General features: G+C 38.2%; 9 protein-coding genes across 21 annotated transcripts; 2 read left to right on the top strand and 7 right to left on the bottom strand.

The window, feature by feature from the left end:
- Positions 1–11,753: 11,753 nt before the first annotated feature.
- Positions 11,754–16,971, top strand: rnft1 (ring finger protein, transmembrane 1). The gene is made up of 9 exons (XM_056247637.1): positions 11,754–11,969; positions 12,489–12,928; positions 13,017–13,093; positions 13,965–14,065; positions 14,217–14,370; positions 14,460–14,618; positions 14,710–14,775; positions 14,887–14,988; positions 16,110–16,971. The coding sequence occupies exons 1-9, from the start codon at positions 11,944–11,946 to the stop codon at positions 16,242–16,244; spliced, it is 1,260 nt and encodes a 419-aa protein (XP_056103612.1). The 5' UTR covers positions 11,754–11,943; the 3' UTR covers positions 16,245–16,971.
- A 2,676-nt stretch (positions 16,972–19,647) lies between these two features.
- rps6kb1a (ribosomal protein S6 kinase b, polypeptide 1a) lies at positions 19,648–72,733 on the bottom strand. Of its 2 annotated transcripts, XM_056247631.1 has the most exons (16): positions 72,706–72,733; positions 70,353–70,456; positions 35,246–35,289; positions 34,989–35,106; positions 31,694–31,762; positions 29,910–30,057; positions 29,664–29,721; positions 28,856–28,956; positions 28,648–28,738; positions 27,307–27,397; positions 25,665–25,772; positions 25,511–25,573; positions 25,319–25,396; positions 25,091–25,198; positions 21,154–21,266; positions 19,648–20,401 (listed from the first exon to the last, which is right to left on the bottom strand). In XM_056247631.1, the coding sequence occupies exons 1-16, from the start codon at positions 72,716–72,718 to the stop codon at positions 20,140–20,142; spliced, it is 1,569 nt and encodes a 522-aa protein (XP_056103606.1). In that variant the 5' UTR covers positions 72,719–72,733; the 3' UTR covers positions 19,648–20,139. The 2 variants fall into 2 exon arrangements, with proteins under 2 accessions (XP_056103606.1, XP_056103607.1); XM_056247632.1 differs by lacking the exons at positions 70,353–70,456; positions 72,706–72,733 and adding an exon at positions 36,320–36,772.
- ptrh2 (peptidyl-tRNA hydrolase 2) lies at positions 35,929–105,232 on the top strand. Of its 3 annotated transcripts, none has more exons than XM_056247635.1 (2): positions 35,929–35,932; positions 104,327–105,232. In XM_056247635.1, exon 2 carries the CDS (start codon positions 104,329–104,331, stop codon positions 104,857–104,859), a length of 531 nt encoding a protein of 176 aa, XP_056103610.1. In that variant the 5' UTR covers positions 35,929–35,932; positions 104,327–104,328; the 3' UTR covers positions 104,860–105,232. The 3 variants fall into 3 exon arrangements, with proteins under 3 accessions (XP_056103610.1, XP_056103608.1, XP_056103609.1); XM_056247633.1 differs by lacking the exon at positions 35,929–35,932 and adding an exon at positions 102,660–102,717; XM_056247634.1 differs by lacking the exon at positions 35,929–35,932 and adding an exon at positions 103,320–103,392.
- Positions 105,233–105,849: 617 nt separating this feature from the next.
- On the bottom strand, positions 105,850–141,610 carry cltca (clathrin, heavy chain a (Hc)). The gene is made up of 31 exons (XM_056247636.1): positions 141,307–141,610; positions 132,541–132,748; positions 128,897–129,165; positions 128,475–128,636; positions 127,617–127,730; positions 126,690–126,863; positions 122,484–122,681; positions 122,023–122,223; positions 120,391–120,543; positions 120,189–120,311; positions 119,879–120,016; positions 119,631–119,795; positions 119,350–119,530; positions 117,819–117,982; positions 114,651–114,776; positions 114,430–114,572; positions 113,850–114,084; positions 113,635–113,757; positions 112,783–112,928; positions 112,430–112,613; positions 112,111–112,303; positions 111,857–112,014; positions 110,948–111,220; positions 110,690–110,857; positions 110,293–110,442; positions 109,445–109,576; positions 109,241–109,351; positions 108,956–109,126; positions 108,655–108,876; positions 106,846–106,921; positions 105,850–106,754 (listed from the first exon to the last, which is right to left on the bottom strand). The coding sequence occupies exons 1-31, from the start codon at positions 141,346–141,348 to the stop codon at positions 106,618–106,620; spliced, it is 5,040 nt and encodes a 1,679-aa protein (XP_056103611.1). The 5' UTR covers positions 141,349–141,610; the 3' UTR covers positions 105,850–106,617.
- A 1,557-nt stretch (positions 141,611–143,167) lies between these two features.
- On the bottom strand, positions 143,168–148,712 carry btg3 (B-cell translocation gene 3). The gene is made up of 5 exons (XM_056247630.1): positions 148,572–148,712; positions 147,341–147,547; positions 146,522–146,659; positions 144,958–145,159; positions 143,168–143,823 (listed from the first exon to the last, which is right to left on the bottom strand). The coding sequence occupies exons 2-5, from the start codon at positions 147,511–147,513 to the stop codon at positions 143,611–143,613; spliced, it is 726 nt and encodes a 241-aa protein (XP_056103605.1). The 5' UTR covers positions 147,514–147,547; positions 148,572–148,712; the 3' UTR covers positions 143,168–143,610.
- A 1,078-nt stretch (positions 148,713–149,790) lies between these two features.
- Positions 149,791–151,168, bottom strand: LOC130082726 (major histocompatibility complex class I-related gene protein-like). Of its 2 annotated transcripts, none has more exons than XM_056247581.1 (4): positions 150,828–151,168; positions 150,399–150,614; positions 150,244–150,297; positions 149,791–150,125 (listed from the first exon to the last, which is right to left on the bottom strand). In XM_056247581.1, exons 1-4 carry the CDS (start codon positions 151,021–151,023, stop codon positions 149,968–149,970), a joined length of 624 nt encoding a protein of 207 aa, XP_056103556.1. In that variant the 5' UTR covers positions 151,024–151,168; the 3' UTR covers positions 149,791–149,967. The 2 variants fall into 2 exon arrangements, with proteins under 2 accessions (XP_056103556.1, XP_056103555.1); XM_056247580.1 differs by having other exon boundaries at positions 149,953–150,125; positions 150,399–150,707.
- Positions 151,169–153,194: 2,026 nt separating this feature from the next.
- LOC130082772 (tapasin-related protein-like) lies at positions 153,195–177,161 on the bottom strand. 3 transcript variants are annotated; one of them, XM_056247627.1, is made up of 6 exons: positions 162,319–162,528; positions 161,724–161,784; positions 161,279–161,623; positions 160,862–161,158; positions 160,646–160,729; positions 153,195–153,563 (listed from the first exon to the last, which is right to left on the bottom strand). In XM_056247627.1, exons 1-6 carry the CDS (start codon positions 162,352–162,354, stop codon positions 153,394–153,396), a joined length of 993 nt encoding a protein of 330 aa, XP_056103602.1. In that variant the 5' UTR covers positions 162,355–162,528; the 3' UTR covers positions 153,195–153,393. The 3 variants fall into 3 exon arrangements, with proteins under 3 accessions (XP_056103602.1, XP_056103604.1, XP_056103603.1); XM_056247629.1 differs by having other exon boundaries at positions 160,862–161,065; XM_056247628.1 differs by lacking the exons at positions 160,646–160,729; positions 160,862–161,158; positions 161,279–161,623; positions 161,724–161,784; positions 162,319–162,528 and adding exons at positions 176,052–176,147; positions 176,236–176,517; positions 176,612–176,953; positions 177,118–177,161.
- A 17,386-nt stretch (positions 177,162–194,547) lies between these two features.
- Positions 194,548–199,145, bottom strand: LOC130082748 (uncharacterized). Its single transcript, XM_056247602.1, has 6 exons — positions 199,127–199,145; positions 198,438–198,718; positions 196,636–196,789; positions 195,604–195,918; positions 195,207–195,500; positions 194,548–194,609 (listed from the first exon to the last, which is right to left on the bottom strand). The coding sequence occupies exons 1-6, from the start codon at positions 199,143–199,145 to the stop codon at positions 194,548–194,550; spliced, it is 1,125 nt and encodes a 374-aa protein (XP_056103577.1).
- A 13,910-nt stretch (positions 199,146–213,055) lies between these two features.
- LOC130082770 (HMG box transcription factor BBX) lies at positions 213,056–249,823 on the bottom strand. Of its 7 annotated transcripts, none has more exons than XM_056247625.1 (17): positions 247,366–247,766; positions 242,935–243,016; positions 233,995–234,166; positions 232,238–232,495; positions 230,486–230,687; positions 229,915–229,982; positions 226,270–226,350; positions 226,079–226,153; positions 225,866–225,943; positions 222,289–222,366; positions 220,087–220,975; positions 219,573–219,711; positions 217,080–217,228; positions 216,805–216,894; positions 216,244–216,432; positions 214,248–214,440; positions 213,056–214,120 (listed from the first exon to the last, which is right to left on the bottom strand). In XM_056247625.1, exons 3-17 carry the CDS (start codon positions 234,151–234,153, stop codon positions 214,039–214,041), a joined length of 2,730 nt encoding a protein of 909 aa, XP_056103600.1. In that variant the 5' UTR covers positions 234,154–234,166; positions 242,935–243,016; positions 247,366–247,766; the 3' UTR covers positions 213,056–214,038. The 7 variants fall into 7 exon arrangements, with proteins under 7 accessions (XP_056103600.1, XP_056103596.1, XP_056103599.1 ...); XM_056247621.1 differs by lacking the exon at positions 247,366–247,766 and adding an exon at positions 249,707–249,823 and having other exon boundaries at positions 213,057–214,120; positions 214,248–214,443; XM_056247624.1 differs by having other exon boundaries at positions 213,057–214,120; positions 214,248–214,443; positions 222,289–222,363; positions 247,366–247,765.
- Positions 249,824–262,891: the final 13,068 nt, after the last annotated feature.

Raw genomic sequence — 262,891 nt, 5'->3', positions numbered from 1 at the left:
AGAGGGTAAGACAGAAAGAAATTTCTGAACAAATAGGCTGTTCCCAGAGTGCTGTATCAAGGCACCTCAGTGGGAAGTCGGTGGGAAGGAAAAAGTGTGGCAAAAAACGCTGCACAACGAGAAGAGGTGACCGGACCCTGAGGAAGATTGTGGAGAAGGACCGATTCCAGACCTTGGGGGACCTGCGGAAGCAGTGGACTGAGTCTGGAGTAGAAACATCCAGAGCCACCGTGCACAGGCGTGTGCAGGAAATGGGCTACAGAGAAGCAGCACTGGACTGTTGCTCAGTTTTGCATGTCATTCGGAAATCAAGGTGCCAGAGTCTGGAGGAAGACTGGGGAGAAGGAAATGCCAAAATGCCTGAAGTACAGTGTCAAGTACCCACAGTCAGTGATGGTCTGGGGTGCCATGTCAGCTGCTGGTGTTGGTCCACTGTGTTTTATCAAGGGCAGGGTCAATGCAGCTAGCTATCATGAGATTTTGGAGCACTTCATGCTTCCATCTGCTGAAAAGCTTTATGGAGATGAAGATTTCATTTTTCAGCATGACCTGGCACCTGCTCACAGTGCCAAAACCACTGGTAAATGGTTTACTGACCATGGTATTACTGTGCTCAATTGGCCTGCCAACTCTCCTGACCGGAACCCCATAGAGAATCTGTGGGATATTGTGAAGAGAAAGTTGAGAGACGCAAGACCCAACACTCTGGATGAGCTTAAGGCCGGTATCGAAGCATCCTGGGCCTCCATAACACCTCAGCAGTGCCACAGGCTGATTGCCTCCATGCCATGCCGCATTGAAGCAGTCATTTCTGCAAAAGGATTCCCGACCAAGTATTGACTATTGAGTGCATAACTGAACATAATTATTTGAAGGTTTGACTTTTTTTTGGTATTAAAAACACTTCTTTTATTGGTTGGATGAAATATGCAAATTTTTTGAGACAGGAATTTTGGGTTTTCATGAGCTGTATGCCAAAATCATCAGTATTAAAACAATAAAAGACCTGAAATATTTCAGTTGGTGTGCAATGAATCTAAAATATATGAAAGTTTAATTTTTATCATTACATTATGGAAAATAATGAACTTTATCACAATATGCTAATTTTTTGAGAAGGACCTGTATATATATATATATATAATTTTTGAACATGGAGGAACATCACAGCTCTGAACAGCAGCAGCTACAGCAGTATTGTATAAATACATTTGTATTTTTACATATAGCCCTACATTTGCAAACAAAACGACTCGGTTACTAACGTAACCTCGGTTCCCTGAGAAGAGGGAACGAGTATTGCGTAAGTAGCTTACGCTATGGGAAAACTCCTTTTCTCGAGAAATATTGAAGTCTTTATGTAAAACGCATTGCAGCTGCACAGCATACAGCAATGAGCGAGGCAGCTCGGTCATTGGCTGTGCTGCGGCAACTGCACGAACCTATGACGGGGCGACTCTGAACCCGCTTCCAATGAGCGTGCTTCGCGCCCACGCGTGTCAGAGCCCGCCAAGATGGGCGTGGCCAAGGGCTATATATTGGGCGCCCCGTCGTCTGAGTTCTTTAGGTTCAATCGACTGAAGCAAACTGACCAAGCACAAGCACGGCAGCTTACGCAATACTCGTTCCCTGTTCTCAGGGAACCGAGGTTACGTCAGTAACCGAGTCGTTCCCTTTCGAGAGGTTCCTCTTATTGCGTAAGTAGCTTACGCTATGGGAACGCCATGTAAAACGCCGTGCGTGCTGACTTCGCTCTATTAAGCCGAAGGCAGATGCCTGAGCCTTTAAGCAAAGTAATTATCCAACGAGCCAGCCGAAGGCGGGCTTTATAAAGGACAACGTGGAACGGCCCAATGGGCGTCCAGAGAAACACACAAGCACATTTTTATGTACTGTCATGCATGAAAAATCCTCTACATCAGTCAGAGACGGATTCTATGAGGGAGGAGACAGTGCTCAGCATGTACACACCCCAGCCTATGCATAGTTAGACCGACAGTATGTTAGAGTGCAATGAGGGGACCTGTAGGTTATAAAACCTGATAAATGTTGACGGTGAGGCCCAGCCTGCTGCCGCACAAATATCTTGAATGGGTATCCCACTCGACCACGCCCACGAGGAGGCCATGCCTCTCGTAGAGTGAGCTCTGATGCCCAAGGGGCACTGAAGGCCCTTGGCTTCATAAGCCAGCGCTATAGCATCCACTATCCAGCGCGATATTCTTTGCTTTGAAACAGCGAGACCTTTGGTGCGGCCGTCAAAGCATACGAACAATTGCTCTGTCTGTCTGAACAGGGCAGAACGTTCCAAATATACTCTGAGCGCCCTGACCGGGCAGAGTAAATCAGCGTCGCTTTCATCTGCTGGAGTGCTCTGAAAGGTGTAGAGAGCACCTTCGGAATATACCCGTGTTTTGGCCTGAGGACAACCCTGCTGTCGTTAGGTCCAAACTCCAGGCAGGCAGCGCTTGATGACAGCGCGTGCAGGTCGCCCACTCTCTTGACCGAGGCGAGAGCCAGCAAGAGAGCAGTTTTGAGCGAGAGCTGTTTAAGGTGCACAGTTCGGAGGGGTTCGAACGGGGCACGCTTGAGTGCGTCCAGGACCGTGGCCAGGTCCCAGATCGGCACCGAGGGGGGGCGTGGGGGATTCATCCTCCTGGCACCCCTCAGGAAACGAACGACTAGGTAGTTTTTCCCTAGTGTGCGTCCTTCCACAGGGTCGTGCGATGCCGCTATGGCAGCCACATATACTTTGAGCGTGGAGGGGGTGCGGCCTGCCTCCAACAGCTCTTGTAAGAAAACGAGCACACTCGGTACTTCGCATGTCTCAGGGTTCAGGTTCCTGGATTTACGCCAGTCACTGAACACCTTCCATTTCTGGGCATATAAGCGCCTCGTAGAGGGCGCTCGCGCCTCAGTGATGGTTCTTAACACTCCACTGGGGAGGTTCCCGGGAACCCGTTGAGGGGCCACGCATGGAGGGCCCACAGATCGGGGCGGGGATGGAGGATCATCCCGTTGGCCTGCCTGAGGAGGTCTAGCCTCAGTGGAATCGGCCATGGGGCAGGTTGCATCATCTGCATCAGTTCTGGAAACCACGTCTGGTTCTTCCAGAGTGGGGCTACCAGGAGCACTGCACATTTCTCCTCCCTGATCCGGCCGATGACCTGAGGTAGCATCGCGACCGGAGGGAAGGCATACAGCGGGCGGCTCGGCCAGACTTGGGCGAGCGCGTCTGTGCTCTTTGAAAAGAAGAGAGGGCAGTGCGCATTTTCCTTGGAGGCAAAGAGGTCGACCTCTGCTCTGCCAAAGGTTTGCCATAACCACTGAATCGTCAGGGGGTGGAGAGACCATTCTCCTGGGAGAACCTTGTCTCTGGACAGCATGTCCGCTCCCTGGTTCAGAACACCTGGCACATGCGCTGCTCTCAGCGAGCGCAGGTTGCGCTGGGACCATAGGAGGAGCTCCCTGGCCATCGAGTGCAGGGAGCTCGATCTGAGTCCACCCTGACGATTTATATGCGAGACTACCGTCATGTTGTCCGTTCGGACTAGGACGTGCTCGTCCTTCAGGTACGGGAGCAGGGCTCTGAGAGCCAAAGCGACCGCTTTCAATTCCAGACAGTTTATATGTAGGCGCTTCTCCGGGTTTGACCACAAGCCGGAGACAGGCCTGCCCTCGTAAAGGGCCCCCCAGCCTATTTTGGAGGCATCTGTCGTGATCATTTTTCTCCTTGTGTTCACGCCCAAACTCACGCCGGACTGATACCAGTCGACAGCTTTCCAGGGCGTCAGGGCTTTTATGCAGCCGTGATTCGCTCCGATTAAAAAGTGGCCCGAGCGCCACGCGTGAGTGGGGACACTGCTTTTGAGCCAGCGTTGGAGAGGACGCATGTGCAACAATCCTAGCGCGTTGGAGAGGACGCATGTGCAACAATCCTAGCTGGAGTACAGCTGATGCTGAGGCCATGAGACCGAGCATCCTTTGAAATCGCTTGACGGGGCGCGCGCACCCGCTCTGAACGATGTTGCAAGGCGCCGGATAGTGAGCGCGCGCTCTGACGAGAGGCGCGCTGTCATCAGCACTGAGTCTAGCACTATTCCCAGAAAAGAAATATTCTGGCTGGGGGATAGCATGCTCTTTGCAAAATTGATTCTTAGACCCAGGCGATCTAGATGACTGATAATCCAAGACCTGTGTGTCACTAACTGGCTCTCTGATTGTGCTAGGATTAGCCAATCGTCGAGATAATTTAGTATTCGCACTCCCCGCTGTCTCAGGGGGGAAAGTGCTGCATCCATACATTTCGTAAATGTACGGGGTGCCAGTGACAGGCCGAATGGTAGTACTGTGTACTGGTATGACTGTCCCTCGAAAGCGAATCTCAGAAAAGGCCTGTGATGAGGCACTATCGGAATGTGAAAGTAAGCGTCTTTCAGATCCACTGATAGAAACCAATCCCCTGGGCGAACTTGCGCGAGGATATGTTTGGTTGTTAACATTCTGAACGAGCGAATCATTAAAGCTTTGTTCAAATGTCTGAGATCTAGAATGTGGCGGAGACCGCCATCCTTTTTCGGGACGAGAAAATAGCGGCTGTAAAAACCTGCCTCGCTCATAGAGGGAGGGACTGTCTCTATAGCGCCTTTCTTTATCAGTTTGAGCATCTCGGTGCGTAGAACATGTGAAACATCTTTTCTCACTTTCGTCTCGACCACTGCTGTGAAGCGGGGCGGTCTGCGAGCGAATTGAAGCGAGTAACCGTGTTTTATTATGTTCAAAACCCATTTCGGCATGTCGGGGACATTTTCCCAAGCTTTCGCTCGCACAGATATGGGCTGAATGCTGGCTGGGGGCGTGTCGCAGTGACGTATGGCTCCCGCCAGCGAATCGCTCTGTGCTAATGTCGAGCTTACAGCTCTCAGCGGCGCGGGCGCGCGCTGAGCAGCTTTGTTGAATGCCGAGTGCAGGGGTGCGTGTGAGATTACAGGCACGCTCGCCGTAATACTCACAGAGTGAGATGGGGAAATGTTTAACACTGTATGGGCAGTGCTTATGGGTGGGGGTGCATAAACTGTGGTAGGCACGCGCGCCACTTTCATAAAACTTCCCGCTCGTGGCGGGAGGTTTTTGGTCATATAAACAGTGTTTGTGAGTTGGGGTGCATGCATAACAGCGGGCACACGCGCCACTCTTATAAAACTTCCCGCTTTTACTGGGGAAGTGTTTATAACTGTGGGAACAGTGCTTATGTGTAGTGGTGCATACGTGACAGTTGGCACACAATCTACTTTTATGGGGCGTCCAGCTTGAACTGGGAAAACATTTGGCACTGCGTTGACAGTTTTGATATGTGGGAATGCGCACTTTGGTGTGGACACGTGACCCTTTAATGACACAGGCAGAAAATAGCTCTTTATGTGATTTCTGTGTGTCGCCGTAAAAACGGCGTTTGTTTGCAGGTGGGCGAGCTGTGTGGCTGGCACATTGGCTGCTGTATAGACATTTCCAGCCGCCTGTAAGGGGACTGGGTAATGCTTTAAACGTTTTGGAGAGAACGGTCCGGCTCTTGCGAGACACGCGCTCCCCCTTTTTCTCCCTGTAGCTAGGAGGACTTACGAGGCTCTGGGTTCAGCACAATCTTGGGCCGAGGTCCCCGTCGCTCGGGCGGTTGCTTCCTGTTGGCAGAGCGCGAGCGGCGTCGAAAATCCGTTTCAGGTCTGGGCTGAGAGACGGGAGGCGCCGTCTTAGCTCGCTGCTGCTGAGGCGGCCTTTGGCGGCTCTGCGATGAGCTAGATCGCTTGGGCAGGAAGTGACGCATAGCCTGCGAGTCCTTACGGGCTTCGGTGAAGCGCTCGGCGAACTTCTTCACCGCTGGTCCAAACAGGCCGCTTTGTGAGATAGGCGCGTCGAGAAATGGCGCCTTATCTGCATCCTTCATCTCTGTTAGCGTCAGCCACAGATGGCGCTCAAGGACAGTCAGGTTAGCCATAGCACGGCCGATGGATTGGGCGGTGGCTTTTGTAGCTCGCAGCGCTATGTCAGTGGCGCTGCGTAGGTCCTTAAATGCCTCAGGATCGGGTCCAGACTCGTCCATACTGCGGAGAAGTTTAGCTTGAAACACCTGGAGGACAGCCATAGAGTGAAGCGCTGATGCAGCTTGGCCGGCGGCGGCGTATGCGCGACCAGCGAGAGCTGACGTAGACCGGCAAGGCTTCGAGGGATGAGAAGCTTTAGCTTTCCATCCAGCGTTGGAGGGTGGACACAGATGATTGGCCACAGTCTCCTCGAGGGGCGGAGTCCCCTCATAGCCTCTCTCTTTCGCGCCGTCCACAGAGGAGAGCGACAAAGAAAAAGAAGGCTTCAGGCGAGCGGAGTGCGGGGCTTTCCACGACTTCGTGAGTTCGTCGTGAACTTCCGGGAAGAAGGGGGAGGGCCTTTGCCGAGGGGCCTGTCGGCGCCCCTGCAGGAACCACTCGTCCAGTCGGCTGCGTGCGGGTTCTTCCGGGGAAGACCAATCGAGCCCGAGGTCTTCCACGGCCTTAGACAGGATGCGGACGATCTCCGAGTCCATGCTGGAGCCCGCGCTCGTGCCCGCTAATGTCGATGGCGCGGGGTCGGACGACGATTCGTCATCACCTGACGCGCCAAACGAGACGAGCCCCATCGCTCCGCTGGAGGGGTGCTGGTCCGCCTGTGTGAACTGGACTGGCGGCGGGGAGTCTTCGGGTGGTGGTGAAGCACGCGGGGATTGGCCCGGCGTGACATCACTGCAAACCGCGTGCTCCGGCGGCCTCTGTGAGCGGCGCTTTTTCTTGCGCGGCTCGACCAGAGGAGATGGCAGCACGGAAGAGGTGGGCTCTTTCGCGGTGAAAACGGCGAAGCGAGCGCGCAGCTCGGTGAGGCCCAGGGCGTCACACTCGGGACATCCGCCTCGAGTAAGGGCAGCCTCTGCGTGGTCCGGTCCCAGGCAGCGGGCGCAAATGATGTGACGATCCCCGTCCTGAAGAGGGCCTCGACACGAGGCGCAGGAAGGCATTTGAAACAACGCCTTGTTAAATTTGCTCTTTTAGAAAGTGTCGCGGGAGCGAATACTGAAAGCTTTTGAAAGGATATTAGATGATGCGCGCCGGATGGCTTAGCAGAAGGGCGATCGAAGGCGGCTGAAGGCGCCGGCGTCCTCGAAGCAGTCCTGCTGTAGGCTTGTCGACGGCGGCGGCGAAAAGACTCCAACAAATCCGGAGGATCCAGCGAAGAGAAGGTTCTTTGCTGAAGGAGATTAAATTTAAAGAACTCAGACGACGGGGCGCCCAATATATAGCCCTTGGCCACGCCCATCTTGGCGGGCTCTGACGCGCGTGGGCGCGAAGCACGCTCATTGGAAGCGGGTTCAGAGTCGCCCCGTCATAGGTTCGTGCAGTTGCCGCAGCACAGCCAATGACCGAGCTGCCTCGCTCATTGCTGTATGCTGTGCAGCTGCAATGCGTTTTACATAAAGACTTCAATATTTCTCGAGAAAAGGAGTTTTCCCATAGCGTAAGCTACTTACGCAATAAGAGGAACCTCTCGAAAGGGAACATTCTTGTCATGGTCCTCATGGAAAAGCAACAGGAAGATATGTAGCCTACTGTATTTGTTAGAGAAATACATAATAGAATGTGTAAAAATTAACAAGCAACTGAGAATTTTCAGTTTACATTTAACGCATTGATCCAAAAATAAATGTACTGTATAAATAAATACAAACGTTTGTTTATTTTTTTTTTGTGTACTACAGTGTTGACTTTTCCCAGTCAAATTTGACCTACTCTCTGAATTTGTATTTAAAACTGACCTTCTTGTACAGTATAGAAAGCAGTTAGAGTCAACAAAAACAGTTTTTAAAAATGGTGAAAAAACATTTTGACCAGTGTGGCTCACAGATGACAAAAACACTTTTTATTTTGGATGCAATAGGCCAATTTACTGACACAATAACTAGGTTTTGAAGCATGAGTTAAATGTTTTTGGTGAGTTATACGTTTTGCAGTTTTGAGAATGTTAAGACTGTTTCGAAAAATGTGCCAAAGCAATTGAGAAAAACTGTAAAAGACCATTTGGTATCTTTAGTGCCGGAAAATGCCAGAGGACAGTTTACAATCAATAAGCACCTCCTGCTAAACAAGACACACTCCCAGCTCAGTCACATTATCATTTTCTAAATGTACAACAAGATACTTACATCCATTCCTCCTCGAATTAAGCTGCATATCTAAAGCATCATTTAACATGCTCGGATACACAGAATGACCAATAAATTTAGATTAGTAGGCAACTGTTATGAGATTTTCCAGTTTTTCATTTATGATTATATTCTTGTCTGGACACAGTGTCTGTGAAAGTTCTTTCTGGGGGTGGGTGGTGGTTAGACAACTGATCACTGTGTGTAGATGTGAATGTCTCAATGTCATTGCTAATGGGATATGGTTGCATCAAAATAACGATTGAAAATTCAAAAGCTTTTGCGTGACATGCTGCCTTTTTTGTCAAATCAGATATGAAGACTTCCACATGAATTAAAAGGTTTTACAAGGTAATTGTCACGGGTTGGTTCCTCAATGAGGCAAATAGAGGATCTGTAGCAGCAGCTTTACCTCATAAAACTTATTGAAGACACAGGTGAACACAATGGGTTGCTACCAAAACAAATGAAGAGTGGGAACATGGGGAAAGCAAACTTCACCTTGACATTTAAATGACAAATATGTACTAAAAACAGATTTTTGAAAAGTTGGCCGCACAGATGACAACGTTGTCAAAACGATCCCCGTTCACACGGATCTGCGCAAACGACTACGCTCTACGTCGGCGATGTCACTTAAAGAAACACTACGCGCTTATAGATTGAACGCAATATGCATAGGCTAATGTGTGAGTGATGTCACCATATTCTCAAATTCGCGTTTTTGTAGTTTAGATGGAGACGATAACGGGATCGTTTTCAAAAACTTGCACTTTGAAACCCGTTTTAAGGCCCCCAAAACACTTTTGTTGAGTAACGTTAAATGAACGGCCAAAACGCAATTCTTTCCGTTTTTAGTTGAAAATGGTATCAATGGCCCCTTAAAGTCCATAAAAGCCCATTCACACTTGAGCAATAACAATATAAAGATAACTTTAAATGATAACCATATTAGCGCCCACACCACCGAACTATCATACTGTTTATAATAAGTGTTTTGTCGTCTGCCGCTTTAAATGCTCCAGTTCTTTAAAGCAGGATGGATTCTGATTGGCTGCTATGTTTTTATCCTTCATCAGCTGGAAAAAAAATCATTCTGAAAGTGATTCCAACGATATTATTTATCTGTGCCGTTATTGTTATAGGCCTAGTTATTGTGGACTCTGCAATTCTTTTATATTTAACAATTTTTAGAATAGTAATCGTGCTTGGTGTAAACAGGACCAAAAACACAACATACAGTAGGCCTATACATCCCATAGTAATGTACAGAGGGATCCAAAAGTCTGAAACCACTACTGAAAATGCTTACTGATTATAATTTTTTTTTATTTCACAGTTTAATTTACACATATTATCGGCGTGAACAGAAGAATTAAACTGAATTTGAACAAGACTGCGGTGGTGGGGGGTTCTTTCTAAAAAGAATAATAATTTAGAATTCCAATCCTACATATTCAATATGGTCTAAGACTATTGAACCCCACTGTATAGTTTAACAGAAAGCATGCAAGCAACATTGACATCCAATTATCCTGTAACACAGAAGTAATGTCTTGAGGTCAGGTCAAGCATTTGAAGGAATATTCCTGTTTCAATACAAGTCAAGCTCAGTCCACAGCATTTGTGGCATAATGTTGATTAGCTACCACCTAAATTAATTTCCCTAAAACAAATTTTTTTCCCTTCATTTTCTTCAATTTGGGAGACACTTAAAATAGAAGTGAATGGCCGACCCATTAAAATACTCAGTTTTAAAAGTAAAGCCAGAAGATGTGAACAATATTGAAGTTAATGTTTTTAGAAAGATGGCATTCAGAAATCCAAGTATTTTGTGTATATTGAAATTATATATTCTTTTAAATGAATGATGCTACAGCAGAATAATAGCATATTAATATAATAATAATACACTTTTTTCCAGAAAACACGAAAATGTGCCATTCACATGTAGAAAATAAAACCTAAATGTCAGTAATACTAACATCGATCTCATATAAAATATTTATTTTTATTTTTCAATGCATAAATTGCCATCTTATCCCTATTATATCCCATAAATTGAACTGAACAAAAAGTTGAAAACATACTGAGAATGTCATTAAAGCCTTTGTTTTCTTTACAGAATTAGGCCAAGGTTTATTAAATTCATTTGTGTAACGAATACACATAATTTGTGATGTTTTTGTTATGTTAATTTAATTTAGGTAGGTATGTAGTTTTATTTCATACCCGCAGGTAAAATTGTATTACAGATAAAAAAATATTCGCTCATCCACATAAAAAACATAAGAATATACAAGTATTTCACATACAAATTTACAAATAGACAAATAGACTTCATGACAGACTGCGCCACAACACGTAGGCCTGCATGTCCTCTATCCATATTAACTGTCAAGTGCTAAAACTTCTCTCTTATTATTTAGGAATTCACTTACAATGTTAATTAATATTATTAAACAAACATTTAATATATGCTTGGACATGGGCTAATTAAAGTGTTTTAATAAAGCATATTTTATTGGAAAAAATAATAGTCTGGTGTTGCATTATTGAAAGTAAAAATATATATATATATTATTGTTTGTAATATTATTTATCATTTTCGTTCAATACATTGTGTGTTTAGAGGTTGGCATTATTTAAAAGCACACTAAAATAATTATGATATGGAGTGAATACAGTGCAAGCTTTTTTATTAGTGATTGGGCAGTGAGTGGCGGGAGAGAGAAATGGTCTACTAGAAGTCTTTATAGAAAGTAAACTGGAAAATTTACAATCAATGAGTTTAGATTTGGATAGTGTGTACTTGAAATCTGTAAAACCTGGATTGCTAAATAAATACACTGAACAACCACTGCACATTAGTGTCATTCCTATGACAACCAATATCGACCGCAGGTGCCAAAATGGTCAGAGACAGCCCTGTAGATATAGGCTAACCGTCAGAGTTTGGTTCTCTATAGGGTAGGGAGGAAAGTGTAATATATATATATATATATATATATATATATATATATATATATATATATATATATATATATATATATATAGGCCTATATATATATTTGATTTGAAAGTGGGACTCTTCCAGTTCATTAAATGAACTCCAGCTGATGTATCTGTGGCTGAGTAAAAAAAGAAACAACAATCACTGGCATGAAGGCAGTGAACATTATCAACCATCCAGAACATCATCAACAAACCTGAATGCAGGTGAGAGTTCAGCACTGTCTGTACCAACATTAAAACATTAGGCAGAACGACAGCCTCTCACTCTCCAAGTCCATTCGCTCACATTATATGGGAAAAAAAGGTGTAGGATTAAGTAGGCTAAAGGGTGATTGAGACATTCTTAACACTGTACTTAACATCTTCTTTTGTGTTTCAAAGAATTAAATGGATTTGAAACAAGATGAGGGTGAGCAAATGAAGACAGAATATTTAATTTTTTGGTCAACTGAGTTTACCTCCTAAATGGGACTTTTATTTTGAAAGCACGGGGCAGCCTTATTGAGGACTTTTCTTTTGCTTTCCAGCAGAGCCACGGGTTCCAGTTTAGTAGGTCAGGCCAGATGGCTCCCGGAACAATGTCAAGCTGAAACTAAACTCCTTTAGCCGATGAACTGTTTTGATTGCAATCTCTTGGAGTTATTTTGTTTTTTTTTTTATCATTTAAACACCACCATAAGCTGTAGAATGGAGATCGGCGCTTTGTCATGAAACTCCGCGCGCAGTATGACAGGTATTTATCTAAAACCTCTAAAAAACAGAAAGAAAAACACCACGAACCTAATAAACCTTAGAGATAATACATTGTCTTTGATTTTATGCAGTCATGGAATAGTTTCTGTCTAACCCCGCTGTTTAGGTCAGTTCATATTATATGATGCACTTGGATAATAATGTAAACAGATGTGTAGTTGTGTACGTAAGTATAACACGACAAGAGCAAAACTGCTGTCCTGTACAGAACTATAAGCGGAGTAAGAATATCCATTTTGGGTGGGCCAAAAAGTTGGGGTGGCTACAATTTTACAGTGGAGTGGTAGTGATGGTATCACGTTGAGGCTTTTGCTAAGAGTAACATAACGTAGCTAAAAGTGATTGGTTGCATTTTCCCTGAATTCTCCGGGCGATATGAAGCTTGAAAAAATGTATTTCTTATTACATGATATAAAAACAACTTATTTTTTTGGATAGAGTTTTTAATGTTTTGTTTCTGGCGACTTCTGATCTATTGTTTTGGTTTATTTTTCAACAGAGGAACAAATAGCGAGACCAGAAGAGCGTTTAAATTGAGGGATTCACCTGATCCGATGCAACCTGATTCGAGCCCTCAGGAAAGGAACGGGCTGTCATTAACCCTGCAGCCGGAGCTGCTCGCCCGAATGCCGGGGGCTGGGAGTTCCAGCGGGCCGGAAACAGGCGACGACGTCCGTGTTCCTATCGGTAGCTCATCGGGGTCTGCGAATGGACGAGGTGCTACTTCACGGAGGGTGAGAACTGCGAGTCACGGCCACTCCCATTCTCACGGACACACTCACAGCCACGAGCACGAGTCGGACAGCGGCGAGTCCGACCTGGAATCCGGAGAATCGAGCAGCTCGTTGTCAGAGCTGCGCTACCTTCTCCGCTGGTTAAAGAAAAGTCTTCCTTTCATAGTTATTCTCTCTGCGAAACTAGTCATTCAGCACGCCCTAGGTGAGAACAGCTGGTGATGCAGTGGTTATGATGTGTAAAGTTCATGACCTCTGTCACACGTCTGTGTTGTTGATGTCTTCTTCTGTAGGTCTGGCTGTTGCAGTGGGTCTGTTTACCACTTTTATGTATGTCAACAAAAGCATTCAAACGCAAGTTTTTTTCTACGTAAGTCCACCATATTATTTCATATGTTACATCAAGGTTGGCTTGGCATGGGGTTAAAAAGCAGGGCCTGTTACTCCTCTAGTATGGTTATAGGTTAATCTTTTGTGGTGATCTGACTGAACTATGATAATTGTTTGCTTGAAGCATGAAGGTCTATTCAGACTAAGAGCAATGTGTAAAACCACTCTTGTCATTCAAGTTTGTTGCACAAAGCCACCCATCTGATAATACTAATAATCACTTGTTTCTTAATTTTTTTTTAAAATAATTCACAATAATGTGGTCAGGGTGAATATAGAAATATGATGCACAATGGCAATAAACATGCACGTTTAATAACTACCATTCAAAAGTTAGATTTTTTTTAAAGAATTTAATTTGATTCAGCAAGGATGCATTAAATTGATCAAAAGTGACAGTAAATAGAGATATAATGTTAAATTTCGATTTCAAATAAATGTTCTTTTAAACTTTCTATTCATCGAGAATCCTGAAAAAAAGTATCAAGGTTTCCACAAAATTGGAGCACAACTGTTTTAAACACTGATAATAAGAAATGCCAAGAACCTAATCAGCATATGATCAGCAATGATTTCTGAAGGAACAATGCGATTCTGAAGATTGTGATGACTCTAAAAATTCAGCTTTGCCATCCCAGGAATAAATGACATTTTAAAATATATTCAAATAGAAAACATTTTTTTAAATTGTAATAATATTTCACAATATTGTTTAACACACTTTAGATCAAATAAATACAGGGTTAGTGAGCATAAGAGACTTCTCTTATTTAAAAAAAAAAAAAAAAGCCCATGACCGGTAGTGTGTATATAATCTGAAGACTCTTTTGTTTTGTGTCTCCTGTGTGAAGGACCGAAGAAGGAAGTTGCATTGTGCCTGGCTCTTGGTGTTCCTCACATCCTCCAGTCTCCTCGTGTTCTACACCTTTCACACTCAGTCACTTTATCGCTGGTTAGTGCTTTACACTCTCACCAAACCTCACTTGAACACAAACTGTAATGTACTATGTTTAGTGCAATATATCAACTAAAAGACCAAATGTCCACTAAATGACAAATACGTACCATGTAGATCATTGGCTCTCTCTTTTTGTGTTCCTCAGCCTCATTTTTGCCAACGCTACGATAGATTCTCAAAACTTCTGGGAGGTTTTATGGAGCGTTGGTGTGACTAACTTCATCGTCAAGTTTTTCTTCATGGGGCTTAAGTGTCTTATTCTCCTCGTCCCATCTCCACTCATGACATACCGGCAAAGAGTGAGCATGATTTGTAACATTATTATTTAATTCTCTGCACTGAATCAAAATGAACGTTAGCTTCATCGTATCCATCCTGCTTTCCATAGGGTCAGTGGTACATGCTCATAGAGGAGACGGGTCAGTTGTACCAGGTGATTGCTCCTGTCCCACTCTGGTTCCGCTATCTGGTCAGCTATGATGAGATGGAAACCTCAGTGGGTCTGACTCTGGGAATCCTGCTAGCCTTGCTCTACCTCATAATGAAGGTTTGCACAATCATAACAATAAGAAATGAATATGGTATTAGAAGACATTCATCAGTCTGTTCTTATTACCTTTCTTTTTCTTTTTTTTTAGCTTTTGGCACTGTATGGACTGTCAGGATCATTGCAAAAAACACTACGGACTTTTTTCAGTTCTGAGGTACAAAAGTTAGCTTTTACCTGTGTTATGCTCCTCTCCTTATTCTTATATTTGTTGTGTAATCTGTAATATATATGTGCTGTATCATGTCCTTGTTACCTGTCTTTAAAGTTTAACGGAGCTCCAGCCAGTCCAGCTCAGGTTAGAGAGGCAGGTGACATTTGTCCGATCTGTCAGGCTGATTTTAAGCAGCCTCGGGTCCTCGTGTGTCAGGTGAGAAGTGATATCCTTGAGTTTGACTTCTGATGTCAAGCCCCTTAACCTCATTCACAGGCTAAACTGTTATGCTTCTTAAGCATAGTGTTTCCTACAAAGCTAGGCTCAGCCTCAGCCTCATTCTTGACAAGTATTACATAAGCTAATTGGTCTTTGTCATGTAAAAGACAAATTAGCTTGTATAATTCTTGTCAAGTTGTTAACTCATTATTACAGTTTGTGTTCTTAAACACAGAGTTTTTATTATTTTTTCTATCAGCTCTATAGCAACATAATTATCATATATTTTAAGGATTTTGTAAAAAAAAAAAAATCTTTATAATATATATAAAAGGAATTGGTCTTATTTTTGTCAGCCAAACCCCTTCAACCTAAAATGTGAGGTTTAAGTTAATATTTCAATAATTTAACAACACGTTTGCATGTTCACAAATCTCTGATGTTTGTTAATGGGCACATGACATGCAAGTAAACCTATAAAATATTCAAATCAAATATATCTTTTTTGTTTTCACAGGTTTTATTTTAAAATTGTGTTTTAATTTGACATTTTATCTAACTAACTAGCTAACAAACCCCAGTTTGGGAAATCCAGATATATAAAATATATGCGAAGATGCTTTTTTTCTTGAACTTTTTTTCTCTTTAAGTAAACATGTTGATGGTAATTTGAGATCATTTCTATGCCCCTGCATTAACTTGAACAGCTTGTTCTTGTTCTATTATCCTTACGGTCTTGTTGAAGTAATACACAGTGGTACGAAATCGCATACTCTCTTGAATAGGCATTTATTTTGATGAATGGTTTTTTTAGCTCTCACAAAGGATTTTTTTATATAATATGAACATAATCCGGACGTACTACATTCGCCATTTTGTCATTATCATGTGCACAAATCCTCTCCCGTGGTCTCATGGGATAATAAAGTGTCCGTCTTTTGCACTTCACAATTTTGTGAATTCAGACACTTCCTTTGCCACATACTGTTTTTAGAGTACTATATAGTAGGGAAGTATGCAATTTCGGATGCAGCCTGTATCACATAATGCATGTACTTTCTTGTAAGCATCCTGCCAAGAACTTAAATGTAAACTGTTTCCCATTTGATTGTGTCCAGCATATCTTCTGTGAGGAGTGTATAGCCCAGTGGCTTAACCAGGAGCGGACCTGCCCCCTCTGCCGCACTGTTATCACTGACAAGGTGAATAAGTGGAAAGATGGTGCAACATCAGCTTATTTACAAATCTACTGAACACGATGCTCACTGAAAGGATGAAGACAGTGTTGAGACACGTTGAAACAGTCGACCAGCAGTGGATTCACAGAATATGTGGATTGTTCCTCTCAAACATCTCAGTCGAGCAAACAGCACTTGTTATAAGGCAATAGTCACTAGAAAAATCGCTGGTTTGAGGTTTGTTTATATATATATATATATAAATCTTGTCAGAAGGACAAGTACATTCACCAGCTCTTGTATTATTATTATTGTATGTGGAACTCCCTTATTTTTTAATGTTTATAATATATATTCCTCTTTGTGTTCTTGCATGCCATCTCTGGTTTTAATTTCCTTGTGGGTGTAAGCAGGAGGATATAGTGGACAAATGAGTTTTTTGATTGTATTTGTGGAGAAAACACTCAGAAATAATGTATTAGAAATTCATGGTCATTAATGTATTTTTAAAACAATTTTGGTTTAATTTTTCATAGATACTGGGTTTTTTCCCTCCTGTATGATCCTGTCAGAGACTGTGGCTTTTGTAACTGAACTTGTCTTAAACACATTTATTAATCTAATTATAAGGAGTTTAAAAAAATTCTGAAACTTGTGTTCGGTTTGAAGTATTGTGGTTAGTTCTGTAATAATCTGAATGCGAGGTAATCGCACATGAACTGCTGATTTATAAAACGATGTAGCATTAGGATTTTGTTACCATGTGATTTTAGTGAATGAACAACATATTTTGCTGATTGAAAAGTAACAGAGCCATTATTACTGTACATGCATAAATGTATTTGTAATTCAAGCCCTTCACAGATACATGGTATTTTTCTAATGCTGCACTTAGTGTAATAAACCAAAGAGTTGAAGAAAAAAACATCTATTTTAGTACCATTATACAGTATGCAGTTGTATTTTTTCCAGTATATGTCAATAATTGACCAAATAAATCTTTTCAAACTGTTAAGCAGCGTCATTGAAATAATTGCGGAGTAAATGCAATATAAAATTCCAGGCTTGCTTGTTAAATACTCGTTCAATTTTATTGATGATGTAGAATTCTCCAGGGATTAAAATGAGTTTTAAAATAAATATGAACAGTCACAAAACACCAGATTATTCATTATAAACAATCTCATGTCATTCAGTATTTTAAATCCATCCAAAAATGTGCCGCTCTAATAAACCGCACTTCAAGCATTTGCATTTAAAATGCTAAATCTTATCTGCATCTCAATTCTTTTTACAGGCATATTTCTACTTGACTTTATAATCCAGGAAGTTTCAAAATTGGTTACACAACCCTGGTTCCTAATGAAGTACACACATTTTCGAGATCAGGTTCAGTTTAACTCTTTCTGAAGCTCAATTGCACACATTACATTTTTTATAAGGAACATAGTAATGAACACTTAGCACCAAGTTGTGTCTTAATATTCCAACATGATTGTAAGAATCAGTGGGAGACAGTTTGGAAGGTTTTAAACCCAGGCCATGAGTCTTGTGATTATAGGGACTGGGCTTATGGTCAATATCCAACTCAGACTGTCGAAAGTGATACACAAAGCCATTTACGCCACATTACAGGACCCTCTCTCAGCTAGCATTGCATAGTTTGAATAAACGGTCTATATTTGTGTATGCAAAGGCATAATGCGAAGCTTCCACAGTCAAAGTACCAGTTAAGAGGCAATTTAATTAAGCTGCTGGTCTTGCACAGATTTCAAAATCAAAGGCTTTCACATTTTCGCCATTACGAGCTGTTAACTGCCACGGCGCGGCAGGCTGTTGTTTATCAGTAGGCACTGTGTTAAGCTTAAGATATTCACAATCATGCTTCCTGTGCATAGTGAGTACAGACAGTTATTGGCTTGATGGAATCTGCTGCAAAGTCCAGACAGTTCAATCAGAGCAATGGCCTCCTAATGTCCAACCACAATTACAATCTACACGACGGAAATTAGTTTGAGGATGTGAGGTTAACATCACATTCAATCAGTGAGTCACAATGTCACAACAAAACAATGTTTTCAAGCAGAAAACAAGCCTATTTTACATTCCCATAAGAAAAAAAAAAGTGTCATTCAGAAATGGTTTGAATGCGGTTACACAGCCTCGACGCAGACGTTCATTGATAACAATAACAGTACTATGAGCACCGGAATGCCTGTGAAACAAGATACATGAAATCACTATAAACGACCCCTTCTTATATACAGCACAATCTTAACAAGCAGACTCTGTATCGACCAGACACTTATTGTATCTATAAAAACTATAATACAATGAAAGAGCACCAACAGTCATGAAGAACGATGTCTATATACAGCAATAAAATGAATACTGATTTTTTTTTTGTTGAAGGATAAACTATTTTATTATGCTTACATCATTCTGGGTTTACTAGAATATAGATTTGTCTTTCACCTCAACCACATACTGTATATCTAAGCTTATTTCATCAAAAGTCAACAGAACAATAAATAATCCAGTGGGTTTCCCTTTATCTGGTGTATTTATATCCACTGCACATCTTGAAAATTAATTTAAAATCCCAAGATCTTTTATCCTTAATAATAATACAATCATTTTGACTCCAAGATCACCAAAGAAAGAAGTACTAAATAAAAAAATCATCTTAGTCTTTATGCAACTAATCCGGCTAAATCTCGAACGGCACTCTTGATTATTAAGAATAAATAATTTGCATAGTTTAAAAAAAAAAAAACTATATGGCACTTGGAAAATAAATTGGTTACAACAAATGAAAACACACACACACATTTAGAAAGAAACATGAAAAAAAATTTGTTTAGGAAACTATTTCATAATTGTTGTCTTGCCGTCTTCAATACTAAAGTGAAAAGTAAAACTGAAAAAGGATGTTCCACCAATTGTTTTCACAAAAGGATGACATCATTAGTATTAGTGGCAATAGATGTGGCTTAGAAAGAACTACTTGTACTCTAGATTAAGAGGATTTATCTAGCCTTATCTGGTATTTTTTACTACTCTTTGGTCAAAGTAATGCATATTGTGCAAAAGAAAAACAGTGATTTGATGCCCAGAACGCAGGTAGACTCATACTCAATTGTATGAATTTTAAATGTAAATCAAGAACAGACCAAAACAAGGGAAGAATGTCTTGAAGTCATCCAAAAAAACAGCTTATATTTAACTTTATAGTTTATCATTGGTTGGTAAACACAACTGTCTCTCCAGAAGTGTTCTACATCTGTGATTCTAGTAGTCCTAATAACCAGTGATGCATTAAGGATCAAATACACCGCAAAATAAACAGATTCCACTGGAATGTAGACCTGGATCTCTCTTACTTTAAAGGGATAGTTCACCCAAAAATGAAAATTCTCTTATTATTTACTCACTCTCACATTGTTCCAAACCTGTATGACTCTCTGTTCTTCATTTTGAAAAATGATTCAACTGTTCATATAATGGAAGTCAATGGGGTCTGAAACAACAAAACACTGAGAAGTTTCTTCTTTTGTGTTCAACAGAAGAAAGAAATTCAGTCAAATAGGTTTGGATAGACTATCTCTTTAAACACTATTACTTATCACGAGAAGCTCGACCTCAGTCTCTCAGACCAAACTTCAAATATAGAACAGAAGATATGCATTCTTCCTTACTTTTTTGCATGAGCATGGCATATTAAAGAAAAACTGTGAAATTCATGCTCAGAGTTGCCTAAAGTGCAAGGTGGTCTCCTCTTTCATAACAAGCAGCAGACCAACTCACTACGGTGCAAGAAGAGAGAGGTCACAGGCTTTGTTCTGAACAAGCTCTGCATGCTTGTGTGAAGTATGCTGAGGCGGCAAGTATTTAAGTGAAGAAAACTGGGTGCAGAAAGGCCTTTGGGTAATTTAATAAGTTCCTAAAGTGCAAAAACTCATGACGTTCATCAAAGTTTCATTCTCAAATGCTTGGGTCTCCTGCCGCCCACTGGGTGAGCCTGTTTCACGACGGACCCTGCATTGGATCCCAGTGGTTTTTTGATGGGAAGAGGGGCCGACACCTCCATGCTGCTGTTATTGTCCATCTGCTCCACATTAAACACCTCCATGGGCGGATCAGAGCGCGGCAGGAGAGACGACGCGTTTCTGCTCACTTCTGGGAAGGGTGGACCTCGAGACCAACGGTCTTCCCCATCAACCTTCACAGGGCTGGAAAAAGCAAGTATGGGATCATGGGTTACTGATCTCTATTCGTGCAAAGTTTCAAACACATAACCAGTATACACACGACCAGATAAGCATGTTCCAGCATGCACGACCTTAGATTTGGTTCTCATTTTTGGTCAACAAATTACACTTAAAACTCAATGCCCTTTCCTACAAGACCACAGGGCTGGGAATCAATACATGTTTTGTTTAGGTATATAATCTTCATTTTCTAAATATTCTTCAACTTAAGTACCCACTCTGATGGACTCAGTCAGTTAATTCAATAAAGGATCTGTCATACTGATTCAAATGGTCATTTAATCTGCGAGTTTATTTTGAACGATTCCTTTAAAATATGGATTGGACACAAGTTGCACTGTAAGTTTTAGATAAACTAAAAAGAACATATTCAGAAGAGTAATGTTGTTTGTGAATCGAAACGTTTTTGATTCATTAAAAGGACCAGGTCATAAGAGTAATCCGTTTGTGAATTAGACCACAGCGGTCATGCGGTTTGTTTTAGATTCACTAATTCAATTTGTTTGTTGTCATTGGTTTGCAAAACATGCCATTTTTATCTTTTCAAAATCATTTGAGACGCAAAATTGGTTCAAATATGATTCGGCGGAATGTGAAAAACTAGCATGTGAAAGATCAATTAAAAATCCGTCAAATTAATTTTTACACAGCCCTACAGGATCATGAAAACAATACACTGTTCAAACCTCAGTGGAATGAGAAAAACACATTACCTCACTGGTGTTCTAGGGCTTCCCAGAAGCTTGCGAGGCGAACGGGATTTTGGCTCAAAAGAGAACTTTTCCTTGATGTTTTCGAGCACAGATGGAGCTATGTACGTAAAGCCCTGAGGAGAGACAACATCCGAGAAAAGATTAAATAATAAAAACAAAAAGAGTTTGGGTAGACAAAAAAAAAAATAGATGAGTGTAGAGGATGTGCAATTATGATGAAGCAAAAACACACTAACAGCTGGAAAAAACTGTTAAACAGTAATAATACAGACCAGATGAGAGACATTATTCCCTTCTCGTAAGTTTGTCTACAAAAATAACCAATTTACCACACACACACACTCACAAATGTAGGTCGGAGTCAGAAATTAATCTCATATGCATTCTCTCGAGTGCTCAACATAGCATGCTGATGATAATTAAATTCAAAGGGCGTATAAACAAATTTTGAGGCTTCCGTTGGTCTCGTGTTATGTTTGGGCTATGGTGTCACGTACAACAAGGCCTTAGTGCTGAGTAATACTATTCTGTTTGTCTGAAGAACATCTTTATGTTTAGGATAAAAAAATCTGTTTGGTATTTTACTACCCATGTAGCTCTGTAGCTCATCTGGTAGATCTTGCGACAATCTGATGAATGAATCTTTTACAATGCATGTTTGTTTTTTATACTTATAGCATATAACAATATTAGTGAATGTATCTACACTACTGTTCAGTAAGGTTTTTTATTATTTTTTCAGAAAGGGTACATTAAAGGTGCATTGCGCAACTTTTCATGTTAAAAAAACCTGTTTTTCTATCCTATACATGCTTAAAGAACTGCCTGATGGGCTGAATGAGCCCTTCTCTGCGCACTGAGATTGCCTCTATAATCCTGTACAGTAAAATATATAAGAGGGATTCGGGCTCGAATTTGAGACTGGGCGTGACGTCATGCGCGTTCACGCTCACCAGGCTATGTCTCGCAGGTTTGTGTATTCGCCGGCGCCGCCATTCTCAGCATCAGCGAAGACAACTCGTGCGTCAAAGGTAGAAGAGGGATTCAAAGAGACCGGCTTGTAGTCCATTCCAAACCCCAACGCAAACTCCACGTAAAGTAAAGAAAAGAAAAATTTTGTCTAGTGCCACCAAAAGGTCCAAATTGGAGTCAGGCAGGCGTCGGAGTAAGACGAGAGTCAACCTCGGGAAGACATTCAACAAATGGAGAGATCTCCGGTCTGCTCTTGGTCTCAAACGGGATCCTCAGTTGGCTTTTTTCTTGATAAAACGGTAAGATATAGCCCAGTCTCTAATGTTTGATACGGCCAATCTATGTATGACAACAAATGACGATGCGTAAAATGTGTAATGCTTTAGCGTAAGCTAGATACATGTACAATCAGAATTGGTTTTACTACCATTGTTAGTGAACAGTTTCATAAACTAGGAATTGTGTTCGGAAGAATAGTACAACATGAAACATAAAACATATCCAATAAAAGATGCTAACTATGTTTTTGTGTATGGCCTACCGGTAACGTTAGCCTTGTGTCCATTGCTAACATGCTAAGGTGTTCATGTCATTGACCAACAAGGAAGAACGCCGTTGCATTGGCTATATTGTCTTTTTCGGTAAAAATAGTAAATTGTTCCCATGAATGTGGTACATTTTGTATGTAGTATATATGAGGTATGTGGAGGCAACAATGTATTATACTCTATGTAAAACAATACCTTTCTTCAGAGGCTAACTTTACTGGGTCTGGACCTGGTTTAGCTCTGATTTAATCCTATTTTAGATATTACTCTGATGTAATAATCATTATTAGCTGTACATGTACTCATTGTATTCTGTATGGTAACAATGGCTTGCGTGCGTGTGCGTGTGGTCCATGAGCGTGCACAACTCTGGTTGCAGTTTCGCTTGTCGCCAGAGGGGGCGTAGTTCTGCAAAAACTCAGACACTTGCGTTTTGCACCTTTAAAGGGTGCATCAGTACCCAGTAATTTACAGTTTTCAACATTGATAGTAATAAGAAAATGTTTCTTCAACACCAAACCAGCTTATATGAATGATTCCTTAAAGGGATACTCCACAAGTTTTTATTATTAAACTATGTTATTCCCTTAACTAAGACGAGTTGATACATACCTCTCTCGTCTCAGTGCGTGCACTATATCGCTCTGTATTGCCGCAAAACTATGTTAGCACTTAGCTTAGCCCATGCATTAAATATGGGCCAAGCAGAGAAGCGACCAAACACTTCCACGTTTTCCCTATGTAAACACAGTTACTCGAGTAGTGTAACTTGACCTGGGCTGGTGACACAAAATAAACCGTTGCGCTTTTCTAAGCGTTTAAAATTGATGACTATATTGTATGGCGGAATACCATAACAATTGCTTTTGAGCACTTCGACTTGGCGCAATAATATCTTCACTCGTGAAAAGTCCTCTTACCGGCTCCCGCTTCCTCTCCCCCTCCCTCTGACATTTCCGTCAATACAACGTGACATGCGCCGGTAGTAGTAGTTCGAGCGGAGTTGACGAAGTAACAGGTTGTTGGAAGCTAGTTTGTGTACAATAATGGTTAAAGCGTGCATCGTAAAGGGTTGTGAAAATAAGGAGAATGTACATAGTGCTGTCATTTTTCACCGAATTCCAACACACCACATACAGCGGAGAGCTTGGTTAGCTGCTTTGAACAAGAATCCCAAAACACCATTGATGACTCTGAAGAAGTGGCGTGTTTGCTCCGAACATTTCACAAAGAAGGACTATACCTGCACAGGAACACGCCTAAAGGATGAGGCTACACCAACAATATTCAGATCACTTACAGAAAGCCCGTGGTCTTTCGCCAGCTCCGGTCTGTTCTGGATCATATCTTTCTTGCCTCTCACGGTCCACAAGAGCTAATTCCTCCTCCGTGTACTCGGGTTCAAACAGATATGGCTCTGGGTCTTCTAAAAGAAGTCATAATCATCTACAAAGTCGGCCATTGCAAATGATCTGCAGTTTGCTAATAGCACAGGTAGTAAAAGTCACGTTGGTAGTATTGACGGAAATGTCAGCAGCTGGATGCTATTGGAGGGAGGGGGAGAGGAAGCGGGAGCCGGTAATCTTTTCACGAGTGAAGATATTATTGCGTCAAGTCGAAGTGCTCAAAAGCACTTGTTATGGTATTCCGCCATACAATATAGTCATCAATTTTAAACGCTTAGAAAAGCGCAACGGTTTATTTTGTGTCACCAGCCCAGGTCAAGTTACACTACTCGAGTAACTGTGTTTACATAGGGAAAACGTGGAAGTGTTTGGTCGCTTCTCTGCTTGGCCCATATTTAATGCATGGGCTAAGCTAAGTGCTAACATAGTTTTGCGGCAATACAGAAGGATATAGTGCACGCACTGAGACGAGAGAGGTATGTATCAACTCGTCTTAGTTAAGGGAATAACATAGTTTAATAAGAAAAACTGGTGGAGTATCCCTTTAAGGATCATGGGACACTGAAGACTGCAGTAATGATGCTGAAAATTCAGCTTTGCCATCACAGGAATACAAAACATTTCAAAATATATTCAAATAGAAAAGTCATTTTAAATTGTAATAATTCTTCACAATATTACTGATTGTACAGTATTTTGATCAAATAAATGCAACCTCGGTGAGCAGAAGAGACTTCTTTCAAAAACATTTGAAAAAAATCTTACCGACCCAAACATCTGAATTGTAGTGCATCCAAAACCGTAGCCCAAAATATCACATTATTTATTTGTTTTTGGCTGATAAACTCAAAAATAAATATGTTCACTATTGGTGCACTTTGGAAAAGGCATCTGCTACATGCATGAATATAAATTTAACGTTGGAATCACCACAGAGGTATAGTGTTGCTGCAAAGAATATACATTTAAAAGAGTTTAGAGATAAATTTAGCCCAAAAAAAACAAACTGACCAGGAAGACTTGGTTGGCGCTTTCACTGAGCGTCGAGTCATCGGGACTGTCCACGGGAGGCTGACTAGTGAACTTTGAGTCAAACTGGCTAACATCGTCTGCTGATTGCTGCAGAAAGAGAGATCCGTGATGAGTTATTATTGGATGCTTCATCATGAGATCTATAATAATGATAACAACTAGAAATACACAACAATTTGATTGTACAGAGAGAGAGAACACTCATACCAAAAAAGGCTTGAAGGGAGGTTCAACTTTACAAGCCAGAAGATCATCCCAGTTTACGTGTCTGAAGAAGGAGTGGGTCTAAAAAATACAATCTCTTTTTATAATCTACAGAACTCCACTATATATATATATATATATGTGTAATTTCCTGCTTTTATGATAATGGGTTCACCACATCAGAAGGGCAAATACCTGGATGTCTACAGCATCTCGAGGACCAGCTCCTATCCTCACTGATGCGTTTCTCTTCAGCAGCTGGGTGCGAAACACACACACAACCCCATTAATTGAGCAATAAGACCGAATTCCACACTGCTGTGAAACCTGAGTGACCTAAGACCTCTACCTTTTTCAGAAGGTCCCTTGCTTCCTGGGTGAGGTAAGGTGGAAGGTTCAGTTTGCACCTTAGGATTTTGTCAATGGTCTTTTTCCGATTCTCTGCGGTGAATGGCGGCTGGAGGTGAGAGGTTCAAGAGGTTAAAGAGGATAAACTTATTCTCTGTACAAATTCATAAGACATTTGATATCTTCACAATAATGATTACTTTGTTTTGAAATTTGTCTGAATGGAAAGAAATTATGTTTAACATCTAGTAGAAAATCTTCCGAGAAAAGTGGAAGCTGTTCAGGAGGAGCAACTCCTTGTTAAACAAGCACATTCAAGTTTAGGTGTCCATATACTTTTGGACATGAGGTGTAGGTTTCAGGTTTGATCTACATTTGTTTACATTAAATGTTCGTATAATGTTATTTTGGGGTTCACACAGTCAAAACAGTATCTATTTGTTAAAGAGGCCACAAACTAGTTCAACAGAATTATTGGTAAAATGATCTGTCAATAGAACACCTCAACAGAGATTAGTCTTATCCAGGTCTAGTAATACGATGTAAGGTCTGTCTTTATCGGAATTAGCTAAAAACTAGAGTTGATTAGTTGACGAATACTTATCCAATGTATTTGTTTCGGTATTTTATTTTTAATACATTTGCAAAGTTGTCAGAAATTAGTTTATTGCTTTGTCATTATGGTGTATGGAGGGTAGATTGATGTGAAAAAAAGTCATTTAAAGCAGTTTAACATAAGCCAGCAACATGGAAAGTGAAAAAATGAAGGGGTACGAATGCTTTATAAAAACAACAATAACTAATTTGTGAAATTAGCTCATTATGACTAATTTTGCCAGCACAGGTCACATAATGCATATACTGCTAGAGTTATTTTCTCAAGCGAACTAACAAGTTGTGGACACTAATTGACTTACCTGAGGTACATGTAATGACATTTTGTTTACAAGCTGTTTTATTGATTGATATTCTTTCCGTGGTTGAAACACTGATTGAGCAATTATACCAGATATAAGTCTCAGTAAGTTGTACTGTATCTTTCAACATACCTTCAGATTTTCATTCATGTTTATTCTGTAACTAGTAGCTCCTATATACAGCAATGTCACGCCTCATCAAAGAGTGTCAGACGGCATGTATTGTGTGAATTTCATAGTAAAATGGACAGAAGTTGAAAGATAAAATTTGGTTTATTATCAAAAGTAACAAAACACAGAGCTTATTGCTATTATTGGTGGTTAAAAATGATTCATAGGCTACAATGCTGTATTTGTCGTGTACACATGCGTACCGAACCGAAAGGCACGTACCGGAAATTCACGGGACAAACACGTGTACTGTTATACCCATAATTTACATTTTTAAATAATAGAAACAGAATTTTAAATTGTATTAATATTTCAATTTTAATTCAATTTAACTTCATTAAGTTTTTTTGATCAAATAAATGCAGCCTTGGTGAGCATAAGAGACTTCTTTCAAAAACCTTACCGACCCAAATCTTACACTCCTTTTGTGCGGTATTGTTAGTATATAATGCGGTATATAATCTACAGCTATTGGACCTATTTTGTTCCCATCTTCATGTGAAACTTTAATAAGAAGCAACATAGCAGAGAAGAGATGTGAGAAGGGGCACTCACAGCTCCTGTTAGCATGTCATACATCAGGGCTCCCAGACTCCACCAGTCCACAGCTCGGTTATGGCCACTTCTCATGAGAATTTCTGGTGCCCTGAAAGAGGGATAGAACAAGAGAAACAAAGACAGAGACAAAATGAATGAATGAGTGAAGAGAGAAAAGCCCAGCGCACCAACCATTTTTTGTGCTTATGCTCTTTTTTACTTTGACCTTAACTGACACCGCAGGCCACAAATAAGCCTTCAGTAGGCATGATTGATGGAGGCTCTGGCCTCTATGAACTGGATAGACTTTTAAAGAGGCCACATCATGGAAAACATGACCCTATTGGATTTCAAAGTTCAAGTTGTTAAACTTCCACAACCCAAAGCTTTCTAGCCTACACGGACCATTTTTGAAACTTAAGGCTGGAATACATTACACAACTTCTGAACAGATTTCAAAACACTAGACATTATACACTTGCCGACTTTGTAAATGGCTACAGAAAAAAAAACTGCATCATGCAATAACCGAAAACAATAACTTTCAAAACATCCCGAGCACAACAAACTCGCACAGAAACACATGCCTCATTGCTAGGAGACACATGACAGATGAAACAAACACAGATGAGCAGGAGATTGCAGCAGTTGATGTAGCGACTCTGTGTGTTGAGCTACAAAGAAAAAACCAGCCAAGCGCATTTGGATGCTTTCTTGGGGGGGGACTCCTCCTTTAGTTTTTTTATGTGCACAGATGAGCCAAATATTGAGGCTAATTTGTTATGTGTGTTATGTAAATGTACTTTTGTATTATTATTGTATTTGTAATGTATTGTATTTTGTTGCAACACTGGTAGATAGAGGAAAGCTTCGGTTTCAGTACAACGCATCAAACACTACGATCTGTATTCTAAAATTGGCTCAACATATCAAACATGTTTCGATATCTTCTGACTGGATGGAAACATAGTCTGAGTCTAAACAGATCTGTGTCTGTGCCCATCATACACTACGTGACTTTCTGTGAAATCTGTCAACTTCAACTGTCCAAAATCTACAAACTGGCACAAACTTTCGGCAACTACTGTCAACACATAAATCTGCAAATCAGGTCAAAATCTGAGCAAAAGTCATGTAGTGTATTCCAGTCTTAAGATGCAACAGCAGGTTTCTCAGAAATCTTCATGGTTGTGTTGACGTCACAACCATGAGTATATTAAAATAAAAAAACCAATATTCAGCAATGAGTGAACTCTGATGAGTGAACTACACTGGTCTTATGCTGGTCTTTTACATAAAGAAATTACAGAAGCTTAAAAAATTATGTTTAAGTGGGTGAAAATGTGAGTTTGTACATACATGTACTCTATGGTTCCACAGAAGGTGTGTGTGACGGTACCATCGTGGATCGACTCCTTACACAGTCCGAAGTCCGTCAACTTCACATGACCTGAGATGAGAATGAAATGAGCAAATCCATAGGAGTACAGTCTTTATTGAACAGGATGTGGTGCAAGCCTGAGGACTGTCTGGGATAAAAAGGACAGAGGCGAGTGTGTTTTATTACCATTGTAATTGAGCATGATGTTCTCTGGCTTCAGGTCTCTGTAGATGATGCCTTTCTGATGAAGGTGACCCAAGGCCATGGAAATCTCTGCCAGATAAAAGCTAAAAGGAGATTTTGTAAATAAAAAAATATTAATTTTATAATTAAAATAAAAAGTTGAAATTAGAGAAGTAAATGCTTTCCCAATCCATAGATTTGAATTTTTTGTTACACAAATAGATCACCCCAAAATGTATTAGTATTATTTTCTCACAATCATGTTATTTTTAAACCTTTATACTGTTATTTTTATATTTAGGGTTTAAAATCCTATATAATTGAGGGTTCAAAACATTTATAATACATAATGCAAGTACAAGAGTCACAAAGACCACATTTATGGTACTTTTACAGTGCTTACCCCCCTTTTTAGAGCACTTGTTGTATTGAAAACACCCATGTAGACTATATATATATGTTTCATGGTCACCGTTTCCAATAATTTGACAAGCAACTTCATGTATTTGTTCTGACAAACAATCAAATCAACATTCAGGCCAGCTGTACAAACTATATCTGTAAAGCCAATGCTTTTTGAAACCTCCGAAGGGAGATCAATGTTTATACACAACAGAAGTGTAGCATCCAGATAGCAGACAGGTCATCTTGACCCATGAATGATCTACAGCTCTCAACATTTGAAGTGGATCAAAAAAAGTTGATCAAAGTTGCCCTAAGACAAGAACGGTTATTGTTCAAAATTCATGTATAACTTTGAGGGTTTGATCCACTTCAAATGTTGAGTACTGTATAACAAAGCCTCACTCACCAGGCTGTGTCCTCCAAGAAGATCCCCTCCCTCTCCAGCTGCATGAACAGCTCTCCACCTGTTAGAGAAAAATGACCTTGATTCAGATACATTCTCTAAAAAAATGCATGCTATTTTTGCTACTCAAGACAATTTACATTTGAATATTTTTCTGAAAACCAAGACTAATTAAAAAAAAAAAAATCAGGATTTGTTGACTTGAGCTAAAAAAAAAAAAAAAAGCACCAGTAGCTGTGTTGAACTCACCGCTAAGGTACTCCAGGATGAGGTAAAGTTTGCCCCCCGTCTGAAAGGCATATATGAGATCCACAATGAAGGGATGCTTAACTTCCTCTAGGATGCTCCTTTCTGCTTTAGTATGAGCAGTGTCCTTTGCATTGCGTGCAATCATGGCCTGTTAAACCAGACAAAAGCAACATAATCCATCAAGGAAAGCTGTGTTTTTAAGCAACTGTCAAAACTCGCAGCACACATAAGCACTTGTGACTGTCTGTGCATGAACATCTCGGCGCTGGAGGGTTCAGGGTTGTAACTCCCCTAATCACAACTGTGAACTCATCAGGCTGGTGTCATTAATACTTTTATTGCTGTTGCAATAAACAGATGTGTGCAAATCTAATTTGGGAATGGAATCCAAAGCATTTCAATCATGCAAACCACAGAGAACAATGCAGCATCAGTCTCAGAAAGATTAAACTGCGCCCATGGCCTTGGTATACAGACACCGTTTGCTCTCCTTCCATCCTAGAATGGTTTAAAGCAGTGTTTCTCAACCGGTGGGTCACGGAGTGTGTAATAAAAGAAACAACAGCAACCAAATGTAATTCTAAATGTTGTTCTGATGCGAGACTTATTTTAAAAGATGTCCATGAAAGCTGTTGACTCTTCTGTCAGACGCAGTATAAGTAAAGAGTGCCTGAGAAAAACGCACTGTCCTGATTCAGTATTATTTGTCAGATGCGATGTTGTCAGGCTGTATGTCATTATTCTAACATTATAGAAAAACAAACTTGCTTGTCCTGTCAGATGTATTTCTGTGCTCGTGGCACGCACTCCTCAATTGCTGATATTTAACAGCCTTACCTTATAATACGGATTACTCATCACTGTTAAGTGATATTCGTACCATTTATTTGTGTTAAATAAAGTGGGACGGACGGTACTTGTGTGTGTGTCGACCATTTTTGAGAATTAAATACTTGGTTCAAATTCCTAAAAATTTGGGTCACGGGTAATGACCACAGGAAAATGTGAGTCCCATGGCCAAACCAGTTGAGAACCACTATGTTAAAGGATTTTTTAAATCTAAAACTGCTTCAGTGCACAAAGAAGAGTCCACAAGGTGTTGATAAGAACATCCACATCCTGATGGGGAGCAAATCTGGAGAGCTGAAGCAGCATCATATTGTGACCGCATAATATCTTTCGATAAATGACCATGTCTGCCACTCATCTAGAGTAAACTCAGCATTTCGAGCAAAGCAATATTCCTTCTACTGAATGCTATGGTGTGTTTCTGTGTAATGATCCACTTGTTTACAGTTACAAAGAGCCAAAAATGTGATTCTACTACTAAACTATCAGTAGGCAATGAATCATTCCTTAAAGATTATTCATAGATGTGAAGCAAACTACAATAATACAACCTGTTAACCAGCAGGACGAGGCATGATGGATGGAACACCAGTGTTGGGTGTAACTCCTTACCAAGTAATTAATAACTATAATTTAATTAGTTTTTTCTTTGAAAAAAGTATGAGATTACTTTTAATTACTTCTGATGTATTTGCATTAAATACCGTATAGAACAATTATTCTATATAAAACAATAGCGGATTTACCATCAAAATGTAATGTGTAAAAATGTGTGAGAGAGTAAATAGAACAGTAATCTAATTACACTGTTGAAGATGTAGTAGCTAGTAATTAATTACTTTAAGAGTAACTTATCCAACACTGCGGAACACCCATGCTGATTTTCAGGGAAAGATTAATTAATGGGAATTATTGGGAAATATGCGAGGCCATACCTTTTTCAATACTTTCATGGCAAATATCTTCCCAGGAGTTGCCCCAGATACCTTGCGAACTTGAAAAACCTGTTTTGAAACAAGAGGACTGTTAACAGACAAATTTCGAAAAATTAAAAAATGGTTAGATCGGTTAGATCTACAATCCAAATCTGCAAACAAAAACAGCATTAAAGACCTTAGTGCTTATGTAGACTATGTATTATGTAGACTATGACTATCATTCAAAGTTAAGGGTCAGTATGATTTGTTTTTAAAGAAATTCAATCAATCAACTTTTATTTATATAGCACAATAAAGGCAACAGTAGTTGGCCATTGTGCTGTACAACAGGATAAATATCTAAAAAACGAGAAAGACCGCAAAACAAATGATACATCGGAAACACCAATTCGAAAATTCAACATTAAAATCAAGGATAGTTGTAAACCTGTGAAAGAGGTAGGTTTTTAACTTAAAGATCTTTTATCTTAGAGATAGAGGACTATTCCACAATTTTGGACCAAGAACAGAAAAAGCACGGTCACCTCTCGTCTTAAGTCTAGATCTCGGAACCATCAGCAGTCTTTGTTGAGATGACCACCTTAATGGTCTAGCAGAGTTATTTAATTTCAAAAGATCTGAGAGATAGTTTGGAGCTAATCCGTTCATGGATTTAAAAACAAAAAGCAGAATTTTAAAATCAATTCTGTAACAAACTGGCAGCTAGTGCAACGAACGCAGTATTGGGGAAATATGATCAAACTTCCTTGTGCCAGTCAAAAGTCTGGCTGGTGCATTCTGAACCATCTGAAAAGGACTAATATTGGATTGACTCATTCCAATATAAAGAAAAATACAATAGTCAAGTCTATTGATACTGAAATTGATACTTTTATTCAGCAGAAGTGCATTAAATTGATCAAAAATGACAGTAAAGACAATTAATAATGTTACAAAAAATATTTCAAAGTAATACTTTTTTTTTAACCTTTCTATTAATCAAAAAATGGATCATGGTTTCAACAAAAAAATATTAAGCACCAAAGATGTTTTCAACATTGATAACGACAAAAAACAGCCCGGTCCTTCAGATTTGCCTTATACAACATTAGGAAGATCATGTCCTTCCTATCGGAGCATGCATGCAACACAAATCCTTGTCCAAGCTCTTGTTCTATCCAGGCTGGACTATTGTAATGCTCTCTTGGCACTGGCTTTCCAGCATATACTGTCAAACCTCTGCAACCGATCCAGAATGCAGCAGCAAGAATGGTCTTTAACAACCCGAAGCATGTCACATTCATCAATTTGCACTGGTTGCCAATAGCCACCCGCAAATTCAAGGCACTGATGTTTGCCTACAGAACGACCACTGGCTCTGCACCCCCAAACCTAAACTCACTACTTCAGACCTATGTGCCCTTGTGCCTTGTGGTGGCATCCAAAGAGGCACAAAATCACTTGAGATGTTGAGTAGCTGAGTCTTTAGCCACTTTCAAGAAACAGCTAATAGTGATGTTTGATTCTTGAACAAATCAATCTTTTGAGCCGGTTCATAGGAAGCAACCGGTCGAGCTGGTTCACTAATCGAACTTTAGTCCTAGGTTGATGATGCAAGACGCACAGCCAAAGTAGCACGTCCGACTCAAAAAGAACGGAATGAGCTGGTTCAACCTACTGTCGAAGTTTGCCAAGGATTACCAAGGACTCAAAAAAAACCGAATGAGCCGGTTCAACCAGCTGTCGAAGTTTGCAGAGGATTACCGAGGATTCTTATGAGTGAGTTACTATGCAAGCCTGAGGCACGTACTGCAAATATGCTTATTATGACTACTGTTATTAAATAACATTTTATTAAAACCAGCAAAAACCTGTCGAGAGATGTAAATAAATTTTACAATAGTTTATTGTGCATGCAGATTATATTTTGAGTTGCTAGAGAAAAACAAGGAGTTTATAAAACTGGTTTATTCTTTCTATATACTTTAGACATGTAGGCCACGTTTGTGCATCAATGTCTGTAATGTGTGCTGTAGGTGCAAAACTTTAAGGAATCTTATCCAAGATGTAGGCTACTCAATGGCTATGTTTACATGCACAACTATTGTTTCAATCGGACTGAATTCATTCCGATTGATGAATCCGAACGTAGTGTTTACATGAACGCTAAACATGTGATCTGGTTGATGTGCGCGTGTCACAAGCTTAAAATCTTAATAGATTTTTTGACATGCGCACACTGCACGAATATACAGTTTCCTGCAGTTTGTGCATAATAACCATTCTCAATTTACTTTTCAGCTGTTCAGTTACAGATTACTAACGGATTATTTGGTTGCATGTAAACATAGCCAATATTGGTCAGTCATATCCGAAATGGATCCGCGAATGAAACTGAACACAAAAACACAATTAACTTAAATGAATGAAAGGCAATAATCAGCAATATGCATTCACACAAATAACTTCTTATTTGAATGTTTCAATATGCGTAGACACAAATGACTTTATTTGAATGTTTCATTGATATGACACGGAGTTGTTAGAAATGAAATGCATAGTGAGATCATTGAGTGATGACATAAGGAACCGATGAAACTTTTTTTGAACAGGTTCATTAAAACGAACTGTCCAAAAGAAGCGGTTCACGGACATGAATTGGACTTATATCACTAACGGCTAAAGACGCATCTTTTCTGTCAACACCCGTTAACACTAACACTTACTATTCTATCTATAAATCTATTTTTATATATAAAAAATGTGCTATGCGTACTGTGCTTGGCTAGACTAATCGGGACTTGTCACAGCACTTGCATATTGTTGTCCTATTGTTTTAACTGATTCTATTGTTCTCCTCAGTTGTAAGTCGCTTTAGATAAAAGTGTCTGCTAAACCACTGCCCTGCAGAGTTTATATCAAACCTGCTTCAGTCTGTGATTTTCAAGCGATCCTGGAGAACTAGCTGGTTCAGGTGTGTTTGATTAGGGTTGGAGTAAAACTCTGCAGGACAGTGGGTCTCCAGGAGCAGGGTTGAAGACCTATGTGCTAAAAGATTGAGTGTAAATTACATTTTAAATAATTTAAATTGTAATAATATCTCACAATATGTATTTATTTTTACTGTATTTTGTTCAAACAACCGCAGCCTTGGTGAGAATAAGAGACTATTTTCAAAAACATTTAAAAAAAAAATCATAATGACCCCAAACATTTGAAGGGTAGAGTGTGTTATTTTGCAGCCCAGATTATGTGTCCAAAACACGCCACATGCAGGGAGGAAACCCTGAGTAGCACTGCTAGTCTTGCTTACCTTTCCATATCCTCCTTTACCCAAAACACGAAGCAACTCAAAACATTCCGGACGAATCTGCTCCGTGCCTTGATTCACACTATTTTCAGAGATCTCGAACTTCTCGCAGTCTTCCATACTAAAATATAAAGTATAAGTACATTCAAATATAAAGGTGCAATTGCCTTAAGGACAAGACAACTCACTTTTGGAGAAGCTAACTTCAAAATACACAAATATAATTTTGTGCGTCCAAAAGTGCACGGTGGCATACTCACAATTCAAAGCCACTGCACTGATCCATGTATTCATTAATCTTGGCCTGTGAAAAAAAAAAAACTTGTTGTGTTTCTGGTAGGTTTACAGGGAGTTTTAGGCGTGGACTGCAGTTTTTGTATCTCTGCAGCTTTTTCTCCAATTGCCAAGTGTGCAGATCTGACACGGCCATTAAAGCTCAATCTATACCAATGACTGATGCGCACTGGCTCTCCTCCATCAACCGGACTATCAAGGTCACTGATCGCTATTATCACATTACAGGACCCAGTCTAACAATAGAGAGAGTGTCAGCCCACTGTAAGCCAGACCTACAAGGTTTTTTTTTCTGGTTTCAGAGGCAATTCAGGAGCAAAGCCGGTTTAAAAATCTGACAAAGAACTTGTCAAACTTTTGAACACTAAAACTCTATCTTGCTTTAGTTTCAGTGAAACATAAACTAACTGCCTCTTAAGTTCTTTAAAAGTTCATATTTCTCATATTAATTTTGATTCCATTGTCTGTCTAGTCATAAAAGTTTGACAGCCCAAACCTTAATACACCTGAAGTGATGCTGCTGGTATCCAACAATCCGGTTTAAGCAGGTAGCTGTGTTTCTAGCTGGTCTGAGTCAGTCATTAACTGGTTGACCTTCTAAAAATCAACTGGAATATCTTCAGTTTGACCAACTGGTAGCTGGTTTATTGCTGGTCCACCATCTTAATAACCAGCTTGAACCAACTAATGACCAGCTTAGACCAACAAGAGACCATCTTAAGCTAGACTTCAAAATATATCTCATTAAAACAGCCATGTCCACCATAATAAAATGCCATGATTAATTACAATTAATTACATACACACACCATGGTACTGTAAATTTGTCGTTTGTAAAAAAAACCTAACCTGTAAATCAATTCAGTAGTATGGTAAATCTTACACGTACAGTACCATTGTTGTCATCTAAGTTTATAGTTTAACATAGTACATAGAACAGTCAAAGTACTTTTATGCCGAGTTTTGAAACGCTTATCGATTCTCTGGCCGGTCCAGGCGATGCGGAAAATCTGGAACCGAGCTTGTTACCGGTTACATACCCCGTCAGGGAGCTCCTCATCTGACACGCTGTCCTCCGCCGGGTCTAGGTCGATATCAAACACACCAGCCATGGTAACAGTTTCTTTACACGCACCAATACTGGAATAATGTTGAATCCTGACGCCTCATGTTGCCACACTACTCACAGACGCCATAACCGGGTCCAGTACGCATTACGCAACATATCCTAACAGAGATAAACTAACGTTAACGGTAAACGATCACGGCTAACAGCGAATTTCACTGCGCGTCTGTGCGCATGTTCCTGATGTGTAAAACAAAATGCCAATAAATTAATTAGCGTTTATATTCATTTAAACACGCGAATATATTTTATTTTACTCCCGTCGTTTTGTATCTGAGGTAAGTGGGTGTATAGATAGAAATACACGTCACTCCCTGTGTATATAGGAAGCAGTTTTACTTATAGTACCGCTTCACTGTCAGTAGGTGTCGACAAAAGACTGACAATGCTTTGCTTTTGTCCAGCTTCAACATTCGTGCTGTTACAGCTCAAAGACACACAGGTGACACAGCTACTGCATTTTCAGTGATTTGCCCATGTGTTTCAAGCTTAATTGATTTAATAATCAAATAACTGCACGTTTCTTTATCTGATTTTAAATATATAAGTATAGATTAGAATAAGGTGTAGATAGGCTACTTCTGTTTGGATTTTGAGATCAGTGATAAATTCGATCCTTTTGCCACTACTGGATTATTTGTGACCGTGAAGGGTAATTCTGTTGAATGGGGGGTAATTATTTTCAAACCTTTTATCCTATCCTTTACTTTAAAATGTTCAAAAGTCAGCAAGCTTGCCAAAAGGCATGTTCAGAAGAAAGATGCGAGCTCACACACTATACATTGTTACAAAGTGCTGGGTAGCCACAATTCTCTGTTCCCTACTTTATAAAACCAAATGAATGGATCACAATGGGCACTTTGTGTCACATATGCTTCAAGCAGAACAAAAAAAAAAAAAAAAAAAAATCACTATGCAAATTAGTTACTGGGACTTTCCAAAGTTGTATTTTTTCAAAAAAGAGGCATAACTCAATTCTTTACACAACCTGACACCAAAACAATGTTGATGCTTATAACTACAATCAAGCTATTTTAAGCTGTATTGTTCATTTTAAAAACAGGCCTCCTGTTGTAGATTGTAGACACAGATTGTACAATGTTTCCCCCAAAATGTGGCAATTTAGAATGAGAGATATGAAGGAAGCTAAGATTTATAAAACTCTTCTTTTTTCTGCTAGTTTTAATGATACATACCTGTGGGTTTCTGTGGCATGTGCAGATACGCAAAGCTCATGCATATGTGAGAGTTTTCCTGGGTAAAGATACCTAGTATCTGCGTCAGGTAGGGTAACATTTACACCTGGTTCTTCTGTTCTGACTCAACCTGGGTGTGCCAGTGTTCTCCTGTTCGGTGACAGCACATCATTGATTCATGTGACAGTTAAATCCCCTGATTCACCTCGACATCAGACTTTTAGTTATGAATACACTTGCTTTTGACAACTGTGATGGGGTTTTCTTCACCCAGAATCTTCCAAAATGTGTCAAATGATCATGTAGCTTCTTGTCACAAAACACAATAAAGTGTGAGAACACTACTGGTAAAATGCAAATGTTTTATTTATTTACACAAAAATGTGTCCGTTTTATATTGGAAAATGTTTTTGTAAATGTATTTTTAAAAAATATTTAAAATGTTCGCGTGTGTCCCCTACTGGTTTCTAGAGGTAGTGCACACTCTTCGTGCACGTTTGGAAATCTAACTAATGAATCCCTCAAAAGTGTGGTGTTGGTCACATGCCAAACAAGAACACCTTATTGTGCAACCTATACAAAAGAGTGGTGGTGAGGAGGAGGAGGGGGTTATAAAAACTACAACTGAACATGTCAAGCCTTATTTGAATATTAAAACCTGTTTGAATTAGCGATTTGCATAATGGCGAACCCTCAAGCAAAGGCCGTAACTGTAGTTCGCGTGACTGAGATAAACGCATACCTGAAGAAAGAGTGACTTAACTAGTTCATTCTGACATATGGAAATGTAAATATGATATTATACAGTAGGCTACACATATTTTCTGAGCCGTTTTTCATTGATGCTTCTTATTGGCGCATAAGGGAATGACATTTGCGCTATTTCTTACTGCAGTTGTCACTTATTTGCTGTTTAGGCTATACATTTTTTTTAATGTTATTGATCTTTATTTTCATAGTCATGTATACATATATTTTATATAGCCCAATATTTTTTTTATTTTTAACTGATTTTAATTTATTTTTACTTAAAAAAATGTAGCTTATCTTAACTTTATTTTTTTAATTTAAATTTTAATTAAAAAATGTATGTTGTATTGCTGTGCATTACAAAAACTTCGATGTGTTAACAATATATAATAAAGCTCAAATAACAAAAATAGGCAAAACTCATTAACCCAAATCACAAAAAACAGGACACAGACTGACATTTAGTTCATTTAAACTTTATTGATTTACACACAGGACATACACAGTCAAACATGAATGGCAGAGGGGGTTCCCTAAAAAGTACAGGATGTTCTGAACAGTTAGAGGAAATGATACGACTCGACAGTGGAAGCCAAGTAGATCACCCTGGGGGGTGGGGATGAACATATTGTTGAATTAACATCTTTTTAATTTAATAACAAATACCAGTTGCACATGTTAGATAACGACTGAACAGTTACATGAGAAAGGGAAAAACTGTAGAGCAAGTGCAAATGAAGGGGTGGTCAAAAAGATCTGTCATAACAGAGTAGGCTATGTTGCAATAAGGTGTGTTCTTTTTGGATTCTCAAGAAATTCAAGTGGACAAAACCAAGTCCTGAGCGCGCGCACGCGCACACACACACGCCCTTTAAAGAGAAGGGCTACGGAGACACACATGCACGTACGTCTATAGAACAAGAAAAACACGTCAATAACGCTCTCTGTAAAGTTAAACACACATTAGAAATATTTCGACCCCATATATAAAGACCCCACTAAAATTAGACACCATATCAGGAAAAAACAAACATTGTTCAGTAATGCAAAAAAAAAAAAAAAAAAAGTTATACAAATTAACAAAAAAAAAACAAAAAACATCGACAGCGATTAAAAATAGAATGTTTTCTAGAGGGGATGAAAAAGCCCAAAATGTCAGACAGCCTACAGACTGTTGTCGCCGGGCGAATGTAACAGCCAACACCAGTCTGATAAGCTATCTGACACACTGGGAGAGACTTGTCCACACCAATAAAGACACATGATGAAGAATTAACTCACTTACCAATGATGAGACGAGAGGATGGGGCTGAAAGAGAGGCGTGGTCACTAATTCTAACAATGTAATGATTTAAATCCCGTTATAGAAGAACCGAAAGCTTTTCCCCTCATTTAGCGGATGTTGTGTGAGATAATCGAATGCAGCGTCTCCTTTCTGTCTCACCCTGACTGTGTTTCGAACCATAGCGAGGTGCCTAACAAGACAGCGTTCTGGGGGCATCAAGCTCGAACGTCCGAAAGACTGTCTCGCTGGATTTTGAGACACATCCTCTCTCGCGCGCTACCCTTTTCTCGCTCCCTCTCTACCAACAGTGTTGCCATATCCGCGTATTATAAGCCACTTTTCATGAAGAAGCTTAGAAATTAAAACAGGCAATGGCGCGTTGCGCTTTTTGGTTTATTTCTAGAAAACAAACGCGTGTTTAGGATTTCAACGTTACACGACTGTAGAATTCAACAAATAAAAATGTTTATGTTATTTTATATTGTTCTTATATCTATCTTTATATTTTCTTGTTCTTTGGTCTGTTTTTTTTATTTATATTAATTTAAAAGTGCAAACATTTCCATTTGTTTATTGATTTAGATAACCATTGTTAGGCTATATGTTAAATAGCCCATTTAATTTAGCAAAAGCATTTACTGATATAAAACATTACTTAGTTAATTAATGCAGTCAGGTTAGTAATGCTTAACACGTTTCTTTATTTCTATAATCTAAATTATTCGATGCTGATCAGTAAACTCGAGCCATTGAGTTCGCTTGCTTTTCTCACGAGATCTGGCAACACTGCCTCATCCTCTACGCCAGCAGCGCGCAGTGCATTGAGTTCATCGGAGGGTTCATTTAAGGTAACGGCAAAAGAAACTCCACACTGTTCCATTTTTTTATACGCCTGCAGCTTCCAGACTCACATACCAGGGCAGCGTTACAAAAAGGCACCGAAAAAACACTTCACAAGCAATTAAAAGGAAAAAAAATACGTAAGAATAAGCAATGGACAAGACGCCTAGCCGCCTGATGTTATGCCACCAGTGCAGTGGTTCTTCATCTGGTCCCTGTGGCCCTCAACACTGAACATTTCAGATGCGACACACCCATTTCAGGACATAGGACATGAGTTGAATCAGGTGTGTTAGATTAGGGAGACACCCAAAATGTGCGGTTTGGGGAAACCACCACTGCATTCGTTTTAAGCTAGATATCCGCATGTAAATTAAACTATTCAAACTAAAAAAGAAGGAAGAGAATTACCTTTCCAACTGCCAGACAATCCGTTAGTCAAATCCAATCGCGCATCTCTCACAGCAGCGAGCATCATCCAGTCCTCCAGCGTGACCGGATGCTCTTCTGATGTATAGAATACGTGCGATACGAAGCTATACGCGCGAAACGTGGCAGCCACCCACGCACATATGTGCCTGAACACAAACGCGCTTCTTAATCTGATTGAATGCGTTATTGCATCTGGTGGAGTGGCCCTGTAGTGAGTCATGTGGTCTCTCTCTCTCTCTCACACACACACACACACACTCCTTCCCCCTCTCCTCTATGGATCTCTGGAAACAAAACAATAACTCTAGACGAAAGGAACATTATGATTCACCAAGCTTTTAGAACACCAGACGATCTTAGCTGAGAAAAAGTAATGCAATACAAGCACCAGTCAATATGCATAACATCTTTTAACGACTTTAAGAGTTGGTTGCATTACTTTACATTCACTTCCTGTTATGCCTTAATTTAATCGATTTTCGAATCTAGTATCAGAAAACCACTATACACTGGAATATGCAGCGATTCAAAGCAAATTTAATTTTTTTTGAAGTTGGTCCCTTAAGTGTAATAGACCACAAACAACATAAGCCACGGCGCACCTTAACATCCCCACCAATGGGATCAGATAACCTCTGCAAGACACAGAGCTGAGAACATGAGTGTCTCACCACAATCCGCCAGCTAACTAAGCACATTAAAAAGTAAAAATGTTAACCCATAACCATGATACAAAAAAACCCTCAAGAAAAATCAAGAAAAATAAACATATTCTAGCGTTAACTCTCATCAGACTGAAGAAGCTATTACAATTTGGGGTTTCTTGATTTAGTTTAGCTCTGTGTTGGATGTTAGATTCCACAAGTTCAAGATGCATCAGATGAGAAACAAACCACACTGATCACCATCTTCAGAAACCTGTAAGGAGAGAGAGAGAGAGAGAGAGAGAGAGGGAGGGGGGGGAAACCAGTCAATTATGCATACTCTTTACTACATTAACTCATCAGAAACATCTCAGGTTAAGCAATCGCTCATCTCCACGTGCATTTCCTTCCAATCTCTCCGTTCCTTTACAACAAGATTTACGTTAGTGACGCGCACAGTGGCATGGTCTCTTCCTGCCGGTTGAACAAGCCCACAGCTTTCCTTAAGTAACTGCAGGAGCTTCAAGTTACCAGAAAAAAGGATCTTTGTTCCAGAAACATCCGTAATCTCTCATTGTGCAACTTCATCTCTCTCTCTTTCATTTCCTCCTCCCACACGTACACACGCATGCACACACGAGCTGGAAAAGTGCTTTAGATAAAACAAACGAATCGCACACGGGCAGATGAAGGTAAAAAAAAGAAGGTGTAGCTCTTTGTTTCCGTGCGCACTTGTGAGGGATCAGTGGCAGGAATCGAGAGTACAGCCTCAACCCCCCCCCTCCCGCTTCCCTTCCTAACGCCCCCCCAACCCACCCTCCTCCTTCTTTTACTCCCAGGGGCCCCTCCCGTCTCCGGCTGCGCTGGGTTCAACGGGGTTCGCTGCCGAGAGGGGGGAGTTAGTGTGACGCGGGGGAGTGTCCGGTTCACTCAAAGAGCTCGGAGTATGACTCAGCATCCCTCCTCAGCCAGACCCCGAACAGGCCCCCGCGACCAACCACCGCACGGCCCACGCGGAGCCCCTGACACTACGGTCTGCCACATGCAAACAATAACACCTCACCGGAATCACACGGTAGAATAAAACCAGTCTCCAAGCGATAATTAGGGCAGGGAGGTAATTAGGATGTGGAACAAAAAAGAAATAGGGGTTTGTGTAATAAATTAAAAGGAGGAACGGAGGGGAAATATACAAAAATACAAAAGCCACATCTGTGAATGAGGTAAATTTAAGAGAAACTCTGTATGAGTGATGGGACTTACGATTGGGGTGGCCTCTCCTGCGAGCCGCCCGCCCGTCCTGTCCGGAGTTGTAATTTTGCCCTCTGGGCCTCAAGGTACTCCCTGAAAGGCTTCTGTAGAGAGGCGCCAAACAGGGGAAGAGCTCTGTGACAGAAAAGAAGAAAAGGAGGAGGGGACGGTACAGGAGAGGGAGAAAGAAAGAAGGAAAGAAAGGGAGGGGGGGAGAGAGAGAGAGAGAGGTCACATAAATTTCACTTACCGACTCGAGAGGTCAGTGAGTTTCCTTTACCCTGCCTTTCCTTTCTCTCTCCGCTCGCAGACAGAGGGAGATAGAGACCGAGCTGTTACGGAGTTTATCCCAAAAGACAGAAACTCAAATAAGAGAGGGAAAAAAAAACCCCTGTAAAAGTACAGCTGGTTCTGGGAACTATATCCTAAGCACTTAAAAGAATTACGGAGAGGAAAAAAAAAAAAAACACGCAGAGAGACGCACACAAATAGAAAGAAAAAAAAGCTTTTCCTGAAGGCATGCTCACAGAGGGAGCCATCCTCACTCACACTCTCCTGTAATGTCCCTCAGCCAGGCTGAAGGAAGAAATGAATGATTTCTCAGAACTCACACATTTATCACCGGCGGTTCCTGTAAGAACTGGTTTCAGCCAATTAATGAGGAAGTAAGTCCATGGCGTGTCATTACTGGTCGAGAGAGAGTGTAAACCCCACCTATTGAAGCAGGAAGGCGGGGCTCTGTGAGAGACAGCCCATATTAGGAAACCCTTTTATGAGATTCAGTCACTACCTACCCCCCCCCCCCCCCCCCACCCCCACCACGACACACACACACACACACACACGGAAAGGAAAAGAGAAGGAGATTGCCTTGGCATGGCTAAGCAAGCCAAGGAAATTAATTTAAAAAAAAATATATATATATACACACTTTTTTAAACTTAAAGTAAGATTGTTCAGAGAATTTATTGATAAAATGACATTTGAGTCAGAATTCAAACTTTTTTTCATGACCTGATGCTCGTTGACTCACTTGGACTTTTGTTTTATCACTTTACACGGTCATGTGCCCGATAACGTTCTCTTTGAACTCTACATTTCACAGACGCAAACAGGACCCTCTGCCCACTCGAGTTTCTGAAAGTGCAACTTCACGGATAAACAATAGATGAGCTCATACTGGTTATTTTGTTAAATCATTAACCAAACGCATTATCATTATCCACCCTTGATGTGGGTGAACTAAGCGCAAACACATCAAGCCCAAAAAAAGCACAAAAGGAGAAGCAAAATGATGCAGGTTTGTAAAGACGTTACTGAAAATCCACCGTCAAAACCGACACCCACACACCTCAGAGGAGAACATACCAAAATCCAACCAACTGTAAACACACAGAGAAGCTAGCATTAGCACATCTGAAGCAGACTCTCAGATCGAAACCTTCATTAGTTTTGTTTTCTGTCAGTGGGATTTTGGAGCACAGGTATAGCGAAATGCTGTTGCGCCAGAACAAAGAGTCAGATCAAAAACTTGTGTCTTTGTGTTTGAGAAATTGGCGGGCTCCAATCGAGCCTTGTCCGATGAGCCACGGTGAGTCAGTGCCTGAACGAGTCAGATATTACACTCCTACCAACAGTCAGAAGCACGCTACTAAAACATGAGGACTATCTCCATGTCCATAAAACAAGGATTTTCACTTTGCTTCTGGAACTTTCTAGGGCAGAGATCTCTTTGGAAAAACATGCCGGACTAAGAGATATATATATTCACTGTCAACATTGCATAATCTGGTTATATTTACATTTTCAGATGACAAAATGTTTTGGGATGTCTTGGAAAATGCTTTTTTAGAGGCAGATTTTGTTCACGGTGGAACCCATGCGATTTGTACAATGAGGGGCAATAAAAGTGAGTACTTGAAATGTTTCCAAAAATATATCTGGCATGGTTTTGGAGTAAAAACATATTTTATGGTGGGAAAGTATTACTTCTGCTGAACAACAACCCTGAAAGTGTATATCATGAGGTTATCAGAAGAAAAACAACGTATAGCCACAACAACAAATCTTGTGCATATCTGAGTAGGAGGAAAATTAATTTCGAGTTGTTACGACATGCAACATAAATTCTGCAGAGATTGAATACATTTGTTTTTCAGTAGCATGTGTTAGCTAATAATAATAGTAATAAAATATGCACAAAAATTGATGAAAATCTGTGTTAAAAATGTATTTCATGCTAAATGATATTTCCAACACTACACACTACCTATACATTTTTAATTAATTGCTAAAGTTGTTTCTGTCCCGTTTGAGTAAAAATAAAAAAATATATTGTTGTGGCTGCAACTGTGAGTAATGTTTGTATGAAAAGGTTAAAAATGGGAAATTCAAAATTGAAGCCAATTATCAACTTGGCAAAAAAAAAAAAAAAAAATCATATATAGACAAAAGTGGAAATAAGTCAATTAGATATACTGCAGTGCTTTGTTAAAACTGTTTAAATGTGGGTTAACAAGGAAAAAACTCTAAAGGTGTAATTTCCTGTTTTAACTGTAAAAAAAATACCTCTAGTTTACAGTGCACACTGTCTACATATATTGTGGATAAACATGTAATTTTCCCCTAATAATTGTATTAATTGAAATGCGTGTTCCACTGTTTTAATGTGTTGAGACTTGTTTTTCTGCAATTGCGTCATATTTTCTATTTTTAATTATCTACGTCGTTCAATGTATGAAAATTCCTTTATGAGTTTTCTTATGAAAGTAAAAGGCACAACACACATGCAACTGAATTACATGATCTAAAACACTGAAGCAATAACAGATCGATAATTCATTATTGTTCAAAATCAATCATTAAAACTAGTGTATGTTGTATATTTAAAAATGACCATAATGAGTCAATAATTCAAAATAACATTTCAGTTATGCTGGATTTACAGGAAAGCCATGCGTCATTGTTTATCAAATCTGTTCGCAAAACGGCTTTCTTGCAATGAGTAAAAAGCCAGCAAAACACTTATATTTGAAAAAGAGTTTCCTTTTTTATTAAATGTTTTATTTAATAAAAATTACATATCCATTAAATTATATGAAATACAAATGTAGAGTGAATTAGTAATGTATCCTTTATATAATCTATCTATATGTTTTAAAAATCAAGCACTAATTATTTATAATTCACATATTGTATCATAATATAATTTATTCTATCAATTAAAATCACTAAAAAAACTCAAAACTGACAAGACTCTGAATCCGCACAAATACGCTGCAATCACACAAAGACAAATACACCTAATGAGCGTGTCAGCAGATCAAGACCCAAGTCTTCCCACAATGCCCATTCACTCACACCTAGGATGACTGCAGAAAGCTAACAATGTTATCAAGGTTTGCCATATTGATTAGTATGGATTAGTCACATTTAAGTGATGCTGAGGATATGTTACGGCCAGCATTAAAGCACAGGTGAGCAGACAGGGGTATCTGAGGTCATTTCATTAGTACTGGCTCCTATGTGTCTGTCCATCTCCCTGCTGGGTGACATCAGTGACAGGAAATGGGAGATGATTCAAACACATTGCAAGGAAGGATGATGATCCTGAAGAACAGGATGATGAGGATGCCGGTCATCGGCGATGTGAAATCTAGAGCATGACAGTGCGGGCAAACTTCTCCTCAAGGCCTGTTTGACCGCACACACTTCTGACTCAGCGAGCTCCAAGTCTTTGCTAACGTCAACAAGATCGGGCAAGAAAAATAAAGAAACAGAGAGAGCAACAGAAGCTCTCCAGACCAGGACAGATGACAGGCTGACACACTTTCTTGAGGAGTGAGGCATGGTGGAGGAGAGGAAGACTGTGGGATTAGCCAAACAGATTAGCATGAGAGTACGCTCGAAACAGTAATTCTCTGGCTGAAATTAATTCAATTGTGGACAGTAGGAAATTGATTTTCTTAACAACAAACTTAACTGCAAATTCTATGCAAATACCTCAATTTTCACTTACATTAGCATGTATACAACCTAAACACAAGCTACCAGAACATACCAATAACTACTCTAAATCTTAAAGGGATAGTTCACCCAAAAATGGAAATTCTCTCGATTACTCACCCTTATATTATTCCAAACCTGTAAGACCTTCGTTCATCTTCGGAACACAAATTAAGATATGTTTGATGAAATCCGAGAGCTCTCTGACCCCTCTAGCAACATCATAACCACTTTCAAGGTAGTAAAGACATTGTTAAAATAGTCCATGTGACTACAGTGGTTCAACCTTAATGTTTTGAAGCTACGAGAATACTTTTGTGCAAAAAAAAAAAGACTTTATTCAACAGTCTCTTCTCTTCAGTGTCAGTCTCGCTTCATAAAATTAAGGTTGAACCCCTGTAGTCACATGGACTATTTTAACTAATGTCTTTACTACCTTTCTGGGCCATGAAAGTGGTTAGGATGTTGCTGTCTATAGGGGGGCCAGAAAGCTCTCGGATTTCATCAAAAATATCTTAATTTATGTTCCGAATATGAACAAAGGTCTTACTGGTTTGGAACGACATGAGGGCGAGTAAATAATGACTGAAATTTCATTTTTGGGGGAACTAACCCTTTAATATAACAGAAGATTACACACTAACAAAGTCTCTTTCCTTTCTTCATTTTGCTCAAAAACACATAAATAGGCCAAACACTTAATTTGAACAATAAACCTGCCTTTTAAGTCCAATGCAAAGCATGCTGGGAACTAGAAATCCCCTGCCTGAATGAATAAAATTATCTATGTTCTGTTGCAAAGACACTAAGCAAATTCGTATTTTACCAATTTAAATGTATTAAAATTAGCTTACAATTTGTGCTCAATTTGGTCATAATAATAAATGAAGGAAACCGCAAAAAAACAACAACATATTTTTAGTGCAAGTTGAACCAGTATAATGGGTGCAAAAACATAAAGAGGGCTTGTAATACCATTAACTGAATTACTTGTCAACACTTGTGTTTTACACACTGTAATCTTTGGAGAGGTGACTAAAACATACCCAGAAGCAACATCATGCAAGAAGAACAATAGGATCCGCATGCAGGAAGGTGAAAACAGGCAAACAACATGGGGATTTTTGGAGGTAAACAGGTTCCCGCTTCCTTTTTCTTCTCGTCCCTCTATAAAACAGTTAATAATTCTCAGTCACCATCTGACAACATTCTAATGAGCTATCATTTCCTGTAGCCGTTACAATTTCTGTCTCTTATTCCCCCCCCATGCTATTCATTTCCTTGAGACTGAATTCCTCAAGTCTTGAGTCACAGGTGACCTCTGACCTCAGGTCCCCTCTAAAGCTGCCAGCCAATGTTCCCTCTAAGCCGTGCTCGTGCACAGCCGCACACTTCTGATGTCGCTCCCGCGCAAATGAGAACAAATTCTGCATAGAATGTAGACTAAACTAAACTAAACAAAAAAAGTGAGAAAAACCTTGACATTTAAGGAATCAGAGTTAAATAAATGGATGGGATTTCAACTTCAAGACCATCGATTGTCAGTCCAGAACTGAAGCTGTGAGACATTGTATGTGTAAATATGCAGGGCTGACTAATTCGCAAGATAAAGGTTGCATTACTAGAGAATTTCTGTCATCTGCAAAGGCAATGCATCATTGCTCTTTATCTTGTTTTATCATCTTTGCTAATGTTGTCATGACAAAATGAGTTATCTTGAAGAAAACAAGAGTTTGAATGAATTAATTATTTTGATTATTAATCAGACTTAAATCGATCAAAGATGTTACTTGTATATATATATATATATATATATATATATATGCATGCATCTCATTTTATAATAATTAATAATTTAATAATCTAAATTAATTCATACTAAATATTTTTGAATAATTTGTCCTAATTAAATATTTATACACATTTAAAATATATATTATATCAGATATATTTCTCTGTTCAGGTGGATGAAGGACACGCCCAATAAAAATAGGCTGTGCTCAGCAAGAACAAAAATTAGAGGGAACATTGCCGCCTGCTGATGAGGACAGCCATTTTTAAATAAAGGGTGGAGGCCATGCACCAGTGTACGTTAAGCACAGACATTTACAGCTTCTTACCAACATAGACAACATCTGTACGCACTAATGAAGTAAGAGGCTTTAAAAAAAGGCCTTGATCAGTTTGTCCTATAAACATTTACATTGCAGTTATTTTAAAACGGTATCGCTCTGAGGAGGAATTGATAACTGCACTGCTGTTCACCTCTGGTCTGGTTCTTGGTGTCAGTTAAAACTAGCTCCATGTTACATGAGGATCTTTCCCAATGACCTCATAAGCAAACCATGAGGACACGTCCTGAATGGAGATCCCCGAACTCAGGGTATTAATCACTCTCTCTCTCTCACACACACACATACATTGCTTTACGTGCTCACACTCATTCCTGTTTCTCCACCAGCTGCGCCAGTCCCATGTTTAAACAGTAAGAATGAAGAAAAAAACAGACTAAACAAAGGAGAAGAGGAAGACAGAAAGAGAGGGGTGAGATCACTCCTATTTTGGAAAAGACTTATCAGCACGGGACTGGGAGACAGGGAATACTGATCTCTTCCCCTCTGGGGCTCTATGCCTGCTCAGAGGAGGAAAAAACTGAGTAATTATAGCACACTCATACAAGTGTCACTTCCCACCACACAGGCTAGACACTCGTCACCTCGAACGCACAAACATACGTACACAAAGCAGGCAAGTGTGCTTACAAACTCACGCACCTCCACTAAAGAGCCAAAACATTTTGTTTATCCATGGACAGGCTGTGAAATCAAAAGGCCGAAATAATCTGATAAAAGACGCAAAGCCTAGTGAATTGCCTTGCAACCTAGAGCGTACATAGGCAGCTGTCTACTAAGGACGCATCCCAACTGTCATGGAACATCATAAGAGACAAATTTGGAACATTTTAGAGATGCACCGATCCATTACTCGGTATCGGTATCGGTATCGGCTCCGATACTGCCAATCTTTGCCGGATCGGGTATCGGTCAGACACCGATTCAAATCCGATATTATACGCATACTATTCTCTATTAGTGTTAAGAACCACAAAAACATTTTAAAGCAACAAAGTTTTCGTGCACTATTGTATAAATAACATATATAATGTATTATTTAAATGTACAACAAATGAGTTCAAACTAAATAGGTTTTATAGATTAAAGTGTCACATTTCTAAAGTTATCACATTTTTTAAAAGGAAATAATGCACTTGGACACAAAAATATGCACATCATGTCATTGAGCCATATATACATTTCTTCACCGCTGCCTTAGAATTTGGTTAAAACATGTTTCTCAGGAAACATTTTGAAACAGCTTTTGCTTCTGTAATGTCCTTGTGAGGGCTAAAATGCTATCTCAAAATCTATTGCTCACTTGGTTTTGGAAGAGAGCACCAGCGATGAAAGCTGTTTGTGCCAAAACATCAGCTGAAAATTGACATAAATCATTCCTATACCCATGCAACAAGCTAGGGCACGAGAGATCAGCCAGACATCACCAGGCATCCTTCAAAGCGAGCTCTGATTACACAGGAACACAATTCACAAAATCAAAAGGGTGGACTGTCTACTGACTCACTGGAGGACCAAACATGCCCAGGATGACTGTGCGGGCAAGGCCAGGCTGGGGTAAAGCTTGGGTGTCTAGTTCAGGAGGATGTGAGGATGGCGTTGCCACAGTCCACCCTGTAATGCCCTTCCCTTCCTCTTAATCACAAAACACTGGCACTTCGGCATGGCCATGAGACACACTGGCTGGTGAGTCTGCAATCTGCCTTTTCTAGCAGACCACTGCACTGGAGACGCTCTATAACTGTACAGTTAAAGTGGAAAAGACGTCACCAATGATGCTATTAGTAACAGATAAATAAACATTACGCTCATCAAAGGTTAATTTCGTTATAATGAAAATTGTGCAAACAAGTAAACAGGATATTTAAACGTCAGAGCAACACTCAGAACGGCATCCAATGTTGACGCACTTGCGGCTGCTCTGCCATTGTAGCTAACTTACAGATGCATGATATAGGTTCGAGACTTGTGTTTGACGGGAGTGATGATTAAGAACAAGAGTTTTGAAATGGAAACACACACACACACAAAGATAGCAGCAAAAGAGATGCATTAACATACATATATCAACACAAACATGAACATCTGCTGTCGCATATCACACAGGGGAAAAAAATTGGAATAACCTGATAGAACTTCTGAAAAAATACTAAAGGAAGAAAAAAAGAATAGGCTTCCAATTAGGTCAATTTTAAGGTTACACGTTGGACTTTAAGGAGGGTACAAGCTGGGGTATAAGGATGTCCTGAAAAGAGATCTGATAATTTCAGCATACCAGGTTACTCCTGGAATGAATGGAGGGCTGATCTATACAGAGGAAAGGCTCAAGTCCATGCCAACAACCTTTAGCGACTAAGATAATGTTTCCTAAAATCCAACCAAATCCAGCCTATTGTCACCTGCATTGTCGCTCGCGACAGAAGCATGCCAAACAAGGTTGTCATAATGACATTTCACCTGCACACAACCTTATTCTGAAATATGCAGAAGAGTTATACGAGACGAATGCATTCACACACCTCCAGAGCTGTAACCACACAGGAACGGTACTCTCTGTACAGTCATACAGTGAGGCAGCTGTAGGTTGAGCTATCCGGTGAGCTCTAGGTCTGCGGGTAAACCGTGCTCACCTTCAACAGGATGTCACTTAACCAATCACCTGTGGCACAGAGTCACAGACGAATAGATGAACAGAACCCAAAGCAGATAATTATCATTTAAAATGTTTTAAACCAACAATATGATATCGTGAACCAACAATATGATAAAGAAATCACAGTTTTAAGAATTCCTATTAGGATATTTTTTTAGCACAATTCACTATAATTTGAATATATATATATGAATATAAATCTTCTTAGATTTATAGATTGTTCCCATTTATACATTTCATTTATACTATTCATTTCAAGTAAGAAAAGAGCCTTACGCTCGTTTATTTGATTTATTCTCATTTATTTTGTCATTTCAGAATATCATGCGTTAAAACATTAGCATTAAAATTACAATATGTATTTGAATTTATAATATACTGAAATGTACTTTGGATTCACATTCTTTCTCTGGAACAATCAAAAAGCATATTTCCAGACCCATTCCCCCTCCACTTTCCTGCCAAAATCATATCATTCTGATAAATAAATAAACTAATAAATAAGATCCTTTAATATACACATATATAAAACATTTAAATGAAATGGATTTCCAATGTAAATAAACTTGCATGCGAGAAAAGGGATTTACCACTCTTGTGGGGTCATGCAACAAGAAGGGTGTTGTTAAAAAAATTAGTTTAACGGTACTTAGTTGTACGGCACGAACAAAGAACGCATACATCTAGAGCTCTCTAAGCTGAAGAATTTAACAAAATGCCCCTCGTTTTCCCCTAAATGCACAAAATATACTTTCATGTGATACAGGTTTGGTTCTGATTTATCTCAAACTGTTCAAGAACAAAAAATACCTCCTGCAAAAAGCACCTATACATTGTTATGCAAATGTTCAAAATTCCTGCGTGGTGTGCGACACACTTCTAAATTCAAACTGCTGCGCGTGAAAACAACCCCGCCCCCCAAAAACCCCCCTTTTCGCACTAACATTGACCAACATTGACCCCCCTGCGCAGTTTAAACATGTCTACCTGAAAGAGGACGGTAAAACAGGCTCATGACTCAGATTCTCGACTGGACGGGGCTGCGATGACTCGCACGGCTTCCCGCACGAAAAGAGGCCTAGGGCAGCAGCTGCAGATAAAGCTGTCATCTCGCTCACATCTAATGGAATAAGTCATTGATCGATTCTGTTCTGTCTTGCTGGTTAAAGCCTTAGTAAGACAATTAAAGACCTTTGTTCTCTGTTTAACACTTGCAAAGCCTAGTTTCTGTAGTGCAACTATGCCACGTCGCAAGTGTTCAACTTGATGTGCAATCGGTTTATTCATCCCCTTGTGATTCTGATCCAGTATCTGTCTACTCATAAATACTGAGAATAAAGGGCTGATTATTGTCCTGCATGTTATTGCGGTCAGTATTAGTAAGACAACTCTTACTAACATTCCAGGAAAAAGCTCGATCACCACGCAGTCACCCTCCATGGGGACTCAATCCTGAGACCTTCTACTCAATGCTGTCTTTGTCCAGTGATGCCTCTCGAACAGGTGACTTTGCCCTCTGTGCTTTTCCAGAAAAGAACAAGAATTTAACTCCTCCATGCCAGGAATGCAACGGCAAATTAGTTATTTATGATCACAATTTTAAGCCAATGAGCGTATACCAGAAATAGCAAGGGTGGTCAGTTAGTAATGTCCCCTATTAGCACTGGAATGAGTTGACCAATCACATTAGTCGACTTTAGCTTTGATTTCTCCTGTCAGGAATATCTCTTTTCCCATCCGTCCACTGTTTTCTCTACTTGTCTTATCTGTCTTGGCCTGTCACCATCAGTCACATTTAAAGTACTTTAATAAAAAACAGGGTCATCTGCATATTCTTTAATCTGATAATGTGACTATTCACGAATGTTCTTAAGGAGCAGCAGGAGCTGCTGTCAGATGGAAATGTATGCTGGTGCATTTAGAAAGGAAGCATTCCTCTGTTAATCAGTTAGCCGCCACTCACTTTGAGCTCATATACTGAGTTCATGACTATCAATACAATTCTTACAGCAAGTTGTATTTGAATACTAGGCACAAAATGAGCCACACACAAAAGCATTTTTTTGAATGAAAACAACCGCCTGGCTTCACCAATCAACGGTATTGACGTGATATCGTCGATGGGAGGGGTTAAATGAGGTGAGACCACAGACTATTTCAGTATGATTTAACACAGGCACACTCTAAGCCAACACCTAAAGGTATAGTTCAGCCAAAAATGAAAATTCGCTCATCATTTACTAGCCTATATCTCTTCTTTTTCCAAAAGTAGATGTTTTGCAGATGATCTGAGCTGCTTTCTTCTATGCAATGAAAGTGAATAGGGTCCAGGGTCAAGCTTTAAGTCTTTCAAAACCATATGAAAGTTTAAGTCGTTACTCTCTGAATATCTTTCTTTACAGCTTTGGTCTCCATTCACTTTCATTGTATGGAAGAGAGCAGCTCAGATATTCTGCTAAATATCTCATTTTGTGTTGCACAGAAGAAAAAATTTCAGTAAATGTGACAACATTGTCTTTTCTTTCATTATTCATCTCTTTTTTTTTTAACACAACCTGCAAAGCAAACCCATACAGACAGAGCAGTTTCATATCTACAAGCAAGCCTGCCCTTGGCAAGGCATTAGATCTCACTCGTGATTAGCCTGCAAATCAGGAAATAACAACAATAAATAGCATTAATGTAAGATAACAATAAGCCACAATCCATCTGAAACAAAGAAAAAGACTTAAACAAGAAATCAAAGCCTTTCAGGACTACTAGACTACAGTAATGTCAAATCATGCATAGTCTGAGGATAATGAGTGAACAAGGACACGGTTCCATTCCAGTAATTGCTTGTTTTCATGTTTTGTTCCGACTTTTGAACCCCCCCCCCCCCCCCACACACACACACACACACACACACACACACACACACACATCCTGTAAAAAGCTGCTTCAGGACCCTGGTATCTCCTCACGATAGATAATTTGGTAGCTCCACAAAATAAAGCGAGACTTTAACTTATTGACGTCACAGTTATTTAGCAGCACAGGTCCTCACAAATCAGCTTTTCAGAGACTTTGCCAAACCTGCATAAAATAACTCTTAACTGCAAAGATTTTCCATTATTAACAATTGTAATTTATTCCACTTTAAGACAGGACAATCCATATAGCAATAAACATACAGTTATAGAACACACACTGACCGGACTGAAAACAGACATCCATCATTTAATCTTATGTTTGTTTTTCATTTAAACAATTCTTTAGGGCCATCTCGGCCAGAAGCATTGACCTGGTCATGAAATACAATACATGCAGAAAATGTAGCCTACATGTATATTTAATATTCTTGGCAAACAATGCATAAATGCATTCCATTGGTATTAATCTTCAAATAGTAATGTGTCTCCTCTATGTCCCACAGATAGGATCCATTAAATAGAGCTGTTTTTCTTGTTCCCCCTTTTTTTTTCTTTGGACAAATATGTTAAGCTATTTTACCATCTATACTATCTTCTCATTGATTGAACTTTGCTTTGAAAATAGTAAATGAGTAAAAAAGTAATTTCTTGTTATTGAACATACAATACATAACATGTCCATTTATTACAGTACAAATAACTAAATTATTTTGTTTCTTTTAAATTCTAGAGACATAATTAAACATAATTACTGCTTTTTATAAATGTAATGAGCATTTATAAAATCTGTTAAATATAGTATGTTAACAAATATTAATAACAAATTAACAACAACAACAACAATAAAACACAAAAATGACAAAAATGCCAGCTAAGTAAAAAATATTTTTCAATAGATTATAAGGGTCAGAATTACACTAATTAGGCCTACACTAATACATAAACTGGCATGTATAATCACTTAAAAAATTATTTATGGAAATCCCTATACTTTAAATAATCTTTTCTTATATCTTAAATATAAAAAGGTTACATAATCTATGGCTTGCACGTTTCTCACAATTCAGGGTCAACATCTTTACCATTATACATTCAAACTTAAATTAATGTTTAGTCATGTGTCACATGTGTGAATGAAGCACATTTACCCTGCTAAAACGACAACCTCGTATATAAGAAATGAAGAATTTACTCAGTTTCACTTTAAGGGAAAGAGAACTGAAAGCTTATCCCATATTTGCATCACCCATAAAATCCTGCTAACATGAAATACACCAGAAGTCATCTTAGATTTCACATCACCACATGTTTATATATTTGAACTTTTCAATGACAGTATAATGTATCAAAATGACATGGCCACAGTGTATATAATATCAAATATAATAGTTTTAATGATAAACAGGATTCAAATAAGCCTTTAAAAAACTAAAGGTCTCACACTTTCTGAAGAAATATCAACGCTAGTTTACAGGCAATGAATTTTCGTAACATGCTTCCACAACGCCAACAACAAGATACGGTGATTATAGAAAGAAAGTAAACCAAAAAAAATAAATGAAACAAAAACAGTTAGCATAGAGTTATTGTGAAACAGACTTACAGTTTAAACAGTTGTGTGAGAAAGAAACACTACTTACACACCCTGCTTGTCACGGTAATACAAAAACATGTTTGAAATATGCATATGAGTCCCTGTTAATTAAAAATGGTTTGTGATACATAACATAAGGAAAACACATAACAGACATTTAAAAAGGTGTACATGTCTCCAAGCTGTATAATTCAATGATATGTCCTTGATTTTCCCATTAATGTACAAAATACTGTTTTGAAAATTTATCGTAGATAATTCAAGAGATACACTGATAACCTTCACTTTACAAAATTCAATTCATCTGAAAGGATTGTCTCAGGAAAGATGTATTTCCTTAAAATCACATTACTTTAAACAATTAAATAACACTTTAAAAACACTGCACTAACGTTATTAAGTTGAACAAAGTTCAGTGATTATTGATGGATTTTTTCACACCTATAAAATCGAGGAGAAGGCTATAACAGGAGCAAGGCAGGACAATAAATGTAGAGGAAGAAGAGTTCATAAGTGGAAGGTAGTAAAAAGAGGTAAACATTAACATTTGTGTCATAAAGCACAGGATACGGTGCAGCACACCATCCAGGCATGAAACAGGAAGGCCCGTATGACTTTTTACTGGGTTACGACTAAATACTAAAAATTTATTGCTCCAGAAAGATTATAGCGATGACAAGAATATTCCAGAAATAACAGCATTTTATTTCTATTTGATTGCGTGATGTTTGGATAATTGTAGTGTAAATCTAAATGCCCTCGCTCTATGGGATATTTATGAGCTGAGTTTAAAAACTAGTAAATGTAAACTCTCATGTAAGAAAGCTGAATGTATAGCTTGCGATGTTCTGCCAAAAATGTGAAATCTGGAGAAAGGAGGACAGAGGAAAACAATTTAACTCGTTTCACCGACAGAGAAAAATGACTTAAAATGGCAGTAAATAAAATTAATCTTTTGATGCCTTGAGGAAAAATGAGGAAGGGAGACAAGATCTTTTCTGGGTACAATCCTACAGACCTGCTCTGAAAAGGGCACATTAGCGGGCTTTTTTTTCTATAAAAAAAAAAAGAAAAGTGGGGGTGTTTCTAAGAAATATAGATATTTATTCAAGAAATCCACTTTGCTCTCAAGCCTTTGGTTTCACAGTTTCATCTTAATATCACAGGCTCACAACACACATGCCTTTGATTTTCTATCATGATGGGGACTTTCCAATTCTTTCTCCCTTTTTTAAAATTCAGTAAATAAAAATTTTTTCTATCACCTAACCCTAAACATGAACCCTCACACACCCCTTTGTGAATTTTTACATTTTTAAAGGCATTCTCTGTTTGCTGCCCTCAATGTAGGTGTTTCCACTTTTCACTATGCTTGTGGGGACTTTTAGTACCTGACCTAGACACACACACTTCTACAAAAGACTTGAACAAGTACACACTCTGATCTGTGGTAAACTTCACATTTCTGCAGCTTTACCTATACTTTCTCTTACACACACACACAATACCACAACAACCCTATATACAAGCTTTCACATTAGACACACAAATTTGTCCTCAAAATGGTTCAGTAGGTACACACACACACACACACGCACACACGCACGCACAGTCGCACACACACACACACACACACACACACACACACACACACACACACACACACACACACACACACACACACACACACACACACACACACACACACACACACACACACACACACACACACACACACACACACACACACACACACACACACACACACACACACACACACACACACACACTCAAATAGATTTGAGTTGCATCATATTTGAGTGTTGGTAAAACCACAAAAGAACACAGAGAGATAAACAGTAATAACACAGTAAATGCAACTCTCAAATCACATCCAGTTCCTTGAATACATCTTCATTTTCTCTGAAGAAAAACAAGTCCATAAATAACCCAAATCTGCTGATATTCCCTCCACTTAATTTAGGGTCAAAAACATCATGTGGACAAAAAGTGAGGAAAATAATGTTTTTTTCTTCTTCATTGGAAACAGATTTGTAAGAAATTTCCTAAAGCATCAGCAATTTTTGGAAAGTAAGAGAGCAACAAGCTGTTTTCAAAGTGGAGTGCTGATGCAATCTACATGTGCTGTTGCAGTTATGGCCGGGTTGATTGACGCTTTGCATTGTCAGATGGGGCTGCCCCGAAGACAGGTGTTCACAAGCCAAAAACAGCAGCACTGAACACCACCTATAGCATCCTATTACCCTGTTGCAACACTAAAGGACAACGCCACAGCACAGGTGCTTAAAGAGTCTAGGGTTTAACACAATACACCATGTGTTTGTAATTCAACATACAGCAGATGGTAGTAATGTGGATCTTAACAGCTCAATTTATATAACTCTACTTCCAATCACTCTGTGGGACAGTCTCTAAAAAAACACTGCACAACATAAATGTACTACAGTCTAATACGAAGGTCTGTAAGTGCGCACGTACAGAGGCCCCATAAGAAACACTTAAGCCACAATTAAAATTAATTTCATGGAATTACACAACAAGATATCTTTATACAACCTTAATGTGTATAAAGTAATATCTTTGTAATATCTTTGTAATATCTTTCACATCTACTGCAGTCAGATTGACCGTGGTCACTCTTAATAACACCACTCACATGGCTGTGCACTTGTAATGACACATTAAGGTTGTTAAGAGGCTAAAAGCAGGTTTAGAACTTGCCCCATTGAAGTCAACAGGGTGCGAATTTTAAAAAGAGGATAACACGGTGTAGGCAACACCGATTTTTGTCGTTTTTGTCTGTACTGACAGCACTCCAAATGTACAAAAAATGAGCTCAATGTTAAAATTGACCGGAGTTCTCCTTTAAGGTGATTTTTATTAGGTATATGAATTTCCCTTTCAAGTTCACACAGGTGTCATTAACTATGTTGTTCATTAACTATGAACATGATTCACTAACATTTAACAACTATAGTGTCCAAATCATAGACTGTAAAAAATAGGTCCAAATACATTATCTTCATTTTGAAGTAACATGTAGCAATTTAGATCATATTGTATAAACCCATTATTTTATTTTATATAATTTATTATTTTAATTTATAGCAATAGTGTTTTGATATATATAGGCCTAAATACTGTATATACACTACTGTTCAAATGTATGGGGTCAAAAGGATTTTTAAAAAAGGAAATTAATCAATTTATTCTGAAATGATTCATTAAATTGATCAGAATTGACAGTAAAGACTTGCCTTTTTACAACAACAAAAAATCTATTTAAAATAAAAGCTGTTCTTTTGAACATTCAGTTCATCAAAACATGAGATTCTAGAGATTCACTGACTTTTGATGGCAGACTGTGGTATAGTCAAGTCTGAGAATTTGAGACATTTTTGTCTTTGATTTTAATTTTATCCATAAGACACAACACAAACAAGATCTGTTATGAAACGCAAATTACATTTTTTTTTCTAAAGATAGAAATCTGAGAAGAAATAAGTTTAAGCAAAAGTCTTTAATTTGATCTCTTTGGGAGAAACAATTAAGAAATTAGTCTGTTCTAAAAACTGTTCATCAGTAGCTCCACAGAGTCAATATTCATAGTCAGGCTGCTATAGCCAAACCTTTGGTTACTCGTGCCAATCACAAATGCCGATTTCAATAGTGACCAATAGTCACCAATACACACAGCAAGACTTGTGACAGAGCGGTTTGATGAACATGTAAGTGAAGTTGAACATCTCTCATGGCCTGCACAGTCACCAGGTCTGAATATTAGTGAGTCACTTTGAGGTGTTTTGCAGGAGTGAGTCAGAAAACGTTTTCCTCCACCAGCATTGACCTGGCCACTGTTCTGCAAGAGGACTACCTCGAAAACCCTCTGGCCATTGTGCAGGACTTGTATCTGTCATTCCCAAGACGAACTGATGCTGTATTGGCGGCAAAACACCGTACTAATAAATGATTGTGGTCTAAAACCAGTTCTGTCATGACAACTCTCGGAGTGATTGGCATGGTACTGCGTATGACAATGTTGTATGTTTGGTCTTGGCGGAATAGATCTGCTAAGCTGCTGCTGCTTTTATTGCTGCTGCTGCGGCAGAGTAAGGCCTCGTTTACACTGTCAGTGAAATGTACGGTGGCCGAGACAGCTCAACATGCTGCAACTGAAGCAAACACGTGCAAATTGAAAAAAACACATGCAAATAGAAAAAAACACCTGCAAATAAAAAAAAACATCTTCATCAGTTTCACAACACACGTGTGCTCCAAATACAGAAACGCGCTGCAAAAGTTCACAACACAACCAAATACAGAAACGCGCTGCAAATAACACAGACCACAACGGAAATGTTTCCAGGGGAACCAAATAAGTGACGAACCCGGCTGGGACGTGCTTATTGCTCGTGAGCTTCCCTATGCCCTACTCCCTTCGAAGGGCAGACGGCAAACCCCTAAAGTGGGACTGTGGAGTGAGCAGGGCTCTAGTGTGCTGTTAGGCAGCCGTGTGGAACGCACTTGATGAAGGAGCAACGAAAGACAACGTAATTTCCTCATTATTTTCACAGGGTATCCGCGGGGTCTTGAAAAGTATTAAAAGGTGATAAATCAATTTTGGGAAAATTAAGACCCTTAAAAAGTATTAAAAAGTCTTATCACGGCTTTATAAAGTCTTAAATTTTGAAAGTATTTTTTCTAGGGATGCACCGAATATTCGGCCGCCGAAAATAGCCCAAAAGTGCATTTTCGGTTTTCGGCCGAAAGACTTTTATCACCGAAACAAAATGTTGTGATGACGCAAACCGAAACCGCGACCTGCACGTGCTTGTCTGAAGCAACATGTCTGCGGTGTGGACGTATTTCAGTATATCTGAACCCGCGAGGAGACGGAAGCCTTGTTTATACTTTCGCCTGCCTCCGCAGCGCGAGTCTCCACAGACAGCGCGCGCACCGCTCCAAACGGTCGAGCGAGGCGTTTATACTTGACGCGTTCGCCGTTGTAGCTACTATTCTTTGAAACGACAGGGGACGACTCAAGTAACTGTCCTCTAACCATCAGGAATCGGTGAGAAGAAGAAAGATAAACACGTGACAATGTTTATGTTTTAGTACCACCACCAATACAAAAATAATCATGTAAAACCCAGTAAACCCTGAGATTATTACTTGTGACATTACAACAAAATATGTACTGGAATATGTTCTAAATTAACGCTCTCTTAAATATTTTCTAATTTCACTAAACATATTTCATTAAGTTTCGTGTACATTTGTATTAAACATGGACCTTTGTTCATTAAAATGGCTTTTTATGCTAGTGTATGCTCATTTTTAAAATGTTATCAACTAATTTAGACGTGCAAACTGGGTGCTGGTGTGATGAGAAGTTCGTGCTCGGCTTTGTTTTTATGAGAGAACATTCCATTTTAAAACCTTTCTGCAGGCCAGCAGATTATTATTTAATGTACACATGAGTGGGGTCAAGTTAAACATTTTAGTTTGAATTTTATTTTATACTGTGCATTGTGCTAAATAAATATTTGCATAATTTGTAATTGATTTATTCTTTGAAAATGTTAATTTATGCAATTGCAATGCCTTGATTTTAGTAAAGTTTGTACACAGTCATAACCATAAATGCAATGGTACTTATAATTGGCATAATTTCTTTCGGTGTTTCGGTTTTCGTTTTTTCGGCCTTGGGTTCCTCTTTTTTCGGTTTCGGCCAAGAATTTTCATTTCGGTGCATCCCTAATTTTTTCTGAATTAGCTGTCCAACAGTTTGAGTCCCAAAAACATCGTAAAAGTGTGTGAATTTAGAATTTTTTTTTTTTTTTTCAAAACGAAGAACTGAGGCACATGTCAGCATGATTGTTGTTGAGGGTGGAGCAAAGTTTTGTTTCGTTTTTTAATAAACTTTGCTTTGATTTACTATCCCAGCCTATTTTATTTTATTTTTTTATCAGAGTGGTCTATAGTCTTTATCACAAACTAAAACTGTTAAGTTAAAAGTATCACTGATGTAAATGGTTACAGCTTGAAGTGGCAGCGAGGTATTAAAAAATATTGAGAAGGTCTTGAAAAAGTCTTGAAAAGGTATTAAAATTAACTTCAAGATTCCTGCATATACCCTGTTTCACCTGGGATGTTCCCATGACAACCCAGCACGGTGTCCATCAGCTGAAGAGCTGGTCTTACGACAGAAATATAATGCTGTTAACATAACGGATGCAAATACATTTTTATTTTTAGTTTACAAAAAAGCTTTTAAAATATGCGTTATATATCTGTGTGTCTCAACTTTAAAATTTTGGACCCTACATTACCTAACATTTCTTACAAAACTTTTCTTTTTTGAAAATGTAATAACATGAAACAATTTGTACAGTGTAACTGATGTATAGATAAATATCTTTCCTTCATGTTTTTCTTCTTTATCTTTTTTATTTATTTATTTTAGTTTCCAGCTCATTGGTCTTTTCTCATTTGTATTCTGATGACATTGAACATATTGTTAATACATTTTGTACATTGTATACAAGTTGTATGTCATAAAAAAATGTAATCTCTATATGTTTTGCACAAATAAATAAATAAAGTATAATTTTAAGCTGTAAGCACCAGCACGCCAGACTGATCTCATGAAATGGCGTATGTATGACACGCGAATTCGTATTTCTATTTTTGGCGTGCTATCAACACGCATAATCGCTTTTCAGCGTGTTTATCAACGCCGTTGACTTAACTACATTACTGTATATATATAAATATATGACCTACCCCAACCCCGTCCCTAAACCTACCCGTCACTGGGGTTAATACCATTTATGAGTCTTCCCCTACCATCCTAGGAAAAGAAATATCGCTCCACAGATGTAGATCTACGTTTTGCTTCGTTTCGCTCGGACATTTAACGGCGTACACATACACGCGGAATCACTCGGACGTGTAACGGCGTAGACATACACGCAAAAGATTTCGGCGTGGACATACACGCGGATAGCTCAAAATGCGTATAGATAACACGCCACTTGACTTGACAGTGGCGTGTATGTTTACGCAAAGTCATGATGTCATGTTGAGCACGCATAGATTTATGGATATCTATGCCAGCACGTCCCAGCCGGGTTCGTCACTTATTTGGTTCCCCTGGAAACATTTCCGTTGTGCTCTGTGTTATTTGCAGCGCGTTTCTGTATTTGGTGGTGTTGTGAGTATTTGGAGCACACGTGTGTTGTGAAACTGATGAAGATGTTTTCTTAATTTGCTGGTGTTTTTTTTATTTGCACGTGTTTTTTTCTATTTGCATGCGTTTTATTTTATTTGCATGTGTTTTTTTCTATTTGCATGTGTTTTTTTCTTTTTGCATGTGTTTTCTTCTATTTGCATGTGTTTTCTTCTATTTGCATGTGTTTTCTTCAGTTGCAGCGCGTTGAGCTCTCTCGGCCACCGTAGAAATGTGACCCAATTCCGATTTTTTTTACTCGTAAGCGACACAGATCGGATGTGTTCTATGACAGTGTAAACAGGAAAAAAACGCATGCATTCGGATATTTCGAGATCGGTTTCAGGCCTCGTTCATATGTGGAAATAAATCAGATGTAAATCAGATATGTGCCAATGCGACTGTCATGTAAACAGGCAGATCGGATTTTCAGAGGCATTAGGCTGCGTCTCCGCGGTTTAATGACGAGAGAAACCCCGACGCGCATCTGCGGATGGACGGATGGCCCGACGAAACATTGTGTCGTCGTAGGAGAGGAATGTGGACACACGTTGAAACAACATATCAAAGGTTGGCTTGCTCATCCTAAAATTTCAGACACACTGCTCCTCGTTAAAGCCCGCCACGATCTCATGAAAGTGCGTTTATTGCACGATTTTTTTTTCACGTGCCATTTACGTCAAAAATAGTTTTTGCGTGCATGATACGCACTTTATGGCGTTCAATACACACGTTTACAGTGTGTATCATATGCAAGCAAAAACTATTTTTGGCGTATAAATGGCATGAGAAATAAAATTTGTGCTATAGATACTCACTTTTATGAGATCGTGTTGTATGTTCCCACCAGTCCTGAGATCTCGCTGCGCGTTCGTCCATCTGAGCAAGAAGACCCCTTTAAACATGCGCAATGTTTCAGTCAAGTGTAAACACATGACTCGGATATGGGTCACAATTTAAACAACGTGTAAACGGACGGTAAAAAAAATCGGATATAGGCAACAAATCAGAATTGGGCATCAAGACCTGCAGTGTAAACGAGGCCTAAGTACGGGACTTGCTACTGCTAATACATACACGACACGTTGCTGTGGGCAAGTAAGACATGCTGCTGCTGCTGCTGCTGTACAATATAGCGTACATGAATTACCCGTAGCAGATCTATACAGGTAGTGCTGGGGAAGGTGGAGGGATCTGAAAGCGCACTGCACTGCTAAGGCAAATGCTACCCAAGTATTTGAAGGTTGAGCAGTGAGCTCATTGGCTACTGATATGGTAGGAACCAATCAGCTGCGCCCTATAGATAACGATGTGATTATGAATAGGTGAGTAAAAGGACCTATTAGCCTGCACCATCTAGAGTTTCATGACATAACTTTGTATGTGTTTCAGTTTCATTGTCCAACCCCTGTATATTTACATATATATATATATATCACAGGCACTCTCTTAATCAATATATTTCACAAATTCACAATAATGGCAAAAAGTCTTAGACACTATCTGGTTGTAAATGTTTACGGAACATGTTCATAATATAACTACAACGGTGGTTCTTCTAATAGTGTGTGAACTTGAAGAGGAACTGACTTCATACATCCATTAAAAAATCCTATCAATACCAGTTGGTTTCAAATAATTAAAAAATGAAGCTGTTTTGATAACTAATGCGATGAAATTTACTTTTAAGTGTGGTTCTGTGTCCAATATGTTTAGGGGGCTTTATGTGCCCTAGACAGGAAGTGTCTCTGGACTTCTCATAAGTTGCATTAGTTTGCATGTATCTCTCTCAGTGTTTGTCTCCATCTCTCTCTTTAATTCTTTCTCACACACACCCACTCACAGTATTCCAAACGGTCCGTTTAACCATTATAGGATCTTTATGTGAAGTAGCGGTTCATATGAAACACTCTGGGTGGGCGTCATATCTTCAGATTAGAAGGACCACAGGCCACAGGCCAATGACAGAGACGAAGTCAGATCCATTACATGACAGGGCCAAATCACCATCTTGCACTGTCAACAAAACTCCATCCACAAACCAGGACCAACCTGAGCAATGCCTTCAGATCTAGGGTGCAACTACTCATCCCTGTGGGAAAACAATAACTAATACAAGAAAAAATACTGTTTTTAATACTAATACTGTTTTTCATGCACAGGTCAATTTTGGGCTATTTGGCGTACTTAACGTCTTCTTTCAGACTACTGGAGAAAAAACATCCAAAATAGACATTTAAGTGTTTTTTCCTTTACACTTGATCTATTCACATCTGTAGATTTTATTTTCATACACATCTTTATCTTTTTATGAGTTTATTTTCCTTTTGCATCGAGCCAGAAATTTCCACTTCAGTAGCACTTACATACACTAAACTAGAGGTTTCAGAGGGGTTTGTACATATATTATTGACCTGATTTATATAACATGTTATTCCTATAACATGGTGAAAACATACTTGATAAAAAGAAATATCCAAAATCCTCTATGTAAAAACCCTTACCTCTAATATGTCAGCAAAATGAAACAAGGATCTATACAATGCTCAGATTTCTATTCTGGAAAAGTGTGCATATTTAATTAGATAATACATCATTTGCATATCGAAACATAACATTTCAGAAAACATGAACAACTGTTATAATGCACTGTTGTTAATGAACTGGGGAAAGAATAGTAGTGCATATATTTAACCTATTCACCTGTAGTGTGTTGCGTCAAGTTCCATTTAACCCAAAAGCTAAATCCACGCGCCATTTAATGCCTTCCAGAAAGCATATATGGTTTTAAAACACACATTTAGCACATACAAGCTCAAGCTTAGTCTATGTTTGTGAAAGCGATCTCACAGTAAGTATAACAACAAGAAACATGTGGGCGTACAGCATCAACAACTCTCGTCTATCTAGGCCATTTAGCTCTGAAAACAAGATGATGGGAATTTCAGAGCAACGGACAAAGTCTGGACCCCATGATCTCATTTCGGCCTGTAATTTACCAATGGCACTACCACCATACTAATTTCCACAGTCAAACTGCCAATTTGATGTTTTATGGGAACTGTAGGTAGACACCTTGCAGACTATGTGCAGGGTTTCCTCAGCGCACAGAACAAAGTTCTGACTTTCTCTCCTTGTTTTCATTTAACTCTTTCATTTTTCTGCTATACATCTTAGTAGTCCGCCCACCCTCTCTGACACACCGAAACCACACACACACACACGTGCACACACACCATTCTGCCTTTCCATTTGCTCATGGGCCCCCAGATATAAGTCAATGTCTTGAATTACTTACCCAATGAGGGCCACCATCTGCTCCACTATATGTGCTTGATGAAGGAATCACAAAGACTTTCTGTATGAGAGAGAGAAGTCACTTCATCAGTTATCCATGTGCACATTTGGGAGTGGTACTGGGTGATACACTCATAACCACATCAGATGCCCCCCTATGGACCTTCTAACACATCAAATGAGCAGGCGGTGGTCAGCAGAAAGAGAGTTTTTTCTGTAATCAGAGGTTAAAGCACAACATGACACATCTTAGAGCTGACAGACAAGGCCTTATACAGATGGCGTGAGCCTTACAAGGCCCAGGGCTACAGCTAATACACTCGCGGGAGGGGGGACTTTGAAAAAGAAAAGAAAAGAAACAAAAACGTCTGAAAACTTGACTGGAAGTAAAGCAGGATCAAAGATTGCTCCTGTCCAGTCTAGATCCTGCTGACTCACAAGTTCAGCCATGATAAAAGGCAGGATGGGTGGCGTGGGTGTTTTGGGGGTCGTTTTTTTTTTGGCTGGTGCCTGGTGCAACTCAATCAGTCAAGACTTACTCATTATGTTTTCATGCTGCAGTGTTTGTCACGGCTGTCATAGCTGATTCTCACAAACACACTCCGTAATGTCTGGGGCCTGCATAATCACATCTGGAGGTACTTTCAATTAGTTGTATCACTTTATTTGTGCGGTTAAAATTAGTATATGCTCTATGTATAAAGGACATGCATAAATTGTTTATTTTTGAGAATAATGGATAAATAAATATATATATATTGTTATTTAATGATGTTTTATGTGAGGGGTTAACACTATATATAAACAACCGTTATATATATAGTAAATCCTAATTATAAAAACATAAATAAAACATTGAAAAAATAAAAAACACATGGCGTATATGGTTATGTTGTTGCATACCAGCATGAATACCTTTTCATATCCAATCATGATATAGAAAACAGCATAATGTAAAACATGCTAATACTAAACCACCAGTACAGCACCAGATCTCAGTAAATGCTAGTCAGAATAGGTGAGGGTTAATCCCAATGAAATAAAAGAAAACATTTGAGACGAGTGTATCATGTTATATACAAAAACAGATTGTGTGTCTGAATACACCTGATCCACAGGTGAGGCCATTCAGACATAGTAGATGTATGACTAACATTGACACACTCGCACATTTTCTGTCCGCCTCACACTTCACGCACTTACATGCACACACTTTCTGTCTGCCTTAAACTTCATATTGCTCTCGATCACACATACGTTCACACTCTTTCTTTTCAACTTACATACACACCAATGCACACACTCCATCACTTCACTTTCCCCCTGTCCTCCTCCTCGCAAACTCACACAACTTTACCATAACAGTCCAAATAGTGCAAATCTATTCTCATCACTGCATTTTTTGGTTCTAAATGTGCAGTTTAGCACATGAATACAATTATTATGAGACATATCTATTAATTAGATATTAAAGGGACTTGAGAAAGTATGTTATTTGTACACAAACTTACATTTTCCTTAAAGGAAATAATTATTGTATATCATTAAGGCAATGCTATAAACAGAATAGACTTTAAGAGGAACATCAAAATGGGTTTTTCAATGACAGATTCATAATTTGTTTAATTTTGCAGTATTTTTTGCCCTTACTGCAGTATAAGGAAAGAATGGGATAATGTCATCTCTATAGCATTTCATTCTGAGAAAAAAACAACATAAAAAAAATCTCAAACAACTACACATTTTCATGAGATTAATTTCATTTAACAGCATGTTTATTTATCACTGCGAGGATTGATTTCAAACGATATTAAGGCAGTCATTTTTCATTTTCACTTTGAGTGTTTTGCCAGCTGTAATAACGGTTATGTTAACAAGCTCTGAGTAAACTCTGCTGAAATTACAAGATGAAAGATTTTCAGGCCCCTTCATCATCATGGTGAATGTGACGAGGAAACTTCCCCCCCCCCCCAATCTTATTTGTAGGCATTTAGTGCACAGGTATTTAAATACACATACAAATATCTAAATACATTTTAAATGCACTGGCACAACGTAAAACAAGGAGTACCCTGTATGATAGGCTCTATGTTAAATTTGAGTCTGACATCCTAAACTTGCTTCCTAAAAATACTTCTACTGAAACTACTCAAAATATGCATTACAGCATCTTTGGGCAATTTCCACCATAATTTAATACATCTGAGTATGGAATGAACGTCCGGGTGTCTCAATCGAGAGGCTACAGCTGCAACTTTCACAAAATGGAGGCAGATAAACACAAAATGGCCGCCTCTGATTTTACTTTAGAGTCACAGTTAATGTGAATGCTCCTGTTGGCATCCTGACTCCACAAATATAAAGTTATGGAAACATTATACTTTGTATATAAAATGGATGAATACCGTATGGTTATTTTTGTATGGATACATATATTTTTTTTAATATATGAGTACATGTAGGCTATATATAGAGACATATTAATTGGTCATATATTCACAAACATATACTGGCCTCATATAGACTCTAAAGTGAAAAAAGTAAATTATAATTTAAGATTATTATATCGTTCAATTAATTGCTTCACACAATTGATTAGATTAAAAATTGTAACTCAACTTTTATTTCCTATTGTTGATTATGCTGACATTGTCTATATGAGTACAACAGAATTACACCTTAAATCCTTAAATGTTGTTTACAAGTCTCTGTCGATTTGTGTTGAGATGTCCGTTTCTAACTCATCATTGTCATATGTACCAACAATTGAATCTCTTATCACCAAAGGCCAGACAGCGACACTGGTTTCAGTTTATTTATAAATGTATATTTTTTTAATTATCCTCTTTATTTGAAGCAACATTTAGTCCTATATAGGTCAACTTATGGCCTGAGACACCTTGATCATCTCTTTTTTGCTGTCCCAAATATATCTAAAGAAATCGGAAGACGTACTTTCAAATTCAAAGCCCCCTCTGATTGGAACAGCTTACCTTGTTCCTTAAGGTCCATCTCTTCCTTTTCACTCTTTAAGTCAGCCCTTTTAACTTACTTGCAATCCTGTGATCAATGTAAATGTTTGACCTGTGTGTATGTGTTTATAGTTATGTATTTTTCTATTTGTATGTATATGTAGGTTATATATTTGCTTGTTTTGGTGGCTTCGTCGAATATGGTTCTCTCCTGTAATATATTATATTATTTTAATATTACCCTAATATCATACTATATTGTTTATGTGAATACGCTTTGGACAGAGGTGGGCAGGTTGGGTTGGTTGGTTGTGAGGAAGAGCTTTAGTATGTATGAGTGTGTAAGTTTTTGGTGTTATCTTGAGGACCCCCTTGAAAACGAGATGTTCCATCTCAAGGGGTTATCCTCTAATAAAATGAAATGAAATATAAAACTTTACAATAATGTACATTTTTCTTTTACCTATTTATTTGTCTTTGTTTCCATTTACATAACTCAGAATAACACAACACATGATTGTTGCACATTTTCTTATAGCTGAATGTCAGGCACAAGTTAATGTTTGTACTGTCAATTCTTGTTAGATGACAATTGTGAATTGTGAATTTATATATATATAAACAGATAGACGTAAGTCTGTGAACACACATCCCACAACCTGCATGACTGAAATAGTTTATTTTCAATTGGAGTATCAGCATCCCTTTGTGAGAAACAAAGTCTTTACTCACCTCAGTGTGTGTCTTTACCACTGTTTTCCTTACAGCACTGAAAATAAAGTCCAGAAAGGGTTTGTGAAAATGTCCAGAGGTGATCCATGACACAGATACGAGATCTGAAACATACCAAAAGACCATAAAGGTGTAGGAAAGCACGAGGGAAAGAAACTTACAATTCTTTTGTTCTGAATATATATTTGAAATCAATGTAATGCAATTTAGTAACAGTGATGTTTACTTTGTTCTTTATGAAAGCAAAATAGATAAGTTAGCCTTAGTAATTAAATTGTGGAAAACACGCAAGGAAAAACAAGTATCCTTCAGTCCGATTCCATAATAAAATTGTGATTTTTTGAAATTGGAAGCTCTGAATAAAACTACTCATCACTGTCAAACAGTGACATATTCTTGCTATTACTAATAACCTTGAAAGGTCTTCTATTCGTCAGAACACTAACAGAGACACGGGCAAGAATTCCTGAGGAATGTCTCAGATTGCAAAGTTTGTTCTGATGGCATGAGATCTTAAGAAGAAAAGAGTTCCACAAAAAGTGTAAGAGAAAAGTGCTATTAGAAAAAATAGTTAGACATAAATGAACATCTCTGACTGTTGAAAATTAAGAGTTAGACATTGAGTTTACCCATACGAAACGAATGAAAAAACTATTTTTAAACACTTATCTTAACTTTTATGCAGACTACCAAAAGGAAAACATAACAAAGATAAAACAATTTATTTTTCAATATTTTAAAGCATTTGATGTGCAATAATATTCAAAGATCTGATGTGGTTTAACCAAAACATACATTATATATGAAAAAGAGGAAAAGCATATTTAAAACTGAGCTTTTAATTTTTTTTTATTATCAAAAACTAATAATTAGAGCTCAGTAAAATCATTTTTCACAATTGTCTAGAAACATTAGGGAGGGAAAAAGGCTTAAAAATCTGACGTTACTAATAATGCTTTTTTTCAATGCTCATTATTATGACAAATGGTCTTTGCAGAGCAAAACTAATTTTACAGAGCTCTAAAAATGATTAACGTCTAGTTAATAAATATGTATATACTACTATGCCAACAGGCAAATAGAAATGAAGTTATGATAATACCAGAGACAAATAAGAGAGTAACAAAAACAGTGATGAAAAATATATTTTGTCATTCAGTTTAACATAAGAACCGTTTGATTCAATTAAAGCTTAAATGAAATATATTTTAGGGATTTAGTAATACATTTAACACTTGTCACATTTGTTTTTTAGTCAATGAATCAGCTTCACCTAAACTCGTCCATAAAAGTGAGACAAATCTGAATAAACTGCTTGCTAAAATGATTCTTTCATGCTTTTGTCATGCATCATTTTTTTTTTTTTTTTGTAATAAGAAAACTCCAAAAACATATCTGAATAGTGTATCAAATTCTTGATGAAATAATAACCACATTGCAGTGCAGAGACATTCTGACAATGTGCTAAATGTATTAACTCATAGGTATTTCATTTAATCATTCCCATTTTAAAATAACTCTAAACACTCGTCTTAAACTGTTTTCGATCTTCAAAAAATAAACCTTTAATTGTTTACTTCACAGTAATTTAAGACTTTTTACGAATCTTATTTTGCAAGTTTTAATTATTCAACATGATTTGGGAAGGATTCTGTTAACACATACAGGACAAAATGTTGCCACATATTCAGAGAATATTTTACACAATCATTTAGTTTGAAAAACACACTTTTAAAATAGTTTGTGTGCTACGGATAACGTAAAAACATTCAGAATGAACTGATCTTGATGAAACAATTAGAACAAATCGTAGCATCTTAAGAATTTAAGGGATCAAAGGGAGGATTTAGGTGGATTTTAGCCAGCACAAACTGATAAAGCAGGAGAAGAATAGATTAGAGAATATAGAAAATATATTGGGATGTTTTTAACATGAAAAGATTTGTAACAGTGCAATGATAAGCTCTATTCTCGAAGTATGTTTTTGTTGTTGCATGATATCTCCCCACTAAATTAGAAGGGACTTCTACATTATTTGTAGAAAACCAAAGAGAGAGGGAAAGAGAAGGTCCGTGTTTATTTAAGAGCAAGAAGTTAAATTACACTAATTACATCAACCTACTGTTCTGTAACACACTTAGAAAAATAACAAGACAACTAAATATATATATATTTTTTTTATAATTTGGTGTAATACTATTCTAAGAACTACATAAGCTTATTCTGCAAATGCATATTTTTTCCAGGACTTGTTCCCGAAATATTAGAAACAGTAAAATGTCTTACCCAACACATTTCATTCTCATGCTCCATATAATTTTACAAAACAAACATCCAAATGTTTAACCCTTACCAGAAAGATCCATGAACCTTTGAATGACAAATGACAAATTAATTTTCATTGAATTGGAAAGGGGGACAAGACCAGACGCCTAGGTGCGTCCAGTGAGTCACAGAAGCTTTATCCCTCACAAAGGGCTATTTTACAGAAATGACAAGGATTTTCCTGCAGATACCCTTTCTGGGAAGAGGGGTGGTATATATATATATAAAAAACTATATAATGAAACAAATAAATCTAGGAAAAGATAATGACAGCAGATTTTAAGGAAATTGTGTTGGATGTTTGTATGAATGCCCGCATTAATGTTTAGCAGACATGAATACTTTTGATAAAGTAACAAACTAACAAATATGCAATTTCATTTTATTTTATCCATTTCTTACAGTTAAATGACGGGTTTAGATGGACAAGCAAAGTAGGTTAATGATTTTAAAACAGTAGAATTTACAGCTGGATTTGTGCTTGCTTTAAATGCCTTTAAAGTTTAATTGATCGTATATACATAGATATATCTCATAATGAAATTCTAAGAGCATTTAAGAGCATCTTAATTTGTATTATACAAATTTAACTGGTGAAAATAATTATTAGGCTAATAAATAGACATTTTAACGTGTTAACAAAATGACAACAATTATTCTAAATAATATTGACCTATTCATGCAATTGAAAGAATTTTATGTAATTCTTCTAGAAATGCATTTTATCATAATCATTCTGCAAATATGAAACATTCACCATTCATCTCAGGATCAATGCATGCACATGTTTTTCGTTTAAATAATGTTTTACAGTTCAGGGCAGACATATAATGCTCTAATTATCTCCAAAAATCGAAAATAAATGTTTAACACCCACTGATCATAAAAATGAGCAAAGGCACTGAGAGAATCACTGACAGGTGGCAAATACAATTAATATATTGATGGCATGGGCCAATGAGATCATCTTTAATTCGTTTACTGTACACAGGTTGAGAATGCTTTTTGCTGCTAGAGATAAAAGTACATTAGCACTCGATATAATACTCGAAGGGCATGGGAGGGGATTTTTACTGAATCAAACCTAATATGGACATCAAATCGGTCCAAGAAAAGCTGTCTGGGGAGAGAAAGGAGGGGTGACGGGAAGCAGGCAGAACAGCTGTGTTTTGATTGGACAAACTTGAAAATTCCAAATTTGTTCTGTCCAATCACAAAGACTGGTTGGACACATAGCAACAGCACATTTCATTCCATTGCGTTTTCCCTCTCTCTCTCTCTCTCTCTCTCTCTCTCTCTCTCTCTCTCTCTCTCTCTCTCTCTCTCTCTCTCTCTCTCTCTCTCTCTCTCTCTCTCTCTCTCTCTCTCTCTCTCTCTCTCTCTCTTTCTATAGATTCTTCTGTTCATTTTACAGTAAACCAGACATAAAAATGGCTGTCGAAAATGTCAGGTTGGTGAGAGAGGAATGTCTTTTGTTCAGAGCTTGAGCACTCTGGATCAACTCTAAACCGCAGGATGAAAGTGTTTGATTAAAGAGCAACATTCATGCCCATCCCCATAACAAACACATCATTCTGCTCCGAGCAGTGAGTCACTTTCAATCGGGCACAAAAAACTGCTGAGTAATGTCAAGACTAAATCACTGCATTCAGGTCCAGTCACAAGTCTCTCATCTGTCTTCAAAGGTATCTTTTATCTCCAGACATCTGTATACACTATCACTCGCCGTCCATACCCCACACAGAACAGATGCAGCAAAATGTGTTACCCAATATTAGCAAGTAAACGGACCCCATATGGCGGACAAAGTTATTCTCAGAATGTTTCGTATTGCTTGTGCCGCTGACTAATTCCCATTAATCATTTTACCCAGAAAACAACGCAGAAAACTGATGAGAGCTAAATCGAGCAGCTATTTCAGCGTTTTATGGAGCGGTACACATGTAATCATGCCGTTATGTGACGTATTCATAATTCTAGTGGGAAGTTTCCTTCTCTAACCACAACAGTGGCCATCTGACATGATGAATGAATAACCAGACTGGTTGTTCTTTTTTATTTCAATCTATTTCAATCTTTTTCTCATGCACATGGAAAATTACCATTTGGCCAAGCGTTCAGCCACCACAACCTCCCTGCATTTACCAGCGCCGACCCAGCATCCCTCAGGGCAGGGTTTACCAGCAATTACATTTAAGAGATCTCGTCAAAGGTGCGCCTTCAGTAAAACCATGGGAGACAGTTTCGGCTCTCTGATTTGTTTCCAGCACTATTCAGCTGTTTTTTGTTTGTTTGTTTTTTATGTTGGTCATCATCACATTTATTTTGTGTTCTTAGGGCTTGTTTTCAAGTTCGGAAGTTCAGAGGGCATATCATTTTCAGGAAGCAATTTTTGCATTATTTCGATCGGGACATCGATTTACCAGAATCCATTGCTGGAAAGGCTTCTGGTTATTTTTACCAGTAAAATGCTCTACTAAATATATTTAGCGAAGCACCATAAGTCACAACCTGCTTTTGTTACCAGAGAAATGACGAGGATTGACGCATATAGACGAAAGACTTCCCTAATCCACATTCACACCTAATAATATTCCTCTTTCCACGCCGCATTCTACAGTTACAACTTCCCCTTACGTCAATAGCACCTTGGTAACAATAGCAACACTCCACATACAACATCAACATTTACCTGAGCCCGACTTACGCTAATAGAGCTCATTTGAAGGGACAGTTCACCCAAAAATGAGAATTCTATTATCTTTTATGCATTTTCTTTTTTCTGTGGAAAACAACTTTTTTAAGTCAATGGGGACCAAAACACTGGACTGTCATTATAAGGATGTGTATACACACACACACACACACATATATATATATATTTATAATTTATTTATTCAAAATATATTCTCTTGTGTTTCACAAAAGGAAAAAAAAGTCATACAGGTTTTTAATGACAGAAGGGTGAGTAAATGAGATAATTTTCATTTTTGGGGGCAAACTAACCCTTTAACACAATCTCTTTTGTCTTTTCTTTATTATTTTTTATTTAATAAAGGCAACTTGCTCAGGTAATAGATTTCGATGTGGTTATTTGGATCGTTTTCCATGTTCATTTGCATGGAATGTTAATTGTCCCATCTGTGGAGCAAGTGAGTTTGCAAAAGCAAATATTACGGATGATCTAATATGATCCGGAAAATCAGACCGCCAGCTGGGAGAATCACAGGAAGACCGTAATCAGGTTATAAAGTAAATTGTACATGCCCCCCCCCCCCCCCCACACCACCTTTCTCAGATTATTATCCCCTTCTTTTTTTCTTTTTGAATGAAACCCTTTCAGACAGGCACCAAGACAAACGTCTCTGCCACAACATGCCGCCAAATATCAAAGTCCATTATACGAGCCTCTCTCTCTCTCTCTCTCTCACACACTCACTCTCTCTCTCTCTCTCTCTCTCTCTCTCTCTCTCTCTCTCTCTCTCTTTCTACGGCGTAGCGCAGGAAGTGATTATGTGTGCCTGACGTAATCGGACCGTTCCAGGGAGGGAGAGACGAAAAAAAATGAAATCTATATATCACGAGGAGGAAAAAAATGTGCACCCTGGAGTCCACGTTGACAAATTCTTTAACAAGCTGTGGTCAAAGGGAAGCTGGTTGAAGACTGACTCAGCCCCTCCTTTCAGCAGTTTACTGGAAACAAGGGGGGAGGCAGGGGGAGGAGGGAGTTTCAGAGAAGTCACATGACCCATAAAGGGCAGGGCTAACCACAGCTCCGGGAGGAGGAGAGGAATCAGGGCGAGGGGGAGGCAGATACACGCCCTTCCCTGAGCAGATGCCTCCGAATCGGGTTACTTACTCGACTGCCTGGGAGTTGGCAGGGGAGAATTCACAGACAAGCTAACCCTTTAAGTGCTGGAGACAATGATTCATAAAACAAAATTAGCATTTTTTAACAGTGCTTGTCCAACTTAAACAAGGAAGTAGACATCTTTTTAACGCTTGAAAAAGAAGGGTTTTTGAAAAACAATGCATTCCTGTGACTAAAACAGCTGGTCATGACTATAAACGGATGCAGCTGATGATGTCTCGTCGCTTTGTGCCAGCCTGGCTCGTGTGTGTTCAGTCACACACGTGCGATATGTCTGGTGCACTCTAGAAACCAATCATGACGACGCAGACACTTGACATATAATCCCATGCCCTTGACCTTTGGGCAAAGGATGTCTGGAACCATTCTGTTAGATTTAGAGATGTCACACAAACACAGAAACACACATAGAAACAAACAAATGAGTAAAACATGCAAAAACCCATTTAATCATTTCCTGTGCGCTCTCAAGGCTGAAAAAACGATAAAACAATATTTGCAATGCTATTGTGGATATTGTCCTGGACAAAATGTAGTTTACAAAAAAACATTAGAAAGCAAGCTAAAAATCAAATCCGTTTTGGAAAAAGAGACCCGCATCGTCTTCGATCGCAACGCTACTGGAGGATGATTTCAAATTCAAAGTGGCAGAAGATTTCGGCAGAAGAAAGCCACAGAAGAAGAAAGCTTGCCGTCTTCAGTCACAGAGCAAATGAGGAGTAAATCGAGAGATTTAGGGGGAATCAGGCTTCAGACTGCACAGGGAAACTCTCCTGCAGCGCCAGAAAGAGATGCTGGGATCCAGAAGCGGACGTCAGAATGACCAAACAGCGACAGAGAGGGAGTGAGAGATAGAAAAAGGGAGAAAGAGAGAGAGCGAGCGCAGGAGAGAGACAGAGAGGTAGAGAAAGCAATGGAGACACATCGCAACTCGAAAAAGTCAGTTGAGAGACCTGAAAAATGAATGTTAGTTTTCTTCAAACAACTATATTCTCTATTATATAGTATACATTATATATATCTTATATACATCTTATATATATATATATTATGTACTCTTTCGGGATTGTGGAGAAATGTGAGGATAGAACAACACAAATAGACACACAGATAAACATTTATAAATAATAAATACACACACTTATTAAAATATATAACAGCGGCTCTCAACTGGTGGGTCGTGACCCCATCTGTTTTAATGTAAGAATAATACCAAAGCAAACAGATAACCAAACAAATATGGGCTTGCACATTTGATGGAAAAAGGTGTCTACAAATCTAAATGATGGTGCAGAGTAATTCAGAAACAAAATGACCACGACAAATGAGTCACGATACATACTTCCATCAGTGACGGTTTGAGGTTAACACCAAGATAAAGGTTCCCTGTAAGTCTGACATGACTAGAAACTTACCATTCATGAGAAAGACTGTTGAGAAAGACCTACATCTGTCATAACATATGTCATAACACAAACACACACAATGTGTTCATAGATATTTGTACTAGTTGCTTCAAGAGAACTTTTTAAGATTGGTGCAAAAAAAAAAAAAGGTGCAATTTGATATTTACAATTTCTGAGGAAATATTACCCATGCAAAACCCTACTCCATAACACAAGGACAATTGCCAGGGTGGTGCTATGCAGTCGCTAAAGTGTTCTGAATGGTTAGAAAATTGCTTAACAAGTTGTTATGGCATTAGAATGGCCTGAAAGGTTAACAAGCTGTTTCCATTTCTAAAGTGTTCTGAACAAGTTGCTACGCCATGTTCTGAATGGTTATTAGCATATTGCTATGCCATTTCAATAGTGTTCATAACAGTTAACAAGTAGCGATGCCATTTCAAGAGTGTTCAGAATGGTTAACAAGTTGCTTTGTCAATTCAAAAGTATTCAGAATAGTTATTAAGTTCCTATGCCATTTCAAGAATGTTCAGACTGGTTAACAAGTTGCTATGCCAATTCAAGACTGCTCAGAATTATTAAGTTGCTATGCCATTTCAAGAGTGTTCAGAATGGTTAAAAAGTTGCGATGCCATTTCAAAGTTGCGATGCCATTTCAAGAGTGTTCAGAATGGTTGTAGCCATTTCTAAGGTGTTCTAAACAAGTTGCTACACCATTGCTACCATGTTCTGAATGGTTGGTTAACGCATTGCTATGCCATATGGTGGTCTGAATAGTTGATAGCATGTTGCTATGCCATTTCTAGGATGTTCTGAATGGTTATCACGTTGCTATGGCATTGCTACATTGTTTGAATGGTTGTCAACACATTGCTATGTGGTTGCCTTAGGCCATGTGTCCACCAAAGCGTTTTTAGCCAGCTGAAAACGCTAGACGCTCTGCTGAAAACGCCTAGCTGTGGGCGCTTGAGAGCGCTTTGGCAGCGCAGCGTTTTTTCAGTTGAGACGCTTCGTTGCTATGATACAGAATATCCGCAGCACAGTTTACTTGTAACTGATATCGCAGATAATTTGTTTCATACTAAAAAAAATGTGTTCATCCATTTTGTTCGGTTAGCTCTGCTGGTTGATGTCATTGTACAGAAAGAATGTTGTGACAGTTGGTCGGTGCGGTATTTGTCCCGCCCCTCCTCCACTGTGATTGGTTGGCTGGGTAAAAAGTGCCAGTGATGAGCGCTGCGTTTTACCCAAAGTTGAACATTCTTCAACTCTCTGCGACCAGTAAAAAACGCCGAGCGCTCAGCGCTTCAGCGTGAAAAAAACGCTCAGCGCCGCGTTACGCTCATGCCGTTTTAAAAACGCGGCGCTCCCATCGAAATCAATTGAACAAATACGCCAGGCGTGTGAAAAATGCTTTGGTAGACACACGGCCTTAATGTAAGTCTATGCAATTGTTTTGCTTCGAAAAGTAATAGCACACCTCTCCTCAACAAATAGCACAAACGGTGCAGGACGACTTATGTGTTGTTTTGAAAAAGTGTTTGATCAATTCGTGAAATAAAAAGACATAAGATTGTGGGATTCTTTGACACCAGTTTCCAGAACAGTTGGTTGTGTTTACAAGTGGATGAGGCTATTGTGGTTAAACTCTTCTCGGTCATTATCACAGTTGCCATGGCGACAGGTCACCTATTGGTTGCAGATTAATCAGAGGGATAAACCATGTGATAGGTTTCCTTGGTAATGCCTGTAAATGATAGGCAAAAAGCCACCACCTCTTCCTGGAGTATTATGGGATTGTGCTATATGTGAAATTTCATTCATTCACGAGTTGCATGCCGAGTTTGTTTAAATCCCTAACCATAAGTATTAGTTCTAGCAGTGATGCTTGTTTAACCAATCGCCTCTAATAATTTTCAAAAGAGGTTTTTGAGAATAGGAGAACAAGAAACAGGCATCATGTGAAACATGGGGGTGTGGATTAAATGCAGGAGAGAAAAGAGGAATAAATAGAGTGCTGAAATAAAAGATAGCAAGAGAATAAGCAGGTCAAATGAAAAGGTGAGAGAGAGGGAGGCATACTGTAAATGTGATATGACCCACCTGACTGCTCTTACCATTGTTGAGTGGAACATTTCTGCAAACTCCTCACAGCCTTCATCACACGGGCCCGTCCCTGACAAAACGGCAGCCCGGGCCGTGAAGAACGCAGGGGCCTCCCCTATCGCCATTCCCACACCCTCCACCCTGTGAACACACACGCACATGATCAATGACATTTTATGACTGTATACATGACTGTGCATAAAAAAGGAGTCGCGTGATTTAGGATTATTTCATCTGAAATCAAAAAGCATTGTTCCGTGGCATATCAAATTATGACAGCTAAAGTTCAGACGAGTTTCCTCCTCTCTCGAGCTGTTGTCAGGCTGACATTAATAGGTCTGTTATTTAATCTGGACATCCTGCCTCACATCCTGTCTCTTCAACACAACTGGCTTTGATGGTGGCCGACACTGCATTGCTCACAAAGCAGTTGGCCCTAATCTCCTGGGCAGCTGTCCTATTCAATGCCACTCAGTAGGAGGTGTTTGGTTAGTGTGAGTGTGTGTTCCACCTGCCCCTTGGGTGGGGAGTGTGGAAAGCCCACTAATGTCTACAGGGGGTTTGCAGGGTGGCACAGGAACAGATGAGCTCTGCAGGAGAGGAGAGCTCCACTTTCCCTGATAAACCGCTGCCAACATGGATGGATGGGTGTGTGTGAGCGCGTGTTAAAGCAAGTAACCCTTGCCCTGAGAACTCTCACCTTTGAACAGACAGGAACACGTGTTTGTGTGTACGGTATATATGCGGCATGAGTACTGCCCCCTTCACTGTTGAAAGCCCTGAGGGTGAAAACACACACACACAATAATGCGTAGTTAATGTCTCTCCTGCCAATGACAGTGCTAAAAACAAGAGTTATGACATTGTCAGTCTCCTGAGACTGGGCGCAGTCTGGCACTGCCAGGTGTTTTGAGACCCATATTGGTTTGCTTTACACGAATGAAACTAACACAGGTTAGGCACAGACTTAGAATGGAAACAAAATGATTTTGTAGGGGGGGATAAAATAAATCCAACCGATAATTTAGGAAACCCAACAAACACAGGCTTTTGAACTTGCCTGAATGCATTTAAATATAATTTCAAATTATAATATTAGCATCTACATTAATATTTGTATTAATTTCAATGTATGAATCTAATATGAATGTATGCTATTTTTGTATTAATCTCAAAGTGTATCCTTCCGAAAGATTAAAAAAAGCCATATTTAGTGTTACTCACTTAACAATTACATTTGTTACATTATTTCTTCATCTGTGGTGATCAAAGAGGGAAACTGCTAATCGTACATTATGAAAATACGTGATTGCACACTAAGTTATTTCCCAATTTCAAATTGTGGCTTTGAAATGTTATTACTATTTAATTAACTACTATTTAATATTTGACAGCTCATGTAAAAAACTGCATCACAAATTTGAAAATGTATTTGATAAATATAATACAATGTATATTTGATCAAAACCAATGTTGTGAGTTTGGGGCAGAACTACATGTTTGCTGACCAATGGCAGACAGATGGAATGGAGTGTTTGAAACACAGTGTTTGTTACACAGAAATTGCATACTTCACCTTTAATGTTTTTTGGGGGGAGTCTATTATGCCACTTTGCCTTCATAAGACAGGGCAGTATAAAATTACAGAAAAGATGAGTGACAGAAGCCTTTATAGCGTATATAGCGCAGGCTGAACTCAATCCTCCTACATCCCCACAAGCACTACAGTTGCAGCAGGCAAATGTGCCAAAAGCTGCACCCTGACAAGCACAGCATTTTTTTAAAGTGCAATATGATATTTATTTTTCAGATTTCTACAAGAGCAGCACATCATGAATCATTTACAATGAGTGTACTACAAAATCATAAACACTGAATGCGGCGAAACATATTTAATGTGTGGAACAAACATCCTGATTGTCTCTCTATATCTATATCTCTATATCTCAAACTAGCCATTTCTATGAATTCATGATTGGTTAGAGATTTACATACATACAGCTTGTGATACATGCTTTGGAATATGACTCATCACTGCTCCTTTTGCATGTCTTAAAACAGTTCTGGAGAAAGTCTATTTTGCACATGACGTGTTGATAGACATGAAGTGATAATGACGTCACAGATATTCGAGGGCACTTCTCATTTCTGAGTGAAGAAAATAGCTCAAGAGCATCATTTACTGGAGGCTTCTCAGCATTTCTTCTCACATTTGCGACCAAAGCGCTATTTTTCTCTGTAATCAAAACTTCCCCCGAATTTTCTAAGAAGCAACACATGCCTTTGGACTGAAGACAGACCTACGTGGGGTTATAATCAGCCAATCAGTGATTCCCACATACTAGGCTTATTATCTGCACGCTAGGGCAAGGTTAAGAACTTGCGGTGCTAAAGATCATAGATATTTCAAACAAGTAAGATTTTTTTGGGGACACCTGATGGTCTTTATTTTAGATTTAAAAATGTAGAATTCTTACATAAAGATGAAATGATAACAGGACAACCTGTAACATAGCCCTGAGGTTTAAAGCCACAACAATAAATACAAGGCATGCAAACACTCTGCATACGTACATAATAAATGAGGTGAGTGGCAGGAAGATGGTAAGAACATTTCTAGATCAGTCTGTACCAGCTTTGCCTTGTCAATAGAATCACTTCCTCATTGGGTCGCGCATTTGCGAGTGTGATTGGAGGAGTGTGTGTTTAAAGGAACAGGCTGTACTACTCATAGTAAAAAAAATGCTAAACCACATGTCTGGTGTGAGAAGTGTGAAACCACTAGTAAGCAGCAGCAGGGAAATTCACAAACATTGACAGGTTCTTTCCCCACCACACACACTTATCATTCAGAAAAAAATAGACCTCAATGAAATCAGACCTTAGAATTAATAGCATTAAACTGGGCCATGAATCACAAGCAGGCCCATACAGAATCTACAGCCTTTTTGGCCGTTCTTTCGAATCTGCTGAATTAATTTTAAAATGTTAAAAAAGCTTATTGGTAGCTAAACCCATTCTCGAACCAGCCAAAATATACTGTGGTCCGAAAGTCTGAGATTACATTTGTCACATATGGAATATGTGGGGTTTCTGACAAATTCAAAACAAGGAAACTTTATGACATAAAATATCAGAGATATAAGAAATATCACACTATTTATAAGTCACTAATACTGTGGCAAACTTGAGGCATTGACCATAATGATTTCCTTGCCTCCAGGCAGCTGTGTGACTCTTCTGCTGTCCAGATCTGGTCAGTGTAGGTTGGTTTGGTGGTGAGTTACACTCATGAGCGGGTGGCATCACGTGGGATAGGTGACGACACTGCAAGACAAAAAGAGGGAAAATAAGGTTCTGGATAGGCATTAACAAATATGCCTACATCATTTTTCATATTAAAAAGACTAAACAAACAAAAAAAAAAAGAACAAAGAAAATTGTCATCATTTACTTATTTGGTTCCAAACCTGTATGACTTACTTTCTTCTGTGGAACATTAAAAGAGAATAGAGCTTTTATCTTCCACACTGAAAGTGAATGGGAATCAGGGGATGTGAAGCTACAAAACATTTCAAGTCTGATGACGCCGAAGAAGTTTTTATATTTATATTTTATTTAAAAAAGTCAGAATGCTGCTTTGAAAATCTTGTCTGACAGTTGTGGTCACCATTCACTTTCATTGTACGAAAAAGAGAAGCTTGAACTTCTTTTGTGTTTCACATGAAAAAGAGTCACATGGGTTTCCAAAGACATAATGGTAGAATTTAAATTTTGGGCGAACTGGTCCCTAGATAAATCATTTGAATATTAATTTTAACATTATACATGTTTTTTAATATGCAAATTTTTTTTTTTTTACTTTTTCTCTCACCACTAAGCACAACAGTCTGGTGGTTAAAAAGAAGACATTTTTAAACAAGTTTTAAACACACACGTTTTTTTGTTTGTTTTTTTTATATCTAATATTTGTATTCATGTATAATTTGTTTTAATGTTTATAATATTTTGTTCCAAAAAATAACAATTCTTAAAATGTACAATAATTAAGTACTAAAGTATACAATACTTTCCTTACATCACAAATACATGTGTCATTATGTTTTTTTTGTTTTTTTTACAAATGAATGTTTGATAATCACAGTGATGAGGGTCTATATGAGGCCGCTTTATGGCTTACTTGTCACATTACAATAAAATAGCATGTTTAGTGATGCCACAACAACTATTTACACTAAAGTTTTTCAAATAGTACCGGTATAATATTGTATATGAATGAATGAATGAATGAATGAATTAGGCATTTATATATATAGAATCATTTCAGGGGATCTCTCCTCAACCAGCACCAGTGTGCAGCATCCACTTGGATGATGCGACGGCAGCCACAGTACAACGGCGCCAGAGCGCTCACCACACACCAGCTATAGGTGGAGAGGAGAGAGAGTGATAGAGCCAATTCTGTGGAGATATATATATATATGTTTCATATTTTCTATTTCTTTTCCAAATATTTCAGCCTTTAAATGAAACAACAAAACAGTATTTCATTCAGAAATTAAAAACACATCAGACCATAGAGGTGGTGTAATGCTGTAATGTTTCGCACGAATTGCATTTGAATAAATTTTTAGATCGAGACAAAAATGAGCGTCACATCATTAACCCTAGTAACACATGAGTGGGAGACAGAAACTAACGGGAGGTGATAATTGGAAACCCAGGGGGGCAGAAACGAGCCCCGGATCAAAGGAGGAAAATAAACTCTGGGGAAGAAACGGCCGGTGTCCTGCACCTGTGCCAAAAAGCCACAGAAGCATGAATGAGCATCAGAGAACTTTCCGTTATACACGCACACAACAAAAGCACAGAAACACTCACATTCACTGCTTCTCTGCAATCCATTCATATCACAAATACAGAAATGATGTGTCACCATGTAAGATATGCATGGTGAGTGGGAGGGGAGATGATGCAGAGAGACCCCGTGACCTTAATCAGAGGTGAAGCTCTCATTACCCTACCTAGTTCCCTAAGTTGTGAATCCAGGCACTAGCAATGGCCTTTATTGTCAACGCTGGGACACTGATGCTCCTTTGTCGACATTAAACAAATAAAATAAAAAACAACTTCAATACACACACAAACAAACAAATAAAACATAAAAAGAGGGGCTCTAGTTAATCTTCTAACAATCTTATTGCTGCATAATACTTATTAATATTTAATACTATAAGATTTTTTTCCGTTTCATACACATTGTCTTTTAAAGACACAACTGAATGATTACTACATTTACACTCAGGGTATTTTTATGGTGCTTTGAGGCAGGATGGTACTTTTATGATACTTTCAAACGGGAACTGATAACCAACAAAGGGGTTCCCTGAAGGGGAAAAAATTACATAATGTAATTTACAAAAGTTGACAGGCAAACTTAAGATATTAATGATGGTAATGTAGGCCTAATAACTATTTTTTTTACATAAATTAGTTTCTATGAGGAAGAAAAAATATGAGCATAGTTTTCTGAAAATTGTTCAATTGTTTTCAGACACTCTGACAACCTAATTGAATTAATTTTTTTCCAGATAATATTTTAGCAGTTTGCAATATAATTGGGATTTTATTTTATTTCCTTTTCAATATCACAGTATGTGTTTTTCCGTATACAGTAGCTATAAATGGGTTGTATGCTCTAATATATGTACAGAGAAGACGCCAAAGAGTTACATTGACGGTTAAATAGTTTTTAAAATAAAAAATATTATTACTTTTACATGAGCACAGCTGCAGTTGGCCATGCTTGTTTTGATTCTGCTATGTTTTTTCCCTTAAAGGAGTCAGAATAAAAATCTGAATGACTTAGCACATGAAGGAAAGAACAGAATTCTGATGATAAATCCTGAGCTTGTTTCAACACATCTTTACACACACACACACACGCACAGCTGATGACCAACATCCAGCCTGTCCCGACAAATCGCGAAAAGCACAATGTTTGAATTGACGACGACGATACAATCTCCGAAGCAGAACTCGCATGCTTCAGCACGGCTCAACGCCATTGGCCTTTTTATTGTGTAAACATAGTGGCTCTTTCAGGTAGTTTGTTTAGGACTGATTGGTTATTTACCAGGGTGTAAGAGAGGAGTGCTCTCTGACGCACATTCTACAAACAAGCCAGAGGAGGATTATGCAATTGAATGCTGAAAAGGCCTTTTGCAACAGGGCGGGGGATCTGACTTCCGGTACAAAGTAGGGCAAAACCATCAAGACAAACCCAGGACAGAGAAATAATGGCATTAACACCGGCGGGCATATTCCTTTCGAGTCAGGAATGCTTCTTGGAGTCTGAATCATCTTAGAAATCATACCAAACTGTCACTTGTTTTCCAGTGTTTTCATATAGGCCTTAATTAGTCAGAGTATTCCTGATATTAAGCAAAGGCGAGAGCTTCCTCAAATCTAATGAGTTTGTGAGCATTACGCAACAACGCGAGTGATTCTGCGGTTCAGTTTCAACCTTAGAGAGGATTTGTCGCAATGGCCCATTACGCCAAATGAAAGGAAGATGTTGTAATTGTTTAACAATGAAGATTTCACTTTTTAAAAAGGGACAAAAACTGTGATAATGAGAGAGAAAAAAAACAGATGTAGTTAAGCCTAATTCAGTATTACTATCAAAACGCACAGAATGACTTTCGCTCATAGCCCCTGTAAATGTGAGACAGCTCCAAAAAATGTTTAAGTGTTTAAATGTGAGAAATTATGAGCATTTCTGACTGTATGGCGTGCATTAGAAGTGTTCACCTCTGACCTGGTGTTCTTTTCAACGTCACGTTCAGAGGTCTCATTGTCTTGAAATGCCATCTGTGTGTAGAAATAATATAGTGGGGAGATGAACAAATAGAGCAGAACATGTGTTAAATGAAAGTCTTAACTTTTCAGAGTTGTGAATAGAAGATAGGTGTGTTTACTTAAATGAATGCATAAACTGAAGTTAGAATAATTCATTTCCTTACTCTGTGTACCTCCTTATAGATAAGATGCTCTCAGTGGGTTTTTTTAGAAACTTTTTTTTTCAATATTAGAAATTGAAGTTCAAATTTATATACAGTGGGTTCTAAAGAGACCACAATAATCTTTTTCTATTTAAAACAAGAAATAAATGGTTTTAAAAGTTTTAGAATTTTAAAAGATATAAAACTTAGAAAAGGAAATATTTGATTATATATAAATTTACTGTATGATTACTTCAGGTCAGCAAACAAGTACATTTGACACACCAAATTCTATTGATAACATGATCTTCAGGTAAAATAAAAAGGGAAAAACCAAATACTAAAACACTCCGAAATTCAAGTGCATTTTTTTACTCAAATTTGTTAAACTGATCATTTAATTTGCAACACTTTTTTTTTTTTTTTTTTTAAACAATGCAAAACAGAAGCATTTTCACTAATGGACTTTTGCACCCCACAACATATATTAATATATTGCAGGTGCAGTAAATTGTCACCAATCTTTTTTTTTTTTTTTTTTGCTCTTTACAGTCTGTGGTGTGACAAATGATATACATTTTCTCAATTAATATATGACATTAAAACTGCATGCATAATTATACAAGAATTACATTAGAAAAAATGTTTACAAATAACTATGAAGTACAGCAACACTGGAAAACGTATTAAACAATTTTGAAAGTACATTTATCTTGATTATCAAGGAGATTTAAACTATATATATATATATATATATATATATATATATATATACATTTTTAAATTAAGTTTTCTAAATAAAATGCATGTCTAAATAATTTTTCTTACCTTACAGGCAATAAAATCATTTCAAAATGTCATGTCATCTACCCTTGATATTCTGAGTCTGGTGTAAATCTAAGTTTTGCAGCAGCCATGTTGGAGTTATTCAGTACATTTATAAGTAACAGATTAAATTGGACTGAGAAATTGAGAACCAGGCACTTGGCTCTTAATCTGAGTGGGAGTTTGCAATCGTCTAGCAATAACAAGACAAGAGTAGGGGATGAGTGGAGAAAAGGGGAGTGAATGTGAGAAGATCCGAGGAAAACAAAGAGACAAGAGGGGCGTTCGGATAACGGCCTCCACACAGGGAGCCGTTTACCCTCTCTGACGTTCCACAGGGGGAAAAATTGTTGAATTATGTCAGCAACTGCAGTCTATAAAATGGCCTGATACTTGTCTTTTAATCCACAATAGCCCATCTGCACCAAACACCGGTCCAGAAGTCTAAGCCATGGGATAATGGAAAGAAAATAGCGGACATTCTTGTGGCAGCCCACAGAAACCCGGGTCGTGCAATAAAGACAGGCGAGATCACTAGTAAAGTGTACACGTTCAAACAGGGGAAAGATGCAGCCAACTCTGCCACATGTGAGGGAAGGACGTGGGGTCTGGCAGCCCTCCCTTATCATCTGTGAACTGCTCTCCAACTGCTGGCCTCAACTGATGTGGAGCTATGATAAATGAAAGTGATGTATCATTGCTAATCTGAGAATCATTTTCTTTATTAAGCCCATCAGACTTTTATTAATGTTTGTTTTTAATCTCAAAGGAAAGGGAAAAAAAGCCTGACCACATGTGCAATTTGTAGCACATGCATAATAAGAAAAACAAACATAGGATAACTTATCATACCTTTTTTATACAAGTGAAAATGTGACGTATGTGGAAACGTGAATGTATATATAAGATTTGTGTATTTGAATTGCATACAAATTTTCAGTTGTTTTGGATTACACTGTCAACAAACTAATGAACTTGATACTTGTGAAACAATGTTATACACACTAACCAGATTTATATTTTCTCCTCAATAAATCCAATTTGTTTCAATATCATACATTCTCACTAACTGAATATTGCTTGTTCCAAAGCTAGACATATTTAAAACATGTTCATACTTATAAACTGAATACATTTAATTCTTTTCTCAGTTAATAGGTTTCTGATGATTCAAAGCTATTTGAATAAATGCATTTTTAAAATATGATTTTATGATTTAAGAAAAATTAAATAGATGCAAATTGTTAATAATAAACTATGCCAACTATATATATATATATATATATATATATATATATATATATTAGGGCCGTCAAATGATTAATCGCGATTAATCGCATCCAAAATAAAAGTTTGTGTTTACATAATATATGTGGGTGCACTGTCTGTGTATAATTATTTTGTATATATATAAATACACACACATGCATGTATATTTAAGAAAAAAATATTATTTATATATAAACTATTTATATTTATATATAATAAAAATTATATATAAATCTATATACAGTATATACATGAAAATATTTCTTAAATATATACAAGCATGTGTGTGAATTTATATATATAAAATAATTATACACAGTGCACCCACATATATTATGTAAACACAAACTTTTATTTTGGATGCGATTAATCATTTGACAGCCCTAATATATATATATATATATTTTTTTTTTACAAAAATCTTACCGGTTTCTTACCCATTTCGTTTATGAATGACTGACAATTGACAAATATTCTCACATTAAGTTTATTAAAACTGTGTCATTTTTTATGCTGTTTTTTATCTTATTTTATTTATTACTTATTACATATTTAGTTTACTATAACTGAAGCAACCTGCGGTTTTCAAAGTAGATTTTTCAACCATCTAAAACATGGATTAGGTTGATAATATAATAATATAACATTAAACAATACACAACAATACACTATTGATTACTTGACTTTAAATTCTCTCTCTCTCTCTGTCTATATATATATATACACACACACACACACACACACACACACACAAAGACACACTAAAAGAATGCAAAGTTCAGGTAAAAAAAACAAAAAAACTTAAGGTCTATATCAAGCTTAGACAGTGAGGTCATCATCTGTGGCACCAACAAAGCTTCTGTGAAATTCACTATTACTTGATTTGTGTAGGAAACATCCAAATCACGTTGGACTGCATGATCAATCGCTGATGACAGAGAATGTTCGGATTGCAATCTGGACAGTGTATGTGTGTGTTTCAGTGACTATGAGACAGCCTCCCCTGGGTTGAAATAATGTGTGGTTGGGTGTGTGTGTGTGTGCATGCGTGGGGGTTAGTCCATGATTTATCAATGTGGGATTTTCAACCACATGAGCTCATTCTGTTTCCTCCACCCACTGCAATGCCACCGGAACACACACATGCTGTCCGGCCCAAGGACAATTAGGTGAGGCCGTCGACGAGACAGACCTCAAACAATTCTTATGACTATACTTGGCATTAAAACAGACACAATGTGCATTGATTGACTGGTTACATTCACATTTGGTCTTTCATGCATCACAAGATTTCAAGACAATTAAAAGTCCAGCCATTTATGCCCTAATTTGTTTTGATCTGTCGGGAGGGAAGGGAGTGTCCTGCTCTAGAAAGACATCAAGCGGCACAAACGCCTTTGTTATTCATAATTTATTGGCCTCATCATGAACAGAACTGACAAACTATCCTATTTAGAACGGCAAAGAACCAGATTCTCTCGCTACTGGAGTATGTTCTTACAAATATTTAGAGACAATGGTCTGCAGGTGACATCAGAATTTGACAAAGAACAGGAACTACAACTGAAAAGTGAAGTCAATGTACAAACAAAGGTATCATTAGTTAATGCATTATAATATCTAACATAAACAATGAGCAATATATATATATATATAATGTCCCTAATAACTAATGTCATTAGATAAATTTTTTTGTTTAAAAACATTAGTAAATGTTGAAATTAACATTAAGATTGATAAAGGCTGTAGAAGTATTGTTCGTTTTTAGTTCATGATAACTCATTTAGTTATCTAATGTTCACAAATGAAACCTTAAATGTAAATTGTTACTGAAAAAATGTTTTAAAGGGCTACAGGATCTAAACAAGTTTATAACCTAGAATTCAGATGGTACAGATGATTCTAGCATATTTCTTACTAAACCCTCACCTTAAAAAAAACATCTTATATTTCTAGCGAGTGTTGCCGATGTTTGGTGTCATTTAAGACATCCCCTTCCAGATCCTATCACCTTTTATCAATCAAAAATGTTGTACATTATCTTGTTCTAGATAATCAAAAGAGCTTTTCCTAATATGTTAATGCTATGCTAAGCTCATAAACACACAAAAAAAGTTTCATTTGAACATTTTTAGCTGTGGTAGTATAATGTGATATTTATGTCACACAAATATAAAATATATTAAATAACATTTTTAAGATTTAAAATAAATATACTGTAAAGCAATTAAGACCCAATACATGCAAATGAGCAGCTACTTCCAACGGGATTGCAGACAGGGATTCGCCCCCAATTCATTTGCATACAGCAGCAGAAAAAGAACACCTACTAGAAACCTACAATCTTGTACAACAGTTCAACATACTCAAACAACATAAACACAGATGCTATTGACAAATTTCCCTTTGTTTTATCCAGCAGTAAGTCAGACGTGGGATGTGTGTCACGTCATAGTCCTTCTGGTGAATGAGAAAAAGAATCAATGAAAGCGCCTGTTTCATTCATCCCCAAAACAAGTTTCTTCATATAAAAGGAGTTTTTGTCTACGTTTAAGCACAAACAGAAAAAAACAAACATTTAGTTAAAAATTGAGAGGAAAATATGTTGGGATCTCGTGCCGAACATCAGTACTGCTTCACCTTTAACACATAATCAGGCACGTCTGCACACATTTGCACCTGTCACATCACCCGTATGAATTGGCTGTTTCCTTTCGTGTGTCTCAAATGCGGTTTCACGGCCCTGAGCAGGTACAAGTCTGACTCACAGCTCAAACCCACCCACAATCGTGAATGACGCGCTCGGTTACAATGCCGTTGTGAGGCGAATGAGGGGACAGGGAGGGGTGAGGTATCGGGAGTGTGTATTTGTGTGCACCTGGACAATAGTGTTCACGTTTAGGACTGCAAGTGGACTTGAAATAGTTTAGTAAAGCTCATGTCAGACACAAAAATAATTTTCCAAAACAGTGAGATGGGCTTCAGAATCTGGATCATGGTAAATAGTGTGTGTAACTAATTGTGTGTGTGTGTGTGTGTGTGTGTGTGTGTAGGTTTGGCTATACTTGCGACAATTGCAAAAGCCAAATGTCTTCATTTATATAGTGAAATATCATGACAATCGACTAGTGAGGACATTTTACTAGTCCTCACTAGTAAACATTTTTTATTTAAATCTACTGTTTTGCACGTTCCTGGGATTGTTATGTTTAGGGGGGTTAGATGATAGAAAATATCATGTACTTGATATAAAAATCAATGGAAGTCTATGCAATGTCTTCACTAATATAGTGAAACAAACATCAGTTTGTGTATGTGTGTGTGTGTGTGTGTATATATATATATATATATATATATGTGTGTGTGTGTGTGTGTGTGTGTATCCTGGGGGGGGGGGGGGGGGATTACATCAAAATGAATTTAAAAAATAAAATAAAAAATCTGACATTAAAAATATAGTTTTTTCCTTAATTTTTAAAAATTCAATTCTTTTTATTTAAGGTTTAGAGATTGTTTAAAATTCGTCTAGTCATTTGAAACCAATTAAAATTCTTGTATGGCACATCCACATTAAGATAGCAAGAGAAACGTGTATTCGTGCAAGTTAATGAACAGTTAGACTAACAGTTTACAAACAAATAGTTAATTGTTCCTTTAAATGTTTTAACCAACCTGTTCATTTTTGTTCAAATGTATATTAATCATATTATTTAGATTTTAATAATATTTCAATTTTAGGAATAAAAAACAACAACTTTTTATCAGGTAAACAACAAATCTGAGAATGAAGTTTGAGACAAAAAAAGCACCAAACATAAAACACTGAAGAAACCAGTCTCCTAAAGCCTTTCTTTTACATGTCAAAACGAGATAAACATAGACAATAAAAAAATATTTTCACTCTTTATAACTGTAATTAATAAATGAATACATTAAGTGGAAAAGGTATGCGTTATTCGTTTTTTAAAGTTTGCGAATAAACAGCGACATACCAAATCTATTGGGAGACGATATGAAATATAATATCACCACAATGACCCAACCCTGATATTTTTATTGTCATAGTTGGTTACAGCTTCAGGGCACCAACTGCAATTTTATTTAAGAGTCTTTTTAATTTGTGAACACGTAAACACATTTTTCACTTTCTATAGCCGGTGTAAAACTTTTATATAGAGAAATGCAGTGTACTTCCCTTTGTGATGGATGCCAGCTGCGTTATTTCAAATGGACTAATAGCCCTTTTCCTCACATCCTAAAAAAAAAAACACGTTTTAAAGCTGATTATGGCAAAATGACATTGTAGGAACACACTGGCTATGTGGAGGAAAACTTCCACACACACACACACACACACACACACACACACACACACACACACACTCTCTCTCTTTTATGAGAGATTGCATTAATGACGGCTTACATTCAAGTGTAAATGTTGAAATACAATGCCATGTTTTTATGGTCAAATTTGTTGATTTACAGTAAAGTGTGGTAATTTCCAAACTGACAATAAAAGTGCAATGACAAAAGCCACAGCAATATATTCACAAAAATCACTACTACTGTTTTTTGAACATGGTGTTTCATAAAGTACCAAGCTGTCATGTAAACACTATGGTATGTGATATATATAAATATTATTTGCTTATTTTATACTATTAGATCACACACACACATATATATATATATTATTTTTAACACACATCATGGACGTGATTTACAGTACATATTTAACTTAAAGATGAGTTAATATCTCTAAAATAGAAAGTAAGAGGAAAGAAGAATGATATTTTACAACTTGAACAAAGGTCCATAAATGTGCCCGCTAGTTGAAGTTATAACAACTGACTTTCCTGCGAGGGGGTAGAGTACACGTGGTCCTGCCTCCCACTGGGAGACACAAAGGGAGATGATGGGGTCGAACTGTGACTCACACGAGTCTCTGAGATACAAGACAAAACAGCCATCAGAAACAAATCACGAGAACTTCATAAAGACCTTTATCGCAGCGCTCGTCCAGTAAGTAACGGTCTTTAGCAGCTTCGAATGAGCCGGCGATGTGGGTCATCTGTCATTCATTAGAGACAAGTAAAAACTTACAGCTCCATAAATTTATATTGAACATTTTCATCACGGTTTTATGTATCCTTTCCATATTTCTGATGGACTGACAGCTCCATAAGGAAAGGGTGACTTCACAAGAGTGGGATTGAATTAACATCAGGTCCTCTTTAAATAGTTATACCCTTCACCCTCTGCTGGACAACAGCGAGAACTAAATGTGTGGTGTCCTTTATCATTTAATCAAAACTCGGTGGATCAAACAGTCAGTGATGTTCAGAAAACGTACAGATTTATCAAAACAAATTTGGTTGTGAAAGTAAATGTGTTAAACGCACTAAATGATGATGAATGGGGAAAATGTTCAGGTTATATTTCACCTTAAAAAGGAGAGAAAATAAGACTTTATATTTTGCATAAACAAAGTAGTCGTCGTAGTTTTTTGTGAGATTATTTTCACAACATTTAAGCTCATTTTCCTCCTCCTCATACTGAATACTGTGTAAAACCACCCTGTTCAGACCTTTAAAAAAATATCAGGAGTAAATAAGTTCAATACAACTAATGCCACCATGATACTTGTTTACACAACAATTTAAATAATATCATTATCAATTTTTTGTACATTGCAGCAGATCTCAAACTTGTTTTGCGGAAAAAAATTAAAATTAAACAAAAAAAACTAAAGATGAAAAAGTTCACTGTGACCACAAGATGCATTAAGTCACATTCAAATGTAAAATTATTATGATAATGAATTTGCAATGTAAGCATCAAAGGTTTTTAACTGTCATGAAAATAACTGGTTTTATTTCTTTATGCAAAGTGTAATCTGGATGACCCAGATATTTCTGACAGTTTTCATAAGATTCACCTAGATATATCAGAATCTGCACTAAAACTGTATTTACTTCCAGCAATGTATGTGTTCACGCTCAATAATTAACTACTATAGTATTCGAAAGTATAGAGAGCGATGACATATATCATATACGCAGAGCGTATTATATGAATGGATACGTGCATTTGCTTTGTCACAAAAGACAAACAGGAAAACATGACAACGCCTTCACAGGCTAAAAAGAAAGAATTATTACTCTAGAAAAGAGAAATCCATATGTTGAAAATCCAAAAATGCCCCCTCTAGTAGTTTCAGGCCACAACAGGTAACAAGTCTATTAATTTCTTAAACACAATGTGGAGTAAAAATGTGTAGGTCTCAGATGACATCTGGACTATTTAGTAACAAAGCAGGGCCAAAAACTCACAGTGGTCTATGGCGCCATCTTCTGGACATTGTGTAGAGTTGAAGGAAAACACAAAACAAAATTAAGTTCTATCTATAATGTATTAGATATGTCTGTTTTAAAATGTTCTATATCTTAAAATCTAAATCTGTTTATTTTCAGCTTTAATATGTAATAAATACATAACCAGCAACTAAAAAATTATATTTGTTTGTAATGTTAAATGAATTTAGAGGGAATTAATTTAAATGAATTAACAGTATAATAAATAATATAAAATATGAACAAATATGCATTCATTTTTTATGCACAAACACACATATCTGTTCTATTATTACATGTACACAAAACTGATAATATTTGCCATAATCCACCATTATCCATTTAAATTAGTGCTAGATTATAGCAATACTAGTCTTAAAATAAGTAGAAACAATTTCAACCAATAAAAATCAAATACCGGACAACAACAAACAAACACACATATCCGACAATAGTGTTGACATAATGAATATCCCTAATGTAGATGTATAATAAATATATAACTTTAGCTCACAGTTAAAGTCTATGCATGACTAGCTTAATTTATCAGTTCCTAGTAAACCTCAATGAATCCGAGGGGTCACTGGGTTCGTCTGTTACATAACCAACCACACGGTGTCGCTTCAGTTCTAGCAGATAACAAGAAACACAACATGCCAACCCGTAAAAAAAACAAGAAGTCACTAAACCTTCTCAGATTACATTTAGGACAGGAAAGTTCTTTTTCCAGAGGAAGTTTCTAGTACATTCTTTTCAGCACTTGAATCCAGAGACGGTGCCAACTGAAACAGCAACTGTAGCGTAGCGCGCGTGTGACGCAGAGGGATATTCACAGTTAGTGAGCCCTCCCTAAAACCCACCAGATGTTTGAAGCATCTGTCTGTGGCCGTTCCAGCACCTGTATGTCAGACAGAAGCTGAACGTAGACATTTTTGCGATAGAAGATTAAAAAAGCGGCGACGGAGCAAGGCGAAGGGAAAAACACAAGGTGCTGCTGAGTGAGAAGAGAACAACAACAAGAAGAAGACAGAGAGAGGGGCGTGTCCTCAGCTAAACCGCTGGTCAACGGGTTCGTTCATTCCAATAGCCTCGTAAAATGACAACCGATCCTAAACACGAATTGCCATTCTGACAGACACACACACACAACACGAAACATCACCCGTTATCGACTCTGATCAACACACTTGCAGACCCCAAGCATTGCTGTGAAACCATCACACGCACGTGGATTCTCTTTCAGACTGAACAACATAGACATTGCTTACAGGCGCATATGCAACAAGGAAGCAATGTAAGGGTTACACAACCACTTGCACAAGAAAAACACCTTTAGAAAGCCTTTAGGAAGATGCAACCTGAAATACATGCATGCAGCAGCTCCTATAAAATAAAATAAAAACTATTATAAAACAAATTTGCAAGGCACAGACATGTTGCAGGTGGTTCTTACCAGACGAAGAAGCTGTGCACGCTGGTTCCCAGTCCATCAGGACAGAAAACACAAACTTTCTTCATATGTGAAGGGTACACCGACACATCTGAAGCAGGCAACTACATGTGGGAGAGAGTGAAAGACAAATGAGAACGGAGCAGAGAGGTAGCTACATGGGAAGAGAAAGAGAAGTGCGACACAGCAGAAAAGGGGAGAGGGAAATAGAGAGAGTGAGAGAGAGGAGCACCTCAGTGTGAGTTCTTGCTGTTGCAGAGAGGAGTGGTCGGAGCTGTAGGGTACCAGAGTTCAAAGCACTGAGAGAATAAGAGTGTTATTCTGCTACAGCCAGCCAAGTCTTACACAACACCAACCAGGGGCAGCAAGTTCCTTCTGCCTATCTCTCCCTCCCTCGCTCTCATTCACCAACTCGCTCACAGATTCCCTATTCTTTCCATTTCATCTATTTCTGTTTCACTTATGTGGTTGCTCTTTCCCTCAGCTTTTTCTTCATCACTTCCCAACAAAAATGAGATTTCTTTTAGATCTCTTTTTTTCTCTGCAGATTACATACATTACAAATTGTGTATAGGGATGGTTTGACCCAAAAATGAAAATTCTGTCATCATTTACTCCACCTCATACCCCTGTATGCATTTCTTTCTTTTTTTTTGCAAAACACACAAAAAAGATATTTTGGAGAGCATTGGGAACCAAACAACATCAGAGCCCATTGACTTTGATATTAAACCAAACAAAGACCCATGTTTCTCAAACCATCTTCTTTTATGTTCCACAGAAAAATAAAATCATACAGTTTTGGAACGACACGAGGAAGGTGAGTAAATGATGACAGGATTTTCATTTTGCTTCTTAGATTTGTCTGTGGAGTTTCAGAAGAGAATAATTTCCCAAATTGTGCTCAGACTTGCCACGACACCAAATATATTCTTCCCAATATATATTATTTGAATCACATTCATTTTATAGCTGTACTCTTGCTGCGTGTCAACAATTGTGTGTAATTTATTGCTACTAAGGAATTTTAGGAGAAACATCTGAGACGAATCCAGTAATTGGCTATGAAAGAGCAAGTTCTACGCTGTAAAATGTTCCTCTGGGTCTCTCCATCTCCTGCTGGTGAAGAGGGCAGGTTGTTTTGCAGTTCTAGTGAAACTTGCAGGTTTATATTATGGAACTATTGAAGGGTTTCTGGAAAGGGGCTAGAGATCTGCATCACTGGAATTCCAGGAAAGTAAAACAAAACGGTCTCATTCCCCACTTCATGTGACATTAAGTTGTAAGTGTAGACCTTTCAAAGCCATTACAGCGTGCTGGTTAGCTTTTGTGGCTATTGTAAATGTAAGGGATTAAACACAGCATGCACAGTAGGATTTTGGTGAAGATTTGGTTTGGATTTAAGGTCACAGCTGGGTTAAGGTGTTTGGCCACTGGCCCTGCTGAATTTGTATTTAAAGGGATAGTCCACCCAAAAATGAAAACTGTAATCATTTACTCACTCCCCAATTGTTTCAAACCAGTATGAATTTCTTCTGTGGAACACAATATTGTTTTGGACCCCACTGACTTTCATTATATGGACAAAACAGTTGAAGCATTCTTTAGAATATCTTCTTTTGTGTTAGGAAGTAATACAGGAATAACATAATGGTGAGTAAAAGATGCTAGAATGTTCATTTTTGGGTGAACTATCCCTTTAAGGATTTGAATACATATAGGGTTTTTTATGTGTGATGTTTTGCCAGATGCAGAAACTGTTTATACAAGTATGATATAAAATTTGCAAAGTCATCATTCATAAATTACCTGTGTCAGGTTTAGCAATAATTAGAGTTTATGTGGAAGAGATGGAGATGTCAAGGCATGTTTTTGTGTTGAGCTAGAGAGGGCATTACGCAACCACACAAAAAAAAACAAGAATACAAATACAAATCTTTAAAATAACTGCATCATAAATGAGGGTTTTAATGCAATCAAATCCATGCACAAAGTGATCCAAGATCAAAACCAGCTCATCGTCGTTTCTAAAAGACTTGACAAGACTGAAGTCTAAAAATAGATATAAAGATTTTATAATTGTTACATAACAGTAGGCTCAGCTTCAACTTCTCATGTGCTGCCTGAAGAGAGACTGCAGTAAAGAGGAGAAAACAAGGCCGTAACCACGGTACACATTTGTAAACAAATAAATAGATGATTTACAATTATGCAATAGCATAATGACAACAAAGTAAACTAGATGCGGACATCTAAAGTCTTTAAAAGACAGTACAGGTCGTAGCTGTGACCTAACACATTATGCGTATGCTCAATGCTATTCCAAACCTGTATGGATTTCTTTCTGCTGCTGAACACAAAAGATGATATTTTGATATTATAAAGATTATATATTATTTATACTGTGGAAGTCAATGGGGCCCATCAACTGTTTGGTTACTGACATTCTCCAAAATATCTTTTGTGTTCAGCAGAAGAAAAACATTTATACAGGTTTGGAACAACTTGAGAGTGAGTAAATGATAACAGAATTTTAATTTTTGGGAGAACTATCCCTTTAACTCCATTAGGTTACCAACAAAAGTCAATTTAAAAGTCTGATCACATTTAAAAATGTTGGCCAACATTGGCACTATTTCACTGTAGAACTATCCCTTTTCATATTAAAAATGAGCTGTGGACAAATGGGAACTTGTTCAGGGGAGTGGAGCATCCGTTGGCCTATTTTGCAGCAGTCATTTGCGTCAATTGGGTGCTGCAGTTTTGGAAAAGCCAAAGTCAGACGCCTGGTCCGGGAATGTCAGACTTAGTCATATTAGAATCATTTCCACGTCAGTCTTACGAGTCATAGCATTTCGCCCTGACTAAACGCTCCCACACATGCTGAGAGGCGACTTGAGTTTCTCGTATGAAAAAAGATGGGTTTTTCCATGTAAACTTGCCAGTTAAAGCACAATTAAAGCTGCACATTATCAGCCCCTGCAAAAAGTAGTCAGTTTGAAGATGGTGGGCTGAAAAAAGCGATTTTCTGTATTAGTTAATGCAAAAAGTAAATATAATTCAATATTTAAAAAAATGTCATGCTCATCGCACTATGTAAACATTAAAGTGGTGAACTTGAACAGTATGTGCTCTTGAAGTGCACGTAGAGCACACACTCTATCACATTCAGCTGTGTGGGAGGAAACCGCTCAGAGGCCCCTAGTTCTAAGTGTTTAACTACTGGTATTACATACCCGAGGCTGTTTCGCAAGAGCAGCCTTCCTCTAACCTAAGCTTTTTCAAGCCTCTTCTGCAGAACTGAAACAAAATATATTAAAATAATCTCAGGGGGTTTTAATAAACCCAGACCATCTTGGCAAAGACTCTAACTTACAGTTAGATGTCATTCTTAATTTGTGAGAACCACTGCAAGTGTTTTTATTGGATTAAGATGTGGCTTTAAGATGTAAAAGACACTGTTAATGGTTATTCTTAAATCTTTTGGAGGCAGAAAGAATCAAGTTTTTTTCTATCTATTTCATTTATATTTCTTTTTTGGAATTTGACCTCTTGAGCAACTTCGTCAACATGAATGTCTGTAGCAGGATGTACAGCAGCAGGAGGATCAAAACCTCTTCGTATCCATGGTTTCTACTGCTTGTACATTTGTTGTATGCACACATAAGAGGGGATTCTGTTAATTTGCTGTCTGAAAAAAAAGTGTATATACACGCTAACATTCAAAAGTGACAATACATTAGCAATATTTCAAAATATTCTATTTTAAATAAATGCTGTTCTTTTGAACTTTCTATTAATCAAAGAATCCTGGAAAAAAATGTATCACGCGTCTCTACAAAAATATCAAGCAGTTTTCAACATTGATACTAATAAGAAATGTTCCTTGAGCACCAAAGCAGCATATTAGAATGATTTCTGAACAATCCTGTGACACTGAAGACTGGAGAAATGAGGCTGAAAATTCAGCTTTTCCATCACAGACATTTTAAAAAATATATTCCAATTTTACTTTTATTTTATATTCTAATAATCAAATAAATGCAGCTTTGGTAAGCATGATATTCTTTCATTAACATTCGACCCCAAACTATAGATAGATAGATAGATAGATAGATAGATAGATAGATAGATAGATAGATAGATAGATAGATAGATAGATAGATAGATAGATAGATAGATAGATAGATAGATAGATAGATAGATAGATAGATAGATAGATAGATGCAGGATGCAGTATAATGTATTTACACTGAAAATTGCCTTATAAAAGGAAAAGTGTGCACATTTCTGTTATAGTGAGGTCAATGAGTACATTAGAAGAAAGCCTGCAAGGCTGACCTGTCTTTCCAGAGCTCTGATTATGTTGGTCCCACAGTCCCACTCTTCTTCAACGAATCTTTAACTCTGTCCCATTTTCAGACATCTCATTATAGACATTCATGCACCTGAGGGACAGAAAATCACAATATTTAAAATGTCTTTAGGCCCACACAGAGAAAGACAGAAAAGGGAAGTATCTGCATTCACAGTCTTGCCTGTTCTCTCGTATTCTCTTTCTCTGATCATTTTAGTGGCTGAGGTTCTTTTCTGTGTTTTGCAAATTACTGTAACCCAATCAGACCTGTGCATGACCCAGTGACACAACCATCTGCACTGCCAGAATCATCATGGATGCCAAGACAAGAGTGCAACCCACATTTTGTAAAGCTAAAAAATAATATAAAAAAGCCTGTTCATTTCAATATTTTTTTTTAAACTGGGACCTAAACATCCCATCATTTAAATGACAGTTCACCTAAAAATGAATAGTCTGCCATCATTTACTCACCCTCATGTCATTCAAAATCTGTGACTTACTTAAGTCCAGTGATTATACTTTATAAAGTTATGGATTTTTCTTACAAAAACACATTGCTTCAGAAGGCCTTTATTAACCCCCTTGGAGCCGTATGGATTACTTTTATGATGAACGGATGCGCTTTTTTGGGATTCAAAATCCAGGGCACCATTCACTCCCATTATAAAGCTTGGAAGAGCAAGGATATTTTTTTTATATAACTCTGATTGTGTTTCGCTGAAAGAAGTCATATACACAGATGGCTTAAGGGTGAGTAAATTATGGGATAATTTTCATTTTTGGGAACTAATCCTTTAAGTTTGAAAGATTGCATGTGACAAACTCACAGGAAGGATGAGTATTTGTGCACCTACCGATACCCTAGTCTAGTGAGATATCACAAGCACTAAATAGGCCAGTGGCATGACAGTCTATATAAAGACTCTCATTTCAGTTACCAACCACACAAAAAACCCTGAGGCCCACCACAAATGCACTGAAAATAATTCAAGTACTGCAGGGTGTTGACATCACACAAACAAAAAGTTTTTATTGCCATCACAGCGGAAGGTACTGCACTTTGCTGTGAAAACGCTTGATGCTGGTTTTCTTCTTGGACCAGATCTTTTCACATCTCTTTCTTTTGTCTTTCAAAACATTCAGTAGGCCTACTTGTTCTTGATTCTCAAATTTCAAAGTGCAGCAACACAAAAACACAGACCCATCCTTCAAATTCCCTGCTGAAATGCATGCCTAACATAATGTAATGCGCATTTGTAATTGTATTCATTTTTGTATTCTTTACAATTACGGATTTCACATAGTGCCTTCACCCAGGATGGATAACCTTCACAGCTGGTGTCAAACCAGCAGATGAACAGCAACCTGGATAAACAACAACAAAAAGAGCCAGCAGGTATAAGACGATCTTAAATGTCAGAATCAAGAACATTTTGTCCATAATGTCTTACACAATCCTGAGCACACCTGCTCTCCCAATGCTACACTAAGGGTGCAAAACCATGAGAGGCTAGGCCAAAAAACAGTGTCTGGTTTGAAAGCTTCACTGTCTTAAATTAGGTTGGGCCTCTGGGGTTCAAAAGAGTAAAGAATGGAAAGTACCCGGATGAGAGATTGGAACCTAATTGTGGGAGTATGGTAGATAGTCAGCTGTTACAGCATCCACACATAGCTAACCCATGCCATGATGCTCAAAAATGCTGTCTATGTAGGCAGGTTACTAGATTTTGTGACATAATCACTCTTACAATGTCAAATGTCATGGGCATAAATAAGCATCAAGACAATAAAGTTACACATTTAGGTTAGCCTAGTCAGTAAAATGATGGTTGACTATTTCCGTTCTAAAATCAAAGGTCCCTGAAAAAGATGTGTGAAATTAAGGTGCCCGCATTATAATATTCATTAATAAGGATAAAATACACATTATACAAACCTGACTGAATATGTCCCGCCTTTCCGCGGTTTCTTTAAACTCCAACTCGTGACGTCATCAATAAGCGTCGGCTTGAGAGAAGCGGCCCGTGTAGTTTGCTGGAAACTTCAGGTTTCTGAATCATTTTGATTGCTGGTGAGTCCGATTTCAAGTGGTCCTAAATAAATGTATTCTGAATAGGCTCAACAACACTTGTTAGTTTAATTTAGATGGTCGTTTAAATGAACACGTTTTAAATACTAGATTCCAGCCGACTAGATTGCCAGCATGATTTGCCATGGACGAATGACATTAGAGACATTTACTTGTGCACAGGGATTTGTTTGATAGAATATTAGTAACACAAATTATATTAATCTTCATTTGATTCAGTGGGTGTTATAACATATATTTTACCAAAATTACTATCGTTACCATAGTTTCCTCTAAAATACCACAGTAACAGTTATTGTAACTAAAAAAAAAAACCAATTGATTTTCCATACACTGTTTTCAGAATCTTTCTCATATAGTATCATTTTATATGCTCTTTGTACTTTTTCAATTGCACCTCAATGCTAATATAATCGATTCATGTCATACTGGCTTCTTATTACGTCAGATGTGACTATTAGTATATTTAGTATTATTTACATATGTGATCGAGCCATGAATTATTTGATTCTGTGCATTTTATACCATTCCCTTAAAATGGTAAACAACTAAAAAATAAACCCTTTAGTAACAGTTTTAGCTACAAATATAAATAATATTTATAATACACATATAATAAATTAATAATTGTTTTCAGAATCTATCTGTCATTTAAAGTAATTTTATATGCCATTGGTTAATAACGGCTTTATCTAGTAACATTAACCCTATGGTTACCATGATAATTTTGTGTAAGGGTTAAACAGTTTCCTGTCCATCCTGGTATTGTTCAACTGATCAGGGTTGATATGGGATTTAGAAAGTAATAAGTAATGCAATACTTTTATGAGAGAGTAATCAGTACAGTAATTTAATTACTCTGACTTTTTTTTTTAAAGTAATGTACCTAACACTGCTAATCACTTTATTTCATCAGGCATGATGATGGATTCTCTGTATGGGCCTGTTGCTCTGGGTATACTGGCAGGTGTGGGCTGTGGGCTCTGCCTCGGATGGCACCTCAGTGGGCGTTTTGGCAGATCGTCCCGCAGCATGATGGCGGCTTTAGGAAACAGCGCCGGTGTTGGCAGCGAGGCCAGTGTGATGGGCGAGAGCGGAGAGTTCAAAATGATCCTGGTGGTCCGAACTGATCTGAAGATGGGCAAAGGTAAAGCGGCGGCACAGTGCTCTCACGCTGCTGTGTCCGCCTACAAGCAGGTCCAGCGCAGGAACCCAGAGCTCCTGAAACAGTGGGAGTACTGCGGCCAGCCCAAAGTGGTGGTCAAGGCTCCAGACGAGGACTGTCTGCTGGAGCTGCTGACCCACGCCAAAGAGGTCGGACTTCCCGTCAGTTTAATCCAAGATGCTGGAAGAACCCAAATTGCACCAGGGTCTCGGACAGTTCTTGGCGTGGGACCTGGTCCGGCTGATCTTGTTGACAAAGTGACAGGACACTTGAAACTATACTGAATAACACTATTCAAATAAGATGGGACAAAACTGGGGCAGTTTTGACCAATTCTTAGACATTATAGTTTTTATACGGTCAGATTGAGTGGAGAACTTGAATTAAAAGGGTTAAAATGACACATTGATTTATAGGTTTAACCATTTATTTTAAGTAAACAGTTTACCCATTCCATCATTGAACATACGAGTACATTTGTTTTGTCATAAGTTTATGTACAGAAAATTAGTTATTTGGGAATCTCATTTTTATCATATTAATCACCCCCCTCATACCCAATGGAATAAAGGACTTTTGTTTGTTAAACTTTGGTGCAAAAATGACCTGTTCCTTTTTCAGTTGCACAATGCTAATATGACCTGCGGGGATTTGGATTTAAAACACTGGATTTTTGACAAACTGGCTGCTTATTAAATCAGACGTATTAACATTTTTATTTACATGTGTGATCAAGCCATGAATTCCCACTTTAAAGCTTAATTTATGTTATGCATGTCTGAATCAAACTGTCCAGTGAGTATGAAGGGGGAGGAATTACAAAAAAAATACATGGCACATGAAACTCTGTTTAGACCATATTTTTCTTGATGAACAAGAAGCCTTTATTTATATGGTAATCTGGAGGGGGGGAAAGAAGGGGAGGGGGGGAAAGAAGGGGGGGGGGGGGGAATCTCATTCTCTGTGCACAATCAGATCTCTACAATTTACGTGTATATTTACGATTAATCTCAACTCAGTGAAAACTGAGTACAGGACACACAGGGAGTTTAAATCTTTCTTAAACCAAATTACCATTTGTGAGTTCTCTTCTGTACAAATAAAGGGTAAATTGAGTTTCGGAACAACTGGCAGGATAAACTGGCTTTCTAGTCTCACTTCGCTGCCTTACAGTGACCTAAACATCACAACAATAGCATACACGCATACGCACACACACGCTGCAGCACAGAGAGGTAAGGTTAGTAAAATACACAGGTGTGAAGAGCCGCATATATATTTATATATATTTTAATCATTACCCCTCCTCAAACAGATGGTCCCACACAATGAGCACGATACTGCACAACAAAAGTTTGTTTTTCATATGGAAAACCTGCATAGGTCAGAGAAAAAGTTTGACGTTGCCGTATGAATGTGTCTTCATACATTTAAAACAACCTTTTTTTTAATATATATATTTATCGAGAGCTACACAACCGCATTGAATTACTGGTGTTGAGTAGTGTTTGTTTGTGGAGGCGGTAGTCACATTTTCCTCGATTTTATTTTCTTTCCTGGAATATACAAGTTAAATGCAGACAGACTGAACAAGCTGCTCACACACATCAAAATGATACATTAGTTGTTTTTCCTCTGACTACGGAGTGCAAATCAGATTTTCTGTCTTATTTTAATTAAACTGACTTGCTTCTCCCACAAGTCTCCTCATTGTAGACACCCCCTCTAAATTGACAGATAAAATAGACAGGAAATTAAATCTAGTAGATATTTGGAATGTGAAAAAAAAATAATTCTCAATGAAATCTTTGACAATATAGAAATAAAGTCCTTCATGATGGCATAAAGAAAACACAATAAACAAAAACGATCATTTAAAAAAAAAAAGGTAAAGTAAAAGAATAACATTTGCTCAAATCCCCCGTTGTGAGCACAAAGTAAGAGTCGGACCGGTGGAGGACTGAGGGAGAGAGATCCACGGGGATTGCTGGACCGAACCAAGCGGCAGCAGGAAGAGGGACGAGCGGGAAATGGGGAGGTCCTTACATGCCGTAACCGAAACCTGGCTGGGCCTGAGGAGCCTGTGGGTAGCCAGGCGCTGCTGTGTACCCGTAGCCGTAAGCCTGCTGCGGGGGGACGGCCACACTGGGGCCTGCTGTCAGCATGAGCTGAGGTGTGCCTGAGGAATGGGAGATAGTGAGAAAATGTATTAAAAATTTATTTGAAAAAATATAAATAGCTTCCATTGCAATGTGCTTTCATTGTTTTACCATAAACAATGGGTTGAGTTTCCGTCGCCTGCTCCTCCTCTTTCCTCAAAGACTCGCAGGTCTCCAGCTTGTCCACCTAAGAACATGAGAGAAATAAGTCTTCAGTCTGTGTGTGTTCATTTCTGTTGAGGACTAGGAATAACTCATCAAAAATCAATAATAAGACAGATTAATAGTCACTCAAAAAGTATACAATTTACTAATATAGTTATAATTAATAATAATTAAACTTATTTAATAATTATAATGCTATGAGTTGTAACGCTTAATACATCTTTTCAAAATGACAAAGATTTAAAAAACGTTAGTCAAATTTACTCACATTTTTATTTTTAAATTTAGTGATGTGATGTCTATTTTATTTTATGTTATAATAATAATTATACGAATATAATTTAAAGTATTTAAATGTTAATAAATTACATTTGAAAGTGACCGCTTCGTCGATCAGGGTTGGGTTTCCCAAAAGCATCGTAAGCTTAAGTTGATCGTAGAACAATTGCCACCAATGGTCTCTACGATCAACTTAGGCTTACGATGCTTTTGGGAAACGCAGTCCAGGACAGTTCAACCTCAAAATCCTCAAATTCGCCTCAAACCTCAAATTCGCAACCCGTAAATAAACTTCACACATTTTATGTTATATTATGGAGACAGCATAATCTGAAATTATAGTTTGTAAGCAGATACGCAACACTAACAGGTTGCTAAATTGATGGTATTGTTTTGTACAGTCTATGGATGCCACAAGCTTTGATAGAATATCTGTTGGAAACGAGACAAAATACGTTGTTTGTTTTCCTAAGTTACAGACAGTTGGTGTCTGTTGTTTTTATTGAGTTAAAGCCGGTGAGATTGAGTTCACTCAGTCTCTGTCTTTTGTTTTGCTAACAGAAACTAACGTTTAGTGTACTTGCGTGGGTAACGTTATTTCAAAAGTCTGAGTGTTTACAGAAGACAGTTTAAATTAGCGATAAATCTGCGTGCAGCATTGATGTAATGGTAATTCTAATACTCTTACAATAATGCCGAAAGTAAAAACAAAAACAACAAAAAAACATTACTATTCTGAAACATCTTTTGTAAGCGTGTTTGAGGAGGTGGTTGGTTGTCTCCTGTCGTCGCCCGATTAGGGGTCCGGCTCGAACATATAAGGCCGGATAACATTTCCCTCAGCAATGTCCATCATTACAGGTGTTTTATAAACCTTACTCGTGAGCATCACCAAGCCACAGCAGGCTACAGCATACGTGACCCTAGTTACCTGTGGTTGGCCTGGCCGTGCGTCACGCAGAAAACAACAGGCCAATCAGACGAGAGGCTCATGAATATTAATTAGACAGGCCAAAATCAACCTGTTTTTAGCAGAGCAGATGGTTTTTGGTACTTATACCGCGAATATATATTCTTAAGGCCATCAAAACCTAAAATTAATAATTATATAATAAATTTTATTAATACATTTATTAAATAAATGTAATAATGATACTATAAAGTATGTTAATAAAATCACATTCAAAGTGAAAAATAGATATTTAAAAAGGTTTCATTTGAGTTTAAGATTTAAATAAAAATGATTTTTATTTTTGATACATTGATAATTGATGTCTTTAAATTATATTAGTATAATTTACTGCATGTAAATGTTAATAAATCACTTTTCAAAATGACAAACAAACAGATATTTAAAATGGTTTGTGTTTAAAATGTTAGTCAAATTTATTTACAATAATTGATCATTTTAGTTAAGTGGCACTTGTAGTCCTCCACACATTTATACCCTATTTTAGAGTAGAAGCCTGTCCTTACCTTGCTGAGGTATTCCCTCATCACCTGGATGAAGTAAGGCATGGAAAAGTCCATGATGTTGTGCCTCCACGCCGTCTCCAGCACCACGTCAGGCCTGAGCAGGTCGTAACAGGTAAAGAGACAGGCGGCGAAACACTCCTTCTTATCCTCCTGAAGGAACCACTGCAGCAGCTCCTCGGCCAGCTCCGTGTCCTTCGACTCAGATGCATACTGCATGGCATCCTGGGTAGAACAACAGATCAGATCAGCAACACATTTACAAACAGCATAACTGAGATGACAACCCTGTTGTCCAACTCACCTTGTAGAGTTTGTCTTTCTTGCACAGCTCCACGCTCTGCTTCCATCTGTTGTTGCCTTTGAAGAGGTAAGCAGCGATTCTCCTGAACTCAATCAGCTCGTGCTTCTCCAGACGCTGGGCCAGCGAGATGTTGTCGAAGTTATCGTATGCATCTATAGATGTCCTGAGTGCCTGCGGACGGGATAGTTCAACAGCAGATGAGGTGGTGGACATAAGGTACTGCAACAAGCTACTATAACGGTTCAATGTTTTTTCAGAAAAAATGCTTTAAAGTGTTGTTTATACCTGATAGTCTTCCTCTGAGATGAAGAGGTTGTTAAGTGCTTCATTGACAGACTTGTTGTTGTGGTTTTGTACTGATCGCAGGTAAGGCTTAACAAGAGGAAGCTGCTTAACCTGGAGAAATGGGAAAAACTCTCGTTTTACCTGATCTTAAAGAGGGAAAGTTGCTGAAGTTGGAAAAGGTGGCCTTGTGCTTGCTTGCTTTACCTTGCTGAAGAAGTTGACGGCTCGTGAGTGATCCAGTCTTGGGGAAAGAACTATGAGCAGGTCGTTCAGTAACAAGGGCCTGAACTCCAGATAAAACTGGATTGCTTTGTAGTACAGTTCCACGTTGGCCACCTAAACAACATAAGAAACACAGTCACTGTTATTTAATTCATTTCCTGGTGTTATTATAGTATTATTTATATACTAGTATAGTATTTATTAATTAGCTTTTATTTGAACTTTAAATTTGTTGCCATTTTATTAGGATGTTTGTTTTTCTAATTTATTTAGCTTTAATTCATTTTTATTTTAGTTGTAATCATTTTAGTACTTCAAAAAAATATTAATTATTTTATTTCAGTTAGCTGCCAAGGCAACATTTATAATTTTAATGTTTAATGAATATTAAGTTTAATGAATGTTCATTCATGTTTTTTAAATCAATACATTCACAACTAATGTCTTAAGTTTATTTAATGTTATACTAAGAATCATTTAATAAAAACTACACTTTTACATAGTAAATCATATTTGTGTATATGTAATTAGATCATTACATTTACATATAGATTACATTTACACACACATATATACCAACTCCCCAAATCTTTTACACCCTTTATTGATGCTGGTAATTTATTCAATGCAATAGCACTAGTGTATAAAAACATTTTCCCCCACTTCACCATTAAAAATGTATTAATTAATTAAAGCTTCTTTTCTTTCAGCTTTATTTCAGTTAACTACTAAATATATAGTTATTAACATAGTTTTAGTATTACTGGGAAAGTTTGAACTCAAAAGAAGTTAATTGAATGTATCCATTTATGAAAGCAGTTGAACTTTACCTTGGTGATGATGTCCTTAAACTGTCCCTCTTTCCAGGCATCTGTGGGATGGCTCATCATGGTGATGATGGCATTGTCAAACTCTTCATACTTGTCATAGAGGAAAACAAGCTCCGCCCACAGGTGAGCCTGCTCTGCAGCCCTCAGGACCTGAAAGAGAAAGATGTCAAGAGATTAATGAGACAGACTTTGTAACATCTGTGCATTGCAGATGATGACACCAAGATCACGAGAGAATATCAGATTACACGCTGAATTAAATTATAGCAGGAGGGGGATAATGGGAGAAGAAATCAATGAACTCCTGCTGTTTAACAGAACTGAGTGAGGGACACTAAAAGAGGAGTGTTACAAACCAACATCTGCAATAACAATCATCGTTAGTACTACTGTGTACCTTGGGGATGTTGACTCTGGACCAGAAGAGTTCCAGGTGCTCCCTCATCTTCTGAGGTTTGAATTTAGAGTAGAGGATGGCCAGCTCTGTGAACATGCCCATGTGAGCGCGCTCCAACCCCAGCGCCGCCTCCAGCATGGTGATCAGCTCCTCGAAGTACCCACGGTCCTACAGAGAGCATTTGAAAACAATATCATTCAATTTTATCAGCTCTGTTAGTTGCAGAATTTTTTTTTTTTTTGTAGGATCAAAACTTGCCTGGTAATAGTTGATGAGCTCTTCTAGTTCATCGGCATGGACCACGATGTGAAGGCCACACATCTGAGCCAATCTGAACTCCTTCCCATCCACACAAGCAAAGCACACCTCCTTCCAAGTGCGAGTGCTGTTAGCCTTACGGGCACCGTCCACGGCGGCCTGATACTCGCCCAAGTGGACCAGTGTAGAAGCCAAGCGGCCGAAATTGGAGACATTATTGTACAAGAGTTTGGCCGCCTCGTACATCTTCTCGTCGTAGCAGCGATCTCCAACCTGTGAGCGATAATAAAAACAAATGAACTTTAAATGTGATGCTCTGTTTGTCTTAGCTAAAAAATATAGACAAGCTCTGTCAATCATCTCTCTTAACAACCAGTGTTGTTTTCATTAAATAAAATTTACATTTCTAAAAACTATTGAAAAAACTTGCAAATTAGAAATGCTACCCTGGCAACTAACTGAAATAAGTTAAAGTTGACGTACTAAAATAACTGAATCTGAAATAAAAATAAATTACAGCTAAATAGAAATATTTGAAAAACAAAAAATTTGTAACAAAACTGCATACTAAAATGAAAAATAAAAATAAAAGCTAATTCAAAATGATTAATAAATACTAGTATACAAATAATACGATAACACTATTTTAGTGTCCCTGTAATTATGCATAATTTACTGTTATTACTATAGTAAGTACATGTAAGATGTGTAACAAGCACCAACCATAAACCTAACCCTAATTATATAGGTTTACACTGTTAATTAATATTCCACAGTGCTTTTTTGTGTAATTACACTAACAAGGGCACCTTCAAATAAAGTGTAACCAATAATACTACACTTTGTTATTACACACTGTTATTACACATTAAATGAATTAGCCATTCATAAAAAGCAAGTGTACATTACCTGCTGGATGTGTGCATTATTGGGTCCATTTATAAACTCCTCCAGTTCAGCAAGACGGTTGGTTTTGGCCAGAGCGAAGATCAGCTCTGTCTCCACGTATGACTCTCTGGCCTTCTTTCTGGCCATCTGCAAAAACTTCACCAGGTCCTCCCAGTTACCTTAGCCAGGAAAAAGAGATGTGAAAATAGAATCAAAGGAAAAAGTCCATAAGTAAAATGATTTATTATCTAGGACTAGAACTGAAGAGGCCGTACCACTCTGGTCAGCAGCCTGAACAACCTCCATGTAAGCCGAGGGGTCATCAGCCTTGATGTAGGAGTCAATGGACTCTTTGACGAGACCCTTTTGCAGCTGAGCCTTAGCCAGCTGACTCCACACCGCAGGTTCATTACAGCGCTCCGCAAACTCATACGCCCGGTCCAGATTACTGATGTGCTCAATCAGAACCTGAGGAGGACAGGAAACATCAGCTCTTTACTTATCTGCGATTCAATAAATCACATTAGCAAGCCTACTTGAAAGCGAAGGACGGGGGCTGCTGAGAGATTTACTGATTATGGCTCAACCATATACCTGCACTGCAGAGGTGTTGACATCAAACTTCTTAAAGATAGCAAAGGCCTCCTCAAACAGCTCGCTGCTGATGGCAATGTTAGCAATGTCTGGGGCGTCATAATTGTCCAGGCGGTTGATGTATTCCATGACGCGGGTGCGGTCTGCTTTGATGGCTGTTAGGATGAGCAGGTTCTGCAGGTTTCTAGGAAAGAGATGAGGATTATTTAAATGAGATAAGGATTTAATATTCATTTGCATTAAAAAGTTGCGCAAGACTGTTTGGGCAAGGAATTTAATGTCTGTACAAGTCAGAAAATACACAAAAATGCCCTGTTCCAGCTGTTTATTGGAATATGTTTGGGCTTATGCACCTGTGTTCACTGAAGACCGAGTTGTCCAGGACGATCTTTTCCAGCAGCTCAATGAGTTCATTGGGCAGGTCAGCAGTCATGAAGGCCTTCACTGTGACCGACACTTCCTCTGGGTCCTGAGTCTCTGACAGGGCTGTCTGCACCACCTAAAGACACAAATAACAACTTGAACACCAGCACATTCCAAAACCTTACAAGAGAATCAGATATTTATTGCTTCTAATTTGAGTTTTAATGACAAGTGTAGAGTATAAAACACATCTAAAACATCATCTACACTAAGTTTATGGTCGGTAATATATGTTTTAAATGTTTTTGAAAGTCTCCTATGTTCACCAAGGTTGCATTTATTTGATGAACAATACAGTAAAACTGGTAATATTGTGAAATATTACAATCTAAAATAACTTTTGTATTTGAATATATTTTAAAATGTAATTTATTCCTGTGATGGCTAAGCTGAATCTTCATCATCATTACTCCAGTCTTCAGTGTCTAATGATCCTTCAGAAATAATGTTGAAAACAGTCGTGCCGCTTAATTAAAAATGTTTTTTTTACTACGCTTCCCAAAGTAAAGACAAACAGAAGGTAGCATAATTATATGTAGGAATCCCAGAATGCATTGCAACAAACTAAGTGGGGGAAAAAAAACTCATCCTAGATGGTGGAGTTGAATGGTGATTATTTATACAAAGCAAAGTTGATAACATTAATTTGATCTATTTAAAATAGACAATTTCACCCAACATTAAAGTGAAATTAATCAAATATAACAATCATGCACTTCCAGTTCCTGTAAGTGCCATGTTTATGTATTGTGAGAGATGAGTGCAACACATATATGGTGTACCTGGTCAATAAGAGGCCTCCTAAAGGGGTTGGTCTCCAGAAGCACACTGGCCCAGAGCTCCGGGTCTCTGCGGCGCACCAAGTACCGGGACAAACTCTTGAACAGAGAGTTCTCATTGCAGACCTGTGTAGAAAAATATAAAGATACATAGTTTTTATTTCATGTTGTTTGGTTGAAATGTAATTGGTACTTATTTATGGTTGAGCATTACTAACGCTTATGAGCTCCTGGTCGCACTGTCCTCTCTCATAGGCCACACAGGCCAAGTGAGGGTCTCTTTTCTCGCAGTATTTCCCCACCACACGGCTGTCGTAGTACGGGTTCTCTCGCAGGAAGCGTTCTGGGTTGTTGTTGCTGTCAATATAGATCTTGGCCAGGGCATTGTGGGTAGCTGGCTCCTCACAGCCCTCGTGGATACGAGACTCCAGCCATGGCAACAGCAGCTTCAGTCTGCAAAAGAAACTCATTTAAGCTATCATATAATTGTTTTTCTCCCCCAGCCATCCACTTACAATGTTTAAGTCATTTTTCCCCCTCACAAAATGATTACAAACACCATATTGCAAATGTAAGCACAATTGTTAAACAATCAGAACAGCTACTGCTGTTTGTTTTCTATGTTTACTTGTGCAATCAAAATTTCATCTGGAAACTCTTATGCTGTACACAAACAAACGATTAAACATCACCAAAAATAAACACAAGCATCCTGGAATAGGTCTGAATCCAAGATAACGTAGCATCATGATTTCAATTGCTTTGTTTTGATAACTTTACATTCGATATTGTTCATACCGGTTTCTCTTCTCAACCTCTGCCACCAGCTCATCGGTGGAAAATTGGCCCCGCACAACCAGGATCAGGTTCTTGATGACGTCCTCAGAGCAGTCAACATCGAGGAGCCCTCCAATCACCACAGGCAGACGGCTTGGGTTCACCTACATGTACAAATTATCATTTAATTTTTGTTCATTGCTTGACTACAGAGGCTACGTGAGTAACTAAAGGTTCCTTACCTTCTGCACGTAGATTTCGATGTACTTCTGCAGGCTGTTTCGGTACAGGTAGAGTACCAGGTCATGGACAAAGTCGAAACGATCGCACACAATGATGAGAGGCAGCTGGTCAGTGAGTTTAGCTTCCTGTCAGTCAAACACGATGGGGAAACGAAAAGAGAACATCAGATGTCAGACGGACAAAAAGCACGTGTTCAGTAATACAGTCAAATCTGCAAATAACTCCAGGCGAAGTTTAAGAGTGACTTTTTAGCAATTGAACGAAATTTAATGCAAAACATTCCATTAATTATTCAGTATAAAGGGGCGGTCACACTGCACTTTTCGTTCCATTGACTTCCATTCAAACGCATGCAAATGCGTCAGACCGGAAATGCAAGCTCACGCGAAAAGTTTCGCATTTCGCTGCGTTCCAATCCAAAGTTCAAGTTTGGTGAACTCGTGAACACGTGTGACCAGTAGAAGATCGATACTTCACGGCTTGATCTCGTTTGTTTGTTGATTGTATATTTTTTACATTTTGAGTGTATTACTTTTCATTATATGTTGAATTTATGTTTATAAAAAAGACGCTGTAGAGCATGATGTCATATCATGACCGTTGAAGAAATCTCGCATACACTCAAAGTCTAGTGTGACCGCGGCTTAAGACTCAATTTTACATAACTTCAATATATATATATATATATATATATATATATATATGGATGACAAAGCTTATGAAACAGATTTGACTGTATTTGTAAAAAATAAATACTAAAATTACTGAAAATGATTAGTTCTACAAAAACCTACCAAGTAAAATTGAATTTTAGTGAAGAAAATAAAAAGTAAATAGTTCTAAAAACCCCTACTAATTAATAACTTTTAAAAAAGTAAATATTAAAGCAATAAAAACCTACAGAGTAACGGATAATTAAAAAAAATATTAAAGCAAAAAAAAATATATATAGTTTTGTTAAAACCTACCAATTCATAATTTTTAAAAAGCAATAATAAAGCTATAAAACGAACTCTATAAAAACCTACCATATGGTTCATAATTTAAAATGTTATATTTAATAAAAACATAGCTCTATAAAAACCTACGAAATAATTTACAATTTAAATATATAATAATAATAAAAAAAAAAGTTTAAGCAAAAAAAAACATTTAGAGGGTAAGACAAGATTAGAGGGTAATCGAGTAGTCCAAAAAGAATAAAGTGGTTAGTGGTAAAAAGGAAGGTCTATAACTGAACACAAGGCTTGAATCATCTCAGGTTTTGATGTGGCAGCTTTGCTCCCCCTGCTGGCTATAACATGTAACAATTCTTCTGCCACACAGTGCAGTTTACAACACACACAGGATTAATGAACTGGGATTGTACAACTCACTCCACAGAACGACCTCCACAACCTTCAAAACATGAAGCTTGTCTACAAACATTTACAGAGGCTGAACGTTTGCAGTGAAGCCTTAAACGAGACTGTTTTAAACTTAAGCAAGTCTCAAAATCATTCCACAAAACGTGGCTCTCCGGATCCACCCTCTGAAGCTGGCATGCCAGAGTCCAACTGTGAGGTCAACTTTATATAGTCTGACTCTGGTGGAATAGATTCTGAAAAAGACCCAAGGCTTCCATTTCTGCAGAACATGTTCACCACAAATCAACCACTGCCAAACACACATCAACACACTACCACAAAACCACAAGCTCAATCTCAGCCCGGTCACTCGCTACGATCATCAGGGGAGGGCTCAAGTTCAGGCCGAGAGAGAGTTGTTCCCAGCAGTCAATGCTTTACAAAACCTCCCTGTATGTGCATCGCACACACCAATCCCAGTATTAATCCTTCAACTGACCATTGGGAGAAAAGAAGGGATGACAAAAGAAAAGAAAAGGGAATAAAGTAAAAGGAGTCTTAGGATGAATTTACCTTATACAAGTCCTGACCATCCAAAAAGTACAGGGTAAAGCACAGGAGATAACAACAGCCACCATGAGGATTAAATAGTGAGATCATCTCCCTAAAACTAGAAAACTACAGGAACATGGCTGCCTGATCCAAATGGGGATTATTTAATGAAAAGAGAATGCCTGTATTGGAACCCCCATTAAAACAATGTACTGAATCCAAAATAAATTAAGCATTTGTGGCATAATGTTGATTACCACAGAATAATTTCAACTTCTTTCTCAATAATTTTAATTCCAGCATTCTGAAGGGTTTAGAAGCACAAATCTTGTATTTTTGTTGAAGCAATTTACTGAATTATTCACAATACTGAAGTATTACTTATCTTGTCTGTACAATAATAAAATAAAATTATAGGAAAAAAAATATATAAAAGTAAAATTAACAATAATTAAATTAGTATAAAAATATTATAACCGGGATGATTTACCATTATGGTATCAGTTTACAATAAGGTTTAATTTGTTAACATAAGTTAATGCATTAGTTAAACTAATTATAAGCAATATATTTTTTTACAGCATTTATAAGTTGTTCATTGTTTGTTCATGCTAGTTCACGGTTCATTATCTAATGTTACCAGATACAATTTTGATTTTAAAAATGTATTAGTAAATGTAGAAACAAGTATTTTTCATAGTTAGTTCATGGTAACTAATGTAGTCTTCTAATTTTAACATGAAAATGTGTGTTATTTTATGTTAATCAACATTATTCCACAAATGCTATTGAAAGAGCTTCATTTTTAATCATAAAGGTTTAAATCTTGTGGCTTGATTTAAAAATTATGTATATCTAATATTTACTTTAATAATATTTGCATTATAGGCTCTTACTGTTACCACAATGTTCAATTCTGTGGTAATTGACTTTATGCCACAAATGCGGTTAATAGAAGTAATAGAACTAGCATTAAACCCACAACATTCCTTTACCATAAAATGCCAGATCAAACCCATTTTAATAAAAAAAGAACAAAAAAACAAACAAAACAAAGTTCACTTTGTCCACTTGCATCTGAAATTGCAAATGGCTTGCACGTAAATGATAAAAGACAGATCAGTAGAAGAGAACAAAGCAGGAAATGTAATGAGGGGCAAAGATGGAAAGAGTTTTAACAGACGAGAAACTAGAGAATATAATGTGTTTTTTTGCGGTCGGCAATGGATCATTTCTAGACGGGTTTTACTGACAGAGTCTTGGCAGTACCTTGAGAAAGTTCTTGACACGTTCAGGGTCGTAGCAGTTGCTTTCCCGACAGATCCGCTCCACCTCTTTGATTTGGCCTGTCTTGCATGCGGCCTGGATGTATTTGAAATGCACCTCTGGGTCCTGGCTGAAGTTCACAATTGAGCCAAGGAAGTAGAACAGACCTGCATCCAGCACAGAACAATAAATGACGCTCGACTTTTACTGGACAGACTTCTGGTTGCGGTTTGATTTGTACACATTTTGTACATGCATATTTTGTGTGATATTTTTATAGTGCTTTTTTTGTCCTTATAAAATACTTTATGTTCCACAGAGGAAAGTCAAACGGGTTTGGAACGACACGAGAGCGAGTAAATGATGACAGGGTGCACAGACCCTTTAAATTACTGATCAGACCGCTACATTTGCATGAGCATTGCATTTCCATTAAAATCTAGCCTCTTGTCAAAAGCACTCTTACTCTTGCTGTCATGTGAAAAGCCTGAGGGATTGTGGGTGGCCGCAGGCCCTGTGCTGCTGCCTGCTTATTGCCAAACCTTTTGTCCTACTTAGCCCAGAACGGAAGGCTACATGCTGCTCCACACACAGAACAGAGACATTATACGGCCAAGATACCAGTCAAATTGTGTCTGCACTATGAAAGCCAACCAGCAGAGTGACCACGAGTGTTTAGATACAAGTTCAAAGTCTTTTAAGAGTGATATTCTGGCAGTGTCTGCCAACAGAAGTGTTAGGCCAGCCAGATGTATCAAATGAAACTACATGGGCAATGTAAACTCTAGGTGGGATACATATTTGCAGGAAAAATGTTGGGTATTGCTTTTGAATGAACTTTATGAACCTTACAGTTGTTTCTGATTATTTTTTAGATATCATTCACTAACCAATTTGAGCAATCAAATTTTTAAACGAACCGACTCAAAAGTTCTTGTTCTTGCTTTCAAAATTAGCCTCAAAATGCATTTAACATTTGTTTTTAGCTCGACATGCACACACAACACCTGTCGTGGTAACAGTAGGGCAAACAATGGGCAAATAATGTGCATTGCTATAGTAGCAGTGCTTTAAAGTCACGAAGGAGAATTTGCGATAGTCTTTTCTTCCCTATTGTGATGTATATCTAAGTGACAGAAGGCATTTTGTTACTTTTATGATGGATGGATGCGCTTTTTGGAGCTTCAAAAACTACAGATGCACTATTCAATGCCATTACAAAGTTGAGAAGAGCTTATTTAATAGAACTCAGATTGTGTTCAGCTGAAAGAAGAAAGTCATATACACCGAGGAGATGGCTTGAGGGTGAGTAAATTATAAGATCATTTCTGGGTGAACTATTCCTTTAAGTACAACAGATAAAAATATAAAAAAGAAAAATATAGAATAATTTCATAAACTCCAATTAAGTCTTATATTGATCTTGTATGACATTTCCAGGTTTTCCATGACTGTTGAAGCGCTCGTGTCAAAGTGGTTGAACTTTCCTGTTACACCAGATAATAAAACAGAAGGAATGAAAGGATCTTCTTACCCTCAAAACTCTTGAAAGACTCGAAAAGCTCCGTGAGGGACTGGGTAGACAGCTGCTCGTGATACTTGGAAGCCACCTGGACACAGATCTGAAGGTTCTGCCTGATGTTAGCAGATAGCATGGCTCTCAGACACTCCACGGAGTCCTCCACTGACAGAGAGCCAAAGTAGTTCACCAGCCACTGCAGACATTAACAGAGCAAAATGAAGAGAGACGGATTCAAAAACGGTCATACTTTAATTCGGCCTGAATAAAAAGATAAGTCAAGACGTGTTAGGTACCTCCGGGTTGAGCAGGTGCGTGTGTACGACAGCTCGTTTGATGTCGTACAGGTCAGTATAGTGCTCCAAAGCTCTCTGCAGAAGCCCCGCCTTCTCACACAGCTGGGCAATATGGGCACGATCGTAGTTCGTGAACATCTGGTTTCCTAGGATGGCATCCGCAACCTGCAAGAGACCATTTTGCTTGAAAAGAGTCTGACAATAAGTGCGTCAAGATGCTTTTCAGTAGGTTTTTCTGCATTGTGTACCTGTGGTGCATGCATCAGGTTCATCTCCAGTAGACGGGTCTGCAGTGGTCCTTCTGATGGGCGGTTGTTTTTCAGAGCATCCAAAAGGAAGGACGTGCACTGCTGGACCAGGTTGTACTCCATAAACACATCAACGATCTGGGAGAAAAACAGTTTGTCAGTATACGTCCTTTCTGAGTTCATTAAATTGAGTCATAACAAACAGGGGGGGTCACATAGTTTCTCTCTAAATCATTTCAAATTCTCCTTTCGTTCCTTTCTTCTCAACCTCCCATTTCACTTTCATCTCCTCTCCCTCTTCGTTCCTGACCTGTGTGATGTCAGCCAGAGGTTCCTCATCCTGAACAAGCATCTGAGCAAACTGCAGACCCTGATCCGGACTGATCCGCATCACATTCCTCAGCAGGAAGATCCAGTCTGGAGTGTAGCCCACCTATAACCAACAAATGAGTGTTGTCAAACCGGTTTAATTTAAGCCCAAATTTAGCTTAAAATCTGATCGGTCATCATACCTTTTTGGCGTACAGGACGATCTTGGGGAACTGGCCGGTTTCTGCGAAACACTGAATGACTTTGTTGGGCACGTTGGCCCTCAGATAAACGCTGAGAGCAAGAGTGGGGTCCACAGACTTCACCAGGTCACCCAACTCCTCTGAGCATTCAAGCTGAAGAGAACAACACAATTTCACAATAAAGGTTAAAAACACATTAAAAGCACAATTTTAGAGTCCAGTGTTCGATTCACATGCATTTGATTCTTAAGAACCGATTCATTTTTACGAATAACACAAAACACAAATTTAGCATGCTCAACTCGCTTAGTCATTCATTCAAAATCATTCAAATTTCTTTCTAAAACAACTGACTTCCTTTACTGAACAGTGAATCCTTTTTCAGTTATGTCCGAATGAAATTAACCTATGGTGTATATTTTATGTTTTTAACACTTACACTTTTTAACACTTCTGACATTTAATGATTGCTAGTTTATATGACAATGTGAATGTGAAAAATATGCATAAATTAATAAAGGTGCTCTATATAATAAATAGAATATTGGTTATTGTTTAGCATACACTACTGTTTAAGAGTTTGGGGTTGGTGAGATTTTATTGTTCAAAAATACAGTAAAAACATATATTCTGTTTAAAATATATGAAAACAGTAATATATATATAATGTAATTTATTCCTGTGATGGCAAAGCTGAATTTTCAGCATCATTACTCCAGTCTTCAGTGTCTAATATGCCGATTTGCTGCTCCAGCAACATTTTTTATTATTATCAGCGTTGAAAATAGTTGTGTTGCTTAATATTTTTGTGAAAACTGTGATAGAGTTACAGAAAACTGTGATACAGTTTTTGCATCACTTGATGAATGGGCAGTTCAAAAGCACAGCATTTCAAATATAAATCATTTGTAACATTCGGGTCAATTTAATGTGTCCTTGCTGAATAAAATGTATTAACTTCCTTTAAAAAAATAAAAATTACATAAAAAAAATCTAACTGACCCCAAATTTTTTAACCGTGGTGTATAAGGTTTAACTGTAAGGTTGCATTGAATGCAAGGAAATCTTTATTTGGTATAGTGTTCTTTGTGTGTATTTATTCCATTCAAATGTATTTCAGGAACAAGCAAAGGATCATGGTCCTCAACTCTCAAATAAATCATGGTCGTGGAACAACAAATCACGTCAGTACAATCAATAAACCGAGAGATGTTACTTGTTGAGACTATGAGAAAGAACATTTTTAGTTATTTTGAGTGTGGATTGTAAAAAACAAGCTGGAAAAAAATCCCAAGACCTTCCTCTTCTGTGCTTCAGAAGGAAAGAACCCAAACACCCCTCGCCCCACATAACAAACACATGACATCACATCTAAAGCAAACATCTTAGATAACAGACACACACACATACACAAACAGTCATTCTCACAATCAACACAGTCTGTTTTCACACAGACCCCTTCTTTGTCACAAAAATATGGAGGCATTCTTTCTGTTTGTGAAAAAAAAAAAAACATGTGAAGAGCACGCTCTGTTCCCTGTGCCTCTCACACAAACACATGCGTACAGAGGAAGGGGCTCTTGTGAGTGTGTGTGGAGATAACCCATATCCCCTGTGACCTCCTCCACATACCTTGTCCTCCTTCAGCCATTTCTCCAGCAGTTGTTTGCGGCCCTGCTGAAGGACAGGTCTGCACAGCTCCAGAGACTCAAACTTGTTGAGTTGACCCTGGTCCAGCAGGATTCCGAAATACTGCAGCAGCGGGGACGTCTGGCCAGGCTGGGCCGGGACGCTCTGGAACCGGCGGATGGTGTCAGGGGTGCGCAGGATACCCTGAGATAAAGTAGATGTGAAGAGAAGTGGGTCAGCAAGCAAATATGACAAACACATGCATATACTAGAGCCCAAACATTACAATTGTTGAATCAAGTGAATATTATTTAATATATTTTTTATATAATTATTATATAGTTGTTATATAACAACAATATATACATTTAATAATAAATAAATACATTTTTTTTATGTTTTTTTTATAATATCAAGCTATTATTATTAAATAATATTTGACAAGAATATTCAGCTCTTCTCACCTTTGGAGCGTTAGCGGCCACTTTAGCTGCCTCTGAGTAGCTCCCTGCGGCAAAAAGGTTGTTAAACTTGCGGCCGAACAGCTCTTCTGCTCCTGCCAGATTATTCCGGACCGCCATCCGTAAAGCCAGGTCTGGATTCTGCAGCACATTGGTGATGTACTGGATGATGTTCTCCTCCTCAACACACACTGACAACACCTAAGAAAACACACACAATAAAGTAACAGAGTTTGTGATATATATCCGCAATTAGTTATTTTCATTCGCACTGATGTACAGTAAGGTGAGGCATTTGATCTTTCAGACCCCATTTCTGGTACACAGAGAACCAGACCAGGAAAAGACAGGAGAATGAACAACTCTAACACGCAATACTGAGAAATATTCTCATTTCTCATTCATTTTATTGTTGTTATTAGTTTTATTATTATTACTATTATTATGCTGTAATTTAATTTATCTGTTTGTAAATAAAAGATAATTTAATAATAATAAAATTCTTATTTGTATTTGATGTTATTTATCCATGTTTATGCCAAAAGGCTGAAATCAAATTTTAATTTCTTAATTAATAATAGTAAAATATAAATTTTTTCTCTGTTTTAAATGTTTTTATTTGTTAAATTTTCTCAACAGAGCTTGTAATTCAGCACCAGGAAGGAAGAACAAACAGGAAGTTCAGGGACATTCCCAGTGGCCAAACCTCATTTAACTAAGCATTTAATTAACAACTCTTATATTTTGAGACTTTGAATTACACAAGGTTTCTATAATTAGCTGATTTTTGACAGTTATCACACTCATGTTCATGGTCACGTATACCTGCATAAAAGCAGCAGGAAAAGCCATCACACACAGAGCACAACTGATCTGTTGTATAATATCCCCTTTCAATGACCCTTAATGAGAAAACATAACACCTCGTATCAGCTGACCTCCTCACACTGAAGCTAAGGTGCATACTAATGCTCGTCTCTAGTATGTAACATGATCAGATGCAGGAGTGCAGTGAGATGTGGAGGGAGTCCTCTTTCAACCAAGTCACTGCTTTAATCAAGCATCTTATCTTTATTTCCAATAAAACGTGCTACTAATAAAACATCTAAAAATTACTGACCAGCCAGAAGGTCGTTTGAGAGACGCTTATAAAGTTTGGTATTATTACTGTAGATATTTGGCCAAGAGACAAGTTAAAGTTGCCAAAAGCCCATCAAAGCACAATGTTCAGCAATATTTCTCAGGAAGTACAGTACATATTAAAGCCTGGAAGGACAATTTCTTCAGCTACTGTACTAGGTTGAAACAGTGACACACACAATCAACTAAAACAGATGTATAATGTTTAATGCATACTTAACTTGTATGAACACTGATTAGACTAGACAAATGAGAGCAAAAAAAAATAGTCCCCCAGTCCAGGACTATTTTAATTTCTTGCAACCAAAAAGGTGCAGTGTAAGAGTGCACTGTATCTCTGCTGCTTGTCGCAAGTGTTTGTAAGCTACTGTGTGTTCTAGATCGGCATCAGCAGGTCAAAGTCACAGCCGATATTCTGCATGGATGCTCATCACTCTCCGTTAAACCCGCACGGCCTACCCCCAACAATATGGGTCATCTCACCCAGAGATGGAGGGAGGCAGAGACACTAAAGAGAGGAGTAAAAATAGAGCAGCTCATTGTGTCTATTAGCTTTCCTCCACAAAGAGGCAGTGAGAGAGAAAGAAAAGGAGAGGGCAAGTGAATGAGAGATTACATTTGCGTGTGTGTGTGTGTGTGTGTGTGTGTGTGTGATAGACAGGGGCTGCAGTGGCCAACAGGGAAGAACACTGCATTGACGTCAATAAAAGCTCAAGGCCTGAGGAGATGATGATAGTAATAATGAGTCATTCCTGATGAGGACCACAAATTCAAACATCTGTACAGAGCACATCCCAGTATCTCTGTTCTCAAATGGACAAGATATCGATTCCAGTTTCCTTAATAAATGTAAACAAATCCGTTTTGAAATATATATATATATATATATATATATTTTTTTTTTTTTTTTGCATTGTATAATAACTATTCATTTTCAAATGAGAAATTTATACATTTAAGCAGTTCGACAAATCTCAAAATAAAAACAAATTGCAACCATTTAGATTGAAGAGTACACAAAAACGATTTTGTATATTACTATTAACAACCACCACAATAATAGTAATAATAACAACAAACCAAATTATTATAGTTAATTTATCTATGACAAATTGCAGATGTTCCTCTATTTTAAGCTGCTTTGGATAAATGCATAAAAAAAAAAAATGTAAAACTGTATTTGTGTAAAGCAGAAACATTGTAATTTTATTATTATTATTTATAATAACAATAGCAATATTAAAACAGCAAATATATACACTAACAATCATATTATAGTTGTTTTAATACCATTACTACGATGATGATTATTATTATTGTTGTTGATTTATTATTATTATTATTATTATTAATAAAAATGGGCTTTTTATTATGCCAAAATGCAGAAACCCATTTTATTCATTATTATTATTCATGCTGTTAATAAACAAATAAATATTACTTTTTAAATTGTATTATGCCATAATGCAGGGGGGATAAAAACATAGAAATATTTTTTGCGACCACTACACTTTTTTTTAATCACATAACAAAATTCTATTTTCCAGTCCATAAGAGCTGTCTAGGGGCTGAAGTACTAACAGACCAGACATTTGACTTATTGAGAGTCATGTTACAATAGTCCAATTCAGTATTACAGTGTAGTAGGCACGATCGAGGGAAAAAGGGAGGGCAAAGTGTGATGTCACAGAAGCTGATGATGCATTCTCCCTACGCACGCTGTGATTGGCGCTCAGGTTCCGCCTCTGTTAACGTGAAAGGATTTAGGACGCCAGTCAATGCCTCCCACGGCAAGATCACATGATAACTGCCACTTTTTTTCCTCTCTCTCAGCCGGTCTCCCTCTTGCATTCTCTGCAGCTATTTTCAGTGAAGGCTCTCTCTCAAGGTCACTCTGCTCACGAGTGCAGACGCAGCTGGTTGGAACCTGACTTTTCATCACCCACCAGTGCTGAGTGGTGCAGAGCACAGGAAGATGGAGAATGCCAGTATGTGAAGGGGAAACAGGGGCAGGAAGAGAGATCTGCATACCTTTTCCTTTACCTAAACTTCAATAAATCATACTCAGAAAATTATTCCAGTGTGAAATTTCCTCGATAACGAATCCATCCATAATGTACTAGATCTTCCTACCACATGTTAAATAATCAATAAACTAATTGTAACCCAATTATGTAACGCTCTACAAAATAACAACTGTAAGCCAAAACACACACCCTTCAGTCTATTAGTCGAACAATGCATTAACGCTATAACGTTCACCTTTGTTATGTTGTGCATGGCATTGTTGGTCGACCCAGGCAGAGGTTCTGTATAATTGAGAAAGGTAACAGTGCTCTTCAGGTTCAGCGTGACACAGATCGGATTGGCTTTCTATCACCTGCTGCATAATTTAAGACTTTCTCCGGCATGGCTGGAAAATTATTTACCCGCTCGCGGGATCCATTAACAAGCTCATAAAGAAGCATTGTGAACAAGGAGAGCCTTTGGAAAGGAGTGTTGACTCACCTGAGATACTGTGAGCACCCAAGTATTTATATTATAAATCTAACGTTCTGGGATTCAGCATGCTGAACCGGGGGAGAAATGTATCCTTTTGACCTCATTTATGACATCATGATGCTTTTAAGAACTATGGTGTCTTCAATATATAAGTTAAGTGAAAATTTCAGGATGAAAAAGGATGAGAAATCCTTCAAACTAGGAAATTAAAAAAAGATCGAGGGAAATATGTGGAGGGAGGATGGGTGGTTTCCGTGTCTCAGTAAGAAGGGGTATTAAATGTTCTGCCTCTGGGGGTAATCAGCTGAGTTGTGTCCTCCTTAGATTCCGTCTGACAGAACGGAGATCCGACCAAACGCACACATAGAGCTCCACAGTGCAGGATCAAAGTGACACAGCTGCTAGAAATTTGAAATACTGACACTAATTACAGCTGAAGCGTGTAATTTTTTCAATGTTAATATCCTTCCTCCTAACCCAGCTCAATATGCAGACAACTTTAAGTAAGCCATTTGAAGGTCGATTTCCTTGAAAATTGTAAACATTGTGGCCCTTTTCAACACGTACCTGTCCTTTCCTGTTGACACCGATGATTCCAGCTGTGGCTTCATGGGGTGCCGTCACAAAAATGGTCTCTCCGCTGATTCGGTTCATATAGATGCAGGTGCCCGTTTCCAGGTCATACAGATGAATGTAACCATATTTAGTGATGAGAAATACGACGTCCTGTTTGGAACTGATCTGTGTGATGAGAAATATGTTGCATTGCATTCAATTGACATTACCATTCAAAACTTTAGGGTTTAATTTGAGAAGAGAAAAAAATGTCTCTTATGATCACCATATGTCTGCATGTATTTGATCAAAAACACTAAAAAGTTTTGTAATATTTTGAAATATTACTACAATTGAAAATGACTTATTTTATTTTAAATTTTTCATTATCATTACTCCAGTCTGCAGTGTTACATTATCCTTTAGAAATCACTTTAATATGCTGATTTGGTGTTCAAGAAACATTTACTATGTTGAAAACAGTTGTGCTGCTTAATACTTTTGTGGACAATGTACAATGTAACAATGTAAAAGTCACTTTTGAACAATTTACATAATCCATGCTGAATAAAAGTGATGATTTAAAAAATATATATAGAAGGAAGGAAGGAAAGGGAGGGAAGGAAAGAAGGGAAGGAAAGAAGGGAGGGAAGGAAAGAAGGAAGAGAAGGGAAGGAAAGAAGGGAGGGAAGGAAAGAAGGAAGAGAAGGGAAGGAGGGAGGGAAGGAGGAAGGAAGGAAGGAAGGAAGGAAGGAAGGAAGGAAGGAAGGAAGGAAGGAAGGAAGGAAGGAAGGAAGGAAGGAAGGAAGGAAGGAAGGAAGGAAGGAAGGGAGGGAGGAAGGGAGGGAGGGAGGAAGGGAGGAAGGGAGGGAGGGAGGAAGGGAGGGAGGGAGGAAAATAATGTCTCATTTAACTGGAACAGACCAAGAAACCTCATACCTGCATGGCCACGGGGAAGTCATTTTGCGCTTCTGGAGGGAAGAATACATCCACAGCTTTCTTTGGGAATGGCTGGTTGCCAGTCGGTGGTGTCCCCACTTCAATAATATGAAGCTGCATAGTGAATCCTTTAGTAAATTTTATGTTGTGACGCAATACACACATCTCAAAGTGCTTCAAAAATGATGCAACAGGCGTAAGAGACAGATTAAAGGTTCTCTAAGCGATGTCGGGTGACGTCACTTCTTGTTGACGTTCGAACTATTGTCAAACAAAACGGAGGCTAGCTAGACCCTCCCTCCTCCTCATCCGCACACTAACCCCCCAAACCACACCCCCAAACCCTTCTTGTCGGTCATTGGCTGGAATAGTTTATTATGTTTCAGGGAGCGGGTCGCTGCAGTTTGCTTTTGTTGCTGTTTGTGGAGCCTGGGCTGTCTACAGAGATCGCGTTTCTTTACAGTGTGTTCAGGGGACAGGCAGCCAGCGGTTAGTGAGGAGATGTTTGCTGTATGTGACAAAAAAATTTTTGCCCTAAAAAACGCGTGACATCGCTTAGAGCACCTTTAAGTGATAATCAATAAATTAAATTAGGTGAATGTTGTTCAATAATATTTGAAGAAACATGAACATCTGTTAATATCAGTAACATGAACATCTGAAACTAAAACTAGCAAGCTACATGACCTCTTCCTCAAAAACAGCAGTTGACACCCAAAAAACTGTCCAGACAACTTCCTATTTTTCTTAGACAACCATGTTAGGAATATTGGTAAATTTGGTCATTTATGCATCTTTGTGGAGTAAAATGTTTCTAGTTAATGCAATTAAATATGATAAAGACATCTGGCAATGCACCTTTCCTCCTGCCTGACCCCGCACAGCAAAACAGAAGAGAGTGGATTCTTCTGTATTCCCCTCCATTTTGAACTGGCCAAAGGCTGCGGCATGACCCTCGATAGGCTGTGACACCTTCCTGTCAACCGAGTAAAGCTGCATGGCACCAACAACTCTGTTTTGCTATAACAAGAAACAGAATAATTGAGAGATTGCCTTTGATTTAATATCCAACATCTGACTGAAAGAAAAACAAAAATAATAATGAAAATAAAATCAATAAATAAATTACAGACAAAGTATTTAAATCATTTATATGAAAAGGAAATAATGAACGCAAGAAAAAGAAAACGATATCTCAATGTGAGCATGTGTATGTCTAGAATAGTGTGCATAATTCTAGACCAGAAATCCTGAGTGATTATTTAAAATGATTATGACACCTGAGCAGAAATGCCAATGAGCAGCAGCCACTTCTGCTTGGCATCGGTGCGGTAGTTGATGATTTGACAGCCTGCCAGGCTGGAATGTCTGTCAAACACTTTGACTGGTTGAGAGTCTCCCTCCATGCTCCAATGATAGACAGCGTTATCGGTCACCAGGGCGACCGTGTTAAGAGAGATCCACTTCCAGAAAGTGACATCATCGGTCATGGTGTGGGCTTTCATCTTACTCTTCATCTCGATGTTAAAGATCTGAAGGGTTTTGGCAGCTGAGAGGAACAAAGGAGAAATGTCATTGGAGAAAACTTTTTGACTTTGATACACATAAAACAATTTCATTAGATTATACAGAAATCAGGGTAGAAATATTGTCAGCCATGGCTGGAAGTGCATCAGGCAAGCCCACCATGACAGCTCATTCAGCAGTTAGACAAATGAAGCCAAGCAATCAAAAAGCGAGTGTGGAGAGAATTTGTGAACGGAACACAATTTAGACATCTCAAATTAAACACCAGAGACTGATTTCATCTTAGCACAAGACTGCACATACATTGTGACTGGCGAAATAATGTGTGTTATGGGAAAGGAAAACTTGACGGGAACTCACCTGATTAACTTCCAACCGATTATTCATAAAAACAAACACTAATCTACGTGGTAATTTAAATTACTTCGTTCAGGTTCTAGTTAATCTGATCTTTGTGTACCGATACAATTAAGACAAGGATTGCAGTATAATGTAAAGATTTTTAAAGTCAACATGAAATGTTTTACTTTTGCAATGTGGTTTCGCTGACAGCTTTTGAGGCAGCCATGAAGGCTGAAGGTGAAGTTCACCAAAAAAAAAATTTTTTTAAACGATGTAAAATGATTGCATTAACTACAAGCAAACTTTGAGGAAGGTTATGCACAACAGTAACCCAAAATTATGCCTAAATATTTGGACATTTCCCCAGCCTCTGTGACTTAGATGTCAGTAGAATATTAATGTTTCTAAGAAGTTTTATTTAGTTCTTCACGTTTAATAAAATGTATACAAATAAAAAAATAGGAACAAGAATGTGTATTAAGAAGGTAATGGTCAATTTTTTTTTTACTTCAAACAACTTGCTGGTCAGATCTATTTTTTCTGTGCTGGCATTACTACAAGTTGCGATGAAATGGAAGTAGTGTACTAGTGACAGATCTTTCCTTCCACATCCAAGTGAAACAGATTATCGAAAAAGAAAAATTGGGCCGGGACTTGGTTCTATCCATTGGTTGATTGGATTTTGAGATGTCGGTGTTACACTAAAAAACGGAGTCAGATCTGAATGCAAGCTTGCAAGGACAGGGTTTAGACAGCCTATGATTAGAAAAATCTAGCTTACATCATCAGAAGGAAGTCTTATTTTCACAGAAAAGATCTAATTCAATCAAGATAAAAAAAATAAAAATTATGCACTAATGAATCATTCATACCAAAATCAATGCATTTTGAAAATAGATTGATTTCATGTCGACTTTAAATTTTCATTAGAATTTGTGTGAGATTGCAGGCTGCTGTGAAGCTGATTGCTGCAGAGGTCAGAATTTACACTATATGCATCGACGGAAGCAAATTAACATGTTTCAGGCCTGTGTGGATATGATTCCTATAATACAACCTAACACTCATCACATAGCAAGGGTGGTAGCGTGAGAATTACAGAGTGAGAAAGGGATAGAAGGGATTTAACACATTTAAGATGGTCTAAACATAATAAGAGAGCAGGAAACAGCACTACATTACTAAACACCCTAAACAGAAGAAAACAACAACAACGTCTCAACATAATAATAAATAGGCCTACATGTCAAGGAGCTCAAATCCTGCTTTTGGACATTTAACTCAATACAGAGTGTGGTTGTAACCTAGCTCAAAACTGAAAGCCTTAATTGGTTCATATGGTTGATATAAACAAATCGGATTTAAAAATATTCCAAATTTGGAGAGACAGTCCTGAAGATCAGCAAATCAGATTGATATGCAGTGTGAAAAAAGTAAACTGTGCAAGTCTAGATCATTTCAGGTTAAATATTGCTCAGGAAATGTGCTGGTTGATTCATACAGGATATTGTGAATCCAAAATAGGCTAATAAAATGGTCTGTAGCTACAAACAAGCAATCAATTTAAAGCTAATCTAATTTGAAATGGCAACTGACTGTTTGGGCTCTCAAATGCCAGCCATTCACTGCTATTTTTCCTCTATTGAAAAGTCAAAGCAAACAGGTTTGATGCTACAAATAAACTTTTTTTTTCAAGCAGAACATTTTATTTATTATGCCGTTTTACCAATTAACTTCACTTAATGTATCAGTTACAGTTAATAACATGCTAAGAATTAGAGAGATGACTATGAAATAGCCATTTTGCACAACATGACAACTCTCAACTCTAAGAGGCTCTAAGCTTAGTGCTAAAAGCTATTGATATTTATTCATAGCTATAGATATAACGTCAACCATGACACTGATACAGTGTTAGTCACACAATTGCTACCTAAACACAAGCTGCATAGTGATTAAAACCTAATGGACTATGAACTACCACAAGAACCATAAAACTATGAGGCTACCTTTACCCAGGTTCATTATATGGACTTAAGACATTTGATGTTAAGATTACATAGTGAGGGTGGAGGAAATGACTCAATATGGCAAGCATTTAAAAAATATGTAATAATTGAAATTAATCAAACAGAAAAGCACATTTATGCCCAACAATATTTCAGACCCCAGGAAGAGAAACTGGATTACTTATGTCTACAGAAATCAACATGATGTGAAAATTCAAGCTATGAATTTTGTGAAAGTCAAATCCTGTTTAGCCGAATTGGGTTAATTATGTGGTATATTGTTGGCTAAACAGTCTTTATCCATGTAAACATTATCAGAGAGATGCCACGACATGTTTGCTTTCCACACGGCTTGAATTTGCATGGAGCCCAAGTCCGAACTTTGAGGCATACCTCTCCTATTTACAAGGGCAATATTGTTGATTTTCAAACTGCTGTTGTTCTCATAACACATTCACTACATCAAAATATTTTAATTTCTAAAGTGTCATGATAATAATGTAAGAGGATGGACAGGAACAATGTGTATATGCATATCTTAAAACATTATTTAATACATTTTCTGGCTTGAAGTGGAGGCTCTAGAAACACCTACACAAGGTTAAGCAATGAGGCCAAACAACTCTACATGATGTTCATTTTAGAAACAGGATTATAACTTTCACAAATCATTGTACTAAAATATTAACTCACCGTCTGCATACACATGAGAAAGCAGCAACAAAAAAGGAAACAAAACAAAAAGACAAAGCAATTATGGCTGCATGACAAAAAATACACAACATATCATGTTACTGTAGGCTAAGATGTAGACTACAATGAGGAAAATGCAAAAACATTTGCTCCAGAAATTGTTCTAATATAATTTTAACTAAAAGCAAATTCTGCGTTAATGAATGAAACTAAGAAAACAACACACTTAAGTTCTAGTTTAAAAAAACAATTGGTTTGGATCAGTTCTATGATTCAGTTCAGCTAAAAATGCAGTAGTCATTACAATTAGATCAATATGGGTATCTGTGGCTCTAATAATCTATATCTCCTACCTTTAAGTGCAATGACTTTGCTCGCAGGGTTCATGATGGCGCTGTCTGCAGAGATGGGCCTGCGGATGGGGGTGTTTGGGTCCGCCATGTCGATGATCACCACCTGTGCCTGTTCTCCGACCTTCTCCCGGATACAGATGAATTTATCCGATTCCATCGTCAGGGTGCTGAACCCGATGTTGGCCGGGTTGATCCCCAAATTTTGGAGCTAGGAAAATAAAAATTTTTGTTTAAATTTGATTGAAAACATTATACACAAAAGGATATATATATATATATATATATGATACAATTGTGATTAGGGATTACAATTCCCATTTTAAAAGTGTATACAAACAAGACCATGTCCTTTTCAAGAGCCATGCATGAAATCATTACACATGGGGATTATGTTACATTATATCATGTTTCACTCTGACCCTGTGAATTTTTATAAGAATTGCTCTTTAAGGAAAAATCAATGACTGTGTACTCCACATTACTGATTAAAATGGAATCAAGGCATCATTTACAAGGGGCACAACTACACCGACGAGTCACAACAAAGAACTTTGTTCCAAATGTAAAAGTGCTTTTGTAATCAATCACAAAGTTTCAGCAGTAGTGGTGTCTTTTGTAGCTTATGAGATTAACAATGATTTCTCACACACAAAAAAAGGCATAGGACCATCAAAACCTCCCTTTCCCCACTCCACTAAGCCAAACACATGCATTCACTGTCTGAAAAGGCCTTGAGGAATTTATCTCAGGGACACAGATACAAGAAACAGATACATTGGTTAACTAAGGGCCCGTCCACACTACTGCGTTTTCGTTTAAAAACGGAGACCTTTTGCTAGGTTTGCACCTCCCGTCCACACTAAAACGGCAAAAACGGAGACCCAAAACGGAGAAGTTTAGAAACGCTGCCGATCCGTTTTGAATGTCCGGAGGGCGTTTTAGTGTAGACGGGTCAAAACGGAGGACTTTAGAAACGATGACGTAGTAGAGGCTCACGCTCGGCTCTATGATTGGGTGTCATCAGTCATGGCGTATATCTTATCATTAGCTGTTGCACAAGTAAATTCTGCATTTTACAACACTATAACTGCCTACATGCGCCGGAGCGATTATTCGAGCGATCTGTGACAATTCCCGTGTGCAGCAGCGGCGTTGACCGTACATGGAGCGTCGGTTTGGGGTTGACCCAGAGCATGGTGGGATAATTTTATCAATGAAGTTGTGTTTACACCGGCACACACATGCCCAGTGTTGGTGAATGGTCAAGTGATCCGCGTTTTCAGTCGTTTTAATGTGGACGAAGATCAATTCTAATACGCAGCTAAAACGTTGGTGTGGACGGAGATCGTATTCGTTTTAATTATCCGTTTCTAAACTAAAACGCAGTAGTGTGGATGGGGCCTAAGTTACCTTACCATTGCAGTAACATTTTTTTAATTTTACTGTAAAATCACCCAATTTATGATTTTTGCACTTACAAACTTTGAATTAATGTATAATTTACAGAGAAAAACAGTAAAGGGACATTCTCAGAAGTCCCTTCATTTATTGGAAAATTGTTGCGAATCGGAAGTCACTAACAGGCTAACCTTTTTACAAGCACACAGCTACGCATCTGAAAAGATCAGAAGAGGAGAGACAAAAATACTTATTTAATAGAGCACTTGAACATCCACAGTTTCCCTCAATTACCTCAGATACAAAAACAGCAGGTCAGACTTTTTCTCGGCACAAGCCGCTCAACAGATAAAACAAGACAACATCAAATAACATCGAACACTGGCATATCTTGCTGATTATAGACCTTTCACCAAATAAAAGCACATAATAGTAATCACGTTTTAATTTCAGCTTTTAAAGGCTTACGGCCAATGGTTTTAATTTGATAATTAATATCAGTGGCATCTCTACCCAATAACGTTTCCTGTAGGGCCACATAGGAAACATACCAGGTAATACTCAACATTGATAAGGAACTCATATCCGCTAACGAAACATGTTTCAAAGAGGGTTTCAAGCTATTAAAAAGACACTATCTCAGGTCTTAACTAATAGACCTAAACCAACCATGACGAGACTCAGGTATCTGTCAATTAGAGACAAAAATAAAAAAGTCAGTGGGACGCCAGCTTAGCAGCACCACACCAGCTGCCTTAGAAGTCTGAGTCACCAAAGGCTCGGTCAGATAGACTGACCCTGAGATCGATGGAGAATAAGATCTGCACTTGCACACAGAGAAGCAGTGTGATTCTGCACACTAATAAATGCTGATCTTTCCTTGTAAATTAGTCTAATTCTAACTTGTCTGTCTGAGACAGCATGATTCACACCATGTGACTAAGCACCACATGTAGACGAGAAAATACAGAGACATCAAATCTGAAGAGACTTACGTTTGAAATGGGTTCAGAGAGGAGCAGAGGAGGAGGATTTAGTGTAGGAGACATCTTGACTTCAGGCATTTTCAACTAAACTGACAGCTGGTTCTGAAACAACTCTTCTAATACCAAGTCAGATGGCCAAAAAGGTGAAGTTGTAACTATTTCTGATGAGCAGCCAAAACCCAGCCTTGGTTTTTATCAGCCGCCAGACACATCTCGAATACCAGTGAGCTCAAACAGAGGTGGCAGTTGAGTTTGAGACAGAGACGTATCGCCAATCACGATTCTAATGTTGGAAACCGTGCACCAGCTGCCGGCACATTGAATTACGGAGATCAGAGCTGACAGCTGGACACACAGGGATGAGAATCCGTGGTCTTATGTAACATCACTTACAGCATTCAACGAAAGACTGTGACACAAATGAACCGTGACGCTGTACAGGAGGAGAGTCCTCTGTGACATTAAAAAAAAGCTTTCAATGGTTGGTGTTTAGCAGTTATTTGCCAATAGTGCCGGTATGCTCCCAAGACTATTTGTTTTGTCTAAAATCCACTTATGTTTTTGCTTTGCATTTTGAGCTGATAACAGTCTCAAAGAGCATAACTGAATTAAAGATGACTTGAAAGTACAAGGACAAATTTTAAGGATAAATTTGTCAGATGTTATTATTAACGCAATATTATTTACATAGTTATGCGACTACAAAGTCTATTATATGGCTTTGGAAAACTTGGAATATAGTGGATGATTTGTTTTCATTTAATTTTTTTATTTTTGGACAGGGACAACGTAAAATATACATTAACCTTAGAAAGGAGAGATGCATTTCACCAGGTTGTAGCACTTGTGCTAATTTCCACCTGTAACTTCCACTAACTTCCACCTGTTTGAACTACATTTAAGGTGGTTTTATGATAAGCACTTTTTGGAGCTTTGACAGCCTCTTATCCCAGCCCACTATTGAATTATATGGAATAAAACAGAGTGAACCTAAACCAGAACTACTTCTTTTGTGTTCTACAGAAGAACGAACGTCATAGGGGTTTAAGAAATCATGAGGGTGAGTAAACAATTTAAAAGTAAACAACATTTTTCATTTTTGGCTGAACAAACCCAAATTACAAGGGCCTTGGATATCTAATACAGAGTTTGTACACAAAATAATAAACCTTACTGACTGATAATTATTGTGAAGGGCAGCAGAGTTTTGTTCTTTAAGTTGCTAAACACTAAATTACTAAACTAAGTAGCCTAAATATTAACAAATACTAGTGTCAGTTGCCTTAAGCCAGCAATGAAATGCTGTATCTATGTCTCATGCTGCAGTTCTTAGGCCTAATCAAAGAACAGGAAATACATTTTCTAGGAAGAGCTCAACGGAATTTGCAGCAACATTTATCAATGGGTAACGGACGCCGACACACCCGAAGCAACACCCACATTCCTTTGTCATGTGGCACAGAAAGCCACATCATCACTAGCTACTAAGCAAGAAAAAATTAAATGAAAAGCATGAAAAATTAAAATAAAACCAAATTATATAATATATATATATATATATATTTTAAATATTAAATAAGCTAATTTCATGGCAGTTTAAAATTAGGTACAAATGATTATTACATATATTTAAAAAAGGAGATAAGGGATAAACAGACATAATTTATAGAAATATAAAATGAGTTAACATGCTAAAATAATAAAATACAAAATATTGCTACTGTGAGAACTGTAGCCTTCTCACGAACATTTCTGTGACCTTTCTTACTGCATCTCAAAGATGACATCACACATGATGACATCACTGCTGAGCAGGCGGTGCTGATTGGCTGAGGGGAAACTCTGCCATTCCAAGCTCTCATAACGCAATGAGAAACTGTGAAGCAAACGTAAGTGAAAGAGCACTCTCTGCTGTAGCGTCAGCCTCAGGCCAAGCGTGATTCATCCACAGCATGTACCTGCTGTTTGCTTCAGTGTCGTCACAGACATGCCCAGAAACTAACCCTCTTTCCCATTAGGTAGTTCATCACTGTCCAGCCTCCAAGAACATGCTGCGTAGCTCGAGAAACGGCTATTCGAAAATAGCTGGCCAGTCTCATCCACAGGAATCTCTGTTCTGTGCAAAGGGATGCGATATTGATTTTATCCTGGCAAGGAATTTAAATCAATAATTGCTAGGTGGTACAAGGAAAGCTGCTCTTTTTGTACCAGAAATAATTCAGTTCAGAGAAAGATATTGAAGGTGACTATTAATTTTAAAACATTAAGTCAGATATGCACAGGATCTGATATACACTACAGGTCAAAAGTTTGGACATGCATACTCATTGTTTATTAATTCCTAGAATAACAGACTATTCTTTGATCTTGTATCCAACTTGACAATGAAAAATAAAGCATTAGAGCATAAACTTTTCAAATGATTAGATGGAATTTCAATCAAGTGTCCAAACTTTTCAGTGGTAGTGTGCAGTTTGTACAGCATGGTAAACTCAAATAGCTGGCAATGGCATGTGTTCATTGACATAGACGGACACTGTAGCAAACCAAATGGAATTATCAAGCGTTTTTTTGAAAGCATTGACAATCTCTCCCCTCTCTGCTGGTGTATACTTGACTTCCCATTTTAGACTGTTTATTTTACAGTGGTTAGATAAAGATCAGAGTACTGATTTTTATCTATGTGAACAATATATTTGGCCAAAGTAACATGGCAAGTGTGCATCCAGCTACACCTACATTGAGCTAACTTGCAGAACATGGTCCCATTAGGACATTAAACTTGGCTCCCTGCTGGCACTTTCACTGGCCATCACCAGTGTGGCATTCCACATTAATTCTTAAGAACAAGCACAGACACTTGACTTGACAAGGTTAACTTGAGCGGTTGCTCTTTTATGCTGACCTAGAGTACTTTTGAAGTGTTCATGCTTTTAGCACATTTTGATGGCCGAGCTTTGCTTTCACAAATCAGGGAAAGTGAGAGAAACGTGTAAAACTTGAAGTGTCAAGAGCTTCTTTGGGTTTGCGCAGATAAATTCAGCACGCCGTTTAAAACAATGACTTTTTAAAGCTGTCAGCACATTTTATTCTCCAACCTCCTGTGCTCATTTAACCCCTTCCTTCACCGTCCAGGGAAATATGGCGCCTTGCTCAGCACAAACCCCTTGTGCCTTATGATAGCAGGAGGCTCGGGGAAGGATACACAATATGCTGAGGCTTGCACAACACTGCCATCGTCCTCCATAACAGGAAGCTGGGACCCATTGTGTAGAAAGCTAAATCAACATATTAAGAGCTGTGACCATATGACCAGAGGTGACATGTGACCAGCCTAGCAGGTTCAGTGTGAACAGCAGAGCGGGAAGTGAACGGGAAAGGGAATAGAAGGGATGAATCCTCTCCGCAATGAACTCCGAGTACAGCCAGTGCTGAGCAGTTCAAAATGGATAATGGATCTCCAGCTACATGAGACAGTCATGTGTGATCAGCAGGGTAGAGTTCAAAGATCAAATGCATTCACAAGGCTTTAAGGTAACGTATTAAACAGCATCACATAAAACACACGAAATCCCTCTGAAGATCACCTGACTTGACCCAGTATAATGCTTATATTACTCTTAAAACCAGAGTAATTCACTCAAGTGATCATCATCAAAATCAATGCACTACAGGTTATGAGAAACAACTAAAATCTTTCTGCACTGCACTGATAAGCAGTGCTAATGTGCACGGCCATGCATCCAGCATTCAATGAATTAAGGATTTTATACATTGCATTCGATTGAAACAGTCATTGGATGGGTTAGTTTGCATTGCTTTGGTAAGGCAATTGCAAAGAGATAAGTCTAAGAACATCTAACATATAGAGCTACTGCCCTTGTATTCATGAAATCATCTGGTAGTAAACTAAGTTTGCATTTAAACTGCAGGTCTTGAAGCCCAATTCCGATTTGTTGTCTATATCCGATTTTTTGAAGACCAGCTTACATCTTTTAAAAGTGAGCTGACACATATCCGATATCTGCATTTACACTATACACTTGGCGAAACAACCCAAGGTAGACATACTGACGCGAAAAAGCTTAGGCCAGAAAGGAAGTAAAAATGGCACAATTTGCAAAGGACGCAGACGAAATAATACAAGCTTTTGCTTTAAAAGGTGCTTTAAAATATATATTTCATAATATATTATGATAATTTTTTCATAATATATATATATATATATATATATATATATATAGTGTGTGTGTGTGTACTGTATAATTATTTTGTATATATAAATACACACACACATGCATGTATATATATATATATATGAAAAATGTGTTATTTATATATAAAATATTTATATATAATATAAATTATGTATAAATATATATACAGTATATACATTCAAATATTTCTTAAATATATACATGCATGTGTGTGTATTTATATATACAAAATAATTATACACAGTACACACACACATATATTATGGAAACACAAACTTATTTTGGATGCGATTAATCGCGATTAATCATTGCCCAGCACTAATTTCCACATATGAACGAGGCTTGAAGCCGATTGGAGAATATCAGAATACAAGTGCTTTTTCCTGCTTACCATTTGTCATATCCGATCCGTGCCACATTGGAGGAAAACAAATTTGGAATTGAGTCACTTGAACCATGTAATGTAAATGAGGCCTCAATGATTTATACGGAAAATTTCAATGACTAGACATCAGTTCTGCAAACATTAACATACCAATCATTATACTATTAATTTGGCATCTAACTTCTGTGCCTCAGATTTCACCGAAATAAGCAGCTCTACGATTCGGGATTACATGAGCAGGTTTTGTCTTTATGAAATGGATCCTATTCCTACTGACTCCTGTTGTACTCTTACCATTTGCTTCACTGGAAAAGTGCTGTTCCACATTTGCATTTCATGAAGTGAAAATAGCCTGAAGTCTCTTTTTGGTCCATTATGCTCTTTGCTTTTTTTTTTTTTTTTTACTCTCCTTGCGATCAGTATCCCAAAATCAGACAAAATTTGACAGGATATATAGAATGGCATGCATTTAAATCTGTCAGCCCGGAATCAAAATCCTGTTTGGTGCCAGTTGGATACTACAATTGCATTTGAGAATTAAATAATCAGTCAATAGCCAAAGTTTGCCACATTAATGACATCTAATCGTATCTAAACGGGTGGTTCTCATCCAAAATAAGCTGTGATGTGGACCAGACCTACACAAAACTATGACAAATGACACACACTGACTGTTACAGGCCTGACACTGTGCAAATATGATGTTAAATAATATCTAATTGATGTAGCAGTAGGACTGTTTGTCATATGACCTATGTCAAGGACACAGAAGCAACAATACATTTTAAAAAAATACCAAAATACTGTACACCCAAAATGAGACAATGGGGTAAGTTGCATTACAAGTATAATTGGTGACCAAAATGAGTTACTCCAATTAATTAACTGACTGAGACTAAGGGACTGAGAGCCTCAACTGAGATAGTATAAACAGATAAGAAGTGACAGCAATGCAATATATGAGTTTATTGCAATATATGAGTTTATTGCAAATAATGAACGGTTGCAGAGGCATCATGGGACCACACACGTCTATAGGTGGGGCATTTAACACCTGCTACCAGGTAATCTCGACACCTCAATCAAAAACCTGTCTTATTACATTATAATAGGCCAGGGAACCGTGTATAAAACAAGACGGAATCTCTTCGATCATATAAGTTACAGTGATTCGTTTCAACAAATAAAAGAGTCTGTTTATTCTAAGTTTTCCTCGGTAGATGTTTATTTAAATTTATATATATATATATATATATATATATATATATATATATATACACATACACACACGAGGACACAACCAGAGGCCAAGACAGCTGACCAGTGTAGATAAGCCCTGTGACTGCAAATCTCAATATATTCTCAATACAATCACTTTAATCTTCCTGCCATAAATCATTTCCAAGCTAACTTACGTTATAGTTTCAATAACGTTACACTACATTCGAATAATTTTGCCAAACCCCTCTGAAATTTCGAAGAATTATGACCAAAAAGGCTGTCTGGGAAGGCAGATCACTAGATTGATTGTGTGTGTGTGTGTGTGTGTGTGTGTGTGTGTGTGTGTCACAACCAGTATTTAATATTCAGCTGGATAACACCGACCGTAGCTAAGCTAACTCCCCTGCTACTTACTACAGCTACTGGTGGGAGGTCATATTCATCAGGGAATGGGTTACTACGTCTGTTTATAAAAATAAAATAAAACACTGACGTTTTCACAACAATCGCATGATAAAATAAACGAGACCCTCATTTGAAGATGTTTCAAAGTCCTTACCTGCAGGTGCTCCTGGAATCTGATGGGCAGGATTTGAGCCATGATGATGGTGGTTTCTCTTCGCTTGCCTCTCTAATTCCTGCTATTATTTCTGCCTAATCTAAACTACTCCAGAGCCGAGAATGAATGGAGGTGGTCTTGTGTATTTTGGGGGGGCAGATGAACCGGGAATGTGTTAGGTTTCTCTAGTCGCCCGTTGAATGTAAATGAGGCGCTTCAACTCCAGAATGTCAACCGCCGCTGAGAGGAACTCTAGAAACCTGCAATGGCGGCGGAACCCGTCCGGTGGAGAAACGCACCGGAAAGAGACGTAGATCTCAATGGAGGCGGAGGGATACGAACACTGCGGAGAAGAGGGATTTTAGTTTGTTTGACAATAAAATGTTAGTAAGATACACGAAGGGATATTGCGATTGTGTTATAAATGTTTTTCTTAACATGGGAGAACTTAATAAGATAAGTTTGAGCGTAAAGGCTGAGGGTACTAGTTCTTTGCGAATCGCCCTTTGCTTTTTTGCCACATCATTCGTCCTCGTGAATTGACGTCAGTTCCGATATTATTTTTTCTTATGTTTTATTTGTATATTACAGGCAGGGGCGTTTCTAGGCTTTCATCAGTACTGGGGAACGGTAGCCTACTTAAAGTGCTTGCGTGTATTTAGTAGCAGCTATTATGTTTTGATAGTCTTTTGGTAGGAAAATTCAGTACAGTCGTTTTCAATGCAGGTGTTGAACTTTATAAAGATATTCTTCATCGCAGGCCATTTAACAGTATGATTTATTTGCAGGTTTGTAAATAAATTGCTATTTCAGTATTTGTGTTCAACGTATCTCATGTTTTGCTGAGTGAAAAACCCACTCCGAACGATTCAGTGTACGAGAGACATGTCCGAATCATTCAAACTGAATGGCGCTGTTTCTGTTTGCCGAACGATTTGACCAAATTATAGAAAAGAACCGACTCAAGAGAATTTGCTAATCGTGGCGCTAGTTTTAGAAAATTAAGTTGGAGAACATGTTTTATTTACTTGACTGCCAAGATTATATTTATTATTTGTAATATGTGCATTTGTTTTTGCAAAAACAGCATTTAATTACTAGTTCAAATACTGAATCAATTATTTGAAAAAAATGCGCACATTAAACATATATAATCACACAGAATTGTTCATTAATCTACCATAAATGTGCATAGAAAATGTGCAATCATAAATCTTTGTAATTCCAGAAAGTAGATTGATGCTGTAGAAAACACTTTAATATGATATTAAGGAGTATAATGCAATTTGTAATATAACTAATGAAGCACAAATAATTAAGAACAATACACTGTGACAGCAAACGGTTTTCCCAAGCACCTGGTGCATATTGGATGCACACTATTGTAATGTGTAACAGACAAGGGTGTGGGGAAAAACTAAATTAATTTGTTGGTCAATTCCTTTCGAGTCTGTATTGGGCTGGGGCTGATAGCCATGAATTATAGTCATTTCCTCTTAATCTTGGCCAGAGTTTGTGAACAGTTAGCTCTGCTCAGAGGAAGGTGTGGCCAGCATAGTGAACTTGTTGATCTGAGTTGTAAAAACACTTCTGTACTACTTGTGTCCATGTAAAATTCCATACACCACAAAATAAAGTAGTACTGCTTGATAAAACGAGCTTAAAATAACCAAGTACTATAAAACAATACTGCAGTTCTATGCTACTAGAAAACAAGTTAAAGATTTTGTACACCTAGACCTTGCTGCCTGTTCCCTATTTAAAGATAGTTAAATTCTATTTCGTACTGCCACCTAGTGTTTTTCTAACAAAACTACAAAAACAACAGTTACATCAAATAACCAAAACCATTTTATATTACTTGAAAATGTTTTTTAATGTTATACATAATTTAAGTGGTCTAAGCAATACATAATACTCAACTGTGAATAAATAAAACATTTGGTCACTGAAAATATCACACACAAAAAAACATGATTTAAAGTGTTATCAAATGATCCCATATAACAAATACAGTACATATTTCATTATCATTAAAATTGAAATACTTGAAATATTACTAATCCAATATGTACGAAGTTTACCTTATACATGTTTTATTACAAATAATCTAAAGTGCAAACAGTTACTGTTATCTTTCTTTAAAAAATAGACCAGTCACAAATTCCAAAAACAGTGACAGAACTACAAAAATACACTTAAAAAAATTTGGTCAGTCATCTTAGTGGTAACTTCAAAAAACACTTTTAAATGGAACACCCCTCACATTGACACCAATGAACTAACATACTGTAGTAACAGTGGTCACTGAAGCTGGTGTACAAAGTTGGAAGGGCTGCCCCAGTAGCCATGCTTGCTGCGGTAACCCTGTTGGACCCAGCTGTGCGGTTTAAAGGAATGGTTGGGTCTGCAAGGGGGACGGATCATGTAGTGTGGCCGCTGAGGGTAATGCCCTTTCCCTGGGCCGAATTTCTTTCTTGGTAGAGGATTCCATACTGGGGCACTGGCATATACAAGCTTTACAAAAGAAAGAGATGACAAGAAATTGATAGAAACAATGGTTACATACATGTGCATTATATTTCCCTGATAAAAGTGAAATTTCCCTTCAAAAGACTACTACAATTCATCCAAATAGCTCCATTTTTTAACTAAATGTATAGACAAATTTGGTAAAATCCAAAATCCTTCAGCTCTAATATTTGCCTCAAAGTGGTGAGCCATGACCAATCTTTGCTTGCCAAGACTGAGATGCCCCCTTTATACCCAAAAACAATATCCTCAACTATTACCAATTCACCTACTGTTTCAAAAACAGTTTAACTTGGATATTCAATAAGCTTTTCACTTTTATTTTGCATCCGTCCCAACTTTTTTGGAGTGTTGCAGCCATCAAAATTTGTTTATATTTACAAAATACAATTAAGTTGTTCAGTGAAAACATTGGAAATCTTTTATTTGAACTTTTGTCAGTTAAATAAAGTTGAAAGAGAATTAACAAATCACAGATTCTTATTTTTATTGCATTTTACAAAATGTCCCTACTTTTTAGGATTTAGGTTTGAAGACAGTCCATACAAGTAAATGTGATTAATAACCTACAATACCGTTCAAGTTTGGGATCAGTGAGTTTTAATTAATACTTCTACTCAGCAAGGTACATTAAATTGCTAATATTTATGTTACAAAAGATATAAATTTCAAACAAATGCTATTCTTTTGGACCTTCTATTTATAAGAATCCTGACACACACAAAAAGTCTCCACCAAAATATTAAGCACAACTGTTTTCAACACTGAAAATATTAAGAAATGTTCTTGAGCACCAAACCAGCATATTAGAATGATTTTTGAAGGATCATGAGACATTGAAGACTGGAGTAATGATGCTGAAAATTCAGCTTGGCATCACATTTTTAAATATTATAACAAAAAATATATATTTTAAATGACAATAACAACAATAAAATAATATTTCACAAAATTACTATTTTTAATTATTAATTTTTGATCAAATAAATGTCATTTGGTAAGCAAACTTCTTTCAGAAACAGAAGAGAAAAAAAAACACATACCAACCAACCCCAAAATGTTGAACAGTACTGTGCCTATGGCAATCAAGGCAATACAAATACATTTAAGACATTGTACCTGGTATGGAGAGTGGTTGTAGAGAGGTGGGTTGTACTGGAGCTCTCTGCAGGTGGTGTCCTCATCCGAGGAAGATCCAGAGTGGTAATCCGACGTTACCCTCTCCACAGCGCTCGTCACTTTCTTTGTCACATCCTCTTTATCATCATCGTCATCACTTGAGAAGGTGGCCACAGTGAAACCATGATTCCTCTCGCCATACCTGCAGCCATTTCAGAAGTAAAGATTTCTATCATATTTGAGCAACATACAGTACAGTTTAGGGCTGTATTCAACCAAAGAAAATCTTGGTCGACTGAAGTCCTGACATTTTCTACTAAAAATCGACTAAAATCGACGTTAGAAAAAAAAACGTTAAATTAATTAGCTGCGCACAGTGCGCAGTACTTGGTAGCCTTGCTGTCCGCCTAAATGAATTATAAAAAAACTAGTAGGCTATTTGCAGTATATTAAATCGTTTTTGACCGAATTATTTTGCACTGAAATGAGTCTGACACACGAGTCTGTCAGCTCTGACAGCGTTGCATCACGTGCACCTTTGCAATATCATAGCCTATGATTTCCGAAGATAGTACTATGTTGTCAACTAGTAATATCATCACACGAACTGTTGAGGAATATGCAACATAATTTAGACAATTATTTTTGTCATATGTTATAACTGTCAGACACTATCATTTCAGCCGCTCTGTGCATGTCCTCGCACAGGCTGAACATAGAGATCAGCTTCGCGGCTGAGACACGAATAGACTATAAACTTAAAGCTTTTACTCTTAATAAACACACTTTAATTAAAAAAAAGAATATTTATTAAACAAACCAGATCAAGAGCAGAAACGAAATAAAGTGCATAACTGAAAAATAAAGCATCTTAGGCTCAAAACTAACACAAACAGTCGGCACAGCGCAATTGCGCATTAGGCTCCAAACAAAAAATAAAAAAGTTAGGTTATCACACTAAAACATTGAAATATGCAAATTCTGATTTGTTCATATAGCCTACTCAAAACAGACAGGGCAAGCTAACGCAGACAAGTGAGCTTACCACTTTTAGATGATATGTCATTTTTGTCGTCGAGGTGTGGTTGCTTGCACACTTTGCATTCGACCTTTTTTCCAGTTATCAATTTTAACAAAATGCTGCCACACTGTCGATTTCTTTGTTGTTGACATGTTAGAAGAGGACTGACTATTAAACGCTCTCACAATTAAATAAATAATATTCAGCATCAAACCTTATAGCCTACTTATCGTTCTCTCGTGGGTTGGGCTAATCCAAAAAAGGTGAAAACAAGGGGGTGTTCTGAAGACAGACTGTTACCTGTGAAACAAGGGTACTCTGAAAACACCCCCATTAGCAGTTAGTGCTTTCCACCTGATGAAATGAGCGCGCCTCAGCGCGGCAAAACCATTTTTTACAGTCTATGGGCAAAACTGATGAAATGAACGCGGGGAAAAAATCGACCAATCAGAATTTTGGTCGAACCAGAACGTATCGACCAATTAATCGACTAGGACAATACAGCCCTAGTACAGTTGTAAATAAATAAGTAGAAAAACTCACCTACAGCACACCTCTCCAGGGTCGACCCAAAGCGTGAGTTCCTTGGGCAGGCCAAGGTCTTTATACTGCACTCCACTCTCAGCACATGCTCTGAGCAATTCAGCATCCTCTTTATGGAAGCGGTTCACTCTGATGCACCTGCACAGGATACATTTATAGCTCATTTTAACATGTGAAGCATCACATACATCCTGAACTTCTGACTAGATGTGAATCTAAAGAACATGGGAACTAGGATGTCACTGCACAGTAGAGTTCTGCACGGGCTTTAAACTGAAGCCCGAACCCGGCCCGTACCCGCGATCATTTAACCCGATCCGACAATTACATTTACATATTAAGCCCGAACCCGACGTCCATTCTGTTTCTCACAGCAAATACCATTTTTTCACGTCTGCTGTCTGTCTGTATTGTGACTGAAATAGCGCGCGAGAGCGGTAGCACATGCGCAAAACAGTTTTGTCATATAAATGATATGATAAAATAAAACAAATAATTTATAAAAATTATATTTATATATATATATATATATATCATTATCATTATATTTGAGAGAGAGAGCCTGTGTGTATGCACATATTGCACATCTGCGCACGTATGTAGCCTACTTTCTCTCTCTCGCGTGCCGGTCACCACAGCAAGCAGGCAAAGCACACGGCACGCAAACTATATATAGCCTATTTAGTTTTTCTTAGTTAAACCCGAACCCGACCCCGAGGCTGTTCATTAAACATTAACCCGAACCCGACCCGAACCCCGTCGGGCTCCGGTCGGGTAGCAGACCTCTACTGCACAGTACTGCTTATCAGACTGCTGTACCTGAATGCTTGGCCCTTGCTGGGGTTGTCTGGATACCAATGACCCTTGTACTTCTCCTGTAGTGCTACAGTTAACCGCTCCACAAACAGGTCCAACTTGTCTGCTTCCAACTTCTCAGCCTTCTTTATCAACCGCTTCAAGAAAAACACCACCGCAGCTATTTCTTTCTTCATCGTTAGCTGTTCAGCTGAAATTCAGGTCCAACTTCTGTGAATGTAAATACAGAGACTTAATTAAATATTAAATAAATACCACAACACCACCCTGTGATAAGGCATTTTATTTATTAAATAATAAAACAATTAAATAATAAACACAAACCATTTTAGTATTATTATTATTACTACTAATAATAATAAATAACATAAAATAATTGTAAAAAATGAATTAATAAATAAGAGATGAAAGATTTTTTTTCCCCAATAGCAGACTTCCTATTACTGTTAGGTCAGGTTTCTTTCTAAACCACCAACATCAATCTACGCATGTAACGTTACCTAAAACATAAGCTCCTAAGATGTTGGCTGTCTATGAACATTTAACCCTAGAGAGAGAGAGCGAGCAAGTGATTAACACAAAGCTGGGCGGTAAGACGGCGGGACAGAACAGCAGGATGGCGCGCTAATACATCACGACCGTTTGAAAAACAAAACCATGACAGAAATGACCATTCGTTTATGGAACTTAATAGCATCACCTCAATCTTATTTTTTAGACTGCATTACATTTTCATAGTTATTGTATAATATATACTTTTAAATTCCCGAGTATTATATCCAAATATAATAATATCCAAATATTATCTAGACTCTAGAAAAAACAAACGTCATATTTAAAAAACCTATAAATTCCTTAATCAGTCTCGAATATATATTTAAAAAATAACATATTTTAGAATACTAAAACTTGTTGTTTTACCGGTAGTTTCCCAACTAGACGACGTGAGCAACACGAGCTAACGGCAGCGGTCTTATTTAAAATGTCATATTAAAACTATACTCCTTCCATTTTGAATAAATATTGAAATAATTATTACAAACTGAATCCAGCAAACGTTATCTGTAGCCTAGCCGAGGTTAACGTGGCCTCGGCTCGATTCCATTTTCAGTTGGCTTTTCTGACAGTTTTCTTTAAAAACATTAATTTCAAATTATTTTATGTAATATTTGGAGCATAAAAACATTTTACTTCCATGCGAGTTCGCTACATCACTACAAACAGATATACTGACCGTGTTTTCCTTTCATCCACATGTGGCCAACTCCTGCTGCCCGTCTGGCGCCCTCACAACACACTTCCAGATCTGCTCCGCGCGAATACGTGGTGTGACGTGACTTTGTCTTGTGCGCATGCTTACAGGAAATGATTCATGAGTCGATTCTTTTGATTCACGAAACGATTTATTCAATCATTGATTGGCAGAGTGTGGAGAAGAAGAGCTGAGCACTGAGCAGCACACATACTGTCTATGGTAAATGGATGCAGGGTGGAAGTTTCTTTTTTTTTCTTTTTTTTTACACCAATCGAACAAAGTAATCAAATGATAAGTAGGCCTATGCCATATTTCATATTTCTGGGGGAACGGAAATGATCAAGTAAAGTCTGGTGTCCTGTCACATATGACAATGAGAACTGTGGGCAGTTTTATAAATTGGACAATGGCGCCATCTAGCTTGCAAAGTGGTGCTTGATGAACTGATAAACTCGTGAACTTGTGACAGCCTGACAGGGTCTCTGTGTTGTGAAAATTTGACCTGTCCATTTAGAATGACTATTGCTACCTTTAATTTCAACATGAGTAGCACATGTTGTCAGAAGGGACATATCTATATCAGGGTATCCACTGCAGTCATAATGAAAGTGCTAAACTTGTGTTGCACATGTCAACAGGAAATACCTATCAGGATGTAGCTACTCTCACCTCACTTCATACACTTCATTATCACAAGGACAGAATAATATTGCAACCTGGATTGCAGGGAATTTACTAGAACTAAAAACACCACGCAGGACTTTGTGTAGGGTTATTGAATTAAGTCAAGTCACCTTTATTTATATAGCGCTTTTTACAATATTGTATCAAAGCAGCTTCACAGTGATATGAAAATAATACAACAAAGTTTGTTTCTAGAAGAAAATTGCATCATCGTCCACCTTAAGTAAGGCAGATCAATAATATTGTTGAATATTAAATTAAATGTCCCCAACTAAGCAAGCCAAAAGCCAAGGCAACAGTGGCAAGGCACCAAAACTCCACCAGGTGACAGAAGGGAGAAAAAAACCTTGGGAGAACCCAGACTCAGTCGGGGGCCAGTTCTCCTCTGGCCAACGAACGAAGTGTGTATGATTATGATTCAGGCAGCATTACAGGTCAGAAGTCAGATTGCATCAGAATATTTATCAGAATTAAAAGAAAATGGAAATGGGAACGGTGGTTCTGGAGCTTCATAGGTTTTCAGACATGGTTAAATTTAGTGATTTTACTGAGAACTTGCTAAAACTGGCTAAAAACTTGCTCCACCCCAGATAAAATCAGATTGACCAATATTGCTTGAGAATTGAATAAATAAATAAATAAATAAATGACACAAATCATGGTTTTAAACTGTATTTGCACAAGCTATGGCTCACTGGAATAACAAATCAGTATTGTGGAGGTGACTGTTAGCTGGATGATGATCACTCAGAACTGAATACACCACCTCAGTCTTCAGTTCAGAGTGCAGGATGAGCTCAGATGGGACACTGACCTCTACAGGCTGTTGACAGGATCTCCATGGACAACCTTTAGAAGAGATTATTGATGCAAAAAAATCTGATCAATGATGTTCATATTGATGAAAACACGAGGAAGGCGTTTTGTTAAAGATAAGATTATATTTTAAACTCAATGACATACTCACACATTACTGCGATGATCAGGAGGACAAGAGTCAGCAGTGCAGAGATGAACAAAACTATCCAAATATGACAGTCTATAAAATATGATTATTGAAGTCATTATGTATTCTTCTGATGTTTCTATACAGAATAAAAAGATGTATGTAATGTGTAATACCTCTAAACCTCCCTCTGTTCTCATAACAGTCAGCAGGAGGCAGGTGGAGAATCATTGGTTGGCTCAGGGATGAGTGATTTACCCAACACGAGTAGTTTGTACAGTCAGATACCTTCAAATATGAATGGAGGGTGAATGATTCATCTGGGTTGGTTTTGTTAATGTTGTATGTGAGAGAGACGTTCTGAAATCCTCCATTTCTCATCCACACCTGCTCTACAGCAGAAGGGTAAAACCCCTCAGAGAGGCAAAGAATCGTGTGACATCCATCCGAGGTTCTTACATGTGACACAGACACATTGGGGTGTGCTATAGTAAATATAAGAGTTATTAGTAAAAAGCTCATGTATTAGGAGCAGATATTTGTCCCAGTTATATGATATACACTCAAGTCACTATGATTTCTGATTCTACTCATAATAAACTTACCAATCACTTGAACAAATGTTCTTTCTTCACCCAAAAGCTCAGAAGGAGGTGGTATGGTTCTTGTCACAACACATATGTAAGTGCCAGTATCATTTATCTGCAGATTTGATACCTCAAATGACATTTCCTCAGTCTTTGGAATAAATCTAATGTGTTCTTTACATGAGTGATGTATCAATGAATTGTTACTCTTCATTAATGAACACAGTTTATTATTAGTTTTCAGTTCCACTGTGAAACATTTAGTGTCACTTGATGGTTTGTATTTACAACTGATATTGACTGACTTTCCTCGATGAACAGTCTGAACTGAGGTGCCATTGAATTCTGAATCTCCACCTATAACAACTGAAAAAGACAATAATAACAATGTTTTAGTTATCACTAATCAGTTCACTAGATTTCATTTAAAATAATATTAATTAAATACAAATAATTAATTATAAATAAATATTTATATTAAATATAAATATTGTATAATATTTAAAAGAAAATGTTCAAATTAAAATACCAACCAGACAGAAGCATCCATACACATGTGGTCACAGAGTTACACTTTGATGACATCTAGAGAAAACAGAAAGTGGAATATTGATATCCCAGTTTTGAACAGAAATAAACTTTATAGCAGGGTAAACTTCTACTGGCTGTAGAATGAAAGATCATAGCAAATATTATTTTTGTTTTTCCATTTGCCCCAACTGCAAAAAAAAAAGAAAAAGAAAAAAAGAAAATAATTCGATTGCGTTTGCACGACTCTTCGACAGAATCACTGTAAAAAAAAAAAAAAAAATCCCCCTAATTCAACTTAATAACTTAAGTTCAGTTGCTGCCTTAAGTATTTAAGTATAATCAAATTTGAATTTTAATCAACTTTAAAAAAAATCTTGTCTAGTTACCACTTAAAAACAAAATTGAAGTTGGTTCAAATATTTTGATGAGTTGAAAAGTAATGGAAAAACATGTTATCATGAATTTTTAAGAACAAAAGAACAATAACTTTTCAAGAACAATACAGACTATAAAGATCAGTTACTCTTTACTCTTTCACAATTTAGTGTCTGTGTAATACTACACAAATTGTAGAGTTGTCAATATACAAAATATATACAAATAGATTTACAGTGTTAATTATTTCAGAAATGCATCTAATTTGTAAACATGAGTTAATGCATTAGCTAATAATAAATGAGCAATATATATTTTTACAGCATTTGTTAACCTTTGTTAATGTTATAAAATGTTTTATTAAAAAATATATTTTAAAAAAATTTGTTCACAGTGCATTAACTAACAGATACAACTTTTGGTACAAAAAGAAATTAAGTTTTGTTTTCAATTGTTAGTTCATGTTAACAATGAAACCAAAGTGTTATTAAAATATTTGGACAGAACACCACGATTGACCAATCAGACTTATGCCAGAGAGCCACACAATAAGCAGTTTGTAAATTATACATTTGCAAGACTACATATTTGATGTGAATTTGCTGTATAGCTCGCAAAATGGCACATATAGAGTACTTTAGAGCAAAACAAGTATTGTTTCAGTTAATTCAACAGTTTAAACAAAAGTCGATAAAAGTTAACAAATTCACCAGCAACACAAAATTCCTCTTATTATAATGTTTTTCCATTGATACGGTCAGTTTATACTGATCTTGTATGTATTACAAAAATTCCCATGTTCTCACCTTGTCATTTTTCAGAGATTGCATCCTCTTTTGTATTTTTTATTTTTTTTTGCAGATATCTGTTAACAATGGTGCAAATGAAGAAGTTGGTCTGCGGTGGTGCCGTAAAGTCAGAAACAAGCTCAATCAATCTGACTGAGGCAGTCTGACATACAGTAGGCCTACTCAGTTGTGTGTGTGTGGAAGAGAAACAAATTAAAGAAAAAAAAAAAAAAATGTATCTAACACTCCTAGATTCTGTCATCAAGCGAGAAGCCAATCACAACTGTTTTCTTCTTTTAGGCCTTCATTGATTGGATGGCACCCATATAAAAGTGTTGCAAGGGTCTGAAACCAACTCGGGGTTTAGTTTTATAAAGAAGAAACATTATGACCTGCAGTTGCAGTGACAATGTCTTAAAAGTGTTCAAATAGTGAAACCGAATGTCCTGTGGACTTTATTTGCTCGTATTTGTCTCCAACAAGACTCTTTTTAGAGCATCATCTTCATGATCTGACTGAGCTGAACTTAGAAAATGATTTAGGGGTCTGGTTTTTTTAACCACACAATGTCTACATGGAAAGTGGATGTAGGGTCATATAGGCAAAAGTAGTACACGTGACAAATAAAGAATGAACAATTTATTAATGAATTATTTAAATAGGTTACATCAACACAGAAAGAAAACTGCACTCAGCAAACCATTTCATTGGGTTCTTAAAGTGCTGAAGCTGCAAATAACCTCATGGCCTCAAGGTCAAAATGGGGTGTTTACAGTCAAAATGTTAAGCAAAGTAAAAAATCATAGAAATATAAATCACATGCACAAGTTGGTGTCTGGTCAGTGAATGATATAGACATGGATCAGGCTATCAATCATTGTAAAATGTCTTCATTCAGTGTTTATTGTGGAGATGAGCGGACTCCCGACAGGGCTGCATGGAACTGGATGATGGTCCCCCAGTGTTGAATACAATGTCTCAGAATGCAGGTGAGTGTAGAGGACAGGCGTAGGTGTGACACTCATTCCTACAGGTGGCACAGACTGCGAACGTGCTCTTCCTGGAAGAAAATGAGAATAATGACTTGATCTGTTCTGATTGCTATTATGGGACCATAAGAAAAAACAATGCATAAGAGGAGTCATCACTTCCCACCCCTAGACAATTTGCACTGTTATTTTGTTAATATGTTTATATTCCGTATAAAATTTTCATTTTCTTCAAATTAATTTATAAATACAAGCACAACATGTAAAACAAGACTAACTCTGATATTCATGCTGTGATTTAAGGGTCCTAAGAGGCGCATGCGTATTTCACTTATATAATACATGTGCGTGAGTGAACAGAGCATCTGAAAAGCTGTTCATGTTTTGGTTATTTCAGTTTGAGTCAAAGTAAAGAACCTTGGTTTCATCACGTTCCGACAGTTGCTGTCATTACTCGGGTATTTTACTGTAAAAAAAAAAATTACTCCACACTACATTATATTTCAACACAAATTCAATTAATTTGGGGGTGCTAATTCCAAAAACAGTGCCTATTTTGCACTAGCATGTCATATCATTTCACTATTTTGCCTTCCCATTTACAGTTTGTGCGTCTCACTGGCCTATCTGTTTGCAGTGACGTTGCCAATTGGCTCTATCATTTAGAAGGCGGGACTTATTCCAACTTATTGCCTTTGCAATATCTACCATTCATAAGCAATATGAGTTCACCACAATGGGTGTCATTTAAAGCTGCAGTAGGGAGTTTTGAGAAACCGTTGACTTAGCCTGAAAATTTGAACAAGTACAACTTACAGGTCCCACCCCCTTGCTCTCTGCTGCGCTACAGCCCTCCCTCCACAGCTCGTCCTCCACAGCGGAGCCCGTCGTGAACGCGCAGGCTAAACAGGGCCACCGATAACAGCGGATAAAAAGTTATATGCACATTCACTAATAGGGACTAAACGTCAATAATATGCTTTACATTGACTATGGCCTGCCCATACTATGACTACAAACCTGGTCCTCAAATCATTATGTATTTTCCAATAGCCTACATGTAACTTTATAACGTTGCACTCTTTCTATAAGTTATAAATAGCTAGTAAGATAACGTTAATATAACGGTAACTAACGTTACAGTATGTAAGTAATTATTCTAGCGATATATAATGCTAGATAAGGTGTGCTAGTACATTATTTCAGCAACATGACAAGCCAGTGAATTAGCAGGTTTCAATTGTTGCTTAGCAGAGTGCGTGACATTTTATGTTATGCGGCTAGAGTTTTGACACCAAGTCAATGGGCTCTGTGTAATTCTTTCTTTTTCGCTTGTTTATCATCATCAGTCTTTTTCTTTTTACCTCTTTGTTTTATGAGCAGGTGTCACTCGAGAATTGGCAGTTTAGGTTGTTTCTCCGTCATAAGTACAGCTGCAGCACGTCGGCAATCTTGAGTTTGAACGACGGCTCGCGCTTCGGCGCTCGCGCTGTGCAAGAGAGGGGTGTGATCAGCGCGTACAGAAGCGTGACTGACACTGCTAAGACATTCCTCCCGGCTCTGATTGGTTGTTTCTGACCGGGAGCGTGTATTTCTTGCAAATGGCAATAGGACCACTGGGAGGAGCCAGAGGAGCTTGATTTTTACACAGATTATCTGTCTCATATTCTACTGTCAGGACATAATGACAGTATAGCAAATACATTTTTTCAAAAGTTACCTACAGCAGCTTTAAGGCTGTCATTAAAGAATCTTACTTAATATGACCAATTCTTAACAACAGCTTTTAAATTTGCTGACATATTAGGAATACTCTTTTTTTCATTGCATGGAAAACGAACACTTTACTTGAAAATGTGAGAACGTAAAAGCATCATACTCAACAGAACAGATAGTTATGTGTGTTATTTAAATAATTGGGAAGATCTTAACTAGCAGAGAACAAGCATATTAGTTTGAATTAGAGATCAAACTACACCGATTTTTTGTAAGAATTTTTTTTACATAGGCAAATATAAACAGTATAGGCCTATACTGCCCTACAAAGGCTAAGAGCAGTATCTTCAATTTTTCACAAAATGTTTTTTTGCACAAATAAAAAGTGCAGGATCTGCTCTACAATCTGTTAAAATTTCATATGGCTACCTAATAAGTTTCTTATATAAATTTACATTTTTAGTTGCAGTATTGTATAGAAAAGTAGAGTAAAACCAAGGCAGAATGCAGTATCTGCCCGTACTGCAGTCTGTTTTACTATGATACTGCAGTTTGCCTTTGTGGGGCATGAGTCAGGTTTTATAGCATACTGTATATGTATATAGCTCATATTTCATTTATTGATATATTGATTCCCTGAATGATTAAACTTAAACTGTTTGTAATTACATGTGAAGACCTATCCCAAACTGAAATAAAACCAATACGTTAATGATTGCCATAAAAAAACAGCACTTTTGTGATACAATTAAAATATATTAATCTAATAACGCGTGTTTTTTGTTTGTTTGTTTTTTGAAAAATATGATTATAATGCCAAAGGGGATGGAAAGTCACAGCTTAGCAGAAAGAATGAAGATGGAGAAAACGGTCAATAAAAAAAAAACAAGAAAACGGGGGTTTACATAATATGCCACATAATTTTAATAGTTTGGTTATAATTAACATATACTGTACTTTTGATGACTATAAGCAGCTGCTGCAGCTGTGTGCAAAGGTTTTGGTGATTTATGATTTATGATATAAACAAGTGATTATGATCACTTGCTACACTTACTGCTATATGTTATTGTATGGCCATGTAAGTATACGCAGTAATGCAAAGGCAAAGCGCAGTATAGCCTATAAAACTACCAAATTTTGCCTGACTGTCAAAAAACGAAACGTTTAATATTCACCTCCCTTTGATCTATCTAATTGTACCCTTTGTTGTTAAATTTAATTCGATGCTTATATTTGGTGTAAGAAAAACACAAAAAGCTGTTTTTCTCAGTTTGGAGTTTTTGCTGATACTGCTCTTAGCCTTTGTAGGGCAGTATAGGCCTACTAAGGTGCATTGTGTAATATTTATGAGGATCTGTTGACAAATGCAATATCATATACATAACTACGTTTTCAGTGGTGTATAAAGACCTTGCTAAATGAACGTTATGTTTTATCACCTTAGAATGAGCAATTTCTATCTACATAAACCGTGGGCCCTGTTACATTGAAATGCCACGACATGTTTCTACAGGAGCCCTAAAGGGACAAACGCGTTTCGTCACTATATTGTTCTTCGTGCAAAGAAGCAAGCTAAAATCAGCGAAATGCAAATAAAACTCTGACACAATGATGAACAAGTAACAATAATATTTCGCAATAGCATCGTTTTACTGAATAATTAGGTAAACCTAATTTCTTAAAATATTTGTAAAGAAACCTCATTGATTAAATGGCTACTCTATGCTGTCTCACTCAGACTACGACATCTTTTCCTGTCGGTCACCGTAACTTCTGTTGGTTGCAATTCGCAACCTCACCACTAGATCCTGCTAAAAATCACACACAGTGCATCTTTTTTACAGTCTATGCTTTAACCATGTTCACTAAACTTTGAGCGTGCAAAATTTATTACGTCACTCACTGAAGCGTCTTTTTATAAACATGAATTCAACATAAACGGTAAAACACTCAAAATGTAGAAAATATACAATCTACTCGACTTTACTGCAAGCCAAGAGGTCACACTGACATATCGATCTTCTATTGGTCATGTGTTCGCAGTTCAAATGCAAGAAAAACTTCGCATTAGCTTGCGTGTGTTTGAACGGAAGTCGAAAGAAAAGTGCAGTTTGACTGACGTTATACCCATTACAAATACCAGTTGACCAGGAAATTAAAAAAACGAACAGTTCATACAGCTTATGAAATCATTACGAAATCAAAGGGGAAATCGCTTGGAAGGGCAACTGGAAGCGTGATGAGAGGAAAGACGGATACATTTGCAAACCGAGGAAGAGTTTTGCCTGTGCCACACTCAAAAAAATGATATGTTGGCTTTACTTAACTTTTTTATGTAAACAGGTTCCACATAACTATGTTTCGTTAAACAAACATAATATGTTCATGTAACTTCAACATCATGGAATTTGGTCATTTTAAGCGACCCAATAGACCAATTTTCAGTTGGTAAACATGGTGACGTTTTTATGTGGGCGGAGCTTAGGTGGTGGCAGAACGATCCCTCTGGCCGCTTCACTAACGTAAAGTCTGCAAGTTTTGTTAGCTTGTTTTTAACAATGACTGGAGAAAATCCGATTTTATCTTAATGTGCAAGGCCACTCACTGTCCAGGACCGCGATTGTTATTTGCAAAAGTTAATTTTAACGGACAGAACCAGATTGGCCGACCCGTACTGTAGCCTACACGCTGGACGATCTGACAGGATTAACACGCTACCTCCGGTTGAGTGTCCTGACTTCTACACCTACCTGATAGAGAAACGGAGGGCATATAAATCTTTAGATGCCTATAACTATGTGCTGAATGGTCATGTACAAGTTGTGCGGTACGATCCGCAGTTCTGCCTAGCCAGCACCATGAAGACGACAATGTAAAGAGTGACATTACGGTGCAATTTTAATGAGGTGAATATTTTCTAGAAATAAAAAGTTGCAGATAAAGCATATTAATTTTTCATTGATTCTTGCACCCAACAACACAACAAGATGACATTTAATAATACGAAGAATAATTTAAGATCCTTATTTTGTAGCCGAATCTGTGCTGGTTTGTATTTGCCGCCTCCAGTTTTCCCTTTGTTCTGCCACCAGCTAGCGCCGTGACGCAACTGTGACGTCGGCTGGAAATTGGTCTATTAAACTCTGAGCTAAAGAGTTAATTAAGTGAATAACTGAGTGATGATTGAGCATTATTGAAGACACCTGATGTTAACAAGCAGAATCTCTGAAGGAGAAACCCGGAATGTTTAAGTCACCATTATGGAGATAAGTGTGTGTTTTAGTTAGGCTCTTGACCATTAACTTATTAACTTTATATTTTGTTTGGTTGCTGTACGTGAGTTATAACAGCCAGATAAACAATGAACTAAGGATGTCTGATGGTGTTGGTTGTGATTTAACATAATCATTATTTCACAATCATTTGACCTCAATCACTGAACTTATAATTGAACCCACTTTCTTAGAAACTTAACTCAGAAAATCTGTTGAAGTTACATGAACATATTATGTTTGTTTAACAAAACATAGTTATGTGGAACCGGTGGAACCTGTTTACATAAAAAAGTTAAGTAAAGCCAACATATCATTTTTTTGAGTGCAGGACGAAATTGCAGCTAGGAGGACGTCGAGGACGATGGCTCAATCTCCTTTGTTTATACGGAAGGGGAACCGATGATCCTGGTGTTGGCTTGACAATTCTGCGGAACAATCTACATTTGAGGTAAAGTGCTGCTGCAGCTCATCGGGTTGGTTGGGACATGGTTCAAAGGGCAGGGCGGGGTCATCTGCCGGAAGAATTTGTCAATGAGATGACATGGGGGGTGCTGGATGGCAGAGCCAGGCTAAATACACATTAATTGCGTATTAACGTAAATTGATATTAACTTAACCCTAAAACAGGAAATGTGACTCACGAGTCACATCGTTTATATTGTCTTTTTTGGGGCATAAGAACGATTTTTTCGTCAAATCCTTTTATCACTTATGACAGCCTGGTCTGTCTTGAGTATGCTGGTCACATGATTTGCTTCAAATTTTTTGTGATCAATTAGTCAGCCTGACCTAAATCCAACATGGCTGCCAGTGGTGCAGAACCATGTGCAGAACATTCAGATTTTGAGATAAGTAAATATATATTAAACTTACTTTTCTTCTGAAAAAAAAAGAAAGAATACTGCTAACATTAATTGTGAACATTGTCTTAAGGTGCTGAAGGAGAAAATTAAGTAATATGTTGTTCATGTTGTTATTTAGCACGTTTTGAAATGTATGTGACTCCTGAGTCACGTTGCCTGTTTAGGGTATAAAAAATGGATTTATTTATAAGGGCTTTATTTATAAATACATACATTTGCACTATTCAAACTTAAATGATGGAATATAGACCTAAGTTTGATCTTGTTTTAAAAAAAAACAGTCAGCAGATTATTGCTGAAGTGAAAGTACTTAAAAAAATGAAAGTATGAAAAAGTTATGGAAGTTTAAACTTACAGTAAATCAAATATACTGTACTTAATATTTTTTCTTTTTTATAAAATATGTATTTTACAAAATATTTTTACTATAAAATTACTATAAAATCAAAGCCATATATCTAACCAAGTTGTGTTCCAAATTTGAAGTTGATATCACAAAAATTGAAGTTCACATGAGATGTTGTTTAGGCATAATACCAAAAATAGCCACCGGGTGACTTACATTCCATTGAATTTAATTGTATGCATTCTGCCATGACAAATTAATAAATTTCACAAAATATGGAACCTTGAGACTCGGACCTTTCTGACAATATGTGTTTTGTCAAGATTAGAAAAGGTTTTGATCATAAATTATGAAACATGACGATGCCCAAAAGGGGAGGAGCCCGATAAAAGAATTTAGAGTACCGTTTCTATGGTAACGCAACGTCCAATTTCAAAACGGGTTTCACAGGCTAAATCTTGAGTTCGTAAGCTTTCGAATGATATATCATTTGTCATTAGATCAGGTGAAGTATGGGATATAATTGTTTTAAAAATGCAGTGGCAGTAACAGTTAACAGATTAATGACTTGGTCCTTTTTTATACCCTAATCAGGCAACGTGACTAAGGAGTCACAACTCATAAAATCCAAAATATATCAAATTAAAAAAAAAATTATTTTGGATATGTTTTATTTAAGTCCAGATGATATAAAAAATGACATGAAATTATTTTTTGCTTAGCATTTTCCACTCTTGCCTGTTTAAGGGTTAAATAAATACATAATATTCAAGAAAAATAAACATGAATGACTTATTCATGTTTCTTTTTTATTTATTTTTATCGATTGCAAAAAATAAACTAGATTAATCACACATTATTCAGTGCTAAAAATTCCATTCCAAGAGAATAACTCAGATTTTAAATTTATAAGAACAGACTATATTTTGGAGATCAAATATTAAACTTACTTAAACGCTCACACACGACTGTGATAATCAGTATGGCAAGAATCAGCAGCACACAAGTCACCAGAGTCATCCACATTTTTATTCCTATGAAAGAGGGATATTGAGCAGAATTACATAACAATGATTGCATAAATATTCTAATAATTTGTGCAAATTTTGCATAAGACACACTATGGTATTTATTGCTACGTGCTGTAAATATATATTGTTTAATACCTGTGTTCTCATAACAGTCAGGAGGAGGCAGGTGGAGAATCATTGGTTGGCTCAGGGATGAGTGATTTACCCAACACGAGTAGTTTGTACAGTCAGATACATTCAAATATGAATGGAGGGTGAATGATTCATCTGGGTTGGTTTTGTTAATGTTGTATGTGAGAGAGACGTTCTGAAATCCTCCATTTCTCATCCACACCTGCTCTACAGCAGAAGGGTAAAACCCCTCAGAGAGGCAAAGAATCGTGTGACATCCATCCGAGGTTCTTACATGTGACACAGACACATTGGGGTGTGCTATAGTAAATATAAGAGTTATTAGTAAAAAGCTCATGTATTAGGAGCAGATATTTGTCCCAGTTATATGATATACACTCAAGTCACTATGATTTCTGATTCTACTCATAATAAACTTACCAATCACTTGAACAAATGTTCTTTCTTCACCCAAAAGCTCAGAAGGAGGTGGTATGGTTCTTGTCACAACACATATGTAAGTGCCAGTATCATTTATCTGCAGATTTGATACCTCAAATGACATTTCCTCAGTCTTTGGAATAAATCTAATGTGTTCTTTACATGAGTGATGTATCAATGAATTGTTACTCTTCATTAATGAACACAGTTTATTATTAGTTTTCAGTTCCACTGTGAAACATTTAGTGTCACTTGATGGTTTGTATTTACAACTGATATTGACTGACTTTCCTCGATGAACAGTCTGAACTGAGATGCCATTGAATTCTGAATGTCCACCTATTACTGAAAAAGATGAAAATTCAGTTTTACATTTGAAGTTATATTAAAAAGTAGGGATTCAATTCAGTGAATTTTCACATTTTGAACAGTATTGTATAATCACCAGAAAATATGGACAGCAGCATCAGAGCACATGTGGTCACAGAGTTACACTTTGATGATATCTATTAAGAACAAACAGAGAAATACAGCGATACATATTAATACTACAAATATATTTTTTGGTTTCGTTTGTTCTGAAATAATGACTGGCTGACTGCTTAGGTGTTTTAGTTAAATAAATAAACATGAAATATTAATTTGAACTGAAATTAGGCTACTTTGTTAAATGAGAGGGTACAAAATACATGAAACTAGCACAAATAGGAGACCACTTGCCAAGCCCAACTTTAGTTAATATAAAGCATTATTTCCCCAAATATATTTGACAATAGAATTCAACAATTGACCAATCAGATTCAAGCATTCATAAGAAGCTATCTTTCCACAAAGTGTTACATTTTCAAGACTACAAAATATCACATGAATTACTGTTTAGTTATGCTTCACATTGACTGAAACATATATCATATTTGAATGAAAAACGTCAGAAAGTAAATGCTGATTTATAAAGTAAAATAAAAAATATGTTTGTATATATATATATATATATATATATATATATATATTATTGTAATATAAAACTCCCATATTCTCACCATTTCATATTTCAGAAACTGCATCCGCTTTTGCATTTTGCATGGGACTCGCTGACTGTTCTAACTCATGATGGTGCAAATGGAGAAGTGATATTGGTCTGAGGTGGCGACGTTATTTATGTCAACTCAGAAACAAGCCCATCCAATCCGACTGAGGCTGTCTGAGAGTACTTAATTTGTAGACTGAAAGAAAAATAAACTAACGCTTAATAAAAATAAAAATAAACTCTATAATTTAGGTCCTGACAATCAAGAGCACTATGAGATTCTCAAGCAGTTATTCTATGACATATAACCTACAAAGTTAATCTGTATTCATCCAGGGAGCAGCCAATCACAAAGCTCCCTTTTCTTTTATGGCTTCACTGATTGGACGGGACCAATATAAGAGGCATTGCTCATTGTCCAAGCTACAATGGAGAAGTAACATCATGACCTGCAGCTGTCTGACAATGTCTAAAAGTGCAAGGATGTTTAAATGTTAAACCAAATGTCTTGCAGACCTCATTTGCTCATAACTGTCTGCACCAAGACCTCTTTTGTAGAGCATCTTCACGCTCTGTAGAAGCGGTGAGGTCTAGTTATTTTAACCACAGCGGGGTTGTAAACACGTGAAAGGCAGAGAAGCTGTCATTTAGGTCACGTGTGAAAATGTAGATATGAAATAAAAAGAAGTCAGTACATGGATGATGTGCTCAGACCTAATTACTGCCTGCAGTTGCACATAGGTTTTGGTTGAAGATGAATAGGAAGCTCTTTGAAAAAGTGTTCCTTGTATTTATTTATACACTAAGTGATATTTTAAGTGTTTAGTTTTGCATGTTGAAGCTTGCCATCTTTTTATTCTTGCCATTGTAAAGAAATGTTTTTGCCCTGTTAAGGAGAGAAAATAATTTTGATTAAAGATTATGAAGGCACATGATTTAGGAAAAAAGAATGATGTGCAAAGATAAATGGTGAAGTAAAACATCAAAGATGCTTTGCCACAAGCTGTAGGAACTACACTATGGTGATGCCACAGTTCCTTCCATTACAGCGTTCGCTCCTGTGCCTGTTCCTACTGCGTCCATCTACCCTGAGGCGCAAGTCAGATCGCTTTCACCTGGCGCTCCTCCTCGGTTGCCTCGCGGACTCTTTGCACCACACCTCGAGGCCTCTTCTGGCTCTGGCATCAGCCCTGCTCCACCTCTTCTCACTATAGTGTCCAAGGCCCAGCTACCTTGAGCTCAACAACTATGATGATTTTCGTGCTCCTGGATAGCAGGACCATATCTGGTCTGACTGCCCTTGCCTTGGTGGCTTTAAAGGTGCCCTAGAATGGTTTTTTATATTATTTTATAATGTTTCCTGGGTTGCCCTTATAATGTTAGTATGTTTTTTAGATCAAAAATAGTCATAATTTAGAAATAAAAGGCATTTTTCCTAGCCTGATTTTAGCCTCTGATTTGAACGCTCTGTTTGAAGGGGCGTGTCTGCTGTGTGTAACCGGCCTCTGCTGTGATTGGCTGACATGCTTGCATATGAAATAGCTATGTATTACATGTGAAACTCTCTCGAATAATTTTACTACAGCTATTATACGTTTTTACTATTACAGCTATCGAGATTAACGAATCGTGAGATGTTTTTAAAGTATTTAGATCTATTCCCATCACATACAATGTTTCCGTGATGACTGAGCATTGAGCAAGCAGATCACAGTCTGTTGATCGCGAGCATGAAGATCTTATCATTGCAATGCAGTTTCTGCACTCTCTCTAATGCTTTCACCAATGCAAACACGATCATGTAAATACAGTAAGAGCTTCGTTGTGCAGTGTAACGTGCGTCATTGAAGTCATAACGAGTTTGGCAAGTGTCCAGATAAACTCGCGCTGTGGAAAGATTGTTCTTTGATTGCTTTCTTTATATAATTTATTCACAATTTAAATAAGTTTTTTTTCATCCTACTAAAAGAAACGATGTGAAGTTGATATTTTAGTCACTGGCTTGACTTACTGATGCAAACAGTATTGAACGATTTTGAGAGAAAGATTACCTGTCTGAACTTGAACAATTACACATCAGAAAGTGTTGCTTGATAGCTCGATCCGAGGCCAGCTCTGTATTGGCCCAAGTTAAGGAAACAGTCGTCAGTGAAATGTTTGGAAATTTCCAAAGAAAATAAAATTAACCCATTGTTTCTTCAGAGGCTAGGAAATTCATCCAGAGGATGAAGGAAATAAAAAATACTTTTGTGTTCATGTGTACATCCAAACACTGAGCAACTGCTATGCTTCGGCTGCGCAGTTCCGCCTGGCATTGAACATGGCATATGCAAATTCTTGGAGTCATACATATTAATGATCCCGACTGTTGCGTCACAGTCGGTGTTATGTGGAGATTCGCCTATTTTTCAGGGGTGTTTTTCAAAAACGAGATTTAAGTAAATAGGAGAAAACAATGGTGTTTGAGACTCACTGTATGTCATGTCCATGTACTGAACTCTTGTTATTTAACTATCCCAAGATAAATTCAATTTCACATTCTAGGGCACCTTTAAACTCCTCGACCACCGATGAGACTGGCAAGGGAAGCTTGGAGGTTTTGCTGTACAGGTTAATTGCGCTGAATGATGGGGGACTCCCAGCCATTTCCGCAAGAAATTGCTGCACTGTCTTTCCATTCCTTCCACTTGGGACATGGGAAAGTCGTAAAGTAGGAAGGTCCATTGCAGCCGGGTATGATGCCTTACTGAAAGCACCCGACTTTAAACCTCCCCAGCAGTTGGCTGTGCTCAATTGCCTTAAAGGGTTAGTTCGCCCATTTAAGACATGAAGTTGTATGCAATCCTTACCAGCACTATAGTGCATACACACTGACCCACTCTGTAGTCACCTCCCTGGTCAGAGTTCTGGCCGCTGGAAGTTTTTCAAGAAAGTACTCCCGGTTAGTTACCGGGGCCTCAAAACTGTGCGTTTTTACGTGAAAAAATTATTTGCATTTCAAAGCTTGATTAATTTACCACACAAAAAAACACGCCAGACAAAATTCATACCTCAGTTTTAATCGGCACTATTTTCTTTCCATTTCTATCAATCCGCGCTGCTGTCAACGTCAACAGTGCGCACGTTCCGATCAGCTGTTCCATAGTGTTTACACAATCGATTGACAACGACGTAAAATGTAGAAAATGAACAATGGTGCGAACTTGTAAATTCCAAGGCTGTGACCACAAGAATGTGCCGGGATCACCGTTCAGATTCCATCGTTTTCCTGTTTCGGATATACGAGACAGCTTTGGCTGGTTGCCACCGGCTACTCTGCGGGAGCTAAAATATCCAAAATCAAGGATTATCGTGTGTGCAGTCACAGTGCTCACTTCAGCGAAGACGATTACATCCCCAACCAAGGAGAAAAAAAACAACAACAGATTTTAAAGAGTTTTGCTGTACCAGTACCACGGGTAAGCTCTATTTACTAACTTTATGATCCCATGTCTAAACTGTAGCCTACGGTAAACAAGCTGATGTTAAGACTGCAGTGGAAAACACGTGAAAAGATGTCTAATATATATATATATATTTTTTAGGGATTTAGGTACAATTTGATGAGAAAACTATTTGATTGAACACACACAATCTCTGTCCTCTCGCTCTCTCTCTTCCCGTTCTATCTCCATCTGTTGAAGTTCGGCATCGGTATACTCTGGTTCATAAAGGTATCCCTTTGGCGTTGTGCTAAAATTACTTTCATCATCATCTGTTCCGTCTGACATTGTGCTAAAATTGGTTTCATCATCAGAAGTTTCGCAGTCAGACATGTTGTCAGCGAGTCGCGCTATCAATGTGACAGTTTATAGAAACACTTGCTGTAAGGTAATGGGCAAAAAGGGTTTTAGTCAATTAATAGGATGTGAGGATCTTAAAGTATCTAAGATTAAAAAGACAATGCATCCAGTAGCCTACTAGTAATAGGGATTGAAACAATGAATATAATTTCAATTCATATAATTGTGTTAAAAAGTTCAAATCTGACATGTGTACAAAGGGTAAAAATTAACAGAGGAATATGTAAACGTTAGATTGATTAATTAATTTTGTAGTGCCTAATTTATGGGTAAAAAGTGTTAATCTGTGATCGCCAAAGTGATCTTAATCTATGCGGCGTGATCGATTGCTTTTGTCTTCCACCCAAGTTTCCGGGGAAATCGCGGTCTTTTCCTCATAACACTAAAGTTTTCAGTGAGGAAACCTGACTCTATCACTCTCGTGATTATTTCTCCCCTTTTTCAGGGGTGTAACATTTTGGAGGCCCCGCTGGGATTGCTGTTCAGATGTCCGGTGGCCACATACTGGTTGCTGAATTCAGAGCCAGCTAAATCCCCCCATAACAACCCAGGCAGGGAGGAAAGTGTTGCTGTTCGAAGGGACCTGGATCCTGGTGGTGAAGTACATGTCAACTGAGGCCATTAAGAGATCATCAGAGACCGTAAAGACCATCGGGTTCAGTTTCAAGTCCTGCATGGTAAAAGTTCCTCCTGTCCTGTCACCATGACAACCACCTTGGAAGAGGTACAGGGAGAGTTAGTAGGGAAATTGCACATCCTGACCAAGGACAACTTACTAGAGATATGTGATTTTCTTGGCATATCAGGCGAACAGAGAAGAAATGTCCAAGACAAATCCCGCATATCATTGATGACTCTTATTATGATGTTCATTGAAAGAGAGGAATTGGCAGAGTTAGAAGATGACGGCATGTCAGAATTGTTGCTACTTCAAGACAAAATGGCGGAGATGAACAGTGGCATGGATAACAAAACAGAGCAAACGGAACATGATATGGAAACAACAGGAACACATCAAGGAGTGAAAACCGAGCAGATTACTGCAGTCAATGCAATGATCAGTGATTCTCTGCACCAGCCCCAAACCCCTGTCCATCGTCAGGTGAGCATGCAGCCCTCGCCCAGTCAATACTGGCGCAAAGAGTTTAAAATTTCTGGGCAGATAGGTGAACCGGGCCAGAAAGAGAAACTGATTTTTTCCAGCCTTGCCCATCAGATTGAGAATGGACTTAACAGAGGTTATCCTGAGGTAGAGATTGTAGATGCAGTAATCAGGGCTATTTCTTTAGGCTCACAGCTCCGCAGCTACTTGGAAGGTAAACCCCAGCTAACTCTTCCCACACTTCGATGCATCCTGCGTTCCCACTTTCAAGAGAAAAGCGCAACAGAGCTTTACAAGCAGCTAACTTCTGAGTCACAGCATTGCAAGGAGACCCCTCAAAGCTTCCTGATGCGCGTCTTCGATCTGAGGCAGAAAGTACTGTTTGCGTCCCAGGAGTCAGAATCAGGACTTAAGTATGACCCGGCGCTGGTCCAGCGCATGTGTTTACACACCGTCCTTACAGGTCTCCAGAGTGACAGTATCAGGATAGACATGCAGCCCCTCCTGCTAGATAGTGAAATGTCAGATGAGGTCTTGTTAGAGAAGCTTAACATTGCTGTTGCTAATGAAATAGAAAGACGAAACAAAAAGCGGTTTAATGCCACACAGCCTTCTACGACTGTCAGTGTAGTCCAGTCAGAAGATACGCCATCTGCCAAGTGTTATGTGAAGGAAGTCAAAGCGAAGATACCCGCAGAACTATTAACAGAGTTAGCTGAACTTAAGACGGGTGTAGCTTCTCTAAAAGGTCTCAGTGCAGAGATAGCTCAGATTAAGGAGACATTACAGCAGCCTATGTTTCAGTCACAGCCTTATGTTTAAGCCCCACCTCCAGTTAGGAGGGCCGATAGGGAACCCCAGCCACCCCTGCCCCAGCAGCAGTATTACAGCAACTACAATCAGCTCCAAGCACCATCTGACCCTGCACAGCATCAATATGCACCTAACTGGTATACAAACCGTTCTGCTCAAGCTACAAGGAGGTGTTTTGTCTGCCAGCAGGCCAGAACAGATGAACGCTGTACACACTGCTTCTGATGTGGGAGTGGAGAACATTTTCAAGCTGGATGTAAAATCCGGGGAGTCAGACCATCAAGAGAGGCCCCTTTAAACGGGAAAGGGTTACCGCTGAGGGACGAGTGTTAACCATAGCTATCGAAAAGTCCCAGAAATGTGCAAATTGTGCCAGAGAAGATTCAATGGAGAACCTGAAACAATATTCATCATGTAAAGAGACACTGTATTGTTCCAAAACATGTCAAAACCAACATTGGACCAAACATAAGAAAACATGCACTCACCTGGAAATTGACTCTTCTGCTGAAAAGCTTTCCTGCACAGAGGAAAATGCCCACTCTTTATCATCTCTAGCACAGGTTTGCCACCCCCATAAGGTCACCTCCCTAGTCGGTAGACAGTGCCTTGTTGAGTGTTACCTGAATCACCAACACCTCCAAGCTCTATGGGACACAGGCTCTCAGGTTTCAGTCATTGATGAACGATGGAAAGAGGAATCCCTCCCAAACGCAAGGCTGAGGGATGTTTCAGAAATCCTGGACTCACCTGATGAGCTAAGATTGACTGCAGCAAATGGGACTGAAATGCCGTACCTGGGATGGATTGAGACAACTTTTCGGCTAGCCTCTGAAACTGACCAAACAAATGAACTGATCATCCCAGTGCTGGTGATGAAAGGCTGTCACCTATCTCATCCCATCATAGGTTTCAATGTCATCGAGCACATCCTGGCAATGACCGAAAAGACTAAACGGTACAGTACAGTGAGAAAAGCTTTTCCAAGCCTCAAAAGAAACAAGGTGAGCGCTTTCATACAGGCTGTTAGTGCAGAACAGACAGATGAATATGAGGTGAAAATAAAGGAAAAGAAGGCTGCTGTACCAAAACACAGTAGTATTCAGATTGAGTGCCGTGTAGCTTCCCAGCCTTTCAAAGAGGACACGACAATGCTTTTTCAGCCAGACCTGAACCCTCAGTGGCCAGATGGACTTGAGTTGTTTGACACATTAGTCAGAGTCAGGAAAAGTGCTTGTCCAGTCATTATGCTTGATGTCTCTAACCCCACTGACCACGACATTGTCCTGCTAGGACGCACAATAATTGGTACAGTACAAACCATAATGACTGTGTTACCTGCCCAAGTCTTTGAAAAAGCTGTCACCTCAGCCACAGTGAATCATACCAGCGTTCAAGCCCCATGTAGTTTTAGTGAACAGTGGGATCCACCAGTAGAGTTAAGTCATTTAGCCGAAGAGCAGAGAGAGGTAGTTAGGCAAATGCTTAGAGAAGAGTGTCACTCCTTCTCCAGATCAGACAATGACATTGGCTGCATTGAACGATTGGAAATGACTATTTCTCTAAAAGGACTCGGAACCAGTCAATCGCACATACATGTCAGTGCCCAGGCCACTGTATCAGGAGATGAAAGGTTACCTTCATGACCTCATAGCTCAAGGATGGGTTAGGAAGTCAAACTCTTCATACTCTTCACCGGTTGTGTGCGTCAGGAAAAAGGACGGGACCCTCCGGTTGTGTATAGATTACAGAGAGCTGAACCAAAAGACGCATCCCAACCGTCAGCCAATCCCTCGGGTCCAAGACATCCTAGACAGCTTAGGTGGTAATTCCTGGTTCTCCCTCTTGGATCAGGGAAAAGCATATCACCAGGGGTTTATCTCTGAGGAAAGCAGACCACTGACAGCATTTGTGACCCCGTGGGGACTCTATGAGTGGATACGCATGCCATTCGGTCTCATGAACGCTCCTGCAGCTTTTCAGCGTTGTATGGAGGAATGTCTGGAAGGGCTCCGGGATAATATCTGCATTCCTTATCTTGACGACACACTAGTTTTCAGTAAAACTTTCGACAGCCATGTGAATGATGTACGTAAAGTTTTACAGCGCCTCAGAGAGTATGGCATCAAACTCAAGCCAAGTAAGTGTGACCTCTGTAAACCCCAGGTCCGTTATTTGGGAAGAATAGTGTCTGCGGAGGGCAGTAAAGTTGACCCAGCTGATTTTGAAGCAGTAAGAACATTGAAAGAAATCAGACCAGAGACGGTGGGCCAGCTCAAAAAAATGCTTGGTTTACTCACTTACTACAGACAGTACATCAAAGACTTTTCTAGGAAGGCCAGCTGTCTGTATGACCTCCTGAAAGCAGATTCAGAGAAAGTTTCTGACCACCCACGAAAAACAAAACCAAAGAAAGTAAGTCATGTGGTGCCCTCAAACAAGCCAATCCTGTGGACTGACCAGCACCAACAGGCACTTGAACAGCTGATTGACTGTTTGCTCCACCCACCAGTCTTAGGTTTCCCTGACTTCACTCAGCCATTTGTTGTACATACTGATGCATCACACCAAGGCTTGGGAGCAGTTCTTTATCAAAAGCAAGATGGGAAGCTTAGGGTAATTGCTTATGGCTCTCGAACCTTTACAGCAGCTGAAAAGAACTATCACTACCACTCTGGCAAGCTAGAATTCCTAGCTCTAAAATGGGCAATCACTGATAAGTTCCATGATTATTTATACTATGCTCCGACATTCACTGTGTACAGTGATAACAACCCGCTCAGCTACATTCTGTCTACTGCAAAACTGAACGCAACTACTTCCAGGTGGGTCGCAGAATTGGCTGACTTCCACTTCACAATAAAGTACAGGCCAGGTAGAGAGAACAGTGATGCAGATGCTTTGTCAAGGATGCCACTGGATGTAGAGTCACTGATGAGAGAATGTTCTGAAGAGCTTCCACCAGACACTATTGCCGCCACGATACAAGCAGTAGAGGTACAGAAAGAGTCTGTTGCAACTTGGTCACTTTTGGCTGCATCTATGTCAGTATCAGTTGAAGGTGAGACAACCGCTGCATCAATCAGCTCGATTCCAAAAGATGAGATAAGAGGAGCACAAGAATCTGATCCGGTCATCCGTCCTGTGCTCGATTTCAAACGGTCTGGTTCCAAACCGCCAGTTAAGGAGCAAAAAGAATCCAGTTCAAAGACAAAATGCCTTTTCCGAGAATGGGACAAATTGACAGTAGACAGTGATGGCATTCTGTACAGAATCACTACAGCCCGCAAGCAGTTAGTTCTACCAGAGCAGTACAAAGGTAAAGTGATGAAAGAGTTACATAATAACATGGGCCACCAAGGTACTGACCGCACTGTATCACTAGTACGTGACCGCTTCTTCTGGCCATATATGCAATCTGACATTGAGCACTATGTGACTCAAACTTGTAGCTGTGTCAAACAGAAAAAGCCAAGCCATGAAATAAGAGCTCCTCTGACGAACATTGTGACAACACAGCCATTTGAACTGGTATGCATAGACTTCCTCCATCTTGACAGATGCAAAGGCGGATACGAGTACATCCTCGTTATTGTTGATCATTTTACACGTTTCACGCAAGCCTACTCCACCACGTCAAAGTCAGGAAAAACTGCTGCAAATCTCATCTTCAATGACTTTGCCCTGAAGTTTGGGTTCCCCGTCCGCATCCATCATGACCAAGGGGGAGAGTTCGAAAATCAGTTGTTCCGTCAGTTAAAGAAACTCAGTGGTATGGCAGGGTCCAGAACAACACCCTATCACCCGATGGGTAATGGTCAAGTGGAACGTATGAACAGAACTTTGTTGCAAATGTTAAAGACACTGACTGAGACACAAAAGTCAAATTGGAAAGAGTCTCTGCACAAACTAGTTTATGCATATAACTGCACCCGTTGTGAAGTGACCGGCTATTCACCATTTTTTCTTCTGTTTGGGAGATCACCCAGGCTTCCAGTTGATATGCTCTTTGGATTGTGCACAGAGGCAGCTCCCAGTAACCAGCGAGACTACGTGGAGAAATGGAAACAAGGGATGGAGGAAGCATACGCCATTGCAAATGAAAATGCTCAGAAAAATGCTGAAAGAAGTAAGAAGTATTATGACACCAAAGTTAGGAGTGCAGTGCTACAGCCTGGCGAGCGAGTTCTGGTTAAAAACCTGACACCAAGAGGAGGACCAGGTAAACTCCGTAACTATTGGGAAGATACAATTCACACAGTAGTGAGACAAATGGGTTCAGACCTGCCGATTTATGAAGTGAGACCAGAAAAGGGTAGGGGCCGCTCCAGAGTCCTGCACAGAAATCTGCTCATGTCCTGTGACCACTTACCTTTTGAGACACAACCAGAAATGACTAACGAGGACAAAAGTAAGAAAAAAAGGAGACATCAGCCTGCATCACAGTCTCTCGACTCCGATGAAGACAGCGGGGATGAATATGACCTTCATCATGAGCCGCTACAGGTCCCCACATACACTGAACCAGCGAGAGAGTCGGAACACAGGCCTCCACCACTGAAAGAGACAGTTGTAGTGCCAGTTCCTGATATGCTACCAGCACAGCTCTTTGTTGAGAAGCAGTTGGAGGGGACAACAACCGTTAAAGACCTACCTGCTGAAGAGATGAACTTGCCTGATGATCGTCCACCAAGGGCCTTTCCTTCATTAACTACTGTTGCTGAACCTGAGGACACTGCTGTTGCTGAACCTGAGGACCCAGCCCATCAGCGGCCACAAAGAGAAAGACACCCTCGAAGACGTATCACCTATGATCAGCTTGGTAGGCCTTCCTTGTACAGTATCCAGCCACAACCGCAATTGTTCTCTGTCTACCCTGCACCAGGACTGGTTCCGTGGTTGCCATCACCACACCAATATTACCTTCAGCCACCCTGCATGTATGGACTTCAGCAATCATAATGCTAGGGATGACAGGTTTGACTTAATTCACAGACTGTTGCAAGAGACAATTTTCAGACTATGCGTACAGATCATTGAGCCTGATGGACTGTTGAATTAACAGTATGAGAAAAGACTGCTTATGGACTGTTTATACAGCTGGTCGACAGATATGGACTGTGGATAATGCGTTGACTTTATTTGAGCTGTGACCTTTGACCTCTGCTCAAGTACGGACTCACAAAAGATGATTTTCTAGGTCCAGTGCATAAGAGACTCTTTAAGATGAATGTTGGTAATGTCGGGACGACATTTATTTTGTCGGGGAGAATGTGACAGTTTATAGAAACACTTGCTGTAAGGTAATGGGCAAAAAGGGTTTTAGTCAATTAATAGGATGTGAGGATCTTAAAGTATCTAAGATTAAAAAGACAATGCATCCAGTAGCCTACTAGTAATAGGGATTGAAACAATTAATATAATTTCAATTCATATAATTGTGTTAAAAAGTTCAAATCTGACATGTGTACAAAGGGTAAAAATTAATAGAGGAATATGTAAACGTTAGATTGATTAATTAATTTTGTAGTGCCTAATTTATGGGTAAAAAGTGTTAATCTGTGATCGCCAAAGTGATCTTTCCGGGGAAATCGCGGTCTTTTCCTCATAACACTAAAGTTTTCAGTGAGGAAACCTGACTCTATCACTCTCGTGATTATTTCTCCCCTTTTTCAGGGGTGTAACATCAACAGCTTATCGGAACGTGCGCACTGTTGACGTTGACAGCAGCGCGGATTGATAGAAAGGGAAAGAAAATAGTGCCGATTAAAACTGAGGTATGAATTTTGTCTGGCATGTTTTTTTGTGTGGTAAATTAATCAAGCTTTGAAACGCAAATAATTTTTTCACGTAAAAACGCAGTTTTTTGAGGCCCCGGAAACTAACCGGGAGTACTTTCTTGAAAAACTTCCAGCGGCCAGAACTATGACCAGGGAGGTGACTACAGAGTGGGTCAGTGTGTATGCACTATAGTGCTGGTAAGGATTGCATACAACTTCATGTCTTAAATGGGCGAACTAACCCTTTAAGCCAGGTGTTCAGCTGGGCCTTTGTTTTAGTGAGATTCCCACTGTCCTTTAGGGAGCTGTCGTACTGCTTTCCGAGGCATCGGATCCTTTGATCTTGGATTGTTGGGATCTCAGAGCCTTGGATGTTGAAGATGATTCCTGTTAGCCTCCCTTACAAGATACTGAGGCTCCTAGACTTTTACGGTTTAAACTGTAGGCGTGACCATATTGCCATCAGCGTTTTCCAGTGCGCTCAAGATCCACTGTGTCCCCTGATTAGATGGAGTCATCACCGCCACGTCGTCCATGAAAGCTCGACAAGTGGGATGTCTTGTGCCGTCGTCTGCTTTCGGGCCTCTGCACTGCTTTCCTCCTGCCTTTAGCAACAGATTCATAGCCGCTATGAACAGGGCCACGGAAATCGTGCATCCTGCCATGATGCCCTTTTAGAGCCTTTGCCATTTGGTGGTGACTGTTTTTGGTGGTAAATAATTTATAATAAATAATTGAATATTCCATCAATAAACAAGAATTTCAAGGATTTTAATTTCGTGGTGACTAAGTCTGGAAAACACAACTTTTAAAAATCTGAACAGATTTTAAAATACTACGTATCATACACTTGTCGACTTTGTGAATGGTTACTAAAAAAAACACACTCTAAATGACTGAGGACAAGATACTTTCATAAATTTCCATAATAACGAGATCAGAACATCAGAACATCGTGTGAAATTTGTCAACACCAAACTTCCCAAAATCTACAGAATGAATACTGTAGAACACTGTAGAAAACAACATGACATCATGACTTTGCGTAAACATACACGCCACTTTCAAGTCAAGTGGCGTGTTATCTATACACATTTTGAGCTATCCGCGTGCATGTCCACGCCGAAACGAACCGTCATCTTTTGCGTGTATGCCTACGCCATTAAATGTCGGAGTGATTCCGCGTGTATGTGTACGCCGTTAAATGTCCGAGCGAAACAAAACAGTTTGTTTATGCACAATAAGCAATATGTTAATATTAAGTAACAAAACGATTCACTGTTATTTGAACGAATGGGTTGAGTGAACGATTCAATGAATCACCCATTAAGAGTCACTTGTTTTGTTCCTAAATTAAACGTGTTTGAACAAATCAGTTTTTTAATCACTTGGTTGAGTGAATGATTTAAAGACTCGCTTGTTAAAATTACAGAATGATTCCATGTTTCTAAACAAATGAACTGAATGCATGATCAATTGAACGCATGACAATGACAACTTGTTTAATATAACAATCAATTGTTACTTGGCGTATTGATGTAACCTGCTGAAAAACACGACGAATCTCCTCCACTAATGCACTTTTGGAACGCTACTCTGTCAATCAAATTGGAAGACCAGAACTACCTGTTGTATAAGGGTAGAGATCTGTCATTGTATAGTGTCTTTATTCAGTGTTTACTTCAACAGGGCTGCATGGAACTGGATGATGGTCACCCAGTGTTGAATACAATATCTCAGAATGCAGGTGATCGTTCCTCATTCCTACAGGTGGCACAGACTGTGAACTTGCTCTTCCTGGAAGAACATTAAAAAATGTATTCAGTCATTGCACATGGTGACGTAAATCACATGTGAGGGGAAATGAACACTCTATTACTTGAAATAGAACAACAACTGTACATTTGTGGGCATGATCAGGTTCAGATAGATGACAGAGGGTGTTAAGGTTTACCAATAAAACCAAGAACAGGTACTAAAAGCGTGTAAGATTTGTGGCTGCTGAGGTATAATGTTACTTCTTTTATTATGTGACAACATAACATGACACTTGATGCCTAATGACATTTTTCTTATAATTAATATCAAGATATTCTGAGAGAAACACTTTTAACGGCCCTGTTTTTGCAAAAAAATTGTTTTACACAGTTCCAGTTTCAGAATGACATTTTTAAACAAAGAGACTTTTAGAATGGACAGTGAGACTTACTGTAAAATGTACACATGACTGCAATGAACATGAATGCAATGATCAAAAAGACAGCCAACACCGAAGAGATGATAAACACTACATTCACTGTCACACCTACAAGACAGAATAATTGTGAAGACCTCATAAATACAGTATATGATATGATATTTAAATAAAAAATGCGCAATATCTCAAAACCTACCCCCTCTTTCATAGCAGACAGAGCTTGATAAATTCCCCACAAGTGGTTGGTTTAATGATGAGTGGTTTACCCAGCAAGAGTAGATTGTGTCATTGAAGGTTTGTGGCGGCAGTACAAGATATGAGGATCCATTAAATGATTTGTATGAGTATGAGCTGTTGAGGACGTCTCCATCTCTGATCCACAGCTGTTCAAGAGAATCATGGTAAAATCCCACAGAACACATAAGCATGGGAGATCCATTAGGCCACTTCTCACAGGACAGAGACAAGACGGGACGTACTGCAGGAATTCACGAAAACATTATTATAATAATCTATCTATCAACAAATCTATTAATGTTTTTTTTTTCTTCTGAGTACAAAGAAGTATTTACCAAAAACTTGAACTCGTTCTACTCCCAGATCCTCTTCAGGTGGTTTTGCAATCCTCTTCACAGTACAGGTGTATGTGCCGGTGTCCTGATTTTGGAGATTTAATAGCTCAAAAGATATTTCCATAGTCTCTTTGATCCAAATGAATCTGATGTGATCTTTACAATCTTGTTTTTTCCATGAATCCATATGTAAATATGAACACAGTGTATGATTGAATGTTTGAAGATTCACTGTCATGATTTCTGTGTCATTTTTTCGTCTGTAGTTGCAGCTAATTTTGGCAGATTGTCCATGATTGACAAATAACGTTATAGTGTTATTTGCTGCCGCATTGCCAAAAGCTGAAAAACAAAGACCAGCAACTTGAATTTCTAATGCTTTCTCTCTCGTCGCACATGCAGGTGCTTCCTGTGTCTTTTGCTGAGGCACAAAAATTCTGATAGATTCAACTTCAAGTACTTTTGATTTCTTTATGTTAGTGGGTATTTAATGCAATTTCTATTACCGAAAACCGAAGACAGCAGCATCCATCCACAACAGATCAGAGAGAAACACTGCAAAAAAGATTACACATTAAACAGAAATATCATATGAATATAATTTCAACAAAGATCTCATGAATTAAGTGATAAGATTCAGAGCAGCATATTTATTAAGACACTGAAATTTAAGAAGCATTAACTTTTGAAATTTGTTAACTTATTTTGCAGATCGTGATAGCTGCATTTTCCCCCGTTGTAACAAAAACAAAAGAAAGATTAAAACTTCTTTCAGCTTAGCAATATTCATTTAGATCTAAAATTATTTTCACACATCTTCATAAGAATCACATACTCACCATCCCTCTTTCCTGGGAAAGTGTCGAATATGGCTGCAATCTATCTGTCTTTTGCTCAAGCGTCTCAAGCTAAAACTGGGCTGGCATGGTGATTTCCTCTTTAAGTAATGCAGAGGTTAGCAGCAGTTGACAACAATATATCACCTGGATCCCGTCAAATTCCTTGTATATTGCATCACTCATTTTAATAAGATGCTAGGTAGACAAAAATAAATCAAAATAAATAAGAACTCCTCTAAACAAAATCTTACGCTCAGGACTGTTTATCCAATGTTCATCCACCAACAGAGTTTAATATAGAGATGTAAATATAGTTTAATACATTTATTTTAATTTTATACTCTTAAGTTGCTTGTTAGCTGGAATTAACTGAAAGAAAAGGATGTAAGAGTTGCATCATATCTTCATATACTTGTCAACCACAAACATGGGCAAGACTGGAAAATTTAGTTTCAGGCCTATGACGCACCATGTGTAACCTGTGTAAACCACTGGTATTTACTTAGAACAGAAAATAACTTTACTCAAAACATGATCATTACTACAGTGATAATAATCATTATTTTACTGCAACACACAAGTTTATCAGTGCCAAGAGATAGTGTGAGATAGTGACAGTTCGGTTTGACACTAGAGCGGCTTTGACGCAAAACATTTTTATGACGTGTTATTTATCTACAAAAAAATTCATTTGTAAGTAAAATACATTTTCAACATCATTAGTCCAAATACCATAACAAAAACCCCAAAAAGTAATGTGACAAAAAGTGCCAAGAGAGATTGCAATAATGCAGTCAGACTGGTGTGGGTTCGATTCTGAATTCCAAAAGGAAATGGCTGAGGTGCCCTTGAGCAAGGCACATAACCCCAAAGTGCTCTCTGGGTGCCAGAGCAAAATGGCTGCCCTCTGTGTCTGTGTGTGTGTCTGTGTCTGTGTCTGTGTCTGTGTCTGTGTCTGTGTCTGTGTCTGTGTCTGTGTCTGTGTCTGTGTCTGTGTCTGTGTGTGTGTGTCTGTGTCTGTGTCTGTGTGTGTGTGTGTGTGTGTGTGTGTGTGTCTGTGTCTGTGTCTGTGTGTGTGTCTGTGTGTGTGTGTGTGTGTGTGTGTGTGTGTGTGTCTGTGTGTCTGTGTGTGTGTGTCTGTGTCTGTGTGTGTGTCTGTGTGTGTGTGTGTGTGTGTCTGTGTATGTGTCTGTGTGTGTGTGTCTGTGTCTGTCTGTGTGTCTGTGTGTGTGTCTGTCTGTCTGTGTGTGTGTCTGTCTGTCTGTGTGTGTGTCTGTGTGTGTGTCTGTGTGTGTCTGTGTGTGTGTGTCTGTGTGTGTGTCTGTGTGTGTGTGTGTGTGTGTGTGTGTGTGTGTGTGTGTCTGTGTGTGTGTGTGTGTGTGTGTCTGTGTGTGTGTCTGTGTGTGTGTGTCTGTGTCTGTGTGTCTGTGTCTGTCTGTGTGTCTGTGTGTGTGTCTGTCTGTGTGTCTGTGTGTGTGTGTGTCTGTGTGTGTCTGTGTGTCTGTGTGTGTGTGTGTCTGTGTGTCTGTATGTGTGTGTGTGTGTGTGTGTGTGTGTGTGTGTGTGTGTGTGTGTGTGTGTGTGTGTGTGTGTGTGTGTGTGTGTGTGTGTTTTCTACTCACTACTCAAAATGTGTGTTTGCACTTACTTGGATGGAGAGGACAAACTCCGGGTTACCATATTACCATAACAGCTGACATTTGCTTACACTGGATGCGAGTGTTGCGTCGTGTCACAAGCACATAGAAGCCATTGTAATTACAGATTCTGTCTAGACTGGATACAGTATACAGATGCGCGTTCAGTTTCTGACATATTCCACTCACTTGAGTCTGTCGAAAACAGGACAAATGAAAGAGTGAAAGAATGTTTGCTTTGACACGTCCAGTTCACTTGCGTCTCCGTACAGACTTTTCATGGGATGCCAGAGTCAGAAACAAGTGGATGGCTGATTTTAATTTTGCATCAGATAATTATGTTTGTTCTGAGCATTTTGTTTTGCAAGCGAGGCACAGTGTAATGGAAAGTTCGCAAAATAACTTTTGTTTAAAGATGAAGCAGTATCAGATCTGACAGCATCACAAAATGATGATTATGAAATGATTTCATAATGCTTTGTCTGTAAATGATGGTTTTATGTGGATTATGTTTTCAAAACACTTGGACACTTGGGTGTTGATACTGTTTTCTATGCAATGATGATAACCAATCATTGACTGACAAGCCTTAGAGGAGCTGACCCTTAAAAACAGATCATATATACATTTGTATGTTGTGTTAACATTTTAAGTAAACCTCAAGGAACATAAAGTAATAAAAAACCCATGTCATGAACACTTTATCCATAATGGTTTAGTGCTCATATTCAATGCTTAAAAACAATGACAATATGGTTATTCTAAAAATACTTACTGTTTACCAACTTACCGTTACCAGCTTACAGTTTTTTTCATGTCAACATGAAGGCATTATAAACCATACAATAAGAATTTCCATCACATTCAGAGAGCACGCATGCTGTATCTCAGTAAAACCACTTAACACTTTAGCCTACATACAAGCCTTTGTAACAACATTAGGGCACGTCCAGCATTAAAGGTTATGTGCAGCACTTCTTACCACTCATGGCTGTGGTTTGGCAAAGACTTTATTACTGAACCATTTAGATCCATTTTCGTCTCTTGTCTTTCTGCCTGCACAATCAAACAAACCTAGTTGGTAATGTTATTTTTTTTCAATTGCTAAGTTGTAACTCCCAAATGTGTGCAGCAACTAAGTATTTTTTATAATGGCAGTTTATTTCAACAAAGAATGGTTCGCATACATTTTTTTAATGTGAAAGCTGTCATGAGGACTGGGCAACGCCACGCGGTACTAAATCCGAGACTATCTGGTGGTCTGAGTTTGTTAGAGATGTGGCACTATTTGTGTGAATGTGAAAGAAACTCGAACTTGAGTCTGCACTTTTTCAGGAAGTAAAATAACATGCACATGCAATGAAGGTGTTATTAGTTCAACGAAACATGGTGGGACTGGGGATTCACCTATACGAGTGAGTGTGTGGTGTGATTGTGCAGATTTATCAGAGCAGCAAATTAATGGCTCGCAATCAGATGTCGCAAAAGACATTGTAATATATTGACCTGCGTTGTGTGTTTCTATCATGCACACTCTGCACGTTAGTGATAATGCAAAATGAACACAAATGCACCAGGGTTTGATAGTTTCAAGTAGGCCCATGCTGTGGGGGCACCAGGAAAAAACACACTCGGATTTGAACCACAGCAAACAAATTTAGTGTGAAAATCCCCCTTTTATGAGAATTTTGCTTGTTAAAAAAACACCAAACAAAAACATTCCTGAAAAAAAAAACACATTACAAAAATCATTCCACAAACAATTTATAATTAGCGTTTTTTTGTGCTAGTTTTGAGGATATTTTAATAAACACTCAATTTGAATGAACGTTCTATTAACATTACTGAATTTTTTTTGTCTGTCATCATTTTGAAAGAACCTTGCCAGAACATTATGAGTATGTTCCTTTTTAGATGTTTTTTTTTATGGGAATGTAAGTTGTTCACCATATGTTTCGAATGTTTATTCACTATTTAAATTTTTTACATCATGTTCTAAAAATATAAAATGCCTTCCTTATGATTTTGACATCATGGTGACGGAAAGCAGAAATAGACATAAGGAAGGATACTAATGTAGGCTATATATATATAGAGAGAGTTTCTTGTGTTCATTTTTAAACTGCCAAACTATTTCTTAAATTGCATTATTGTGAAACATTATGAATAAATACTTCATGGTAACTTTCCAAAGTCAACACACATTTATGATTTTTGTCAGGCAAGAAAATTATTTTTTGGTTAGGCAAGAAAATGATTTTTTGGTTACAGTTGATTGATGGGACTAGCATAACAGATAGAGTAGCAATGCTCTGAAACAAATGGTTAAACCAAATGCCCTGTAGACCTCATTTCCACCAAAACCTCTTTTGTAGATCAACATCTTCATGCTCTGTTTGGCTGAACTGAAAAAGCAACGAAATGGTCTGGCTATTTTAACCTCACTGTGTAGGAGGTCATGAATGTTGAGGCAGGTGTTGCATCACAGGTTGATGTTGGTCAATGTTGAACGTGCAAAGGCAGTACATGTCAAATAAATTAAGATTACTTATCATAACCTCTACGGCCTGCAGTTGCACACGTTTCAGCTGCACATCGTGCTGTCTCTTATAGCTCTTTGAAAGCTATTTGCTTATGATCATTTATGTATTGTTTGCAGTGTTAATTTATGCTGTTTTGTGTTTAAGCTAACCTGAAACGTTTTTTTTTTCATGTCATTGAACTGCTGATATTATATCTAACATAATTTTTGTTTAAAGGTTTATGTATCCCATAATACCACAGTCAAAGCCATCACTACAGACTCAGGAAATGAAAATGTGAGTTTGTTTGTTTTTAGTCTAAATCTATTACCTTTGAGGTCATCTATATTGTACAAGACACTTAAAAACATGCAAGACGTGAGCGCAATGGTCAATAACATCCGTCTACACATCCAATGGAAAAGCAGCGCAGTGGAATGCAAAAACACGTTCATTTATTCTTCTCCAATCTTGCATTCTTGTGTTCTAGTATTACGTCATCATCAACCATGGAAGTTCGATTCCAATACTAAAGAACACAGTAGAGGACGCAAGAAAAAAAAAATTCTTGATATCGAGGATGCATCAAATGCAGTCTTGAGAATTGAGAAAATTAAGAAATCCCAAAAGTAAGTCGCAGGCTGACAACATATGGAAGCCTGTAAGCTTTACACTTCTCTTGTTCTCACTTAGGCTGTGTGTGTTTAACTACATTTTTAGACATAGGCTTGCGAACTTCCTTTAGCACTTGTTCAACTTTGTCAAGTGGGCGAGGGAATTTAATTTGGACACAACCCTCAACCCCTCGATATTGACCGAGGGAGCAAGTCTACTCATATGTACACTTCAGGCAGATCCATAGACCACAGTGGAACATGATTGTGACGTCATAACAGCAACTCGCTATGCTCCATAGCAGATTACAAGTGATCAAGGGCTTAGGGCATTCCATTTAAACCCAATGCAAGGGTTTCACCAGTAGTGGACACTGTCTTGTGCAAAGTAAGCAATGACATACATTAGAGTAAAAGAGAAGCTGGGAAGGGCATAAAAATGCCTTAGTCAGCATAACATGGAACTTGCGATAGTCTTTTCTTCCTTATTGGGACATATCCAAGTGATAAAGAGGTCAATCGATCAGTCCGTCCGTCCGTCCAGCCATCCATCGATGGATAGATTTATTAACATTCTTATTGCAGATAAGAATTTGTTTGTTTTTAGTCTAAATCTATTACCTTTAAGGTCATCTATATTGAATTGTACTCCTAAAATCAATATTGATTTTTCACAATATTGTATTTAGTAAGTATTCAACCAAAACAGAACAAAAAAGAAAGTCACAGGCAGGTTGGAACAATCTGAGATTGAGTAAATGATGACAGATTTTTTTTGTGCATATAATAACTGTTGTTTTAACTGGACAACTAAAGACATAGATTAAATAAACATTCCATGTTGCATTCAGAAGTTGACAGAAACACATTATCTGTCATATTTTATGTGTGTGCATTACACATTTTACAAAGATTTTTTACAAAGAGCGATTACTGTTTTTCCCTTAATCGCTTTGGCTCAATTCTCGGATGAGAATTTTTTTTTCTCAAAACAATAAATTCAGATTTCTGAAGAATTAGTTTCTTGATCTCATCAGATTTGACTTTCTTATTGATTTAAGCAAACTGCATGCGTTTTGGCACATGTGTGAAAAAGAATAAGTACAATTGTTTACAATTTGCAATAACTAAATGCACATGGCTTGTTGAAAAACTAATTCAAAACTGATGATTTTCAGTGAAATTGGCAAACTCTTGACAACTTCTAACCATTATTTCATTATGTGAGATCCATCACATGCAAAATGATCCATTCAGTTATAAAAATCTGTCAAACATGCATGTACACTCACCGGCCACTTTATTAGGTACACCTGTCCAACTGCTCGTTAACACTTAATTTCTAAGCAGCCAATCACATGGCGGCAACTCAGTGCATTTAGGCATGTAGACATGGTCAAGACAATCTCCTGCAGTTCAAACCGAGCATCAGTATGGGGAAGAAAGTTGATTTGAGTGACTTTGAACGTGGCATGATTGTTGGTGCCAGAAGGGCTGGTCTGAGTATTTCAGAAACTGCTAATCTACTGGGATTTTCACGCACAACCATCTCTAGGGTTTACAGAGGTCCGAAAAAGAAAAAACATCCAGTGAGCGGCAGTTCTGTGGGCGGAAATGCCTTGTTGATGCCAGAGGTCAGAGGAGAATGGCCAGACTGGTTCGAGCTGATAGAAGGGCAACAGTGACTGAAATAACCACTCGTTACAACCGAGGTATGCAGCAAAGCATTTGTGAAGCCACAACACGCACAACCTTGAGGCGGATGGGCTACAACAGCAGAAGACTCCACCGGGTACCACTCATCTCCACTACAAATAGGAAAAAGAGGCTACAATTTGCAAGAGCTCACCAAAATTGAACAGTTGAAGACTGGAAAAATGTTGCCTGGTCTGATGAGTCTCGATTTCTGTTGAGACATTCAGATGTTAGAGTCAGAATTTGGCGTAAACAGAATGAGAACATGGAACCATCATGCCTTGTTTCCACTGTGCAGGCTGGTGGTGGTGGTGTAATGGTGTGGGGGATGTTTTCCTGGCACACTTTAGGCCCCTTAGTGCCAATTGGGCATCGTTTAAATGCCACGGCCTACCTGAGCATTGTTTCTGACCATGTCCATCCCTTTATGGCCACCATGTACCCATCCTCTGATGGCTACTTCCACCATGTCACAAAGCTCTAATCATTTCAAATTGGTTTCTTGAACATGACAATGAGTTCACTGTACTAAAATGGCCTCCACAGTCACCAGATCTCAACCCAATAGAGCATCTTTGGGATGTGGTGGAACGGGAGATTCGCATCATGGATGTGCAGCCGACAAATCTGCGGCAACTGTGTGATGCCATCATGTCAATATGGACCAAACTCCCTGAGGAATGCTTCCAGCACCTTGTTGAATCTATGCCACGAAGAATTGAGGCAGTTCTGAAGGCAAAAGGGGGTCCAACCCATTACTAGCATGGGGTACCTAATAAAGTGGCCGGTGAGTGTATATTCCATAAACATGGAATGTTTGTAATGTCTGTTAAATTGGTAAATGTAACAGAGACTCAGGCTGAGGATCCATGTGCGGTTTATTTAAATAAAGCAAGCTCAGTGTACTAACAGGTGTGGGTCGAAATACCAGAGTGAACAACAACATCAGAGTCAGGACATCAAACATGGTCATAACAGGCAGTGGGTCAGGGCAGGCAAACAGCAGAAGTAAGAGTCCAGGTAAACAGAGATGAAAGGCAGGCAGAGAAGAGTCATAAACAGTTATCCAAGGCAAACACAGGCAGAAGATACAATGATAGAAAAATGCTCAGAAATGCAGCTGGGGGAAACAAGACTTCACAATGTGTGACTGAACAAGCAGGGTTAAAAAATAGTCTGGTGATAAGGATCAGGTGTGTAGTAATCAGTCCCTGCATGTGGGTTCTTGGGAAATGAAGTCCGAAACTAACACTAGTACTCAGGTGAGTGAGATCCCCTGTCAGCCACCGGAGATCTCACTCACCTGAGTACTAGTGTTAGTTTCGGACTTCATTTCCCAAGACTTCACAATGTGTGACTGAACAAGCAGGGTTTAAATAGTCTGGTGATAAGGATCAGGTGTGTAGTAATCAGTCCCTGCATGTGGGTTCTTGGGAAATGAAGTCCGAAACTAACACTAGTACTCAGGTGAGTGAGATCTCCGGTGGCTGACAGGGAAATCTTCACCGGCGTTCGTGACAGTAAATGACCTGCCAAAAATTGGAATCATAATCTTGACAATCAACCAATCAAGTTTGGTATCATATGGAGTTTACCCAGTCACAACCTTAAACAGAAGCAGCTACAGCAGTACTGTATAAATACTTGTATTTGTACATTTATTTTTGTAGAAAAATGTATGCATTTTTGTATAACAAATATTTCCATGAAGAAAAAAAAATCTAAACTTTTTGCCTAGTGTGACAAAAACACTTTATATTATGATGGTATTGGCCAATTAACTGACAAAGTAACTAGGTTTTGAAGCATGAATTAGATGTTTTAGGGGATTTACTACATTTTGCAGACATGCAATAGTCAAGTCAAGTCAAGTCATCTTCATTTATATAGCGCTTTTAACAATGAATTGTTTCAAAGCAGCTTTACAGAGATAAACATATAATTTAAGGTAACAGATTGTTTTGGCGTTATAGCGGTTCTTGAATAATGTTACTTCCAGCTAAAGTTAACTTTGATTGATTCACCTCCGTCGAAATGATCAGACTTTAAACGCGAACCTGTGATTAACGCTGACGGCGTTCACATGCTCATTCAGAATTCTATAGTTATGTGCTTTTTAAAATATGTGCGCAGGTTTGTAATTCATACAACCCAGCCTAAACAAACTACTTTTCTTGCCTATAAATTTTGATACAGAATTTTGTTTTATTTTATCACTTCGGGGTACGCGAGCCGGAATTCACAGCGCTTTATCTGTAGAGTGGGAAAGGGATCCTCCATAGGGAGAGGATAGTGGATACTTCAGCACTGCATTGTCATCGGGTCCAGGCGAATCTCCTTCGTCAGATCTGGACACGGCCTGGATCCGGCAGGCTGCGGGAAAACCTCGGGATAAACAAAGACACTAATATTAGCGTAGATGCCATTCTTCTTATGATGTAGCGAGTACATCAAGATTTAAGGGAAGTGTTCCCAGTTCCGGCTGACCTAATCTATGCAGCCTAACATTGAATTTATAGAAGTCTATAATGTATTATGTGTATGCTAGGTCAAAGAGATGTGTTTTTAGTCTAGCTTTGAACTGACAGAGTGTGTCTGCTTCCCGGACAATGGTAGGAAGACTGTTCCAAAGTTTTGGTGCTAAATAGGAAAAGGATCTACCGCCAGCAGTCGATTTAGATATTCTAGGTATTATCAACTGGCCGGAATTTTGAGATCGCAATAGACGTGAAGGACTACAATGCGTTAAGAGCTCGCTCAAGTACTGCGGAGCTAAACCATTTAGTGCTTTGTAGGTAATCAACAATATTTTAAAATTTATACGATGTTTAACAGGGAGCCAATGCAGTGTTGACAGAACCGGGCTAATATGGTCATATTTCCTGGTTCTGGTAAGAACTCGAGCTGCGGCGTTTTGAACTAGCTGTAGTTTGTTTATTAAGCGTGCAGGGCAACCACCCAGTAGAGCATTACAATAATCTAGCCTTGAGGTCATGAACGCATGGACTAATTGTTCCGCATTTCCCAATGAGAGCATATGGCGTAATTTAGATATATTTTTAAGATGGAAAAATGCAGTTTTACAGATACTCGACACGTGGCTTTCAAAAGAAAGGTTGGTATCAAATAGCACACCCAGGTTCCTAACCGACGACGAAGACTTGACAGAGCAGCCATTAAGTGTTAGACAGTATTCTGGGTTATTACGTGTGGAAGTTTTTTGTCCAATAATTAGAATCTCTGTCTTTTCAGAATTTAGTAGTAGGAAATTACTAGTCATCCAATTTTTTATATCAGCTATGCATTCCGTTAATTTTGTGAATTGGTAAGTTTCGTTGGGTTTTGAAGAAATATACAGCTGAGTATCATCGGCATAACAGTGAAAGCTAACTCCATGTTTCCTAATAATATCTCCTAATGGTAGCATGTACAGAGTGAACAGCAGCGGTCCTAGTACTGAGCCTTGTGGTACGCCATACTGAACTTGTGATCGATAAGACATCTCTTCATTTACTGCTACAAACTGATAACGGTCAGTTAAGTATGATTTAAACCATGCTAATGCAATTCCACTAATGCCAACATAGTTTTCTAGTCTATTTAATAGAATGTTGTGGTCTTTTCAGAATTTAGTAGTAGGAAATTACTAGTCATCCAATTTTTTATATCAGCTATGCATTCCGTTAATTTTGTGAATTGGTAAGTTTCGTTGGGTTTTGAAGAAATATACAGCTGAGTATCATCGGCATAACAGTGAAAGCTAACTCCATGTTTCCTAATGATATCTCCTAATGGTAGCATGTACAGAGTGAACAGCAGCGGTCCTAGTACTGAGCCTTGTGGTACGCCATACTGAACTTGTGATCGATAAGACATCTCTTCATTTACTGCTACAAACTGATAACGGTCAGTTAAGTATGATTTAAACCATGCTAATGCAATTCCACTAATGCCAACATAGTTTTCTAGTCTATTTAAAAGAATGTTGTGGTCAATGGTGTCAAATGCAGCACTAAGATCGAGTAACACTAATAGAGAGATACAACCACGATCGGATGATAAGAGCAAATCATTTGTGACTCTAATGAGAGCGGTCTCAGTGCTATGGTACGGTCTAAATCCGGACTGAAAATCCTCGCAGATATCATTTCTTTCTAGAAAGGAACATAGTTGTGAAGATACTGCTTTTTCTAATATCTTTGACAGAAAAGGCAGATTCGAGATCGGCCTGTAATTGACTAATTCTGTAGGATCAAGTTGTGGTTTTTTAACAAGCGGTTTTATCATAGCCAGCTTAAAGGTTTTTGGTACGTATCCTAGAGACAAAGATGAATTAATGATATTAAGAAGAGGATATATGACCTCTGGAAACATCTCTTTCAGTAGCTTAGTCGGTATAGGATCTAACATACAAGTTGTCGATTTAGATGAATTAACGAGTTTGCAGAATTCTTCCTCTCCTATAGCAACAAATAAATCAAATTTTTCCTCAGGGAGACTACAATGCACTTCCTGATGCGATACTGTGGTAGACGGTTGCATAGTTATAATTTTGTCCCTGATATTATCAATCTTATAAGTGAAGAAGTTCATAAAGTCATCACTGCCGTGTTGCTTTGACACTTCTGAGCTTGAAGCTTTCTTTTTCGTTAGTTTAGCCACTGTTTCAAATAAATACCTAGGATTATGTTTATTTTCTTCTAATAGGTTTGAAAAATAAGCAGATCTAGCAGCTTTTAAAGCCTCTCTGTAAGCAATTGAGCTCTCTTTCCACGAAATCCGAAATACCTCTAGTTTAGTTTTCTTCCAGTTGCGCTCCATTTTTCTGGCAATAGAGTTCTGATGTTCCAGCACACATTTATGACAACTGCAATTACAGTTTAGAGAGTGTTAAGAGTGTTTCGAAATTGTGCCAAAGCGACTGAGAAAAACTGTAATAGAAACATTCTAACAAAGCAAAAATTAAACAAAATAAATAAAAAGAACACAACTGTCCAAACAAATCTTGCATTCGGGACTGTTTGTTCCCATTTCAACCACTGAGAGAGAGTTACTGTATAGCCTATAGAGCCTAGCCTGACAAGCCAGACCCACATCAAGATGTTGGGTCTGGGAACACACCAATGGCAGAGCTCAATCCGAGGGGCGGGATAAACGGTTGTCTTTCAAATTCCCTCTGCACGCAATAGGATAGCGCTACAACCAACCTTGAGCAACGAAGAAGGTGATGTAGTCCGAAAAATATCTTCCTTTTTTAAGAATGACTTCAGTGCCGTTCTTTGTTCTTTTCTCAAAGCTAATAAGTAATTACTCACCCTCATGTTGTTCCAACCCCGTAAGACTTTCGTTCATCTTCGGAACACAAATTAAGATATTTTTGGTTAAATCTGAGAACTGGATCACTCCTCCATAGGTTTCTAAGGGATTGAAACTTGCCGGCCCAGAAAAGTTAGTAAAGACATTGTTAAAATAGTCCAAGTGACTACAGTGGCTCAATCTTAAGTTTATCAAGTGACGAGAAAACTTTTTGTGCGAAAAAAAACTTGTGGCCCACAGAGAAGGAAATGAATAGTTGAATAAAGTATTCAACTATTCATTTCCTTCTCTGTGGGCCACGAGATAGTTCACGTAGTGTAACAGCGCAGCGCTTCTGTGTTGTACGTCACACTTAGGCTCACTATTGGCCGACGCTGGTCATGTGTGTGATGCGTGTGACGTAACCTTGAGAGCTGTAATACTAAAAACGTGCTAAAAGTTTTTGAGAGAGTTCCACATGTAATACTTAGCTTTCATATGGCCAATCAGCAGTGGGAGTTTACACTGAAGTCTCTAAGGAGACACACCCCTTAAAACAGAGCGTTCAAATCAGAGGGCTAAAATCAGGCTAGGAAAAATGCCTTTTATTTCTAAATTATGACAATTTTCGATGTAAAAATCATACTAAAATTATAAGTGCACCCCATGAAACTGTAGGACTGGAAAAACTGGAAGCATCCTAATCTACATTTCTTTCCCTCATCCCCCACTCCTTCTCCCCCATGCGAAGATCACCAAAAACTCACCCAAGAATCTAAATAGTTTAATGTGAATGTTTACCATCGAGTATTTTACATGTTTAGTATAATTATATGTCTCAGGGTGCCTGGTACAAATGTCTCATTCCCAATGAGTAAAACAAAAGGTAATAAGGTTTTTTAGAGATAACTGACACACAATGGTCTCCCATTCCCAAAAGGTGTAACCTCTGAATGCAAATTTTCATTGTTAGCTCGTTTCCATGTGAAAGAGGTTCTGTCTATATAAAAAAAATGCAGCAAAAGGATCGGGGCCTTCTGTATCTCAGATCAGCCCATGAATGTTGAGAGCCGCCGGGACTCTCAGCTTCATGTATTTCCTAATGTTGGGTTTGCATCTCTTCTCTTTATTCCAGAGCATTTGATGTTATTGTATTGATTATATTTGAACTGATTATGAAATTGGCATGATACATTTACCTGACATAATAAATTGTTACATTTGATTATTCTAATTGACTTTGGCATTATTTTCATTCAAGAGTTAAAAAGAATAGTCAAACATTCACTCACATTTAATGATGCACGTATATCATTAAAAACTTTTCATTTATGGAGTCAGATGAAATAACGAGTGATACATATGAGAAAATGTATTGCATTTAATCAAATTACTTTGCCACGCGGAAATACAGTAACAGGCAGAGACCTTCCCCGCTGGTCGGATGCCTCCATTGGGCCGATTTAGCCGGGCCTTACAAAACATTATAAAACAATGCAGGTTTTGACCCCTTTAATGTTTAATATCATTTTAATGTCTTATTCATGTGCAATGTGACAGTAAAATCATATGTACTTGTCAACCACAAACACTCATAGAACTTGAGATTGAGAAATTGAGATCTATAAAGCACCCTATGCTAAAAGGAGCGAAGTTTACATTTTTACTAAATAAACTACTGACATTTACTCAGAGCTCACGTTACCTTTGCTTAAAGGGAAACTGAAACAAAATAGAAAGTAAAGGTGATATAAAAAGATGTGTTATCATTGTTATTTGTGGTAGGACACTTAAAACTACTGAAGTAGTTAGAAGGGGGGAAAACAGTGATGTTAGTTTGTTGTTTTGTTACTAGGGCGCAGCCTAATGTTAGTAGCAGTGGTAGCATGCCAGTGACGCCATCGAACACGGCTGCGCTCTAATAACAACAAATGTTCATTTCAGTATTAGGGAAAACTTCATATATGTTTTATTTTTTATTTTTTTATTTTTTTATTAATTTGTTTAAAATTTTAATAACCAACATGTTATCGAATTATATTTTGTTCGTGTCAGTTCCCCTTAAACTATGACCATAATTAAGGGATCATTTTTCATTGCAACCCAAAGTTCATCAGAGATTAGGAGATGCAGTAGTGTGTTAGATAATGAATAAGTGTGAGATTATTTTCTGCAAAGTTTGGTTTGACAGTAGAGGCTACAAAAAGACTTTTGATGTGTAATTTATTTACAAGAGATGAAATAGTACAATAATTAGTCCAAATACCATACCAAAACCAAAAGTCACATGACAAAAAGTGCAAAGAGAGATTGTAATAATGCCCTAGCATTTGATCTAATAAAAACATAAGTCATGTTCATAATCATATAATTTATTTTACGACACATAATAGTTTAGTAGGCTAAACACAATGAAAACAAAGTTACTTACTACTGATAAACTACTACTTACAGTTTTTAAGTCAGTAAAGTGGCCATTTGCTTCACACTCAAAGTGCACCATCATTCAAATGTCTTAGAAAAACCACATAACATGGGTACTGCCTTTGTAACAACTGGTCCCACCTGGCTTTAAATAAATCATCAGTAGCGGTTTTAACATTTATTGACATGGCATCGATCGGACGCACAGAAGCCAATGGCACATGTCGCTTTGCTTAAGTGACACATCCAGTCTTAAGTGGCATGTGCCAGTGGATAGTGGCATGTGCCACTAAAACTGACATGTCTCTTTATGTTGTGGCACCTCCAGTAGTGACGCGGATCTGTAGTCTGCCGGAGTATAATGTAGATTATGTAACATGTTACATGTAACATGTTAACATGTAACGCGTTTTTGTTGCTTACATAGAAACTAGACCGTTTTCAAAAACATACACTTTGAAACCCGTTTATGCACCCAAAACGCATAAAAAGTTTTATGTTTTTAGTTGAAAACGGTATCGTAAACAGCCCCACGGTGTCAGTGTTTCGCTACAATGTCAGTGGCACATGCCACTATCCACTGGCACATGCCAATGAAGACTGGATGTGCCACCGGATGTGTCACTAAGCACAGCGCCATGTGCCTCTGGTCAGATACCATGTCATTAAAACCGCTTCTCCAAACTCAAGTAAGCAGCAACAGTTAGTTCTCATAAATACACTCTTCTGCCTGAGGTTTAGCAATGGCCTGTGAGTTCTGGCGGCCCATGGCGAAACTGAAGTTCTCATAGACTTTATTGCTGAACACTATAGATCCGTTTTCATGTCGCTTTCTGCCTGCGCAATCAAACAGACATAGAAAAACATATGTAAATACAATTAACATATAGTTCATTTCCACAGCATATGCCTAAATAATTTATAACAGTGGTTTGTGTAATATAAATCGTTACGGTAATTTTTGTAATAAAAAAATTAACTCGATCTACTAAAATTATGGCTTTAACAGTACAATAATAAAAAACCTTTTGAACTTTAATCTTTTTTGACAATAATTGTGGTAAATGTTTATTTACCGCAGTTTATCGCCATCTAGTGGAGGTCTCTAAATATATGTTTACAATGTACTGGTGAGGTAAGGACGAATTTAAATCAATTTTTTTTAGTGATCCATGAGGACAATTAATGCATCAGTAGACAAACACAATAACCTCAAAATATCTTTAGGTACTTTCCCATGTAACTACTATAGATAGGCTATTGTTTTTTGTTTTGTTAAACTGTGGTAACTTGGTCTTACTCACTTCCTTGCTCAAAATAAGATCCAAAACTAGCTAATTTGTTGATCTTAGCTGAGTTAAACTGGTCTCGGCAAGCTGTTCAGCTGGCCTGCTGGGGTTTTGTCAAGCTGGTCAGACTGGGAGACCAGCTAAACTAGATTAAACCATAGACAGTAAAAGAAATGGACACAGTGACCCCATAGACTTCAATGGAGAAAAGTGAAGTCAATTAGAAGCACTCACTTCCTGATTGCCAAGCGAACTGTGCAGGCTCAAACTGAGCAGGCTCAAACTGAGCTTGATGACGTAGATGTGACATGAGCAACCTGTCTCACAGTTGTACGTCTTCTAGTAGCTGTGCCAAGAGAAATATGAATCATTCCCTTCCGAATCTTGCAGAGCCGGAGATCGTGAGTAGGAGCTGTCCATGAGCTAGCAGCAGCAGCAACTTTGTGACTCTCTTTGGGCTTCTCCCTGGACTTTATGCCTCCATTTCTTTAGGTCATTTCTGTACTGTGCGACAGAGAGTCGCGTGTTATGACGCAATCGTTAGCCTATTTTTACAAAAACTGCTCCTACGGGGCCATAACGTAAGATACAAGGTAATGGAGCCTTTTATATATTGTCGTGTTTCTTTAGAAATAAACAATGGACAAATGGAGTCTTTAAACACCTCAGATGTAAAGTTATTCGCTGTCAAAGTGACGCCAAAATGAATGGGAGTCAATGGAGTGCTAACAGCAGGTGAAGGCTTGCTAACCAATGGCGGCCCCAGGGGAGACTTCAGTTTCCGGCTGATGGATTACCCCCTTGGATTAAACCAGCAAGGATCAGCAAACCATCTTACCTTTTTATTTTAGCTGTTTTTAGTTCACAATATGCTGTAACAGACACGTTCATTCCCTTTTTTTTTTTTTTCAGATGTTGTTCTTGAGATTTTGATGTCATGGTGACAGAAAGCAGAAATATACATAGGAAGGATACTGATGTATAGAGATAGAGAGGTGTTGAACAGAGGGAGGAAGATTTTAGGGAGGAAGTCATTATTTACGTCAAATTCTTGCCTATTTTTTGAGCTGCTGAACTATTTCTTAACTTTCATTATTGTGTAACATGAATAAAGTAAGATTCTTTATGCAATTTCCTTATTTTTATTGAAGTCGCTGTTACTAAAAAATGATTTCCCCCCGTGGGAGTCAATGGTTTCTACAAATCGAAGTAATCTGAGTTGTATGAATTGGTAAAGAGTTAAACATAATCATACTCACATTTGCAACAAACAACAATGAGGATGATGCAGAGGATGAGGCCAGCAGCGGCAGCACTGCATAGGATGATCAGTTGGGACAGAGCTGTCATGGTCACAAACAGGGTACGATCAGATCATACAGATTAGGATGATGCATTTTTGACATAGACAACAAGAAAACAGCAACAATCTCTCCTCATATTTTACCAATCAGGTTGCTTGATACCATCATATTGTCTCTCCTACTGTAACTCATGCTATTTGAAATCAAACTTATTTATAGCTGAATTAATGTGTGCATTTGCATTTTTAAAGTCCCCCTATGGTGAAAATCAAGCTTCTGATGTTGTTTATATGTCTATGTTGTGTTTTTAATATGCTTTAAAACAAACCATGTGCAAACTCATAAGTCAGCAGCATTGCTGAATATTTTCTCCTTAAAACTGCAGTGAAAAAAGACAGTCTCAAAAACGCAGTTTGAAATCGCTGGTGTTTCTGACGTCACAAACTACTGGTAACCAATCACGTCAACCGTGTGATCCTCAACGAGTGGATCTCTGAGCTGGTGTGAGTGAGTGGAGGCGGGGCTAATTTGCATATTCATAGAGCCCCGTATAGCCTACTAAATGAGGCAAGGGTGTAGAGTTACATACAAGTTATTTTAAGGCATGGCAATTTTTTTCTCCCCCAAGAAAAAAAAACTGCTTAATTACATGGAACTAACCCTAAACCTAATAACCATAATCTTAACCCAATAGTAAGAACATGTAGTTAATTATTATTACTCAGTACTTAAATGTATAATTACGCAGTAACACGGACACCTTAAAAAGTGTAACCTTTTTTTCGGTATGATCCTTATCTTTGTAAAGCAGAAAAAAACATTTATTTATTTATATGTGGCTTTATCTTTGTTTCCACTAGTAGTTTGGCTGAAAACAATAAGGTTGGTGGAAATTTGCTGACTTGACTTGATTTAGTAAATGAAACATTGTACAAGTTTGTCCTGATTAAAGTGATAGGTATTTTAAATGACCCACCTTTGTCAGATCCATACTCTGACTCTGAGTCTGAGGTGAGTATTATATGTGTTTGGGTTGTGTTATTTGAGTAGTTGGCGTGGCAGATGATCGTGTCTCCATCACTCCAGTCAGGTTTACACAGATCCAGAGAACTGTTCATGTCATAAGATGTGGATGAATAAAGTGAGCCTTGACCCTCTCGAATCCAGGTGAAGTTCACCAGCTCAGGGTTCAGAGCCTCCAGAGAGCAGAGCAGAAGAATACAGCTGTCATTACTGCCGTTCTGTTTCTGCAGGGACAGACCTGGAGGAGCTGTAGCGGAGATAGTGAAGAATTATATTTATTACGGACATCTAAGATGGTCTACAACAAGTGGACAGTTCAAAGTAATAAATCATTTATGAATGGTAATCACCTTCAACTTGGAGTTTCACATTTGAGATGTTGTCCACTGATGGTGGTGGAATTAATCTTGTTGTTTTACAGCTGTAAATACCAGAGTGACTGAACTGAACATTTTCTATACTAAGTGACGTTCTGTTGAATGTAACATGAGGAATGCATTGCATTGCGGTATAAGATTCAGACTTTTTATCAAATTTCCATTTACAAATAGTTTTGCTAGTTGCACTATTTATCCACTCTACAGAAACTTGTACACTGTCATCAGGTAGTGAGTGGCAGGACAGACGGACAGTCTCTCCTTTAACTGCTCTGATAGACTCCGCATCTGTGGATTTATACAGATTTTAGTGTAAACAATAGCAGAATGTTCCCTTTCAAATATACAGCACGTACATCAAAATTATTGTGAAAGACTTCACAGAAAGTCTACCACATATAAGATGAATTGGTAACACTTTACAATAAAGTTTTATTTGTTAACATAAGTTAACTACAGTAAACATGAAATAACAATGAACAATAATTTTTACAGCATTTATTCATCTTAATGCTAATTTCTACATGTACACATTTTTTTAAAATCAAAAGTTTACATTAATTAATGCACTGTGAAGTAACATGAACAAACAATGTCCAACTGTATTTTTATTAACTGACATTATTAAACGTTAATAAAAGCTGTAAAAATATATTGCTCGTAGTTAGTTCATGTTATGCATTAATTAATGTTAACAAATAAGACCTTATTGTAAAGTGTTACTGCATTTATTAAGCCCATCACTGGCATCTTGTTTTGTGTAACTATACAGCAGAATGTTCCTTTCAAATAATTAGTTCATAAGCCACAATTATTTTAAAAGATATCACAAAAAACACGACCATATATATCTAAGATGCATTCATTTAGTCCATCACTGAGATCTTTGAATTTTAGTCAATTCATATTTCTTAGACAGTATAAGTCACAACTGAGACATAGGCTATATTATAACTTATTTGCTTTAAACAAAAGAGCGAAATAAACATGACTGAAGTCTCTTACCTGTATGCGGGAGATAAATTAAAGTAAAAAATAAAAGATGGTTCGTAACCCATTTTAAATACATGTTGTCGATGTGCTCGTCTTGAGAGACACTTCTGCACTCACACATTCTGAGTGATGAACTTCCTGTCCATGCGATCCGCCCACCCACAATCTAGATCACAAGTAAAAAAAACTAAATCTGTCCCGGTGGTCAGAGATTCACTTTAACACAAATCGTGCTAATTTAAATGGATATATTACCATCACATCATTGTTTTACACCATTCTGTGTTTTTAAAACTCGATCTATTTCTGTAAACAGAGTTTGTATTATCTTGAATGAAATCTTTCTGACTCAATGGCTTTGTTGTTGTGTATTCGATGGCATAGAGAATATGAAAATAAAGAGGTAACATTTAAAAAAAAACAAAAAAAAACAGTAATTTTACTTTCAAACATGGATGGGTATAGGACATGGAGTTTTATGTCTGTTTTTCTCTTTCTTTTTCTGTGGTTCTGCTTTCCATGTAAAACTATAAGTAAGACGCCATAACACACTGGAAAGGGAGACCACAACATTTCACAACATGCTCTGAATACTCAGTGTTCACCTCCTACTAGCACAGACGGATGTGTCATGCAGTTAATGCTTTGAAGGGGGCAACAGTGTCAGTCGTGGGACAACATCTTGTGAAGGTGTGCATGCGTGATAGTAGAGTCATTTAAGTTTAGTATGCAAAGGAACAAGGGTTATTTTATAACAAACCAAGCAAAGTGCAACGGAACTTGACAGCCCTTAAAAATTACTCCCCCAAACACTTGACTGCAAAAGCTCATCTGGTGTAGGCCTACAACAAATCATGTAAATCACGTAGTAGATTTAAAATGTTGAATTTGGTCAAAATGGCAACGAGTTCACAGCAATAAAGTATTATAATCGATAATTACACTGTAAAAAAAAGAAAGAAAAAAAGTTATGACAACGTTTTAACATTGCTTTGTTTTTTGGGTGACCTTTGACCATTTAAAAAAAATCTAATTTCTCAAAATATTTTGTTTTATGTGTACCACAGAAGAAAGAATGTCATACAGTTTTGCACCGACATCAGGCTCGTTGCTTCTTTCCACAAAAGAAAGAAACTCATACGGAATGACATGAAGGCGTGCAAGAATTTTTCGGTAACAGTATAGTTTAGCGTCCAATTTTTGCTATTAACTAGTTGCTTATTAGCATGCATATAGGATATTGGCTGTTTATTAGTACTTATAAAGCACAGATTGATGGCTTATTCTGAAAGACCATATTCTACATATCCTACCCAATACCTAAACTTAACCGTGCCAACTTTACCTTACTAACAGGCAGTAATTAGGGTTTATTGAGGCAAAAGTTGTAGTAAATAGTTAGTTAATAGTGAGAATTGAACCCTAAACTAAAGTTTGACGGTATTTTTATTTTTAAGGGAACTATCTACCATATTTAAGTCAGGACAACCAACAATTTATGTATATAATATAATTATTATTATAGAGTGTCAGAATTTGAGAGCAGATATCAGTGGAGGTCTTACATTTGAACGTGTAGAACAATATCCAGATGAAGATGATGGCGATGATGAAGATGCTGAAAAAGGCCACACAAACATCTGGAAAGTCCTGTCTGGATTCAAGACGAATATCAGGTTAGCCTGATGGATTGGTTGATTTATATATTTTTTTATATTTCCTTTTGAGAGATAAAGGCAGTAGAACAGCTTTGCTGAACTGGTACACTGTTCTTTAGTTTGTGGTTAAAGTGATAGGTAGTTTAAATGACCCACCTTTGTCAGAAGCATATGTGAGGCGAGTCGTATTCTTGTTTGGGTTTGGCTATTTGAGTAGTTGGCGTGGCAGATGATCGTGTCTCCATCACTCCAGTCAGGTTTACACAGATCCAGAGAACTGTTCATGTCATAAGATGTGGATGAATAAAGTGAGCCTTGACCCTCTCGAATCCAGGTGAAGTTCACCAGCTCAGGGTTCAGAGCCTCCAGAGAGCAGAGCAGAAGAATACAGCTGTCATTACTGCCGTTCTGTTTCTGCAGGGACAGACCTGGAGGAGCTGTAGCGGAGATAGTGAAGAATTATATTTATTACGAACATCTAAGATGGTCTACAACAAGTGGACAGTTCAAAGTAATACATAATTTATGAAAGTCACAAATGAGACATTATATAAAACTTCTTTGATTTAGATAAAAGGGCAAAGTAAACAGAACTGAAGTCTCTTATGGGAGATAACTGAAATTCAAAAATAAAAGACAGTTTGAAGCCCGTTTTAAAAACATGTTGATGCACTCAGTGTCTTACACTTCTGAACTAATACACACCAGGGGCGTAGAATTTAGTAGGGACGTGTCCCTACCAATATCCAGTGACACTGATATATCCGTAGCAATAATTTCGATCAAAACTTAAAATATATTTATATTGATGTCCCCGTCCCCACCAATTTCAAAATCAAACCTACGCCACTGATACACACACATTATGAGTGATGAACTTCCTGTCCATGTGCCCACCTACAATCTATAGCAAATGAGAATACACTAGTTTAAATAGAAAAGATTTTCTACTTTTTTCAGGGGTTCTGCTGTGTTAAGGTGAAATATTACGACATTCTGGAAGGAAAGACCACAAAATTTCACAATTTGCCCTAAATGCACAATCTTCAAACTAACTTTCTTTACAGTATCTTCATAAATCAGCCTCACACTCCTTAAGGGATTTTTTATTTTATTGAAAAAGTTTGGTTTTCTACAATTGGGTGACAGGAGAATTATTTGTATTATTATATGTTTGTTCAGTGATACTTTGAAAAAAAACAAAAAAAACCCCAGAGAAGTAGAGCTATGTTTGCAGCTTATGATACATCATACTACATATGAGTTATGTATGCAATATATGCATTCAATTAAGAATAATTAAAAAAAATTAAGGATCTCAACTCTCTCTCTGTACACACACACATATATATATATGTATACTTTTTTTTTTTTTTTTTTTTTACAGAATTACAGAAACAGAATGATTCAATAAGTTTCTTGTGTCGATGGTCCAATGCAGCAGGTCACACTCTTATCTGCAAGATATGAATGTTACGTACATAATTTAGCCACAGTTCTTACACAGTCAAAGCTAAAAGAACTGCGTCTCATAAAATGTTTCACCAAAAAAAAAAAGAAGAATTTCCCATCCATATGTTCAATAAAGATAGACTTGTCGGTTCTGTCTTTTTTTGTTTAATAATATAGTATAAACACACTTTTTACTTTTGGATGGAACTGAATTTCAGTTATAGTGTCAGATTTAGCATTTACTGAATGTGCAAAATGCACAGTATTTCTTACATTTGGAAATGCAGAACAACATCCAGATGAAAACGATGCAGATGACGAAGGTACAGAAAAGGACCAAACAAAACGCTGGAGAGTTCTGGCTGGATTCTGGAAGATGGATCCCAGGTTTGCCTGACAGATGGGTTGATATATTAGTTATATTTTATCATTTTAGTTTTAAAGGTCAATTTATTTATCTTAATATATATATATATATATATATATATATATATATATATATATTGTTTTTCATACAATTTAAAAATGTATTTACTTTATAGGATTTAAAAGATAAGGGACATTATGCACCACCCACAAAAACAGAAAATGTTCATGACACACAGACATCATGATCACATTACCCACAGTGCTCTTTATGCATTTCATTTTCTAAACAATGCCCCTATATGGACTGTGGCTTACATCGTATTTTAAAACCACTCACCCTTGTTGCTGAAGTCAAGTGTAATATTCATGCCGAGAGGTGTTCGGGTGTTTGAGTAGTTGGCGCGGCAGATGATCGTGTCTCCATCACTCCAGTCAGGTTTACACAGATCCAGAGAACTGTTCATGTCATAAGATGTGGATGAATAAAGTGAGCCTTGACCCTCTCGAATCCAGGTGAAGTTCACCAGCTCAGGGTTCAGAGCCTCCAGAGAGCAGAGCAGAAGAATACAGCTGTCATTACTGCCGTTCTGTTTCTGCAGGGACAGACCTGGAGGAGCGGAGATAGTGAAGAATTATATTTATTACGGACATCTAAGATGGTCTACAACAAGTGGACAGTTCAAAGTAATAAATCATTTATGAATGGTAATCACCTTCAACTTGGAGTTTCACATTTGAGATGTTGTCCACTGATGGTGGTGGAATTAATCTTGTTGTTTTACAGCTGTAAATACCAGAGTGACTGAACTGAACATTTTCTATACTTAGTGACGTTCTGTTGAATGTAACATGAGGAATGCATTGCATTGCGGTATAAGATTCAGACTTTTTATCAAATTTCCATTTACAAATAGTTTTGCTAGTTGCACTATTTATCCACTCTACAGAAACTTGTACACTGTCATCAGGTAGTGAGTGGCAGGACAGACGGACAGTCTCTCCTTTAACTGCTCTGATAGACTCCGCATCTGTGGATTAAAACAAATCGAGACAGAATGTTGTATTCAAATGTGCAGAAAAAAAATAAAAATTTGTTATCAGTCAGTTAATACTTGTTACACAGTATAAGTCACAACTGAGACATTATATGAAACTTATTTTTATTAAAGGGCAAGGTAAACAGAACTGAATTCTCTTACCTGAATATGGGAGTAAAATTAAAGTCATAAATAAAAGAGCGTTTGTAACCCATTTAAAAAACATATCAACTGAACACATTTATGAGCAACTGTATGCTTGGCACTTCTGCACTACATACATTGTGAGTGATGAACTTCCTGTCCATGTGCCCACCCACAATCTAGATCACTAGATAAAATGAAAAACCTTCATTTGACCAAACACTTTACAAAGATTCACTTTGATAAAAATTGTGCTTATATAAGTGTAGGTTATCATTGCCGTTATCGGTTTATGATACACAATTCTAAATGAGTCACATGACACCTTTAGCTTTTATTTTATTTGAAAAGTTTGGTTTTATACATTTGGTTGACGACATAATTATTTGCTTTATATATTTGTTTAGTGATATTAATTACATAAAAACAGAGAAGTAGACCTATACATTTAGTTTATGATACATCTACACGTGAGTTATGTGTTCAACATGCATTCAATAAAGCATAGTGAATAGTCTAAAGGAATACTAAAAAAAACAGTAACAGAATGACTCAATAAGTTGTTCGTGTTGAGGGTTCGTCTGCATATGAAAAAAAATGTCAGCTCATCTAATTAAATGAAATTAATGCTGGACTAGAGAGTCTAACTGAATCACACACACTTTCTGTTTCCTTTATGGAAAAGCATTTATATATACCATTCATATATACAATTATTATTTTAGAGTGTCATACTTAAAGGGATACTCCACCCAAAAATGAAAATTCTGTCATCATTTACTCACCCTCAAGTTGTTGCAAACCTGTATGAGTTTCTTTCTTCTGCTGAACACAAAGGAAGATATTTTGAAGAACGATTGGAAATTTGGCACCATTGACATTTATTTATATGATACATTAATAACATTTATACCATTGTACAACAGCAGACATTTCAAATAAACAAATAATAAATAATTTATGAAAGGCACAATCACCTTCAACATGGAGTCTCAGATCTGAGATGTGTCACATTCACCTCCTTCATCATCTGTCTTCACTACACTTCCCAGAATTCCCTGTCATCATCATCACAGTCACCTGTGTTCCATCACCCACTTGCACAGTAAAGCACTCACCTTCACTTCAGTCATTGTCTGTCTCGTCTATGGATTAATCACAGACTCACCGTCGATACATGACTCACAGACTCTCTTTCCAATCAGCTGCTACTTACCAGATTTCCGATCCTTCCGTACCATCCATCTCCAGTGTGACTGCTTCCAAACCACCTGCAAGAGAGAAAAGGACATTACCATTCAGCTAAGCCTGTTCTATGTTTCATTTGATCCTTACCTGTTATCTCCGACTGAGTATCCATCTGCACAAATGAACGTCTATAACTTACCATCCAGTCTGTTTCCTCTGAGAACCCTGACAAGATGTTGTCCAGTGTCGGAATTAATCTTGTTGGTTTACAGCTGTAATTACCAGACATTTTCTATACTTGGTGTAAAAGACTTTCTGTTGAATGTAAAATGCGGAATGCAAACTCCGGTAGAAGATTCAGCAATTTGATTAATATTCCAATCACAAATAGTTTTGCTATCCACACTATTTTTTACACAAACTTGTTCAGTCATCCGGACCGGTAGTGAGTGGCAGGGCAGATGTGGACAGTTGCTCTTTTAACTGCTCTGAAAACAAACCCACCTGTGAAGTCAATTTAAAGGGTAATTCAACTCTAATTTAATAAGAGAAATTAATTTATAAACTTTTTTACCCAATCCACACACACACACAAAATTGCGTACAACTTAAGGTCATGATCGTTTGCTTAAAATGAAACATAAATAACGTGTTTAACTGTATATAGTCCATGGGCCAAGCCAGAATTTGGTACCACCTAAGGTGGCAAAATCTCTTTGGTACCAGTTTGTTTGTTGAGTCCATATAAGTACTTTGAAACATGATAACCTTTTCAAATGAGTAGCTTTACTAATATTTTGGGACAATCATTATTATTGCCATTATCGTCCTACAGTATCTGCCCCGCAGGTTTGTATGAAGTCTATTATAAGAGGTAGCCATACATGCTATATGTTTATTTTTTCAGGACAGTCAGGGCTATCCAGATCTGACATCATTTGACATGATATATGTGGTATACGTTTTGTATTAGCCTTCATATTAAAGAAAAATATTTTTGCATCTACTAAATTATTATATTTGTAAATCTATCTCAAAAGATATTGATGTTAAGGGGGGTATCTTTTCAGATATGGATAGACAAGACTGTCTGTAATCTGGTGATATCAGAACCATGATGGTGGGACAATCCATGACCTAGCAATTTGAAAAAATATGTATGTACTGTATATGAAATAATATTATGCAACAACAACAACGACTGGTGCTAGTTTCAAAAGTTTCAGATTACTCCTCCATACCTCATTGTACAGATAAAGCCACTATGTTCATCTGAAAAGGTGAGTCCTGCTGTTTATTTTGATATGCGTTACCCTTGGAGGCTACAGGCACTTCTCAACTTATTCAGCTATGACTCTGCAGTGTGAAAATGAGTGAAGAAATGACCGATGATTGCAACTTTGTTTTATTTTAATTAGATTTTTCAAATCAAGATTACTCAGACCATCTTTGTTCTACAAGCAATCTACTAGCATCACTGTGAAGCAGAAGGTCCACTTTTTCATTTGATACCTATTTTATAAAATAAGAACTTTATGAGTAATTAAAAATAGATTGATGAGTGTGTGGAGATGCGAAGTAGTTTAAGACGGCTGAAATTTCAAGCATTAGCGAAGACATCATATCGCAAGTGGCACTGAAGATCACAGGTGATATTCGGAACCAAGATATTAGTCAAGCATGGCCACCACATGCATCAGATCTTGAGATGATGAACAGCACTCCTACATCTCTAGTGGAGTTTCTCCAGACACTCCTAACAGGTTTATCCAAAGTAGGTAATAACCCATCCCAGAGCTGTCAAGTCACTCATCGGAAATGTGGAACTGATGAAGATACTGAATAGACTTGGCCATGGTGTTTCATATTCTCAGGTAGAAGAAATTGACACAGACCTTTGCCTTCAGAAGCAACCAGCAAGTGGAGGTGCTTGGAAGGAAGTGGATATAGACAGACTAGAGGAGACAATCAGTGGTGAAGGGACATCACTTGGAGTGAACGGAATTGCTGTGCAAACAAAGCCTATTGCTGATCATAATGCTGGGACCAGAGCTTTGCCTTGCATCCCCAAAACCAAGAAGAGAAGCATTGAAGCAGTAGAGATGGTACTTCCCATTTACAATGCAGGAGAACGTGCCAATCCTCCTGTTATACAGACAGTTGAGACTAATCATGCCTCCTTTCTACAGGATGCAGCAGACAGAAACCACGTGTGGCTAATGGCTCGTCTTTCCAACAAAGATGTTTGCAGCTGGACTGGGTTAAACATCCTCACCCACAATGATACAAGTGTACAAGAAGATAGTATAGGCTATTTGCCCACAATCAATGCTCCTGCTACACAGTTATCAACAGTACATGAGGTACTTAACCAATAAGCATCATTAAGTCTCTGCAGCTGAACAACATTGTTGTTGTTTTTGACCAGGCATTATATGCCAAAGCTGCAGAAATTACATGGAAACACCAGGAGGTATTCAAGAACATCATCCTTAGAATGGGGGTCTTCCATACCACCTGTACTTTCATGGCAACAATTGGAAAACGGTTTGCAGATGCTGGTCTAAGAGACCTTTGTGTAGAGGCAGGAGTGATAGCTGATGGCTCAGGCCCCGTTTACACGATGGGAAAACGCAGATATTTCTCTGCGTTTTGCCCTCTCATTTTCACGAAAACGCCGTTTTTATCACAGAAAACGATTATTTCTAAAAACTCCGGGCAAAGTGGAGATTTCTGAAAACGCCGGTTATGTGTTGCCGTGTAAACTGGGAGAAACGGGGTTTTAGGTTCTCTCTTGTCGATTCTGAGGATTTTGATTGGCTTGCATGGCTTTATCCTTCTCCCTACACTGCCGCCCATAGGTTTGGCATAGTATTGATGGCGCTCGACGGCGTTATTATTCGGGTGTGTGCACGATGTTCTTTTTGAAAACGGAGAGGGGGAAAATATTCGTTTCTCTAAATACCCGGCTATGTGTAAACGTAGCCTCAATCTCAGGGGTTACTGATGGTCACAGGTATAATCGAGGAGTAAGGCTTCACAAGCTGCTCTATGAGGCTTTCCTGAGACTAGCATGGAAAGGTTTTCATCAGGGGCGGAGCTAGACTCTCCGTACAGTGGGGGCGGAGCTTCATCATGGGGCCCTCTGCTACCAAGTCATTTTAAAATTAAAACCGTTAAAAAAACCCGTAAAATATCTGATGAATGCATTTGTAATAATGTGTCACTTGTTGAGCCAAGTAAGCTAATATGTTAAATAAAACACAAAGGCTATCTCGTTCTTTTCAGAGAACAGTCTGTTTTCTTTCGTTTTGAATTGTTCTGTAAAAGTACACATTTCGAGCTTTCTATAGATATATTTCTCAGGTGTGTGAGGCAAGTAGGCCTACCTTACATGCTGAGTTTCGGTTCATTAATGAGACGAGCTCCAGTTCACGCGCCGGCGCCTCCGTGTCGTGATTATATATTGTCTGCTATATTTACTTCTTTTTTATTAAATCCAGACAATTGGTTGATGAAACATTGCTTAAAATTAAGATACAATTAATACAAAACAAAATTTGCCTTAATGAATGGCTTTGTACTTTATGTTTGATGTCTCTGGGAAAGTTTTAAAGCAGTCTTTCAGTGCCGCTTTCAGAGCACTCACGTCCGTAACGGGGAACTGTCACGTAACATAGTTTTTCCCTCATAAATGGGAACACGAAAAATAAGACAAAATTAATATTTTGTTCTGTGGAGAGCCAACCCTTCTTCATCCGGTGGGTAGTATTGTACTTTTGACACTTAAAAGTTAAAGTTTTTTTGTGTCACGTCCCTTACGTATGTGTATTTCCCTCAAATTAAATATAAAACGCATGTGTAGACTAGACTGATATTTTTCTAATGTCCGGACTCCTTTATTAAGGAGAATGGATAAACAGACGTTTCAATATATTGGTATTAAATGCATTTTCTGAGAATTTACATTTCAAGTTTTTTTTTACCTCAAATGTCACATCCATAATGCTGGAATTGCCCAATTTTAAAGAAATTATCCTCAACTAGTTTTGTGGTGTAGGTCTACGTATTTTATAATGTTTTATAAACTTCAAATAATAGAAATAGTAATTTAAAGATGTAGCATTGGATCTGGACGGGAAGGATAACGCTGGGAGTTGGAAGGGTGTGTCGCGATTCTGCCTTCTCACACACATTTTGGTTTCATGTCGCATATCAGCCATCATTTCTACTAAAGAAAATGACAAAAATAGTAACGCACATGTAACTTGGATAAGTAATTTTAATCTGATTACTGGTTTGGAAATAGTAACGCGTTAAATTACTGGTTACTGAAAAAAGTTACCTGCATCACTGCTGGTGAGGGCCCGTTCCTGTCCAGTGACGCAAGATCGGCGGTGTTTGAGGGGCCCCTAATTGGCACGGGGCCCTGGGGCGACCGCACCCAAGCACCCACGCTATCTCCGCTACTGGTTTTCATCCATGGTTAGAACAGAATCCATGGTCAGGAAGATTTTATTCATTTGGAAGCAACTCTGCAAGCAGTCCATAACCTGTGTGAAGAAATATCTAAGACAAGATTTGAGGGGACCCTCGAGCAAGATTCATGTCTACGCATTCTGACACGATTCAATGAGTTCCTCAGCTACCTTAGAGATATCAATGGTCCCCTGTCTACCTTCTGGATGTCTTATGTCTTATATAAATATCTATAAGTAATATCTTGACATTTGGACACCTCACCGAAATGGATGAGAAATATCTCCCACTTATTTGTTCAGGTATGCTCATGTTAGACTGAATGCGGGGACCCCCAGCACCAATGGCTGTTCTGGAGCTAATGGCCTGCAAGTGTTCACGGACCTGCAAGCTTCCCGACTGTTCCCGTCGATGATGATGATGATGAATAAACAGAAACATTTTGCAATGGCCAAATAAGTTCATGAATAAGGTATAATTATTTAGTTTTTCTTTGTATGACATGTTCTGTTCAAATAAAGTTACAAGATTTTTCATTCTTTGGCTCAACAGTTCTTTGGCTCAACGGTCATTGAAGGCTAATTTCTGTGACAAAGCTACCACTTACAAAAGGTTATCATGTTGAAATATCATCTAGAGATATGGACTAAAATAAAAATCAAACTAGAATTTGCCACCTTGGGTGGTACCAATTAGTGAAAATTGTGGCCTGGGCCCATGGACTAATATGCTTAAAACACCAATATATACCAAAATTAATGCAACCATTATATTTGACAAATCAAATGGAAACCTCCACACTCACGTTATAAACAGAAATTTATTGGTCCATGAAGCAAAATAATATTCATATTATTACTATTATGACTTAATTATTTACAGTCACCAAATTAATGTGAAATCAGTGTAACGTTTTATAATTATTTAAATACAATACACATTATTTTCCCAAATTTAAGTTAATTTTATTACCAAGTTTATCATAAATTGATATTTATTGATATAAAATATATATATTTTTAAATTAAAGTACAACCAACAAAGTATAATGATTATTCCATATTTTTAAATGACAATTTTGATGAATAAAATATTAATCACTTACAAATAACTTAATTATGATTAAAATGACTACTTGCTAATCAAAAATATTTTCTAAACCTACTTGTTCTGATTGAAAAGGATTCTGGAGATAGACCTACCCTCATGAAGTGAAAGCAAGACAGCAAACAGACAGATTCATATGTATGTTACTTTAATAGGTGTTTAAAGAATAACATTTGCGTCAGCAGACAGTGTTATGACATAAGACTCAGTGAGAAGGGCAATGGCAAAGGGGTCCCTCTCTCTACGCAGGGGGTCAGTAAGGCAAGGCTGCATCAACAACTGGGCTGTAACAATCAGATCCATACATTGCATCATACAGTACTAGTGACAATAATCAGATCAAGCACACAAGTATAAACTCCTTAGAGGAATCAAGAACAGGATCTCGGGTAAGCGTTTAAAAAGACGGCGCCACAACTGCATCTAAAGCCATGAACGTACATTCTTGTACAGAGCAGAGAAAATCCTCATCATTGACGGGGTGCATATTTAAGGTTATTAAGACTCGAAACGAGTTGAGAAGGTGAAACGAGGAAGGTTTGGCAACTGATATCCATGATCGCTGATATTGCACGTTTCAGGTCTAAATGCGTAAAAGCGAAGGTTATTTGACGTCAGATATGACGGAGGTCAGGGTGTGTGTCTTGAGGATGACTGGAAGTTTTTACAAATTATTCAGGTACTGTAAAGAAGCAGCCTACAATTCCTCCATATAAAGCCACCGCATACAGAAAGACTGGATTGGAATTAGAAAAATACAGGTACAAAATCCATTACATTCAAGAGACAATCTAGCACAAAAGGGTAATATTATAATCTTTATAGCTAATATAGGAATTTCTGTTTCATAGAGGCATTTTGCTAAGAGGCATCTTCTAAATAGAAAAAAGTGGGGTGAACGATCATGACGGGGGCATCATGGGATGGGATCAGATTCTAAAGATGCATCATGCGGGGGACGTTCAAATAAGCCGTGTTATCATTCAACGCAAAATTCTCGCTAGCAATGACGATTTTTTAAATACACGATATGCACGAGAGGTTACGATTAAGAATGACAATCATGAGGGGACACTGGCGAGATGGGGAGATCAATCTTTATGGGGCTAGTTCGCACAAAAATATAATTCTGGAACCCTTTTCTCATCGACATGTCGTTCCAAATCCGTAGGACTTAATTGGTTGTGTAGACCACAAAAAGAGACTTACACATTGCATTTTTCTGTAAAAAGAATGAATGGTGACCCAAAATGACATAAAAAAAGCACCATAAAAGTATCCAGTAATGACTAAAATTTGTCTTTTCTCCACACAAACTATTAAATGGCTTCCGAAGACTTGAAAGAGAGTCATACGAATCACTTTTATGGTGCTTTTATGACATTTTGTACACTCGCTTTAATTATTGAAGAGTGCAACCTGAACATTCCGCTAAACATCATCTTTTGCGTTCCTCAAAATCATGCAGATATTGAAACGACACGAGGGTGAGCACATGATGACAGGATTTGACATTTTTGGGTGAACAATCCCTTTTAAAAACATGATGTTGTTTTGGTATGGGTTTAAGGTGCAAATATTGTCTTTCTAAAATAGGCATTAAAAAGGTGCCAACATTTTGCACACCACTCTCACTGCAGGTTCATTCAGAGGAAAAACCGTCAGAAAAGATTCGAAGAATTAGTTGTGCTGATAAAATACATTTGAAAACCTGAAGACGGATAAAGCCTGGCTCTCTGCATCATGAAATTTCCCTTACAGACTATTTTCGCTTTTCTTTGGCAAATGTCTGAGAGAACGACGCGCGTACAACACGTCTCCTGATCGCCGGGAAGAACTTAAAATTGCGTCCGAGGCGCATTATGCGCGAGGGAAGACGTCTTACTTAGAGTAACTTCCTGTGAACAACAAACATGGGACTCGGGTGAGTAGCGTAAATGATGATATAGCGTCCTTTGAGGAAACAGATCATTTTCCAATGCGGTCACATTAGCGACATTTCAGCTAAATTTGGGGTGTAAAAAAGAGATGCATGAAGCACTGCTCACACACAAGTCACTTTCAAACCAAGCAGCTTTCTGTTGGTCAGCACCGTTGAATTCATCTGACCAGCTTGCTTGAACAGGAGTGAAAGACACGCAGATTCCTATTGTAATGACTGAATTTTGCACGCAATGTGACCGCAGCATTAGTCAGGGTGGAAGCATTAGCATAAACAAGGCATCCACTCTGACTAAGGTTTAAGCCGAAGAGAGGTACAATTCAAATCGTCCATAATGACAATAAACTGATTCAAAACAGCTGAGCAGGAGGTGTAGCGTCTTATTATTCTTGATTTATAATATTTGTTTTTTACCCTACTATGCACTTTTAAAGTTTTATAAGCAGGGCCTTACAGGTGATTTATAAAATTAGCTTAATAAAAATCACACTTATAAAAGTGATCAGGTCCTGATTTTTCAGGTAAACATCATCAATATGTCTCACGACTGCCTCAGGCACAATTACAGCCTACAAGCTCTCTATTACTTAAAATACACTGAGGTTTAAACCCTTGGCTTGGAGTAAATGCCTCTATTGTATAAATAACAGGAAAGGGGGACATTCAGACACAGATCTCGCGCCCGCCAGACGTAGGCCATATGCGGCAATGCAGTTGCCTCGCACGTGCGCGTCAGTAAGCAGAAACTAAACGTCTAGAGGCGCTGCGTTCTTTATCAGTGCTTGTTGGCTTAACAGGTAAGCATAGGTATATATACACAGATATTTGTATATGAGCTTTTGACAACAGTCTCGATCCAGTAGAGCAAACCTCAGAAAAGGTTTCTAAACGAAATGTTACGAACAAAGCGAGGAAAAACAGCGCCCTACAGAAGGTGTTCTAGGGAGAACAAATTAAATACAGTATTTCGAAGGAGTACAAAAAACCTTATTAGTTAGAAGTTCATAAATTCACAGACAATATCATTTATAGAAGAAAAAACTGTGACTCTAAAAGCAAAACGAACAAAAGGACATCAATCGTCTTATTAAAACGGAAAAAGCTTGACTGTAACAGTGAAAGAGTGTGTGGCTTTTAAACCTGTGATCTGGCTTATAGAATTCCTTCATTTATCTAATCTAGGCTCCCTGCGACCTCAGGAGGGTTTCGGGAAGAAGAGTCTGAGGTTCGAACCAGCCCGAGAACACAGGGAACTGATGTGCACTGCAAAATTCATATTGTTTTCCAGTAAAATATCGAAACATCCTGAAAACAATTTTACTTGAGAAGCAGAACTGCTAAAGACAATTGAACGAATCTGAGTTTTTGAATGAATCTGTTAAGTAGTTGAATCATTCACATTCAGCTCCATGACTCCATGATAAAACCTTTCCGAAGAGTTTTAGTAGATTTTTAGGCACTCACATTTTAATGAATGATAATAAGGCAGGTTTTGATCATGTAAATGATGATTCACAACTTCCTCATAACTAAACAAAATGAAACTGGCTTGTCACCACTGGCATAATGACCTACAGAAAGAATCACTGAACTTGAACACTGAACACTAATCTTGAAATAATCTTATTTTTCTTACTTTTCCAGTATACATCTAACAAAATTGAAGGGGAAAAAAAGCCAATGGTAAAAAGTACAAGTCTTATCTTACACAATTTTGCTTCTCAGATAAATTGATCTTGTTTTAAGAATTGTTTTGATATTTTTACAATATATATATAAAAAAAACCTAATAAGAACATGATTTTTTTCCAATGTGTCGCTGATACAAAGCACATAATCTGGCTTGACAACCTAAAGATGACCCTGGAGGTGTCTGACTCACAAGTGCCTAAACACAGGATGTGCACATTGCAGAAGAACATGCTATGCTGACTCCCACAATTCAAGGTGTGTGTGTGTGTGTGTGTGTGTGTGAGAGAGAGAGAGAGGGAAAAAGAAAAACTCCTTTCTCCTCTACGTCAAACCCTGTTTTCTTTTCCTCTCCAACTCTCTCCCACCGTGTGCTTGGAGGAATGGACAGAATCAGCAAAACTTTGAGTTGGAATGGCGTCTACAGCCTCAGGTACAAGAAGAAAACCAGGGCTGAGTATCTCAGTGATGATACAAAAGCTAATTTGAGAATAAAACAAACACAAAGCAAAAACAAACAAAATTCGATATTACAACGAAAGCCCAAGACAACTACAAGCATCGTCTACGGTAGGTAAAATTAGTGCAGTGTCTATTATTAAACTATATTAGAGAGGAGTAGCACTCTTTTGGATTAGCCAGCAAGACGCTACACACTGCAGTAAGGTCAAGTATTGACATAAAATGCATTTTTTTCATTCAAGTATCGCCATACTGCTCTGATAACGAACTCATTTATATCTGTGTATGTCAGACAAGAGCGCAGAGGGGTGTCACAATATAAAAAGGTTCGACTGACTTTCCATCGGGTGATTCAGTCAGAAACACTTGTAGGCAAGGTCTAAAATTAACTCTTTGCAACAACTGCCAACGGTTAATGAAAATTGCTAGGCAGAAGTATTAATTACTCATAACAAACTTTACTTTCCATTATAAAAAATGATGGGGGGAAATTATAAATATATATGTACTGTTATTATTTTTTAGAATATACACAACCTTTCAAAAGTTTGGGGTCAGGAAGATTTTTATAAAGAAATTAATACTTTTAATAATTTTTTTTTTTTTCAGCAAAGTTGCGTTAAATTGATCAACGGATTTCTTTCAAATAAATTATGTTCTTTTTAACTTCCTATTGATCGAAGAATCGAGTAAGAAAGTATCAAGTTTTCCACAAAAATATTAAGCAGTACAACTGTTTTTAACATTGATAATAATAAGATATTTTTTGGGGGGCAGCAAATCAGCATATTAGAATGATTTCTGAGGGATCATGTGAGACTGAAGATTGGCATAATGATGCTGAAAATTCAGCTTTGCATCACAGGAATAAATTACATTTTAAAATATATTGAAATTTTAATAATATTTCACAATATTACTGTTTTTACTGTATTTTTGATCAAATAAATGCAGCCTTGCTGAGCAGATGATACCTCTGTCAAAACCGACCGCACACTTTTGAACGGTGGCATATCTATATATATACACACACACACGCATACATATATAAATATTCAATGCTGACAAATGCTAATTTTGGACCCTGCTCGTCGGTATGCCTGCAACCGCAGCGCGTCTTGTGCAAACACCTGACTTCCCACATAGCGCTGCTGTTTGTGAGAGAATAACACGTGGTTTATCTCTGACCAACTCTCAACTATAGAGGCACCAGACACATTGAGGGTCATTGCTTGAAATAAAGAGGCATCTAGGCATTGACGGTGCATTATGAAGGTGAAGGTGGTGCTTCTGTGCAGAGAAAAAATCTGAACAGGTTTGTGAGGTATGAGGCTGAGGTTGAGCAGTCTGAAAACACTCATTCTCTCTCTCTTCATAAGATTCAGAGCAGTAAAGGGGGCAGGAAGCCACAAAACGTTCCTCTGATCGAGAGAAGACGTACGCTGCTGTGTGAAAAAGACGTTTGTGCAATGAAGCTAACCAGGAACAGAAACGAGAAAGATAGAGAAAGACAAAGAGGGAGCACTTGCTTCAAATGCACTTTTTGTAGGCAAAACTTGACCTTAAATAGTAGCCATTTCTTGCAGATTGTAAAAATCAGATAACTGGTCCGGAGCCACCAGAGGAAACAGGCTTAGGGACCAGAATTGGCTCCCCCAGGGCCCTGAGGGGGTGAGAGGGAGGGAGGGTGGGGTTGGGTGTAAGGTGTAGGCTTCTGGGATAAAACATCTTCATCCGTCTCAAAGCTTCCCTCATCCCTTTCCAGTCTCTCTCGCTCTCGTTCGCTCTAAATCCTCGGCATCAGGGGCCGAGAGTCAAGATTAAGGCCCCAGCATGTCTGTACATAAGCCCAGTCCGGACTAAACCCGTCCCGAGCCAGGCTGAGGCCTCACTGGTCCGCGCAGGAAATCAGCACAGGAGCCATGTCCTTCACTTGACCTTCAGTGGGGATGCTCACAGCACGCTGGGCTCTGGAACAAACACTCAGGCTTTATTATCAACACACACAGACACACACACACACACACACACACACACACACACACACACACACACACACACACACACACACACGAGTTTGCAGGGTGTCCCATCTACCTGTGCACATTCTCCATGGCTGCAACCTCAGCGAGAGCAGCTAAGCTGAAGAAGGCCGGGAGGCCACCGGACGTATCTGGCGCGTCCACTTCCGCTGATCTGGGGTCATTGTAGCAGACCCCGCTATTGCATAATGTCTCTTGAGTGAATGGCTTTTCATCCTGATTCTTGGTCTGATCCTTAGATTTGTCTTCTGCTGCAAAAGAGAAAAATAAAATAATTTTAGACTTTTATACAAATATGCTCCCCCTCCCCCAATCTTCTTTTGGTGGCAGGACAGCATAGACAAACAACTCAAGTATGTTTTCAGTGACTCGCATGTCACATGATATGAAGAATCCAGTCATAGAAATGGCATAAACAGGCTATTTTATTCTACATGAGGAAGTTTGCTTCCACATGCTGAGATGATGTGGCTAGAATAATGTGGATCAGGGTGTATTCACACTAGGAAAGTCCGATAGTTCACTTGCTTTGGTCCGGACCAAATACAATGTTTTTTTTGTTTTTTTTTGGTACGGTTCGCTTTCACACTGCACTTTTTGCAAGTGAACCAAAATTTGTAAACAAAACCACACGTGTGCTAAGGTCGTCCATTCATTGGACAAGGATTCTCAAGTAGGGAAATCAGGAAGTGCAAAAAAGGCTCAGCATGGAGATATTTCGTACTGCAATATTTGTTATTTTACTAATTTTGTGTTATTCTGTACAAACGCAATATGAAGAAACTGCGCAGAAGACGGATAAGGTATAAAGTTTTCATTCATAGAGAGGGGCTATGTTCACACATTCAAATAATGAGATTCTTATTGTATATACTGCTAACAAGTGCTGTCAATGTTAACGCTTGCGATTAAGTTTGTCCAGTTTAACGCAGCATCATCCTTGTATTGTAACTATCGTTACATTATATGAACTGCAAAAGCTTTTTTGCATCTATGCGCGATTAGACTAAAGAGAACGCTCTGTATGTGAATGTCCTGATGCACACACTCATTCATTCATTCCATTTTTAACGATGCACACACGACGCGCAGAAAGACGCGCAACAGTATCGTGTGGCCAGACAGCGCGCCGGAATGTAATTCTCTTTCGCACTTGAACAACAATAACACAAAACGTTATGCCAAAATCTCCGACTACGGAAGCCTGTTAACTCAAAGGCGCAGTGCTTTCTTGCAATTGGGTCGGTTCATGTTCACACCGTAAACGAACCGTACCAGAGTTCGTTTGGAACCGTACCGAGACCACCTCTTCAGCTGGGTCTCGGTTCGGTTGTTTGGTCCGCACCCGAGTTCGATTGCTGTATTCACACCTGCCCAAAAAGTCCGCACCAAGGGGGGAAACGAACTAGAGTTCGATTCAATCGAACCAAACAAGGCAGGTGTGAATACACCCTTAGTAACCTACTATTGCCGAAAACTTTTGGTTGCGGTATACGTAGGTGACAAATGTATCTGCAAATAGCGCATTTTTACAATGACATCAGTGGCTACTGTATATATACACAAATACAACAACAATAATAAGTGATTATAAAGACATTTATGTTATAAAAGATTTCTATTTCAAATAAATGCTGTTCTTTTGAACTTTCTATTCTTCAAATAACCCTGAAAAAAAAACGCAGCACAATAATAAAGTAATAATAACAAGAAATGCTTTTTGAGCACCAAACAAGTATATTAGAATCATTAAGAATCATGTGACACTAAAGACTGGAGTAATTGCCATCACAGGTACATAAAATATTATAATTTACATAAAAAATATAATACATCATTTACATCATAAAAAATGTGTTATTTTATAATATAACAATATTACTGTATTTTTTATCAAATAAATGCAGCCTCAATGAGCAGTAAAACAAAAACGACAAACTTTTGAACAGTAGTGTACATTGAAAAAAAAATGGTGCAGGGTGTTTCTTGAAGGAGTTATCCGTTTAGAAACCATAAATAAGACAGTGACAGGAAACTGTGGTTCGGCTCACCCTCTGCAGGTGACACTCGGCCATCGGCCGTGCGCACCAAGTGTGTGATTTTACTCTTCCTGGCCTTCCTTTTCTGACTGCCCACAGGTGTGTCCAGAACCTTCTGGGGTTCAGGAGAGGGAGACACACACGGACTGCCCGACTTCACTGGACTTGATTCTGTAACCATGGGGTCAGGTGTGTCGATGTCTAAAAGAACACATGAAATATGTCAAGACTGAGACCTGGAAGTCCTAATGCAGACATCCTGACAATAATTGGTGCTTTAGGATACTATATTTCATTTAGCTTGTGCCACTTGTACTACTGCACAACAGGATAAATCAAAGTATGTACATAACTGTTACATGTGTGCCACTTTAAAATAACTAGAGTATACTGTGACCTAGATATGACAGCGTTCCCTGCTATGCGGCAGGAAATACTGAGACACACTGGGCAAAACCACGGACAAACAACAACCAAAACCACGCAGGCAGAGTTTCCAACACTCGTGCACACACTCTTGCTGTCTGAACAGAAAATGAAGCTGATTTCAGAACAGTTTCTAATGGCTGTCACCTTTGTCTGCGGCACTGGATTTCTCCTTCCTGTGTTTGTACTTGTTCACTATCTTGTGGAATAAGGTCTTTTTCTGAGATGAAGATGAACCTAATTTCAAAAGCAATAAAACAGAAAACAAAAAAACAAAACAAAACAACACAGCATGCTATGTTAGGTGGAAGTCATGTCATTCTGAACATGAGATGACTACTTCCTAATAAAGTAAGCAAATGAGGAAATGAGTGTGGTGGGCCAGGAGGATTAGTTAGTTTCCATGCATGCAGTGCACTCACCCTTGCAAGGTTTGGGTGGTTCAGGAGGGCTGGATGTACTGGTTTTTTTCTTCTTGGTGACAGCCACACTCTTTTTGTCAAATGTCAGGGGGCTGTACTGCGGTAAGCTGTTGAACTTTTTCTCGAACTCCTCCTCAAGCTTTCCTAGTCTGTGAGTTTTATACACAGTAAAACATTAGCAATCTGTGTGCAAAATCTGCTCACCTGGATTTAAAGTCTTCTAGGCAAACTGAATTCAATCTTGCACAATGAAACACGATGGAATGTTCTTAAAGGGATAGTTCACCCAAAAATGAAAATTCTGTCAGTAATTACTCACCCTCATGTTGTTCCAACCCCGTAAGACTTTCATTCATCTTCGGAACACAAATTAAGATATTTTGGATGAAATCTGAGAGCTGGCTCACCCCTTCATAGGCTGCTAGGTAATTGATATCTGCCGTCCCAGAAAAGTTAGCAAAGACATCGTTAAAATAGTCTAAGTGACTACAGTGGCTCAACCTTAAGTTTATCAAGCGACGAGAATACTTTTTCTGCGCAAAAAAACAACAAAAAATAACGACTTAATTCAAATATTCATTTCCTTCTCTGTGGGCCTCTGAGTTCACGTAGTGTAACAGCGCAGCGCTTCTGGGTTGTGAGCCTACGTCTATTTCGCATTCATAATAGAAGCGACGCGGTCGCGACGAGCATGCGGTGCGCTCGTTTTTTTCCCGCCGCCCCATACCTCGGCGAGATGAAAACATCTCAACTTTTCAGAACGCCGGTGCGCAGGTCATGTGACAAAAACCAACCGAACTTTCCGTAACAACATCGAAAGCTCGGCCGAACAGCTGATCATACCTGAACAGGGCGGGTTTTTATTTCCCATCTCCATAAATATATCTAGTAGCCTAGTAAAGCTAATGCAAGGGCTAGAAATCAATTAATCCTTTGCTGATACTTCCTCGTCGTCATCATGGAGAGCGCAGTTCGTGGTTGCATAGCAACGACAGACGCCACGGGAACGCAAATCGCTTTGGGAAAGAAGGAGAAAGCGACGTGGCCGTGCTTTCCACGCGTTTTTAGACGCGATATGTGAATGGTCCCTAATTCAGGAATCTATTTGGTTTCAAATCGTTTTTGTTTTGTTTAAAATGGAGATCACGATTACATACATCAGACAACTACACAGAATCATTAATTCAAACACTTTTAAAACGAATTAATTCAGTATTTCATTCATAAATACTTGTTTAATTAATGAATGATTCACCGTTTTTGAATTAATCTCTCGAGTCTTTTTGAATAAATGATTCAATGAAAAAAAATGTAAGTGTCGATTTTTGCCACTTACTGGAGTAATAATGTAATCAACACCATTATTTGAAGAGACTCCTTTCACTTTAGCCATTTTATTGGTTATTGCTTAAAAAATGGCAAGAATAAAAGCTAGACATATTTATTCTTCAAGTATTTGCCCTTTTGTTTCTCTCCAAAAAATATTGGAATTGGAAACAAGAATTGATAAGAACCGGATTCGATAAGCAGAATCGGAATCGCTAAAAATGAAACGATACCCAACCCTACCAAGCAGCCTATGGAGGAGTGATCCAGCTCTCAGATTTCATCAAAAATAACTTAATTTGTGTTCCGAAGATGAACGGAAGTCTTACAGGGTTGGGACAACATGAGGGTGAGTAATTACTGACAGAATTTTCATTTTTGGGTGAACTAACCCTTTAAACACTTTTACTTTGACAAACTATGATCCTCTGAATACTATGATCATGGGATGGCAAATATGAGTATGGGTGAAATGTACAAAATTCTTTAGACTATCTAGTTACCAAGCTATCCAAATCCACATAAAAATAACAGCTTTTGAGGTGTTTCAAATATTTTTAGATAATTAACATAGATAAAAAGTTCAATGCAGCTCACCATCAAATGTACGGATTCAACCAATATCATTGACAATCAATCTATAGTCAATGGTGAACAAGGCTGCAACTAAACAATAAAATTACTAAAAAAAATAAAAGATGAAAATAGTCGGCAACAAATTTGTAATTATTTTGTGCCAGATTTAAAACAGCTTGCACCAACGCAAACCTTCTTTTGGCATTAAAAAACTACTGTTAGGATTTAGTAAAGACATACAGTGAAAAAATTGCGGTGAAATGGCGTGGACACAGATATTTTTGCGACTGACCTTATTGCGTATGCATTTGTGGGAATTTCCCTTTCATACGCAACATTTATGAGAGGAGAGCATTTAAATAAATCAAGCAACGTGATTCACTAAGATTTGCGGTAGTCAGTTGACTGATATTTGTGCCATTATTTAACGCCGACAAAAGCATGTCTTAACCCATTTCCAATAATCTGGAAACAAATTCCATTATTAAAATAGTTGTTAGTTGCAGCCCCAATCAAAAAAACTCCTCTGCAGGAGAATAACCACTATTTCCAAGCAGATTCAGTGCTGTGATGAGGGAAATTACAGCTCACCCCTGGGCGGTTTCCTCTTTAGACTTGGACTTCTTGAGCTTTTTTGGGTTGCTGGTAGCAGCTTGAGAAAATCCCCAGCTTTCATCATTCCAGCCGCCCTCATGATCAGACACACTGCCTCGCATGGAACCTCTTTTCCCTAGAAAACAGACCAGCAGCCCAAACAGCACAATATTAATCATGAGATAATGGCCAACTGAATCATATTAAGTAAAAATACTAAATGCTTTTCAGTATGAGATAAATTTAACTCATTTCAAAGAAGTCATTGAGGTACTTTCATTGAGGTACCCCCTGAAAGCACAATTTAATCACTTTTTTTTTTTTTGTGTTGTCATTTCTGCAGAATAGCATGTGGGCGATAAATATGTTTTTAAGGAAGTATATTTTTTCCATGCTACTATTTGCTCCACATGATCAGCTGGAACTAGTGGGAAATGAGTTTCAAATCCAGTCAGTATGACAAAATCAACTAACAAGAAAAGAACCTGTGAAAAGTGTGTGAGCACGTTACCTCTGTCTACATTTGCTCTCAGTGATGTGAGCATCCCTTCGGACACCAGAGTCTTATAAAGCGCTCCTTTACAGCTTCGCTCAGACTTCCTGGACCCACAATTCTCTGGCTTAACCTCCAGGTCTTTATCTTCCTGTGTGGTTTGAGTTGGTTTGGTGTCTGTGTCTTTCTCTTCCAGTTCTGTTGTTTGCAGTGGAGAGCAGTGTGGTTCCATGTCCTCCACGCCACTAGGGGGCTCTTCCTCCAAGTCTGGTTCATTCTCACACTCAGCTTTAGGGGTCAAAGGAGCTTCCTCAGTTTTTATCTCTACAATATCCTGTGGCTTATTAGCCTCTTCGTCCCCTTCTTCCTCTTCTTCTGTGGCGTCGTCTTTTAACTTGAGCTGTTTTTTCGGTTTAGACTTTTTCTTCTTCACAGATGGAGATTGGTCCGTAGAAGGGCTGCTTTCACTCTCTGAGGGACGAGCTTTCTTCTTGGGTGTCTCTTCTGAGCCCCAAGTACCTTTTGCGACCGCTTCAATGGTGAACATTACGCTGTCCAGATCTGACTCAGACGACTGGCGCTTCTTCGCCTTTTTGGGTGATGGAGGATTTGTGTCAGACTCTTTATTTTCTTTCTTCTTTTTCTTCTTCTTCGGCGTCTTACAAGGGCTGATGTCAGAAGGGATGGCGTCAGTAGGGGAGGATGAGGTGGAGCCGGAGGTAGAGGATGACGATGTGGTGAGAGGAAGTTCTGGAGGGTCCCGCTGCTCTTCTGGAGGGTCCCGCTGCTCTTCGTGGTCTGGGATGGCTGTGCTAATTGAGCTGTGCTGAGCACAGAGAGAGGAGGAACCACCAGAGGGCTGGGAGGATCGAGCTTCTATCTTCTCCGCCTCAGAGGCCAAACACATCTATATAAACAAACAAGGACATCAGGTTATGGAGCTTTGCAATAAAAATTACCTCTGGCATGGATATTCATGTCTTACAGGCTATTAGATATCATGCAACATGTCAGCTGCCTGAAGGCCGTTCCTCATTTTACTCATAATGTGACATGCTGCTAAGTGAAACTTAGCTTATTAAATTGGGAAAAAATGAAGCGCCTTTAATTTGATCTATTAGTAATTTCTGAATGATGAAAAGTAGTTTCTTCATTATCACAAATTAAATTCCTATTCAGTATTTTAAACATACGTAAAAAAAAAAAGATTAATTATTTTCATAAGATATAAAACTCTTTTTCAGATACATCTTATTTTTTTATACTTGCTCAAATGGTATAATTTGTACCTGCTTTATAATAATACAATTATAATATAAAATATGTTTAATCATGGTACTTTAAACATGGTACTGAAAGATAATAAGATATTTAAACTCTTTTTCATCAAATAGTTTTCAATACAAGTGTTCAACTGGTGTATTCACTTTAAAATAGAAAAATAGAAATTAAAAATTATAATATAATTAAATATTTTTTTAAAATAATATAGATTTAAAATCTGTTTCAAGTTATTTTAGAACATTTTGATAAAATGGATGGTTGCCAGGTTGTTGCTATGCAGTTGCTAGGGTGCTTACTGGGTTAGGGTTAAGCCTAATTAGTCCAATTAATATCTTATGGAAAACATGTTTTAACCATATTAAAACTTATTTTCAGCAGACACTTCTAAAATACAAGTGTTCAATTGGTAGAATGTTTAAAAATCTTGTTTAAAATTTTTTTTATATTAAAATACATTATTTGTAAATTAAATAAATCAATATTTTTTTTAATTATTTCAAAAACAAATATTAGTATTTAAAAATAAATATTATTTTTATTTATATTATATTGAGGTATAAATGTTATTTATTATTTTTTTCTTCTAAAGCCAAGTTGTTTTTTTGTACATTTTGATTTTTACATTTTTGGGAAATGTGTAATGATGAATCATTCAAAGTAGGAACATGTATCATCAAGTAAATAGGGTCAATTTTACTTTCAGGTTGACTTAAAAAATATAAACACCCACCAGGTGGCAGCATACGCATCAAAACTGTCCAAGGATTTATTACATAACATTGCCTGCCATAGTCCATGCCAACCGGTCAACACCAGCCACTGCCTCACTGAGCTTTAATTCTGCACTATAACATCAAACACTGTATGTAGCATAAGATTCATCCCCCGTCTTGTATATGTGTAACCCGGGGCAGTGATTGTGGGTTGGTGATGTACCTCAGCGAGCTGGAAAAGAGCCGACTGGCCGCACTGCCTTCCCTCAGATGCTGACTGAGACCTACTGGAGGAGATCTGCTACAGAGACAAACCAAACAAGCATATTAAGACCAATAACAAGCGCATTATTCACCCACAGAGAGGAATATACATAGAAAAATGCATAATGCTCATTTTTTAAGGAGGATTCTGGGTAAAATCACAATGCTAGGGGTGTAACAGCAAACAGACGTCATGGTTTGGTACGTACCTCGGTTTTGGGGTCACGGTTTGATATGAGTTTGGTACAACAGGAAAAAGCAACAAATCCCCAAAGCTAGGTTTCTTTTTTATTTTATTTTAAACAGACAGTAGTGCAAATTACAGTTTGTTCCACCTAGCGACATTTAGTCCCCCCTGAGGTAGTTGGTACAGTTGGTCCTTTAGTCTATTAAGCAGTAAACGAAATGCACTCTTGTACAGGTCATATTTTTTTGGGGACTGATAAAAAACAATAGTTTTCTGGTCACAATCAGCTACAAAACTGAAAAGCATCTCTTGTGTTCTAAAAGCACAAATTTCAATATTACGCTCTATCAGGAAAACACGGAAAGATGAGCGAGAAGTAGAAAAAGAGCCTGCTTCACCTTTCCACGAGGAAAGCGAGTGAAGAGGCACCTGAGGCTTCCCATTTCCAGGACACGCGTATTTCATCACTCGACTTCCACGACACAAATCAGCACAATGCCAAAGGATTTTGTCTTATTAGAACAGCGGAAACAACTTCAAATACTCTGTCATTTATGCTCATACAGATAAGAGCAAGACATCATTCGAAACTGAAAAGGGTCTATTTTTATTTGTGTACACTCACAACAAAACAAAACATTCTGCTTTTGAAAAATAAAGAAAACAAACAGGATGCCGCTTTCTCCCGTCCCGGTTTTCTTTTCTTTGACGTTAGTGGAGTGCATCACAAAAAATGAATGGAAACTCTTGCATCAAGCTCTTGCATGCCATCTAAACTCTCGTTTTGTGTTAATGCATAGATCATTTCTTCTTCTGCTCTTTAGCAGAAGAAGAAACAAAAAAGTGTTGCCTTACCGCACGCCCCCTTCTGGATTGAGGTGTGGAACAGTTCTGGATGAATACATGTACTGTTACACCCCTACACAATGCTGTAATGCCATTTAAGTAGAAAACATTTTAAATTGTATTTAAGTAAAAGGCATTTTAAAACATTTTTTACATGTTCTAAAGAAAACGTGAGAGGTGCTTGAACATGCAAAACTCGCCGCCATGGTGTTACAGTGTTCAGGGTGGTTGCCAGGGTGTTTCTAGGGTATTGTGATTGTTAGAAGCTGACTGGCCAAAGTCAAAAGATCCCTATCTCTATGATACTCTGGTTCCTATATGACTTTTGGAGACCCTTATTCAATGTATGGAATTTTTCAAATCTGTCAGAGAAAATATTCATTAAAAAACTTAAATTAAATTAATGTTCACTGCCCAATAGCAGTGTTATTTTACTATTATGAATTTGCTATTATAGTTGTATTTATGTTTTAAATTAGGCTTAGCTTTTGGTTTCATTTAATTTTATTAATTTCATATTTTTATTTTTTGTTTGTATTTAATTTTTTTGTAATTTTGCTGTTTTATTTGTAATATTTTAATAATACTTTATTATTTGTAACATTTCTATATAGCCTTACATTTATTTTATTTTTCTATTTTTTAGTAATTCAACTTTTTAGCCAAGTCAACATTTACAATCTCCATTTAAGTATGTTAAGCTTTTCATCTAAAATGTATTAAATTTTATTTGATTTCAGCTTTATTTTAATTACTACAACACTTCCTAATACAACCACCCTCATGTGCCACATGCTGTCACGTTTTGTGCCACTTTTTAAGTGCAAACTTCTCAAATTCTTCAAACCAAACAAAATCAGCTGACTCTGATCAGCTCTTTCCAGTTAACGATGATGATGATGATGATGAGAAGTGCTGAAAGCAAAAGCCACAACTGGATATTCAGGAGTATCAAAATGGCTGCCTGGATGAAGGGAAGTTGGTGTTCTGGCAGGTAATACACCAGCAAAAGCAGAAGTGAGACATTTTTTGGCACTCTTTGAGTTACTGAGGGTTTTTGCTGTGGTCAATGACTGCAGAATATTTGCTTAATAATTGAAACCAAACAAACAACTGAAGACAGTTGTGGGGTAAAAAGGCAGAAGGTTTTTAGCTTAGATTTCTGGTATAATAAAGTATTTGATAACAAAACTAAATTATTAAAACATATTTTACATATGATTTAGAAAATATTCACACGGAGTTTGAAGGAAAATTGTATTCTTGTTTAGATTTTTTTTTTACGTACCTCAATTGTTCTGTATAAATTCGGCAAATAAATGACTTCATTATTTTTTTTACTTTTGTTGCCAAATAAATTGCAGTCAATGTGAACACCCCAAAATGCATTAAAAGATACAATATATAAGAATTTTGTATCAAAATATCCAAAAACCACTTGCACAGTGTAATATATTTCTTTCAATTGTGTGCTTACATCATCTTAAATGTTTCCAAGAATTTCTAAATTCAGAGAAATTCACAATTTTAAATAATGCCCGTCCCTTGTAACTTGTCGCCTATCAATGATGTAATATCTGGCCTATCCCTGGTTTCCGCTCGTACTGCCATAGTAACCATAGCGACAGACAGACGTGGACAACTGCGTAATGTTTAGCGGCACGCTCACGCTGTTGTCGTTTCGTTGAAACATTATGGACCATGGCAAGCAGACTTTGGGACAAAGTTTTATTTAGAAATAAAACGAGGTTCAATATCGGCATGGCGTTTTCGAGATGCCGAGAGCTCCACGTCCACTTCGACTTGACAGAGAAGCCGCTCTTGCATGTACTTTATTAGACAGGTGAGCAAATGTACATAAAACGAATCAATGTTATATAGCTCAACATGATGAAATGTTAGAATATGATCTGTATGTTATTCTAATGTTGATCTAGCTTACTGCTAGTCTCATACAGCCAACAAACCAACCCATATAATGACGTTATAACTTTCAACACACTCAAATGCAGTTTAGTGTGATAGTGTAGACCAAGTGAAACAGCGCTGCGTTACCTCACATTTAATTTGTCAAATAAACTGACCCTATGAGTAGTAATTCAGCACTTGCGGGTAGTTCGGTTGAATGAAATGTCCTTATTCCTTTATATCCGCGGAACTCAAGTGTGGCGCTGATATCTGTCTCTCATTAGCAATCGTGCCATGCTTCATACCACAGTCATGTATTCACTCATCCATAAACATTATTAGATCCATCGGCATGACGACAAGTTCCATGATTCCGCTTATTCACTGCGTCATCAACCTACGCCTTTGTATTTGTAAGAGGTTAGTGACCCCTAGCGGCGAAAAAAATTACTTATTGTAGCTTTAAGAATAAGGTCGATGGAGCAGGCTTGGCTCTAGCTCTAACATGTAAAGTGGGCCACATGACATTCAGGGTGGGATGGACAGTGGGGGGTTGGAAATGGGGTTTCTAGGAGAGAGTTTATTATAACTGTACCTCAGCCAGCTGAAACAGGGGTGATTTAACACAACTCTTGGGCAGGTCAGGTGAGCTTGGCTGGGATGGTCCAGAGGCCTAAGAAGGACATTAAAGCTAACCAAATGAGTGCTGGAATATCATCTTAATCCCACAAGACAACCAAAACTTTCCACATTACTGTAGCACTTGTTATACTTAAGGTGTCTTAAACTATACTTGACGGTCCCTCACCTCTACGTGTGTGAGAGAGCTTGTGTCCTCAGCGTTCTTACTTCCTCCAGCAGGCTGCACTGGACTGGAAGAAATCTAAAGAGAAAAGGTAAAGAGTGTCAACAAAATGCATGAAAAATGAGACGTCTCACTGCTAAGGAGGTTTTTAAGGGTCTGTTGTTAAGAACTGACAAGTCTTCAGGTGGTCTCACCTCAGCCAGCTGGAAAAGGGCTGATTTCCCAGTGTGCTTAGCAACATCTGTGCATCCAGTCTGGGAAGAGCTGGAGGAAATCTAAAATGAAAGCATGAAAAAAAAAACCCCATTAAATTAGTAAAGCAGAACAAAGCCATAAATGTAAACAATCTTGAATCAACATCCTGATTGAAATTACCACTGACATTTACAACTCAACATCTCCCTCTGTTGACAGCTTGATGGAAACGCCACAGGTAGATTCAATAAAATAAAAAATACCCATCAATTACATTGTTTAAACAGGAAGTGACAATGTGACAGCTTGAGGTGTCTACACTGGAAACGTCACCTCAGAAACTACTGTAGACATCAGCACAGTAAAATAATTATGTTATACATAAATAATTATGGATACTTTGCATTCAATGTGATTTTAAAAATAAGTATTTTTAATAAAGATTATTATAATTTTACTGTTTTTCAATTATATTTAATATATAACATTTTAATATAATATATTTAAAATATATTAAATAATACATTGTACATTAAATAAATAAATAAATAAATATATTAAACAATATAATAAATTGGCTACATTTGGTTACATAATGTACAAATTTAGAAACAAAAATGTATACATTTGTAGGCCTAGAAACATGAACTGGCTTTGATATAATGGCTAAAAGTTATTTAAATAGTGAATTTAATGAATAAAAGTCAGAAATCAATTCACTTTTCACAATTTTCAATTATTCCTATTATGCGATTAATATTTCTAATTAATATGCAATTAATTCATTTTATGTAATTTATTCCTGAATTTTTAGCAGTCATTACCCAGAAGGACAGCTAAAAAATATTTATTTTAAAATAGAATATTTTAAAAAAAAAGTATTATTATAAATGTTTTTAACTTTTAACGTGTCTTTGTTGAATAAAATTATAAAAAAATGTACATGTATATTAAATATATTACATACATATATTAAATAATAAAGTATATATATATATATAATATCTTACTGCCGTGCATTGGGCACTAGAAATATCACATGCTGTTTTTATGTAACAGTCAAAACATATTTGAATATATAGCCTATTGTATTAAATGAATAGAAATCAATTCACAGTAGGGTTGGATATCATTTGCTTTTCAGCTATTTTGATTCCAATTCTGATTCTGCTTATCGATTCTGATTCTTCTCGATTCCCAGTTTCGATTCCAACATGGTATAACAAAAAGATCAAACATTAAGATATCAAACATATTTATTCTGTGTCTTTTTGCAAAGCTTTGTTGCAGTTAAATACCATTAACAAAAATTAGCAGCCTAAAGAACAACTAGCTAATAGACTAGATTAACTAATATAAATTCCAAACATTAAAGACAAGTATAAAGTCAGTAATACAATTAGAACAAATAAGCAAATTAGCAAATAAAAAATACAACTTAAACTTCAGAAATTGAAAATCAAATGTACAATAACACTGCATTGTTTTCTTTTATAAATAAAATATAGATTAATCATTAAAGTTACAAAAGTTTTTCAGTCAAGATTAGTGAGTGATTTTATTTTTATTTTGTTCTTTGATTAACATTGACACAGAAGGCAGCAGGTTTATTAGGCTGCTGTCACTTTAAGAGCTAATGCACTGATCCAATATACAGTTACAAATGCATTTTCTTTCTCAACGGTTAGCGTTTACTTAGGACACAACCGTCTGTGTTTACAAGGATATTTTGACACAATTTTTATGTGTATTTGTCCGTTCAAGCGCAAGAAGATGCGAAAGAGAAATCAATTCATTATTCATGCACCATATGAGGTGGCTTTCCGTGCGCTCTCTGGATGTTCCCAGCACTGAAAACAGTGCACTAGTGCGGACTTAAGTTCTCTCTCGTCTTCTTGTGCTTTAATGGTTTAAAACCACATTAAAATGCGCGCACAGGAATCAACAAGCGGAATCACATTTTTTATTTTAAGACAAGTATCCGATTCCTGACCGTAAGTATCCGATTTCAATCGATTTTTTGGGATTCCCAACCCTAATTCACAGACATGGCATTACTTTATGATCTTAGACAAACTGGGAAAATAAAGTAGCAGGTGTAGCTTTGCAGCGCAAAAGAAAAAAAGAGATGTCCGTCAACACAAAGCAATGTCAATGGTGTTACTCTTAATTTAGCACTAATGCCAGGCGCAGTCACTTTGGATCAACCCGTGTGTGAGATTGTGTTTGACAACAGAGAGACTCAGAAGACGGTTCCTGGTCAAACATTACAGACAGACAACAGGTAGAAATGATTCAGCCCTGTCCCTTAAAAAGGACTAAACATTTGATGTATTTGTCTGCAAAACATGGAGGTGCTGCCTTTTGTTTTGTATTAACCTCCCGTGGCCCTGTTCAGTGACAAATACACTGCGCCGAAGGCAATTAGGATCACTTTAGTGGCAGCAAAATGGAATTTACAGAGGATTAAGAGGGGTGAGAGTCTGAGGAACCCACAGGAACACACCAGAAACAGCTCGCATCCCTGTATCACACACACACATTAGCCTGACGTCTCAAACGCCTCATAAAGCTCTACAATTTATGAAGTCTATCCAACTCCTAATGGCACACAAACCCAGTTTGGGGCCCAAAACAGTCATCCCAGTCTGTTTAGTCACAGGCCGCTTCGGCTGCTGTATCCGTGGAGATGGGCCTGTCACAATCTATTTACGTGAGCACTGATCATGTGCTCATTATATCAGAGGTCTGCCGTGAGTACAGAATGATGCAGATTTGTCTCAATCACATCAAGATATGAGGACATAGATCTAGACTAATAACTGTTATTCTCATCTAGAGCCCTCTTTGTGTTCCTGGTTTTAAAACCTCATTTTAACTCGACTGTGGTTACACTGTAACCTGGCCCTTGCCAGATGAATTTCGCTCCGCCTAGCTTCACTCACATCCATCTGGAACCGATCCATTGAAATGGCGTTTCAGAAGGCTGGGCCTTATCAAAAATCCTTGCATATGATTGGATAAGCCACTTGTCTGTCATCTTTATCGACGTGCTATTTCAACCACTCACACCGAAGCCAACCCGTGACGCTGAAGAATCCGGTCGGGAGAAGGCACTGATCTATATAACATCGTTTCCACCAACAAAAGCCTTAAGAGCCGTTCTCTGATGTTCTTTTAATGAAACAATATTAGGTAGATTGGACAACACGGATGAAATCAATGTTAACAGCATCAATGTTAACGCTTGTTTCCTCGATGCGAGCCGCCATTGTTGTCTGAATCAAAACAGTCTCACGGTCGCTTCTCCACTACGTCACATCTATGAAACTCCCGCCCTGCGTCCTGATTGGCTAAACCATAAAGTTGGTTGGAGAAATCACTCTCAATGGAAGAGGTTCCAGATGGATGTGAGTGAAGCTAGGCGGAGCGAAATTCATCTGGCTAGGGCCAGGTTAGTTACACTGTGCTCCTACTACTAATCTGTATATTAACATGTGCAATTACACTGTAATCTTTTCTAAATGTTATTATTGTGGTGTATTTGTGTTTTTCAGATGCTGTTGTGATCTGCAAATGAACTCAAATGTGGTACTTTATGCTGAGAGGTTATTTTCATATGTATTAAAATGATGTTGCTGTACCTCTCTGGCGGTCAGCGCGTGCTCCCCGGCTAACAGCAGCATGCTTAGGCCCCCCATCTTATTGGGATCTATAAACACAGCATTAAAAAGACATTAAGAAATGTTCGACAAAACAGTTAAACCAAGTGACATGAAATGAAGTGAAGGAATATGTACACTACTGTTCAAAAGTTAGGGGTTTCATACGTTTTTTGTTTTTTTTTGTAAGCAATTAACACTTGTATTTAGTGAAGATGCATTAAATTGATCAGACACTTATTATGTTACAAAAGATTAGATTTCTATTTCAAATAAATGCTGTTCTTTTAAACTTTCTATTCATCAGAAAAAATGATCAAGGTTTACAAAAAAAAGATTAAGTGGCTCAGCTGTTTTAAACATTGATAATAATAAGAAATGTTTCTTGAGCGCCAAATCAGCAAATTAGAATGATTTCTCTTGTTGAAAATTGTTACTTTAAATTGTAATAATAAAGACTTATTTTTAAAACAGATTTAAAAATCTTACCAACCCCAAACTTTTGAACAGTAGTGCATGTGTGTACATATTCAGGTGCTTGTATTGTTCCTACCAGCCATGGCGAAGTTGAGCTGGGGTGTGCTGTCAGTTTTGGCCTGTTTTTTGGCAACTGAAGGATCCTTATTAGGGTTGGAGGGAAGAGACCAGACCTTCTTGCGGGAGTTACTCACAGAGTGGGAGGGACTCTTTACCGGCTTGTTGGTGGCAGGACACCATTTGTAACCAGGGTTAGCTTTCATGAACGCATCCTTGTACTGTGTCAGAAAGAACATATAATTATCAAAAGCATTATCAAATAATAGATTTAAACGTGTTAACTTAAGATTAACATCAGCTTTTGTGATTTTTCGAACAACAGATTAAAAAGCTTCATGCAGCTTTTCAAGCGGCTTTCAAAAACTAGCACATTTCAAGGTAATTTTATGTTAGATAATTGTTTAAAGTCCCCCTGTAGTCAACAATTTTATCCCTTAAAACTCATCTTTGATCTACAAAATTGCTTATTTCAACGTTTTTTCCTGTGAGAAAAAATTCTTCATGTCTTAATCCATGAATCCATTCAATAACTTACTAACATTCACTTGGTCAACTTACTGAGGTAAACGCTGCACAATGGTATCGCTCTTTACAACTTCGGACACATAACGGTTATTAATATTAGTCTTTTGCTTGACTATGTTATCAAGTTAGCTAATTGTGTGTTCCTAATGTTACATGAACCATGTTCCTGTTGCCATCTCAGAGTCTGACCGCTGCCTCAGTATCCTTAGAAATGCTTTGAACAATTTAGAACATCAGTGGAGAAAGGTACATAGTTCATCATAATATCGTAATATACATCATAGACCCGTTATATTGCTAAATCTACCCGATTTTACATATCAACAGAAGGTACTAAAGGCAGTGTTTCCTCTAGGATTTTTTCCAACTGTGGTGGCAGGCCCATTTCCCCAGGGGGAGAGGGCGTGGCCCATGAGTGATATTCCCATTGGCCACGCCCCCTTGCCCCAAGGTGTTTAAACCTCCCCTAAGTATTATAACATGAAAGGCTCCAATAAGTGCAGCAAAGCGATTGTGCGCATCCTGACTTGAAGCAACGCGAAGTCACAGCGCGCTTCGCATTGAAAAGTTCAAAGCACAAAGCGAAGAGAAGAGATTATATCTATCTATGCTTAGTGTATTCTATCTATGCAACAGTTTATTGAGCCTTTTTTTTTAACAGTTTTAAATTTCAGTTACAGTGCGCATGAAGACCAAATCATAGCGCTCTCTACTCTAGTGCTGTAATCTAACAGACACCCGGGAGAGAAGGGAATATGATTTAGAAAGCGCAATAAACTCCAGCAAGATAAAGTCATTTTATGGAAACTATAGACCTTTATCAAAAAAAAAAAAAAAAAAAGTATAATAATGGGAACATTAATCTTGAAGAGAGTGTCGTCGTGTAACTGTCGTTACCGAACGCGCTGTTTGAATGCTGAATGGATAATGACTGAGGAGAGATGAGTTTCCATTAACTTTAACTTAACGACTTAAATATTAATTTTTACCGCACATTATGCTATTGAAAGACTTTAGAAGTCTTGGAATATAGTGTGAAAACTTTATTGTGCTTTACAATGTTGTTTATGCCTTTAGTGGGGCTTAACAAATATCGGACCTCACTGAGAAACTGCAGCCGTGGCGGGATGGTTACCGTGTGGCGGCCCACCACGGCGGAATGAATGTAGCGGAAACACTGTAAAGTTACAAAAAAAAAGAAAGAAAAAAGGGACTTATTGTGTGTGGTTTGCCTCCTTTTTACCTCCTTAGCCATGTCTGTGTATTTCTGTTTTTCTTTGGGGTCCAGTACGGCCCACCAGTCTGCCAGGATCTTAGTGGCCCCCCGGTTGTCTAGCCGCGGATGCTCCTGTCGGACCAGCGAGCGGTGGCGTTTGCAGAACAGCAGAAAGGCGTTCATGGGCCGGCGAGCCCGCTGCTCAGAGGAGTATTCTTCACTGTCATCTTCTGTCCCACCACACACTCCTTCCGGAGCTACGCTCTCTGTACATAACACCGGCTCCTGGGGCGAAAAGTGGGGAAAAAGTGGAAAGAGACATTCAAGGACCTGGTCAATTTCAACAGCAACAGTGGAGAAAGCTACACCAAGTTTAACAACCAATATTTCACCATAGAATGATATCAAAGGGTTAGTTTAGCCAAAAATGAAAATTCTGTCATCACTTGTTTTTCCAAAGCGAAAGACTTTCGGTCATCTTCGGAACACAAATGAAGATATTTTTAATGAAACCATAGAGATTTCTGTTCCTCCATTGATAGTCTACGCAACTACCACTTTGACGCTTTTATTCACATATAAACATTGATAAGGGAACATAAACAGAAGCTCAGCCGTACTTGCTTGACGCGTGAGAACAAACCTCAATGGCAACAAACCTTGCACGTCAAGCAAGCATGCTTGAGCTTCCGTTTACCTAACTGATGTGCGCATTGATACTTTTTTATATGTGAATAAAAGCCTAAATTTCATCTGTTCATCATGTAAAGCAATCGAGTCTATAGTGTTGCAAAGCTACAAAATGGTGGTATATCCTACAAATCTGACTAAGCCTGACAGCCCAATGATTCAACAATGATGCAACATTAAAGATAATATGAAGCTGCTTTGTTTTTTGCTGTATGATGCATTTCTGAAACTGAAACAGATTGTATGGAAATGGCATGTCTATTTTTAATAGCCTTTGTTTAACCCAGCTAAAATTTCTAATGAACCATGATTTGCTAGAAGCTATTGCTATTGATTATTGTCATTGTAAAGAGTCTATATAGCTCTCAATATTCATTCAAAAGTTTGGGTTTAGTAAGATATTTTTTAAAGACATACTTTTATTCTTCAAAGAAGCATTAAACTGACCAAAAGCGACAGCAAAGACATTCATAATTTACAAAAGACTTTTAGTCCAAATAAATGCTGTCCTTTTAAAATATCTATCCAAAGAATCGTGAAAAAAAAAATCACGGTTTCCAAAAAAATATTAAGCAGCACAACTGTTTTCAACACTGATAATAAGAAATGTTTCTTGAGCATCAAATCATCATATTAGAATGATTTCTGAAGGATCATGTGACTGAAGACTGGAGTAATGATGCTGATAAATTGTAATATCATATTTTAAATTGTAATAATATTTCACAATCTTACACTTTTTATTGTATTTTTGATTTAAAAAATGCAGCCTTGGTGAGCATAAGAGACTTCTTTTAAAAACATTTTTTAAAAATCGTCCCAAACATGAAATTTATTTTTTACAATGAATTTAAACGTTTAAATAGCCTAAAATCTAATTTTGTCAATGTTTAGAAGTACACCATCATACAGATGACCTCAAAACTAAGACACATGAACTAAAAGCCACAAAACTCTCATATAATTTTCATGTGGTCTTTACAGACTTCAGACTTTACAGATGTCTTTAAAGAGCAACTGCTGTATTGAAAAAAAACACACACTAATGGCAGGGTTAATGCACTGAAGTGAATCCCGTTTGAGTAATCATTCACCTTCTCCAGCTCTTCTTCATCTTCCTCCTCCTCTTCCTCAGAGAAGTCTGGAGCTTTCTTGGCCAGCAGCGGGTGCCACTGCAGACACTTGCGTTTGGGTCGCTTTCCGCTGATCTCTCCCTCCACCGGAGGTTCTTTCCCTCCACCTCCACCCTTCATACTGCTGCTGACCCTGATGAGGGCAAAGGTCAGAGGTCAAACACAGCCCTTAATGCTCTTTAACATCATGTAATAGACTATAGGACAGGAAGAGGCCATGACACACTGAATAATTACATTGCCTGGTAGTTCATTTGAAGGTGAAATGTGTAATTGGTTACAAAAAAAAAAAAAAAAAGATTTCAAGGAGACAGAATGGCAGCAACAGACTGTAAATATAATTTGACGGGCGTCATAAAACTATAAGAGAAGCCAAGGCCACAATAATGTATTTTTGATAGGGCCGTAAATCAAGTGGGGAGAACCTAAGCATCAATAGCTCTGGATAAAGATCCTCAAAACACTGTTCACTTGTGTTTTCCAGTGTGCATTGTTAGTTCAAAAAAAAAAAACAGGCATGCTGTCGAGTGCAGTGCGGCGCAGTGTTCGCTGATGGAGAGCGGACACAGGGTTCCCTGTCTATCTCAGCACTGTTCTTCTGCATCTGCAGCACCGGTGCAGCTCTACTGTACATGTGACCTTCACGTACACCAACTCTCTCCTCTCCAATAGGACCAGAGCACACATCTCACACACGTTCGCTGCATGCACACAAACAGGAAGAGGAACACACACACCCAGTCACATCACCATGAAACATACTATACCAGCTCATTTCTAGCTAGATTGTTTCCTAACTCGTGCGCCTCAATTATAACGTGTTACACTTTAAACTGCACACAGGAAGGATCCAGAATGGATCTGAATTTGGGAGTACAATGTTTCTAGACATTGCATTAACAGCAGACATCTTCTGTAAGGGTGTCCATAGCTGGTGTCTGCTGCCCTCTTGCTGTTTAGTCAGTAATAGGACTGAACAAATGCAGACACTAGACGAGGTCTTGCACGTTCATTCAACATTGTTAATGTGAGAACTCCGTTATTAGTGGATGTAAATGTCACATCTCATTTTACCTAGATGTTTTCATCAGTATTTTAAAGGCACCTATATATTTCCATGTAAAAATACCCATTTATACTGTTTGAGAAAAATAGTGTCATATAGAAAAAACTTTAAATCATCAGCAAAATGCAATATTAAAAAAAAGGATTTTGTACTGTATTAAAATCAATGCTATTAACCTAGAAATGATTATATGATATATGTGTTAATATATATATATATATATATATATAGGCCATATATAAAATGACAAACTATTCTTAAAAGTATGAATAATGTTCCATCTGTTAACATTAATTAACTACATTAGTTCAGATGAACTAGTAATTAAAAATACTTCTAAAGCAGTTAATGTTAACTTCAGCATGTACTAACATATTATTAAAATCAGAATTGTATGTTAATATTATTTAATGGACCTGAGCTAACATGAACTAACAATGAACACGTATTGCTCATTGTTAGTTAATGCATTAACCAATGGGACCTTATTTTAAAAGGTTTTACCAAAATTTCTCACAAAACTATGCAGATTTGTCACTTTGTTGCTATGACTATAACTATGACTGTCACTAGAATAAAATAACTGCAACTGATATAATGATTGGTTATCTAGAAAGCAAAACTAAAACAAAACAAAAATTAAATAAATGTTTTTGTTTGCTGATTAAATTACAGTAAATGAATGGTTCACAAAATCATGTACAGTACATTCATTCATTAATTTAGCAAAAACATCATTTGTGTAATTTCAAATCCATTTTTTTCCAGTGGGCACATAAAAAGGAAACATTTTGAGGAGGTTCATGTTGCTCTATTCCATACAATGAAAGCATTCATTACCAAGTCATTCATATGACATTCATCTCTTTTTGTGGTACAAAACCTTTGCGGGATTTGGAATAACATAAAGTGGAGTAAATGATGACAGAAGTTTAATTACTGCGAATTCTGATTATTTTTCTGTATGGACAAACTAATCAATGTAAAGCTCAATAAAGCTACAGCAGGGACAAATTCAACTCTTCTTTTTTGAAAGAAAAAATGAAGCCATTTGTATGAAACAGGTCTTGCAGGACAGCAGTTCTGCCTTTATGACCGGTCACTATATGCACTATTGGGTGTTCAGTCTGAGTGGCAATAGCCCCTCTTATTGAGTGATGGCTTGATAAAGTGCAATAAAACAAAGATTACAGGGGCTTACATTATCAAATGAGAATAAAAATCATGTAAAAAATGAATTAAAATTGGAAAGATTGTGTCATTAAAAAAACATAATCATCCAAAAATATATGGATAATACTGTAATTCATGGTTATGAGAATGTAAATATATATTAACATTACTATTAAAGGAATGTTCTAGTAGCAAGCTGTCGCTTACCACAAAATCATTTTGGCTCATCCCGCAGTATGTACATTTTTTGTACAGAAAATGTCTATGGCTAAGTTTACAATAGCAACGTAAGGTGTTGAGATTAATAAATCTACTGATTAAACAATTAGACTTGAATAATAATACAGACTCTTATAAATCTCGTAGACATCTGATCACGTATTTGATTTTAGTTTGAGTAAACCGATTTTGTGATTAACTATGTTTCTGCCTCTCTGTTATAAATACTAATATTATGAAAAGTGAATGCTTTGTTTTCAGTTCAGGCAACATGATCAAATTAAAATGGAAATTTTGAAAGGAACATTACAATAAAAGTTGTTACCCTTCTTGCATGTGTTTTACATTTGCATGGATTCTCCAACCTTCCTATCTTAGGGTGTGTTTACACTTGTAGTTAGGTTCGGTTGGTTCATTTGGTCGGGACTACTTTTTAAAAAACGACATTTTTTTTTGTCCTGGTCCGCTTAGAGTTCAAATTGACATTTTTAAAGTCCACGTGAACCGGAAGTTGCAACGAGTTTTCTCCAGTGTTGTGACGTATTTCCAAGTTAAACAGAATATTGAATAGAGGGCAGGGTTTTACTTTAGTGCACCTCCTCTCCATCCCTCGCTCATAGAAAACTGACTCACAACCTGATTGGTCGCTTTTACTACGTATATTTCGTGACTGAACTTACCGAACATCCAAAACAATGCTGTGTGCTGGGCTAAATGCACTCTTTGTATGCGTGTAGCCTACATATGATGTTATTTTGACCAGCTGAGAACATGTGAAGAGCTTATAAAATGTGTAAAGGTGTCAAAAAAGCATCAGAAATTCCTCCGTCACACACTCAAACGAAGATCTGCTGCGAGGAGATGCGGTTCTGATGCCTGTACCGAACTGTGATGGGCAACATCGCAACTATGACGAGAAAAAAATAAACAATATGAGTGAGCATTCTGTCCTTTTTAAAGGTCCCCTGACATGAAATTTTCACTTTCTGAGGTTTTTTAACATTAATATGAGTTCCCCTAGCCTGTATATGGTCCCCCAGTGGCTAGAAATTTCAATCGGTGTAAACCGAGCTTTGGCTATCTTTCTCTGCCTTTGAGAAAATGAAAGCTCAGACGAGCTGATCTTGAATCTCCTCCGTATGACGTCATACGGAGGAAAGGTAACCTCCCCTTTCTCTGCTTTGCCCGCCCAGAGAATTTGGCTCGCCCATGAGAAAATGAGCTAGAAAGTACGAACGCGCAAGCGCGATTTGAGTTTTTCCTCGAGAGATATCATGGCTTGCAAACGAGCGAAGCATGGCAGTTGATCAGTGTTCGGATGTACAAATGAACACAAAAGTATTTTTTAGTTCCTTTATCCGAGCCTCTGAAGAAACAATGGGTTAATTTTATTTTCTCTGGAAATGCGCCGATACAACGTTTTCCCAAAGTTTTGTATGGTCCAAACATTTCGCCGACGACTGTTCCCTCGACTTGGGCCAATACAGAGCTGGCCTCGATGAACGTCTGAAAATAAATCGATCGAGCTACCAAGCAACAATTTCTGATGTGTAGCCTAATTGTTCAAGTTCAGACTGGTAATCTTTCTCTCAAAATCGTTCAATACTGTTTATGCATAAGTCAAGTCAGTGACTAAAATATCAACTTCACATCGTTTCTTTTAGTAGGATGAAAATAGTCTTATTTAAATTGTGAACAAATGATACAGAAAGCGATCAAAGAACAATCTTTCCACACAGCGCGAGTTTATCTGGACAACTCGTTATGAAATCATTGACGCACGTTACACTGCACAACGAAGCTCTTACTGTATGTACATCATCGTGTTTGCATTGGGGAAAGCATTAGAGAGAGTGCAGAAACTGCGTTGCAATGATAAGATTTTCATTCTCGCGATCAACAGACTGTGATCTGCTTGCTCAATGCTCATCACGGAAACATTAGATGTGATGGGAATAGATCTAAATACTTTAAAAACTTCTCACGATTCGTTAATCTCGATAGCTGTAATAGTAAAAATGTATAATAGCTGTAGTAAAAGTATTCGAGAGAGTTTCACATGTAATATGTAGCTATTTCATATGCAAGCATGTTAGCCAATCACAGCAGTGGCCGGTTACACTGAATCCCACAGCAGACACGCCCCTTCAAACAGAGCGTTCAAATCAGAGGCTAAAATCAGGCTAGGAAAATTGCCTTTTATTTCTAAATTATGACAATTTTTTATCTAAAAAACATACTAACATTATAAGGGCAACCCAGGAAACATTATAAAATAATAAAATGACCCCATGTCAGGGGACCTTTAAGGTCTCATCTGCCTGTTTTTGGTGTGTTTACATGTATTTGGTCCGTGTTGCGTTCAAATATCATTCGAACCACACCAGAGTTCGTTTGGAAGCGGACCGAGACCCATCTTTTCAGCTGTGTTGGTCCGCTTGTTTGGTCCGCACCAGGGTTCGTTTGGAAGCGGACCGAGACCCATCTTTTCAGCTGTGTTGTTCCACACCAGGGTTCGGATGGCAGCGTTCACACACGTTCAAATGAACCGCACTAACAGAGCAATTGCACCAGGGTTCATTTTAATCGAACCAAACATGCCAAGTGTGAACACACCCTTATGTACTCTCATGCACTTACCATGCAATGACAACTTTCAAAAACAAATTAAATCTAAATTTCCCAAATTTGAACGAAACAAGAGTTTGAAATATCACTGAACCAAGAGAGGGATACAGGACTTGCAACAGGTTTGATGCTAAAAAAAGTTAGAATTCCACAAAACCTATGTTTAAAGCTAGTGATTCAATTAAATTCTATATCTTTTACCCATCCAAGATTAAACAAATGGGTATATTTATCTAAATGTAACCCTGGTGCATGACATTTATTATAACTTTAATATGAATGTAGTCTAAACTGTTCTACTGAAAAGCAAGCACAAAGCTTAACAGGGTAGATAGATACTTATTATTGTCTAAGAGACTGTTGTAAAATCAGTGACATCAGTAGTGATCAGCCAATCACATTCACTTATCTCTCAAATTCACTTCATTTAGAATTTAAACAAATTTACACAGCAAGAAAAAAAAGAGTTGTCTATGAAAGAGGACAACTAAAAGAAAACATCTTGCGATATCAGTGCAAGTAAAAGATGTGAAGTTAGTTTAGTTGTTAAGATATTCACATTTGTATCTATTTATTCTAAAGCTTATTTATTTTACATATCTTTACTAAACTAACTGCTTCATAATTGATCAACTAAAATTGTACATGTCTAATGGATTAAGAGTATAATATTATTACAATACATAAATTGTATTATTAAGATGCAAACAAAGCAACAATATGTAGATGTACAGAATAGAAGTGTTAGTATCATGGGTCGAGTGTTGACACATTAATAATAACACTTGCTATTCTATTATAATAGAATAAAATCAAACTTTAATGATGCACTTTTTATGAATGCAATGCAAACCTACAACAGCTTGATGATACTGTGTAAGTGGAAAGATTAAGAAAACAGCAGTTTTGGTATTCATATGTAAATATAAACAGTGAACTTTGGTTTGCATTATCAAACCATTAGCTACAGAAAAACCTGCACAATCATTCAAAAATGAATTGCTCTTTAACTCCCCTTTCATTCTAATGAACTGCATTCATTTCACCTGTTATCCTTAGGTTAAATTTAACCAACATCGAAAACCATTAAAAATTCATTAATTCTTAATTAGTGTTCAATGGATCTGAAGAAACATTAATTAAAGAAAATAACTTTGCTGGTCTTAAAGTATATGATGATGAAAATCATGGTTATATACATTTGCATTATAAATGGTTATATAGTTGTTGTTAAATCTTATGAAATTAATGGAGTTTCACAATTTGATTAAAGGGGTCATATAATGGTACATGCACTTTTACAAGTTGATTGTACTGAAATGTGTGTTGGCAGTGTCTGTACACAACCATCATATAATGATAAAAATCCATCCAGTGGTTTTGTTTTAATCTCCTTATATGTTTTCCCCTGCCTCAAATCGAGCCGTTCGAGCCTGTGACGTCACAAGCTCGCACGCCCCTCCCACGATTGTTGATTGACAGCCGTGTTTCACAGACCCGCCCTCGCTCGTGAGGGAGCTGTCAATCATAGTCTGTGCGGCGTGGACCGGAGCGGTCATTGTTGATATGCTGGAGCACCGTCTATTAGCAGAATGGCGTCTAAGCGATTGTGGTGTTCTGTTCTTGGGTGTAATAACGAACACAGCAGTCATTTTAATGTTCCTAAATCCGAACCGCTGAAGACGCAGTGGCTGTGTTTGTTTTCGAAGGGAATATTCCCCACGAGCAACGTCAATGCTCTCATGTTTGCGCGAATCATTTCTCACCAGACTGCTTTATAAACAAGGGTCAGTATAAAGCTGGATTTGCTAAGAAGCTTTGCTAAAAAGGATCGGTACCAGATATGCGTGTTCCTGCTGAACCTCCAGAAGAACGGAAGTGAGTGTAACATTCTATTAAACTTTATATTAATATATTAATCTTTGCAAATCGCTAGCTGCACGCTTCACAATGAATGCGTCTTAGGCAGGTGTGCCCAACCCTGCTCCTGCCGATCGACTGTCCTGCACAGTTCATCTCCAACCCTAATCAAACACACCTGAAGCAACCAATTAAGGTCTTCAGGCTCACTTGTAAATTAAAGGCAGGTGTGTTTAATTAGGGTTGGAGATAAACTGTGCAGGACAGTCGATCGGCAGGAGCAGGGTTGGGCACCCCTGGTCTAAGGTTTACACTTAGGCCCTGTTTACACGAAAACGATTCCGGGTGAAAACGTAATAATATTTTATCGGATGTGCCTTTCGTTTACACGGCGACGGCGTTTTTGGGGCTTAAAAACGCAAAAAAGTGAAACCACCCTCCAAGTGGAAATCTTAAAAACGCTCCACCGTCGCGTTTCCGTCTAAACGGGTAAACACGCAAATCTGCTCATGGCGGCTCTCGTCGCGTACGCATTTACGTCACAGGCATGCGCCAGTACAGGAAAATAACAACCAACATGTCGGATTATTTCCATACGTCGGACCTTCAAGTTGCCCTAGCAGCTCTGATAAACGTCCAAGAGTCTTTTCAATTTCGCACTACTAGGGAGAGAAGTAGAAGGAAGGTTGTACGCAGGCGCACGGACTTGTTGTTGTTGTGTGGCAGTGCTTCACATTGCCACCTAGCCGCCTGCAGTGCATACTACATCGCATTTCTAACACTTTTGCGTCTCCATATGCACGCAGATTCCCCCCCCCCCCCATAACGCTCGTCTAAACGCAGAATAAAAAGTGAAAACGAAACGCCACTTTTGCGTTTTCTCTTCAGATCGTTTCCGTGTAAACATGGCCTTAGGGTACATTACGGCATGTTTTCTATGTATGATGTTCTCAATATAATTCATAATCCCACGTTTATACTGAACAACGCGTTATGGTTATTGTGTTATTGAGTTACAAACGGTGTACGCACAGAACAGAGAGGCGGGGTGAGCAAAGCTCATTATCATTTAAAGGCATGTGCACTGAAACGGCGTGCTGAAAACAGCTGTTTTTGACCAGGTAAAATAAGTGTTTTCTTACAATACTAATGAGAATTTTTAATTAAAGTATATTACAAACTTTTCATTTAGACCCTAAAGAATCATATTAGCTTGTACAAAAATGGCATTATATGACCCCTTTAAGAATTAAATTCATTCACTATTGGCATTTCATATTATCTCACCTTTTATAACAATTTCTTACATATTAAAGAAAATTAACTGTATGCATCTTAGAGCTACAATTCTGTTTTAAAATTATAATTTATTTTCCATTTCCACAAATATGATTCATATGCATAGTTTTAACCATTTAAAAACAACATGACAAGCTGAAAGGCCAAAAGTCAAATATGAGTCAAATTATAAATACCACAGATGGAACACATTTTAAATATTTTAAATAGATTAAAATCTGAAAATTCTGTTTTAGATATTCATGACAATGTTAGAAAGCCTGGCTCCAACACCAAAAACAATGTGGTATTTATAGTCCATTCTTACAGATTACAATGGAAGGGCTAAAGGAATAACATTCTATGCATTTTATAATATGCCATTATATGATCAAAAGTACAATTTGTTATTGATGCAGTCATTCAGGAAAGACCATGTTTGAACAGACTAGCTCTTTGCATGATAAAAGGTTGAAGAATGAATATGTGTTTTATCTCAGATTGAGCACAACCCAATAAGCAGGTGATTATGTACAGACACGAGCTTAAAATCTGTGATGTAATGAATGTTTGATCCGTGATGTTAAGGCATCAGATACCAATTAGTCTGTGAATTTAAGAGTTAGAACAACCGATGAAAGGGAAAAACACATGGCATGAAGTGAAGGCGTACTTACAGAGCCACAGAATATGGAAATACGGTATTTGAAAGATGAGGATGGATCTGTCAGTCAGGCTGTATCATGCGATGAAGATGACCTAAAAAAGTAAAACAAAAAAACACACTGTGCCCTCAGTACAGGAATAAATCATCGAAAGCAAAGCCAAATGCACCAAATAACTCTGTCCCGAGTCCAACCTCATCAGTCAGCGACATTTTAACCGTGTGTTGTGGATTTGATTAGTTAGAGGCATATGTGCACCGCTTCAGCTTCAAACTAAGGTGGCATCTTTGGTGTTATTGATGGAAGCATAAAGTTATGACATCGCTCACATCATATATTGAATTCATTGAATCCACTTCAGTTATGGCAAGCTGTAGTAACATTTTCCTAACTAGTATATGTTTACTTAACACTTATTTTTTAATGTTACTAATACAAGCGTCATTTACAATGACAGGGATTTGCAGCAACCAAGTGAACAGACATTGATTTATTAAGATTACTACTAAAGAGTACAATAGTGACTAGTATTTCTTTCAATTTAACTATTCATAATTCATTAATTTGATACTAGTACTCATTCATTTCATTAGACATTTGTTCTTATTCCAACAGCGACTAGTATCTATAATTTACTAGCTTGTACTTATTCAATAGATGCTACTACTAACCAGTTGTGACAAGCAAATTTAAGTACATAAATAGACAACATAATGAATCATTAAAATTCGAATAAGTACAACAATTGGAAAATATACTAGTCAGAAATGAATAGTTGATATCTGAACCACTAGACTCTAGTACTTATTGAAATTAGGGATGCAGCGATGTATCGGCCAATAATCGGTATCAGCCGATAAAAGCAATTATATTCATGATTGGCCATCGGTTGATTATTTAAAAACAGCCGACGATCAGGGACGATTATATCCTGTCAATCAAAAGGGGGCGGACAAACATGTAGACTGCAACTCATATTGTGAGTGATGAAAATGTCATGTTGAATTTAGGGCTGCAACAATAACGCATTAACAATTTAAAAAAGCGATGTTAAAGCGGGCTCTATTTGACCCTATTAATCACCCGTAGTTCAAGCCAAGGTTGCCAGGTCCATGGTTTTTCTCTAGACCAAACATTTTTTGTAGCACGACTCCAATCCAATAATCGCAAAGAGCTTTCATATTCTGTCCATTTAGTCAGGAAATTAAAAAAATAAATGGCATTTTGACACTCATGTGATGTGACAGATCGCTGTTGCATCTAAGTTCAAGCGGCAGCGCGTGACATTTCTTCCACTTTAATACAAAGTTATAGCACGAAATAACATGCATGATCATCAAAACAAGGTATGTTGAAAGATAGTCAACTTACCGAAATGTATCATGTCTCATGTAATCGCTCAATCAGTGTTTCAACAGCAGAAAGATGTCAATAAAACAGCTTGTGAACAGTATGTCGCTTAACGACGTTGCATTTACCTCAGAAAAAGTTAGACAATATTCAGTTTGTTTGTTAACTATAAAAAAAGAAAACACTAGAGAGGAGCTTATTTACAGTTAATGTTTGAATAGATTTGTGATGAAGACAAGTGTTTGTGAAAACTACCTTAAGTGCAACAGTTGTATACAAACATTTCAGTTTCTAAAAATAAATAGCAGTTGAATATAATAGTTTGGGCTCTGTTGTTAATTTTAACCTCTAATATTACAGTAATGTACCGAATGATAGAGTTCCCTGTATAGTTTACAGCATTAGTTGGGAGAGATTTTTTCCTTAAGAAAATCAAACTATTGGTAGAGATCACTCTGAATAATCGCCTATCGGTATCGGCAGAGAAATTTAGTATTTAGTATCGGTGCATCTCTAATTGGAATAAGTACTAGTATCTAATGAATAAAGCCCCATTCACACTAGCAACTTGGTTGTTGTAGTTCATAAGTCGCTGCACCAGTTGGTTGCTAGTAGCCGTTCTTAGTTCTGGTTAACCTAACGTGACAACGAAAGTCACTGCCGCTAAAATGTTGTTCAATGTCATTTTGTGCATCAACATGTGCAAGTGTGGCCATCTATCTGTGCCAAGACCACAAACGCAAGGCTATTTGGGTCCATACACAATTAATTGTCATGCATTGTTTACATTATGTTTTACATAGTCATGCATGAAGTCAAAGACATAAGAAAAATGCACTCTGCAAGGATTAACTTCTCCATCTTGCAGACACTGATACAAGAGACAGGTCGCTGCATGAAGTCACTACGCATTTGTTAAAGTCGGCTTGGAATGAAAACTCACCCTATTTTTTAAATACATAAAATAAACAATGTTTTAATAAAAACACCATTAACTGGATTTTCTGGTAAAAAAAAAAACACAGACTTCTCCAATCATTTAGTGTGCTCCCTTACAAGCTCATGTTCATCGGCCTCCATTTTTGAGTGCAACACCCACATCTCAAAACCCAATCAACAACCAATGCATTGAACCAGGCTCCCACCTTACATTTGATCTTTTTTGATGATCCATTACACTTGGATGTCCATATTTCCCTTTCATTGCAACTTTTCATTGCTAAGCATGCTCACAAATAGCTGTGAATGGTAAGCGATTAAATTGCTGGACGTCACTGAGTCGCTGTACTTCTGGTTTCCAGTCGGCGTTCCTACTCATACTCCTACTGATGACGCGTCGCTGCACATTTGCTTCTCAACTTTTTGCATCGCCGACGGTCATAATCGTTTATGCAGAATGAATGACTTTCTGCTGCAGATCACGGTGAACACCTGTTTAACTCAATATGCACATATAAATGAACAGTTAAGTTAATAGTGAATTTAAACAATAGGGCTTTTCACACTGTGCTAAGCTTAACCCCAGGTTATCGGCATTCTAAACCCGGCTGTTAACCCGGAGTAAAGTTACGCTTCACACTTGTAATTTAGAAGCAGGATTAGGACTGCTTTTTACCCAGGGTTATGAAACTCTGCTCTGGAACAGGGTTAGCATGGCTTTTGCGGTGCCAAACTTATACAGTGTGAAGTAATGCTGTGTTACAACTAGATGCTTAGCAACAGACAACCAAACGTGTCTCATTCATATTCATATGTTTTGGACAGTCATGGAAACATTGTGTTGTATACAGTAGTTTCAGCGTTTAAGGGGAAAAAATGGCAAATGGTGACCGAAAATGCGACAATTGGAATGAGGAAGATAACATTTCATTCTTACCTTTATAGTCCAAAAAGTCAATTCAAGACACACTTTATAATTCAGGGCAATATACAATATGAGGATGCGCAATGCTAGAGAATTTATGTAAACATTTTGCATGCAGCGTTCATCCAATCAGTGACAACGCGAATAAGTATGTTGACCCAGGTTTAAGAATGTGTGAAACGACAGATTATGAATCCCAAGGAATAATTGTTAAAACCAGGTAGCTAAAAATTATGAGCAATGTGAAATATAAATTAAGATAACCCAGGATTTCGTTTAGCCTGGGGTTGACTGACCCAGGTTTAGCTATTTCAAGTGTGAAAAGCCCCAATTATACCTAGTAACGTTAATAAAAAGATATAAGTTTTAAGAAAGCAATGTTTAAAAGGCTTGCCATACTTCGACTCGTTCATGTACGTTAGGTCTTATTAAAGCAAATCCGACACAGTTTTGTCGAGTGGATGGACGATATATACAGTATTGCAGCGTTTCGTTTTCGGGTACAGCCTGAGAGCGGTGCTCTCTCTCTGTATCTATCCCTGCTCAACTGTCGAACAGCGAATCAAGAACTCCACAAAGCATCATGTCGACGATATCGTCCAATTATTTAAGCCATCGAGCACATTTCATAACTCATTTGACCCCTTATTTGAACTGTGCTCGGTTTGCATCTCGGTGCAAAATGTCGATCTGGGCTTTGACAAGACAGACAGCCGAGAGTCCATCTTGCTTTGGGGAAGATGAAGTATAAATCTCACTCCTGTCAAACTCCGCCAGGGCATTTTCAGAGAGAGATACCCCTCCACAAGCTTTCATTACTTAAACTATGGGTTTTCAGGGCAGACTTTTCAGATGAGACGGTTTTGTGCTCAGGTTTCTCGCTCCGTTCAGTCAGATAGAATAAAAGTAGCTGGCTAGCCTGCTAGCCCCTGTGATGCGAGATTGCTCTAGCTCTCGCCTGAACGTGTCATTAGCAGACCCATATGCAATAATCGCACGGTTGATCGTACATGTTAAATAGTCGTGAATTGCACAGAAACCCTGATGTTCGGTGAGAGCAGGTGTCACACACGCAGATCACAAAAGTTGTTTATGCCGAAGCACAACAAACTGGCACGTATTTCGCACTGTCTAAGCGAGAGCTCCCGATCAATCGGAACTCGGGGCTTTTCACAAACAAAATATGTCCAAGTTTTCAGTCATCGCGGCATATGTGAATGCAAACTTACCCCTGAAATCCGGTCGAAACGCCAGGGCCTTCTCATTCCAGCCTCAAACTTATTGACACATCAGAACAGTTCTGCACTGGCCGTCCGTACAGTAGCCCCACAGACACTTATATATTTTTTTTTTACCGGATGCTTGGAAGGGAGCAACAACGCAGCGTGAAGTCGACAAAACTACATCACAATCGCGCCGATCACTCCAAGAACGAATAACGGTGGGGACCGAATGCCACTTGGTATTGGTACTTTCGTTTCAGGCGAACAATTTTCTGGGTTTGTTTTCTCTCGCAGCCCTCCTCCCCCTCCGTGCGTTCAAGTGTTCCCACTGAAGCCCGTGTGCACAGTGTGTGGATGTTCACACAGCGCTCACTGGCCTACCGTGTCACATCATCATCATCCTCATTCAGTCGGTGTCCTGTTAGAAAATCCAGTCTAATACGATACTTGTGTTTTATATCTGGGTTCTAGCTGGTTGACCAAAAATCAGCTTTACCACCTTATGACGAGCAGGTAGGTGGTTTGCTGCTGGTCCAATAGTTTGCAAGCTGGCAAACTATATCTTGATCAGCCAGAAACACATGCCATACCAAAACACATCTAGTTGTGTGTGTGTGGCTGTTCTGGACTAACTGGACTATATCGTCATCATAAATAGCAAGTTGACCAGTCACAAGGTTCCAGAAACCAGCTTGACCACCTAATATGACCAGCCGGTAGCTGCTTGTTACTGGTCTTCCAGCTTATTTACCATCTTAGACCAGCTACCATGCTCCAAAACACATCTAGTTAGTTTGTCCAGTGTGTTGCTGTTCTGGACTGACTTGAATATGTCATCATTATCATAATTAGTTGGTTGACCAGTCACCATGTTCCAAAAACTAGCTTCACCACCTCATATGACCAGCTGGTATCTGGTTTGTTGTTGGTCAACCAGCTTAATAACCAGACCAGCTAGAAATGAGCGATCATGTTGCAAAAACATGGTTGACCCGCTTAAGCCAGTATGAATGTCTTATATGCCTGGTTTCACAGACAGGGCTTAGATTAAGCCAGGATTGAGCCTTAGTTTAATTAGGACATTTAAGTAGCTTTTATAAACGTGTCTTAGAAGGGGAAAAAAAAACATTACTGGTGTGCATCTTGTGACAAAACAATGCACTGACATTTTAAGATATGTCAGTGCAAGTTACGTTCAGCACAAACATGCATTTTAGTCTGGGACTAGGCTTAAGTCTCATCTGTGAAACCGGCCAATAGCTGGGTTTTTTCTGGTCTAAGATGGACCACCAGCTAGGAACCGGTACCATGGCTGCATCCGAAATTGCATACTTCCTACTATATGAAAAAACTTCCCTACTATGCGAAAAACGTGACAAAAGGTAGTGTCCAATTCACAGAACTCAAAAAAGAAGGCAAAAAGTACCCGGATGACCTACTTCTTCCCACGAGATTCTGAGGTGTGCAAACGATGGACACTTCACTGTCCCATAAGGGCACGGGACAGGATTTGAGAATGGCAGTGAAGCGATGTAACTGACCCTGGTTGAAGCGTTGTAACTGACCCTGGTTGATCACATAATAATGACAAAATGTCGAATGTAGTTCATCCATACACATTCATACCACACACACTCATACTACATAGAACATACTTTTTTAAGAAGTCGTTAAGGAATTACATATTCAAAATATGTACCGTCCTATACTCAAGAGAGTATGCGATTTCGGACGCAGCCGAGCTTCAAACACATTCTAGTTGATTTGTGCACTTGACTACCCATGTCATAGCCCATCATAATTTTTTGGCCATTAAGGGCTGACCAGTGACTGTGTAAGCTGCGTTTTTTTTTTAAGAGCTTAATGACAATCTTAGGCCAGCTAAAATGTTGCAAAAAACCTACTTGACCACCATAAGCTGGCATGACCGACATATCACTGGTTTGTTGCTGGTCTACGATGGTCCACCAGCTTAATAATGACCCTCTTAGACCAGCTAGAAATGTTGCAAAAACATCCTTGACCACCTTAAACTGGTATAACTGACTGATAGCTGGTTTGTTGCTGGTGGACCATCTTAGACCAGCTACCTTGTTACAAAACACACTTATCATTTTAAACTGGGTTTCCCAGCAGGGTTTAGAGTCAAACCATTCTGCCTAAACTTCAGTGCTGCGTTTAAGTTGTTTCACTGCACCTACTTCTAAAGGATGACACCACCGTGCTGGGAATGCTTTTCTGATTCAGATCCACTATCTGTAGAGCTTCCTGGATGTTGTGTATTAGTGTCAGATCGGCGTTGCGCTGGTAAAATAAACTCTAACAGTGCATGTGCGTCGCCACTTACCTACAACCGGCCACCAAAGTGACTTAACAGCTCCGTTGTCCACCTTTCGCACCCCTTCGATGGTGTCTTTCTCTGTTCACTTTTTTTGCAACATACAGTCTACTGTACATGCAGTGAGTGAAAATATACTTTTCATGTAAGGACAGTTATGATTGGACGCACGCTTGAGTGACAGCCCGATGCAGCCACTCAGAGTGCGCGAATCATTTCGGCACGGTTCCGAGACAGAGAGATTAAAACCACATCTTCATAATGTCCTAGACATTCACACAACACACAAAACACACAACAGTTACAGAAGAAGTGTGCACTATCATTCATTAGATCAACAGGAGGTGTGAAATTATCGATATAGAGACGCCATCGAGAAAAGAGAGCGAGTGACATACGCTTCAGAGCAATCCCAACACACACTAAACACAGTCCCCGACCCCGAGTGCAAACACACAGACATTAGTGAACAACATTGATGTGTTTGCCCCGTATTCACTCTTTGCATACGACTGTTGAAAGCTCATTGTGGTTAAAAGATGATAAGCCATGCGTGTGTTCATTCGTGTCACGGCAGCCTCGTTCTCTCACATACTGGTCCACCGTTTTCCTGTCTCGTTGCCCTCTTTATGAGAGTTTTTCATGATACGGATCTACGTGCTAACACGAGAGTGAACATCGCATTATCACCACTACATATCACTTTGGTCACACACGAGCTGTAATAAAACAAGCAATTTATGCTCATGATTGTTTATGTCGTTGATATTGATTAAGGAGGAAGAGGAAGAGGGGGTCAACAGAGGCAGAATCGCCTACCTGTGCAACGCGATGCTTTTATAACTGTTAAGTTCATACTTTTCTGTCAATCTTTCGTGCAATACGAAATTTAACTCTGAAAAACAAAAGAAAAAAACAGCGTATACCAGCCTAAACTGGTTTGGTCTTAGCTTTTCTCCCAGGCTGCTCAAGTTAGTCAGCTTGCTGGCTTTAAATGGGTTTTGAGCACTTTTACTGGTCTAGCTGGTGTAAAGCTCAACCAGCTGATAACCAGCTTGGTCAGGCTACCATCTAAAGTCAGCTAAGACCAGCAGTTTACCTTAGTAGCCTAACCTTTTTATTATTATTATTATTATTTTTTTAATGTGCAGAATATGGTAGCCACACATCTTGCGTAATGTTTTTTGTTGGCGGGCTACCTTTTGTACCTTGAAAATGTTCTACAAGATCACTGTTATGTGACAAATTTATTTAATGATTCAGTCTGTTCATCATATAAAGCAATCGTGTCTCTTCAGAAAATTTGGACTGAACTGCTCAATTGATAGGTTTACGATCTCTTTATGAACTTTTTGAATCGTCAAAGTGGTAGTGGTATCAAAAAGATCTTAATTTGTGTTTCGAAGGTGAACAAAAGTCTGACAGGTTTAGAACGACACGAGGGCAAGTAATTAATGACAGAATTTTCATTTTTGGGTGAACTATCCCTTTAATGAAAGTGGACCGACTGACTGTAACAAAACTACTACTCAAACTAAAGGAATCAGCCTCAGTAAGTTAATCTAATGGGCCAATCATTAACCTCTTGGTCAGATAAGTTTGATGAGACATTCTGTTCCCACAAAAGTGAAATCAAATCAGTTGAATTGTGATGTTTCATGTGAATCACATTAAAACAGCATGTGTTAAAAGTCATTTTGTAAGTCGTTGAGAGACTGAAAGAGAGAGAGTGAGTTGAGGAAAATCACATTAATGACTGATCAGATTATTGCTTTCAAAAGAAGTGGCTCAGAAATAAATTAAGGTGTTTCACATTTTTTCACATTCCCGAGAGTGATAATAAGGGCTTCAGAATTCCATCTTCCCCTTTTCATAATGTGAAACTGCTCCTTTGTGTACACACGCTCTTATTTGAGAGGGAATAATATCCTGTTGTTTAGGGCATTGAAATTATTTAAATGCTGTGTTAGATGAGTAATTAAAATTTTAATTTCATTATTATCATTATTGAATCACTAATGCATTGCAAAATGAATTAGTGTATTTCTTTTGGAAAACCTGTAAATTTCAGTGAATTTTGAAATTGTGTTTTGTGTATTGAATATACATGTAAAACAAAACATTTCCTTTCCTAAATAGTACTTGTGTAGAGTACAACTTGTTTGCCAGGCAAACTGAATTAGTCTTATGAGTTGGTTCTTTCCTATGAATCAGTCCAAGCAGTTCTCAGAAAAATCTGATTCATTAAAATCTGAATCAAAACAATTTTTAAAATCCTAACGGAAAGGTCATGGAAAACTAATTATTAATTCACATGTCAAAAAGAGTGCAAGTAGCAAGACAGGCTTACTGTAACATGTATGTTGCAATAATGTTTTATTTGTGCAGGCCATAAATCATTCATTTTAAACATCATATAAAGCTCAAGTATAGGCGTTGATTGTAGCTCAACAGACAAACCTTCTGCACTTTCTCGACAATCCAAAATAATCGATATTATATGTAAATAATATAATATACCGAGATCGTTAACAGCAATAAACATCACAGAACAAATATGAAACACTACAAATGTACACATATTGAAGTGCATGGCAGAATTCCACACAATCTATCTCAAACGGACAAATTCCGTCTCAAACAATAACTCATAGGAATGAATTTTATAAAACCACATCTAAGTTGCTGTTTCTGTATAAAGACAAATCTTCCTGTTTGAAATTGCATGAAGCAGCTAAATGTACTGTAATCAAACCATCCTCAAAGCACATGCTCACTGAGGCTGCAGGTGTGATTCAGTTTCTAACATCGCACTTTTGACTCTTTTACTGAGGATTTATAGAACAGGCCTACACTACAAAAACCCATCTTATAAAATAGTCATATAAAATGTGAGGCAAATTTCTTTAAATCAAATTCTTGATGCATATTACATTGATTGTCTGGTGAGCAAATAGTGCCCAATTTGCAAAGTATAGCTTTCCATGTCTCAGTGCACAACTACAACAGTGCACTGATTATGAACAATGAAAATGCATAATAATAATAATAATAATGTCATTATGTACTGATCCTGCCATGTCTATCTGTTTATTAATTAAATTATTATTATTATTAATATTTGTATAAAAATATAATATAATAATGATAACAATAATTCTCATTGTATATTGATTTCTGCACTGTCACTCTATTAATTTAATTCCCAGTTTAGGGTAATAAAGGTCAATAAATCAGCCTATATGTGAAGTTATAAAGCGAGTCGTCAGATTTCAGTTGTCGGATCTTTTAGAAATGTAAGTTTATCATCTTATTAATTTGTATTATTGTTTGCATGTATAGTGTAGGCTACTGATAGCTCAATAAAACCCCTTAATTGTTTCTTGAGAGTTTCAGTACCCTAACTTTTCTCTTGACAGCCATTTTTTTGAATGGTCACTCTGTGGCACTGTTCCTCAAGCAGGATTTGAGTATTCCTTCTAGTGATATTTGACCCAGATAAGGAAATTCAGATAATCCGGTGAATTCTGGAGCATCTGTAGATCAATGGCAAAGAGGCATAAGAGCTTGACCTGCCCTTTAGCCTCTGAAGATAAGGGGAAGAGAATCCATCCATCTCACGGTAAGACATGCCTGATGGCCTCAGAATATTTGCTTGCTGATGTCTGGTCTCATTACCGAGTCTGATGTATTGTGTGCGTTGATATTTGCCATGGTGTCGTTTCCGCGGTACAGTAGCACTCTCTAGTGAGGGTTAAGATTACAGCTTCTGTTTGTACCGCGGCACCTGCTGCCCTCTGCTGGTCACCTGCCACACTACAGCATCCTTACAGGTATGGGAAATTAAGTGTTTTTAAATATGACTTTAATTGTCATTTTTAAGAAGGCAAATTTAGATATCACAAGCCAAAAAAAATCTGATAAGAAATTCTGATACGGAATGTTAAATTATAAAGAAAATAATTGATCTAGATTCAGGCCAGAAGGTCATATGAGAAAATAGAGATAGAAAAAGATACGTGAAATTTAGGAGAATAATAATATTTGGTTCATTTAAGAAGCATCAGTGTTGCAGCACTTGCAGGATTCAAACGGAACTAAAGTGAGTCCATGCTTGATTGTGATTGGCTGGCTGGGGATTTCTAGGTTAGTGCTGTAGGGGAGAGCTGTCTCTCTCTCTCTCTCTCTCTCTCTCTCTCTCTCTCTCTCTCTCTCTCTCTCTCTCTCTCTCTCTCTCTCTCTCTCTCTCTCTCTCTCTCTCTCTCTCTCTCTCTCTCTCTCTCTCTCTCTCTCTCTCTCTCTCTCTCTCTCTCTCTCACAAACACACACACACACACACACACACACATAGAGAGAGAGAGAGAGAGAGAGAGAATCAGTCCCTATGTCCCTATAAAACGAGGGAATGGAAGATAAAAGTTTTTGGATGATTTTGAAGAAATTAAATTTCTTTGTACTACGGGCTCTGTGTGGCCTCCCTTCCAGGCGGCCCTCTCATTAAGACTAATCTCTCTCTGGATGGGTCAAGCAGTGGTTGGAAATACACACAGGGGGTTGCACTGCTTATTAGCATAAAAAGAGGGATTACACGATAATTGTCCCAGCTGTGAAGGCCGTCTAATTTAGCGATTGGGATGGGAGATCTGGCCCTCCAGTGTGCGATTGGGTTTATGATGCTATAGTTCTAGTTAATGACTGTAGTGGGTCTTGTGCAGATAAACACCATTGCTTACAGCAGGGGGCAGCTGGCATTTATGACAGGGGAGAAGAGAGGGGAGAGCTAGTGGGCAGAGAGATTTGAAATGGAGATTCTCTGTGTGTGCGTCTCTCTTTCTGCTCCCCTGGCGTCCCGTTTATCTCACACTAATGAGCTTCAGAGAGCCATTGAAGTCGACACTGCCCCTCTTTACTTACTGGTAGGCCTATAGTGTGAAGATCTGTCAGTTCGTATATAATACCTTACCATGTTTAGCAGATGTAGCAAGAACACGTTTTGCGTACTCTTCCTGAATGAATGAATTAAAAAAGCTATTAAATTCAATGTAATGCAATGGTTAGTTCTGGGCCTAGAATTTGATTGGTTTGAGAGGTAGGCCTACTTTGTCGTTGGTGGTGAAAAGTGACTGTGTCAAACTATTTGTTCAAAAACCATAAATGTACCATTCAATCATTCAGGATCAAAACATTTAGCCTAAATTTTACGTGGAGGCCAGCTAGGAGCTGTACGAGTAAAGCTCACTCCTCTGGCCTCAAGATGCGCACTAACGACTGACGTTAGAGACCGTTAGGCCCCGTTCACACTGCAGGCAAAAGTGGCCCAAATCTGATTTTTTTGGGGTCAAGTGACCAGGTCAGATTTCTTCAGAGGTAATGTGAACACTCAAATCTAGCCCAGATCTGATTTGCTCAATTCTGATGTTTTGCTGAGATCCGATTTTTTGATTGGCTGTTCACATTAGCTTTTAAAATGTGACCTATATCTGATTGCAGTGTGAACTGTTTGAGGTTTCAAACTAACCGGCATGCGCAAAAGAACAATAACTATGACATCAGACGCAGCACGCGGTTGCACTAAAGTTCGGGAGGTTATGGAGGAAGTAAGCATATTCGCATTTATTTCATAATGTTTGTGAATGGAAACTTTTGCGGGTTTATGGTTGCAAATTCACTACAGAGATCTGTGTGGATGCGTAGACGAAGCCAGGAGTGGTGGGAATATGACGTGAATAGTTTCACTGAGACGCTGTTCTCCTGTGTCCCCGTTCTTCCATTTCGTGTGCAATTTTTTTCAAAAACGGAGCGGTTACGGTAGGTCCTTCTAGCTTGAATTGAAGTATCTCCCCATATACTACTTAGATCTAACACCTCACTCTCATTGACTCGCTTCATCGCTGTTCTCCATATCTAGTCAAGTTTTTAATGTTAGGCTACTGTCTGTGTCTGTTGTGTCTAGGGCTTCGCCGGCGCATAATTGTGACAAATGTCGACGTAGATTGACGTAAAAGTCGCATCAAATCCGCCTTTATTGTTCACACTGCGGCCGCATTGAAAAAAAATCAGATCTGGGTCTGATTCAGGACCACATATGTATGTGGTCTAAATCTGATTTGAAAAAATCAGATCTGGGCTAGATTTGAGTGTTCACACTACCTCTGAAGAAGTCTGACCTGGTCACTTGACCCCAAAAAAATCAGATTTGGGCCACTTTTGCCTGCAGTGTGAACGGGGCCAAAGGCCCCATCCACGCTATTGCGTTTTAGTTTAGAAACGGATAATTAAAACGAATACGATCTCCGTCCACACCAGCGTTTTAGCTGCGTATTAGAATTGATCTCCGTCCACATTAAAACGACTGAAAACGCGGATCACGTGACCATTCACCAACACTGGGCATGCTCGTGCCGGTGTAAACACAACTTCATTGATAAAATTATCCCACCATGCTCTGGGTTAACCCGAAACCGACGCTCCATGTACGGTCAACGCCACCGCTGCACACGGGAATTGTCACAGATCGCTCGAATAATAGCTTGACTCCGGCGCATGTAGGCAGTTATAGCGTTGTAAAATGCAGAATTTACTTGTACAACAGCTGCTAGCAAAGATATACGCCATGACTGATGACACCCAATCATAGAGTCGAGCGTGAGCCTCTACTACGTCATCGTTTCTAAAGTCCTCCGTTTTGACCCGTCTACACTAAAATGCCCTCCGGAGATGAAAAACGGGTCGGCAGCGTTTCTAAACTTCTCCTTTTTGGGTCTCCGTTTTTTCCGTTTTAGTGTGGACGGGAGGTGCAAACGTAGCAAAAGGTCTCCGTTTTTAAACGAAAACGCAGTAGTGTGGACGGGGCCTAAGATACACATTTTATATTGAAAGCCAAACAACAGTGTGGTAAGCAGGGCGGGGATGAGAGCGGTGGGTATGAAGTAAGGCCGGTGACACAAGTGTTAGTGAGCTTTACCTGTGCACCACACCTGTCTCGAGTCCCATGGAGGAGCTCCGGAAAGATAAAAGGAGGAGTGACGACAGTGGAAGACGAAAGAGGACCAGGCCTGGACTTTGTGTTGTGTTTTATGATGTTTATATGTGGCAGGAGTTTTCTCATTTTCTCAGAGGCGCTGCTGTTACATAAAACCATTACTCTCAAAAACAGACTTTGTTTAGCAGATTAGTTTGTTTTCGTCAAAGTGTGAATTTTCATGTTCATTCAGCCTGTCTGCAGTTTTTTACACATTGGTCTGAACAGACAAATTACATGCGAAAATTGGACTGATTTTTAACGCTGAACAACGTTTTCCACTTCTGAAGTCATTTCTAACGAAAAATTCGAATTGTAGTATTTATCCCTGCTGAAAAATCCAGCATTGCTGGATCCTCAACATGGGAGGCTGGTGGCTGGTTTGCTGGTTCGCAGCATGAGATGTTGGCTGATGGTTTGCTGGCCCCCAACATGGGATGTTGGCTGAGGGTTTGCAGGTCCCCAACATGGGATGTTGGCTGAGGGTTTGCAGGTCCCCAACATGGGATGCTGGTGGCTGGTTTGCTGGTTTGCAGCATGAGATGTTGGCTGATGGTTTGCTGGCCCCCAACATGGGATGTTGGCTGATGGTTTGCTGGCCCCCAACATGGGATGTTGGCTGAGGGTTTGCAGGTCCCCAACATGGGATGTTGGCTGAGGGTTTGCGGGTCCCCAACATGGGATGTTGGCTGAGGGTTTGCGGGTCCCCAACATGGGATGCTGGTGGCTGGTTTGCTGGTTCCCAGCATGGGATGTTGGTTGATGGGTTGCTGGTTCCCAGCATGGGAAGGCCAGTGGGTGTGCAGGTGGACCAGCTTTTTGCACACTGGGACCAGCTTGGAATGCTGCTCTGCTGATGGACCAGCATATGCTGTATGATTCCAGCAAGACCACAACAAAACTTGTATGTTTATCACGTTTCTTAGTGTGTGTTCATAGTTAAATAAAGACCAAGACATTTCAACACTGCTCAGTTTTCATTTCAGTTTTCAAAGTAAAAGTAACACTGAAGCAGTGTAGCAGTTAGTGAAATAAAATAGATTCACTCTGCAAGTGATGATTGACCATTAGTGATGACTGCTGCAGTTAACAAGCATAATCACTGAAGATAAGAGGAACAACAAGAACAGGAATAAAAGAGAAGAAACAAGCAGACAGCACAACAACTTTTAAAAGTCTTTTAAAAAGAGCCCCTTTTATTTTTGAACTTTAATTATCAGGTTGCTACTAACGATTAGTCATACCTCTGGGTCAAATCTTACACCATCATGGTTTTAATGATCACTTTTATGCTGATGACATCCAATTATACTCTATTCTGTACACCTGCTCTATCTGCCTAAGACTTACAATAAGTCATTTATTCTAATCTTTTATTGTTATTCATTTACATCATTAATATGTTACATAATGCTTGTCCCCAAAACACTGCTTGCACACAACTGGCCTACTCAACCCCGGAAGACACCAGCTTTTTGCTTGAGAACAGCATGACCATGCTGGTCCACTAGCTAAACCAGCATAAACCAGCCTGGACCAACATGGAATTCATGCTGGTTTGTGCTGGATTTTACAGCAGGGTAAATATTTGCTTAGTTATCACCAAAGCTTGCTCTATTTTGCTGTAGATCATTAAACGTTGTCTGAGAAGTCTGTCCAAAAGTGTTTCGTGAGGTGCCTTCATGCTCAAATGCTATTTTATTTATTTATTTGAGTATTATTTTCTTCTGGAAACTTTTTACTTTAGCTTCACTACTGTTACAGTTGTGTTCCGTTTAGTTTGTTTTCATTGGACTGTCGTCATGTCACGTGTCATTATCATTATTAGTTCATCCGTCTCACCTCGTTAGTCTTGTCAGCTGTGTCTCTTTTCCCTGATGTGTTTCCCCATGTATTTAAGCCCTGTGTTTTGCCTTGTTCATTGTCTGTTCTATGTTGTATTTGGTGTGTGTGAGCCTTCAACCCATTCTGTACCGGTTCGTGTGATATTCTTGTGAGTGAATGTTTATATTGGAGCTTCTGCCTATTCGCCTTTCTTCTATCTACACCACACCATGACAGAAGAACGGACCACAACAACGGGACAAGATGGGCATTCTCATCACCCCTTCCAACTGTTTCCAGGACGGCCGTCACATCGATGAATATATATCGCAGAGTTCCTGGAGCTCTCTGATGGGGTAAGCTGGGCTGATGACATCCAAAAATCGGTCTTTTGGTGTAGGTTGGACGATCATCTATACCAGCAAGCTCCAGCAGCAGCGATCCCAGGTACGCTCGCCCAGTACCTGGATCATGTGCTGTGGTTCAGCTTTCACCGTAGGTGAGACTGAGTATGACATCGCCACTCAATCACCAACTCCAGCTGTCCACGCTTCCTGTCCTCGTCCAGAGTCATGAAAATCATGACTTTCACTGAGCCTGAGCTGCCCGTCATGTCTTCCGAGCCTGAGAATCTTCACGTCATGCCTGATCTTCACGTCATGCCTGATCTTCACACCATGCCTGACCAGCCTGATCTTCAGGTCAGTCCAGCCGAGCCAGAGACCGTTCACATCATGCCTGCCGAGCCTGAGCTGCATGTCAATCCTGGCTAACCTGAGATTCACGTCAATCCTGCCGAGCTTGAATCTTCTGTCCCAGAGTCTGTCTCCAAATTCCCAGCCTCCCTTTCCCACCTCCATCTGTCACCTCTCTACTCTTCCGCCACTGCCTGTCAGCCCCTCAGCTCCTCTTCTAACCACCTTCTGTGAGGTGGAGTCGCCGTGGGTCTGCCGGCCTGCAGCTCCAACTTGGTCTGTGGATCCCCGGTCTTCACCTCCAACCTCCCCAACCAGGACTCTACCTCGGCCCTTCGTTTCATCTGCTCCACCTTGGCTCCTACCTCTATCAGCTTCACCGTGGCCCTCCAGTTCCCTAGTTCCGCCAGGCTCCCTTGTCCCCCCGGATCCACTTTGGTCATTCGTTGACCTTCCCTCACCTCTGGACTTCTCTCCTCTGGCTACGTCTCGTCCCTTCATCCCCCGGGCTTTGTTGGACTCCTCACTCCCTTCAGTTCCCCTTTGGTCCTCACTCCCTCTGTCTTCACCATGCCCTTCTGTGTCCCTGTCTGCACTTCAGTCACCAGAGCCTGCGGCGTCGCCATGTCCCGCCGGACCCTCGGCATCGCCTAGGCTCGTCGGCTCTCCGGCTCCACCCTGGTCTCCTCCACCACCTGCTCCGCCCTCGTCAGTCGGCGCCCTGGAGTCATCAGCCCCGGCTCCTCCCGTCGTCTCCGCCCTGGCCGCCTGCACCATCTGCACCCTTGTCCCTCCTGCCTTCTGTCTGCCCTTCACCTGCTCTTCGTCCTCCTCCTGAACTCCCTCCATCCGCAGTTGGTCTTCCTTCGGTGCAAGGATGCGCCTACTGGGAGGGGTGTGTATTGTCACAATTGTGTTCTGTTTAGTTTGTTTTCATTGGACTTGTCTACCTGTCGTCATGTCACGTGTCATTATCATTATTAGTTCATCCATCTCACCTATCACCTCGTTAGTCTTGTCAGCTGTGTCTCGTTTCCCCATGTATTTAAGCCCTGTGTTTTGCCTTGTTCATTGTCTGTTCTATGATGTATTTGGTGTCTGAGCCTTCAACCCGTTCTGTACCTGTTTGTGTGATATTCTTGTGAGTAAACGTTTATATCGGAGCTTCTGCCTATTCGCCTTCTACCTACACCACACCGTGACAACTACATTTGAAAGACAAATATCGTACTTTTTATTCCACTACACTTCTGTCAAGGTCCTTGAGTAGAAAGTAGTAACGTCAGTCAGGAGATGATTTTGGTTGGAAATGAAAGTCGGGTTGACGTCAGAACCCAACATCAGTCGGTAAATGATATTTAATGTAATATATTAACACATCCGTTTGGTGGCACAGATGTGTTAACACTCACTGTTACTACTAGTTATATGAACAAGATATTATAATTAAATCAATGCGCTCATGGATTATAGAGTCAAGCGGTTTAATTTTCAGCGCAGGCTGGTGAACTGAATTAAAGGAGTTAATGCTTTACAATGAACTCTGTTAGAGAGAGTAAATTATGGAACTGCAGGCAATCAGCAAGGTTGTGATGGAAATGGCAATTCCAAATTAATTTGTAAAAAAAAAAAATTATTGCCGAAAACTTATTACATTTTTTTTAAATCATAAAACTAATAAAATGTGTAGAATTACAAAAATAATAATAATCTTAATATAACACTTTTCTGATTCATTGCATTTATGCTAGCTAGCTCTACAATAAATAATTTCAATGATGGTATGTTAGCATGAAAAAGACACTCAGGATGTTTGGGGCAACAGTTAAATGTGATTTTGTAACAATGTCATACATTTTTTTAATGTATATATATAATATCACTCACTTTATAAATGTTTTTACTCTACATCAATGGAAGGCTAAAAATGGCTTTTTGTTAAATGATTTGTCAAAAAAATTCAGTTACAATGCAGAAAAAACACAAAAATGAAGGGGCGATACCACAACACATCCCTGATGGAGTAAACACACACAACAGTAATGCTTTGAAGCCATCCTACTGGCTGTAGTTGAAATTTCATGTTATTTTAATTTTAAAAGTGTTTGTTCTCTAGTTGATGTCAGCAATCTTCCATTATTAAACCATGGCACATTGTCCATGTTATCCCCATGAATGAAAATAAATTATAAATTTTACATAAAAAGTTTTTATTTTTTATAAAAACTTGTTTTAAAAAGATTTTTTAAATATATATATATATATATATAAAAAACTTACAGTAAATCACCTAAACACTGCACAAATGTAGAGTAAAAACATTAATAAAGTGAGTGAAGATTTTTTTTTACAAAATCACATTTTATTGTCTGGAGTCTCTGGAGACCCCAACATCCTGAGTGTACATTCAAAACAAATAGCTTATAAGGGTTAAAGGAAATTATAATTATAATTATATAATATAATATAATATAATATAATATAATATAATATATAAAAAACAACCAAAAAAACAACTAATAAAAATCAAAAAAGAGATAATTGTATTGGTAGAAGAACATTACGTTATCAAGGGATATATGCCATTTAAATAAATGCATGTAACAGTTTAGTTCACAGGTGTTCAACTGACAAAACAGTGTAGAAATCCATATTACCCAGGGGGCAAAGGGGGTTTAGCAGACATGGGCTGCTGTAAAAGGTTGTCATATAAAAATGAAATCTATGATGTCTGAGGATCACAACCTGGGTGGACAACCCAGTCAACAAGCTGCTGGAAACTTGTAATTAGGGTCAAAACAATGCTACCTCAAATTCTGCTTTAAATCCCTGGAATCACCCAAACATGTTAAAAAGGTTTAATTATATTCATGAATCCTGAGCCATATCTCCCTGATACTTTATTCTAGAAACAAACTGAGCACACCTTTCAAAAGAGTGGAAGATAAGCTTTCATCTGATGCCATCAGGATCTGACTCTCCTGAGTCTGTGGTGTCAGAGGGAGAAGACAAGACATCCTGCAGCTCGCTGGAGGGGGTCAGGCTGCATAATCATCTCTAAAACTTCACTACTAGTCAAGCCCTTTCTCATGTTGCTTGCTCCTCTTCTCACCATCAAATGACCAGCAGGCTTGCATGCAATTGTTTAAATCCACTTGCTTTGTTTTATGTTTAGTCTGCATTTCTCACCATCAAAAGGCAGCAGATGCATAAATACACTAACTTTGTTTTTGTTTACCCCATGTAGTTCTGAGAGCTGAGGTGCATATTTTGATTTTCTCAGACGCATCAAGGTGAGTTATCTCTCTCTCTCTCTCTCTCTCTCTCTCTCTCTCTCTCTCTCTCTCTCTCTCTCTCTCTCTCTCTCTCTCTCTCTCTCTCTCTCTCTCTCTCTCTCTCTCTCTCTCTCTCTCTCTCTCTCTCTCTCTCTCTCTCTCTCTCTCTCTCTCTCACACACACACACACACACACACACACACACTTTAATATGCTATTATACTCCATATAACTTCATGTAAATAAGCTAAACTTTTTTTTTGCACATGCCCCTATCTAAAGGGTTAATGGTGCCACCTGGTTATCAACAGTAAAAATGACAAATTGTACCTCTTCCCAACCGGGAAAACGACAAACAATCAAAAATGCATGATTATA

The sequence above is a fragment of the Rhinichthys klamathensis genome, unplaced genomic scaffold (assembly GCF_029890125.1).
Source record: "Rhinichthys klamathensis goyatoka isolate OS25496 unplaced genomic scaffold, OSU_Roscu_1.1 h1tg000050l_1, whole genome shotgun sequence".
NCBI classification, from domain to species: Eukaryota; Metazoa; Chordata; class Actinopteri; order Cypriniformes; family Leuciscidae; genus Rhinichthys; species Rhinichthys klamathensis.
The sequence above is the reverse complement of the archived record's forward strand: the minus strand, read 5'-3'. Positions and strand labels throughout refer to the sequence as shown.

Bases quoted from the DNA above. Each gene is read 5' to 3' on its own strand.
- rnft1 (XM_056247637.1), top strand. From the start codon at position 11,944: ATGAAACTCCGCGCGCAGTATGACAG. The intron at 12,929-13,016 runs GTGAGAACAGCT...CTTCTTCTGTAG, and splicing joins AGTCATTCAGCACGCCCTAG to GTCTGGCTGTTGCAGTGGGT. The intron at 14,776-14,886 runs GTACAAAAGTTA...CTGTCTTTAAAG, and splicing joins GGACTTTTTTCAGTTCTGAG to TTTAACGGAGCTCCAGCCAG.
- LOC130082770 (XM_056247621.1), bottom strand. From the start codon at position 234,153: ATGAAGGGTGGAGGTGGAGGGAAAGAACCTCCGGTGGAGGGAGAGATC. The intron at 230,688-232,237 runs GTAAAAAGGAGG...TTTCTGACACAG, and splicing joins ACACAGACATGGCTAAGGAG to TACAAGGATGCGTTCATGAA. The intron at 216,895-217,079 runs GTGAGTGCACTG...TTTTGAAATTAG, and splicing joins ACCACCCAAACCTTGCAAGG to GTTCATCTTCATCTCAGAAA.
- cltca (XM_056247636.1), bottom strand. From the start codon at position 141,348: ATGGCTCAAATCCTGCCCATCAGATTCCAGGAGCACCTGCAG. The intron at 119,531-119,630 runs GTACCTAACACG...TAATGTCTGCAG, and splicing joins CGCACCTGCTCAACCCGGAG to TGGCTGGTGAACTACTTTGG. The intron at 111,221-111,856 runs GTAATGTACACT...TATCGCTCACAG, and splicing joins ATAATGCACACATCCAGCAG to GTTGGAGATCGCTGCTACGA.
- LOC130082772 (XM_056247627.1), bottom strand. From the start codon at position 162,354: ATGCAAAAGCGGATGCAGTTTCTGAAATATGAAATG. The intron at 161,624-161,723 runs GTGATTATACAA...CATCTTTTTCAG, and splicing joins GCTGCTGTCCATATTTTCTG to TAATAGGTGGACATTCAGAA. The intron at 153,564-160,645 runs GTAAGTTTAATA...ATTTTCTTCCAG, and splicing joins AGTCGTGTGTGAGCGTTTAA to GAAGAGCACGTTCGCAGTCT.
- LOC130082726 (XM_056247580.1), bottom strand. From the start codon at position 151,023: ATGAAGAGTAACAATTCATTGATACATCACTCATGTAAAGAACACATT. The intron at 150,298-150,398 runs GTATTACACATT...ATATTTGGATAG, and splicing joins GAACAGAGGGAGGTTTAGAG to TTTTGTTCATCTCTGCACTG. The intron at 150,126-150,243 runs GTGAGTATGTCA...TCTCTTCTAAAG, and splicing joins CCTGATCATCGCAGTAATGT to GTTGTCCATGGAGATCCTGT.
- ptrh2 (XM_056247633.1), top strand. From the start codon at position 102,675: ATGAACAGCAACCTGGATAAACAACAACAAAAAGAGCCAGCAG. The intron at 102,718-104,326 runs GTATAAGACGAT...TTATTTCATCAG, and splicing joins ACAACAAAAAGAGCCAGCAG to GCATGATGATGGATTCTCTG.
- btg3 (XM_056247630.1), bottom strand. From the start codon at position 147,513: ATGAAGAAAGAAATAGCTGCGGTGGTGTTTTTCTTGAAGCGGTTGATA. The intron at 145,160-146,521 runs GTGAGTTTTTCT...AAATGGCTGCAG, and splicing joins CCTGGAGAGGTGTGCTGTAG to GTATGGCGAGAGGAATCATG. The intron at 143,824-144,957 runs GTACAATGTCTT...TCTTTTGTAAAG, and splicing joins ACAACCACTCTCCATACCAG to CTTGTATATGCCAGTGCCCC.
- LOC130082748 (XM_056247602.1), bottom strand. The intron at 195,919-196,635 runs GTAAGAGACTTC...ATAAATCCACAG, and splicing joins AATTTATCTCCCGCATACAG to ATGCGGAGTCTATCAGAGCA. The intron at 194,610-195,206 runs GTGGGTCATTTA...TTTTCACTGCAG, and splicing joins AGAGTATGGATCTGACAAAG to TTTTAAGGAGAAAATATTCA.
- rps6kb1a (XM_056247631.1), bottom strand. The intron at 35,107-35,245 runs GTGAGTATGCCA...TTTATATTTTAG, and splicing joins CAGTGCAGTGGCTTTGAATT to TATGGAAGACTGCGAGAAGT. The intron at 25,773-27,306 runs GTGAGTGCCCCT...TCTCACCTCCAG, and splicing joins ATGACATGCTAACAGGAGCT to CCGCCATTCACCGCAGAGAA.